The sequence below is a fragment of the Neolamprologus brichardi genome, unplaced genomic scaffold (genome assembly GCF_056152115.1).
Source record: "Neolamprologus brichardi isolate AB-2024 unplaced genomic scaffold, ASM5615211v1 NODE_ptg000038l+_length_1369362_cov_1, whole genome shotgun sequence".
Taxonomy (NCBI): domain Eukaryota; kingdom Metazoa; phylum Chordata; class Actinopteri; order Cichliformes; family Cichlidae; genus Neolamprologus; species Neolamprologus brichardi.
This window is the reverse complement of record NW_028270040.1, coordinates 1,051,938-1,323,470: the sequence shown is the minus strand read 5'-3', so window position 1 is coordinate 1,323,470 and position 271,533 is coordinate 1,051,938. Positions and strand designations below refer to the sequence as shown.

Genomic DNA, 271,533 nt, shown 5'->3' with positions numbered 1-271,533 from the left:
GAACAATTGTACAAAATGATGTTCTGTTTTTGAATAAAGCTAACTGACTGTCAGTCTCAGTGTGTCGTTTGGACTTCATGTTATTCATGTATTTTTGAAATGAGCTTTACAGAAGCTGCTTTATCGTCCTCACAGGGCATGAATGCAAACAGATGGTCAGCTATCAGAAATCACAGCGGCTGAAAAAGCTTCAGCAGGCTTCTGATACGGCTTAAAGCCAGAAATAAAACTCTTATTTTAAATCTGGCTGATCTCCTTTACAGGATCAGTGAACAGAAGCACATCTTCTAGAGCTCATTTGTTTCCATTGTTCTTGCAGCTTTGTAACTGATGCTGGGCCTCCATTTTTAGGAAGTAAACTAAGTCATAAGGAGGTAGTTCTGGAGTGTCCAGGTGCTGCAGCCTTGCTGCCTGCTCGCTGCATGTCTATTCACACCTACAGGCCAGTGGACACTCTTTCAGTGATGAGGATGTAACATCCTGGACAGGGAGGGACGCTGGTTTGAGGGCGGAGTCAAGGAGGGGAAGACCATCTCTGAATGGAGGAGGGGGCCTGAGGGTCCATCTGTCACCATCTTACATGCTGTGATTGCAGCCATTCCCCAACTCTCTGTGAATGGGACTCATGGACATTGATCAGTGGTTGTTGATTCAATTCAATTCAATTCAATTTTATTTATATAGTGCCAAATCACAACAAAAGTCGCCTCAAGGCGCTTCATAGATACAGAGAAAAACCCAACAATCATATGACCCCCTATGAGCAGCACTTTGGTGACAGTGGGAAGGAAAAACTCCCTTTTAACAGGAAGAAACCTCCGGCAGAACCAGGCTCAGGGAGGGGCGGGGCCATCTGCTGTGATTGGTTGGGGTGAGAGAAGGAAGACAGGATAAAGACATGCTGTGGAAGAGAGACAGAGGTTAATAACAGATATGATTCAATGCAGAGAGGTCTGTTAACACATAGTGAGTGAGAAAGGTGACTGGAAAGGAAAAACTCAATGCATCATGGGAATCCCCGGCAGCCTACATCTATTGCAGCATAACTAAGGGAGGATTCAGGGTCACCTGGTCCAGCCCTAACTATATGCTTTAGCAAAAAGGAAAGTTTGAAGCCTAATCTTAAAAGTAGAGATAGTGTCTGTCTCCCGAATCCAAACTGGAAGCTGGTTCCACAGAAGAGGGGCCTGAAAACTGAAGGCTCTCCCTCCCATTCTACTTTTAAATACTCTAGGAACAACAAGTAGGCCTGCAGAGCGGGAGCGAAGTGCTCTAATAGGGTGATATGGTACTACAAGGTCATTAAGATAAGATGGGGCCTGATTATTTAAGACCTTGTATGTGAGGAGCAGGATTTTGAATTCTGGATTTAACAGGAAGCCAAAACAGGAGAAATATGCTCTCTCTTTCTAGTCCCTGTCAGGACTCTTGCTGCAGCATTTTGGATTAGCTGAAGGCTTTTCAGTGAGTTTTTTGGACATCCTGATAATAATGAACTGCAGTCGTCCAGCCCAGAAGTAATAAATGCATGATCAATGGTCATGAGAATTTGCATAATTATGATTAAGGAACTGACCTCCCAGCCCATTGTTCCCTCACTGGGCTGGTTTCAGTCATTATGCACATGAACTGTTTATAAGATTGAAACCTGCAGCTGAGACTGAAGACGTCACCTGATGATGATGAAACGTTTCTCCCTCTGAAAACGTCCAGATGATCAGAATCAGCCTTTGGGATCAGACTCTTGGCTTTACTGCTGTCAGTGTTCTTATATTGACAGAACCACATTCATGTGCTGTTGTCAGATTCATCTGAGCCCTGTACAAACTCTGTACTGTGTGATTTTCACACACTTCTAATGTTGTTGTGTTTGTGTATGACGCTGAAGTCTAGACACCACAGGTCAACTGACAAACAGGAAGCAGCAGCATGTACATCACACCAACCCAGCAGACACAGCTTCATCTGTACAGCTTCACAGGTGTTGGTAGGTGTGAACGAGCAAAGGGAGAAGTCCAAACGCTGCTCTGTGGGCGGTTCTTAACTGTGAGATCATCAGCTTCAACGTAGTTCAGATTTTTGTTCTTCATTAGCAAATGAAAAATGATCTGTCCACACTTTGCTCCTGAAAAAGACCGAGTGGCACCATACACTGAAACATGAATTATGACCATGGTCAGTACTGTTACAGCGCCCAACACCACAGGAGTACAGTTCATATATTTATGGATAATTTTGTAATAAAAGGAATTTTGTCTGTTTCACGTCCGGTTCTTCTGTAACATTAACACTGTACAGTAATGTTTCATAGTCTCACACAAAGATTTTAACAGGAAATATGGGCGCTACATTCGATCGACTGCCAGTTTCACAGAATAAAGTGCTGCAAACTCTCAGCTGAATAATAATGGACAGACCACAGGATCTGTTGGCCTGACTGCAGTCAGACAAACTTGATTTTATTACACCTCCACACACCAGGTATCTTCCCCACAAAGTTCATACAGCCACAGCTTTGTGTGGATACATAAAGCTTTGGTATCATTAGTCAGTTACAATCGTTACACGGACCCGCTGATGTGAAAACGTTTGGCTTGTTGTTGCATCAAAGCAAATAAAAAAAGGCTGAAAATTCCTCTGCTTTAGGAGAACCTGCTGAACCAGAAGCACGATGACACATCGACATCGTTTCTGCCAGAGAAACGCAGAAATCACAACCAGCAGTGTGCGAGGAAACGAACGCTACGAGCAGCTGTTGGGATCAGCATCCATCAGCCACCTCCTGCATCCTCTCACAGCTAGTTACATTAAAACTGAGATGACAAGCAAGGACAGCATAAAGATAAAAAAGTATCAGAGGAGGTATATGTGCAAAACATGTTGCAATACAAAACACCTTTTGATCACCTCACAAAAAACACCATTCAGAAAGCAAAACTTGAGTAATAGCACAAAACACGATGTAGAAATTTACAACCAGGGGAGTGATCGGGACACAGTACACCATAAAATAATCATCAAGAGTGGGAGCTGCAGACCTGCACAAGTGCTCACACTCTCTCTTATTCACCTGGTTTCCCCCCAACAGAAGAGTCTGAACATCAGCTCTGTCAGTGCTGCTCTCCTCAAACGTTCATGCTTGCACATTGGTCTCCACTGGTACTGTAAGTGGGCACCAATTAGGCCACAAGTCAAGACTCCAACCTGGTACGAGCAGGTAAAACAGCTAAAAGGCAGCAAAAGCAGAACTAATGCCAAACTTTTCGAATAGAGTTTGAAGCTGAACTGCTAAATAAATGATAAAAACATATTTATATATAATAAAAACAACTTTGGTTATTCTAAATGTAAGTTCAACATTTTATATTCCACCACGAGAACAGTGATTTTTCACTCTGAGCTGAAAGTTGAAATGAAGTTCAATCCAAATCAGGATGATTTACTCCCGAATGCACTTAGTAACACAACTGTGTTGTTGTGTAGCTGAATCTGTCATGTTTGCTAATAAGACAGACGTGTTATTGGACATTGCTGCTCTTACAACAACTGCCTGGATAAAGCTTTAATTAAGGTTTTTAAAAGCAACGTGTGAGTGTTAGCCATTAGTGTCACGTGACTCCAGCCAAGCACATAATAGTTGAAGGTTCACTCAAACTTTGATTTTGGTCTTTTGCACAAGAAAAATCATTGATGCAAAAAGTACAATAGTGGAGAACCAAAGATGAGTCTAACAAACCAAACCTGTGCCTGTTGAGGGGTTACTATCATGCTGTGATGCTACATGACTTTATGAACTCCTCACAGAGGACGCCTCAGGCGGCATGTGTTCTGTAAAATTACAAACAAATCAACAGCTGATCTAAAATCTAGACACACATAGAAACATGTCTACGATGCTAACGAAGAAAGAAACAAATCACACGTCCCACAACAAAGTCAGCCCGTGTTCGCTGAGAGCGAGCTCTCTGAGCCACTGCGTGTAATAAATATGTCAGCAGAAAGGTGATCGTCAAAGAGCTCAGCAGAGGGAAAAGTCAGAGCTAAAAACAAGCTGACAGTACCATCCACCAATCAGCAGCCTGCTCGGCTGCGTGTATGTGACAGCAGTAATCTCTTCAGACTCCATAGTTGACGGAGCTCAGCGCTGGTCTCTTCTTGCCTTTAATCTTCAGTGATCCGTAACGAGCCTGGTGACAACATTTAAGAAAAACACTCGTTAGTGTTCAACAGTCCAGAGATGCAGCACTGCTGACTGTGGCAGGATGTATCAACACACTAATAACACTCACGTCTTTGCGAACTCTGGATCGAGACAGTTTGACGCTCTGCGATCGCCTCAGTCCTTTCTGACTGACGGCCTCGTCCTCAGAGAAGGTTGGCTCGGCCTCTTCGTCCGTCCTTTCCTCCTGATCGTAATAGTACTCTGGAGAACAAACACATACAGACGCGTCAGGAATCACCAAAACACACAATGTTTGCATCCATCTATTCTCCATCTGCTCACCCTGCACAGGTGCTCAGTGCTAACACAGAGAGACGCTCACATTCACAGCTATGACAGACTCAGAGTTGCCAGCCTCACTGCGTGTTTTGGCCTCTGGGTGGAGCTGGAGTACCCGGATTTGAACCCAGGACCTTCCTGCTGTGAGGCGTCAGTGCTGACCAACACCAAATTCAACGTGAGACTTTTTACACTGTTTTTACTATTAAAAGGCCCACAGTCAATAAGCACTCAAACTGAAATATTCAGTACAGTAATAAATAAACAGGAAACAGAAGCACAAATCAAATACACAACGATACTAAAACAACAACGAGACACAAAACTATCACAAACTGGTCCTGTGAGGACCAACAACAGGAAAACTGTAATACTGAAGAGTGTGAGCGATGACTGTGAGGCGCATGTGTCCCAGCAGAGGGCAGCACACACCAGAACTGCCTCTCTTTGGCTGCACTGTCATAAACACACAACAGCATAACCTCATTATTAATAACATCTGCAGCTCTTCACTGCACTGAGCTTATCATTACAAGCTCGTGGACATCATAACCATCATGGACAGGACTGCCTCACACTCTTGCTCTCTTGTATCCAGGGATAAATATTGATACATTGGAATATTGTGATATTTCGTGTTACGATACTGAATCGATATTCAAAAGCAGTGTTATCGATTTTTTTTATTGAGAATTTACTTAAATACTGTGTATTTCACCTAAGTCACCTTTCTCACTCACTATGTGTTAACAGACCTCTCTGCATTGAATCATATCTGTTATTAACCTCTGTCTCTCTTCCACAGCATGTCTTTATCCTGTCTTCCTTCTCTCACCCCAACCAATCACAGCAGTTGGCCCCGCCCCTCCCTGAGCCTGGTTCTGCTGCAGGTTTCTTCCTGTTAAAAGGGAGTTTTTCCTTCCCACTGTCGCCAAAGTGCTGCTCATAGGGGGTCATATGATTGTTGGGTTTTTCTCTGTATCTATGAAGCGCCTTGAGGCGACTTTTGTTGTGATTTGGCGCTATATAAATAAAATTGAATTGAAAATTGAATTGAATTGAATATTTCTTTTATGTGTAGCAATTCAAACTCCAGCTGCTAGTTGTTAGCAGTTTTTACCGCTTTCACTATGATGGAAAAACAAGGTCTCGTGATAACACTGGATGTGCTGTAGAAGCGTCGATTTTACCAAACCAAAGAAGAACGGCGGACATGTGGCAAACTGTGCTCACTGATGAAAGAAGAGGAGAGGATGCAGCCGGCCTCAGCAGCTTTCAAAGCAGATGTGTGGACTTCTTTTGGATTTAGGACAAAACAAGGCAGTAAAGACTTTGACAAGAGCTCTGAAGTCTGTAACATCTGCACCGCCACAGTCAAATACTCAGCTAACACAAATTTAATGTACATGTGTCTAGACACCATAGCAACGTAGCATCAAATGCTAACCTTAAAACTACCAGCAACTTTGACTCGTGCAACACAACCAGCGCAGTCAGTACTGGTTTGTATTGGCTGAGTGCAGCAGAGAATAAAGGATTTGGTAATGTGATTAAAACGCTGGAGCCCCGTTACACCGTTTCTCCGGACAACATATCAGACATCGCTCTCCAAAGTTGTACCAAGAAGTCACAGCGACAGTCCTGGACTCTCAGCTCAGCAGAGACGGCTGCTTTCACACGCAACGCTTGGACTTGGAGATCACAGCTCCTCACATACTGATCCGTGGAGCCTTCAGTCACACAGACGAACAGGTTGCACAAAACGTGTTCCACTGATGGACACTGCAGGGCTGGACCTTCTTTTATTAGCACTTTATATTGTCAATGTTTACTTGGATGAATTCTTCAAGCAATTTCATTTTTCATGTATGTTTGTTTATGTTAAGGTCACATAAAAGTGCTTCTTTTTGATGCTGCAGAGAGCATTTTTTGGATTAGTATTTTAAAATCATAGCACTCACTAAGTAAGACCTCAGTGTTACATTTCAAAGAAATAGTTGATGTATCAGTAAAGTGGTTTTTGTTTATCTTCTGATGAGGCACATTTCTCCATTCATTTTGAACATAAAGTGAGTGAAACGCATCCCTCTAGTTTAGTTAACATAGCTCATGTCAAGCATTTAACAGTTTGGACTGTTTACTGTGAGTTTTCATATCATCAACACAAACAAATATCGTCTGGCTTTTAGTATCACAATATATTGTATTGTGACACATCTTGTATCTCCAGATTCTTGCCGATACACACTCCTACTTGTATCAACTGTCTGCACTGTACTTGAATATTAGTATGATGACAAAGTTGATCTGGACTTGATGAATGAATCGTTACCAAACACACTCAAAATCAATTACTAACAGAAAGAAGAAACCACACTATGTGTTGTGACAGAACGACACTCACGACTGTACAGCACGGCTCCGGCGCTCGCACAGAAACATCCTGCAGAGCCGTCAGGTTTCAGGAACCAGCTTCCAGTTTGGATTCAGGAGACAGACACCATCTCTACTTTAAAGCTTCAAACTTTCCTTTTTGCTAAAGCATATAGTTAGGGCTGGACCAGGTGACCCTGAATCCTCCCTTAGTTATGCTGCAATAGGTGTAGGCTGATGGGGGATTCCCATGATGCATTGAGTTTTTCTTCTTCTTTGGTCAGTTCACTGACCAGTTCTGTGGTCAGTACAGATCCAGAACAGAGCACCATGCCTCATCAGTGCTCTGATCTGTCCAGGGGAACATGTTTCCTGCTCTTCAATTAACTGACAGCAATTTTCACAGCAATGATGTCATCCTCAATTCTTCTTGTCGACCTTGTTGTTGTTTCTATATGTATTTTTGTAGCAAAGAACCACCGACAGTATAAACCAAGGCTGTAACAAAAAGCTGCATTCTTCCTGAAAGACGATGGTTACACAAAGACTTCCAGTCATGAAGACGTCAGTGAGAAAACCTGGCTTCTTATGGTCTCAGTCACTATTTTGACACAGTTACCTGTGAAACAAAACCATGTACTGATTAGCTGGTTGTCAGCCAGCGTACAGCTTCACAGTCACAAACCCTCCTCGTCCATATCTTTGCATCCTTCCCACAGTGGAAACGCTTATCGAAGCTTCAAACGCCAGAAACCAGTGGGTGACGCCACAGAAGCCACACCCATCTTTTATACTGTGTACGCTCTTAACACAGGACTGAAAGCTTTCAGAGTATGGACAGCTACATGTATTTTCTATCTGGATGGGTCAATGTGAAGAAGGTGAAAAACAGGATATGATTCATTGTTAAAGCAAAATTAAGCTGCTTTAAACAAACTACCACAAATCTTATGTTTTGTTGACTTGGACAGTGCAGGACCAGCTCTGCTAGTGTTCTCATTTGTCACCTGATGTCAGGTAAACTGTTCCTATAGTTTACATGAGCCGCCACTGACAGCCGGGTCGCTGTGGAGAAGCAGGGATTGGTGCGAGGCTATAATGCAGGGTCAGGAGAGGTGTGTTCACGTGCTGGTACCGTACTCGACGCTGCTTTAAGTAAAGGCTGATTAGAACATCTCACACAGCAACTGTCTGGTATTTTGCTTAAGGTAAACTCAAAGATATTCAAAGGATGGCTGGGAGGCAAAGGGCTGCAGTACCGCAGCTCTCGAATCACGTGAGAACTATGGCTCAAGGTATTTAAGCTCATTCCCCTTTACATCCCCGACTCCGTGCGTCTCATCCACACGTGGTCGTAACACTACAAAGCTTCTACATTTCTATGCAGGATTTATGAAGCATCAGATCTGTTAATAGTAAAATGAACGTGCAGTCGGGCTGTGCCATTTGACCAGAATCTCATATCCTGATATTAGACCTTTATCGTCCCGACAACGATATAAATCACAAAAACATTTTTCTGTAAATTCTGGGAATGTCGGGCAGCTGAAGTATTTCCAGCTGGGCGTCGAGTACCCGGAGCTGAAAGTTTTGACCGATGCATGAAACTAACGGCCGTCATTTTCTTTGTATGTATAAGACGGCGTGCTGCGGGGAAAGGCCTGTTCTAACGTTTAGGCTAAGGTTTATTTTGAGCACCTGACGGCTCTTTGTTGCTTCTCATCTGTAAACGCTCTCCACACTGTGTCACGTGATTCTTGCGTCGGTGGTTAAAGAGGTTTGTGGTGTTTGAGTATGTGGTGGAGACCTCAGTACAGTTTTCTGACATGTCAGACTTTTCATAACCAAACCATGTCCATGCTACAGAGGTAGCTCCTCGTTTTGACTGGTCCTTCTGTTTGTCATCACTTCAGTTTATTTTGAAAAATCTCAACAGGATCTTCAGCTTTATTGTGAAAGGTTTATGTGGAAAATAAACAAGCGGAGCCAAATGCAGGGTTTACCGTCGCTGTTGCTAACGACAACGCGTAAAAACAGTCGCTTATCTGTCCGTAGTGTGGTTATTTTAAATATAAGCGAAAGAGAGAACCTTAATTAATATAGTCACTATAGCGACCATCAAAACCATGAAAAAATAAACCGTAAACAATTTATTTTGCGACACCACAAAACAAACGATAGCGTAATATTAAACGAGCCGTTTTCACATCATCATCAGATATATACCATTAATCGAACAGCCCTAATGTGCATCATCATCATCAGTTATTTTCAAGTCTGTTAAAAGGACGACAGACATAACATGAAGCCTCGGAGGCAGCGAGGAGCACACAAAGGAGAAGTCGTCAGGCATAAACGTCTCCGTCTTCATCTCTCTGTAGCTCCTCCTCTTCGTCTGAGCTGAATACATAATACAGTCTCTCTCAGTATCCTGATGCTGTGGAGCAGCCTTTCTCCCTCACATCCACCCATCCAGCTCTTCATCTCCATTCATCTTTGTCCTCTCCTCCATCTCACCCCCCGTTCTGTCTCTTTCCACACCTCACCTACTTGCTCTGTGTGTGTGTGTGTGTGTGTGTGTGTGTGTGTGTGTGTGTGTGTGTGTGTGTGTGTGTGTGTGTGTGAGAGAGAGAGAGCGAGCAGGAGAGTGTGATTGACATTCCACTGGCATCCCACACAGCCTTATCTCATCCCCTGTGTCTGCTGGGAAGTCATCTCACACACTCAGTGTTTTCATTGAAATGCCAACCAGCCTGCAGTTCTCATCAAGCTGAGGACAAACACACAGAGAGTAGGTAAAGGTAACAATGTAGCTGTTTAACAAAGTCCTGCTCATCTGTGCCTTATTGTTCTCTTCTGATCATCATCATCATTATTATTTATGTTGTTTGTCATTATTCTTAATTATTATTAGTCAACATTGTGATAAAATAATCTTATTTATCACCAGCGTCAGTCTTCATGAATTACTGCTTTGACATTTTTGGCCAAACTCATAATAAAATAAAAACGTAAGAGTTTCACTGACATCTCCACATTTTACACGTTACATGTGAGGTTTGCATGTGCTTACATGACTGAGTGTTGAGCACATGTGCTCACTGCTCACACTGTTGCTCATACAACAGTCTGAACGCTGAGCTCAGGCTCTTCAGGTTCTGGTTGGTTTTGAACTGTGTGCAGCAGGGAGACACTTTTCAGGGGACACATAACTAAAGGTCCGGTCACTGGCTCACTGCGAAGCTCCAAACCCCAACAGGCCTCCTCAGATACGAGACGTGTTGTAGTTGTCATGGAGACGGTGGTGAGAACCAGTGACGAACAGAACGACACCACCTTCATCCACCACGAAGGACTGACCTTTGACTTAGCATTGTTGAGAAAAAGCTGCCATATCAAACATGTTATCAATCAGCTGTCAGGACTCGAGTCAAACCTCTAATGACAGATTTGATTCTTTTAGGTTTGTTTATGAACTGTTTTCTCTTTTTGTTTCCTTTTCCATGAGTTGTTGTGATTGAGAAGTTGTGTTACGTTTATGAGAGAAGTGCACGAGTGTGTGTGTGTGCGTGCGTACCATCTCCATCCGGAGCATCAGTGCTGCGAGACCTCCTGACAGCAGGGTTGGAAGAATGGGAGCTGTACTGGTACAGCTGGTTTCCTCTGTCGTCCTGCTGGTCGATCTGTGTGAGGTCGTGCATGCTCAGGCTGCGCAGCTTCTCAGTAATGGCCCCCTGACCCTGCAGCACACACAACACTCACATTACACCACAAAAACATCTCAGAGATCAGCAGTGCTGATGTGTGTTACAATCACAGGAAGAGTCTGTAGTTGATCAATAATCTGAATCATGTTTTTGTTTCCAATGATCACGTTCATGGCTACAGTCATACAGGTGTACTGTTCCTGATCCCATCAGCTGTTATGACACTGTAGACTTTAATTTGTCTACATTAGAAGCAGACGTATTTGTGTGCTTGTAACTAGTGTCATCTAAAGTTCATCACTCACCAGTCAGAATCCTCATAATAACTCTATTTTGTATAATTGGAAACATTTCTTTGCTTATCTGTAACTTAGATACACGTCACATCTAAACCGCTATGATGCATTATAATTCCACATATTTATGCATCATTGTGTAGCTGTGACTCTAATATCAACACTTTAATTTTCACATGTGAAAATCTGAGCTGTTCAGATTTTACTAGTTCACTGGGAACACTGATATATTAATACAGGACAGATATTATTGGAACGGCAGAAATCCGACAGTGAAAACAGACACACTACAGTACTGTGAGCTGCTGTTGAGCAACCCTTCACTTCTGGAAATAGATCCAACAATTTACTGAAGTATGGAGGAGATTGTTCATGTTGGACTTTCAGTATCTTACATGAAGAATAAAATATTTACATCAGAGAAACTAAACTTCAGTCCGCACTGCTGCGCTGTTACACAACTGTAAAGGGCTTCATGCAGATTTAAAGACCTGTGAGACAAACCGACGGTGGAGCACAGAAATGCAAACATGTTTGCTGTGACAACATTTTTACATTAAAAGGTTTAAAAAGCGTTACATTTTTTTCCACAACACTCATTTCTTGTTGTGCTGCTGATCTGTGTTTTTCCTTCATCATTACTGTACTTTTAGAAACATGAAATACTGGGAGACATCATGAAAGGAACCCGTCTGCATTAAAGGATTCGTTCACTTGTTTTTCAAGCCTCTAAGACGATCAGGAACAAATAAAGACTGAAACAGCCTCGTCTGCCTTAATGATGCCTCTCATCCACACTGGACTCTCAGAGAGGGTGCAGTGTCATTAATAAGGGCCAAAGCCACAGTCACAGCACCACAGCTTCAACAGCAACAGGCTTCAGCACTGAAGCTGCATTTCCACTGTAACTCGACCCACTAGTGTAAATGATCCCTAATGGAACTGATTAAATGACACCGTCTGCTTCAGATCTGGGAATTAAAGCTTAAATCAATTTAACATACAACGACGAACAGATGATGACAAGAATACGCTAACTGTGAATAACGAGGTACAGAACAGATCAGGGATGTTACTGAATGATGATGAAGATGTTACCATGGAAACACTTCACAAAGAACATGAACAGCGGGGGGGGGGGGGGGGGGGGATTGTTGTAATGTACAGCAGTATATTTGGGCCTTTACAGGTATATTAGAAACGTTAATACGAACAAAACCTGAAGATTCTCAAACTGATAAAGTCAGACATTCACAGGGACATTTTCACCCTGTAGCACCAACGTGAGCTCACATATGTGTTTAATGTTATTCTCAGAGCTTTGTGATTTAGAAGGTTTTGATATATAATTCTTAATTTCTTTTTGTTTGTTGTTTGTAAACAAAGCCCCAGTATGCTGCTGTAACAATGAAATTAATGTCAAACACATACAATGAAAAACAAACAGTGTCTTAAACAATGAGTGACATGTATTTGCAACAGCACCAAGTCCATGTCAAAACCAAAACCAAAAACCAGAATCAAATGAAAACGGATGTTCTCAAGCAGCAGGTCTGGACACAGACGACAATCAAAGGGTGGATGCTGAGCTGTACGAAACAGAACATCTGTCCATGCTGCTTACACTGACTGGTTTTACCTGCCAGAGCAGCCTGCTGAACCACCGAAACCCTGAAGACACAAGGATGTTAGTGCAGACAGAGAAGAAACAAAGGTCAGAGGGAAGACAGGAGGCAAGTTGGTGCAGATGCAGAAAACATCATCTCACAAGCAAACGTCCAGCTGAGATCTGCAGTGCTCCCAGGATCCAAAACATTCACAACCCTGCATGCTGATGACCAACAAACACACAATATACAACAATATCAACTCATATTTAGTCGAGTTTGTTACACTTGCAAAGAACACAACCACTGAGTCGGACCCTTTAATCTGCACAGTGGTTTCTCTGGGGCACTCTGAGTTAACAATAATACAGTGAAGCAGTTATTCTGCTTTCATTTCAGGTCAATGATGCTACATTTTCATGCTACAGTGTTTTCAACTTAAATGCATGTTTACTGCATGTGTGCACCGTCCTGATAGCAGTGACAGGAACATCAAAACAGTCCCTGTTTGTATTGTTTGCATCTGCTTAAAACGAGCAAATTGTTAACCAAGAGTTGCCTGGATGATGGTTAGAAAGTACTCTGATCTAAAGTGATATGCTTTGATGTTTATTACCTGTTAAAAGCTAAACTATGTTTATGTGATCTTATTAGCAATAAGTTCTTCAGTCCCGTAGTTACCAAGAGCAATGCCAATGTTTTATTAATTATCAGTGTGGATGCAGACATATCTCACAAAAGGAGCACTGTGAGCTGTAATACTCATTCGGTAAACTGGTTGGTTACAGCCAGGACTGCAAGCTTCCACATTACAGCACATTTTATTTTTCTATTTTTTGATTTCTTAGATTTTGTTTGCTATGACTTTATTTATTGAATCTTCGTCTCAGGCTGTGAGATGGACAAAAAAGCAGCTTTGAACTGTAAACTGGAGGAAAAGCTCTGACATGTCTTTTCTTCTCAGTCTGTGACAGCAGGTACATGTAGGTACATGTGGTGTAGATGCCAGGTTTGCATGTCTAACCACAGCTCTAGGCTCAGCTAAAATATTTCAAACAGATTGATTTTATGTGCATTTCAGATGGTTTTACTGTAAAAGCCAAGGTCAATCAAATTCCTAGTAAGATGCATGACTATTTTAAAGAAATGAAAAACTGCTACTAACCCTGTGATGAGAAAACATGCATGCAGAGAAAAGAAGAGAGACTGTAAAGACAAACGGGGAACACAAAGATGAAATATGTAAGGAAAGAAGATCTTCATGTCAAGGAAGAAACCATAAGAGACTCAAAATGAGGCAGCGAGAGAGAAGAGAGATGCAGGGCAGTGACAGAGGCATCGCTTTGATTAACAGGATGTTTCAAGTAAGTGGAGACAGGAGGCTGCACTGACACAGCAAGGACACAGAAACTACAGTGAAGGATTGTGATGGCTGCACTTACAGCCACACAGTGGTAACACCCAGCATGTTAGTGTGAGGCTTATAAGTAACATCGCATTCACATGTCTTTAAATATAGGAATTAATTTACAGGACAATAAATAACTGGTTTTGGTTTAGAGTTAATTCACATATCCACATGACACTGTATTCTAAAACAAGTGCGCACATTTTAGTTTACACTGTTATGTGTGATTAATCTTTTGTTTTCTGAGTTACCTTAGTTGCAGCTGTTCCAGTCCCTTGATTAAGGAGCCAAGAGGTGCAAAAGGCGCGGAGCCAGCTTTAAAGGAAGACTGCAAATTGGTTCATGCCATAACTCGGGACCATGGGGGGGAATTGGAGTTCATTATGTTTGGTTTAGTTAGGTTTTGTGTGTTTTACCCCTTCTCCTGTTTCTGTGGGCTGATCAGCCACTATTTAAGTTTCCCCTTTGTCTCGTTAAGTGAGGTCAGTTTGTTTGAGTTTTCAGTAGTGTTGTCAACTTTGAGTAGAGTTCTGTTATTTTGACCTCTTTTATGGGCCCAAGATTTTGATTCTTTTGGCATGATTTAACCAATTATGTTTTTGGGTTAAATAACAAATCATTTTTTTGGACTTTAACCTGTGCCTAAGTTTCCTTCACTGCTCGGTCCATCACAAGGATAAACAACCAGACCTGTCGTTGATCCTGCTGAGTGCTGCTTCTTTGTGTTAGAATATGCACACCTGACCTCGTTCATTTTAAAGTGTTACTATGTGAAAAAGCAGGTGCTGTTTTTCTAAAACAGAACATAACACAGTGATACTCAGCTGAAGTCAGCCACAAACTCCATTCAGAGTCGATGGGTAGCAAAGTCAGCAGAACCACTCAAGAACTCAACGTCAAACTGAAGTTTGACTCATTAACAACATTCAAGTTGCTGACGGTGTCGTTGTGAAACCAACCGCTCCACAGGCTAAAGTGTTAGCAAGCACTGGAGAAATGCTAAGGTAACATAGCTAATGTCATCTTATAGTAACACTAATAGAGACCATCCTAACATCATGTTAACATTTTCTGATACTTGAACTTTGCACCTGCTAAATCCTGGCTGAGTGGTCCAATCTATTCAGTTTAATTCTGTCTTTATTTATTTGTTTATTTACACACAAACACACAATATAATTGTATTATAGTTCTATATTATAATAACTACACACTATTAATCATTAATAATGTACTAGTTTGGCATTATTTATAAATCATTATTCCTCCATTTCTAAACTTAAATTGTTTAGTCTTGTTTAATAAAGCTGCTTTCAGCTGCTCCCATAAACAAATAAAATTACTTAATACCAGACTAATCCTTGACCATCATCATCATAATAATAATAATGTGATCAGTTATTAATTTGTTACAGGAGTTCACCGTTTTGTCTCACAGTTAAATACTGCTGCTGACACCATTCGTTTTCTCTTTGTAGTGCATCCCCACTGCTCCGGTGCTGTGAAGCGTGAGATCAACTGGGCTTATCTGAATCACTCAGGTATTCAAGAAATGCTGAAGAAACCAGTTCAAATGTAATTTATTTATACTGGCTCTGCAGGAAGACCATCTGAGGCACAGACATGCACAGAGGACGTGTGTACATGTGCAAAGGGTATCAGACACATCGTCGAGTGAAGATCTCGTACAGGCTATCGATTCATCTCCTATGCACTCATTCATGCACCAATACCACAGTGACTGTATATCAGGGGTCAGCAACCTCAAGACCCAAAGAGCCATTTGTTTCCACGCAAAAGAAAACTCTGGGAGCCACAAATACTTTGTGACATCTAAAATGAAGATAAGACTGCATATATTGTTTTTTACCTTTATGCTTTGTGTGAACAACTAAGCTGTGTTGCTTAAATCCATGAAGTTACAGAGAAAATTACATTTTATTTATGTAATTAACACATTTTGAACTCTTAAAGAAATATAACAAAAGGAAAGCTGAACTAAAAAGATCCAGCAAACAAAAACTGTTGTGAGCCCCCCTCATATCTCCTTTGTGCTTTTGGAGCCTCGACCTGACTTTAAAAAAAAGAATTGGAAAAAAGCTCTATGCTGCTAAAAAATGAAAAACAGATATTTGCAAAATTCAGCTTAAATATGTATTTTAGCTGGTTAATGTGTGTGGTGGGGCGTGGTCTGCAGCGCTGCTGCAGGGGAGGCGACGCACCTGAGCGGCACCTGCAATCACGCCTCGCCGCAATCAGTCTGTGCTCTCTCTGCTGTTGTGTTGTTGTTGGTGTGTGTCGGGCTGTGAGCTGCAAAGCTACAGCCGGCTGTATGCGTACAGCAACAGTGTGTGAACAGTGGTCAATAAAGAGATGCTGAAAAGCGTGTTCATGGAAACATCGTCGGGTCTGCTGTGATATGTTTACAATAAGACTTCTGCTCCTGAACCTCTGCGCACAGCGTCTGCAGATCAGGCTGTACGAGTCACTTTCATCTTTACTGTAAGCTGTCGTCTGTGAGGCGTGAGCGTGTTTGTTTTAACATAGTTCACGGTGGAGCTGCTGACATAATGTGGATCCCAACATCCATAACTGGCCTACCTGGGGTTGAACGTCTCGATAAATGCGGCGTTTAGGCTTCCACGAGTGTGACGCTTATTTTGAGCGATGAAAAAATGATAAGATGTAATTTTATATGTCACAATAATCTTCCAATTTAGAACTACAAGTTAAAAAGAACTAATATAAATAAAATACACTTCAGCTAAATACTTCTAATTTATTTTCCCAAACCACGCGGAGCCGCAGGTTGCCGACCCCTGGTCTATATGCTCTTACATCTGATTTAGCTAAATAAGCACATTCAGTGCCCACAGGTGTTACTGTAGAAAACAGACAAAGGAAGCTGTTGCAAGCAAAGACAGCTGAAGCTGACAGACTGGTATTTTATTACTCTGTAGCAAAGTAGTGAGAAAGAAGATGAAAACAGACTTAGCCATGCTATCTAACATACAACTGTAGTGCACTCACGTGACAAATAAAAAAAGAGTAACTTGCCTTGACGGCTGCAGTGACCGCAGCAGTGGCTGCAATGCTCAGGCCCTGCTTGCCAAAGTTCACCATGGTCTCATAGCTTCTCTCTTTGGCCTGCACAATGTACTCATCTATTTCCTAAAGGAAGACAACAATTACATTTTAGAACACAGTTGAACTGGGAACAAACCAGTGTGACCTGCATTACACGTGGATGTACGGATGGATGTACCCTTTCTCTGGAGGACAGCAAAGGATGCAGACACTTCCTGTAAATAAGACTCGCTCCTCTGGTGTAAGGGGACAGCAGCCAGATCACAAAAGCTATCTTTAGTTCGTAGTAGAGAGGAAACCTGGATATGGAAACACACGGTAAGTTTACCCCATGGTACATAATGAAAACAGTTTAAGACATATGCACCCACTCCGACTCCTGTTGTCGAGTTTTTGTTGCACACAGCTCTGAAGGTTTATTATGGTTTTTTTGGACTGCACTGACATGTTCCAGCACTTTCTGTGACTGTCTGATAAAACATCAGCTGTAGGGCTGCAGGTATCGATTATTTTATTAATGGACAAATCTATCGAATATTCTATCGATTAATCGAGTAACTGGATAAGAAATTATTTTCTCTTATTAATGAGTAATAACAAATATTCAAAAACTTCTCATTGGTTTTAGAAATTTAGTGTTTTAAAGTTTAACTGCATTTAACATCTGTCAAAAAAACCATCAAACTCCATCAATTCCTCAGAATCGTTACATTGTTCCTTCTAGCTAAATGTTGTCACATGAGATTCATAAAATCACTGAAACTCGACCTTAAGTTCCTGCAAATGTGACTCTGTTGCTACACAGTGCACATCCACAAGTTTATTCTAGTTACACTAGGAAAGAGTTCATTTCTATCATTATTATTCAGGTTAGCGAGGAAAACGTCTTCTTCCCCTCACACAGTCAGTGTAGATGTATCTGTACGACATGTGAGTTTACGAGGTTTACATAATGTTTGATTAACTGCGTTTGTGTTTAACATTCGTGGCAAACTCACCATGCCAGTGATAGGTCAGTGATCGTCTCCACGACAGTGTAGAGGGCAAATACAATCCAGTACATCATCCATCGCACCTACAGGCAGAGAGACAACTGCATGAATCATCGTTTAAAAGGAAGGCTGAGCATTAAACCAGCATCACTAATATTCACACTAACATTAAAAATCTTTGTTATACGAGGAGGACAGAGAGGGAGCATCTCCACCGAGAGCAGCAGCGTCTGAACCAGCATGCTGATCGTGAAGAAATGATGACATCATCCGTTTGTTTTAATTCAACTGTAATCTAAGCACCACTGTCTGTTAGGATTTTATAGATTTACTAAAATAAAAATAAAATCAGATTAACAGCTGATTGTGTGGGGCGTGCTTTTTTATGTTGCTGTTTCGGTCATGTTACGTTTCGCTGTTAGAAACTATGAAACACATCACACGGAAGGAAACTAATACTGCTCATGAGCACGACTGAAGGCAAGAAGGATGAGAGCACCTACAGACTCATATCACAGTTTATAATACAGCCTCACAGCAGGCCAAAGCAATGGGTGTGACTTCAGCACTAACCCCGCCCCCTGACTTTGATGGGCTGACATTCATTCATGAACAGCCACAGGGCCAGGACTGCCAAAATGAATTACATAAATACATCATTAAAAACAGGAATAAATAATTAAATGTGTAAATAATTAAGCAATTATATAATTAAACGTGTCATTAATAAAATAGGAAATAAATAATTAAATGTTTTAAATGGAATGATCGTGCCTTTAATTAATTGATATTTATTTATTCAATCAATTCCAATTTTAATTAATTAATGACACATTTAATTAATTACTTAATTTGTGTATTTAATTCATTCATTTTGTCACTCCTGGCCCTCCACAGCTGTGAGGATTCATACTGCATCCCTCGTTTCCTGCGCACCTGAAGTTAAAACCAAAAGCAGCTCATATTTTGTATATTCTGGTCTGTCAGGATTATTGTCATTGCACATGAATAAATACAGAGTAAAATAAATACACTTCTGATTAGATGCAGACTGCAAGAGCAGCAAGTGCAATAAGAGCCGAGCATATACAGATAAGTCGAGTAGAGATGAATATATACAGATGATCTGTGCAGACGGGCAGATATACAGGTGTACTATGAACAAATATAAAGATATGCTACAGATATACAGATGTGCTGGTGTGTGGTAAACAGATGTCCTATGAATATATCTACAGTAGTGGAAGCGTAGCTCTGAACAGTTAGAGAGTCAGTTAGAGAGTTAGTTAGAGAGTTAGTTAGAGAGTTAGTTAGAGAGTTAGTTAGAGAGTTAGTTAGAGAGTTAGTTAGAGAGTTAGTTAGAGAGTTAGTTAGAGAGTTAGTTAGAGAGTTAGTTAGAGAGTTAGTTAGAGAGTTAGTTAGAGAGTTAGTTATAATAAGCGGCTCTGGAGTGCCACCATTTTGCATCATCGACCCAGAGTGCATTGCTTTGTGTAATAAACACAGGAACATTTTCTGTATTTGTGACAGCGTCCTTTAGTAGAAGACGTTTATAACATAGTAATGCCCACAACTTGACATACTTGGGTCATGTCCTGATGCATAATGGGTGCTTCTAAAAAGCTGCATTTTGAAAATGGGTAGAATTGATCATTTTTGATGATCAACAACCTCAACTGGTGAAATCAAGCTTTGACTGAGCAGAGCATTCAAAAGTTATTCAACCCTGCTCCACACTGGTGTAACAAGTGAACAAGTGAACGAGTTCACGAACCCCAGTGGACAGGTTTGAGCTAATAAACTCATTTTAAATGATGTTGTTCTTTCTCCTTTAAGCCTCGGCCTCCTTCGCAGGCTGGCAGCAGTGAAACAAAGGTTGAGCACGTCTGTGAAGGTTCTCAGTCATCCAGGTCATCGCAGTCAAAGAAGCTTCTTCTAAGGTCATTTGACCTGATGAGAGGTGAAACGTCTTCAAGCAACGTAAAGAAGTCCAGACACTTTTCTTTGCAAGCTTCTTAGACAAAGGTTGAGGACTTTTTTACCCTTTTTCTTTCCGCCCCCCCGGCGGTCTGGCTTCCTTCGTCCCTCTTTGACGGCTTTCCAGTCTCGTCTGACTGGATCTCCATGTTAAACCAAGCAGTAGGTGTGTGTGTCAGTAAATGAGTGATGCTTAATTGTGTCCCATTTGCCCACAGGGGGGGGGGGTTTCAGCTACCACTCCGTCATGCTGAACAGCTGTTCACCATGAAAAACATCCAAGATTAAAAAATGCAGATTATGGAAAGTCAGCCAAGACTTCTCATCGCTGTTAATGACTTTACTTCACTCCTCTCTGTGAGTGTGTGTTTGAAAGAGAAACAACAGGGACACACACACACACACACACACACACACACACACACACACACACACACACACACACACACACACACACACACACACACACACACACACACACACACACACACACACACACACACACACACACACACACACACACACACACACACACACACACACACACACACACACACACACACTAAATGTAAAGAGTGAGCTGACACTGAGAGGTTTAATTTATACGTTCAGTCTCTCTCTGCTTCAGACATTTCAGCTCCCAGCTTCCTTCTACTTTCCATTTCTGATATAATATTTCCTCCTTCATTCATTTTATCAGTACAAAGGACATTAAGATGTAACCTACACACCAGCCTTTTAGCTTCCTGGGGCTACAGTGGACATTTACTGACCCTGTCTTTGAATAACTGCCTTCCAGGGGGGGAGAAGAAACATTACATTAGACTTGCACAGCCACTACTGCTAAGGTTAAACTTGGATCAAACACCAACACCTCAGCCTCCTAGTAGATGCTCCACACTGCCAGCCCCACTGTGTGATAACACCCACGTTTACAGCTAACAGGTAAAATACTAAAAGGTGGGCAACAGTTACGACCACCCGAGCTTCAGTTGTGCCTCTGAAACAAACTCAGCTGATTAACCGTCCATCAATTCATCCTGACTAAACGAAAGAAACACTAAAGTTATTCAGTTTATCAATTAGTCATCAAATTGCTTTCTCTCTATTACACCAAACTTCTAAAGTGCACACAGAGCATCACAACACTTTTCTCAAGCACTGACGCACATCTTATGTGCTCAAGTCTTCAGTCATCCTTCATTTCATCCCAGACCTTCTTAAAATGATCTAAGTGGTCTTGATCAACAGCTCTGCAAGCTTTCTGGAGGTCTTTAAAAGCTTTTCTTTGGTTATTGGCTGTTTTTCATACTCACTTACAGTTCAGTGCTTGTACCGGAGGACTGTTTGGGTTTTTGTAGCCACTTAACACCAACCTTTCTGAAAGTACAGCGTCTACAGCCATCTGTAAACCACAGAGTCCAATCCATGACGTTAGAGATTTTGTCAAAATTAATGGAGTTTTTGAATCAGGAAACACCATCTGGAAAGCATTTGATGCACAACAGCTTACGTTTTCCAAAACACACTGCAGAAGATATGTCGTATGTCCTCACATGGTGGAGCAGACAGGCCTGCTCAATCATGGCAGGGATACACACGGCTGATCTCACAGACCTGTTTATCTACAACTCCGACTACAACTCTGCTGGAATCTCAGCGACATAACTATCATCAGTCAGTGAGCGCAATGGTACGTGCACGTTTTCATAAGCAGTGAGAAAAGAAGAAGGCTGGGACTTGAATCTGTTTCAGGTTTGTCATGAACTGGAGTAACCTCTGCAGGGTGAGCTGCAGCTACAAACAAGCAGCAACGAGACGCAGAATAGCTGCTGCACTGCACACAAAATATTTCTCCTTGTCAGCTTAAGTACATCTTGCTTCATGAAACAAGAAACAGTACTGATCTTCATTTCCAACCATGCCTTTATGAACCTCTGCAAAAGCAACGTAAAAGCAGAGATCTAACAAGAAGAGCAGATAAGGATAAAGTGGGTGAAAGACGGAGCAGTCTGAGACAGGGTGTGTTAAAGCTGTATGTGAATGTGTGACTAACTCAGCAGACTGGAATGTCACTCTCACTGGTATTAGTTACATCACCCGACTGCTTAGCCGAAACACCTCTAGGGCATATCGTCTATATGCATCCAGCCGTGCTTTAAATGTGTAATCAGTCCCAAGACCTGTTTAACATTCTGCAAAAGACTTAAAGAAGTTGGTATCTACCAGAGGGGCTAGTCCCTAAGACGAGGACAAGAATGTCTGAATCGAGATGAAAGATCAAATCATTCAAATCATCAAACGCATTTTTAAAACTGACAGATCAGAAAATATTTCAAAGGATGGAGGACTGTAATCACAGATGAAAGTGAGCTTTGGTAGGGAGGGTGACCCCAAAATCCTCTGATGGCACAGGGGAGAAATAACTCACTTCAAAAGAACGATTAATCGACCAATAGATTTAATAGTTAAGCAGGTCGACTTGCTTAAGTTCAAACTGAGGTTCAGGCTACGTCCACACGTACACGGCTATTTTTGAAAACTGAGATTTTCCTTTTTTTTTTTTTTTTTTTTAAATCCCGTCCACACGTTTCGCAAAAACGAAGGAAAACGCTGCCAGGAACATGCCAAAGCAACAGGCGGCGATATATTCCTAACCGTGTAGAAATGTTGGCCAATCAGAAGTCTAGAAGCCTCGGTGGGAAAGAGTAAACAAAGATGGCGCACAGCAGAACTGAGCCCTTTGTGTGGAGGGACTGAAACTGTGTTGTATATGTAAGCATGTCAACACTGCAGAGAGTCAAGTTAAAGGTCGGACATTGTAGAAATCCATTTCACCGAAACAATAACGTGCCACAGTGTGACATCAAAAAAGCTGCACGCCTTTGACGCTGCGCTTTCTCCGTTTGCCTCGTCCACACGTAAATGCAAAAACTGAGTTTTCAATTTTCAGTGACCGAAAACGGCGTTTACGTGTGGACGAAAGGTCAGAGCGCTTCATACAACATGTCCCATTCCTACATACATTCACATATAAGCACTTTTTCCTCTTCACATCTATCAGCACAACTCCAATGAATGCATCGGCTGTGTTTATTATGTTATCCAAGGATATTTTGTTAGAATGGGACATTTGTATAATGGATGTGTAGCTGAACAATTTGTAGCAATTGTGTGATGATGTCATGTCAATATGGACCAAAGTCTCTGAGGACTGCTTCCATCACCTCGCTGAATCTGCGTCTCTGCAGTCATTAAGCAGTTGTGAAGTCAGACAGAGGCACACTGAATGATCGATTTATACCTAATAAAGTGGTCAGTAAATAGGAGAATGTATACGGGAGAACATGAGCGCTGGCTGCTTTCACACCGCTAACCAGCACACAACAGCTCTGCATTAGTCCAACATAGTCTATTACTGTATAGGGATGGGTATCGTTTAGGTTTTATCCAATACCAGTACCAAACCGGTACTTTTAAAACTGTGCCGGTGCTTAAACGGTGCTCAAACCGGTGCTTAAAGAATGGAGAACACAAACTTTGTCCAAAAACCTCTCATGTTTAACTGTTTTCCACTTTTTCTTTGGTCATTTTAGCCTTTTTGTCCAGGGTGAAGGGAGTATCTGCCATCAAACAAGAAGACAGCCGCATGTAGCTATGATGATGTTTGCTAGTTCACCTTACATGCATTAATGTAATAACGTGGTTAGCCTACTCAACGTAAATTACACACGAACAACATTAAGCTACTCACGCAGAGAAGAACGGCTGCTGCATCATCATCCTCATCATTTCTGCTACACTGGCAGGGCTAGGGGCCAGGACTCTCCTCTTCGGGTTTTTGGGGGATGTTGCTAACTCCGGGTCCGATAACAGGCACCACACCCGCAGTAGATGTGCTCGGTGTGAGGTCTCGCAGCAAGCTATCAAATACGGCGCATTTCTCGGCTTTTAAAAAAAACGCTATGCGTCGCCAGGTGTTTCATCAGATTTGAGGTGTTACCTCCTTTGACAGCATCACAGTATCAGCTTAAAGCACTTGTTGCAGCTGCTGAGTTTGCATCTTTTGCTGTGAAGTACAGCCAGACTTTGACGCTTCGCTTTGGACATTTTTAATCTGTAGCTCTGCTCTAAAAGAACGTACGTACCTGGACCCGCCTACTATCCTCGGAAACTTAAAATGATTGGCTAGAATCTAAAGTGTATCACAGCTCAGGGAAAAAAAGCACCGAAATGTGCGCTGCTTTTCGGTCTGGTTACTACCGTTTATGTCAGAACCGGATACCGGTACCCATCCCTAATTACTGTACTGCACTTAGTGTCCAGTATCATCTCTGAGTTAATGTCACCATTCAGGTTATTTTGAAAAAGGTACATAATGATGAAAATAAGATATATATTTTAAACTTACAACAACATGTTCAGTTTCACTGACATATGCAGACAGCACATGAAGAATGACGGCTGTGTCAGCAGGACCATGCTGGATGCATTCACATACAAAATGACGTCACTTGATGACATTATTAATTTGTGTGCCTGCTGGTGTAATTACTCATTAAGTGAAAAGGCTATAATCATGCTCCAGATCATTTTGGCCCACGTTACCTCCTAATTTGTCGAAGTTGTTGAAATGAAATGTTTTCTAATGTTTAAGAACAACATTAACAAATGTTAATAACTTAGACCCCCCCACCCCCACCCCACAGTGTGTCTGTGTGGGAGATGAAGTCATGCAGGAGAAGAGAAGTAAATAAAAACTTACATATTCCTTAACATTTTTGGTCTTGACAGCTTTGTAAGAGTAGTACGCAGGATACAGAGTCCCAAACAGCAGCCTGCATGGAGACAGAACACACATGACAAATGTAATCAACACAAATACAGTTTCTCTAGTAAAGTTGAACTAACAGGAAAGTTCTCTGCACTGTAACATCGCTGATATGTGGAAACACAGCTTTGCCTTTAAACCCAGACCCTGTTTCAACATGCTGATCAGCAGGCACAGTGAAGACGGGTACATCGTGTATATGATACAGTAGATACTGAAGGGTGAACCAGTGCTGCAGGTTTATACATTTTGTTTCACATGTATACAAGAAATTATTTTTATGTTGGTTTGTTTGTACCAATGCATACACAGTGCAGTGCCACCATGCAAGCTAAGGCAAACGTCCAAAACTGCATTTTTATTGTTAAAAACCATCATTTCTTGCATCTGAACAATGTGGGGCCTTATTTATATCACACTTTCCTCTGTGATATAATGCAACAGTGGTTGAGGGTAATGTGAACTTTGGTTTCTATGCAGTTTTCAACACTACCCCAAAATACTGCACTGTTCACTCAGGACTGTAAGATTCAAGCAGAGAAAATCATATGAAGAATGTGAAGCTGGGTTTCTGAAGCTGGGCTGGTTTTGACTGAACAGGCCTCGTTTTTTTAATTATATACTGAATTTCACCTGAACGAAAGAGAAACTGCACAATGAGCAATAAAGGATCAAGCGTTTCAGATGACATTAGGAGAGCTCTCGTTACACACAGCAAAACCAAAACAATGAACATCTACACACCCACACTAGGCAAACACCATATACTGTTCATGGTGGAAGCCTGTGAAGGAGTGACTCAGAACGCAAGATAAGCGACTCGATAAATTTAAAGTGGGACACTCCTTTCGTCCAATCCCTCTTTCTTAAGCTCCTCCTCTTGCACTGAGGTTACTGTCTACAGCACAGTGTGCAGATCTCTCCAGTATGCACAAGTTCGATATACCCTGACTGTGTACCACATAAGAACACACAGCTTGTTGGGTGGCATTCAGTTTGTCAGCTGCCATCAACATTACTCAGCTGCACAGATTACAGCAAACACTGACTACAAATAGAACCACAGCATGGTTACAGCACAAAATCAGTGCTTTAGTATCATCGCAGTGTTTGTACATCACATTTAATGTAAAAAGTGTGGAAATTGTCACCAGTCTTTTCTTAAAGCTGTCTGACTCTTCGATAGAACAGAACAAAACCAGTAAAGAATAGAGGTGGGAATCACCACACATCCCACGATACGATATTATCACAATACTTAACGCACGATACGATATTATTGCAATTTTTTAAAATATTTTGCGATATTCAGATTCTGTACATAAAGGTAAACGTTATCAATATTCATTTTCTCTAATATCAAAGTCTCACACTCAGTCTTTCTCTCATTTCAGTTTTATTGTTGACAAACTGAACGGTTTGTATTACAGTCTAGTCCAACTTAACTGAATCAACCATCTGGTACAATTATAGCTATTCTGAACTATGCAGTTTATGAAAACTATGCAGCCCCTTCAGCAACTGAAGAATTTGAAAGTAAATTAAAACAAAATATAATTTTACATTAAATAAAAAAGTTTTAAACTTAATTAAAATAAAACATGTCTTAAATGAAAATAAGTAAACTGTCATGTTTATTGCTGCCAAAAACAAGTGAAACACATTTGGACAGTGAAGGAATGTCAGGATTCTTGCTCAGAAAAAGGATCAACATGCTCTGAAGTCAGAGCACAAAAACCTTTTTGTAACAAAATATCGATTTCTGCTGTCCCTGTATCCATACATTATTAGCAAACAAAATATCACCATACTACACAGTATCGATTTTTCCCCCACCCCTAGTAAAGAACTTTTACTCTTTTAGCTAGTTAGCTAGTAGCCATTAGTCACAGCAATGTTGTGGGTTACCTTGTCTAGTTTTACTGGACTGTTTGGTTGTTCTTGGGGGGGTTTTCACAAAAATGAATAAATAACTAACTTATGTAGTGGCTGAGAGGTCGAGCATGGACCAGGATGCAACAGCCTCAGTCTCACCACTTTTGATCACAAAGCAAGGTTTAGGTACATAGCTGTAACTTGTCTGACTCAGACTGAACACAATCACTCTCACACAGATTGGCAAAGGTTTGCAAATAATTTCTGTCTAATTGCAATCAGCAAACTACTGCAATCTGGCTGGGTCCCTGTACCTGCGAGCGCCTCTGTGGAAGAGGAGACTGAAACTAGTCGCGCTCTTTTTATTCTTTTATAAAAGTCAATTTGCTGACATTATGTTGACATTTTGTAGCAACTGCATCGCTCTTTGTGGGGGCACTCTGAATGGAAGCAACTACATTTGTGTAGTTGTATTTTCTGTACATGTAGATGGAAACAATTGTGATTTTTGTTCATTTTAATGGTTAATCGCTGTGTTATAATAAACAGAATCTATGTAATTGCCAAACTAGCCCCATATCAAACAAAAACCAGACGAATGATAGACTCACTGTGTCTCACTGCTGTCGTCTGAACGCATTAAAGTTGCTTTGAAGACTGCAGCTGACTGGGAGTGGTCATGGACCTGCTCCCTGTCTTTCAGAAGCAGTAACATTGTAACTTCACTGCAGAAAGTCCCAACATTTTTGTGGTCTTCAATTCGTGCTAACTGTGAGAATGATTCATGTTAACATCAAAAAGAATGATTTCAGTGCTTTAATTCTGCAGATGTTCACTGGAAACGATTAAAACACACACGGTTAGAAAGACGGGCTTCATGAGTTTTACATGACAACTCGCTACAGCGAGTCCAGACATGCTCGCATAAGCGTGGGACGATCCTCTCCATCCAAATCAAATAATCCTGATCTTAATGCTGTAGTCTGTTTGTGCCTCCACTCAAATACACCTGACCAGTCTGCACTGCAAACACCAGAAAAACCAAATGATAAGAAGCCTGTAAGAAACTCTGTAAAGAGGAAACAGCCAAAGCAGATTAAATGGTATCTGCTAAACACAGATTTGGAATGAACAGAATCTCTCGTACCCAAGTGTCGCCTGGATCCAGAGAAACACCATCATCAATATCAACAGTGCCATGTTCAACTTCTCCAGTTAGCACCCAACACGACACAGCACTGCAGCCACAGACGGGCACACAGCCTCCTCTCACGAGCAGCTGGACACATGAACAGCAGCTGATGTTCACAATACTGAACACACCTCACAAGGAAGCGAGAACAGGCCGGAGACATCGATCATTCTAATCATCGAGCATGGATCAGATTAAAAGAAAAGAAAAAAAGACTCCACCTTCCAGTGCCCGATCACTCTGATCACTGACATCAACAGCAGCGATGGGATAAAACATAAATACTTTCATGTTTGCAAAACGTTTCGACATTTATAACGACAAAAATATCAGATAATCTCATGACAGTGGAAGAATAAGCTGATTTAACCAAGAGCTCAGCCACCAAGAACGGATCCTTTGACTCAGAGCAGATTATTTACTGCCCCGTGGCTGTAAATAATCAGCTTATTTACTGATTATTTATGAACAACTTTCAGACTTTTAGGAAACATGGAAGCCTTTAAATCATTTTCCACTATAAAAATTCCATAAAAGTCTCTAACCACAGACTTTATGGATACAGTATTGTACACAGACACACGGCCTCTGACCACAGTCCCCTCAGTAACCAGCGAGCTGCCAACAAACAGAGCTGTTTATATTCCAGCTGTCGCTATAGAAACATCAAGGTAACCAAGACTTCACACGCTCGTCACGTTTCTGCGTCATGTCAGTGCAGGTTCAAAAATGTGCTTTTAGTTCGATAAAGGGCAGAGAAGCAGACAGCTGAGCCACCGACGAAAGACAAAACTCTGAACCTGAATCCTGTTTCTCTGTTCTGGCGCTGAATTTGTTTTGTGTGAGCGTTTAAAGCAGAAAGGAAAGCTGCCAAGATCAGACACAGGAACAAGAGCCTGCAAGGACGTCCTGGTCTCGCCAGACCAAGGGTGTCAAACATAAGGTCCAAGATTCAGAACCAGCCCAGAAAACACTGCAATCAGGCCCACTGGATTTCTTCTTCTTTTAACTGTATGTTCACACATTTTACAGCCTGTCCCACTGATAAAAATCTCCACTAAAGCTGTTGATGCTATATGAAAATAATTAAATCAATTTATTTATATAGCACTTTTCACAGGATAAAAACCACAAAGTGCTTCACAGTAATATAAAACAGAAATACATAAAATACATTAATAATCAAATACAGCACAAATCTAATTAAAAACCGATCTAAATAAATGAGTCTTAAGTTGCTTTTTAAAAGAATAAATACAATCAAGGCAACGTAATGATGGAGGGAGAGCATTTAATTTAATTAAATGACTAGTAAATGGACTGGTTCTTATATAGCGCTTTTCTACTCTGAGCACATGCTTTACACAACCTGCCTCGTTCACCCAGTCACACAAGCACTCTTCCTGTGTTCTATGTAAGATAGTAGGGGTGGGGAAAAATGGATACTGTGTAGTATGGTGATATTTTGTTTGCTAATAATGTATGGATACAGGGACAGCAGAAATCGATATTTTGTTACAAAAAGGTTTTTGTGCTCTGACTTCAGAGCATGTTGATCCTTTTTCTGAGCAAGAATCCTGACATTCCTTCACTGTCCAAATGTGTTTAACTTGTTTTTGGCAGCAATACACATGACAGTTTACTTATTTTAATTTAAGACATGTTTTATTTGAATTAAGTTTAAAACTTTTTTATTTAATGTAAAATTATATTTTGTTTTAATTTCCTTTCAAATTCTTCAGTTGCTGAAGGGGCTGCATAGTTTTCATAAACTGCATAGTTCAGAATAGCTATAATTGTACCAGATGGTTGATTCAGTTAAGTTGGACTAGACTGTAATACAAACCGTTCAGTTTGTCAACAATAAAACTGAAATGAGAGAAAGACTGAGTGTGAGACTTTGATATTAGAGAAAATGAATATTGATAAAGTTTACCTTTATGTACAGAATCTGAATATCGCAAAATATTTTTAAAAATTGCAATAATATCGTATCGTGTGTTAAGTATTGTGATAATATCGTATCGTGGGATGTATGGTGATTCCCACCTCTATAAGATGTGTTCTATAATCTGATGGTGGAGCAGAGACACCTTGGGGTTGGTATCTTAGCCAAGGACACTTGCCATGCACTGGAGCAGACGGGGACCAAACAACAACCTTCTGATTGGTAGGTGAGCTGCTCTACCGCCGCAGCTACAGCCACGCCTTGTACCGACTCCTGACAGCAGCAACGATTAGACGACTCGTCACACACACTCTTACTCAGAGATTAAATGTGCAGTTAAATGTTTTTAGTTCATTGGGAATTTACTTTGCCAATGAAAGTCCAGCCCACTTAAAATCAAAGAGCTGAAGATGTAAAGGGGGTCTTCCACATGTGCTGTCACGTAGGATTTGGCTTTTCCGTTTCATATGATGGCAAAGATATTACTTTGTAACAAATCCATGAGTAACCATGTTGGTGGTGAACGCTGTTAAACTTAAAGGACGGTATGTTATGCAGGAAAGTGAAGGTGGGTGTGGAAGGTTCCTCCAGGAAAGCAGGACAATCACAGGCAGGAAAATCAGACCTCAAGAGTGGATTTGTCTCAGCAGGAGTCACCTGAGCTATTTCATACATTTTATTATAAAAATATTTAAGCCACACAAAATCAAAACATCAGCAGCCAATCGATGCCCATTCCAAGATCAAGAGCAATAAAGCTTTAAACCTTTTTTATGAACTGGAGGGAAAATAGTTCCCAGAGATCTTTGGGACAGGTCACGCACATACACTGTACTGCTTGTCTGTCTATAAATACATGCTGGCCCACCCTTTGCAGCTATATCAACTTCAAACTCTTCTGGGAAGGCTTTCCACGAGGTTTAGGAGTGTTATTGGAAATTTCTGACCATTCTTCAAGAAGCACATTTGTGTGTTCAGGCACTGATCCCGAGAATTCCTGGTTCATCTCAGAGTTGTTGTATTGGATTGCGCCACAACGTCTGATAAACAACGCCGCACCATAATCCACCCTCCAACAAACTTCACATTTGGCACAGCGCAGTCAGACCGCTAACCTTCTTTTGGCAACTGTCAAACCCGGACTCATCTGTTGGACTGACAGAAGACGTGTGATTTGTCAGAGAACATCTCTACTGCTCTCGAGTCCAGTCATGACATGTAACACTGTGGATGCAGCTGTTGAGCTATGGAAAGCCACTCCATGAAGCACTGTTCTGAGTGACTGATGCTTGGCAACTCTGCACACGCTGTGTCTCCACATCAGCTGACCCCACTGTGTGACTGAGTTGCTGTCATTCCCCAGTTGCTTCCACTTACAATACCACCAACTAGGGCTGCACGATTAATCGTTAGAAAATCGCGATCTCGATTCATACTTATGTGCGATCTCATTTCCAAATGACAACGATTAAAAAAAAAAAAAAAGACGACGAGGATTGTGCCGCATTTTGATCCGGGACGTAATCTGCATGAAAACAAGCGCTCACTCTTCCTGCTCAACAAATGACAAGGGCGGAGCCTTAAACCACGTGATACAGAAGCTGGCTGCTAAAATTAGCAGGAAAAAACAACGGAGAGCACGTCAGGGATGACGAGAAAGTGACAGGAGAAAATCCGTCCCGGTCGACCACCCAAACATCAATAACGGGAACCTTATACAGCGCTTCCCTATACCCGTCGAACTCCCGCAGGCACAAAGAAATTACGGAGGCTATCACTTATCACCTGACCAAAGATATGGCTCCATCAACACTGTGCAAAACGAGGGATTTAGGAAAACGATCAACACCCTAGACAAACGCTACACAGTGCCGTCCCGCAACTGTTTTTCTATTGTTGCACTACCTGCTCTATACACGCAGTGTCGAGCAACAGTGGAGACGCAATTTCAAGCAGCACAACATTTTGCGGCAACGACAAAACGTGAGACATTTGTTGTTTTATGTTTATTTATTATTTTTATGTTCAGTCTCAACTGTTACGAAGTTGATGTGCAGTTAATAAGTGCAATAAATATTTATACTGGGAAAGAAAATCATGAGAGAAACGTGATCTCAATTCTAAGCTAAAAAATCGTGATTCTCATTTTATGCAAAATCGTGCAGCCGTACTACCAACTGTGGAATATTTAGCAGTAAGGCAACTTCACAGCTGTACTTGTTGCACATCCTGTTTGTAGAAGCAGTGTGCGTGGTTAGGTGCTTGATTTATACACCTGTCACAATAAAGGTGATGAAACAGCTGAATTTGATGATTTGGAAGAGTGAGTGAATCCTTCTTAATGTACTTGCAGCCTGTTTCTCAGCACGCTGTCTTACATTATTAAATTAATGCATTTAATCAGTCTTTTCTGTAATTCTCTGCAAACCATTTATAAAAAATAATGAACTGAGTAATATACTATTCTTCAGACAGTGTCTCATTCTGCAGAGTCACTGCTACTTCACCCTTTCAGACTGCAGCAGCCACAGTAGTCTTTGTTCTGCTCTACAACTACACTGAGCTCAGCGCAGTCATTTCTTCACTTGGTGCAGGTTCTGGTTGGTGATGCGCAAAACAAGAAACTCTGTGAAGAAGCAGCTACCGTACGTCCTGCAACAGCAAACCGGCCAGTGAATCTGGCCTCCATCCCCATAGATTCCCATAGATATCAACTCTGATATGTTACCTAGTAAAAGTAATGTTCTTTTCCTCTGTCGACAGTTACTGTAAAGTGGGTGAATTTACTTATGACTTGTGCATTTGGGCGCTGGAGTGCAGCCACTTTGATCTGACACGCCTCCTGACTTGGGAACTTTAGCCAATCATTCTGTTTGAGGCTTGAACTGGACCTCTCCACTGTGTTTGCGCCTTCTTCTGTATTTTTAATGGCATTTTAAAATAGCTTCTGTATGATACAGAGCCTCAGTCTTCGTAAATGAAAGTCTAGTGTTAGCACTAATTAGCATATGTGTTTGTGTTTCACAGCTTGCTAACAACTTAATACTGAACCACATCATCCAAACATGGTCCTTCTGGTTTTAGAAAACTAACATGCTAACAAAGACATTATTATTTACACTTAAACTACAGTTACTGTGCAGTCCTTTACTCCGTTTAGCCAAAGACCTGTGCAAACTAACACCAGAGCAGAACCTGGCGTAAAACTAACTGAGGACAAATCTGAAGTTTGAAAAAAGTATCAAATGTCTTCCTGTCATCGAGCTTCAAATGGCCTAATTAGATTACTATGGGTCATGTGACTGTGCTGATTTATGTTTCTGAGAAAAACGGGACTAATATTTATTTTAAACTGAATCATTTAGGATCAAAGAGATTCCTTTAGACTTTCAGCTGTGTGCCATCTACACGGAGGTCTATCGTTCCCAGGCTGGACTTGTTTTGTATTTCACAGCCTTGGCATGCTTCTGGTACAGACTTTACATCGAGGTTTCATCTTTACTGATGCCATGGTGTCTGACCTCTGTGAGTACCACTTTAGTACAACAGGAGTGTAGTATATTTTTATATTAAAAAAAGGCTATTAGAAACATTTAGATAGTTACTATGGTAGCAAGAACACGTTTACATTTTCTGTGATCTTAAACGTATCCTGTGCACGAGGATAAGAAAGAAAAACTACAAATACTCACAGAAAACATGTTAAATGTCATCATGCCAAAACTAGCATCTGTCCGTTTCTTTACATTCCCTCTGATTTCCTCGTAGCTTCATTTCAGCACACCCCCACCCCTTCCTCTCTCTGCATGCAGCTGTGAAAATAATGCTTTCAGATGGGTTTGGACTCTGGGCGACAGGTCAGTTTCCCTGGCTTCCTGACATCGTACACCACCAAAAACCAGATGGATGGAGGTGGAAGGAAAGAACAGAGAAACACAGAGCAGTGTTTAAAAAAACAGAAGAAAAACACACAGGAGACACACACACAATGAAGAGAGGAGGAGTGGGAGACCCAGAGATATGCAAGAGTTTAGCTCCCACCATCTGGTTTGAGCCTTAGGAATAAGAACTTGATTACATGACTTTTCCACTAAAAACACAGTCAATGGCTGTTTCTGGGTCCAAACTCAAACACTGCTGAGTCAAAAACCGTCCAAATGATCAGTGTGGCTGCTCTAAAAGGTGACAATACAGCTGAACATACAAGCATCCATGAAAAACAGGATTTAAGAAGTTTAACAGCGTTACAAGTTAGAAACTAGCGATCTAACTCTGTGCTATCTAAAGATGATGGACCGTTTTCTGACTGAGGGAGTTCTGAAAAACTAAAACATACAGCGCTGCTATCACTGGATATAAATAAAGACAAAACCACACAGTGGCCTGATTTGTAGGGTTACTGAAGTTGGCACATAATGGTGCGCCACATGGTGGTTAGCTAGAGAGCTATGGTTAGGATAATATACACACATTAGCACAGTGACGCTGGCGCATGGATATTGACTTTGTTCCCCTCAATAAAAGTGAACGTGAGGGTCTCAGACGGGCAGAGACAGGCGAGCTTATATAACAAAAACTTTTCTTTTGAAGGAAAACTTTCTGTTGGACCTGTATAGCTGAACATGCTGAAATCACACTGCGTCTTTTAATCACTGTTTCCTTTGTTATATTATCGTTATCTTGGCTGTCCAGCTCTGAAGCAGGTTACTCAAACATCTTTGTCGCTAAACTTAAAAGGACACGGCAACTATGAGACAAGCTGAATACACAGACTTGAAGAAAGGCACACAAATATTTGGCACATTAACTCGTAGACTTGCGAGGGTGCTGCCTAAAATTAGAAACAATCAGCCTTTGATTTATTTGCACAATCAGACGAGGGAAATAGCTGCTGAAAGGGAGATACACTGAAGTGAAAAGGAAACGCGTAAGAATGAGGGGCTGCTGCTCTTTTCCTCATGCTGAGTTCATAACCCTAAAATAGAACAATGTCAACTCTTGGATTTTATGTTACTGTGACACTTCCAGGGTTTCCCTGTGCACTACAGAAACCTTTAGTTATACATGTTCTCTTTGCAGAGTGACAGAAGTCCTTGACCTCAAATTGAAGACTTGCTTTCCTTTTTTGGTGGTGACCATGAGGACACTGCTTACAGAGGGGATGTTTTCCTGCATTAGCCTAAACACATGTAGGTCACTTGCACAGCCTAATGAGCTAAACCAACCAAAGCTCTAGCCTGGGGTTTGCCTTAATCAAACTGGGCCTGTGGCAGTGACTTTGACTGATTGCTGTTACTGCATGCTTGCCACGTCATCTGTGCTGTCGCCTTATTTCACAGTATTATATCCTTGTGTGCTGTTCTTTATGGCTTTAGCATACAGATAACATTAACTCTATATGGAAATGAGTTAGAGCCAAATAAAAGCATAAGGAAAAAAACAGATAGGAAAATAAATGTGAAAAGTAAGCAATGTCCATAAAAATGGATATTCAGCAGAAATATCAATTACACAACACTGTGCTGCAGTCTGTGTTAGGGACATCACAATACCAAACATTAGGGGTGCAACGATACTCGTATAGATATTGAACCGTTCGATACCGTTCGGTTCTTCATGTGACGTATGACCCTGAAGGTAAGCCCGTCATGGACTAAAGTAAAACAGTATGTCGGATGTGCCACACAATGCTCAATTACATTGGTGGGAACTAGTGCGTTAGCGCAGTTAGCACTGGGCGATCCGCGGTAGCTCGTTAACGGAGATTTGCCGTGTTGTGTCGTTAACGTCATTTCAGATTAACGCTGACAGCACTAGTGGGAACACAACGAATATGACTGCACATTTACTCCGACATCATCCTAGTGCAAAGACAAGTGGAAGCAGACAAAAACAACAAGCACGCATGCTACAAACTTTACCCGAGTCATTTAGACAGCCGTTAGCACATGATTCTCCTTATGGGGACCTGATATGTTTAATATGCTGCTGAGAATATAGCCCAGAAGAAGCGTATAGTATAGCTTTTATTTTGGAAAGAGACATTTCTCTGTAATAAACTCTCTTTTCCAAAGATGAGGGATTCCTCCATCAGATAGATTTATTTTTTTTATTAATTTGTTGTTTCAGCAACATTAAATTTAAAAACTGTACTTTTGAGTTAAAATATATATTTATAATTTTAATAAATGACAAAATAAAAAGGCATGAACATTTTTTTGTATCGAAAAAATATCAAACCGTGACACCAAAGTATCGAACCGAACCGTGAATTTTGTTAATCGTTGCACCCCTACCAAACATGTAATAGTCAGTACCATACTTCCCCATACTGTTTAAGCTCTTTTACTAAAAAGTCGTTGTGAATCAGTCACATGCTGGTGCTGACTGTGGAGGAGGCAGTAGTGTTAAACGCTATTAGATACATTATGTTACCTTTAGCATTTCTACAACATTAGCAACTGCAAACATTTGAAGCTGTAGCACAAAGCTGATTCCAAAATGCTAACATGCATCTGAGGATACCAACACAAAGTCCTATACACATTTCTGACTACCTGTTATCAATAAGTCGAGGCAGAGCTGCTGGGGCAGCTGAGTCTGAAACTTCTGTTCCCTTCTCGTTTAATGACTTTCAGATATTGTTCATCTGAGATGTTGTCCTCCACTTTAGATATGCTGAATTTTCCACCAACAGCTTTTTGGAATCATATTGTGGGAGCAAAAATACAATTTTATGCCTGTTAAACTGTTGCCGCTGGCATTTCTTTAGTAAATTAAAGTAAAAATGGGGTCTAAGTGCAGAACTTTTTTAACAACAAGTTGTCTGTTATGTGTAGACACAACCTTATTTATTTCAGCTATAATAAAATACACCGGCTATGAGATCGTGGAGAGATGCAAAAAGATTATCTGTGTAGGAGATAACAATCTCTTTGTGGCGATGCATAAGCATATAGCAGACTGTAATAAATGTGTGACTAAACAAAATTACACTGAATTTCAAACCAGCAACTGGATCAGAGCATGTGTAATGGACCGCATGCTGATTTAAAGGCTTTTTCTCAGCAGGATTGGGATAAGTCATTGTCCAAGTAAAATGTTAATTATCACTCGAGCTACAATTTGTACAGGCTAATGTGGTTTGTACACTTGGCTATACAATTTTCTTTTTGTTCAATTGAATCTAAAATTAGAAGGAATGTGTGTGCACGTAATTATTGCTCTAAGACAATAACACACCTTCTTTCTGTACTTTCAGCACCGTCAGCCCATGACTGTGTTCATTATACAGGAACAGGCTGTACTGGTTAAAAATGAGGAGCATTTATTCTCTCCCCAGAGGGCTTTTGGTGTTCCTATCCGCCATTACTGTGGACGTATGCAGACACAGGGAGGAGCAGACGGGAAGAAAGGAATTATGTCGACTCCCAAGTTACTGTTTTCCTTACCAACATGTCTCTCATGTTCCCAACACATTAAACACCTGCTTTAGTTATACGTAATTTCAGTGGCATATCACACATATTTAATTAATATCCGGTGATATGCCATTAGATATTTAATAACTATCCAGTAACCAAATACGTCCCCCCACTTATAGCAGCGCACTTCTTTATGCGTCTTGACAACATTGTGGCTAACAGGTTGAACCGGGCATTGCTGGTTAGTTATATCTCCGGGCTGACAGCTGTACCTGACACTCCTTCACAGTGGAACATGTAAAGGCTTGTAAAGTTCCACTTCACAATAGTCACAGTTCCTTAGGACTGACTCACCAGCACCACGGATGGCTAGGATTCTCAAACCTGTTAGCATTAGCTTCAGACAAGATTACATACCTTGCGTCCCCACAACACTACATTTCATAAACAGAACAACTTTGTAGCTCTTTATGGACGTAAACGATGTTGTTTTAGAGCGAATGTACAAGTTTAAATGACTCGAGCCTTCACTTAGCTTAAGCACGACAACGGGTTAGCCAAGCAGGCCAGGCAAACAGCGGCTGCTCATAAAACGAGGAAAGAGTTCTCCTTGAGCGGTCTCTGTACTTACACAACGCATCTCGAAATCATCCAGGACACCATGTCTTCTGTATCTGTAGGTCTGTTTCAGCAGTAGAACAAAGCCAATAATAATGATGTTAAACGCCGATCCCGCACCGCCGTGAACTTTTCAGCCCAAACTTCGGTAAACGAATCCAGAAACAGCTAGCTAATCTCGTCGTACATCAGCTAGCCAACACACCAGGAACACCTCACTGCAGTGTCCTCGGAGTCATAGCTACACGACGAAGCGCGTATCCTAAATATTCCTACTGTAGTCGCTCCCTCCCATCAGATTTCCTCCTTCTCTGCTTCGCTGCTCAGTTCCTGGCACAAGAAAGGTGCTGTCGTCATTAGGGAAATAAACACCCTCCCTCCGCGTATGCTATTGGCCAGTGCAGTCTGTTTACGACGAACCTGAAATTGTAATTGGCTGGCCACGTTTGGCTAGCCAATCACATCCATTTGATTAAGCAAGTGGAATTTTAAACTCAGTTACTGTGCTCCGATTGGTCTGCTGTCGATTCGTGGCGAGCTCTAGCCAACCACGAGGGGAATATTTTTTTAGAGCATGAAAATGGCAGGTGCGCGCCCTTTGACCTCCACCTTACGTTCAGTCTTCATGTCTGTAGCTTTTATTATACAACATACATTTTGAAGAACCTAAAAGTGAAAGCACGATTTTTTAAAATAAACAATGCCTTTAATCGCATAAACGTTGGAAAGCAAAGGGTTAGGTGGTTACTGTACATCAGGGTAAGTAATATTGAAACATTTCATAAAGTCCAATGGCCCAAATAAAAAGTGTCTGTTTCTTGTTGTTATGCAAAAAAGTGTTTTGTCATGTAATGGTAAATAAGCACTAGTGACCTGACTCCATAGGCACTCATGCATGCCATGCCATAACAGATGCATGGCATGCAAGCTGTTCTTTTCTTTCTTCAGTCTTTTTGGTTCACCTGGTACCAAATTCATCTTGGTCTCATCTGTCCAAAAATATTTTACAGAACTGTGCAAGCTCTGTTTTGTGGCAAAGCCTAATCTGCCCTTCCCATTCTTGAGTTTAACCAGCGGTTTGCACTCTGTTGTGAAACCCTCTGTGTTTACATTCATGACGGCTTCTGAAGTCATTTTCTTAACCACAGACAGAATTCCACACGTTAGCTGTGTTTCATCATCTTTGTGGTTACATTCATTGTTGATTTGGCCTTTGCTATCTCTCTGATAGCTTTTTTTAGTGATGGCCTTCTTCACTTGCACTGACATCTATGTGGACCTCATATTGAGAGTTCCAGTAAACAGCCTCCAAATGCAAGTTCAACATTTGAATCAACCCCAGATTTTTTTTTAATCTGCTTAATTGGTCGTGGAATAACAAAGAACAGCCATCCTCAACCATGAAACTGCTTTTCGGTCAAATGTCCAATTACTTTTGATCACCTGAAAATGGGGACTATGTATAAAAACACTTTTGCCATCCCTTTGAATGAAAGGTAAGAATCTGCAATTCTTGATTGTTTGATTTAAACTCTACCGTGGTAGTGTACGGAGGCAATATAACACAAACTGTGTCATCGTGTAAATACTCACGGACCTAACTGTAATCAGTAGACACAAACCCATCTGTCAGCTTTCAGAATGGCGCTTCTTTGTGTGTGTCTGCTTTAGGTAATAATAATAATAAAGGTAATAATAATCTAAGTAATAACAGTATCTGAGCATGTGCCTTTCTGTATCAGGATTTTTGTAAACCCATGCAGACATGTTAGTGTATTGTGCAGGTATGTGCAGGCATGTGGTTAAGACTGGGAGGGGGGGTCTGGTTTTATAGCTACTTGTTATTCATGAAGGCGGCTGCTACAGCGTGTAGCTCAGCGAGGGAGATTCCCAGAGGAGCCTGTCTGGTCACACAATCCGTCTGGGAAAGCATCAGAGGCTCAGGGCTGAGCAGAAAACACCTCCTTACCCTTCAGCTGCTCACTGGTCTAATGTCATAGAGAGCAACAACATTAATTAGAAACATGCACATTTGCAGACAAACCAAACAGAACAAATATACTGTGTTCTGATTCCCATTACGCAAGGTGTTTGGGTCTTTCTTTGTGAGTACACTGCAGTGGTGGCGGTTGAATTTTTACTTCTGCATCCCAGTAATTATCGTTCTTTTTTTTCAAGGCAACTTTAAAATGAAATTAAAGCAACAATCTTTCTTTGTCCCATTCATTCAACTGAAAGAAGTCAAAATAGAATCATAGACATACATAATACATAGTGTTTAGTGTGTTTTTATTCAGAGTGTGAAGCCTGTAGAAATGAGTCAGGAAATATTAGCAGAGCTTTGCTGCTCAGATCAAAGTGTAAATTTCACTTTATCATTACAACAGTGACTGCCAGCTGTAAGGGTTTACTCATCACATTTTCTCAGTACTAATCTGGCCTGAACACACCCTCAACCAGCCATCGTGGCCCCCAATATACAGGAGATTGCATCAATCTCATTGATAATAATTAGAAATTATACTTTAATTGTGTTTAATCTTTTAATGGCTGTGGGGTAGAAACTTTTTTTTAGGCTATTTGATTTTATTGTCCTGTATTGTCTGCCTGATGGCAGCATTTAAAAGATCTTGATATGTGTGTGATGGGTCACACAAAATTTGGGGCCTTTCCTGAAACAGTGGGTATCGTGAAGTTTCTCCAGAGAGGGCGAACTGACTTTTCTCTGGGCAACTCTGTCTTTTTATGGGTGGCTGTAGCTCAGGTGGCAGAGCAGGTCAGCCACTAATCACAAGGTCGGTGGTTCGATCCCAGGCTGCCTCCTGGCTGCATACCTTGGGCAAGATACTAACCCCATGTTTGCCTACTACTGGTGGTGATCAGAGGGCCCGGTGGCGCCAGCGTCCGGCAGCCTCGCCTCTGTCAGTGCGCCCCAGGGCAGCTGTGGCTACAATGTAGCTGCCATCACCAGTGTGTGAATGACTGAATGTAGTGTGAAGCGCTTTGGGGTCCTTAGGGTCCTTACCATAACCTGCTGAAGTGCTTTGTGCCGCTGTGCAGCTGGAAAACCACACAGAGAGACGATACGTCAGTAATCTTTCTATTGAGCAGCGATATAAGGATACCAGCAGTTTGAGGTGGATGTTGTTGGGGTTTTGTTTTTGTTATCACACTCAGGAAATGAAGTCTTTGCTGGGCCTTATTCACCACCTCAGCTGTGTTAATACCACCGGTCAAGTCTGCCGTGATGTGGACTCCCAAAAACCAGGAAACGGAAACCTTCTCCATACACTTCCTGTTAACGAGTAATGGCTGAGTAACCTTTCCTTCTTCCTGAAGTCCACGATGAGCTCCAATGTCTTTGGTGAATTAAGAAGGAAGTTATTGTCTCTGCATGACACCATCACTGATTCCAAGTCAATCCTGTAGGTGCACTGATCTTCCCCAAAGATGAGCCGCATCATCGTGGACATTTTTTATTAATATGTTTAATGCAATCTTCAAGAAGTAAGAGAACATCTGAGGAGTGGAGAAAAAATGTGCTGGTAGCGATTTTCAGGAGCAAGAGTAATCTATGGAACAGTAGTAACTACAGAGAGATTAATGAGCCATGCAGCTATGGGAAAAAGCTAAAGCTAGGATAAAAAGAGTGGTAATGATTAGTGAGCATGAAGCTGTACTTGCCCAGAAAGAGCACTACCAATGCAATCTAGAGAAGGTCAGATGGAGTTGATCTGTGTCTTTGTGGATCTAGAGAAACCGTATCATAGGGTGCCAAGAGAAGAACTTGTGTCAGGCATGGACTACAGTGTCCCGGCATGACATTGTGATCTGTAAGGAGTAGGGATGGGTACCGGTATCCGGTTCTGACATAAACGGTAGTAACCAGACCGAAAAGCAGCACAAATTTCGGTGCTTTATTTCGGTGCTTTTTTTTTCCTGAGCTGTGATACACTTTAGATTCTAGCCAATCATTTTACGTTTCCGAGGATAGTAGGCGGGTCCAGGTACGTACGTTCTTTTAGAGCAGAGCTACAGATTAAAAATGCCCAAGGCGAAGCGGTCAAAGTCTGGCTGTACTTCACAGCAAAAGATGCAAACTCAGCAGCTGCAACAAGTGCTTTAAGCTGATACTGTGATACTGTCAAAGGAGGTAACTCCTCAAATCCGATGAAACACCTGGCGACGCATAGCGTTTTTTTAAAAGCCGAGAAATGCGCCGTATTTGATAGCTTGCTGCGAGACCTCACACCGAGCACATCTACTGCGGGTGTGGTGCCTGTTATCGACCCTGAGTCAGCAACATCCCCCAAGAACCCGAAGAGGAGAGTCCTGGCCCCTAGCCCTGCCAGTGTAGCAGAAATGATGAGGATGATGATGCAGCAGCCGTTCTTCTCTGTGTGAGTAGCTTAATGTTGTTCGTGTGTAATTTACGTTGAGTAGGCTAACCACGTTATTACATTAATGCATGTAAGATGAACTAGCAAACACCGTCATAGCTACATGCGGCTGTCTTCTTGTTTGATGGCAGATACTCCCTTCACCCTGGACAAAAAGGCTAAAATGACCAAAGAAAAAGTGGAAAACAGTTAAACATGAGAGGTTTTTGGACAAAGTTTGTGTTGTTTCCATTGTTTAAGCTGCTTCCAGCCAAGAGTGACACCATATATGCCCCATAGCTGCAGAAAAGGCTAACATTGTTATCTTTTTACAAAAAAACAGCTGAACATGAGAGGTTTTTGGACAAAGTTTGTGTGTTCTCCATTCTTTAAGCACCAGTTCGAGCACCGTTTCAAAAGTACCGGTTTGGCACCGGTATCGGATAAAACCTAAACGATACCCATCCCTAGTAAGGAGAGTATGGAGCAGATGGAACAGAGCCTAGAGAGGTGAAGGTATGCACTGAAGAGAAGAGGAATGTCAGGATATTGAGAAGCTGCAATGCGTCAAGTGCTTGAAAGTAGATAAATTTAAATACCTCGAGATTATTGTCCAAAACAACAGACAGTGCACAAAATCTGTGAAGAAGAGAGCAGGCAGTGCGGACTGAGTGTCAGGAGGACAGCAGAAAGAGTGAAAGGAAAAGTTTATAAGATGGTATGGAGAACTGCTATGATGTATGGTTTGGAGATGGTAGTGCTGACCAAAAACCAGAAGCAGAGCAGGACCAGGCTGGTCAGGAAATGAGTATATCAGAGGGACAGCTAGGTTTTAGCAGTTTTGGAGACAAAGTCAGAGAGGCAGGGTTGAAATGATTTGGATGTGTGCAGAGGAGGGATAGTGAGAGGCTTGGTGTGACAGAGGATGGTAGGGATAGGGTTAGATGGAGGCAGAGGGCGATCCCCAAAGAGAGCCGCTGAAGGACGAAGAAGACCAAACACATCCCTACTCAGCTGTACACTGACTGTGATTGGTCACATCTGACCAACTCATCTGGGGGAGGAATCTAGAAAGCCATTGAAGTATTTCTTTAAACAGCATGAATATGCAGTGAGTTCTTCTGCTAATTTAAGGACCTGGGATGTCTTGAGCAGAGCTCCCCAGCAGGTCTTGTATTATGTGAAAGCACAATATAAATGTTAATAGACCTCTCTGTATTGAATCATATCTGTTATTAATCTCTGTCTCTCTTCCACAGCATGTCTTTTATCCTGTCTTCCTTCTCTCACCCCAACCGGTCGCAGCAGATGGCCGCCCCTCCCTGAGCCTGGTTCTGCCGGAGGTTTCTTCCTGTTAAAAGGGAGTTTTTCCTTCCCACTGTCGCCAAAGTGCTTGCTCATAGGGGGTCATATGATTGTTGGGCTTTTCTCTGTATCTATGAAGCGCCTTGAGGCGACATTTGTTGTGATTTGGCGCTATATAAATAAAATTGAATTGAATTGAATAAATGTGTACAATATAAGTGCAATGCAGTACAGTATTTCTTCATAGTTATCACAATACTCTTGCTTTCAAATTGGTCTTACTCGTCTGCTGATACCTACCGCTGCTCTGTGCCTTCTTCGTACTCTTTTGTTTTCTCTTTCTTGCATTTCCTTGTCAGTCCGTTCTATGACTGCATTTCCTCAGGATCTTTTCCCTTTTTTTTCCAATGCCGCTCTTCTTCCATCGCTCGTCAAGCTCTCGTTCTCTCCTTATCTTGCATCCCACAAGCCTGGAGATCACTGCAGGCTGATTGCTACACGCTTCACGCATATAAACCTTGACGCTGTCCTTAAGATGCCTCCACTCCACTCCATCGAGACGTCAATTCAATTCAATTCAATTCAATTTTATTTATATAGCGCCAAATCACAACAAATGTTGCCTCAAGGCGCCCAACAATCATATGACCCCCTATGAGCAAGCACTTTGGCGACAGTGGGAAGGAAAAACTCCCTTTTAACAGGAAGAAACCTCCGGCAGAACCAGGCTCAGGGAGGGGCGGGGCCATCTGCTGCGACCGGTTGGGGTGAGAGAAGGAAGACAGGATAAAAGACATGCTGTGGAAGAGAGACAGAGATTAATAACAGATACGATTCAACACAGAGAGGTCTATTAACACATAGTGAGTGAGAAAGGTGACTGGAAAGGAAAAACTCAGTGCATCATGGGAATCCCCCGGCAGCCTACATCTATTGCAGCATAACTAAGGGAGGATTCAGGGTCACCTGGTCCAGCCCTAACTATATGCTTTAGCAAAAAGGAAAGTTTTAAGCCTAATCTTAAAAGTAGAGATAGTGTCTGTCTCCCGAATCCAAACTGGAAGCTGGTTCCACAGAAGAGGGGCCTGAAAACTGAAGGCTCTGCCTCCCATTCTACTTTTAAATACTCTAGGAACAACAAGTAGGCCTGCAGAGCGAGAGCGAAGTGCTCTAACAGGGTGATATGGTACTACAAGGTCATTAAGATAAGATGGGGCCTGATTATTTAAGACCTTGTATGTGAGGAGCAGGATTTTGAATTCAATTCTGGATTTAACAGGAAGCCAATGAAGGGAAGCCAAAACAGGAGAAATCTGCTCTCTCTTTCTAGTCCCTGTCAGGACTCTTGCTGCAGCATTTTGGATTAACTGAAGGCTTTTCAGTGAGTTTTTTGGACATCCTGATAATAATGAATTGCAGTAGTCCAGCCTGGAAGTAATAAATGCATGAACTAGTTTTTCAGCATCACTCTGAGACAGGATATTTCTAATTTTAGAGATGTTGCGCAAATGGAAGAACGCAGTCTTACATATTTGTTTAATATGTGCGTTGAAGGACATATCCTGGTCAAAAATGACTCCAAGGTTCCTCACAGTGTTACTGGAGGCCAAGGTAATGCCATCCAGAGTAAGAATCTGGTTAGATACCATATTTCTAAGCTTTTCAGCGCCGATTACAATGACCTCAGTTTTATCTGAGTTAAGAAGCAGAAAGTTAGTGGCCATCCAAGTCTTTATGTCTTTAAGACATTCCTGCAGTTTAACTAATTGGTGTGTGTTATCTGGCTTCATGGACAGATAGAGCTGGGTGTCATCTGCATAGCAGTGTAAATGTATGCTATGTCTTCTAATGATGCTGCCTAGGGGAAGCATGTATAATGTAAACAGGATTGGTCCTAGCACTGAACCCTGTGGAACTGCATAATTAACCTCAGTGTGTGAAGAGGACTCTCCATTTACATGCACAAATTGGAGTCTATTAGATAGATATGATACAAACCACTGCAGTGCAATACCTGTAATACCTACAGCATGTTCTAATCGCTCTAATAGGATATTATGGTCAACAGTATCGAATGCTGCACTAAGGTCAAGAAGGACAAGCACAGAGATGAGTCCACTGTCAGAGGCCATAAGAAGATCATTTGTAACCTTCACTAAAGCTGTTTCTGTGCTGTGATGAACTCTGAAACCTGACTGAAACTCTTCAAATAAACCATTCCTCTGCAGATGATCTGTTAGCTGTTTGACAACTACTCTTTCAAGGATTTTTGATATGAAAGGAAGGTTGGAGATTGGCCTATAATTAGCTAAGACTGCTGGGTCTAGAGATGGCTTTTTGAGTAAAGGTTTAACTGCAGCCACCTTGAAGGCCTGTGGTACATAGCCGATTATTAGAGATAGGTTGATCATATATAAGATCGAAGAATTAATCAATGGCAGGACTTCTTTGAGCAGTTTTGTAGGAATGGGGTCTAAAAGACACGTTGATGGTTTGGAGGAAGTAATTATTGAAGTTAACTCAGAAAGATCGATTGGAGAAAAAGAGTCTAACTTAACATCAATGGTACTAAGAGTAACTATAGATAATATTACATCTGTGGGATGATTATTGTTAATTTTTTCTCTAATGATAAAAATTTTATTTGTGAAGAAGTTCATGAAGTCATCACTAGTTAACGTTAAAGGGATGGTTGGCTCAAAAGAGCTCTGACTTTTTGTCAGCCTGGCTACAGTGCTGAAGAGAAACCTGGGGTTGTTCTTATTTTCTTCAATCAGTGATGAGTAGTAAGCTGTTCTGGCTTTGCGGAGGGCTTTCTTATAAAGCAACAAACTATTTCTCCAGGCTAAATGATGATCCTCTAAATTTGTGACACGCCATTTCCTCTCCAGATTACGAGTCATCTGCTTTAGGGTACGTGTTTGAGAATTATACCACGGGGTCAGGTACTTCTGATTAGAGACCTTAGTTTTCACTGGAGCTACAGTATCCAGAGTCGTACGTAGTGAGGAGGTGAAATTATTAACAAGATAATCGACCTCTGTTGGGGTAGCGTTCAGATAGCTGCTCTGCTCTGTGTTGGTACAGGGCATTGACGATGATAACAGTGGCTGGATTATATTCTTAAACTTAGTTACAGCGCTTTCAGAAAGACATCTACTTTGATAAAGTCCACTCTCCACTGCTGCGTAATCAATTATTATAAATGTAAATGTTATCAAGAAATGATCAGACAGGAGAGGGTTTTCAGGAAACACTGTTAAATGTTCAGTTTCTATGCCATATGTTAAAACAAGATCTAGAGTGTGATTAAAGTGGTGGGTGGGTTCTTTTACATTTTGAGAGAAACCAATTGAGTCTAAGTAAGACGTAAGCACATGAACGCAAAAGCACACAAATACGCAATCCTGGACAGGGCTACACATGAATAGGAGACTCACACAGACCTTCCCTCTCTCGTTCTGCTTTGCTCTGCCCTATTCTCCTCCTCTTGCCTTTGCTGCTCCTTTTTTAGTCTTGCTTTTTTATAGTAAGTCGATGGAAGACGTGGAGTAAACCACACAGGAGAGAGATCAAACATGCCAGCTGCATTTTAAATTCTGATAGATAGATAGATAAATATTATCTAAAGCTACTTTCATTACCATTGATATTCATTTAGTCTTTTTCTCCCATTGATCTTTCTGAGTTAACTTCTACCATTATAATGCTTTGATCTTAAATCTGATCAACTATCTCTAATAATCAGCTATGTACCACAGGCCTTCAAGCTGGCTGTAGTTAAACCTTTACTCAAAAAGCATCTCTAGACCCAGCAGTCTTAGCTAATTATAGGCCAATCTCCAACCTTCCTTTCATATCAAACATGCTTGAAAGAGTAGTTGTCAAACAGCTAACAGATCATCTGCAGAGGAATGGTTTATTTGAAGAGTTTCAGTCAGGTTTCAGAGTTCATCACAGCACAGAAACAGCTTTAGTGAAGGTTACAAATGATCTTCTTATGGCCTCTGACAGTGGACTCATCTCTGTGCTTGTCCTGCTAGACCTCAGTGCAGCGTTCGATACTGTCGACCATAATATCCTATTAGAGCGATTAGAACATGCTGTAGGTATTACAGGTACTGTGCTGCAGTGGTTTGTATCATATCTATCTAATAGACTCCAATTTGTGCATGTAAATGGAGAGTCCTCTTCACACACTGAGGTTAATTATGGAGTTCCACAGGGTTCAGTGCTAGGACCAATTCTGTTTACATTATACATGCTTCCCCTAGGCAGCATCATTAGAAGACATAGCATACATTTTCACTGCTATGCAGATGACACCCAGCTCTATCTGTCCATGAAGCCAGATAACACACACCAATTAGTTAAACTGCAGGAATGTCTTAAAGACATAAAGACCTGGATGGCTGCTAACTTTCTGCTTCTTCATTCAGATCAAACTGAGGTTATTGTACTCGGCGCTGAAAATCTTAGAAATATGGTATCTAACCAGATTCTTACTCTGGATGTCATTACCTTGGCCTCCAGTAACACTGTGAGGAACCTTGGAGTCATTTTTGACCAGGATATGTCCTTCAACGCACATATTAAACAAATATGTAAGACTGCTTTCTTCCATTTGCGCAACATCTCTAAAGTTAGAAATATCCTGTCTCAGAGTGACGCTGAAAAACTAGTTCATGCATTTATTACTTCCAGGCTGGACTACTGCAATTCATTATTATCAGGATGTCCAAAAAACTCTCTGAAAAGCCTTCAGCTAATCCAAAATGCTGCAGCAAGAGTACTGACAGGGACTAGAAAGAGAGAGCATATTTCTCCTGTTTTGGCTTCCCTTCATTGGCTTCCTGTTAAATCCAGAATTGAATTCAAAATCCTGCTCCTCACATACAAGGTCTTAAATAATCAGGCCCCATCTTATCTTAATGACCTTGTAGTACCATATCACCTTATTAGAGCACTTCGCTCCCGCTCTGCAGGCCTACTTGTTGTTCCTAGAGTATTTAAAAGTAGAATGGGAGGCAGAGCCTTCAGTTTTCAGGCCCCTCTTCTGTGGAACCAGCTTCCAGTTTGGATTCGGGAGACAGACACTATCTCTACTTTCAAGATTAGGCTTAAAACTTTCCTTTTTGATAAAGCATATAGTTAGGGCTGGACCAGGTGACCCTGAATCCTCCCTTAGTTATGCTGCAATAGGTATAGGCTGCGTGTTTCTTCTTCAGTCACCTTTCTCACTCACTATGTGTTAACAGACCTCTCTGCATTGACTCATACCTGTTATTAATCTCTGTCTCTCTTCCACAGCATGTCTTTATCCTGTCTTCCTTGTCTCAACTCAAATGGTTGCAGCAGATGGCCGCCCCTCCCCGAGCCTGGTTCTGCTGGAGGTTTCTTCCTGTTAAAAAGGAGTTTTTCCTTCCCACTGTCGCCAAAGTGCTTGCTCATAGGGGGTCACATGATTGTTGGGTTTTTCTCTTTATGTATTATTGTAGGGTCTACCTTACAATATAAAGCGCCTTGAGGCGACTGTTGTTATGATTTGGTGCCACTGACTCTGATATCCTAGGTACTTACAGTAATGCTACAGCAGTCATTTGGCCCCTGCTGGTGCATGCCACATTTGACTGATGTGGATAGGGCCCATGCCACTGGACAACTTCAAGCTAGTGTTCTGCAAATCCAAGCTGCAGTATTCTCTGCTGTGGCTGTGTATCGTCCTTCCACATGGTTCTATGGCCTGTGTTTGTTAAATGAATAAATTGTTAAATTGCCAAAATGTCATGTTTCTTCGGACTTCAATCATCCAAACCAATAAACAACACCAAACAAACTCTGGCTCTGGCTACCAGTGGCCAGAGCAGGTGACATCGCAGGAGCTCTGAAACTGTTGGCTAAGGATAAACATAAATTCTGTAAAACTATAACTCCCGTTGGCAGTAATACCAGTCAGCTACATCAATAAGAGGTCACTAAAATTTGAATTGAATCAGTATGTAACAGTCAAAACAATGTTGTACTAGGTAGTTTTCTCTGGTTCCCCCAAATTGGACCAGGAGTGATGTGTTTAGCCACATGTCCTTCTTAAATTGCTGGTTGTCTGAACGGTTCCAAAAAATAATGTGGGCTTTATAGATAATTGGAAAACTTTCTGGGGAATACCTGGTCTTGTTAGGAGCTACAACATCCAATCCTTGGATGGAGCTAATCTCTTTTCTAGGAATCTGGTCAAACCCCCCAAACTATCCAGAGTTGAGACCAGGAAGCAGAGTTTCAGTCTGGTAAATGGATTGGTTCTTATATAGTGCTCTTCCACTCTGAGCACTCAGTGTTCATACAGTGCACAGTCTGGAGCAGACAGGGATCAAACACCAACCTTCCGATTAGTAGGTGACCTGACTGTGTCAGCTCCAGACCACCAAAAGACACCACCGCCCACCACATAAACACAAAAAGTCCCAAAGAAAGAACAATGTGGTATCTACAACTATTGCGGGGTCTACCGTGTTATTGTGTGGTCTACCTTACAGTATAAAGCGCCTTGACGCAACTGTTGTTGTGATTTGGCGCTATATAAATGAATTCAATTGAACTGAATTACAACTGCACTAAAGAGTAAAACAGTGAAATGCAGATTATTAAGTCTCTCTCTTAAGTTCCTATTGGTACATGAATTAATAATTCATCAACGTATAGATGTACTCTGCCTTACGGACACCTGGTTACAGCAGGTGGATTATCTTAGTTTAAATGAATCAACAGCCCGAGTCGTACTAACTGTTAGAATCCTTGAAGCTCAAGTTGAGTGGCAACAATCTTCCACTCGAGGTTATCAATCAACCAAAGACCCAGAAAGTGTTTTAATTGTATTTGTTGATATTTGTCGTCCTCCTGGACCTTAATCAGAGTTTCTATCTGATGTCTCCAGGTCTACCCTGGGCCTGCTCCTGGAAAGACATGCCCAGCCAAAACACCTAGCCCAGGAGACGACAGCCTTAGCTGTCTCCTTTCGATGTGGAGCAGCAGCACTGCTCTGAACACCTCCTGACTGACTGAAGTCCTCACCCTATCGCTAAGGCAGAGCCCATCCACCTTTCTGAGAAAATTTCCACGGCTTGTATCTCAGTCTAATTGTGTTAACAAGAAGATCGGACTGAGATACAAGACTCCCCCAAACAACAACGCACCACCTGGTGGCGGATGGATGCATAACATTTAGGACACAATAATTTACTGACATTGGGCATCACATAAAAACGTAACAATTAGATTAAACAAGTAAATCTCTATTAATAGGCTAACTGCCTGAAAATGCTTCAACAAGAGTACTGACAAGGACTAAAAAGAGAGAGTATATTTCACTGGTGTCCCTTCATTGGCTCTCTGTTAAATCCAAAATTGAATTAAAAACCCTTATTATTACATAAAAGGTCTTAAATAATCAGGCCCCATCTTATCTTAATGACCTTGTAGTACCATATCACCCTATTAGAGCACTTCGCTCTCGCTCTGCAGGCCTACTTGTTGTTCCTAGAGTATTTAAAAGTAGAATGGGAGGCAGAGCCTTCAGTTTTCAGGCCCCTCTTCTGTGGAACCAGCTTCCAGTTTGGATTCAGGAGACAGACACTATCTCTACTTTTAAGATTAGGCTTCAAACTTTCCTTTTTGACAAAGATTATTATAAGGGTGAGCTTAATCCTTCCTTAGTTACGCTGCAATAGGCTTCCGACGATGCTCGTGTTTCTTCTTGACACACCTTTTTGTGTGTTTGTACACCATTCTGCATGTAATTATTAGTTATTATTAATCTCTAGTTGTGTGTCTTTTTCCCATCAGTCCCTGAGCCTGGTTCTGCTGGAGGTTTCTTCCTGTTACAAGGAAGTTTGTCCTTCCCGCTGACACCAAAGTGCTTGCTCATAAGGAGTCAACTAAATGTTGGGGTTTCTCTGTATTTTTGTAGGATCTTTAGCTTACAATATAAAGCAGCTTGAGGCAGACTGTTGTTGTTGAGACCACCCAAGCACACTGGGTATGTTCTTTGTAGCTATTAAAGAGTAGAGATACGGTATTGCTTTAAAATAATTTCGCAAGAAAAACAAACAAACAAACAAAAAACTCTCTCTCTCACACACACACACCAAAAAACACCAAAACCCAACTTTCATACTGGGATAGTGATGAAAAACGTATACCTTTAGTAGAATGGATAAATGATTACATTATTTATAATATATATTAATATAAACAATATATTAAACAAAATATAGATGATATAAACATAATTTCCTCCAGAATAGTTACCTTCCTATATTAATGCTGCTTGTGATGACAGAAATAGAAGTGCAGTCCCGCTAATAGAGCGGGAGTATAACAAGGAATTTGAACATTAGTCGTTCATTATATTAGCCTCGACTCGTGGCGGTAGTAGTCGGTGTAGTATTAGCAAAAATAGTACCAATTATTCGACGGAGCGGAGGGACACCAACGTGCTGCGGTTTGTGAATGTCTAGGGATCAGCGGAGAAACACCAATGGATGGCGGCTGTGCTGCGGTTCAATGTTCCACCGTTTTTTCAAGTGGAGAGAAAAGGCGACTGACGCTCGAACGGGTGGAGACTGCTACACGTTTAAATCCCCCGGGTCGGTTTTTCATCTTTCAGCAAGGCCAACTTTTCTTTTTTTCCTTTTCCTCCCATCCGTTGGATTATTTAGAGCTGTTTTAATGTCGTAAGTTACAGGTCTGCAAGGGCGTCGTTGTTGGGAAGTTTATTCCGGGGGGGGTGGGGGGGTTTGACCAGCGAAGGGCCATGGCAGTCGAGGCTCGGCCGGAGCTGGTCGGGAAGCGGTTCCTCTGTGTCAGCGGCGACGAGCCGCCTGAAATCGGCGACATTGGTCGGTGGCCGTGGAGGTCCGGGGTTATACGGGCCGTCAACCATCGTGACAGCGACAACGCCGAGCTGACGGTAAGGAAAACGCTGACTTTGTCCTCGTAGTTGGTCTGTTACATGCAAAGCAAACGGGAAAATCTCTGTGGTTGGTGGCTAGCCAGCGAGGCACTGTTGTAGGCTTGCCAGGCGGAAATTATTTTGCGGCTTTCTTTTCGGTCGCTGCGACTCTTCGGACGCAGGAGTCTAAGGTGTGTATGCACAACTGATTAGCAGAATATGTTGTATTGTTTACATGTAAGTTTGGCTAGTTTTAGCCTGCGAGTCAATGTGTGGTAGCTTGGAAAGCAAACGGTTAGTTCAGGTCTAAGTTCTCCGCTTATTTACATGAAATCCTCCAACTTGTGTCTTCCATTAGGCACGCGCTGTGGCTGAGACTGATTTAAGTGGGCTGGTTATTCAGTTTGTGCCCAGATCGTTTGAAGCGCGGTTGTGTGTGCTTCTGCCAGCCACAGGGATATTGTAAGGGTCGATTGACACATAATCAATGCGAAGCACCGAGTGACATGTGAATGGCTCATGTTGTCATTCGAGAAAAGCATGTGTAGGAATTTGAGTCCCCTTTAATCTGCTTTACACTGCAGATCAGCTGACGCGTGTCAAGTTGGCTTTCTACAGACGTTAAATTAGTCGTTATTACTTCGTGGTTACTAGTCTCCGTCCGTGTTATTAGGGCATTTCTTGTGGCCACTCGGACTTGCACACGGGTGCGGGAATGCTAGGATTTCCAAACACACCACAGAAGAGGCTCGCTGCAGGCTGAACAAAGGCCATTTTGTCTTCAAGTAAAATATATGGTTTGCATTTTCAAAAAGGACCTTCTGTCACGCTCCTGTCACACAGGTGCCGATACGTTTCCCGCTTCACGTGTAATAATTGCATTGGTAATAGTAGCCGGGCAGTAAATACACGATCCCTCCTTTCTATAAAGAGATGCATTTTTTATAACGGGCTAACGTGCCAAAACCAGCAAACAATGAAATATTTGCCCTGACAAGCCCTTGGCTGGCGAACGCAGTGTATAGTGCATTTTCCCCTTTTCTTTTGTTCAGTCTTTTTTGACTGCCTATGCAGATAACTGGCAGAAGCCCCAGCCCAGCTCTGATTTGATGCTTTAGCCTGTTGTCTTTGTCTATATGTTCCCTTTTTTGAGAGCAGTAAAGCGTCTGGCTTTAAAGCTTATGGCGAATTTAATCATGTGATTGTCACAGAGCTCTGTGGCGGATTTATTCTTTGTGTATGATTTTATTTGTCAAGTTAATTTCTTGCATATTTTCCAACGATTTTGAAGCTTAAACTGTTTTTTTTTCTCAGTGTTCTTAGTCCTTGGCAGATCATAGATGCAACTGATTAATACTGATTTCTTTTTGATTAGAGAGTAGACCAATTTGTGTTGTCACACCTTCCTTGCTTTCTGTTATTCATATAATCAAAGATTCAGGCTGGCATGGGTGGTTACGTATCTTTCATGAATTAATTACAGTTTCATAACAAAACATTGTTGGTGCCTTCACTCGATCAGGCATTGCATGTGCTTCTTTGTACTGGACAACAGCCGTGTCCCCAGACTACTAATGCCCATGTAGAGCTGGTCCTTGTCTGTGATGTAACTTAGGCATGGAGTAGAGTTCTACTTTAATTCCATACAGTGTGGCACAGTCTCATTAGCAAGGGGCTTAACTATCAGAGTGAATACAGTGGAGAGGGATTTGAGAGTAGATTAGAAGAAGTGTGTCAAGCCAGGCTGCCAGGCCTTTGTCAAGTGTCTCTGATCAGATAGGCCAAAAGTTCATATTTACTGTTAAACTGTTTACTCTTTACTGTTTGTGGCTGAAGTAGAAATCAATGAGTGTGTATCAAAAATCCGTTGGACAGAACAGCACTTAACAATTCCTGTAAAGACGATTCTCTTAGTTTCACTGTCTTAAAATTACATTTAATTCTAGGGCTGTTCGATATAACCATATATATCGGATGACGATATAAAAACATCGTTTCATTTTACGCTATCGTTTGTTTTGTGGTGTCGCAAAATAAACTGTTTACGGCGATATTTTTTCAGTGGCTATATTAATTTCTTAAAGTTCTCTCTTTCTCTTATATTTAATATAACCACACTACAGACAGACAAGCGCCTGTTTTTAAGATAAGATAAGATAAGATAACCTTTATTAGTCCCACACGTGGGAAATTTGTTTTGTCACAGCAGGAAGTGGACAGTGCAAAAGTTATGAAGCAAAAATTAGAATACAATAAGAATAAATACAGTACACAACTGTACAGAATAGAATAAAATAAAATACTATATACAGTAGAATAAAATAGAATTTTATGTGTTGTTGTTAGCAACAACGACGGTAACAGCATCGCGTGTCCGCTTGTTTATGTTCCACATAAACCTTTCACAATAAAGCTCAAGATCCTGTTGAGACAAAATAAACTGAATCACGTGAAAGAGCAGATTATTTACGATGAGAAGTAAAAAAGAGAAGCCAGGTGCTAAAAAATAAAGCTTAGACTCAAACGTTAGAACAGGCTTTTCCCCGCAGCACGCCATGTAATGAATACTCACAAAGAAAACGGCGCCGTTACAACTTATGTCTAAAAATGTATAGTTTCATGCATTGGTTAAAACACTCGACTCCAGCTACATGACGCACAGCTGGAAACACTTCACGCAAGTCGAGCTGCCCAAGATTCACAGACTTTACAGAAAATGTTACATTTTTGTGATTTATATCGTTATCGGACGATAGATGTCTTATATCGGGATATGAGGTTCTGGTCATATCGCACAGCCCTATTTAATTCTTATATGGAGTGGAAGAGCTTATTACCTGATTTGGAAAAAGAAAGAAAATATGTTGTTTCTCTGATTGTTGCAGTGCGGTCCGTGTGACCTGATCACAGACAGACAGCGTTGCTGCTCTGAGATCGGTCAGACGTATTCATTTCGTATTCACAGTTTCTATAGTTCATTTTGCATAAGACAGTTTAACAATTGTGTGTAAATATGAAGAGCTCCGAATTAAGTGGCCACATACCCTGTGTGTTTACTCAAGGGTTGGTACAGGGTGCTTTGGAGGTCATTGTTGGTAACTGGCTGTTTATAAAGGTCTTCTAAGCTATATTATCAGGGTTGATTGAGTTAATGTAGAGTTTTCCCTGGTATGACTCTAACATGGATTGAGTCAGTGAGCATGGAAATAATCATAATTGTCTTTGTGTGATTTTACCAGGTTAATATTCAAAATTCAAAGAGCCATGAAATGCTGTGGACTGTGTCTGACAGAGATTATATTATCCATCCATCCATCCATTCGCTTCCGCTTATCCTTTTCAGGGTCATGGGGGGCGCTGGAGCCTATCCCAGCTGTCATAGGGCGAGAGGCGGGGTACACCCTGGACAGGTCGCCAGTCTGTCGCAGGGCCAACACACAGGGACAGACAACCATTCCCACTCACATTCCCTCGCACATTCACACCTAGTGACAATTTGGGTTATCCAATTAACCTATCCCCACAAGCTGCATGTCTTTGGACGGTGGGAGGAAGCCGGAGTACCCGGAGAGAACCCACGCAAACACGGGGAGAACATGCAAACTCCACACAGAAAGACCCCGGCCTGATGTTGGAATTGAACTCAGGACCTTCTTGCTGTGCGGCAACAGTGCTAACCACCGTGCCACTGTGCTGCCTTTATTATTATTATTATTATTATTATTATTATTATTATTATTATGATGATGATGATGTCAAAATTATTTAAGATCTTAAATTTGACATCGGGCTAAGCTGTATATCAAGTAAAGTGGCAGAACCTGTTTTTCACATGTTGAGAATCTGATCATGGCGGTGAGGATATGTGCATGTGTGTGTGCCATAAAATGAGACATGTACACACAATAAAATAATATTAGAGCACTTCGTTCTCGCTCTGCAGGCCTACTTGTTGTTCCTAGAGTATTTAAAAGTAGAATGGGAGGCAGAGCCTTCAGTTTTCAGGCCCCTCTTCTGTGGAACCAGCTTCCAGTTTGGATTCAGGAGACAGACACTATCTCTACTTTTAAGATTAGGCTTAAAACTTTCCTTTTTGCTAAAGCATATAGTTAGGGCTGGACCAGGTGACCCTGAATCCTCCCTTAGTTATGCTGCAATTGGTCTAGCCTGCTGGATGAAGCACTTAGTGTTTCATCCTAACTCAGTATGTGTTTGTATACCACTCTGTATTTAATCATTAGTTATTATTAATCTCTGGCTCTCTTCTTCCCCTCACTCCAACTGGTTGTGGCAGATGGCTGCTCGTCCCTGAGCCTGGTTCTGCCGGAGGTTTCTTCCTGTTACAAGGAAGTTTTTCCTTCCCGCTGTCACCAAAGTGCTTGCTCATACATGGTCATCTGATTAGTGGCGTTTCTCTGTTTATGCTGTATTATTGTAGGGCCTGTACCGTACAATATAAAACATCTTCAGTTAGGCGTGGGCGATATATCGAATATACTCGATGTATTGCTAGGTTTTGCATGTACGATGGTTAATGGTTATGATAAAGCTGAGTTGTTGAGTATAAATTGCCATAGAAATATTAAGCTGTCTGCATATCAGGTTTTCCTCTCCCACATGCTGCGAAGGCATTATTACTCAGTTATTACTCAGTTATTACTCCTACATTCAGTTTTTATTTTGTCTCATGAATTCATGATGATGTTGAAAAAAATGTTGAACGGTCAATGTGAATGAGTATACCAGTACAATTTCAGGCACTATATGGTTCAAAATAACATTTGGCTTTGGAGGTTGTAAACATATCGTGATATATGTCATTTATTGTGATTTAGCCCAAAAAAATATCATGATATTAGATTTTCCTCATGTTAACCCAGTCCTACCTTGAGTGTAGTGATTCGGTCCTATATAAATAACACTGAATTAAACGCTGTTTTCTGTTTGTCTTCAAATCATTTGTTTTCAAAGTGCTTTCTGACAAATAAACAAGTAACATTGATTGCTTCTCAAGTGTCCTGCAGTTTAACTATGACTTCATTATGTTGGACTACAACCTGTAGGCCTCATTCATCTCAGTGAGCTTGACATAACTTGACATGAACCATTGTCCACTCCTCTCCTGGTCAGAGTGACCCTTGCCAGAGGTGTTTGTTTGTCTCTTCACGAGCTTCTTTTTGCCCAGGAGCAGGCTTACAAATACATTGTAACTAAATCTTAATCCTGTTACACAGAATGTCATAACTGTTAGTTAATAAGATACAATGTATCTGTTTTGATGAAATAACAGGTTTAGTTTGATACAGTTGGTTCTGCTTATAATGATATTTAATGAGTAGCCGCGGGGTTAGATTCAGTCTACGTGTGTTTATTTTCCATCTCGTGTCATATCATGTCAGGCTTATGTTACTTCCTAATCTGTTTGCAGTGTCACTAGGTGTTTGCCACCTGAGAAGCCTAAAGTCATTTTAATCAGCTCTGCTTCAGTTCAGATTTTTAAAAAGAATAAAGTTCAGAAAATGAAAATAAATTACTCCATTGATGATTTTTGTGAGTTCCTCTGCATTTGAGCCAGTATTGGTTCTGCAAGCACTCTGAAACAGAAACTGGTAGCAGGTTTAACTGGAAATGATATGAAATAATAAATATTAAACCGAGAGCTGAACATCTGTGAAGCAGTCATATAAACAATGTCTAAACAGCATCATAGGCCCCCATAGTTTTCAGTTGCTTGAGAGACAGTGACACATGCTTAAAGAAAAGACAAAGCTCAGCAGCAAAGCTCTACTCTGGCACATTAGACACAAAATTGACAAACTCATCTGGATTCACAGTGAATAGAAAGGGCAGGGCAGCCAGGTCATTGCCTATAGGAGCTTTTGTTTTTCATTACAGTGTGTGTGTGTGTGTGTGTGTACAGAACCTTTGGTGCCAGTTTGTTTTTAAGGCTGTAGCCTTCAGTTCATCACTGTGTGGCTAATCAGCAGAAAATAACAGGCTGTGAGTGGAAAAGAACCTTCCACATACAGAAACCATGCATGAGTGTTGCAGTGTGTGTGAGTGTGTGTGTGTGTGTGTGTGTTGGGTCGTGAATAACAACATTGTTTAGAAACAGAGGGAATAAATAGATGCTGTCAGCTTCTTGTGTATATGCAGGCTCAGTCCACATGAAATAGATCCATATACTATATCATTCTGTACAAGACACAATGGATTTGAATTCTTTGCATTGTTCAGTGCTTCGTCTGTTTTTCAGTTTTCACTTAAAATGTGTTCTTCAACAGGTCAGTCCAAATTATAGTCACATGACTGTACATGTGAGTCACATGGCCTTCAATTTATTTTGTAACATGGTTAAAAATATTGTAAAATATCTGTTAATATTGTGATGAAGCTTTGTATTATCTCAGGCCGAGCTTCTCACCATCGTGCACTCACTTCTTTTATGCTCTGTAAAAATCTCTCATAGAGCTGTCGACAAATACTCTAAGTTTCATTATATAATTGAATAGTTAAAGAAATACATATTTTTGGGAGAAAAGAAGCACTTGTGTCTGTTTCGTGAGCCACACAGGATGTGAAGCTGAAAAACGATGCAGTGTTGGGAGGTTAGCTGAGCACAGTTTTAAATGTGCTGCAAATTCTTCAGGATATTCTTGTAGTACTACGTTTCTCACATTAGTTATAGCATTCGTTTCAGTTCAGTCAGGTAAATAAATGAAATGTGTAGAATGGTTTTATTTATTTATTAGTTGGCATCAGTGCATTGAGCTACATTTTGCAATATGACATCCAAGCTGTGAGGTGTCTGGGCAGCGCAGTAACGAGATCCACCAAATGTTAGTGGTTTGTTTTCTGGTGCCTAAGGAAACAAAATGTAATCTGAAGCCAAGTTGGGATGGCTGGATTGGAGGCTGGATGCACCCTTCCCCCATTGCTGTCAGACAGACGGACACACTCACACACACACACACACTCACACACACACACACACACACACACACACACACACACACACACTGAACCTCATTGCTTCATACAGCAGCCACAAAGTCTTCTACAGGCTCACGGGCTTCCTACATAACCCTGGGAATATATTAGGCTCCTCTAGTCAGCAGCTGCTCTAGCTTCCTGCAGGACCTGTCAGACCTCAGTGGGCTGTTCTTAGTGTGGCATGGTGTAACTGTATAATGCTAAAACGTATTCTAACCTTGTGTATTGTTCTTAGCTGCAGCAATACATTTAATGTTAAAAGCAAAGGAAGGCTGTCCATTTTCACTTTGTCTATTAAGCAGTAAGTGATTCTTCATTGATGGCTAGCTGCACTGAAATGAGAGAATGCATCAGTTAGCAGTAATGCTAACCGATGCTAAGGTTTGTAGAGCACTTTTTAAACGATGACTTGTTGGAGAGGGTGTTTGAGTCAGGTGCACTGGTGCTTTGCTGGACTCAGCTTCAGTCTGATACTCTGTGGTTGACTTTTCCCTGTAATAGGTTGGGTGTACGATATTCCACCCATCTTATTTGCAAAGAAATGACTCTGCACCATAACGAGAGGGCCAGGTGGCACAATCAGTGGGCAGGGCAGAGGTCCACAACTCCTGATCAGGAGTATTTCATGTAATATTAAGGTGTAATTTAACCCCTATATATCCTGGGGTTAAGTTGTTCTTTTCCCAGGCACACTGCAACCATAACAGAGTTTTTTTTTATCATGGCATGATTGGGAATCCTAATATCATCAACATCTGTGGAAGGAACAAAAATCGCCACCGTGCCATCTCCTTCACTTTGTTTTTTCTCGTTGTAGTGGTAAGAAGTAATCTAGTTACTGAGATAATGTGGTCAAACTAGAAAAAAGCACAAGTTTCCAAAACAGTTTTTTAAACAAATTGAACTCGAGCACTTTCAAGGACTTTCTTGACAGACCAGAAGTTAAAACTAATTTCTTTTCCCTGTGTAAGTAAAGGTTAGGAGGTAAGGCAAAGCAACAGTAAAACTGTGTATCATGAAAATAAGTTCATTCTAACGGCAACATTTTAAAATAGAAATACAACAAAGTGCAGCAGGAAAACACTAATCAAGCTAAACAGAATGAAATAACTAACCTCTCATGCCTTACTGGAGATACAATGTATCCAAGCTCTCTGAATCACCGTCCAGTTGAACGACGTACTCTACACAGTGTGCGAGGGCTGACACACCAAACAGCTCCCATATCAGGATTTTGACTGTGTAATATTTCACGCAGCCAGAGCAGTGAAACTCTCAATACACCGCTCTCACAGCAGAGCATGTATAACTGAGTTATAGAAGGAACATCCCAAAGCATCGTCCTGCAGATTGACTCACAATCTATCATCAGCGTCTACGCCTTCATCAGGTGGTGTCATCCGCCCGCTCCAAACCTTTTAGTTGTTTGTCTGAGCTGGTTTCTTCCATTAACGCGTCTCTTCCTCACTGACTGTTTGCTCTATAAGGTAAACGCCTCATCTTTTGGTTTTCTGTGTTAAAAAACCCAACACAGTGCTGGAAAATGATTATACATCTAAAGAAAAAGGACATTAGTCATTTTAATTTTTCATAAAATAAATGACCATTAATTTCATGAGCATCACACAAACCACTCACATGATTTAATTTCTGTGTGTAGACAGACTGTGTAGTTTTTATTATATTTGAATTTCACATCATCATTCCCCAAATAATTCAACTCAATTAAATCAAAACACAACGCAAACTAGTATTAAACTGTCATCATATCAGCTAACCTCATGACCTGTTTTCACTCTGTGGGAAGGCTTCAGTAATGGATCACAGCTCAGTGAGATACACACCGCCCAGTGGGTTACCTTTGGAGGATAACAGTGCGTGGCCGAGCTCTTTGGAAAACCTTATAACCTCTCAGTGTACGCATGGATCAGCTTTGTTTAGTCAGGATCTTTTTCTGTAGATGGCTTTGAGTAAACTACATGATGCACTGTGTAGGTCAATGCTGTGACCGTCACTGATAAATCAAAACATGTGAGCTGACCTGTGGGGTTTCCACAGTGTTTCAGTAAAGCATGTAGGGAGGAAGCATAAGGAGCGAGCAAACCTGAGCTTGTCTGACTGCTTCAACACCTCTGTTCTCACGCTTGGCTGATTTGATATAAAAGAGGTAATGCAATACTACACACTACACACAATGTTTCTTCAATTTGTATATAGCTGGGATCCAAATGAGTAGTACAGATCAACGCCACCATGGGACGTCTCTTATAAAAGCAGCTCTACTCAATAAATGACTTGTGCTGAACTTCAGACTCATTTCCGTCCAGCCCAGAGCTGTTCTGTGTATTTGTGAACGCTGCCGTCAGTCAACCAGGATACTGGCTGGGCCCTCTAACGAGACTGTTACCAAAGAATGTGAGCGAAGCTATTTTTGTGTAGCCAGTAATGAGGAGGTTGTACTCATTCAGTTTGGAACATCTCCCACATGGATTGATGGAGACACCGTGGCTCGCATGTGTTCATCTTTTCCTTTGTGTAGAGAATGAAAAGTCGTCTGCTGCCGTCTTCAGTTTTGGAGCACAGGGCGAGTGTTGTTTGTCTGCTACCTGTGAGCAGTGAGCTACACAATGTGCCCGACTTCTGTCCTAGCTGAAACCAGTTGACCCTGAAACATAATTCACTTAATCTTGTCATCTACTGATTCATTATATTAAATGTGGTTGCTCTGTGCCAGTGGGACACTACAAAGCGTAGAGCGACAGCTGGCGTGCCGGCAGTCTCAGTAGATGAATTTTAAACAGGATCAGAACACTTTGTTCTCTGTGAGCAGAGACACAAACCATCCCTACCTGATAAGACTGTGATGAACAATAGAAATCTCCTATTATGATGTGCGGCGGTTTTGTCGCTACCACCACCATAGATGCTGGCTGTCATGGTTACTGAAGCACACCACCTCGCTGATTTCTCTTACCATGTGTTTTTATAAACAACAATAAGGTAACACCTTAATCTGCCTAATCCTGGTAGGGCTCACCGTGCTCCCAGTATGGCTTAGACCCACTGGGGCACCGTGCCAGGCTGATGCTGGTCAGGTCTGTTCTGGTGGTGGTTTTTGTCATGCAGGGGGATCCACTGTACTGAGTGGGTGTGGTTTATATTGACATTAATATTACTGATTAATGTTCTCCTGAGAGTCCTTTAATAATATGGTGAGCATCTAGATGATGATGACGTCAGAAATTGGTTGTTTTTCATGTACCTACCACGTGATGTATTTGTTGCAGTGTAGGGTTGTGTCCAAGGATGATGACGTCAGCAGTGTTGATTTTTAAATGAAAGCTTAATCTGACGGTGCAAACTCCACTGTGTGCTGGGAGACCACCATTAAGGAATAATAATATCAGCTGTTTAACTGATGAAGTCCACTTGTGTTAATTCTGGTGTTCTAAATTGTTCGTTGTTGTATATGAACGTCCACGTTGTGTCTTTACCTGAGTTTTTTCTGTTTGGGTAGAGTGTGGAGAATAAATGGTGCACGTTAACCTCCTCCTGCCTCGACCCGGCTGTGATACCAGTATACCGAATACTTCTTTATTTAACTGCTGGGTATACCCAGATGGAAGTTATTGTATGTGCTGTACTTGGCTCCAGTTTACCTCCGAGCTGTATGTGTAGATCCAGTTTCCAGGCGATAAACGTACACTTCAGCAGACGAGGTGTAATCTAAACCCACTGTCGGTTCTTTGTCTCTTACCTCTGTCCGTCTGTTTGATCAAATAGCTCAAAAAGATTTCTGCACATCTAGGGCAGATGACCAAAATCTCATATCCCGATATAAAACATCTATCGTCCGATAACGATATAAATCACAAAAATGTAACATTTTCTGTAAATTCTGTGAATCTCGGGCAGCTCGACTTGCGTGAAGTGTTTCCAGCTGTGCGTCATGTAGCTGGAGTCGAGTGTTTTACCAGATGCATGAAACGATACATTTTAGACATAAGTTGTAACAGCGCCGTTTTCTTTGTGAGTATTTATTACACGGCGTGCTGCGGGGAAAAGCCTGTTCTAACGTTTGAGTCTGAGGTTTATTTTTTAGCACCTGACAGCTCTTTTTTACTTCTCATCTGTAAACAATCTGCTCTTTCACGTGATTCAGTTTATTTTGAAAAGTCTCAACAGCTTTATTGTGAAAGGTTTATGTAGAACATAAACAAGCGGACACGCGATGGTGTTAATGTCGTTGTTGCTAACAACAACACATAAAAACAGGCGCTTGTCTGTCTGTAGTGTGGTTATATTAAATATAAGAGAAAGAGAGAACTTTAAGAAATTAATATAGCCACTGAAAAAATGTTGCCGTAAACAGTTTATTTTGCGACACCACGAAACAAACGATAGCGTGAAATGAAACGATAGACGTTTTTATATCGTCATCAGATATATATCATTATATCGAGCAGCCCTGTGCACAGTTATGTGTAATATGTGCAGCACTGACTAAAGGGGCAGTGCAGGTCATTTGGAAGATCTCATTTATGGATGTTGCTGTTTTCATTTAGAGTCAAAGATAGTTGGCTACATGTACAGGACACGCAGGAGAATCAAAATACTGTTGGTGGTGAATAGAATGTAATTTATTCTATTAGATGGTACAGCAGTGGATAAAACGGCTGTTTAATGTACACGCCAGTGTGATACTTGAATCACAGGCTGATATCAGCTATCGGCTGAACCAGACTCCCGATTCTTGGTTCTTTATAAGCAGCGACACTTCATGTTTCTGTGCTCACATTCTGCTTCATGTTCAGCAATGAATCTGTTTGTATTCTAAGTGTAACATTTCAGCGGCTGTGTTCAGCCACGTCTGTGCTTTGTTTCTGATCACAAGCTCCTTGATTTGGACCTGAAAATAAGAGGAACTGTCTCGATGTACACACTGGTACATTGAGCCCGGCCCTCTGCTGTTGGTGCATGACTCACTCGCTGGCATTCAGAGAGACAGAGTGAAAACCAGAGAGAGGGACGGAGGAGAGAGAGATGATGTTTCAGAGAGCTGTAAGAAAGGAGCGAGCGGCTGTTATTTGAAAAATGAAGGGACGGAGTAGAGAGCTGTGTACTCTCATTAGCCGTTTGGTTTTGTAGCCAGGCTCTCTGGAAGAGAGGGAATGAGAGCAGAGGAGGAGGGAAAGGGAACGTGAGAGAGAAAATGGGAATGTGAGCGAGACTGAGAGAGAGGGGTTTCTTTCTCCTCTGTCTGGCCTCTCTCCCATAGCAACAGCGGCTTAGCCACGTGAACGGCAGTTCCTTTGAGTTCACCCGCTGCACAGAACTTAACTCCTTCAGTGCCAGATTACAGCAGCACTGAGCACAAGACAACAAAGATTCACAAAGGATCTGAGCACACGGTATCCTCTCCAACTGTAGTGTCTTCAGTTGATTTCTTCCATGTTCATTGACTACACACTAATCACTGCTCTACCATCTGATAGAATAAAGAGGAATGCAGTGTGCAATATAATACAGCGGTGTCCATGACATTTGCACAATTAAAAGCTAACAGTCCTGTAATGCAACACAGACATTTTACACATGCAACAATTATTTTTGTGCAGCTGAGCAGCTTCTAGTGAAGACACACTAATGAGTGATCTTTAACATAGTTCAGCAGAGTCCTGCCTGATGGTGTGGACTGAACAGAGGAGGTCAGAGCACGCTTGTGCACTTATGTTGAGGTTTACAGCACTGTGAGAGGGAAACGGTGGAACGACTGTTGACTGGAGAAAGTATGGCTCCCCTGTGGAGCCCAGCTTCACTCTGCCTGTGCAACACAGACATAGAAACATCTTTTTTTTCTTCCAAGAAAAAACCCAAAACAAAGTGAAGGCCTGTGTGTTTTAGTGTGTAGTGCTTTCAGAAGCAGAGCTTCATCTCCGTTTCACTAAGCGTGCAGTCGAAACGTTAAAGAGCTTGTTTTTGCCTTTGCTCCCTTCTGCTCATTCTGTTCTCTGCGTTCAGCAGCATGCTAACTCTTTCCAGATGGCAGAGTGCTAATGCCACTTTCTTCTCTGCTGCTGTGTCCATAAGCACCAAACCAAACCACTTGGTGACCCAATATTGGCACTGATGTCCACATCAGTGTTGAACTGCTTCTGTTTATTTGAAATAGCAGTGCAAGGTTGTAAGACATCTAATGTTACTAGTCCTTATACTGGAACAGTGATGTGTTATTATGTTACAAAGAAGTCAGAGGAACACAAAAAGTAACAAAAGTCAACACCAGTGAAGCGCTCTCCCAGCTCTGTGTTTGGTGCCATAAAGCTGAGAGTAACGTCTGAGCTACTTTAGTGCGTCTGATGGAGTCTTTGTGACTGTGATGTGTCTGCTCCTGTTGTGTTTGCCAGGTAGCAAAGCCAGTGGGTGAAGTGTAAGCCTCACAGTAATTCTCACTGAAGCTTCAGAGCTTCAAGGTCTCTACCAGCATAGCTACTCAAGAATTAAACCGTTAGCTTGTGACCTGACAGAGAGCGTATCATGTGAACGTGGAGACTGACATGTGAGTTTAAACTGAGTTTAACAAAGTTTAATATACTGTCCACTTACAATCCTGTTTCATTTTGTCTCGATGGAATCAGAGCTGGGATCCAGTCTGATCCAGGTCAGTCCTGATCCAGGTCAGTCCTGATCCAGGTCAGACCTGATCCAGGTCAGACCTGATCCAGGTCAGACCTGATCCCAATCTTTGGCTGTGGGTGTCTGCTGATAATGAGTACTGATCCAGTACCAGTGTTAAATATCCTGCACTGTACTCGAGCGTTGTAAAAGCTTAACAGCAGATGTCACACCGTCCTTTCTCAGGCTCCTGCCTGAATATCATGACAGTGAAAGTAAATGAGCGAGAGAGGGAAAGCATGTCAGCTCACTGTGACCACAGTTTGCAGTTAAGTAAATAAACATAAGAAATGTTGCTGTTCCTGTATTTAATTCTGTACATGCTGCTGTTGCTTTGTACAAGAGAACAGCAGAGATCTGGCTTTTGAGCTCAGCATCGCATGGATACTGTTTTTGTTTTGTCCTTGATCTCTCGTTGATCTTTGTTTTTCTTCTTATCCCCTCAAAAACGGTCCTTTTCTATTGAGCCATAGCAAAAACCACTGCTGTTTAATGATATGCTTTAACTTTATAATAAAAGTTCATTGATTAGCCTTGAAAGCTGCTTCAGCCGCGTGTCAGTAGATCCTGTATTTGACGTGTCTCAGCTGGAATGTGAATTGCAATTAAACAAGTTAACTCTTGTTTCCCGAGAGAGAAAATATTCCCTCCCAAAGAAGAGCTCATCATCATCATCATCATCAGCAGGCTGAATGCTGGTCGGCTCTTTCTTTCTTCATCAAAGCAGCAAACAGTACTTTCCCCACATGCAGACGACAATATCGATATATTTTGGATTTATGAAATTCAAGAAAACTGACTTTATAAATGCAGCACCATCAGCAGCAGCTCTGAGCTCTGCTGTCTGTTTGGTGAAATCAACAGTCAAAAGATACTTTTAACGATTAATCACTTACACGAGCTGTTACAATTCTTTGCCTGATTGTTGTCACATGTTCACAGATGTCTTTGGTGCTGCTCTTTTTCTTTTAAACGTTTGTGCTGCTCATGGGCTAAAATCCTGTGAGTTATTGAGGCATATTTTAGTTGTGCAGTGAAATTAGAATTGGACACCAGTCTGCTCTAGAAATACCAGTCGGTTAAGTGTAATATCTTCATTTAATGTCGGGCTGCAGCTCCGACAGACGTCTGTCTCTCTGAATAGAAAATGAGTGTAAGATGTGTCAAAATAAACAGGAATATAATCCAGACGTGTGCCCAAGTCGCCTATAGCCCCAGTAGCTTTATACTCGATCGTACACAATTAGTATTTCCCTGTTTGAGCAGTCAGACGGCGTCGCAGTCACAAAGCAGTAAAGCTTGTCAGACAAGTAGACTTTGTTCTGGCGGCCATGTAGCCAGGCTTCTTTCCACTATCCTGTCAGTGTGCACGTCAGCCTGGGCCTCGGCCCCTGTGCTAGCACTCACACTTGAAAGAAAAGACACATGTGGACTCCAAATGCCTGCCCACACACAAGGCCCGCTTCATCTCTTTTGTAGTGTTGGCAAGCAGCGCAGAGAAAAGAGAAGTGAGACTACAGCTCTACACTGACACACCTTTTAGGAAAACAGTGCTGGAGGTGATTTTGAGCCACACACACACACACACACACACACACACACACTCACACACTCTGTAGTCGTGGTGTTGTTCATGTTGATTGTGAATGGAGAGAGAGGTGGTGAATCGCTGTATTAACAGAGTAAAAACAGCAAAATGATTAATGGTGTAAAACGTGCATCAGTGAAACCTGAGCTTTGTTCAGTTTCTGTGATCTGCAGCCTGACAGTTTGATTCAAACACAATCATAGTTAATAAATCAGTTTTCATGTATCGATTAAATGAGCTCCTTATTGGATCATATTTAGATTTTGACATATTCTCAACTTTTTACTGTTCAGTTGAGCTTAAGCTCGGTTCCATGTTGGGTTCTGTAAGAGTTCTTTCACAACATTTTGTGCGTGCGTGCGTGTGCGTTTGTGCATGTGTGTGTGTGTGTGCGTTTGTGCATGTGTGTGTGCGTGTGCGTCTGTGTGTGCATGTGTGTGTGTGTGCGTTTGTGCATGTGTGTGTGCGTGTGCGTCTGTGTGTGCATGTGTGTGTGTGTGTGTGTGTGCGTTTGTGCATGTGTTTGTGCGTGTGTGTGTGCGTGTGTGTCAGTGTGTGCGTGTGTGCATGTGTGTGTGCGTGTGCGTTTGTGCATGTGTGTGTGCGTGTGCGTGTGCATGTGTGTGTGTGTGCGTTTGTGCATGTGTGTGTGCGTGTGCGTCTGTGTGTGCATGTGTGTGTGTGTGTGCGTTTGTGCATGTGTGTGTGCGTGTGCGTCTGTGTGTGCATGTGTGTGTGTGTGTGTGTGTGTGTGCGTTTGTGCATGTGTTTGTGCGTGTGTGTGTGTGCGTGTGTGTCAGTGTGTGCGTGTGTGTCAGTGTGTGCGTGTGTGCATGTGTGCATGTGTGTGTGTGTGTGCGCGTGTGTCCGTGTGTGTGTGTGTGCATGTGTGTGTGTGTGTGTTTGTATGTGTGTGGCAAGGTTGTTCTGCTCAGTGTACCAGGGGCACGGAGAAAAGTTGTCGTACCATAGGCACGAGGAGTGTGTGTGTGTGTGTGTGTGTGTGTGTGTGTGTGTGTGTGTGTGTGTGCACGTGCACAAACAGGTTTAAATGTGTACGTGTTTTCTGTTTGTCATGGTAAAGAGAACAAACACTCTACCTGCACTGACCCTCACATGCTGCCGTATTGCAGACTGACACAATAGAAAATAGTGCTTTTGCTTTAACGGCCTGTGGTTTTGTGTCCAATCAGAATTTACAGCTTCTTTTAACTCTTCAAATAGTTGTTCAGTTTTGTTTGCTTTCTAAACTCTTTGGTTAATGACAGTTTGAACACAGAGCAGGAGAAACCTCCAAACAATAGTATGCATGCAGCCTGCACGAGTATGATTGTCCCTGCAGGGCTGAGAGACTGCTGTGCTACACAGCCCAGTTAGACCGGAGATGTAACATGAGATTGTTCCTTGAGAATCTAGGGCAAGGTTCCTTCTCCACACGTGTGTGGGTCTGTGTGTGTTAAGCCTGCCTGTTTGCCTTCAATTGTGTGTTTAATGGCTTCTGAGATGCGTTTTCCAGTAAATGTGTAGGTTTCAGAGACCTGAAGTGTGGCTGTGTGTTTGTGGTCAGCTTGTGTATCCGTGATAACTTTGTGTCTGTACGTGTGCATTATCATACTTGGCTCGTGAATGCTTGCTTTCTGGCCATGTGTGTCCCAGTGTAGCAGATGAAAGGGAGGGGTGTTCTAGCGTTGGCTGCATTGATTGGCTCCATACAGACTGAAACTTGACCTTCACAGCAGATGTCTGTGCGGCTGCCAAAGACACGCACGCACACACACGCACGCACACACACGCACGCACACACACACACACACACACACACACACACAGTGCATAGCTCTGCCATTACCGTGCTGCTCTTACAGTGTTCTGTTTTTTAATTTATGGGTCATCACCTCGTAACAATGTTGCAAATATTGCAACAATGCTAGTGTGCACACTGTTTCTGACTCTGATACACTGACAGTCATTGATCATTACTACAGGAAAAACAGCCACATTATAGCTACAAATGCTTTTACTCTCCCTGAGGTCTCAGATCACCTTTGTACAACTCACCTCAGTCATACATTCACTAAGGCTCTCTGTGCTGAAGTGTTGTCTGTCTAACATTTACAGACATTCAGACTGAGATGGGTGCAGTGGAGAGCAATCTGAGTTAGTATCTAGACTGGTGCTACCAGGGATCAAACTACCAGCCCTGCGAGAGCCTGCTCGACCTCCTGAGCTACGACAACCTCAAAGAGTTCTGTTGTCGGCACTCATCACTGGGATGAGAATCGACAACCGGTTCTTGTTGTTAGCAGTTAAAACTATCGGTTCCGTTTGCAGAGTAGTTGTGCGGCTGCGTGAATACAGACCCTGAACTTTAACAGGTAACAAAAGCAGTGACGAGCATTCAGGCTCCAGTTTATACCTGTTCATGTTTCTACACTGTGGCTTTAACTTTGACTCCAACACTGATCTCAGCAAAGACGGGAAACACCTCCAACATGCACAAACACGTGACCTCGCAGAATGCAATGCAATGTCTTTGATACGCTGCTTGGTGATGGGGCGACTCTCAAAGCAGAGCCAATGAGAATCAATAAGTGATATCCATAATGGAAAATCTTATCCATCCCCACTTACCAGTGATGATATACTGGGCTGTTTTTCAAGGCTGCAGTGATGCTAAAATGCGAGCTGTCAAGTTCTTGTCATGGCTTTGCATGTGTCTCTGCTGTTTGCTAAATTAGAGGTGTTAGCACTCTGCAGTTTCCTAGAAGCACTCTCATATCAGCTCGCTTGTGTCTTTTGTAATTTGGTCTCACACGCTTGCTTTCTTTATCCTCTTTGGGTTGGGACTCATGACAGCTCCAAACTTCACATTTTCCAACACAATAACACAACACTATTCAGCCGGAGTTAATGAGACAGCTGACTGACAGCACTGACAGTGAGAGGAGGCAGGGTTATCTGTGGCCTGTAGGCTGTGTCAGCACACATGTCAATGCCACAGTACTGTAAAAACCAAAAGTAGTGATGCTGTTTTAAATATTAAAAGCCATCATGGAAAATGTTTCTTTTCCGTATTGATCAAAGGAAAGTTCTAGAGAAAGTCAAAGATTGATTTCTAACTTTTTATTTGATAGAATTGTAAATTTTAGTCTAAACTCATTTGTGTAGTGTTGTTCTACTTGATTGTACAAATATAATCCAGCATTTACCCTAAAACCTCAAACTGTTACCTTTATGTTTTTGCCTCATTTCCTACCTGTTATTTATTTAAATCAGCCCCAGAGAAGGATTTGAATTATTCAAACTTGACGGCGATGTTTTCCATCAGATAGAAGAATGTGATGAAATGTGATGGGAGTGTGCTGTCTGAAGGCGTTCTGCATAAATCACCATGTCTGGCGATGCTGTTCCAGCTCTCACCACTGACTGTTGCAGAATTGCAACTCCAGTTGCATTAAAGCCCGTGGAGAACACTGTTTGCACATCTGATACAGCTTTAGCATGATGGAGAGAGAGACAGCTGTCACAGAAAACCCATTTCACATTTAGACAGAGATAAATCAGTTTGGCTCATCAGCTTGGCTCAGTGTTCATTTACTGTGGTCACTGTCATCACTACTACTGTTAATGCTGGTACTGCAGGGATTTAGCAACACCACAGGTTCTGTTCTGCAGTAGTGCCTCTGACACTATTTCACTGTGCACTTTTTAAAATTTGTTTACAACTTCCATGGTGTACTTTACGCACAGGTTTTGGTTGATTTTCATTTGCTCAGTTATTAAACCGCAACCCTGAACACTGGCTGCCTCTGCTGTCATGGTGTAAACACATTATAGTCCTAGTAATGCTGCAATCTTTCCTTTGGTGTCAGCCCTGGGTCACATCATATTGTCCATGATAATAGCAGTAGAAAGTGTCATATTGTGATATGATTGCTATGGCAATGCCAGTGTGTTTACTAAAGGGCCGGGCATGTCTGAGAGCGAGAGCCACGCGTCAGCCTCAGATGGTGATTTGGTACCTAAACAGGGAACTACATCAACAACCTCCAACAATGCGTGCAACTTTGGAAAATATGCAAGTTATTCCTGCTAAAGGTGGAAACAATACACTAGTTTTGCCCCTTGAAGCAGAAACACACCATCGAGTGCAGCTAAGCCATGAAGGAGGAGATGCTAGCAGCTGGTGATGTGAAATTGAAGTGACTCCACCAAGTTTTGCTGGGACACTTCATGCTGGGATTTAAGCCACCGGTTTAGAGATAACATCCCACCTTTTCTCTGTGACAGTATTATTTTATAATTTTAATTAAACTTTCCAGGGAAAACTGTTCCTGTGGTACTTTTGAGCTCGTGCTGTGTCACTGCATATAGTGCTGTGCCATTACTACTGCCATGTACTGCTGCTGTGGGTGCTGGCAGCTTGCTTCAGTAGAGTCAGGATAGTATACTGTGACAACATTTTGAGGCCTGTGCTGACCGAGACAGGCTGTGGGTGAAGGGGAACACAGTGACTGGCTGAGGCTCATAACCTCAACGACAACAGTGCTCCTGTATGGTCCTTATTCATGTGCATTTGCAAAGAGATACAGATAACGTGTAGATGATTTGCATGGTCACTCACTGCCAGCAGCCATGTGTCTGAATACTAACTGACAAGGATTACGATGAATGAACACACACAATCACAAACCCTGTTGAACTGTGGTAGCAGTGGTGATAAGGCTTTGGTGAACTCTGATTGGATGCTGCTCTGCACTCTGTTAAAGCTTTCTACCAACACAAACCCTAATCAGTGACTCATATCAGCCGTTACAGTTAGGACTGGGTCATAACTCAGTGTCATTTATTTACTCTCAGTGGAGCTGGGTCCTGTGATTGTACTGTGATGATGTGCTAAAACCCATAGATGTGTCAAGCGTTATGCAAAACATAATGTTCAGTCACAGGGTGTGGAGAAACGACAACATCAGAGCGCAGCATCAAGTCAGTTAAACTCCTGGGATGTTGATCTGGTCAGCAGAGGGGGGTGTTAATCACTTTCAGGTGCTTTGGTATTAATGAAATTAACAAACGCTGGGGACAGTGTTGTGCTGTGTGTAACAGGATAGGCAACGGTAACTCTGACTGCCATTAGGTGGTGCAGTGGGTCCTGGGCCTTCCTGCTGCGCAACAATGCCTGGCCTCATGCAGGAAGATGATGATACCCCCCCTTCTTTTTTTGATACTTATTATTTCCATCAAATGATGCGGCATGATCTTTTTTCCTAGTGACAAGTGTTCCTTTAAGTTCTCTGAGCAGAGCACATACATGTACAGTAGTTAGTCAAGAGTAAATCCTGACCTGTGTGGATGTCTTGAGACTAAAAATCAGTTGATATCCTCACAGTAAGCATTAGCATATTTAGATAAATAACAATAAATAATGTTTACACTTTGGTCTTTACTAGAAAGATTTAAGAACGTGTAAGAAGAAAACCATGTGCTTCAAAGTCATTTCAAAATGAATGTTTTCCTTGATGACAAGACAAAGCAGTGAAATCCTGAGTGCAGAAGCAAGAATGATATAATATAAGAGTTGGGTAGTAAATGAACACTGAGCACCGACTAGAACCAGAGTGGACAGACTGTGCACAGCGCTGTGTTAAACAAATACACACTGTCCAGGATTTTGTCGTTACATTACAGAAAGAATGACGGGGCCTGATTTTCCACAACTCTGAAAGGTCCTAAATGCTGCATACTGACACTGATATGAGTATTGTCAAGTGTATAAGAGATTACTACAACATACGCACAAATACAAGCTTATAATGAGCTTATATGAAAAAGCAAGCTGGTTAATTTTAGTTATAAAAGGTTACAAAAAGTAATCCTGCCTTCCTTGTTTCTGTCAACACTGAAGAAACGTTTCCACGGTGATGTTACAGCCCCAATCCCAATGAAGTTGGGACATTGTATACATGTGATACAATGATTTTCAAATCCTTTTCAACCTATATGTATTTGAATAACTACAAAGACAAGATGTCTCATGTTCAAACGGATAAACTTTGTAGTTGTTGTCCAAATCTTCACTCATTTTGAATTTGATGCCTGCAACACGTTCCAAAAAAAGACTGGGAAAGTTGAGGAATGTTCAAAAACATTCCACAGCTGAACGGGTTAATTGGAAACAGGTGTTTGTCGTGATTGGGTATAAATGGAGCATCTCCAAAAGGCTCCGTCGTTCACAGGCAAGGATGGGGCGAGGAGGGGTGCACCACTTTGTGAGCAAATAGTCCAGCAGTTTGAGAACAACGTTTCTCAACGTACAATTTGAAGGAATCTATGGATTTCATCATCTACTGTCCAAAATACGATCAACAGAGAATCTGGAGAAATCTGTGCACGTCAAGGCCGAATACCAACACTGGATGGCCGTGACCTTTGATCGCTCAGGCGGCACTGCATTAACCCTTTAAAGCCGGTCAGAGCAGCACGCTCTGTTTTGTGTAACTATTTTTAAATCCCTGTAGAACCGGAACTATATAAGCTAGCGCAATAATTTTTTTTGCATATGAAACCGGAGGAGTTGTACTTACATCTTATGCCATCAGCTTGTCCTCGGTCACAGTTTCCTTCCACATAAAGCTTTGCAAAAACTGCATAAAAAGCACTTGCAGCAACAAAAACATAATATTCCAGAAACACGCTTTGCTGATCCGATCAGCTGTTTGTAACACTTCCTACATTGAAAAAGACGGCAGCGCGAATGATCGCATGTCCGCCATTTCCTGCTCGAAACCGGAAGTGACGTCATTTTCGCGTAAAATGTAGTTTTTTTACTTGTAGGCCTTAAAACCCTATACTGGTGTTTTTTAAAAGTCATGTTTGACTTTTCTGAATAGTTTCTGGGATGCTTAGAACTCAAATTGCACTGCTGGAAATAGTTTATTTTGATGCACATGCTGGTTTCTTTGCAAATTTACATTATAATATTTATTTTCGTTTTTCCTGCAGTATATAAAAATTGCTGTATCTCAAAAAGAAAACTATGAAGACACTCAAAATAAATTTCCTGTTGTTGTAAACTATTGTTTGCAACTTTTTTGTAAAGTAGAAATATGTGTAAAAAAACCCCCAAAAATGATTTTCAATTTTTTTGTAGTTTATTGCACTTTTTTGCAATTAATGTAGTTACTATGGACTTAATGCAGACATTATTAAAATATGGACTATAACAGTTGTATTGATGTATAGCAACTTGAAATGCTCCCAAAAATGGCTCCACAGCATGTAAAAATATAAAGTAAGCTCTGGCGGCCTTGGTTCTATGGTAGGTCTTAAAGGGTTAAAAGCCGACATCATTCTGAAATGGATATTACCACGTGGGCTCAGGAATACTTCAGAAAACACAGTTCTACATCTACAAGCGCAAGTTAAAACTCCACTACGCAAAGCGAAAGCCGTTTATCAACAACACCCAGAAACGCCACCGGCTTCTCCGGGCCCCGAGCTCATCTGAGATGGAAACGTGTGCTGTGGTCTGACGAGTCCACGTTTCAAATAGGTTTTGGAAATCATGGAGGTCGTGTCCTCCAGGCCAAAGAGGAAAAGGACGACTGCATTGTTATCAGTGCAAAGTTGAAAAGCCAGCATCTGTGATGGTAGGTTAGTGCCCATGGCTTGGGTAACTTGCACATCTGCGAAGGCACCACTAATGCTGAAAGGCACATGCAGGCGTTGGAGCAACATATGCTGCCATCCAAGCGTTGTCTTCTTCAGGGACATCCCTGCTTCTTTCAGCAGGACCATGCAAAGCCACAGTCTGCATGTGTTACAGCAGCGCGGCTTCATAGTGAAAGAAAGTGTGTGGCGCATTATGAAGTGCAATAGACGCCAACAGAGACCTGGACTGTTGAGCAACTGAAGCTGTACATCAACCAGGAATGGGAAAGAATTCCACCTACACAGCTTCAACAATCAGTGTCCTCAGTTCCCAGTGTGGTTAACAGGAAAGCTGATATACCACAGTGGTCAGCAGGCCCCTGTCCCAGCTCTTTGGGTCGTGTTGCAGGCATCAAACTCAAAATGAGTGAAGATTTTTGAAGTTTGAACATTAGATATGTTGTCTTTGTTGTGTATTCAAATAAATATAGGTTGGAAAAGTTTGTATTTATGGTAAACGGTAAATGAACTGGTTCTTATATAGCGCTTTTCTACTCATCTGAGCACTCAAAGCGCTTTACACAACTTGTGCATTCACCCATTCACACCCATTCGCACAAGCACATCTCTCTAAGTGCTTTATAGCTAACATTCACACACATTCATACTCCGATGGATGCATCGGAGAGCAATTTGGGGTTAGTATCTTGCCCAAGGATATTTGGCATGCAGACTAGGGGAAGCCAGGAATCGAACCACCAACCTTCCGATCAGTAGATGACCTGCTCTACCACCTGAGCTACAGTCACCCCGTGTACAGTGATATGCAAACATGTCACTTTTCCTTCTTTCTTCTTTCTTGTTGAACAAACCTGATTCTTACATGATGGCTCAACCAGCCGAGTAAACAAATGCCTGGATGGATGTAGAACTGTGAGCAGAGTCAACTCATCACTTTTGAGTCTTTTCTCAATAATAATATGTGCTATGTCTCATAAATGACTTCATTTCTTTCTGCCTTCACACTAGCAGGTTGTTGCTTATATAATGCCTACTCAGTTTTGTGTGTGTGCATGGAAGTGAATAACAAGGGTGTGTGTGTGTGTGTGTAAGTGGTCTTTTTTTGCAGGAGGCAGACTGTGTGTGCAGCCGCTCTTTCAGAGCCAGGAAACATGCAATTTGAAACGGTGGGATGATGGAATTTCTAGCCCACATGCTGTAGCAGGAGATGAGGACACGTGAGCCGGTTGACCTCAAACCATCTCTGAGAGAGGGGGAGGGCAGCAGCACAGTGGTGCAACACAGACAGTCTGGAGGAATTAGTGTGTATGAAATATAAGAGGGGAAGACACCTTTTAGAGGAAAGTGAGCGGAGATAAAAGGAGACATCAGTTGGGGAGAAAAGGGAAAACAAAAGATGGGAGGCAGAGAGACGACGAGAACAAAGCCTGCTGGTGTGACGTGTCCTGAGTGTGTTTCTCTGACGCTGTAGTGGACAAGTGTTACGGTCCCTAAAGCTAGGGATGGGCAGGACCCAGGAGGGTAGCTCGGTGTTTCAGTGAGCGTGCTCAGCAGTCCTGCTGTGTTTCTCTTGGCTTTCATGGATCAGTGTGTGTGACTGTTACTGTATTATTTGCATCTGTTAGACTAAAAGAATAGAAAGAACACGAGTGAGAGGTTCAAAGACAGAGCTGAGTCAGGCGATCTGATTTATTGGATATTTAGACGATCATCAGAATCATGGTTATTTTCCCCAGTTTTATGTTTATGATCTTTAAACTTCTTAAATGTTTTATGTTTTTTGCTGTATTCGTCTTATTAATCGGATTAATCTTTGTCAAATATGTGACTCGTACTATAAGATTTTGGCACATGAGCATCAAGTAAACATGGCTGATGGCCAGAGGGCAGTGCTCACCTCTGTCTAATAAAGTGTCACGAAGCTGCATTTTAGAGAGCTGAGGCCTTTTTTCTAGCTTTCTGTTATACTGGCCCTGCACATTAACATTGATGTGAATAACAGGCAGTGCTGACTAATAAAAACAATCATGCAAAAAGACTTTATTTTAAAGGAGCGGGATCGTTTGCTTTTGCTTTATACAGAGCATGAAAACGATGAAGGCTAGAATTAGGAAAACATTATTTGATCACAATCTTTTTGTGTAGTTTAGAGTATGTGACACACACACACACACACACACACACACACACACACACACACACACACACACACACACACACACACACACACACACAGGCAAATATCTCTGGGTGAGTCACAGCTCTTCTGTTCCTCCCGCCTTCATCTTATTTCTTCTTTTGTGTCAGGCTGTGCAGCTCGACTCAAAGCCACATGAAGACAGATGCTGCGCCCGCTGCAGCTCCAGCTCCGTTTACATGGAAAGGCTTTTACATAATGTGGAATAAAAAGATAATAGATAAAACATCGCGCCCTCCTGTCGTGTGTTAGCAGTTGGTGCTTTGTCTCTCGTTGAAACGTGGATGCAGCTTTCCATGGTTTCGGCTCCACGCAGCCAACAGTAAACACGTCTTGTAATAGCACAACCGTTCTTATATTGTTGGGCGCCAGAATAGCTCTGTGAGGTTTGAGTCTTGTGTGCTGTGTAATTAAGCAGGAGCTAAATTTAAACCAGACTGTGATTACGTTTAACGAGCAGAGACAGCACAGCAGTCTGCTCGTGTCACATTCACGCGGTGTTCTTAGACATGTTTGTGTTGTGCGTTTATGTCGCACAGGCAGTAAAAGATCCACGCTGATCATCTGCATACTGAAGACTCACATTTTGGGCAAATGTTACTGAAATGCTTGTCTTTTTGTATTTTTTGGGACAGTCGTGAAGTTCTCACAGCTGTCTGAGTCCTGTGGAAAACCAAGGACGCTCTTACTTTCTTCTATAGGAGTTAAGAGGCAAGGTAGCAGCTCTTTGGCCCTAGCTATGTAGGATTGACTGATTAACTCCATTAAAGTAAAAGGTTTGGCATTTTGCTGGTCTGGAGCATTCAGGTGTGTATTTACGATGCTACACAATGCACAGAACCAACAAAAACATGCATGCCAGACTCTGCAGGCCTCGTAAATGTCTTGACAGTGCAATCAGAAATAGAAGGTTCCCAGGAGAAAGTATCTTTGTATCTTTGAACAGCAGCTTTGGTTTGGTTTGAAAGATTGCTGAAGTCATACAGAGAAAGATGACTTTAAGTTCCTGTTGTTGAATCATGAGGTCGCCATCGGCCCTGACATGAACCGAAAGACTCCATCTCAGGCTACGTCCACACGTACACGGGTATTTTTGAAAACGGAGATTTTCCGTTTTCGTTTTAAAAAATAATCCCGTCCACACGTAAAGGCAGAAATGAAGGAAAACGCTGCTAAGAACATGCCAAAGCAGCAGGTGGCGCTATATTCCTAACCGTGCAGAAATGTTGGCCAATCAGAAGTCTAGAAGCCTCGGTGGGAAAAAGTAAACAAAGCTGGGGCACAGAAGCAGAACCGAGTCGTATGTGTGGAGGGACAGTAACTGTGTGTGTATATGTAAGCATTTAAACACTGCAGAGACAATTAACAGTAACAGTATTGTAGAAATTCATTTCACCGAAACAATAACGTGGCGCACAGTGTGACGTCAAAAAATGCGCACACCTTTGACGCTGCGTTTTCTGCGTTTTCTCCGTTTTTCTCGTCCACACGTAAATGCAAAAACTGAGTTTTCAAAAATATCCACCCTGGTCGGAGATTTTAGAAATCTCCGTTTTCAGTGACCGAAAACGCCGTTTACGTGAGGACGAAAGGTGCAAACGCAGAGAAAAATCTGCGTTTTCAAAAATACCCGGGTACGTGTGGACGTAGCCTTAGTCTGGAACCATTAGTCAAACTGTACGTTGGCTTTTTCTCGTCATTCACCACTCGCTGTGTGTGAATAACCAGAGGAAAGGAGAAGATGAAGGCACAAATAGGAAAAATGAAAGACGAGGATGCATATAGAGGAGGAAGAAGAGTGTAACAGTGAGAGCAGTGCGGTGAAAGTCAGGACTGTCGTGTGTTCCCTCTGCTGCACAGACGCCTGCACATCGCTGTAGCAGCTGTTTTAAAAGGCTTTCAGCTCCTGTCACTATCACAGTCACTCCAACCAGGACGTATCAAATGAGTAACACACAGCAAGAGTTATTATTCTGACTGAATCTGACCAGGATGACTTGATGTAAAGCTTTCTGTAAACTGTCTTTCATATCAGTGAGGTTTGATGTTTCTATCATGCTTAAAGGTTCCTGTTCAGTTCTGTGAAGACTCAAGGTTAACATTATTTATTTTCTGCAGCGGCACAAATGAACCAGCTGCTAGTGGACGAAAACCCCTGATAATCAGAGCTAATCGAAGGCTGACAGTCCTGATCCGCAAGAATCCCCAGAAGGGATCAGTCCAGCTACCAGCCAATAACCTGCCTCAGTGCCACCCGGAAGCTCCTGTCAGGCATCATACTGGCTAAGACGAGCAGGTACATGAGCGGGCACAGAAAGGAGCAGGTAGAAGCACCAGGGGAAATCCTACCGGTGGCTGGACGAGGCTGGACTAAAGCTATGTCCACACATACCCGGGTATTTTTGAAAACGCAGATTTTTCTCTGCGTTTGCACCTTTCGTCCACACGTAAACAACGTTTTCAGTCACTGAAAACGGAGTTTTTAAAAACTCCGGCCAGGGTGGATATTTTTGAAAACTCCGTTTTTGCATTTACGTGTGGACGAGAAAAACGGAGAAAACGCAGAAAACGCAGCGTCAAAGGTGTGCGCCTTTTTTGACGTCACACTGTGCGCCACGTTATTGTTTCGGTGAAATGAATTTCTACAATACTGTTACTGTTAATTGTTTTCAAAAATACCCGTGTTTTCAAAAATACCCGTGTACGTGTGGACGTAGCCTAAAGCTACGTCCACACTAATGCGTTTTCGTTTGAAAACTCATCGTTTTCTCGCCATTTTCCCTCCCGTCCACACTGAGACGGCGTTTTGAAAACGCTCTCAAAAACGCACACATTTGAAGACGGTGCTTTCGCGTCGCAGTGTGGACGGTGAGAACGGAGACTTTCTAAAACGATGACGCATGTTAGTCATGTAACCAAAGATAGTTGAGGGCATGACACAGCAGTTGTTCTGTCTGACAGCCCTGTTAAAGATTAATATCAGTCTGCACGTGCTCCAGAGAGCTTTTCTTCAAATTCTTTCATTCTCACTCGCTTTTGCAACTTTGTACTTTTGTGTGACTCGCAGCAACAACACGTCATTGTGAGTCTATTTAAAAAACTCTGTGCTTTTCCTCGACATTTTGCCGCGATGTTTCAAAGAGCTGGAAATAAGCGGCAGACAGAAATGAGGCAGGTCGGGTCTTCTTGCATTTCACACATGTGCAGGACTGGAACATAAGCGTTTTTGGCTGTTTCAATGTGGACGCACGACTGAAAACACTAATGTGGATGCGGAGCGTTTTCAAATCTACCCGGGCTAGTGTGGACGCAGCCTAAGAGACAGGACAGAGGAGCTGATAATGGCTGTGCAGGAGCTCAAGCTCAAAAGTGATAAAGGCAGGGGTCCACCAACCAGGGAGGAGCCCGGGTACAGGCTGTGCAAAGATGCCCATGAGGAAACCCAGCACATAACAGCAGGGTGCAAGATGCTAGCAGGCTTACATGGAGCGCCATAACCAAGCAGCAAAGATACTGTGCAGAACCATCAAGCTCCCCGGCCTCTGGTGGACAAAGACGCCCACAGGGCGAGTGGGGAATTCTTTACATTTCCTTTTTTCCACCATCCTGTCCCACACACTCCAAAATCCATGACTTTTACCCATTTTAAGAACAGTCACGCAATATGAGCTGATGTTTAGTTCCATGATTATTAAATGCAGAGGCGTCAGTGGTTGATGGATCTATGACACCTTCTGTTCACACAGCAGGCATCAGCTCTGCTCTTATGTGTCCTTTGCTTTGCTACAAAGATCTGTGATTTATTTATTTTTGCCTCCCATTGTTCGCTGTCATGAAGCCCACAGTGGGGGAGTGCAGTGATTTCAGATTACAGACACTGCTGAACAGCCTTAATCTGGCCTGTGTGTGTGTGTCTGTGTGTGTGCGTGCATATACCCATGTGATACAAATGCTGGTTTAAACCACTGTACTATGTAGGTCTGCTGTTGAGCAGATGGTCGTGAGCACGCTGCAGCAGCATGTCTTTTCAGAGGCAGTGTTGTTGCCACACTCACTGACTTGTGTAAGGATTTATGATGCTGGATATCATCACAGTGCTGATAACATTTATCAGAATATGCAAAACTCATACTCAGCTGATAGTGTTGGTGTTAGAATAACAGTCGGAGGAAGCTGTGTGATGGGAAGCTCTCTGCTCTGCACAGAATCTGTTTTCATAACTGTTGTTTTGGGAGTTTCCCCACACACACACACACACACACACACACACTGAGTGTGGCTGGTTAGATAACTCTTGTTGAATATTGTTACAGAGGATGATTGTGCTTAATCTTGTTTGTGTTTAATCTAACAGCACACACTCAGAGCTGTGTGGTGACGGCTCTTTAATGGGCCCTTTGCTTTCATCAGGATATTTCATTGTTGCTTCTGCTTCATCCCAGATTGGACGTCTCAGTGTGAAGTCAGGATCTTGGATCTCAAAACCTTGAAGATGTAAAACTGAGGGATTTGTAGTCTTTAGAAGGAATTCTGCCTGGAAACAAAATGTACCAAGAGGGTGTCAGTGGATGTGTTTCTGGTTCTGCGTCCCCCTTTTTGTTTTCTTAAAACCTGGACTCTTCTGGGTGCTTTAACATTTAACAACCACTGGGTCAACTTTATAGTATCAGTGGGTGTTTTTTGGGTCATGTCTTTGAGCTGAGTTCGTGTTTTGGTAAATGGACTGCTTCTTATATGGCGCTTTTCTACTATCTTGAGCACTCAAAGCACACAATGCTTCCTAACTAACATTCACACACATTCATGCTCTGATGGATGCATCAGAGAGCAACTCGGGGTTAGTATGCAGACTAGGGTGAAGCCAGGAATTGAACCACCAACCTCTCGATGACCTCAGTGGTCATATTGTAATGGTGGCTACGTTTGTCTGAATACATCTTTTATGCTTAAGTGGTAGAGACGAGGCTGGTCACGGGAATCTCACTGATTTCCAAAATAGTGATTTTTTCCCTCATTTCCATCAAAGAAATCGATTTTCAAACATTTCAAAATTACTCCAAAGTAAACACAGATAAACTATCATTTAATCTCCTGTAGTCTCCTGGGCATGTTTGACCTTGGTGAAGCTTGGATGGAGATTTATTTATTTATTATATTTATTTATTTTTACAAATCTTACATTAAAAACTAATGGAGTAACTGAGAAAATGCACTGTTTAATCAATAATAAAATGACCTGCGTTGAATTGGTTCATGTTGTACTTTTGGTCAGCTGTTACTTCCTGTCACACAATGGGCACAGCTGCTGCTGGCTGATCCCAGCACATCAGTGTGTGGCCGTAAAGGGCGACTTGTGGGCAGAATGGTCTATTTCAGGTATTTTACCCCCACTACAACAGATGTTAAGGGATTGTGTGAAATGTTAGAAACTATATGCTGTTACTCCAACAGTCTATTCACAGACGTGTACCATGTGTATGTGTACCATTACCTAGCTTTAGCAGCAGTGTCACTGAGTTCATTTTGCAGCTTCTCTCCCCAGGAGGGCTGAGCTGTGTGAGTGTCGCTCACTGCAACACTCACTCTTCTGTTTATTAGCCAGTGAAAGCAGAAAGTCCGTCTCAACAGTAGAACTTCCACAGACTTGAGCTTCTGAGTTGCTGCTCATCTCTGGTGATCCACCACAGCAGGTAGAGGGCCGGCACAATGCTCACCCTGCTTCTGTTTAAGGTTTAAGGCCCGTTGTTGAACATTGTAAGCATGGCAGGAGGAAAAGAACAGCTTTACTTTGTAATTAGATTTGTTATACTAAACTACATTTATAAACATTAACCACACAATTGGAGTCTAGAATAAAATGATGTGTGTTGTGTATATAAGAACAAATGTATACTAGGGCTGCCACAAACAATTATTTTGATAATCGACTAGTCACCGATTATTTTTGCGATTAGTCGACTAATCAGATCATCATCCATTGGACGTACAGCTTATTGCACCAGCAGCATCTGCTCTTATATAACTATCATTAGCTTACAGCTAATGTGTTTCAGGTGTTTCAGGTATGTGCTAACTAAAAATAAAGACAAGATGATAGTTTATTAAATTTTAATGAAATTTGCAGATTGTTTTGGTGAAGTTTAATAAACTCCTTGCTATCTAAAATATAACAGGACACCGGAGTAAATTCTCGAGCATCTCACACTTCTGATAATCAGCTGTCTGCTTGATGTTTATTCAGCTGTGTAAAAACTATAACTTTAATCTCAGCCAAACCGATTTACTCAGGAACAAATAAAAGACTGAAAAAAGCCAAACAATAACATTTTTAAGTTATCTAAGTGACTTATATATCATGTTTAACCTGAGTAGCGAAAGACGGTGGTGGGTTTGAAGCCGGGAGTCCGGTGTTCTCACGGCTCTAGTTAGCCTAGCCCCCGGCTAGCTATCGAGCTAGTGGCTAACAGACGTCTCTGAAAACGTCGGAGCGCTTTTGAAAATATGTGGTGTCTTGATAAACTGAGCAGATATTTGAGGTTTACACAGCTACATTCTCGCCTGAAAATATGTTAAACGTTTATTTTGTGACCCAGAAAGAATAATAAGAGTGATATTAAAACTAACTAGCTGCCGCCATTGTTGGAAACTGAGCTGGGCTGCGCTATGAATTCTGGGACACAGCTTCTTCTTCTTCTTCGGGGTTTAACGGCAGCTGGCATCCTTGTACATGCAGTGCTGCCATCTTCTGTTTCAGTCCGTTATTACACTCTTAAATCCTACTACTTATTCCTGCGTCTTTTGGGATCTTACAAAGCTTCAAACGACGTGTCGACGTTTAAATCAGTCGTCGAAGATTTTGATAGTCGACTAATCGTGGCAGCCCAAATGGATACACAAAGTATGCAGAAACAAAATACAGGAAACGTGAGCAGATTGAGGAGAACTAGATATCTGCAAAATCGAGTTTTTCCATTGCTCTGTATAAGGTCTGCCTGAGGTCTGCAGCTGTAATACACTGCATGTGCTGTGTGTATGTTTTTCTCTGCGTGAGGACAAACGTGTCTCTCACAGAACAATTTGAAATATTGATAAGAGAGGAGGAGAAACTGATGTGGGGACTGCTCGCTGTCAGCTCGGCTTCTGAGACATGCAGCTGTCAGACGTGCTGCATCCACACCGCATAACTCATGTTCTACATACTGGCTTCTGCTGAATATCTGTAGGTTCTCTGTCCCCCCACATCCTCTCTTTGAGTCCTGTATCAGATCATATTACAGACATTTCTTGTCTTTCCCGTTATCTTTTTCTTTGCTTGTTTTTTGTCTCATGTCATTGTCAGCATGAATGAAGCAAAGTGAAAACGCGTCCAGGTCTTAATTTGCAACAGTATTCACTGTAACTAAGGGAACTGGAGCTGAGTTGTCATTTGCTGATAAAGAAGTGAGGCCTCTTATATTAAGAAAGTGCGTATAAATATAGTCTCGGTTACTTGATGCCAGTCATGGTCATAGAGACTATGAGCTATAAGAATACTGCAGTGAGAATGACAGTGGTGTTGTAGCCATAGATGGGGAGCACACTGCTGCTGTGTTACAGACAGGTTGTCAGTTTGATTGTGGGGTCTTCCTCTGTGGAGTTTGCTCAGCCTTAGTGCCACAGGTCAAAAACATGTTGGGAGCTTAATTAGTGACTCCAAATTTTGAATATAGTGTATAGTTGTATGAATGTGGCGTAGAGAGCTGCTGCTGGTCGGTGAGACCAGAACACCTCGATAGTTGATTGGTGACCATGGAAGAAATCCAGTGGTGTGAATGTTTTATCAAACAAATTTAAATATTAAATGCCCTATTATTAGGGCAGCACGGTGGCACGGTGGTTAGCACTGTTGCTGCACAGCAAGAAGGTCCTGAGTTCAATTCCAACATCAGGCCGGGGTCTTTCTGTGTGGAGTTTGCATGTTCTCCCTGTGTTTGCGTGGGTTCCCTCCAGGTACTCCGGCTTCCTCCCACCGTCCAAAGACATGCAGCTTGTGGGGATAGGTTAATTGGATAATCCAAATTGTCACTAGGTGTGAATGTGCGAGTGAATGTGAGTGTGAATGGTTGTCTGTCCCTGTGTGTTGGACCTGCGACAGACTGGCGACCTGTCCAGGGTGTACCCCACCTCTCGCCCTATGACAGCTGGGATAGGCTCCAGCGACCCTGAAAAGGATAAGCGGATGTGGATGGAAATTTAAATATTAGACAAAGATAACGCAAGTAAACACAAAAGACATCATGCCCCCACACTGTAGATGAAATATAGTTTCATCCCAGCTGTATTTGGGAGCAGCTTTGTAGCAGCTTATAAAAACATTGTTACTTTTTCCAGAATTGTGAAAAAGTAACAATGTTTTTATAAGCTGCTACAAAATGTTCCTGTTGTTACGGTGTGATGTGATGTGATGTTACTCTGACGTGCACTTCCCACATTAACAGCATTACAGACCAATCACATCTCCCATCGCACTGACAGTCCTCAGTAAAGGCCTTTCAAGTGCATGAAATGTACTCGATTGTGCAGAGGTGCAACAAAAAAGCTCAGGGTGTTGACCCTGCTGCTTGAGGGATCTCCTGCTCACCTGAAGGGAGCAGACACCAAAGGAGAACCACAGGGCTCCAATCAGAGCTGGGCTGGCAGCGTGGGGACTAGTTCTCTGCTAGTTTTTCTACTTGTTTTTTCTAATTAATGAAATCTGAACCTTCTGCATGAATCACCAGTTTGTTTTGAGCCGGTCTCATGTTACCCAGCAGCACTGGACGTGTCTATCGTTACATCACTGCTTGCCTCTGCTTGTCTCTGGCTGCATGCTAACTGCTCGGAGCCTGTGGACCACTCCTGTTTGGAGGCACTCACTCAGACAGTGTGTGTGCTGCTGTCATGGTTCATGTGTGGAGGAGGAAAGTACACAAGCACTGCTAATAAGAGTGAAATGAACACAACATGGATTTTTGGAAACCCAGGTGTGTCAGTCATATTAGTGGTTAAGACACATAGCCTGTAGCTGTATCGTCTTTCCTTCCACACATGTACTGGCTGTCAATGCCACAATAGATAAATCCTCTTAAGAGTTAGTAAATCCTTCACACATCCTCCAGTATCGTTTCAGGCCTGTGTAGCTGGGAAGAAGCCTTTACCTGAACACGTGTCATCAATGGAAATCTGAGGCACTTTATTAGTCTTACTTACTCAGATCAATTTAGAGTAGAAGCCATATTTAATCTCAGCGTTCATGCAGGACTTTCATTTTATCTTTCGGAGCATTTTGAACAGGAGCAGCTCTGTGGTGACTGCTGTGAAGCGCTTGCTGTCAGGCTGAGTGGGTCAACATCTCTAAATGTGAACGTGGATCTTGTGTGTCATGGTTACACAAAACCTTTTCTCAGGACCACTGAGTGTATTTGCTGGTGCCTTCATGCTCATATGAGGATAATTGGTCGTCCAGTTATTAACTTCACCATGTGATAACAAGTCTGTATCTTTAACTGGAAATCCTTTTTGTACGGGGTCTTAACCATGCAGAGAGCACCTGCTTAGCTGTAATGTATCAGATTCACGTACAAATGGAAAAGAAACTGGATTATTTCAGTGTCTTCGTCCACTAAGTGAAGTGAGAAGAGACGTTTTATGGGTCAGGCAGAGGACAGGTTAGAGGGCTAAGTAACAGACAATCCTCCAAGTGCCTCCACTGATGTCTTCTGCTGTGAAACACGAGATTGTGTGTGTGCGTGTGTGAGTGTGTGTGTGTTGCTGGTTCATTTATGGTAATTTACACTACTAGAATAAGAGCCTGTGGAAACCAGCTTCCCACCCTCCTGCTGGGTGGGAGGGTTTGTGTGGAGTCAGGTTTCAGGCAGGTAACGCTCAGCCCGAGCATGTGAGCGAGCGCTTACAGGTGTTTTTAATGAGACAACATTGTGTTCTCTGCCCTCGGACTAGGGCTGCACGATTTTGCATAAAATGAGAATCACGATTTTTTGCTTAGAATTGAGATCACGATTCTCTCACGATTTTCTTTTCCAGTATAAATATTTATTGCACTTATTAACTGCACATCAACTTTGTAACAGTTGAGACTGAACATAAAAACAATAAATAAACATAAAAACAACAAATGTCTCACGTTTTGTCGTTGCAGCAAAATGTTGTGCTGCTTGAAATTGCGTCTCCACCGTTGCTCGACACTGCGTGTATAGAGCAGGTAGTGCAACAATAGAAAAATAGTTGTGGGACGGCACTGTGTAGCGTTTGTCTAGGGTGTTGATCATTCTCCTAAATCCCTCGTTTTGCACAGTGTTGATGGAGCCATATCTTTGGTCAGGTGATAAGTGATAGCCTCCGTAATTTCTTTGTGCCTGCGGGAGGTCGACGGGTATAGGGAAGCGCTGTATAAGGTTCCCGTTATTGATGTTTGGGTGGTTGACCGGGACGGATTTTCTCCTGTCACTTTCTCGTCATCCCTGACGTGCTCTCCGTTGTTTTTCCTGCTAATTTTAGCAGCCAGCTTCTGTATCACGTGGTATAAGGCTCCGCCCTCGTCATTTGTTGAGCAGGAAGAGTGAGCGCTTGTTTTCATGCAGATTACGTCCCGGATCAAAATGTGGTACAATCGTCGTCTTTTTTAAAAATCGTTGTCATTTGGAAATGAGATCGCACATATGAATCGAGATCGTGATTTTCCAACGATTAATCGTGCAGCCCTACCTTGGACACACTTTATTACTATGGGTTACAAAAGGCTTTAATGTTTGAATGATTTGCTTTTCTGTTCCTTTGTTGTGACTTAGTTTGTGTCTGAAACAAATCTGTGTGTTACCTGTTGTAAACTGCCAGTTATAAGGTATCTAACACAACACATGTTCAAGTCTTAGTAACATCTGCCCACGTGTTGTTCATGGCTTCATGTCTCCACAGTGGTGGCAGAAAACAACAGTAGTGCAGTGTGGTGCTGCAGAATGACGGCTGGCTGCAGTGACCGGCAGCACAGAGTTAAACAGGAACAATGGACTGACTGACTCAAAGAGACCCGGTCATAGCGGTCAGCTATGGTCCCCAACATTTACAGGGAAACAGAGCAGAATAAAACAGTCTGACGTTTAATGTGTGAAAACACAATTCCAACATATTTATTAACACAAAGGGGCGTTCCTACCCACATAGTTACTGAGGGCAGAGACAGAAGAACAACTTCAAACTCAGTAGTTACTCTTTGCACACCAAGTAGAACAACAATCTGGAGCCCAGCGCACACTATGAGCAGGTAAATGACAACACACAAGCAGAAACTTGAACTCGTCTATGCTGAGGGGTGAAGTGCTGTTTAAGGTGGAAACACTAACAGTACCAGGGTGTTGGTCTGTAAGCTGGAGATTTGTTTTCTGCAGCACACGTGCTTCACACACAAACTTTTAGCTCCTCTAACTCGATGCAGACCTACTTGTGCATGCTCACTTGAATAGAGGTCTTCTTTGTTCACTGTATCAAGCCCAGAGCTTGCTGTGAATGTGCATGTGTGGAAACTCCTGCCCAGAGACCTCAGCAGAGTCTCTCTCTGCCTCCTTTCTCATGAGCGCACACACAGTTGAGACTCGGTGCAGTCACATGACTCAGGGCCCGGCTGATTAAGCTGACCTGGCACTCCAGCACAGGGCAGACCAGCCTCAGCGTTTGGGTGTGAAGCATCTTTGTTTTAGTTGTCATGGTTTCAGCCAGTGTTTCCATATTCATACTAAAGAAATGATCCAGCACAGCCTGTTGTTGTTGTGTGAGGCAGCAGCTCATACTTTCATGTACATATACATACCTGACAACAATGAAGTTTCCCTCCAGTGCTAACTCCACCCACAGACAGAGAAGCCTTTCTTTTCCCTTTCTCTTCCAAAGCTCGAGTCATTTACATGAATATTATTACTAGGGGTGGGAAAAAAATGGATACTGTGTAGTATGGTGATATTTTGTTTGCTAATAATGTATGGATACAGGGACAGCAGAAATCGATATTTTGTTACAAAAAGGTTTTTGTGCTCTGACTTCAGAGCATGTTGATCCTTTTTCTGAGCAAGAATCCTGACATTCCTTCACTGTCCAAATGTGTTTAACTTGTTTTTGGCAGCAATAAACATGACAGTTTACTTATTTTAATTTAAGACATGTTTTATTTTAATTAAGTTTAAAACTTTTTTATTTAATGTAAAATTATATTTTGTTTTAATTTACTTTCAAATTCTTCAGTTGCTGAAGGGGCTGCATAGTTTTCATAAACTGCATAGTTCAGAATAGCTATAATTGTACCAGATGGTTGATTCAGTTAAGTTGGACTAGACTGTAACACAAACCGTTCAGTTTGTCAACAATAAAACTGAAATGAGAGAAAGACTGAGTGTGAGACTTTGATATTAGAGAAAATGAATATTGATAAAGTTTACCTTTATGTACAGAATCTGAATATCGCAAAATAATTTTAAAAATTGCAATAATATCGTATCGTGGGATGTATGGTGATTCCCACCTCTAATTATTACAGTGCATGTAGACCAGCAGACTGCAGCTGGCATAAACATTTATTCTGGTGAGGAGACATTGGGCCAGCTTGTGTCTGTGTGAAGGGCTCGTGCTTCATGTGTGTCTTAGTTGTTTAGAGCCATGTTGGCTTAAACTCCTCGCTGCTAAAGCTAAAGCTAAAGCTACTTCCTAATGTGACAGAGGAAAAAACAGACGGCGTTATCCCCGAGAGGCTGAAGAGGGTTTGTTTTTCAATATCCAGGAGGAAAAATATCTCCATTTAAACCCTTAAGAATAAATTATTTTCTTATACATGTGGGACCATTAGTTCACTGAACCCTGACTGGATGACACTGGTTTACAAAGTTCACCATCAGGACGTGGTGACTAAACTCAGGCCTTACAGTGAACATGTGTCTCTGAACTCTGAACTGGTTTCATCTTTTCTTTTTGCTCACTGAGTGTAATCAAACTACTTCAGGTTTACCAACACACTGTTGTTGCTGTTGACTGTGTAATATTGCACAACTGTCACTTTCCAGCTGATAACAGCTGGAGTTTGACCTCCATATTTGTCGTTATGTAACACGTAGAAAACAGTCGCATCGATGGAAGCGAGAGTGAGACTAAACCCCAGCTGGTGTCTCGAGGCACAGCACCAGTCTCGTCTAGCTCAGTTCTGTTCATCAGTTTAGAAAAGCCCACGCAGTCGCTTCAGTGCCAAACAGAGAAGAATCCCTAACATCCGACCGTCTGCATGCACTCCTTCACTTCATCCAGGAGTCTTCTCTGAGAGCTGAATGGCACCAAATCTCATTTCTATGTTTGTAGCACAAAAGATCTTAACCTGCATATTATCAAGTATAAAGAAATCGTTAAGGCCTGTAGAGGGTTTCTTATGGAACTGAAGCAGTTTAAGCTCTTGGTTATATTCAGGAAGTAGCTCTTTGTTGGAGGGAATCACTGCTGAGAGTAATTCTCAGGCAGCTTGTGGTTGTTCATACAATAAAGCCAGAACACAGTGACTAAAGATGTACTACAGATTATTAAACAGCCCTGAAGCACTGTGACACATCCACAGAGGTGTGCAGATGTTTGTCACGCTTGTTTATCCAGAGACCAGAGCTCACCGACGCGTCACAGAGGAGCACGAATTTACAGCTTCCAGTATGATGAATGCACATACATGTTGAGTCCATGTATGCTGTTTCTATCCAGAGCTCATCAGAGGCCGTGCACAGTGGGCTTTATTTATTCATTATCCCCCCCACTGTAGGAGGCTCCCACATGCCGAGGGACACATATTTGTGAGGCCACGTGTCAAAGAAATGGCAGTTGTTGGGCGATTTTCAGGATAAAGATCTTTAAAGGTAACATAAAAAGTGCTCTCTCTCCTCCTGTGCAGCATGAAGTGAAAACAGCCACACAGATGCAGAGCGCACAGGCAGGCTGGAGAGGACAGCAGGGATTTTCCCATACTGGCTCTGCAGTGGCTGCCCTAGATTCCACTGAACGATTGTCTCGCTGCAACTAGACTATTATTAGAGCGGTATTATCAGGAGACGGGGAGTGAGAGAGGAGGGAGGGGGGCAATGCAGAGAAGAAAGCCCTGCCTTCTTTTCCTTCAGTGTGTGTCCTCATATTCTGCTGAATATTCAACATTTCGTTCTTTATTTGGTTCCCCTCAGAAGTCGGCTTCTCTGTTCCCATCAGGAGTTGATATTTCACACGAGGGTTGCAGAGCTGCAAGTGCAATGAAGTGTGTTAGCTGTCTCACATCCATGGATATGTATGTCTTTGCAACAACCCATGTGTTTTAGGCTTTGAGGGCTGCAGAAGTTTACCAAGTCTCCTTTGATAATTATCAAAGTTTAATTGCAATAAAAATAAAACTCTTTGAAGTTCCAGAAAAGTGTGAAAGGCAGTTTAATAAAGTCTGACTGCTGAACAGATCAGAGACAGAGTTGGCTTCAAGACTGAAGAAACAAAGGGCGGCAAGGTGTTTCTGCGCAGTGTACCAGGGGCACGTTTCAATTTACTTTCTGGAGTACCAGGGGCATGTGGAAACGTTGTCGTACCATATGCACGAGGAGTGTGTGTGTGCACGTGTGTGTGTGCACGTGTGTGTGTGCGTGCGTGTGTGTGCGTGTCAGCGCGCATGTGCCCGGGGGCAGTGGTCCCCAACCCCCGGGCCTCGGACCGGTCCGTGAGTCGTTTGGTACCGGGCCGCGAGAGTTGAGGCTCAGGTGTGAAATGTATAGTTTTCAGGGTTTTTATCGGTTTTCAGCGTTATTTTGTTATTGTTTTCATCATTTACTCAGTTTTCCTGGGTCTTTTCTCGTGTGTTATGAATAAATCTTCTTTTTTTCTGTACCTGTACTAGTTTTATTTTGTTGTATTTATCCGCGACACCTTAAAGGCCGGTCCGTGAAAATATTGTCGGGCATAAACCGGTCCGTGGCGCAAAAAAGGTTGGAGACCGCTGATCTAAGTGATCTTTCTCCTCGGGCATGTAGAGAGATGGGTAGATGGATGGAAAACAAAGCAATAATAATAGAAAAGCAAACGAGCCGCCTCAGTGAGGTCAGGACACGTGTTCAGTCTCACGATGAGTCCAAAGAGCCAGCAGTTCATCAACCTACCACAGAATGACAAATGATACTTTTATACATGTATTTAATACCGACTACAATAATAAGTGATGAACATCATTAAGATGTTTATACAGTTCATAAATCCTCACCTTCTATATTCATTGTGTGTAAAGTGAAATTCCTCCTTTGATCTTGTACGTGGTTTAGAGTTCATGAACATCATAGATCGAGTGTCTCACATTAGATTGTTTCGATCATAAAGATCTATCGAGAAAGGATTCTGGATACCTTTATTAATATTCACCACACATTACTGCTTCAAAGCAGCGCTGCATGGAGGCAGTCGGCTGAAGTGTTACTGGGTTGGTCTTCCTCATCTTCCTCGTAGTTTCTCCTTAGGAAATGTAAAGAAGCTGACATCTGTGTATGTCAGCACATAGAAAGATGAAGTGAATCATCCTGCTGGACGTTAGACGTGGACCCACAGCAGCAGATGACTCCACAGACACTTCACGCTGGTTCCTGAATCAGCTTTTCTGAACGACCCTCTGAAGGCCGCGGTCGTCTCTCTGCACCTCCTCCTGCCACACGTTTCCCACACTGTCAACTTTCCATCCCTAATGATAATTAATATTTCATTTTCATCAGTGACCTGTGTGGCTCAGCTCACCGTGACTGTGGTTTCCTGTTCTGCACTAAACCAGAGGTTCATGCTACAATATTGTATTCATTTGAGCTGTTGTATTTTCACGAGCTTTAATGGTGAAATTGAAAAGAAGTGAGCCTGTGTCGCGAACACGCGTCAGGATGTGTGACTGTCCTGTAAGCACGACACTACACAGCTGTTTTCTCCTGGTTGCATTGGATCATATCGCTCTACAAACAACAACAATGTGATGTCTCCTAAAGCCTCGGCAGCGCTGCATATTTCCCGTCTTTTCCCCCTGGGCCCACACATCTTTCACGAGGAGACGAGTGGATGAAAGAGGAGAGCGGCAGGCAAAGCTGGGTCACACGACTCTGCTCGAGGACGTGTACTTTCCTTTATCTGTTGCTCACTCCACATATTTGTCTCAACCTCTTTCTTCCACATGTTCCTGGCGTCAGCTCTGTTGTGTTGCACGTGTCTACGCTACGCATCGCGTCTCTGTGTCCAACGTGGTGCGAGCAGAGAGACATGACCTTCATGCTGTCATTGAGTATTACTTCAACTCATCTGCTCTCTTATTGCATCTCTCGCCTTCGTGTTATTTCTACCCCAGTGACCTTCCTCAAAAGAGACGCTCTTCCCTCCTCACAGAGTGCTGTCTGTCTCTGTTGTGTTGGAGTTTGTTTACTTGTGAAGCACCATGTTGTTCAGTTGGTGACGATGAATATAGATGATTGTTATTAAAGAAGTGAATCAGACTAGACTGTTAACATTGTAACACACGCTTCCTCACAGAAAAGCGATGAAGTTATATATCAGTTTATTTCTAACTTGGGAGATCACAACCATCTCTGCTGCAGGGCAGACTGACACACATTTCAGCAGCTGCTTCATATATCTGTGTGCCTCTTGGGGACCATCTCTGAAAGTCTCACCGTGCTGATTGATACTCTGTAACTCTAAAATGCTGCAGCATCATCTGTTGCTACGCGGCTCCTTGGCTTCAGTATGTAAGCTGGTTCATGCTCAGCTGGTTTGCCAGCAGTTCACCTCTCTTCTGAGTATTTGTATAACTCCTCGTTCTGTCACTACATACTGTTGACTGTTGATCGTTGATATGAGGGGAACCCACAGTCCCCAGCTGATGTGCTTTAGCTGATGTGCAGATTTGTGTCACATCTTCATGGTGCGATTCACTCCCTTTGTATCTCTGCGTTCTTCGGCCTGTTCGTTCCTCGAGTCAGCTCTACGTGACCCTACAAATAATATCACAAACACACAAGTGCTCAAAGTGGTATAAAGGATGGGCTGGTTTGTGGTGACAGTGTGTCACATGTAACTTTTCTTTCTCCTGTTACTCCTGAAAGGCTTCAGTTTAAATCTCCTTACTTGTTCTAAGTGTGTTTGTGTGCTCGCTTCCTCGTCTGTGTGTGAGGCCGTGGAGGTCGGTGGTAAAGGGGATAAAGAAGTCTTTTTAGCTTGGCTAGCGTGCATGTTTTCTCTCCAGTCAAGCTCAGTAAATCAGATTAGACTTCTTGGCAAGCAGAATAGAAGTGTGTGTGTGTGTGTGTGTGTGTGTGTGTGTGTGTGTGTGTGTGTGTGTGTGTGTGTGTGTGTGTGTGTGGGTGTGTGTGGGTGGACATGACTTTTTGGAGGTAAGACTGGAGCTCAGACAGATCTAGAGGGAGATGGAGAGGAAAGGAAGAGGGTGTAGCTGCTTGTGACAGTTATGAAGTCATCAGGGGTTAAAGGTCACACTGAATCACTCTGTCGACTCTTTTCAAATGTTCATAGATATTTTTCATTGTAAAGAGAGAAAGGAGATTAAAGCCAGAGTGTGATTTGTCCTGCAGTTACAATCACAAAGCTCTCAGAAGGCTTTCAGTGTCCTGCTGCAGCTGTATGTGATGTTGACATGTTCAAAAACATGAAGTGATTGTTTACAATGGTTCACCTGCACGTGCATGTGAGCTTCCTGCAGTGCACTCAAGCAGTCTCAAAGGCCAAACCACAAGGATGTGCATGTTTGTGCAGGTTATGCATCTAAGTGAGTCCACTGGAAACACCTCGCTGCTGTCATCATGCTCATGAAGTGCTCGCAGTCACAACCTTTGTTCTCCTCTCCTCTGTTTTCTTTCTTGTGTGTGTGGGTGTGTGTTTTCCAGCTTCCCCTGGTGCTCAGTTTAAAAAGCAGATTTGACTGCACTCTCCCCATTGGTTCTGCATTTTCATGACTCGTGCTCATTGGCTGCCAGCGGCCGTCGACGCAGCCAGCCAGAACGCAGCTCTGCAGCTGTTAGTGATGGGCAGATTATCCTCTGCTGCACTGCTAAACACACCTCCAAAACAATCAGACACTAAAGCATCTGTACTCAGAAAACATGTGAGGCTTTGATCAAGTTTGCTTGTCCCTCTCTGCCCCGACCTCGCACCTGCTGCTGTTCTTGGCTGCACGCTCAACGTGTTTAAAGCTGAACGCTCAGCTGCACGTGAAAGGTGGAAACCAAGAAACACACACAAAGATTCAATAGGAAACTAGGTGTGTGTGTGTGTGTGTGTGTGTACATAGCCAGTGCTTAGTGCGACCTTCAGTTACTATAGCAACCAACTCACCAGACTCTCCATTTTCCAGTTTCTACGGTGTGTTTGTTCTTGACTGAGTTCTACATGTGTGTGCATCTGCATGCGTCTGTGTGTACCACGTCTTCCTTGCTGTGAACAGTAACATGTGCTCGCAGACGGATCATCCCGGCAGGGGAACAGACTGTGCCGCTCTCCTCCTCGGCGTTCCTTCTCCTGCAGCTTCGTCTAAATGCTCAGGCGCCATGAGATGTATTCATCTATCCGAGACGTCCCGCGCGTGAGCTCCGGTTTGTGCGCTGCTGAGAGACGCAGACGGGTTCTGCAGGAACGTCTCACTCTGCCTGTCGTCGGCACGTCTCTTGTGCTCGACCGAGAGTGAAATCTCCAGATTGTAGAGATGGATGAAGCAGATCGCTGCGAGGAGAATGTGACCATCACACTGATCCCACACAGCGCACACACTCACATAGGTGTTTGTTTAGATAGTCCAGTGGGTAAAGCCAAACAGGCCTCCCTGCTCCTCATTTGCTTGCTGACTGTTGTTCTCTTACTTGGATTCTTTGATGTTTATCTTAAAGCTGAGGTTTTACATACTGTAATAGTATTTAAATAAGTCATTCAAATGGAAACAGCCGTGGTGGAGACGCCGTTTACTGATCACGCTGTGGACGGCAGGCAGGGCTGTTTAACCCTTTAAAGCCGGTCAGAGCAGCACGCTCTGTTTTGCGTAACTACTTTTAAATCCCGGTAGCTCTGCAACCACGTGAGCTAGCGCAATAATTTTTTTTGCATATGAAACCGGAGGAGTTGTACTTACATCTTATGCCATCAGCTTGTCCTCGGTCACAGTTTCCTTCCACATATAGTTTTGCAAAAACTGCATAAAAAGCACTTGCAGCAACAAAAACATAATATTCCAGAAACACGCTTTGCCGATCCGATCAGCTGTTCGTAACACTTCCTACGTCCATCAGCGCGAACTATCGCATGTCCCCCATGACCTGCCCGAAACCGGAAGTGATCAATCAAGTGACCATCAGGGCCTCATGAGCCTATACTGGTGTTTTTAAAAGTTATCTTTGACTTTATGACTTTCTGTGTGGTTTCTGGGATGCTTAGGACTCATATTGCACTGCTGGAAATAGTTTATTTTGATGCATATGCTGCTTTTTTGCAAATTTGCATCATAATATTTATTTTCGTTTTTCCTGCAGTATATAAAAATTGGTGTATTTCAAAAATAAAACTATGAAGACACTCAAAATAAATTTCCTGTGGTGGGAAACTATTTTGTGCAACTTTTTTGTATTTACAGTTTTGAGGGATAAGCCTCTTAAATTTCTCTAACTAGAAATATATGTTAAAAAAACAAAAACGATTTTCAATTTTTTTGTAGTTTTTTGCACTTTTTGCAATTTATGTAATTACTATGCACTTAATGCAGACATATCAGGGCGATCGTGGCTCAAGAGTTGGGTGTTCGTCTTGTAATCGGAAGGCTGCCGGTTCGAGCCCCGGCTTGGACAGTCTCGGTCGTTGTGTCCTTGGGCAAGACACTTCACCCGTTGCCTACTGGTGGTGGTCAGAGGGCCCGGTGGCGCCAGTGTCCGGCAGCCTCGCCTCTGTCAGTGTGCCCCAGGGCAGCTGTGGCTACAATGTAGCTGCATCACCAGTGTGTGAATGTGTGTGTGAATGGGTGGATGACTGGATATGTAAAGCGCTTTGGGGTCCTTAGGGACTAGTAAAGCGCTATATAAATACAGGCCATTTACCATATTATTAAAATCTGGGCTGTAATGGTTGTATTGATGTATAGCAACTTGAAATGCTCCCACAAATGGCTCCACAGCATGTAAACATATAATATAAGCTCTGGCGGACTTGGTTCTATGGTAGGTGTTAAAGGGTTAAGCTCTGCTGCCACGAGGACAGATACAAGAAATCTATAATAAATCTATAACTCTGCAATAAAACACTTTATTGATTTCTCGTTGCATTAGTCCAACTCTGTACTTTGACACCGTTTCCCCTGTGAGCTCATATCCTTAAATTCTATTTTGCTTTGTTATTATTTATAACGATTGCTTTAGCTTATTATAAATGTACTTTTATATGGACAATTCAGTCTGTATGAGCTACTTACTACATGTTTTGCATCTTTAGAGGTGAATGTTCAGTGTCTTTGCCTTTCTGTCTGTCTCACTATAAAGTGAAAATAAAATTCTGATAGCAAAACTCGATTTAAGTGTGACAGATTTAGCTGTTTTTAGGTGGTTTCATTGAAAGTCTGTCACTGTTCTGATCAGGCCAGCAGCTCCTTTTCTCTGAGCTTTTGGTTTTATTCTAATTCTCCTGAAGTTAGGAGGATGACTTGTTGAGTTTGTCTGGATTCGTGTGCATATAAAATATTGAAAAGATGAAGATTAGATTTGAAAACGAGTGATGAGTAAAAATGGTTGGATAGGAGGACAGTCATGTAATTTCTTTTATGACTGTGTCTCAGCAGCACTTCTCTTTATCTCACTCGTTCTTCTCTGATCTTGTCGCAGCTGTAAAATCACACATTTAGTGCGGTGATCAGAGTCTTCCTATAGCACGGAGCGATAACGTTTCAGTTCGCCTCGTTTAGAGACAAACAGTGGTGGCTATCAGTGGAAACAGCTGGAACGACGTTATCTCTTCAGTGGTGACAGAAGGTATGCATTTTAATGATCCTGATGATGATGACACCAGTATAATGATGAAACCAGTAAGAATGAATGATGACAGTGAGTAAACTGCTGGTTGTGCCCCAGAATGAAGTGAAGGGAAAGCACTGAGAGAATCTGAAGTGGCAGACACACACCAGGACGGATGATCACATGAGCAGGGTGATGAGGGTGATGGTGTAAAGGAATGAGCACGACTCTACAAACAAAATAAAGAAGGATTTTGCAGTGGAGGGTAAAAGTATGCCGTAATAAACAGATGAGTAATATGTGGCGATAAAACAGCAAGGGTAAACAAAGACGGCACGACAATGATGTCCTCAGCGTGTGCTGGCTGGGAGCTATCACTCAGTCGGCTGCAGCGGTGCATTGTGGGAGACGGAGTGGGCGGGAGGCTGAATGAGGAGAGAGATGCACTCGCTGATCTCTCCTCTGTCTCCCTGCTCGTGGAGGAAAGAGTGGGGGAGGGGAGGAGTTATAGGAGGCGAGGAAGCAGATGAGAGAGAGTAAATGATGAGGATGGAGAGAGATGATCACTACACACACAGACACACAAACATGTGCAACAGTCACTGGACTATCTTCTGATGTCAGCAGCGTTTGAATACTAAAGAACGGCTGCAGACGTATCGTACGTGCTCTGTGTCTGCAGAGGTCAGCGAGGCTCAGCTGTGCGACTGTCCGTCTATCATGTTGCATTTGTCATGTATGTCTTATGTTGTGTGGACAAAGTGCCCGTCCAAATGTCTCTGCGCTGCTGCTAAACATGATTTGTGTCGTTACTGCCTTTTATGGAAACGCTCTCGTCTTTCTTCCTGTTGGATTCGTGGTCGTTAACTCTGTGACTGTCCATGTTTTGACGCTCCCGGCGTGCTGGTGTGTACGGCTGCTGCAGCACGTGTGCTTCTGCTGGCTGCTCCTACTTTTGTCTGAGTAAATCAACCTAACATGAAGTCTGTCCCAGCCACGTGATTGGTTCTGTGGGGTGCTGTTATGGTTGTCATTGGTCTGTCACGTTGTCTGTCCAAACATGGGCGATTGATCGAGGTTAACTTATTTCATTATCTTTATTCTTTTATTATCCAGCGTTATCTGTCTGTAAATCCTACTTATTTACATTATATGTGAGAGATATTACTCTTTGTCCCGTTAACTCCTCTTCCTCCTCTTCCTGTGTGTAACAGATGCTTAATGTGGGTCTTGATGAGCTCAACCAAACGATACTCATTGTTCATTTTATCGGTTATTAACAGTTTTTGTGTGTTTTCCTTCTGCTGTGTCGTGTACAGGTATATGTGGAGTTTGATGACCAGGAGTGGGACAAGAGGGAGTGGGTGAAGGTCTATGAGGATTTCCAGCTGTTTCTACTAGAGCATCAGCTGGTCTGGGCCAAGAGGAAGGAGTGTGCAGCAGCAGCAGGAGGAGGAGGAGGAGCAGGAGGCCTGCTGCAGGGATCCAAGGCCAAACACATACAGTGGCCTGCCCTGGTAAGACCTGTGTTTGCTATTTATAGGCTGGGCACGATAATGATGCTGGCCAGCCAAGCTGACTCTGCTGCAAGTGTTCTGTCCTCTCTGCTGCTCTGTGGATCGTCTCTGTGCTTCTGCATGAAGGTGTTGCTGTTTACGAGCTTTTCTATAAACTTGTTTGGCTCTTGCTGTTGTTTGGTCGGCACGTCATGCGTTTCCTGTCAATCATCAGTGAACGGATGAAGTTTTAAGTTCTTCAGCTGCTCAGCTGTGATTACTCGCAGCGTCCTCTGCAGCTGGTGTCCAGGGTTAGGTCTTCTGCACAGTCACAGCTGCTGCAACTGGTGTGAACCTGGATTATTGTCATGATCCACGTGGTCTGAGTGTGTGGCACAAATTATCCTGTCATCAGTAAAAACTCATGTTAGCTTTATCTCATCTAGCTCTCTGCAGCAGGCAGCTAGCAGGTGTAGCTGCCTGCTGCATGATGATGATGATGATGATGACTGTGAACAATAGTGATGACAAACTGTTTCTTATGGATTATTGTCTGTTTTCTTCTAATAATCTTTGCACCCCGTGATCATAGCTGTGAGTTAGAGGCTGCATAGTTGATACAGATCAATAGTACAGTATTATGGCAAAGTGGATACTTTGTTACTATGTTCACTGTTGTTGTGTTTGCTGATTAAAGCCACAAACAAAGGCTGATTCCGGTGATTGTGACAATATGTCAGTTCCTCCAAAATCTAATATATGATTTTAAATTCAGTTATGATCAGCAGGTGTGACAGTTTGGTGTGGAGCATTCAGACGTGTATTTACACAGCGGGGCAAACTTTGCAGGACGTCCCAGCAGATTCAGAGTGCAGTGCTCCGAAACATGGAAAGACATAGACCTGGATCTCTGGCTCCGTGACCACGATAAATGTTCATGACAGTACACATGGCAGCACAGCGTAGGTTTGCAAAGCTGTGTCTGAAAAATCCACAGGAGTCCTGGAACAATGACTTTTGGCCAGACAAGACCAAATTGGAGATGCTGGGCCATGATTCCCAGTTTGTTCAGCAGAAACCAAGTGGAGGATATGGTGGGGATGTTTGGGTTGTTTTGCAGCAACAGAACCTGGCACCATGCAGTCATTCAGGTACAGATGAAGTCGGGATGTGCCTGACTAGTTAACTGGAGGACTAGTCTTGTCAGTCGTTTGTACCAGACTTACTAGTCCTTTAATCTAATTGGTTTACAGTTAAAATCAGCAGCAGGTAGATTGTTGTCCTAAATGTTATGCAGCCATTAGCCATCAGATGGAGCACTGTAGTTGCTGTTCTGATCTTTTTGTCTGTTATTGTTGAAAGGTGAAAGAATGAGGTCGCAGATATAAGTGGAGCCACTACTCCACATCGAACGGACCAGCCGAGGCAGTCGCCTGCTGGACCAGGAGGAGGCCCTGGGATGAGAGAACGCTGCGGCGTTCCCCGGAATAAGCTGTAGGAGGTGGCTGGCAAGAGGGAGGGTGTAGGTTTCCTTGCTTAGGGTGGTGCCCTCGCATCTCAAATTCAGATAAGCAGAAGAACATGGACGAGCAATTTGTTGTTGTTATTTGATGGTTACCTGAAGTCCTCTGCTTGGGGAGGAGTTTAGGTAACCGAGAACCCCGCCTCAGACTTGCAAGTGCTAATCCTCATCCCAGCTGCTTCACACTCTACAAGGGCTCCAGGAGCACGAGCACAGCAGGAGGTCATCACTGGATCAAGTCAGCAGGGTTAGGAGAGCACTGAGCCCAACATCCTCAGTCTCTTAGCCAACGGCAGAGCCTCAGAGATGTGTTTGGAAGTTTCACCTTAGTCAAACTACATTTGTCTGTAAGTGTGTGTGAGTGATCACGTGAGGCTCGGTCTGCTCTGCGGCTTGCGTCACACACTTTGGTGTGGTGGCAGCGTGGTTACCGCGGTGTTTATGCCGCTGTCTCGATGTCGCACCCCTGTATGAGGAGATGATCCTGTGGGTGTGCTCGTGTTTTTGGGTTTGTCACTTATTGGAGGATTTGCTTCGTAAATGTTTGACACTGATGTCATTTAGTTTCCGACTGTGTGCTCTTTTCTCTGTGTGCGCACAAATGTGAGTCACTGTTGTGGTTATGTAACAGAGTGCACGGTGCCATCTGGCACACACGTCGTAGATAAGAGTTCAAAGACACACGCACACTTTTTTCCTGGTTGTTTTTCTGCCTCTCTCACTGCTCCTCCCGTTTCTCACAGATTTATCACACTGTTACCATAGCAACAACATTGAAATATAGTACAGACTCAAAGCTGATTGACCCGCTGCCCTCTGGTTGGCGCCTCAGGCCAGTCAGATCTGCAGACTCTCAAACACTCGGCCTGTCAGCACACCTCACCAATCTGAGCCCTGGTCTGAGTACCCCTCCTCACTCACAGGCTCACACCGAGTCCTTTGCTTCCAAGCGCTTTGTTCTCCAGTGTGGCGTTGACTCGCCTTTAAAACCTCACGTGGGTCCGTGCTGCCTGAATTTTCAGCCCCAGCAGCTGCTGCTAGACAGAGACAGTAGACGAGCAGGCGAGTGGACCCAGCAGCTCGCTTTGTTGTTGCATAACCGCACGCACACTTGGCTTTTATATCTCAGTGAGGACATAATGCTTTCCCCAGCTGCTTACCTTAACCTAACCATAACCTAACTGTGACCCTGCTACTAAAACCACAATTCCAGCCTCAAACATGCCTTCAAAAGCTGTTTGACGGGCGTTTGGACCCCAGAAGGGACGGTTGGTCCCCACAAGTATAGTAACAGTTGAATTTTTGGTCCTCACAAGGATGTATAAGTGTGCACACAGACACACACAGGGGCTGTTGCACTCATCAGTATTAATTCACTATTAATTACTGTCATTCATCTCTCTGTCTGGGCTTTGCTCAGTGTGGTTTTTGGTTTCACTCTGAGTTTACAGCAAAGTCTGGACTGATTATGTATTTGTGTGGTTCATGCATGTGTTTGTGTACGTCTGTTTGCAGAGCTGCTGTGGGTGTCCATGTGTCCTCCAACCTATTGTCTGCTAATATACTGAAATGCACATCTATACATAAGCTGCTGTCATCTCTATGTTTCAGTATGACAGTAAAATGTGCATCAGTTTCTTCGAGGTCACTAGCAAGAGTTAGCCATAATTTGGATGAAGCTTGCAGATTGTCCATGGAGGTGTGTAATTATTCACTGAAGCTGTGGTGTGGAGAGCTGCACAGACGCCAGATCGTGCTGTCGGCTGTGAGATTATTCGATGTAAAGAACAAAGGCAGCGTGATGAGCAGAAGTCGACCCAGCCGTAAAGGAAAATCGTGTGTGAGAGTATTAATAGAATATGAATTGCTGGTAGTAGTAACAGCTGTAGCAGGTGCGGATCCTGCAGTCTGATAACCACAGCTCAAGTGTTAGCTCCATTCAAGGCTTAAATACATTCCTGTTTTTGTGTTAGCAGAGAGCTGCTGAGTGAAAAAGCTCATTTCCTTGCTGCACTCTTTCAGATTTTATGATCTCATAGATCCCAAAGTTTCATTTGATGTTTCTCTTTGTAATTTCTTCTTTGCATCGTCTGATGATCAATGTGAAGAAAGCTCCACATTCGTCTTACTTTCAGCCTGGGCTGTAAACTGCAGGTTCACACCAGGTGCCCTCTCCCTGTTACATCACAAACACTTAACAGAAATCCCATTTATGTAGTTTGATTGTGTCTGGGTCACCGCCCAGTTATTGACACACATCCAATTATACACAAGGACACAATGTTACGTTGTAATAAACTTTACAATAACAAGAAAATGTTGCATATTCATCACATGCTGTAGACCTATTTGGCCTGTTTCCCTATTGGCAGTGAAACAACAAGCCAGCAATGCCTTTATGATATATTAAAGGCACATAAATGCATAAAACTGGTTATTTTATTCTATAATCGTAGGTTTAACTGTTCAGTCAGTTTGTTCTCATCTGAAAGTGACAGTTTGGGTCTCAGTAGCCTGCATGTACATATAATTGTTTGAACTGATGAATCTGCAGTTGTTTACACGTGGCTACAAGAGATCCTCCTAACTTATGTAAATCTCCACCTTTGCTTGTTTCATCCTGGACTTTCCCATTGTTCTGAGCATTGGTCCATCAATGACTGCTGTTGCTAATCATGAACACTAATGAGAAGTTAATAGGCCTTTGTCTGGTCAAGTTACAAGACATGTTTGTGTAGCTACATGTGAGCCTGCATATATACTGTTGACTGTGTTGAAGTCAAACTTGTGCTCCTACTTCCTGAGTCTGTGTTGCACCATCGTCCCACCCTGGAAAAATAGCTGACAAGCCCAGAGTTAACTTGCATTCATGTTTATGATGACTGTGTGTAAACGTCTGACCACAACTGTGTGTGAGGTGAACATGCCTGCGTGTTTAGGGTCTCTTATGTTGTAGAGTTCCCAGTGACCCCACCCAGCTTACACCCGCTCCATAACTCACCAAGACAGGTCCCATCCCCCAGAGCCCCCCCCCCCCCGACACACACAGACATTTGGCTTTCATTTAGCTCTCTTGTGTTTACTTTGCTCTGTTTTCCTCTGGCTGTAAGTTGCTTTCCTCTGGTCTCCCATAGATACAGTAGAACAACACTGTCTATGTGTCTCTGTTGTGTCTAATTTCACCCCCACTCCCCAGTTTTGTTTTGTCTTTTTTTCCTTTCTCAAAATTACTTCAGTGAGGGCTTTTCATTTAGCATTTATTGAGGAAAAGCGGAACACCACACATAAGGTTCATGGATGTAGTGGAGGAGAGGATGAGGTAGAGGCAGATGATCTGCAGAGGCGACCCCTAATGGACCAGCCCAAAAAAGGTGGTTTGCATATCGTGCAATAGGGCTGCCACGATTACGTCGACTATCAAAATCGTCGACGACTGATTTAATAGTCGACGCGTCGTTTGAAGCTTTGTAAGATCCCAAAAGACGCAGGAATAAGTAGTAGGATTTAAGAGTGTAATAACGGACTGGAACAGAAGATGGCAGCACTGCATGTACAAGGATGCCAGCTGCCGTTAAACCCTGAAGAAGAAGAAGCTGTGTCCCAGAATTCATAGCGCAGCCCAGCTCAGTTTCCAACAATGGCGGCAGCTAGTTAGTTTTAATATTACTCTTATTATTCTTTCTGGGTCACAAAATAAACGTTTAACATATTTTCAGGCGAGAATGTAGCTGTGTAAACCTCAAATATCTGCTCAGTTTATCAAGACACCACATATTTTCAAAAGCGCTCCGACGTTTTCGGAGACGTCTTGTCGCTACCCGATCCGTACCGGAAACCCGATCGGTACCCCGCATGCGCGAAAGGTGTCTACTTCCGGTCGTAGCGTTTTACGATAGTTATGGGTCAGAGTATCGGTTAAGATGTTAAGAATAATAAGTATATCTTAAAATGTTTGCAATAATGAAGCATTTCAGTACAATGTAGACAAAAACGAAAAATAAAAAGATAGTTGCGGATCGGGACTCCCCGATCCTTACTGCGCATGTGCAAAGTGGGACCGTACAAATCGGGTCTACCCGATCCGTACCGCGCATGTGCAGATGTTTTCTTCTTCTTCTGTTCATTTAATGGCAGTGTACTCCCCAGTGTACGAGGATACTGCCACCTGCTGACCGAGCGAATGAACCCCATTGTAAAATGAATTGGCGTCATTACAAACGTGTGTTAAATTTGATTTAGTGATAGTCGAGTGTGTTAATGCTTGTCTGTGAGGAGAGGATTGACTGGAATAGTGATGATGATGTCCGCTATCACTGTCAATTGTCAGTAAACACTTAATCTGGCTGATGAATCTTCACGTGACACATTGCTAAATCAATATTATTAAGTCTGTAATTAGGCACCATTCTTCTTATTTTACGGCGCTGTTTTTCAATCGGGGAAAGTCTCTGTTGAGGAGAAAAGCATGACTTTGTTTGTATACGGATTATCCATTGTTTAAATGTCCCGGGCAGTCGAAAAGGAGGCAGAGCTGTTGAGAAATGCTAGGAGCTAACTGGGCGCTAACCGTATCATTCAAATATATTGAATGTCGCAATGTTGGCAAAGAGAGGAAGTGACGTAAGATTTGCGCATGCGGGGTACCGATCGGGTTTCCGGTACGGATCGGGTAGTGACACGTCTGTTAGCCACTAGCTCGATAGCTAGCCGGGGGCTAGGCTAACTAGAGCCGTGAGAACACCGGACTCCCGCAAATCGTTTTCAAACCCACCGCCGTCTTTCGCTACTCAGGTTAAACATGATATATAAGTCACTTAGATAACTTAAAAATGTTATTGTTTGACTTTTTTTCAGTCTTTTATTTGTTCCTGAGTAAATCGGTTTGGCTGAGATTAAAGTTATAGTTTTTACACAGCTGAATAAACGTCAAGCAGACAGCTGATTATCAGAAGTGTGAGATGCTGGAGAATTTACTCCGGTGTCCTGTTATATTTTAGATAGCAAGGAGTTTATTTAAATTCACTGAAACAATCTGCAAATTTCATTAAAATTTAATAAACTATCATCTTGTCTTTATTTTTAGTTAGCACATACCTTAAACACTTAAAGCTGTAAGCTAATGACAGTTATATAAGAGCAGATGCTGCTGGTGCAATAAGCTGTACGTTTTACGTCCAATGGATGATGATCTGATTGGTCGACTAATTGCAAAAATAATCGGTGACTAGTCGACTATCAAAATAATCGTTTGTGGCAGCCCTATCTGCAAGTATACAGCTTCTTATCTGAACCTGCATCCTGGTCACATAATCTTGGTAAAACGACAATATGGGAGAATATAGTTTGGTCAGATAAACCCAAATTGAATGCTGTGATATATATACCATGTTTGGTCAAAAGGCCTCAGCCTAAAAACACCAACAAGGTTTCAAGGAGGCGCTGATTCCAGTTTGTAACTTTCAGAGACAGAACGTAAAGCTGCGACTCAGACAGTCACCTGACCTGAATCTGTGGGAAGAACTAAAGCTCATAGAAGGATCCCACGCTGGGACTGTGTGGATGGGTCACACCTGAGCTGGGACTGGTTTCTCCACACAGAAGCTGTCATGAAACCGTCATCAACATTTGTATAAAGTGATAAATAAATGTCAGTGTGTTCAATACATTTTCCCTGTGTCACTTCTCATTCTTACACATTATTTATTTACATCGATGGTTTCTTTTCTTTACGTGTGGATTGAAAATGTTGTTACTGACATAATAATTTCATGTACCTTTAGAAATATATTTACATAGAGAAGTGGTGGCATGCAGCACGAGTCCTGACAGGGACTAGAAAGAGAGCAGATTTCTCCTGTTTTGGCTTCCTGTTAAATCCAGAATCCAAAATCCTGCTCCTCACATACAAGGTCTTAAAGAATCAGGCCCCATCTTATCTTAATGACCTTGTAGTACCATATCACCCTATTAGAGCACTTCGCTCTCACACTGCAGGCCTACTTGTTGTTCCTAGAGTATTTAAAAGTAGAATGGGAGGCAGAGCCTTCAGTTTTCAGGCCCCTCTTCTGTGGAACCAGCTTCCAGTTTGGATTCAGGAGACAGACACTATCTCTACTTTCAAGATTAGGCTTCAAACTTTCCTTTTTGCTAAAGCATATAGTTAGGGCTGGACCAGGTGACCCTGAATCCTCCCTTAGTTATGCTGCTGGGGGATTCCCATGATGCACTGGGTGTTTCTTCACTCACTATGTGTCTTTCACTGCCTCACTTCTTCCTGAGGAGTTTCTCCTCCCCACCATTGTGACACTGCTTGATCACAGGAGGTCACCTGATTGTTGGGGTTTTCTCTGTAACATTGTAACAGCGTAACTGAACTGAGATAAAACGTCATGATACATGGATACTTTTACGGTCTGTCTCTGTCTGTCATTGCAATCGTTACAAATGCTTGATTAGGTTCTTCTTGTGGACACAAATGTGACGTCACTCTGCTCAGCACAGTGATCTTCATGTGCCACAATCGTCACTTTGCTCTAAAAATACTGCTTTACAGTATCACAGTGAAGACAGTGGCAGAGCAGACATGAGACTCGTGGTAATAACTAAAATCTGATACTTGAAATCATTGTGTTGCCTGGAGCTCAGCACCATGAGCTCCTCCACAGTGAGAGTTTAACTCGTGGTAACAGCATTAACTTCATGAATGACTTCTGGCTGTACCCCAGGAGGTAGAGGAGGTCATGGCTGGTGGTTTGATCCTTGGCTGCACCAGTCTAAGTATCATTGGGCTAGATACTAACCTCCTAACCTCCAGCTGCTCACCGATGCATCCACTGGTGTCTGAATATTGGATAAAAAGCAGAGAAATAAAAGAACCACACACCTCAATAATTACACCCTAACATGGAGACATGATGAGTCAGGAACAGTTAAGGATGAAATAATTAATAAGATTTGAGCTGAAAATAAGAATTTTGCTGCAGTAAATGTATCTTGTGCCTCTTAGTTTAGTAATTAGACCTGCTGTGTGACAAAGCTCATCCTCAGCCTAAAACAAGACCAGAGATGATCTTTCTGCTTGAAGTCGAGTTTACATACTGAGGTGTTGGAGAAAACGGCTTCATTCTGTGCCTGAATGCCTCCTGTTTGACAGAGATGGAGCACCGGTGCTGCAGCTACACTTGTGTGCAGACACACACGCTTGTTCCTGTGATTGTTTTCTGCTGAGCCCAGAGAAAAGTGACCTTTAGGAGCCATTCCTCTGTCTGTGAAAGCATGCCTCGTCCTGCATGTCTGCTCACTGCATGTAAATGTAACAGCTGCTCCCAGGCTGCACTGTTGTGTGGAAGAAAAATGTACACATCTAAACACGGTCACGCACACACAGCTGTGCTTTCCTCTCATGTTGTTGTTGTTAGCAGGACTGTAGAGGAAGCGCTCATCCTCCTGTGTGTATGCGTGGTGCGGGAAATAAGTCTTGATGCTCATCAATGGCAGTTTTTCCAGATAAACTTTTATGTGAGACAGATTTGCTTTTGCCTCTTTTGACTTCTCTGCTTCCACACAAACACAATTACACATTTTAAGGGTTGAACATCTCCACTATGTTGCATGTTTTCCCCAACCATGTGTTTCTGTGACTTCACGCTGCTGTTTGCAGTTAGCAAACACTCCTGTCCGTCCCTGTGACTCCTAAACGCTTCTTTGAAACATGCACAGTGTTGTTCTTACAGTACACAGCTTACATTTTGTTACGTTGTTGCTGCTTATTTGTCTCTTAAATGACTTAAACTAAAATTTGAACCAAAAACTACAAAAGCACTTTATAAATGAACCATTTATCATTTATCATTATTTTAAAGTTGTGGTTCTTATTTAGTTTTACTGCTGTAAAAGGAGGTGATGAAACCTGCTCTGTTGTGTTGTTAACATGTTTTGATGCTTTGTTCTGTGTAATCTGAACAAAAACAGTCACTGTTGGCCTCTCTCTCTTTTATCACCACTCTTCATTTTAACCTCCTGGCGTCCACATATGGGGACGTCACGTTTTGGGTTGTTTAGACAAAAATACAACATTTTGCTCTAACAGGGCCTGATATCCACTGACGAGGACTGTATACTGCCTCTGTTTCATCAAACTGTGAAACCTCATATGTGGACCTCAGAAACAAAGCCTGGTAATTCTTTGTTTTTACATTCATCGGGTCCCAATCAGCCCAAATAGCACAGAGAAATTAAAAATGCTGCCATTGAAGAGTTCGGGTCTTAGGAGGTTAAAGCTCAGTGTTTAAACCCTTCATGTAACTCCAGCCCATGCAGCAGTATATGAATGACTAACCTCGTAGTGTGGACGGATTATCTCAGCTGTTCTGCTGACTGAAGTTTGAAGTTTACAAAAATCACAGAACCAAGTAAACAAACAGAGCTGTTGAATTCTACAGTGATAGAATAATAATAATAATAATAATGATGATGATAGTGATAATAATAAGCAGAGGGATATTGCACAGAAATATCTCAAATATTTTCGATGTACCTGACAGGAGAGAGCGTCGTGTTAACCACAGCACATTTCCATCCACCTGTTTCTATGCAAATGTTCAGTCTGCTGCTCAAAGCAGAGGCTGGAAATGCAAACAGCCCAAAGCCTCAGTAAGGCCAGGACTGATTTTATTTTTCATTGTGCTTTATTGGGCTCAACACGTCCAAGAAACAACTGTTGTTTCCTCCGTCAGGCCTGAGCTGAGGTGGTGTTGTTCTCTGTTTGGTTTGTCTCTTGAAGGAGATGAAGCAAGATGAAGGAAAGCTCCAGCTTAACTGTAGTACATATATAATATATATATATATATATATATATATATATATATATATATATTATATATTATATATTATATATTATATATATAATATATAATATATATATATATATATATATATATTATATATTATATATTATATATTATATATATAATATATAATATATATATATATATATATATATATATATATATATATATATATATATATATATATATATATATATATATATTATATATTATATATTAATTGCTTCAAAAGAGGATTTATGGGCTTTCTAGGTTTTATCATTTGAAGCTGATCAGAGGTCACTGTAAATGACAGTAACTGGGCAGCCCTGTAGTGTATTTGGCCTGAGCACCTGCACATTTCACATTACTGTAAGGTGCTGAATCTCACTAACATTTCGTGGTCATGCTCGTCATCACCTGTGTGTCGGCCTCTTTGCCGAGGTCATGCTTACTTCCTGGTTTTGCACTGAGCTTTGGCTGGAGCTCGTTAGTGCCACCGTGTCTTTGTGTCCTTTCACTCTGTGATGTTTTAACTGTCAAGGTTTTAGTTTTTTGTCTCAACTAAAGAAAATCAAAATGACCATAATAGTTCTCTAAAAGTTTCTGTGTAAATAATAAATGACAGTGAATAGTATTGCATAGATTTGTTATGTTGTTGGTTTTCAGTGTGTTTGCTTTCAGAGTGTGTCGACTGAACTTGTAGTTCAGCCTCTCAGGGCTTTTGATTGTTGTTAGAGCCGCTGGTCTGTAGTCCCTGAGACAGTTTACACCAGGATGTTGGGAGCTGGCGCTGTCGTGGATGGCCTAAGGCAGGTGGGGAGAGTCCACTGTCACAGCACCGTCCCTGAGGACTGGGCCAGGATCTGTGCATTTACATCACAGAGGGAGTTTGTGGCGTCCACAGTGTTTGATGGGGAAATCATAGACATGTTGTCCAGACAGTGTCCGACTCTTAAACTGGTGTAGTGGAAGGTGTTGATTGTCTTTGAATAAGTTACGTGGTAAATTGACTGGTTCAGCACGTGTCTGCTCTACCTGAGCAGCACCAGCGCAGCTTCACTCAGTGTGACTGAAGCTGCTCAGAAGCTGCGTTTGGCCTCAGTTATGTAACCCAGCTGTCAGTTTGTTTGTGTTAACAGAGTTAGAAACAGGGAAACGTGACTGGACTGTCACATTGTGGAAGAGGAGACACTTTAAAGACATTATACAGAAGATTTAAAAAAGTAAATGCAAATAAAGGTAGACGGAAACATCTGAGTGAAAATGCACCTGATTGGTGCAAAATTTAAGTTTCTGCAGTACTGTAGTAGGAAAGTCCATCAACACACACACACACACACACACACACACACAGGTTTGTACTGTTCTGGCTCCTCCACAGTGACACACTGCACCCTCCACCCTGCCCACCACACCCCTCCACTGACACCACCCTGTTACTGAAGCTAAACGCCAGCGTTACACAACAGCAGAGGAAATAATGAAGCAATCCTGTTACATGGCCTCTTGGCACACATGGGCCTGATATCAGCCATCTTGAACCACACACACATGCACATAAAGGCTTTCAGCTGAACTATCTTTGTGTTCGTTGGCATACGTGGTTACAGTTTAGCCCTTAAAAAGCAGTTATTAGCTCCGTCATCCAGCTGTGACATGTTTTGATTTATTTGGTACAGTTGTGCTGCGAGCTCCTCCAGCTCTGACACGAAAACACATCTGACAGCACAGAGATCCAGCAGGGAGCGAGACAGAGACTGAGAGACAGACCGGTGTTTAAAGGGTGAGACAGGGACTGATGTTCTTAAGAGTCTTAGTCGTCCTGGGCTGTGCGTCTGTCTGCTCAGCCTCTCACAGTTCACATTAAACACATTAAACCCTCTGTTGCATCTCTGATCCAGCTATTACATCATCTCTGTATCTACCAGGAGCTGTGTGAACTCATTAAAGAGCCTCACTGCAGACTGCCTTCAAAGATCTAGTGAAATCTGTTGGCCACATGATACACGAGGGAGGGGAGAGTGGCTGGTTGGTGGGGTAAGGAAGGTAAACGTGTGTGTGTATAGAGAGATAGATGGATGTCATTTTTCTGAAGACTACTTACACGACACATACTTTGATAACTAACAGTTTTCCACATTTCTATAGCAAAATATAAAGACTTAAAGACATAAAGGCTTTTTGCACAGCATGTTAGTGGTGAAATAATGAGATGGAGGTAATGAAACAGGTAAAAGTAGTAAGTTTGTGTTGAAACATTGTTTAAACGGACTAATCTTGTTGTGATTTATGACAGAAATCTGGAGGCACATTTATAAAGTGCGCTCTAAAGTCGTTGTTTATTAGTGCTGTTCCTTCACGACACTGGAGCGTTACTTCTGAAGTCTGTTTCTGTGTGAGCCCTGCAGATGAATCATCTTCATGAAGAATGAAGTTTAAGAAAATGCTGAATCTGAATCTGATTTTTTAATTGTAATGTTGGTCAAATGTTTTGAATCGTACATGTTGCACTAATGTCTACATGTTACATGTTTCATGAGTCTGTTGAAGTTTTTCTTGGCTTTAAGCTTCTTTTTTTCCATCACTAACTCTGCAAAACTCACCATATCTCTATCAAAACACACTTAAACTTTCCCATATCACTGAGAGAATAAAGACAACAGTTGTTTTGTTTTATTTTACCACAGTTTTTAGACAAAGAACAAAGACAGGACGGAGTGTCTGATATGAGAGGTCGTCCAAAATGAATGAACGTGTGTGTGTTCGATCTTTGTTTGACTCCTTCCTGCTACAGACTGCTCAAGTCATGCTATGTTACCTAGCAACAGTTGCCCACTCTGCAAAACACACACACACACACACACACACACACACACACAAATGAGTATCAGCAGGCATTCTTGTTATCTGGCAACTGTACTGGCTCAGTTCATCATGACAGGAGAACAAAGGAGTGTGTGTGTGTGTGTGTGTGTGTGTGTGTGTGTCTCCTTTGAAAGCTGACTCTAGCTCTGCCTTTACTGTCCTTCCACTCAGCATGTGTGTGTTTGTGCGTCTGCATGCACAGACCTGAAACAGTCGGGGCCTCGTGCCTTGCTTGTAGGCTTGTTAGCCAGCCTGGAGAAGAACCAGTCAACCGCGTCAGATGCAGTTTTGGTTGAAATTGGGTCAATAAAAAGCCCCTCCCCTCCCTGAGCAGATGGAGCAGGGCGAGTGTAATCTCCTGCCTCCTGTGGGTCTGTGTGTGCGTGTGTAATTAGAGCTTACCTTTATGTCGTGCAGATGAAACGTTTGTCTCCTTTTGCTGAAGCCGTTCAGTCCACTCGCTCTGATGAGTGATAACCACACCACACATGTTTAGTAAAGCGGAGAAACAGAAAGTACAGTTACACTGTTCCTGCTGCACACCTGGATGTGTTGGCAGCGCTGTTTGATTTAGTTGTTTCAGTTTTTGGTTGGTTGTTGTACAAGATTTAATGTGTGTGTCTGTGTCTCTGTGAGTGTGTGTTAGATGGACCAGTGTGTGTGCTGTTACAGTGGTAGAGGATAAACCTGCTGACCACAAACCAGATGACTAAATCTGGTTTGTGGTCAGCTGATAAAAGTGTGATGCTGTGGGTGGGTTCAGCATCGGGGCGCTCATCTTCTTCTTCATCCAGCTCTTTTTATTATTCTTCCAGCAGCTAAACACAAACGTACGCAGGTAAACGTACGCAGGTAAACGTACGCAGGTAAACGTACGCAGGTAAACGTACGCAGGTAAACGTACGCAGGTAAACGTACGCAGGTAAACGTGCAGCGTTGCTCCCACCGCTTCCCTCCCCATGAGACCAGATCAAACATTGATATATACTCGGGGTGTGCACAGATCATATATACACATCAAACACAACATAATCATGAAACCATATCACAGGCTGACATATTCTCAACATAACTGATGAATGGTTGCCAGGAACCTTGGGATTTTCCAGCACAGCCTCTGATGGTGAACCTAATCGTCTCATCACGTCTCTAACCCACTTCCCAAATGTTGGGGTTCTCCCACCTGGTCAGAGTCGGTCTTCTGGCCAGCAAAGAGGAGGACGCAGTCGTGTTCGATTCACGCGTATCAGTGAAATCAGAGGGGTTGGTGGGTCTCAAAGATTGAACTGCATGTAACTTTGGAGACTTTGTGGACGGAGCTGGGTCCACATCAGTCTTGATGCTTGAAAGTTTGTCCTTAGACCAGTGGAGACGATATTGTGCCTAAGAGACACTGATGAGGTGGAGATGATCTTAAAACCTGTAGCCAAGTTGTCTCTGGTGTTTGTCCCAGGTTGCCTCCCATCTGTGTTTAAGGCCCTCTAAGAAAGTCAACCTGGATTCATTAAACACATTTCACCCAGGATCTGTTCCAATTTTCTTTTCAAGTCTGATACTTTAAATGACGGAGCTCATGTCCATTGGAGAAGCTGAAGGTTAACATCCAGGATTAGATGAGACAAAACATCTAATCTGCAAATATCTTAAAAAAAGCTGAAACTTTTGAGACGACTCTGCAAAGGAAGCAAACCCGTTATCTCCCGTTGACTGCAGCCAGCCGTCCAATGCTTTGTGTCTAACTGACGGTGTAAACAGGCGGCTGTCCTTATTGGAGCAGCAAGCACAGCTCAGGAAGATTAACGGCTCTTTTGAATTCCAGATTAGAAATGAATGAATAACCTGTAGAGCTTTGTTTAGTTGAGCTCTCCTCCAGAGCTACCCAACCGAATCTGCTCCATTCACCCAGTAAAGCAATGGCCGAATATTTGCTGCCCAGTAATAGTGTAGAAAGTTTGGAAGGGCCACTGATTGTCTGAGGTAGCTGCAGGGTTTCTGTCCTTATCCGTGGTTGTTTCTTGCTCCATATAAACTGAGATAAGTGACTATCTAAGTTGATAAAGTTTAGGGACATTTTTATAGAGTTAATCGCTCCTCCTGCAGAAAGGTAGAGTGCTTCATCTGTTCTGTCCTTGTTTTGTTTTAAACAGTGCAATCATGCAACCTATTGAATAAAAACAACCTCTTTGACCCTCATTCTTTGGTCCCATTTCTAAACATCTCTTTCTCTCCAGGGTTTTAGACGCGATCGTCACTGAACAGCTGATTGCTTACTCTGACTAAATGAGGCTTTTCAAACACTCCAATCAGGTTTATCAGCACAGAGGGATGAGTGAGGCTGGCTGCTGGAGTTTCATCATTAAACACTGGATAACTGTATTTTATTGATTTTGTCTTGTGTGTATAAGGAGGAATGGAGTCATTTAAGATGTAAGAAACACTGTAATCATTAAAGAGTTCAAGTAAACTTGTTCAGTCACATCGTGTTTAAATCACCAGGCAGGAAGGCCAAAAAAGCTCATTTTCTAAACGCTCGTTGTTTCTACGTGAATACTGTAGATCAGTGGCACATTTGGCAGCTGTCGTTTTGCCGTTATGAGCTCAAATATTAAGCAGCCCTGAGGGAGGGAAGGTAACGGGGTAGTTGCTGCTGTCTCCTCTGAGCACAAACAGTCACTTTCCTACACGTTAGATCTACTACAGCAACTCGATGCAACATTTTGCCAGCATCTGGTGAATTTAGCCGCTTGCTAATAACACTGAATGGAGTTGCTAATAATAGCAGGAGTAATGGCGCACGTAGTATTGTCTCCTTCCTGCTATGTTGTCATTGTGTAAACACACGGCTGTCAGTAAACTTGTATTGAACGGCGCTGAAGGGGAAGGAAGTGGAGGAGCAGAAGTGAGGCGGGTCAGTGGAGAGGGAGCAATCTGAAAGGGGAGAAAGTGAAAGACAGTCAGTCAAAGAGCGCTGTGAGGAAATAGGACAGTCCTGCGTCACACAGAGCGAGCGAGAGAGGAAGTGTGTGTCAGCCGGCCCTGCCTCGGTCCCTCCCTCCCTCCCTCTCATCTCTCTCCCTCCTTGCGTCAGCAGCAGTTAAAATGTCGGCTGTGTAGCTAGTCCTCCGCTCTGCTCGCTCCCTCTCGGCCATCTGTCTCTTCTTACCACAGGAGGAAACCGCACTCTGTTGCTCTTCCTCGCCCGTTCTTTTTCACTTCGTCATCCTTTTCTCTTCTTTCTTCCTGTCTCGGCCCCGGTTGCTGGATCAAAGCGAGTTTTTCTCCAAAGCCATCGCCTCTCAGTGTTAGTTTGGACACGGAGGACAGAGGTAACGTTACGGTTTTTTATCCTCTGCTGTTTCCGAAGAACTGTTGTGGTTTACATTTTGAAGCAGGCCGAGTTTGATTGATGAGGTAACGCATTTGAGTAACACGTACTGGCTGTGAACTGTGAAAACTACCCACAGCTTCTATTCTGGGAATGCTGCTCCGTCCTAGATGTTGACTTCTGGGGTGTTTGTGTGTTGGAGAGCTGCTTTCTCTACCTTCGCTTGTCAAAAAAATGTCACGTACTTTGCCCGTCCTACATGTGTGATGACTGCTGTGGAGCAGAAGCTACCATTAGAGCTGTAATGAACAAATATAAAATGATGTATTGATCCAGAATCACATGGGATACTGGTCAGTGGGAACTACTCGTACTAAAATGTGTTTAGCAGCAATTTCATTTGTTTTTGTGAACTCGGACAGAAATCGCAGTTGGAAGAAGTGAGAATTTAATCCGTGAGACAAACTGGGAGCATGTAGGCAGCTCCCTCTCTCAGCTGGCTGATCCAGGACCGGCTGATCCAGGACCGGCTGATCCAGGACCGGCTGATCCAGGACCGGCTGATCCAGGATCGGCTGATCCAGGACCGGCTGATCCTGTTTGCTTCTCCAGAACTACCAGAGAATCAGATTAGCACATCGCTGTGGATGTTTAAGACAGTAATGATGAGGCAGCTTAAAGAGCTAAAGGTGAAATCCAGCCAAAGCATGAAAGGAGTTTATTAGAAACTATTATAGAAATAATTTTATATAATAAATTCTACAATTTATTAGACGCTGTGAGATTCTGCAATGTTGCATTTGTCGTCCTTGTATCAAATTGCAGGGCACATGTAATGAGTGTCAAAGTCGTGTCGTTGTTCTGGGCCTGATTGACAGACAGGCCTCGGCCTCCAGCCGCTGAGGTAAACGGTTCATTACATGTACGACAGCAGTTTGGTTTGATAACTCCAGTCATCTACCATCAAAGTAATGAGTAGCTGTGAACACAGCCTGTGGATTTCTGGAGTGGAAAGCGTTGTGTGTGTGACCCACTTAGACAACACCGCTCATCAGTGCAGCACTGCACCAAGATCAGATTCACAAATCGTATCAATCTTTTGCGTTTTTAGACATCGCAAACATGAAAAGTGCCCGACGCGCTCTTGTGTTCGTTAGAGAACCTACAGACGATGTTGTTATTGCTCGTTTGCTTTCAACACCATGGGAGAATAAATCTCTGATATAAGAGAGGTTTTCACTTACAGTTGAGCCTCATTTGGATTTAAAGGTCATTTCATGTTTCAGGTAGAATCATGTCTGTGTTGTTTGTGCGGTCGTATAGAGCACAGTTGTGCCGTATTGTCCCCGGTGGAGGAAGATTCTTTGAAGTACAGCGGCCCTTCGCTATAACACAGTTCACCTTTCGCAGCTTTGCTCTTTTGCGGATTATTTTTGTCGATTTTGCAGTTTTTTTTGTTTTTTTACAGCACATGTGTTCTGCGTCCTGATTGGCTGTAGACCATAGTCAATCAGTCTCGTGCTGTGTCTCCTGTACAGGTCAGAGTGCGTCCAGCTTGTCAAATTGACATAAATCTTCGATCCCAGCAGCGTGACTCTGAAGTGCTGTATGTTTGTTTTCTGTCGATGAAACGTTTTGCAAAGGCTCCTGTGGGAGCACCCAAAGGCAGAGGACGATGATAAAGACAGGTAGAAGTTACTAGAGCAGGGCAATATGGCCAAAAATATTTATCGCGATATATATTTAAAATTTGCAATAACGATATAATTGATGCGAAACAAAATACTTTACAACTCCACAACTTTATTAGTGCAAAAATAAAACATAAATGTATTTTCACTTAAACAAGCAGCTGTTTTTTATGTGCATTAAAGTTATATGAAAATTTAACAGTGCAAATGCAGATTCTTTGCTGACAGTTTAACCAAAAGACATTTCCAGTGGAAACTGGCCGACATATCCTCAGCATAACCATGTATAACATCCACAACACTTAAAAAGAGGTTATACACACACAATACGGTAACATTATGTTGAAGCACAGCACGTATCACTCCGCGAGGCTCCGCCTACGATAGCCGTAATGCTCCAACAATCCATCAAGCGGTGCGGCTTCGTAGCTTAGCAAAGTTGCACTGAAACATTTGACAGATTTTCGAGCGCCGTGCACATAAAATCGTTTCGGTAATACCGACGGCCCGCTAGCATGCTCTACCAAAAATAGTGCTTTGTTGTGTATCTGACAGACGAAAGCTAAACCAGTTCCACACCAGTGAAGTTGCAGCATTTTTACAAACCAGTTCAGGTTCATCTGTTTCACTCAACGATCCACTTTCGCTCTTCTCATTCTCCATCGCCGCCATGATTTTTCCGCCATGTGCGTATGTAAACAAAGGCACTGCGCATGCGTGTTTTACCCATATTCTATCGCGATATCTCATTTTCTTATCGTTGCCCAACATTATACTGGTATTACCGGTATGATATGGCCCAGTCCTAGAAGTTACTGTACTTTTTAGATTATAATATAATACTGAACTTATTTTTCCACGAATGTTTGAACTCTGAGTTTAAACAAGAGACAAACGTGTGAAAATGTTCCTGCCTGTCTGAGTGTATAAAGTGTGTAGTGAGGTTTTACAGCCTTAACACTTCTAGAATAATTGTAGAAAATAAAGCTGACTTTGCTGATGATCGTGGGTTATTTTTAGAACGTAACTCGCGCGATAAACGCGGGACGCTGTGCAGGTTACAGTCTGTGATGATTTGAGATGCTGTATCATGCGCTTCGTTGATGCTGATTGGTCCACTATGTCTCATCAAAGTCAAAGACAGCGCAGCCATCTGCCAGGAACGTTTAGAGCATTTCATGTTTCCCTCTGCTGACGAGCTGGTCAAAGTGCCACAACTACTACCAGTGATTGGCTGACCATGAGACTGTGCTTGATTGGCCAACCACCGTGCCTAACCTGAAGCCAGTAGAGAACCTACTGATTATTATTATCAAGAGGAAACGATAAACACTTGAACTGAAAATACAGAAAGGCTGAAGGCTGCCAGAAAAGCAACCCGGCTAACGTTCAGCTCAGTGATTCCTGTTCCTGGTGAACAGGAGAAGAGTTTCAGCTTTATTTACACAGCGCCAAATCACAACAACAGTGGCCTCAAGGTGCTTTATATTGTAAGGTAGACCCTACAATAATAATAACTATAAATAAAACCTGTGCAGGCTCAAGCTATGACAGACTGCACAGAAGCATGTCTGTGTAGGTCTGTAGGCTGCACATAAGCAGAGAGAAATGCAGGCAGACAAAACCACTGCACCATAGAACAGCAGCAGTCTGCAGCAGAGATGCACCTCTGTAGCTGTAATGTGGGACAGTACTGGTGCAAACCCAGCTTTGCACTACGCTGCTTTTGAGTTATGTAATGACATTTAGAATAATTGTTGACAGCGACAGTATAGTTTGTGAAATTATCAAACTATACTGTCCATGCACAGTATAGTCAGCCGGTTAAAGAACGTCTCACTCTTCGTGGGTTCATCGGGTAACTCGCAGTCATCGAGGGCCCTTTGTAACATCTCACTTCCACACATACTTTAGTTGCTCTGATACACAATATCTCAGCTGTAACAACCCTGCACAGTGTTCCCAGAGCTCCCAGCTGGACGTTTGCAGCTGCTAAAAAACACTTCAGTATGCATGCATGTGTCACGTGATCAAAGCAGATGAGGAGATCTGTAAGTGATCATAAGTTTGTTTATTCAGCACTCGTACAGTCAGCAGTATTCTATAGCACCGCAGTGTCATAATGTGCCCGCTGTACACAGAAGAACACTCTGAGTGCATTTATGTTGACATTGACCCTTCAGTGCTAAAAACAGTAACACAAACAACTTTAATGAGACTCACTAAACACCAAATGTTCGAATGCATATGTGCATCTGTCAGTGTCTGTCAGCACGATTCACTGAGTGAGGGATGTTTGCACGTGCCGTGGCGTTCTGGCCCCTGGCTGAGCAGTCAGGACGCTCTGATGGTTCACTGCATATCTTATTGATACGGAGGAGTCGAGAGGAAACTGCTCATGTGTGTTTTAATTTGATGCACTCTTTTTCTGATGCTCGTTCTCGCTCTGTCTTTGATGAGGCAGTGGCTTCCTTGAAGCTTGCGTGTGGTAACCTCTTGAGGTTTCTTAGCGAGGCATGAGCTCATAATCTCCTCTTCATTCTCCTTTACAATCGATTGAACTTCTGTCAATTATAGACACACAGCAGCAGAGGAAATGTCTTTGTGCTCGCGGGGACTGATCTGCTTTCCCAGCATGCCGCTGTGCCGCGTCTGTTCTCCTGAGATGTTCCGGTTCCCCGAGAGTTTTCATTGTATTTTTACCTCTAAATATAAGGACCTCAGTGTGTGTGTGTGTGCCTGTCTTGAATCAGTGTGCAGTGTCTTTAAGAAGATGGAGGAGCTGAAGTCCTTTCAGAGGGAGACGATCAAGGTTTATTTAAGAACTTATCTTAATCCAGCAGTTATAAGTCTCAGTTATTTACCACTGATGATTTAAAAACATAATCTCGTCATGTTTTTATGACTCAAGCATTTGTTCATTTTTCAATAAACTCATTTTTGTATTAATTGTTGTCTTTAGACACTTTGGAGGACAAAGTGTTTTTTCTCCATGACCTGGACTAAATGCATGAACACCAGGCCCTGAGTTTCATCTTAGAGAGCAGCTGGATTTGTTTTACGAGCCAAACCCATCGTGGTGAAGTGGAACGTAGAAAAAATCATTTTATCTTTACTTCTTGTTTTTGTTTTTTCTAATTGATGGAAGTCAAAAATGTTATTTCAAATATAATTTGGTGAAGTTTGTGATTCCAGTGTTATTTATAAAAATGGACCAAGCATAACTTTTGATGTGTAGGACAGCTTCTGTATCTGTTTATAAAACCTTTCCATGGGTTCTGTGTAGGGCTGCCACAAACGATTATTTTATTAGTCGACTAGTCACCGATTATTTTTGCAATTAATCGACTAATCAGATCATCATCCATTGGACGTAAAACGTACAGCTTATTGCACCAGCAGCATCTGCTCTTATATAACTATCATTAGCTTACAGCTTTAAGTGTGTAAGGTATGTGCTAACTAAAAATAAAGACAAGATGATAGTTTATTAAATTTTAATGAAATTTGCAGATTGTTTTGGTGAAGTTTAATAAACTCCTTGCTATCTAAAATATAACAGGACACCGGAGTATATTCTCCAGCATCTCACACTTCTGATAATCAGCTGTCTGCTTGAAGTTTATTCAGCTGTGTAAAAACTATAACTTTAATCTCAGCCAAACCGATTTACTCAGGAACAAATAAAAGACTGAAAAAAAGTCAAACAATAACATTTTTAAGTTATCTAAGTGACTTATATATCATGTTTAACCTGAGTAGGGACAGACGGCGGTGGGTTTGAAGCCGGGAGTCCGGTGTTCTCACGGCTCTAGTGAGCCTAGCCCCTGGCTAACTATCGAGCTAGTGGCTAACAGACGTCTCCGAAAACGTCGGAGCGCTTTTGAAAATATGTGGTGTCTTGATAAACTGAGCAGATATTTGAAGTTTACACAGTTACATACTCGCCTGAAAATATGTTAAACGCTTATTTTGTGACCCAGAAAGAATAATAAGAGTAATATTAAAACTAACTAGCTGCCACCATTGTTGGAAACTGAGCTGGGCTGCGCTATGAATTCTGGGACGCAGCTTCTTCTTCTTCGGGGTTTAACGGCAGCTGGCATCCTTGTACATGCAGTGCTGCCATCTTCTGTTTCAGTCCGTTATTACACTCTTAAATCCTACTACTTATTCCTGCGTCTTTTGGGATCTTACAAAGCTTCAAACGACGCGTCGACTATTAAATCAGTCGTCGACGATTTTGATAGTCGACGTAATCGTGGCAGCCCTAGTTCTGTGTGTGTGGAAGTGACTCAGTGGGTAAACACTCACCTGAACACAGAAAAGACTGATGTACGTTTTGAGACCTGAATTTGGGCTCGATGTTCATTTTCGATGGCCCAGCTTTCAGAACTGTTCGTCTTGAATCAACCTGAAATGGAAAAATTAAATATCGTTTTTTTGGCATTTGCCTTAATTACATAGTGACGAGGACGAGAGAGAGGAAGACAGACTCGAACCCAGGACTCTGCTCTGTGGTTGCTGCTCACCCGCTGAGCTACACTGGCACAAGCGACGTTGTGAAATTTTCTTTCACAATCAGCTGTTGAGAGTACCGTGACTTATCAGCCTTGCACCTGTGGATTGCATATAACCTTTGCATTTCCTCTACTGTTGCCCTATGTTGCTAAATGCTGCAGTCATGGAGGCGTCCACAGACAGATACTGAAGCAGTGGGGCAAAGGACAGAGACCAAAGAGAGGACATGCACATAGCTGTGGATGTTTCTGAAGACATTTGTGGTGATAATGAAACATAAGTGTGAAAGGTTTAACCTTCTGTTGCGTCCTTTAAACAACCTGACGGTGCACGCTGGGCAGTTTTGGTTCTTTAGAAACTAGTATGTTGCAAATCATTTCCTGTACCTTACTTCATAAAATGTCCCGACTAATGTGTTGGCCATTGATTTTGTTAAATAATAATTTGATTGTGAATTTGAGATACAGATGACATGTTTCCTGCTACTGACTTCTTCTTTCTAAGATCAGCTGGAGACGATCTTGTAAATCCAGCAGAGTTGCAGAAAAAACAAGCGAGACTAGAAACAGCAGAGCTGCTTGTTGGACCTGGGTAAACCTGCATCACCAGGGTCCAGAGAAGCCCTGGATAGACCCTGCTGGCCAGAAATGCTGATGATGTCTGACATCCTGGACACTAGTGACATTTGTAACCCTAACCCTCTTAAATACATACAATGCTAGCAATTGCATTCTGCTAGTAAATGCTGGAAATATGATCTGCGTGGACAGAAATAGAGCCTAACCCTTCTGCCTCCTGTGGGTGTGTGTTTGGGAGGAGAGCTTCACAGTAGCCATGGTTTCACCTCTAATCTCTCCACCAGACTGGCCTCGTTATGTAACCATGAAGCCACAGCAGCACAAACGTGCGCTCGTCCACAGCTGTGACGTTCTTTCATTTATCCATTTAGTTTTGTGACTGCTCGACTGACGTCAGGCACTGGAACATAAACGTATATATTTCTATAAATACTATTTAACGGGATGCAGCCGCTCTCTGCGCAGCAGCTGAGCCGTAGGCTGACATTGTCGGAGAGCGTGTGCGTGTCTTTGTGTAGAAGTGGTAACATCAAAGTGGAGCGTGCTGCCTTTCAACTGTCAGACTTCCTCTGCTCATTAATTTATTCATCACTCTGGAGCTCGTCTTCGGCGCCCTGCTCTGCGTCTCTGTCTCTCTTCATCACGTCTCCGCTCGTGCTTTTCCTCCCTCTAATCTTTTCCATAGCTCTGGTATTTGTCTCTCGGACTCCCCGTTTCCTCTTCCTACATCTCTGACATCTGATTTCGTGCCATTAGCTGCAGCTCCAAAATGAATCGTACCTAAAATGTATTGTAGAAACGCTGAGATCTAAATATACTCTGGTGACGTCTCCACCGTAAAACTGCAGCTGTTGACTGTGATGTGTTTTCTTTACAGACATTTAAGCCGGTGGTGGGGGAGCGCCTGTTGTCGTCGGTGACAGCAGTGGAGTTCTTATTGAACCGACAGCTGGACTTCCTGTCAGACCACTCGGCCTACCATCCGTACCAGGTACTCACAGCTGGATGAGCTTTTTTCATCTCAGTGTTGGTGTTTGCTGTTTTGATTATGCAGAGATTGAAAAGATTACAGTTACACTTAAGCTTTTCTATTTGGAGATATTTGCTTTTCCGCACATACTTTCATTAAAATGTCTCAAAGTCGGGTAAAAACAAAAATCCTCGAGATGAATTTCTGTTTCATTCCTCCTCTGGCTGTGATCACACTTATTCGTGATATTAAACAAATTTATCAGACGTATTTTTTTGTTGCATGAGTCACTGCACTTGGCACTACTAACCTAAAAGCAGAATTTAGCGTCTTCTCGTAGTTTCTAGTACGTCACTGCACTCAGAGCGGTGCCACGGACGGTGATGAAATCGACCGTGGTCATAGTAAAAGGAAACAGCTTGATAAGCTTGTAAGGATTTCCCTGCTGATGCAATCATGTATCACAGTTATTATTTGCTTTCTATTCACTCTCCACATGTGACAAACACATACGTGTGTGGACACACACAGGACTTTAACCCTTTAGAATAATGTGAGTGTCTGCACCGATCCATCATCATCAAACACAGTGTTTCCTGTGGTCACCCTGCCAGGTGTGCGGGTGGCACGTTTGTGACGCTTGTTCATCTCCTGAACTTTTGTCCTGCATTTCTGTCGGTGAGAAGCTTGTTGGGAAGAGTGGAGCAGAGACAGGTGGCCCTTTAACACAGATTAACACAGACTGGTTAGTTAGTAGTAAAAACATAAAGAGCTCCTGGGAACAGTGAGCATCTCACCTGTACACCTGGAGGTTGAACAGTGTTAAATGTTTTTGATGCTAGTTTCATGTTTGTTTGTCTGCAGAAACACTTAACAGGAACGTGTCGAATCCCAAGTGCACTCGTGCTGATAGCAAGCTTTTTTTTTTTGACACTGTAATTTTTATTGATAGTTTTGTCACAGTTTAAACACAGACATGTATTGAATTACAGGAGAAATAACCATGCAAACACACAGTCAAAACAAACAGAACTAAAGCGAACAAAAGGTGTGGGTGCCAATTCTAATCAATTACTGTATGCATACCTGCCTTTACTCTGCAGCATACATACTCCAGCTTATATACGTACTTTTGTACGGGCAAGCATCAATAGATATACAGAGTTATAGACCTTAAATGTTTTGTTCGTTCATTAATTTTCCCTGGTGCCATATAATGTCCACTTCTCCCACTTAGCAACAAAAATATCTTCCTTTAATCTGAGAATGTAAGTCATTTTTTCCATTGCATAGATTTCTCCAACAATATTTAACCAGTCTTTTGAAGAAGGCGGATCCAGTTTGTACCAGTTTCTTGTTATAGTTTTCTTTGCAGCTATCAACAGGATTTTTGTCAAATACAAGTCGTCGTACATAACATACTCTCTAATATTCCCAAGATATACAGTTTTAAAATTGTGTGGTAATTGATAGCCCAAGATATTGCCTATTACAAGAGTCACGTTCTTCCAAAAATTATGCAGTTTCAGGCACTCCCAAAACACGTGCGTATGGTGTGCTTCCATCTTACTGATAGCAAGCTTTGAGTGGTCTGCTGTTACGTTAACACACAAACACACACTGCAGATAGAAGCTGATATATGTCTGATATCCATCTATTGTAGGCCAATAATGGGTCAGTGTGTTTGCAACACCCAGGCAGGAGCCTTGATGATGAAAACCATACAGTACACTTCAGTAACACCTGGTTTTGTTTGACCCACAGTTTAAAATCCACAGTTTGTCATGTTTAATGAAGAAATGTGTCCTTCAGCGATTATGATGGGTGTTCAGTTGGATGTACATCTGAATAGCAGGGAAGTAGGCTCTGGACTGGAGGAGTGGAGGACTGATCCACTGATCCACTGATCGGGTTGTAGTGTGTGGAGGTGAAGAGCGTCAGATACGATCATGAATCTAAGGCTGAATGTCAGGATGTATTCCTCATAGGTGTCAGAAGAAACAGACATTCTGGAGTGAGCTGATAAAGTGGTAGTGAGTAGAAATCGGTGACTGCAGCTCGTTGGACGCGTAGGCACAGGAAGTAAACAGCCTCATTCATCCATTCATTCAAGCACTTGTTTAAAGTGCTTTCTATGATTACACTGACAGAGTGAGACTGTTATCATAACAGGTTGGTCTTCTGCCTAAGAACATTGGGCATGCAGACTTACCTTTCAGTGGGTCGATGGTCCCGCTCTACCTCCTGGGCTACAGCTGCCCATAAACAGAGGATGATTAGATGGTGTTGGGTCGATAAGGAGGGCAGTGGATGTTGTGAAAAGGCTGTGGTCAGTATAGGGTGACGTGTAAAAGTGGATGAACGTACACACAGGTGGACGTCATGATTCTCAGAAGCATGATTTTCGTGTAGCTGGCTCGTGTCAGGGGCTAGTTTGTAGGATGAGTTTGGAAATCAAGACGAGGAAGTGAACTAAGACAAAAGGCTGGGATTAAATGGTGGAAACTAACGAAGAAAGAATGTTGGTCAGGGGAAGATTTGAGCCGGGCGATGAGTGGAAGAGTCACCAGATGACTGATAAAGTCCTGCTGAAGTGGTGAGGGGAGCTGCCAGGAAGGTGTTTGATCTCATTACCAACTTCTTCCTCTGGAGCCTACAGAGCAAGAGCCGCGGTTTAGAGTTAGTAAAGAAAAGTCAGGGAGATGTAGACAGTAGACAGGAGCACTGGGAGACGAGGAGTATGGCATAGAGAGAGGTGAGGCGAGGCTGGATAGCAGGGAAAGACAGTGGGACCTGTATCAGCTGGCTAGGCAGAGATTAGGGATACAGATGGAAACATAATGAGTGAGAGGATGCATGAAGAAGTGTACTGTTACTGGATTTAAAGAGCAAAGGTGATTACACCAGCATCTGCTTTGAGCCCCTTCTGGTCTGCAGGGCTGATGGACAGATGAGGTCATGCAGGAGTGTCTGCGGAGTATGATGTTTGCAGACGGCAGAGAAGAGAAATCAAAGTCATTAGAAGCAAGACAGAGTTAGATCGAGAGAAGCAGGTGTTGATGAGGCTCTTACACAAAGACAGGAGGCTGAGCTGAAGATGCTCAGATGGAGTGAGCAGCATTAGAAACGAGTCCGTCGGAGCGGCAGTTCAGGCTGAGACGGTTTGGGCATGTCAAAGCAGGGATGTACTGGACAAAGTGTGATGAATGTGGAGCTACTGGGCAGTGACAGAGGAGGACACGGAGGACAGGGTGAGGTGGAGGTGAATGAGCTGCTGTGGCAACACCTGAAGGCTGTAGCTGGAAAAAAGAAGCAGCCTATAAAAATGAGATGAAACTGAAACAGCCTTAATAAAAACAATCACAGTACTTTGTTACTTTTAAAGAAGAGGCACCGCTGAGTGCTGGTGCCTCTTCTTTAATGAGTGGAGATGAAAATGGCCATGTCGTTCCTGCTGTACTCCACGCTCCATCCACACCGGTCTCATCTCTGTTGTGGACAGACGGCTCATTAAAGCAGGAATGTTGATTTGAAATGAGCCTTCTGGCTTTCCTGTCTTAACCTGCTCACAGCGATGGAGAGCAGACCTCCCTGCTGCCTTTATGTGAGTGATTCTCATCAAGAGGATTTCTTTACTCTGAAAAAGAACGTCCGATTAGTTGATTTTGAGCACATTTTGGACACATTGTAACCAAATGAAACGTGCTAATGAAAGATGAGTCATGCATAATCAGGTTGGATGCAGCAGCCGTGGAGGGACGCTGGCTGTGCAGCGCAGCGAGGTTTGTCTGCTGCATGTAACTCTGCCAAACCTGAACATGACCATAAGCTGTGCAGCTGCAGTCTGTCCTCTGATTGACAGCAGACACCGTAGCTTCAAAACAGTGAGTAACTGAAGCTTGCACACTTGTGCTGTGTGCGCTTGGTGAGGTTTGTGTTTGTGTGTCAGTGCTGTGCAGCTGAACGCAGCTTGTTGTATTATGTTGGCTGGAACAGCGTGTTCCCCTCAGTGCCTACCTAATGAGAAGACTGTGTTCTGCACCGAGTGGGCAGAAGTTCATATTTAACCCAAGTCAGAAAAAGCAACATGTATTGTGTCTTTGCAGTCAGACAGAAGTTGAATCAGCTGCTGCCGTGTTCCCCGAGTTGTGATTTGATTTGTTTTATAGATTTCCACACACTGTACATGATTGTTAGAGTAAACAACACGGCCACTGAATCTGCAAATATAGCATATCAAAATTACACATGTAAATCCATCCATGCTCCTCCGCTTATCTTTATCAGGCTCGCGGGGGCTGCAGTTTGTCCCAGCTGCCATAGGGCGAGAGGCTCTGTGGACAGATCAGCTCTCTGGCACAGGGGAGAGAGACGAGCGTCCACATCCACACCTGTGGAGGATTTAGAGTCACCAGGTGACCTCCCCTCACCCTCAGCTGGTGGCAGCAGATCGTAGAGGTCTTTACCTTTCAATGTTAATGCTTTGAGACAACTCATCACGATCTGGAGCTGTGAATACACACTTCATGATAAACCACATGACTACAATATACACACTGACACTACACAGTCTGCCACATGAGTGCTGACTGAAACAGGAAGGAGTGTCAGGTTGGAGGGGGCAGTGCACACACACACACACACACACACACACACACACACACACGCACACACACACACACACACACACACACAATGCAAATTCCTCTGTTCTTAAATCACTCATGTTCACACAGAGCTCCCCGTTCTTTAGTAAAAACAGTCGTGTCTCTCTCTCTGCGCTGCAGCCTCAGAGTGTTTTATTTATTTATTTTTGGACAGGAAGAAGAAAGTGGGAGGGGGCGGGGACTACAATCTGTTTGGCATAAACGGCACAATGAAGTCAGTGTTTAGTGGGCCAACCCAGGCTGCTGCTCAGCTGTGTGTGTGTGTGTGTGTGTGTGTGTGTGTGTGTGTGTGTGTGTGTGTGTGTGTGTGTGTGTGTGTGTGTGTGTGTGTGTGTGTGTGTGTGTGTGTGTGTGTGTGTGTGTGTGTGTTACTAGAAAACTGTGGTCTGAAGCTGAAGAGCAGCAGCCAGATAATAAACTGTTATTGCTGACTCACCAATCTGACCAAACGATGCACGCTGAGTGTTTCAGATCTGTCGCTCCACCTTTCTGCAGAGATGCTTTCTGCTACTCTCACGTACAGCAGAGTACAACTTTACTTCATGTGATCATTAAATGCTCCTAAAATGCTTCAGCAGCACAAACACAGTGGACAGGAGCGAGCTTAGGTACATAGTGTGAGCATGCTTATCAGTCCAGCATCAAAACAGCCGAGTCATATAAACCACAGGACAGATGCTGTCCCGCTGCCCCACATTTATTACTAGAGCACCAAATACAGATTCATCTGTTAAGTGTAGATTCAGTTTGAAAAGTCTGATGAAGGGGATATGGGATTTAGGAGTTCAGCAGGAACATCCAATGGACATCTGGCTGGAAAAGTACCAAGTATTGGGTTTCATGGAAGCTGTTGCCAGCCTGACTCTTTGATGGTGTCATGAGGACTTTCAGTATTGTTCACATTGCAGGATCACTTCTGTGCTACAAACTTAAGAAGTTTTCTTTGTTTTCCTCCATGAAGTGTGACTGTTGGGGGAGGAAGGCAGCAAGCAGCTGACACACCCATTTTAATAGTGTTCAGCTGACAGCCTCAGAGAAGTTTCTGGCTTTGTGCCCTGCAGTGTTCCTGATACAAAAGCTGCTCTGTGCTGTGGCACAGTCACCTGCTGTGTCTGATTGAGACTTGTGTGGGAGACTATGATGCAGCGTATGTAAAACCACGAGTATAGAGTCAGCACTCAGATCTGACAGAACAAAAGCTTTGGACGTTTGCTTACATCATTCATTCAGTTTTGACTGCCATCAGGAAACTGGACTCGAGTTAGTTTCAGAACATTTCTCCAGGCCCACTACTTCATATACCAGCAAAGATGAATCATGAAGCTGCCAGAATCAGCAGATGGACTCACAGGATACAATTTTGTGAAAAGTTGATACATTTTTAACTTGTGCAGGTTTGACAAACCTTTGAATGTCTTCACATTACTCAAAATCTTTGCTCCATGATGTCTCTTTTTTCATATTCATGTAAGCTAGCTTCAAGCTTGGTTGCATTAGCCTGTTGCCTTGGTTAAGCTGTGTATTTGTGTGGTGTGTAAACACGTCTACACTGGGCCTGATCCATGGTATATTCACAGGTATGGGTGTAAGGATAAGTTAAACTGTAGCTGCAGCATGAAACGATGTGCTCTGCGAGGCTCTGTACTTGTCTCTGTCAGGAGGAGACATTATTGCAGGTTTTGAAGCTTCACACTGACCAACAAACCAGGCAACATCATAACCCCACTGTTCACACACACTGTTCACACACAGTGAATAGTGTGTGCGCTCATTGGGATGGATTAAGAGTTAGAGCAGTCTATTAACAGAGGTCATTAGTCATCAGAAGGACAAATTCTAGAATATGAGACACACTGCTTTCCACTGGGCTATTTTTAGGCTACACTGGTTTAATTTGGAGTTAAAAAAGGTTTTGAAAGTAGAGCACTGCAGCAGGATCAGAGAGGGAGGGGCGAGGAGATGAAAGAGAAGGTGAAATGAAAGCTGCCTCACTTCCTGCTGAGCCTCAGCCTCTGTGACTCCTGCCACTCTTTCTTTGTAAGGAGACGTACACGGACGTGTGCTCACACCCCGTTCTTATCACACAGTTTTGTAAACAGTAATTAACAATAGAGGAGATTATAGATGATTTCATATAGGAGAGAACGTTCAGATGTTTTCTTTCCTTGTTCAGGTGTCGAGATCAGAGCAGCTACTGATCTGTATCAGCCCGTCACCGGGATCAGGACCGACTCATCTTATTTGATTGAAACACCAATAATCTGTTTTATTCTGGAACGTCTCAGGATGGATCGTTACTACACGAGCTGTAGTGCACATACGCTGCTGACTGAGCTGTGAGACTGTGTGTGGACGTCTCCCCTTTGTGTCTGTGACATCTCTGTCTCTGTTACCTTGGTGTTTTTACTGTCACAGCAGAAAATCTGTTGTTATAGAAACATTTAATTATTGATACTTTTAATGTGTTAAAATAAAAACAGTACGTAGTAGTGTGCACAGTGAGGGCCTTATACTGTGAAATCAAAACGAGGTCACAGAAGAGTAAAAACTAACACTTGTAGTACAAAGTGTACATTAATAAATGAATCAGCTCAGAGGGATGAGCAGGCGGCCGTATGATGGTGAAGAGCGGCGAGCTGCAGCCCTTTGCCGCCCTTCCCCTCTCTCACTCTGCTTTCCTGTCACTCTTCACTGCGTCTGTCCAATGAAGACAGAAACTAATTTAAAAAATAAATAACAAGTACACTGTAGATTAGGGCTGCCACGATTAGTCGACTAGTCATGATTACGTCGACTATCAAAATCGCGTCGTTTGAAGCTTTGAAAGATCCCAAAAGCCGCAGGAATAAGTAGTAGGATTTAAGAGTGTAATAACGGACTGAAACAGAAGATGGCAGCACTGCATGTACAAGGATGCCAGCTGCCGTTAAACCCCGAAGAAGAAGAAGCTGTGTTCCAGAATTCATAGCGCAGCCCAGCTCAGTTTCCAACAATGGCGGCAGCTAGTTAGTTTTAATATTACTCTTATTATTCTTTCTGGGTCACAAAATAAACGTTTAACATATTTTCAGGCGAGAATGTAGCTGTGTAAACCTCAAATATCTGCTCAGTTTATCAAGACACCACATATTTTCAAAAGCGCTCCGACGTTTTCGGAGACGTCTGTTAGCCACTAGCTCGATAGCTAGCCGGGGGCTAGGCTAACTAGAACCATGAGAGCACCGGACTCCCGGCAAATCGTTTTCAAACCCACCGCCGTCTTTCGCTACTCGGGTTAAACATGATATATAAGTCACTTAGATAACTTAAAAATGTTATTGTTTGGCTTTTTTTTTGTATTTTATTTGTTCCTGAGTAAATCGGTTTGGCTGAGATTAAAGTTATAGTTTTTACACAGCTGAATAAACTTCAAGCAGACAGCTGATTATCAGAAGTGTGAGATGCTGGAGAATTTACTCCGGTGTCCTGTTATATTTTAGATAGCAAGGAGTTTATTAAACTTCACTGAAACAATCTGCAAATTTCATTAAAATTTAATAAACTATCATCTTGTCTTTATTTTTAGTTAGCATATACCTTAAACACTTAAAGCTGTAAGCTAATGATAGTTATATAAGAGCAGATGCTGCTGGTGCAATAAGCTGTACGTTTTACCTCCAATGGATGATGATCTGACTAGTCGACTATCAAAATAATCGTTTGTGGCAGCCCTACTGTAGATCTAAGAAACTACTCCAACAAGGTATCATGTAGAAATATGTGTGTGAATCTTTCTGGGTAGTATTTGTTTCACTTGGTTGTGGCTCGTTGCCACTGACAGTAGAGCCTCACAGCTGTATGAAATATAATATCACGTCTTTCAAACACTTCATTTTTTCCTGGTTTCTAGTTTCAGAGTGAATCTGTTTTTTTTATAAACCTAAACATCATCAGATCTTCACAGAAGTTGGATTTTTAAATGTTTTCAGTCACTGTGGTGAGAATCCGCTGATGTCTCAGCCATGGTGGTAATGCTGGAGCTTTAGATGCTGCGTCCACACTGGACGGGATTTACTCTGATGTTTGATGACTTCAAGAGACGAAGAGAAAAATAACCAGCGCCGATGCGAAATGGTCCCGACTTTTCTCACCTTGGAGGTGTGCAGTGACTGTGAGCGCCAGGGCAGGATACGACGGCTGACACATGACCTGCTTTTAGAGGATTACCGAGACAACCAAAGGATGACATGTGTGCAAGTAGCTGCCATCTGCTGCAAAGCCACCTTTGACTTTGCAGCTTTATATAAGTATTTTCAGTGGTCATCGAGATATAAACAAACTGAATGCACAAAACAAAAACAAAGAGCTTGTATCTGTGCCCCAAAATAAGGTCGTTAAAACCCTTTTTCCTGTGCAAGTTTCCATCACTGTAATTACTACTGCTGAATTCACCCACAGATTTCAGTTCCCCGTGCTAGCTCTCATCATGTTTCTGCTTTAGCTTCTACTAAGACAGGCCTTTGCACAAATAAACAACCACTGCTACCCTTCACAGAAGTCTGGACTGAGGGAGGTGACTGCATTAGTTAGTATTTAATCCTTTAACAGCCTCATGTTCAGTCATTAAACAACAATGTGTGCACAGCACTGCTGTACATCGTGCTGCTGTATGAACATGCATGAAAACATCATAAAACACTGAAATGTGATGCATTAGAAAAGAAGTGTGATGTGAAAACCTTTATTCCGTAGATATAAACTGAACTAAGCAGGAAAACTGTCTGAAGATTATTCCAAGCTTTTTATCTGAACCCACAACACACACACATCCATCAGAGGAAGCAGAAATGTTAGCAGAGGGAAAATCAGTCCGTTATTACAGTTGGGAAAATCCAGAACCGGAAAGAATGATCATCGGATCTTTTCATCAACCATATTCCAGCAAGTACGGTATAATGATCCCAGTCTGGACTGGGCACAGGGTGTGAACCATTCATCAAGGAAGAGACGTCTCGATTAGACAGCAAAGCCATCACAGAGCTAACAGCAGCCTGTGCAAGAAGACACGCAGGCTCTGACACACTGTGACGAGTGGGCTTCACTTACATAACTCTTTCTTTTCTTACATGTAAGAATAATAATATCTGGTCACGTTAATAAAGAAATGTGAGTTATTAGCTTTTGAAGTTGAAATGAACACGGTGCCCCGTTAGCTGAGAAACCATCGTCTGTGTCAGTCTGGTTGTTTCTGAGCTTTCGGGGCTTCTTTGACTCAAACACGTTTCATCATTTGCTGGTGCTTGTTGGTGTCTTTAAGGATGAGGTGGACAGTCAAAACCCAGTATTGAGAGACAACCCTCAGCTTCACGAAGAAGTGAAAGGCTGGCTCAAAGACCAGAAGGTGCAGGAAATTTTTATGCAAGGTAAGTCTTTGTTTGGACGATGTGGTGGCATTTTAACACGGTGTCTCAGCACGTCAGTGACATCTGTAACAGTTGTTTTATAAGGAACATGCAGTGGGACTATAACTGCAGTGGGAACTGTTTCCTGTGGCTTGCAGGTCCCTACTCATTAAATGGCTACCGTGTGCGTGTGTACAGACAAGACTCGGCCACCCAGTGGTTCACTGGTATCATTACACATCACGACCTCTTCAGTCGAAACATGGTCGTTATGAATGACCAGGTACGTGGATGCGCTCGCACAGTTATGTGATGTTATTATTTAAGCAGTTTTACACTGTGTGAAATGGATTGAAAGGATGGGACGTGTGACCTTAACTAGAACCTGAGACGCAGCCTCCCCTCTGTCGTCATCATGTTTAAAATAATAATCATTTACAGACGTCTGATTTCATCTGGTATTAAGAGACAGAGGCAAAAGGACACTGCCCAGTTACTGATTTACACTGAAATCACATTGATACCATAGATGATACTCAAAGTCTCAGAAGTGTTTGAATCTTAGTTACCTCAGGGTCAGAGGTCGTTTTGGTGTATCCACTCCAAGGCTGAAGGATACCTGTAATGGTTGGTTAGCAGATATTCTGTTCTTGACCTGTGCATGCAGAGTAACGTAAAATACTGTAATGATGTTTTTTACATTTGCATCTAGTTTCTGTTCATCATATCGTTTGAATTCTCCAAGAATGAACCTGGTGTGTGTGCTCAGGTGCTAGAGCCTCAGAACGTGGATCCATCCATGGTCCAGATGACCTTTCTGGATGACGTTGTTCACTCTTTGCTGAAAGGGGAAAACATCGGCATTACCTCCAGACGCAGGTCGCGATCCAGTCAGAACAACAACGCTGCCCACGTGAGTACAGACGCACAAAGACACAGCAGCAAATATGATAAACTATCTGTCACCTGTGCTGTAGGTAAAATTAGACGTGAGGAATAAAGAATGGATTGTGTGCAAAATATTCAGTTGATGAGGGTGTGGAGATGACAAAGGGATGAGACGCACACAGCTGCAGAATAAAAAAGATTCATGACTGTCGAGCTGAACGCATCCAGCATGTGGCTTTGGTGTTGTTTCTGTTAGCGAGCACAAGCTGCTGCTTTTCATCTAATCAGCATCATCTGCATCTCTGTGTATCTGTCCGTGTCAGAGACATTGGTCAACACAGATCTCTGCACGCTCCGCGTCATTATCCTTTAATTTCCCAATCAGCGTTCCCTGAACAGGGCTGTGGCTCCGGAATCTCCCACAGAGCTGTTTGACCAATGTCCTTCCTTATTTTCTGTGTTCACCGTATCTTTAAATTGCCAACTTTGCCTTTAAAGTAAAAGTTTCTATGAACCTCGACTAAGAGGTCAGACACACAGGCGCTGTTCTGCTCACCTCTTGGCTCCGTGTGCTGCGATGTCAGCAGGTGACCTTTAAACTGTGGTGATGTAATGTCAAGTTGCCACGCAAGCTGGTGTACGGAGCTAACGTTGAACTCTTAGCCAGTCCCGCAGTCAATAACAACATTTCTCCTTGTCCCACATTTTCTTTGTGTTCATTTCATTTTGTTATTTTTCTTTTTATTATTTTTTCCTGTTGTCGTTGACATTTTAAAGATGGCGGGAGGGAGACCCGGCGGGACCACTGGCAGCACTCAGGTACCCCAGAACCCCCACTGCTACACCACCTCCCAACCCTCCAGTCCTACACTTTCTGCAGTAGAACAAAGCTGACAGACGTCATCTGTGCTCAACATTTTCACACACCCCGAAATTTAACTCAGGCTCAGGGTTGCACTTACAATGCAAAGCGCCGTGATGCGATTACTGTTTTCATTTGGTAAAAAAACAAGCTGATTATCTGGAGTGGAGCTCCACACATCACCTCTGAACTGAGATGCAGTCTGGGGCCAAAGCTGGAAACACGGTCAGTGATCAGCTTCAGTGGAGGCGGACTGATCGGTCTTCTCAGTCTTATTGGTTAAAGTCAGGTTGTATTAAATAATACTGGCTGCCTCAGCAGGCACTCGGTCACACATCATCAATAGTTTTACTCCATTTGTCTTTTGAATAAGCAGACAAATTAAACTCTGTGAAGGTAAAATGTGGAGATCAGTGTTTTTTAAATGAATATAGTTGACCTGCCTGAATCATCTTAAACGTCTAATATTCAGGTTTAATATTCAGTTTAAAACGTTTTCTGTGAACACCGATTACATTGTGTTCATGGAAGTCAAAGACTGCGATGTTTCACATGTTCATTAAAAGAGTAACCAGCCCAAAGTGCTTCTCACAGCGCCATCTACTGGCTGCTTTACCCTCCGCCACACCCCGGGTAATATAGCTGTTCCCAGGCTCACACGGTGTGTGTGTGACCACAGAGGTCAGTGCAGCAGTGTCTTGTGTAGTGTGGGGTTGCCTTTCACCGAGGATTAGATCCTGACTCTCACAGACACTGAGTGTCCTGTGCACCATGTGCCTGGCTGTAGGTTCTGTCCTTATCAAAGGTTTGACCGTGTTAGCACGTGTCTCTCTTACGGTCAGCAACAGAGTGGATAAACACACTGGCACAGCAGCCTCCAACATGTCAGTCAGAGTCTGCAGAAGTTGTGTTAACAGGAACAGACTAACATCGACCACACAACGCTGAATGTCAGTGTTTGTCAGCTTCTAGTGATTGCAGGGAAATAACCACAGGCCCATGTTGGTCATGAAAAGTGGATAGGTGCTTAGTTCAGTGACTCTGAGGCAACTTCATTGACCTGCTGACGCTGGGATAAGGATAACGCTGACTAATGGGAGAGAAAGGAGCGCCCACTCCCACAAACAAAAAGTGAAGTCACAGCCCGGTAATGAGGCCTCAGTGTCAGCCGTCCACAGGGACGGAAACAAAAAACTCTTAAAGACCTCGTTTCACTTCTTTCACTTACGGTGACGTTCTCGTGCAGCACAAATGTAGCCAGATCAGCATCACTGTCATCTATAATGAAACACGTCGTTTTCCAAAGCAGAGCTGAGGCTCAGATCATCACATGCAGCTCGTGTGCACAGACGTTCTTGTTTATTGTAAATACAAATTGGACATTTAGCAAATTCAGTTCCTTGTAAACATCTCGTGAATTGCACTGACTGCTGTGTTGCACAGTGCTCTGCTGTATGTGTACAGTAAACTAACACCTGGCAGATTTAGTAAAATAGTCACAAATCGCATTGAGCAGGTGTGCTTTCAGGGACAGGTTATCAGAGCACTGAACACCTTCTGAAAGGATCTTTGTAAAACATAGATCAGCAGATGCAGCCTTGTCTTGTGTACAGTACTGGTTACAATCATTTGAGCGTACTGGTTTGTAGGTTTTCATCTACTTTACAGACAAATGCACCTTCATGTTCTCTGCAGCTCTGGACCTCATTACCTAATATCCCGTAAGAAGCAGAATGACAGTGTCTTTGTTGCTGTGCGGGAGTCACAGTATCAGGATGTGCTGGGACAGTGATGCTGTCATTGACGAGCTGTCTCTAGCCTGAGATCAGCTCGCTGCCCTGCACTCTGCAGCCTATAAAACAGCTCCAGTCATCCGTGTGTGCTCTGTCATCTCCCATCACTGCTGTGGTGGCAGTTCATAGCAATGTCGTCCTTCCTGTCTGCTGCAGCAGCAGCGTGGGTCATTTGAATGGCGGTGACCCTCAGTTGCAGTCGGGGATGTTAACTTTGTGCTCGTTGTATTTCACACCAACCCCACAGCAGACTGATAGTGTTGTTCTTGTGCATCTTCACCCACCAAGTTAAGTAGTTTAAACTTCACTGACATGATTTCACATATTAAACCAGGCAATAGCTACTGTTACCAGAAGCTTCTGTGCTGTTACTGGGACCCAAAGCCTGTCGGGTAACCTCAACACGTCACAGATGGAGGTTTTCCTGTCCACGTGATAAATAGGGACACAAAGTAAACCCTGATGACTGCAGGAAGTGTTCGTGTCTGTGGACGTTCCTCTGACTGAAGCTAAACTCAGGCGTGTTTTAAATTAATTGCAGACGTATATCAAGCAGTCATAAATATCTGACTGTCGTGTAGATACCATACAGAAGAACGGTGTGTTTGTTCCTTTCTTACTTCATAATCTGTACAGTTGCTTCACACCCATGGTAGCCCGGTTACTTCCTTTGTTTGTTGATGTCATGTATAAATGTGTCAGCCAATGCTTGATCGTGTGGAGCATACAGCCTGCCAGCCGTAACAGTGGAAACCAGACAATAGAATCTGATGTAGGTTTTACTGATGTTGTTGAGGTGCACGTACCGGTGGGTAAAACCAGACTTGTGTTTGTGATTCTGTAGATTTCTGTGCATGAATTAAATTTGTTCTTTATTTCTGTTTTCATTCGTGTAGAGTCATTACACACGAGCCCAGGCTAACAGCCCTCGCCCCATCATGACATCAATAGGCCCCAACTCTAAAGGCTCACAGGGCACGCTGGCTTCCCAACAGCTGAGCCAATCGCAGCAGAGTCAGCAACCAGCCAGCCAATTGCACCACTCGCCCGGTGGCAGCGGGCGGGAGCAGAGAGAGCAGCGCAACCCTCGTTCTTCCAGGAGGAAGGGATCAGATAGCAGCGTTCCAGAGGAGGAAAAGGACCGACGAGAAGAGCCCGCAGGGCGAGGTGAGTCGGGTTTCATCACAAAGAGCTAAAACATGCACACGTGAAGGCGTTTATGGAAGCATGGCCACTGAAAACTCCATTCAGTCAGTCATTGTGGTGAAAAGTCCACAGTTTCATCAGAGTCAGAACAAATATCAGCCTGTGTCTCAGTGAAATCACAACAGCATCAATGTTCAGCTTTCACAAAGTGACTTCACCAGAATGTGATGTCATGGTGGCTTCCCCCATCTTTTATGTACAGTCTATGACCTTAACCTAACCTATCGAAAAAAAGAAGCAATTTTTAGTTGTTGTTTAGTTTGTAGGTTTCTGTTCAGGAAAAGTTTACGCCTCACCCACGTGTGTGGATCTGACCCAGTTTAGTGGCTAAACCAGTCCAACCTCTCACTGGCTCTGCGGCGATTATTGTCATGGTCAGACTGAGGTTTTACCTCCAGTTAGGGCTGCACGATTTTGCATAAAATGAGAATCACGATTTTTTAGCTTAGAATTGAGATCACGATTCTCTCACGATTTTCTTTTCCAGTATAAATATTTATTGCACTTATTAACTGCACATCAACTTCGTAACAGTTGAGACTGAACATAAAAATAATAAATAAACATAAAAACAACAAATGTCTCACATTTTGTCGTTGCAGCAAAATGTTGTGCTGCTTGAAATTGCGTCTCCACCGTTGCTCGACACTGCGTGTATAGAGCAGGTAGAGCAACAATAGAAAAATAGTTGCAGCACTGTGTAGCGTTTGTCTAGGGTGTTGATCGTTCTCCTAAATCCCTCGTTTTGCACAGTGTTGATGGAGCCATATCTTTGGTCAGGTGATAAGTGATAGCCTCCGTCATTTCTTTGTGCCTGCGGGAGGTCGACGTGTATAGGGAAGCGCTGTATAAGGTTCCCGTTATTGATGTTTGGGTGGTTGACCGGGACGGATTTTCTCCTGTCACTTTCTCGTCATCCCTGACGTGCTCTCCGTTGTTTTTCCTGCTAATTTTAGCAGCCAGCTTCTGTATCACGTGGTATAAGCTCCGCCCTCGTCATTTGTTGAGCAGGAAGAGTGAGCGCTTGTTTTCATGCAGATTACATCCCGGATCAAAATGCGGTACAATCGTCGTCTTTTTTTAAAAATCGTTGTCATTTGGAAATGAGATCGCACATAAGTATGAATCGAGATCGCGATTTTCTAACGATTAATCGTGCAGCCCTACCTCCAGTGCTGAATATTAAAACGGTGCATTCTGACAGCCCCTAACAATGATGATTCAACAGTCCAACATATTAACAGACAGTAATGTGTGTTATGTGACTGTGCAAGTGCTCTTGTCTCGTTCCTTAACATCTCAGCAGCAGCTTGTTTGTTTTTGATACTTAAAATGTTTAAAATGTCTATAAATGCACCCCACCGTCCTGACTTTTGACTACGCGACGATCTGTCCAAAATCAATCTGTAGGCGTGGCTGTCGCTGTCACGTGTAGTCTCACACAGGTGCAGAATAATCCCACCTGTCTGTCGTTTGTTCAGAGCCCAAGTCCAAGCTGAAGCCGTCTGCGAACAAACGCAGGAAAGGTGACGAAGAGGAGAAGAAGGCGGGTCCAAAGAAGCCGAAGACCGACATGACATCCGATCTGTCCGAGAGCAGCGACTCGGAAAATCCTCACAATAAGAGAGCCGCCCACTCCTCCTGCTCATCTTCCTCCTCCACCTCCTCATCTTCCTCCTCCTCCTCCTCTTCCTCCTCCTCAGAGCCCAACTCTGAGAACGAGCTAAAGACTCGCAGCGACGTGAAACCAAGTGCCATTTCTAAAATGGAGGAGGACGAGAAGCCGCTTCTGCAGGGACCCAAGGCGAACGATTCCTCGTCTGTCATTGGCCGCCTGTCTCCATGGGCGGAGCTTCAAGCGACAGAGGATGTCAAAAAGAGCGTAGTGAAGGAAACGAGCAAAATGTTATCAAAGGAAGACGAGGAACTGGTAGCCGTAACGCAGATCACCCAGTCTCCACGGCAACAGACGCCGCTGATGTCTGACGTTGTCCAGGGCGGCGTTCTGGAGAACAGCAAGAACACTGTGAAAGGTGAGCTGCTGCCGGTCTCTCATCTCTGACGACACTTCAGTGTTCTTACTTTGTTGTGTTGTGTTTTAGCGTCGTCTCGGTCCCAGACGCCGTCGCTGTCCCACCTCCACAGCGCCGGCGTGATCGACATCACAGATGACGCCCAGGCCACCGTGCACCGCGAGAGCTCAGAGGCTGTGTCGGCGCTGCTCGCTTCCGAAAAGGCCGAGTCCACGGCCCTTTCGCCGTACCTCTCTCTCAACCCTTCGCCCGTCTCCTCGCCTCCTGTAGCGCCGTCTCCCTCGCCATCAGAGGGAGGCCGCAGGACGGAGATGGAACCTCCCGTGCAGCATCAAGGCATCTTGGGAGGCGGCGTTACGGCGACTAAGAGCATAAGCAGCAGGATGGAGTTTGCTTCCTCTGAGGTCATCAGGTGAGTGCAGACAGCTCACGTGTTTTTACCTGATGCTGGGACGGCGCCCGAGCGACAGAATGAAGCGACGTGCGAGTTTAAATTGATACAATAGCTGTTATCTCAAGGTCAGGGGTCAGAGGTCAAGGTTTCTGAAAATCTGGTGACTGCGATAATTCGAGATCAAGGCGACATATTCTATGAAGTTCATACATCAGGTGTAAAAACATTAATGTGGTGATGCAGCTGTGGAGTGGGTTTGATTGCAGAGCTCAACTACTGCTGGATTTGTGGGAGGAGAGTAAAACACTTTTTTATATTAAAATTTTAGCAGCAAACACAAGTTTAGCGAACACGATGGATCTCTGGTCATCAAAACTAGAACCACATCTGGCACAGCTGTGATCGCGGCCTGTTCTGTCTCCTGGCTACTGCACATTTGTGGCTTTGTGATTCCCTAAAACCTGCAGATTCAGGGAGTTACTGAAGTTTACCTGGTATGCATAAATATATATTCTTTACGTATGTATTTATTCCTCCAGTGTGCTTTGTGTACCAAAAGTGTTGCTCACTTAGCCAAGATGTAGGGCAGCGCACTGGATGTTACTGTTACCTCTAGAGCAGCCCACTAGGACCCCTCTGTGTTTACATGTTTTTGCCATTCATGTAGACTCTGTAGGCTCCAGTGCAAACACATGAACGTTAGGTTCCCAGCTTCTCTCGCCTTTTGTAGCCTTGAGATCGACTAGCAGCATGTTTAGGATGCACCCTGCTGTTTCTCCTGTCACACTCAGACCTGTGAGGTTAACAGGAAGTGCATGGATAGATGGAAAAATGACCTGGTCGGGTTAGGGTTAGACTAAGTGGACTGAGGATGTGAAATTAAAAAGAAACGTGTCCCAATCCTGGACTGTAACTGAACGCAATCACAGAAACCTGCCCTGGACCACATCAGGATCTCTGATCTCTCACCGTTTAACTTTATAGTCGTTCAAATATGGTCACTATCATTCCTAAAGACCCCAACCTTTCCTTTGATTTTATGGGACCCCTAACTTCCAAATGTACTTCCTCCACTAAGAGCCTCGGTGTTACTTTTGACAGTGCTTTTAAATTTGATAAACAAATCAGCTCCGTAGTCAAGGGATCTTTTTATCATCTACGGATTTTAGCTAAAGTCAAGTCCTACCTGTGCAGGAACGATCTAGAAAGGGTGGTCCATGCTTTTATTACATCACGGCTGGACTACTGTAACTCCCTTTATGCTGGTTTAGATCGTTCCTGTCTGCATCGCCTCCAACTGGTGCAGAACGCTGCTGCTCGCATGCTGACCGGTTCCAAAAAGAGAGACCACATCACTCCGGTCCTCTGCTCTCTCCACTGGCTCCCAGTTGCTTTTAGGATTGATTTTAAAATTTTACTGCTGGTTTTTAAGGTTCTTAACGGTACTGCACCTCCTTACCTGGCAGAGCTTCTTAGCATTTACCGCCCCAGGAGATCTTTGAGGTCAGCAGACCTGATGCTTTTAGATGTTCCCAGGTACAGATTAAAGACTAGGGGAGAGAGGGCTTTTGCTGTGGCTGCACCCAGACTGTGGAACAGTTTACCTCCTCACATCAGATTCTCCACAAGCCTAGGAACTTTTAAAACCGCTCTTAAAACTCACCTCTTCTCATTGGCTTTTAGCAAGGTTTAACTTACTGTATTAACTTATTGTTTTATCAGTGAGGTGTTTTATGTACTTGTGTTTTATTGTATTTTATATTTGTATGTTATTGTACAGCACTTTGGTCAGCCTTGGTTGTTTTTAAATGTGCTTTATAAATAAACCTGACTTGATTCTTGTTTCTTACGTTTCCTGCTGTGCTCTTTCCCAGGCCCGTCACATCTATAGCTGAAAATGTGTTGCTGGTGGAAAAGGAGAAAAATGTCCTTCCTCACCATCACCTTCATCAGCAGCAGCACCATACACTACAGTCGTTCCACGCCGGCATGAAGAGTCCCTCTTTATCTGAAGAGACGAGAAAGCACCCTCAGCAGCAACCAGCCCCCCACAAGATGAACACGGTGCTCCCCCCTGACATATCTAAATCTCAGATCAGCCCAAACCCCGGCTCCGCCCACCTGGACTCCCTGAAGCAGAAACCCCGCCCCGACAGCTCTCAGAGCCCCTCCTACCCCAACGCAAGTCAAGCTGATCTGGTCAAAGCTAAGAGCCACGCAGGCCTGGTGGACATCTCTAAACCTAAACCCAACACCTCCCCCGAGGTGTCTAAACATAAAATACCGAGGTACTCGGATACTTCCCCGCCTCCGCCGTCTCGTTTGCCAGTTAAAATAGAGTTGGCAGAACCTCCGCGGTCTGGCTTCAAGCCCGTGCGGTTAGAGTCGGGCGCGGTCAGCGCGAGCAGCAACACAAAGAGCCCGCTGATTATCAAGAAGAATGAGCCCTTCACTGTTTACAGAGACCCAGCTCTGGTTCGCTCCGACGCAGAGAACTCCGCCTCTGCAACAGTCTCATCCAATCACGTGGCAGCTTATCTCCATCCCCACCTGCACACGTTGCACTCCCCCCACTCGCCCTGCCTTACCCCTGCGTCACACCCCCACGCAGCTTCCCATCTCCTTGCTCCTGCTCACACCTCCGCCCTGCCTCACCCACACCTTTTGCCTCCCACTGTGCTCCCAGCCATGGCCCCTCCCGCAGCATCTCTCCACCCTCGACTCGACTCCCCGGGAGGCCTGGGTCACCTTGCTCTGCCCCACCAGCAGCAGTACCTACAGGTGTGTGCTGCAGTCCTGTGCTGTGGAGCAGAGCAGTGTCTGTGTCTGTTTACCCTCATTAAAGAAACGCTAACGATGCGTCTGTGTGTTTCAGGGCCAGGGCCACCCGTCACCATCTCTTCTAGCCCAGGCTCACAGCGGGGCTGCAGGACTCGGTCTGTACCCGATCCTGTGGCAGTACCCCAACGGAACACCCACGTCCTACCCACCAGGGCTCAACCTGCCCCCCACGGCTAAGTGGGTCCACCCTGAAAATCCTGTTACTGTGAACTCTGAGGCCTCTCTCAGGAGGGTAGGTGTACAGGAGCGTGATGTCAGCGTGTGTTTGTGTTCATATTTCCACTGGTGAACAAAGATAGAAGGAAGAAGGATCCAGAGAAGGATAAAGGCAGAAAGAAGAAGTGTCACCTTTAAGCTGTCGTCTGGTTTCTGATATACGACAGTTCATTCAACAGGATGGCGCTTTCTGTCCTTATTGTGCTTAATTCAATTCAATTCAATTTTATTTATATAGCGCCAAATCACAACAAAAGTCGCCTCAAGGCGCTTCATAGATACAGAGAAAAACCCAACAATCATATGACCCCCTATGAGCAGCACTTTGGTGACAGTGGGAAGGAAAAACTCCCTTTTAACAGGAAGAAACCTCCAGCAGAACCAGGCTCAGGGAGGGGCGGGGCCATCTGCTGTGATTGGTTGGGGTGAGAGAAGGAAGACAGGATAAAGACATGCTGTGGAAGAGAGACAGAGGTTAATAACAGATATGATTCAATGCAGAGAGGTCTGTTAATACATAGTGAGTGAGAAAGGTGACTGGAAAGGAAAAACTCAATGCATCATGGGAATCCCCCGGCAGCCTACATCTATTGCAGCATAACTAAGGGAGGATTCAGGGTCACCTGGTCCAGCCCTAACTATATGCTTTAGCAAAAAGGAAAGTTTGAAGCCTAATCTTGAAAGTAGAGATAGTGTCTGACTCCTGAATCCAAACTGGAAGCTGGTTCCACAGAAGAGGGGCCTGAAAACTGAAGGCTCTCCCTCCCATTCTACTTTTAAATACTCTAGGAACAACAAGTAGGCCTGCAGAGCGAGAGCGAAGTGCTCTAATAGGGTGATATGGTACTACAAGGTCATTAAGATAAGATGGGGCCTGATTATTTAAGACCTTGTATGTGAGGAGCTTAGAATGTCCATATTTATTTTATCCAGATGTCTGTTTCCAGTGTGCTGACGCTTAAGTGATGTTTACTCGTTTTGATGTTCAAAAGTCGCTGCTTTGGTTTCCAAAGCAAACCTCAGGCTGGCAGATGCTGTTGCTCCCCTGGTTTCCTGTAAGCCTGTTGGCCATGAGCATGATGTGTGACACAATAATAAAATAAGCTCACCTGTGAAGCCCAAATGCACGTCGCTGAGCTCTATGTGATCTGTGAAAGTCTGCACCTTCCTAAAAATGCCTTCACAGCACTACAACTCCACATTGATCCTAGTAGTAGCAGTAGTGCAGAGCTTTGTGATAGCAAAGCCTGCCACCTTGTGGATTATATGTTAATAACATACAACTGGCTGGTATGAAAGGAATTCTTCTTTTAGTATTTTAATGGTGTGTAACGCTTGTTCAGTTTTATGTTTTACCATAATTACCAGGTCAGGTGACCGATCTGTTTCTGGAGCTGGCACCAAAGTAACCACACCAGTTGTGTGTTCAGGAACGTAGACCTTTACACTGACGGCCTTGAAATGTCCACTTTCACATTTAGCATCAGTTGCAGGCGTAGAATGGGTGTAAAGAGCGATATAGCATCTGTTTCTGAGAAGTGCAGACGATTACGATGCACCTTATTCCTCCAGTTATTTCCAGCAGGAGTTTCACTGGTGACCTGAGGTTTACGTGACCTTTCGCTGTCTTGCTCTATGACCTCAGTAAAGACGTGTGACTTATACATCACAGGTTGTTAGCTAGTGAGCGTGCAGCGCCCCTCAGATCCACAGTTCGTGTTCCCGGGATCGTGACTCGCTGATGATGTTTGGTTTTAAAAAGTCCTCCCTGTGTGGAGTGGGTTCACCAGTGGGTGACATCGCAGTGACTCGTCCAATCCAGGGAGAGTTTCTGGCTTCAGGTTGCATTAGTCATCATTGTTAGTCCGTGGAGGAAACCTGGGGTCTAATGTGGAGGCTGATGACATCCAGCAGCTTGTTCCAGGATACTGAAGCCCAAATACAACTTTGTCAGAGTGTGAGTGTGATTATTAGAAAGTGCTGAAGTCACAGTCACAGCGTTGTTGAATGTGACCTGGAGTAAAAATGCTCAAAGCAACAACACAAATATGTTTTAGGTGAGCAGAAAAGTGGAATACCAGCCTTTATTATTGGTCCATATCAGCCCATTAACCCTTTCATGTTGATTAGAGGAAACACACATCAGTCGACAACACCTGCCACCTTCTTTTATCTTTCGGCCGCTCTCTTCATGGGTGGATCGTTACCTCCATCTCATCCTGTCCCGAGCATCCACGCCCTCCTCTGAGCTCCTCCCCTGATCAGCCCTGTATACTGATAATACCTGCATGTGTCTAAAACGAGGCGTGCTTCCAAAGGTAAAAACACATTTGTTAACCATGAACTGAAGGATGGTCAGAGCTGAGGACGACTGACGTGACACCTTTAAACTTGACTAAATATGTTCAGTAGTTTTGGTAAACAGGCTTCACAAACATGTTCCAATCATGTATATGAAACATGCTCTGTAAACATTTACAGTCAGTGTGATTCATGACATGTTTTAACATTATTGCTGTTAGATCAGACAAACTGACTGTTTGTCTGTCTCAGTATCTTCATATTCATATCATGGATGGTGTGGAGTGGTGTTCTTCCTGTTAAAAGGGAGTTTTTCCTTCCCACTGTCGCCAAAGTGCTGCTCATAGGGGTTCATATGATTGTTGGGTTTTTCTCTGTATCTATGAAGCGCCTTGAGGTGACTTTTGTTGTGATTTGGCGCTATATAAATAAAATTGAATTGAATGGTCCGTGAGGCTGGATTCCAGCTTTTGCATCCAGAAAGAAAAATGAATAGTTGCACAAACTAACAGACTAGTTTCTCAGCTGCTGCATAAAACATCATGTTCAGTATCAGCATGCATTTATAGTTCCTGTATCGAGTATTCCTGATTAAAAGTAATGAATTGTGTTACCCACACATGTGCTGAGAACTGAAAGCTACAGCATTTGTTGACTTGTATTTTCATCCATGTCCTGGTTGAACTGGATTGTTCGTCATACTAATCAAAGCTGAAATAAAGCTGCTTTTTCCAGCTGTGTTGTCTGACGAAGAAGCCTGTGTTAAAAAAGCAACCGGCCAATCAGACGCGAGTGTCTAAGGCACATAATAACATGTTTCCTCACATAGTTTTTGCCCTGAGCAGAATAACAGTGGTGTTTTTGTTTGTGTGTAGAACACGGCCAGTCCATGGCTCCATAAGACTGCTGCTGCTGACAGTTTGGGAATGCTGAGCCACGTTCCTGTCCGGCCAGCCAGCGCCGATGCCCACCGCCCCCCTGTCAAGATGGCCCACACGAGCCCTCCGCTGTCAAAGACCAGCATGGATCTTCATAAAGAGTAAGCAGAAAGATCAGTGCTGTAGTTAAAGCTGCACCGTCACCGCGTTAATACTGATGAAACCTGGAATCATTGTTTCTCTGAATGTCAGTGAAAACTGAAAATATGAAAACAAACAGCTGCTGACGTTTGATGGGTTACACCCTGCAATACCAGATGAATCAATGTGACACAGAGCGACAGTCCCACAGTAGCTGGGTTGTGTTTCCCACCCCTGTGTTTGTGTCCTGTGGAGGGAAAAGCTCAAAGCGTTAGAGGAGGTGATGGCACATCAGGCCACAGGCTCCAGCTCAACAGATCAGAGGACAGATGATGGATGGTTTGATTAAGCGTTGACTTAAAAACACTTAATTAACATAAAGATCGTAGCTTGGCCACGTTGCCAAGAGTGGAGAAAATCCACGCTGAGGAAAAGAACTACTTCCTGTCAAACCAGACAGTCTCGCAGGTCATGGTACTCTAAGGAGTCTTCATTCTCCTTACAACACAAATGTTTCTTACTGAACCTCACACATGAAATGAAACATGTGACTGAGGGGAAGCAGGAGATTCTTTGGTGGCTTCAATATGCATTACAAAGTTAACTACTGTGGGTAATAAAGAAGCACAAAATATAGGAGCTGCTGAATATTTGCTTTGGACATTTGAACTCTTTACTTCAAAAGCTCCGTGTTCAGAGAGCGCTCACAGAGCAGACCTGAGGTGGCTCTGAGCTGCAGGGATACCTGCTCAGTCAGATGAAGTGGCACTAACGCCGTACTGAAGCTGTCATGTGTCCAGCACACAAGCTGGACCCAGAAGCAGAGACACACGCCAGGGTGCACGCAAAAAACTTTATTTTAACTAAGGGTGTCCCGGTCAAAGGAAAACACGCCAGGTAACTAGAAAACCAAGGGACCGGGAAATAACTCAGGAACGCCGTAATCGGGACTGTGGGAGGCTGCAGCAGGAAGAGGGTTACTGGGGAACGGAGAAATAACAGCATACGTGGGGAGAGAATTAATCTTAGGGTCCAGACGGGGCCGTGGGAACCGGAGGGAGGGGTGAGGGTCCGCGGGGAAACTCCAGGTGAATAGAGGAGACGAGTGCCAGGCGGGCAGGAAGACAGGCAGGAGAGGGCTCCAAACACGCCGAGCTGTTACCTAAGCGCACAAGGAAAGGGTTAGCATTTGTTCCAGCAAAAGAGAATTTTGCAACCGCCTTCACGTGGAAGCACGTTACCGCTGAGAGGCGACTGACGGACTGGCGTAGAGCAGCTGGCAGAGCTGGGTTAAACGGTCCACCTGATCGCCTGGGATGGGATGCAGGTCGACAGCCACACACGTGGGCGCGGGCATCCCGTCAGCTCCTCGGACACCGGCCGCGGACCATGACAGAAGCAGTCTACCCAGAATGCCATTCATTCAGCAGCTTGTAGCCGCCTTACACAACCAACATCACCCAACACAAAGCATGGCTGAGGTTAAACCATCCATCAGTTGTTTCTGAGCCATGAACACTGACCTGCACACACACATGCAGTCAGATCTTTCCTGCAGGAGCAGTTGTTGAAAAAGATGGTAAAAGCTTGTTTCATAAAGCTGAATATCTGTGCTGTCTGTGTGCAGAGATGTGGATAAGAAAGGCTACGTGGATCCCATGAGGACAATGACACTGGCACAGCTGAAACAGGAGCAGACGGACAGAAGTCGCACTCCGACAGGAAAAGACGTCCATCTGCAACGCCTTTACCTGGATCCCCACAGCAAGGCCCGCCTGACAAGTCCACAGGTACGTGGCTGCTCGCACACTCTCTTAATAAATACTCAGGCGGGTTGAGAGTAGCAGACACATTCAGTCATCAGAGCAGTACATTTGTCTGTCATGTGTAAATATTAAGGCTCAGCGCTCTACTCTGTTGTTTATCACTTTGTTAAGAAGCAAAGCTGATGCTGCACAGTTCCAGCTAAGCTTACACGGGGATCAGTTTGCATGTCAAATGCCTTTTCAGACATTTCTTTTCCATTTTCCATTTATTTTCTCTGCTTTAGTGACAAATGTAGGAGAAAGTGTGAGAGCGTTTCTTGCAGCTTCTGTTTTCTCCTCAGGAGGCGCTCCAGGCAGCAGACCGAGCCTGCAAGTACAAAGAGGAAAACCGTCAAATCCTGAAGGAGAGCATTGAGGTCGCTCCCTTCACGGCTAAAATCCAGCGCTCCATCGACCCTGCGATGGACAGAGAGAGAAGCAGAGATTCGAGCTTTTGTGTTCGGATGCCGGGTCTTCCCTCGCCAAGCCCCAAGACTAGCCACGCCCTCACTCATCCCATGCAGTCAGAAAAGAGCAACTATTACACCACGCTGTCCAACAGTGTGGTGAATGAGCCTCCCAGACTCTACCCCTCCAAAGACGTCGGTCCGTACTATGACAAAGTGTCGATCGGGGCCCCGGGGGTCGTGGCCGGCGTTGGGGCCGGCGTGCAAAGCCCAGGAGCTCTGTCCATGAGCAGCTACCACACCAGCTCCAAAAACTCCCTCTCCAAGCCCCCGCCTCTCATCAAGCACCAGCCGGAGGGAGGAGAAGGTTTGGCGGGAAAAATCACGGAGCAGCTCAGTCAGCAGGTGACCCTCGTCCAGCCGCAGCATCAGCTCCACGCCGCTGTGGACAGGATAGACCGTCGCAGCCCCGCTATTTCTCCTCCTTCCTCCACGTTGTCCTCTTCATCGTCAGCCTCCAACCAACACCATCACCATCATCACCTGCAGCAGCAGCAACAGCTCAGGGCAATGCCATCTCTCCACCGAGCACCTGTCTTCCATCCACCCACACAGCACGCGCTGGAACGCAAAGAGGCTGCAGAGCGGGAACGAGCCGCGCACGGCGGACGCCTCTCGCCACCAACCCTCACGCCCATTCAGCCGGTAACTGGTAGCAAAACATCAGCAGAGCAGCAGAAGCCCCCGACGCTGCTGCCAGAGCTCAGGGACATCAAAGGTCACGGGACTGCCGCCGCCATCACCTTTGTGGCCTCCGCCACGCCCGGAGAGATGGCGGCTCCAGATGGGTGCAAAGGCAGAGACTTGATCGAGGAACGAGGAGGGGTGTGCTCTGGAGATAAGGGGTTCTCTAAAAATAAGCCCCAGTCGGCAATGGCGTCGGTCATTGTGCGATCGTCTATAAAGTACGACAGTCCCGTTGGTGCTAAGAAATCTGGTGCTCTTATCCACAAAGAGCCCCCCCAGGGGAGGTTCTACACATCCAAGTTTCAGGACGAATGTCCACGACTGGGGGAGGGTTTAACAGAACCTGCAGCAGGGAGGGTCATTCAGCCCAACTTGAACCTGGAGGAGATCCGTTATAAAAAGGCTCCAGGTGTGGGAGGACCTGTGGGAGCCGGTGCTACAAACGCTGTGTGCAGGACTGCCATTTTAGTCTCCTCAGCCTTTGGCTCCCAGAGTAAAACCAGGAGCGCTACTCCTGAGCCAGTTTACTCGGCTCGATGTGACTTCGCAGCACTCAAAACTGGCACTGGGGGTCGGGTGCTGTGCCATATAAGACCAGAGACAGAAAAGGAGCTGCAGGAGGGCTTTGGCTCGCACGCATCTCCGGGGGTCTCTCTGAACCCTGCGAGTGTAGCAGGAGCGCCCCGCCCCAGCCCAAGCCTTACCCCAACACCTAGCTCAATCTCTGGCTCGAGTCAGCCTTACGCCTCTTCGTTTATCCACCTCAAGAAGCACAAAGCTGCTTTAGCTGCGGCGCAGTCCAGAAGCAACCTTCCTACTCCTCCCACGTCAGTCACAGCTGAAAATTCTTCCTTAACTGTGGATCTCACTGAGAAAACCCCAATTTCCAGCTCCCCGCCTCCACCTGCTACCAGTCAGGCCTCCTCGGTCTCGTTCGACAGCAGCAGCAGTAGCTCAGCGAGCAGGAGCACCACACCGGGCAAGTCCAGTCCCCTGCTCAATGGCCAGTCGCTGGGATCAGCCTTACCGAGCTCTGCGCAGCCCAACAACTACCACAAGCTGAAGAAAGCCTGGTTAACTCGGCACTCCGAGGAGGACAGGAACACAGCTACTACTACAAGCTCCAGTATGAAAGTGGAGAAGAGTCCCAGCACCACTACCACGAGCAACACAACAGCCATGTCAGAAATGATCAAGCCCTGTACTGTCAATCTCAGCGCCTCCACCTCCAACGAGGTCGAGATGAGCAAAGACATCGCGAGCAAAGCTGACAGAGACAGACAGCCTGAGGACAAGCTGGCCGGAGCTCCAGGAGGCGGCGAGGAGAGAAAAGTGGGGTCGAGGAGGGTGAACAAACGCACATACGAGTCCGGTTCGGAGAGCGGGGGAGATGATTCTGACACCAGCGAGAGCAAGATGGAGGGCCGAGCCAAGCGTCAGCCTAAACCGACCTACAAGAAGAAGCAGAACGACATGGCCAAGAAGAAAGGAGACAACGACAGAGAGGAGGACGACGTGAAGCCCAACGGCATCTTCAGATCAGCCCGAGAGAAGACTAAGCTCAAGCTGGCCAGCAGCAGTAAGTCCTCGCTCATGTCTCGCTGTTTGTCACTGCTGTTAGGGAGCATGCAGTGTTTTTGTCATAGCAGTGCAACTGGGCGCTGTGGGGGTAACAGAGCTCATTTACCCAATGAATGACCACACGATCAGTGTTAGCCAGAGTCTCTCACGTGTTCTCGGGAAGCTCGAAGGAACAAAACTGTGTAACACAGGGGTGGGCAAGTCCAGGCCTCGAGTGTCCTGCAGGTTTTAGACGTGTCCATGATCCATCACAGCTGATTTAAAGGACTAAATGACTCCTCAGCATTTCTGAAGTTCTCCAGAGGCCTGGTAATGAACTAATCATGTGATTCAGGTGTGTTACCCAGGGTGCGATCTAAAACCTGCAGGACACCGGCCCTCGAGGCCTGGAGTTGCCCACCCCTGGTGTAACAGATCAATGAATGATGAATGAATGAATGTGAGACCCATCGTCACTGCATTTATCCTCTTCCTGAACATAAACGGGCTATATTTGCAAAATGAGCAACTGCGATCATAAACTCAGGGAATATTTCGCAGTGCTCATACTCACGCACACCTTAAAGAGTCTGAACTCTTTCTGAGCACAGCTTTAGTATTTCTGTATGGCTTCACTTTTCAGACCTGGAAGCATCATCGTGCATGTTACAGAGTCCAGGTGAAGCTGTTGTTTGATGTAAAAAGCCTACATTTATAAATAAGTACATGTGTCTGACTAGGGATGGGTATCGTTTAGGTTTTATCCGATACCGGTGCCAAACCAGTACTTTTGAAACGGTGCCGGTGCTTAAACGGTGCTCAAACAATGGAGAACACAAACTTTGTCCAAAAACCTCTCATGTTTAACTGTTTTCCACTTTTTCTTTGGTCATTTTAGCCTTTTTGTCCAGGGTGAAGGGAGTATCTGCCATCAAACAAGAAGACAGCCGCATGTAGCTATGATGATGTTTGCTAGTTCACCTTACATGCATTAATGTAATAACGTGGTTAGCCTACTCAACGTAAATTACACATGAACAACATGAAGCGACTCACGCAGAGAAGAACGGCTGCTGCTGCATCATCATCCTCATCATTTCTGCTACACTGGCAGGGCTAGGGGCCAGGACTCTACTCTTCGGGTTTTTGGGGGATGTTGCTAACTCCGGGTCGATAACAGGCACCACACCCGCAGTAGATGTGCTCGGTGTGAGGTCTCGCAGCAAGCTATCAAATACGGCGCATTTCTCGGCTTTTAAAAAAACGCTATGCGTCGCCAGGTGTTTCATCAGATTTGAGGTGTTACCTCCTTTGACAGCATCACAGTATCACCTTAAAGCACTTGTTGCAGCTGCTGAGTTTGCATCTTTTGCTGTGAAGTACAGCCAGACTTTGACGCTTCGCTTTGGACATTTTTAATCTGTAGCTCTGCTCTAAAAGAACGTACGTACCTGGACCCGCCTACTATCCTCGGAAACGTAAAATGATTGGCTAGAATCTAAAGTGTGTCACAGCTCAGGAAACAAAAAAGCACCGAAATGTGCGCTGCTTTTCGGTCTGGTTACTACCGTTTATGTCAGAACCGGATACCGGTACCCATCCCTAGGTCTGACACATAATCACCTCCAGCTCAGCCTGACAGGTCCGTCCTGTGCAGTAAGGTTTCATCCATTATGAGTGTTCTGCCTCCTTTTTGTTATTATTCTTTTGTAATTATATTTGTTACAGTGACAGTGAAGATATCCTGATTCACAGGAATGACAGTTATGACCTCCCAGCTTTAGTTTCATTATCAGATAAAAGGTTGTTTGTGTAGATGCTAAACAACAACATCTGTGGCATGAAGCAACCATGTGACTGCTGGTCTCATATGAAGATATAATATTCATTCTTTCTGAAGGAAAACTGCTCGGATGCTTTTTTTAATCAAATGTCACATTACTCAGAGTGATTTCTGTAATTTCTCGAGACTTCAGATGAGAGAAAATGTGACAAAGACACGAGCACGTCTCCATCTACACCCTGCTTATAAAGAAATCTCATCTCTTTTATCTGATGTATTTTCTGTGTTTCTCTTGACGAGCAACATCTATGTTAATATTTCAGAATGAAGCGTAGTCACAGTTAATGATTCTGATGTTATGCATGTTAGATGGGATCCCTCGCTCTGTGCTCAAGGACTGGAGGAAAGTGAAGAAGCTGAAGCAGACGGGAGAGTCCTTCCTGCAGGATGATTCGTGTTCAGAAATTGGCCCCAACCTGCAGAAGTGTCGGGAGTGCAGGGTGGTCCGCAGCAAGAAAGGGGAGGAGCCCGCTCACTCGCCCGTCTTCTGTCGTTTCTACTATTTCAGACGGTAAAGCACTCACTCTGTGAGCGGTGATTCTCCTGCTTTATCTGTGCCACACCTGCTAAGATTTACCTGAAATGATCCGTCCAGGTCATGTTGATGTTGTTGTTTCCTCTGTGGTAATAAAGTCTTTGTTTGAAGCAGGCTGCCTGGGTGTTAGACGGTTTAACCCATCCTGGTTAACACGAGTCAGACTATTGAACTTTGTGTAACAAGTTAACAGTTGTTTGTGACATCAGGCCTCTTTGTGCTTCTGTTTGAGAGTAAAAGCTGCTTTAATGTGTGTGTGTCTGTTCCTGAAGTCTGGCACTTTAATGCTGGATTCAGAACAACGTCAGCTTGTGTTTAAAACTAGATGCGCTTTAAAAACACGTCACACTTTTGGTTTTTCTCAGCTATTTGATTAAGACTGTAAGGACAAAACACTTCTGAAATCAAAATGCAGTCGCTCATCACCCTGTTTGAACATTTTTATATTAGATGCGCTTCTTTCATCAGCCTACACGTGTGCACCACCTTACTGAGAGCGCCTTCATGCTTCTTCTCATCTAGGCTTTCCTACAGCAAGAATGGCGTCATCCGGATGGATGGCTTCTCCACTCCAGACCAGTTCGATGATGAGGCCCTCAGCCTGTGGGTCCCGGGGCCGATGGAGCAGAGCCACCTGGACCAAAGCACAGCCAAGTACATCCTGAGCTTCATAGGAGACAAGTTCTGTCAGATGGTTGCGACAGAGAACACTGCATCCAGCTGGATTAAGAAGGATGGTAAGTTTTCTCAAAAATAGCGTCAAAGTTTAGACGAACACGTCTCAGCGTGTTTTCCTCTGAACCTTTATCGTGTGTTTCAGCCAAGCTGGCGTGGAAGCGCGCAGTGAGAGGGGTGAGGGAGATGTGTGACGCATGTGAAGCCACACTTTTCAACATCCACTGGGTCTGTCAGAAATGTGGCTTTGTCGTCTGCCTGGACTGCTACAAGGCCAAGGAGAGAAAGAGCTCCAAAGGTCAGTTCACGAAAAGTCAGAAACGGTTGAACCGGAGTCTTTTTCAGTAACATGTGCGTGCATGTAACCTTCCTCTCCAGACGTCTTACGTCTGAGTGTGGTGGGTGTTGTTCACTGTGTGACTTTTTTCTCACTGTGATCAGATAAAGAGCTGTATGGATGGCTGAAGTGTGTTAAAGGCCAACCCCACGACCATAAACACCTCATGCCAACCCAGATCATCCCTGGCTCAGGTACGGTCCAGCTGGTTGTGTTGCTATTGAACAACAGCTGGTGTGTAGTTTTATGACTGAATGATACTTTTCAGCACGATTTTTTAATATTGTGTGTTGTTTGATTTTGACATGTTTCAGTGCTGACAGACTTGGTGACGTCCATGCACTCCCTGAGAGAAAAACACAACATAAGCTCTCACTGTCCCTGTGCCAGCAAACAGAGCCTTCTCACCAAACTGCCTGCCACCAACGGAGTCTCACAGGTACCACGCCCTCCTCCAGTCAATCACATCCTGACTCACTGAAGAGCAGCATAGTGCAATGCTGACTGTGATTGTTAGTGGTGTTAATGTAGAGTGAGATAACATATCAGGATGATGGACTAATTTGGAATGGGTGCATGGCCCAACACGCTGAGAGTTAGCTGAAATGAACATGACATGTATGTTGTATCACAGCAACCCCGCACTTTGGATTTCTTCAGGTTTTTAGTCACACTTCGATATAGAGATAAAGGCCTGTGTGTTTGCTCAGCAGTGCACACACAGAGCAAATCTACTTCCTCTGACATTGGATTTGTGTTACATTGAAAACACTTGTTCTCTGACTCATTTCATTAATTTCCATGATACAGAGCAGACCGTGTAATACCACAGGATGGTGCAGCACGTCAGTCTGGCCTCAACTGCAACACAAAATGATGAATCGCAGATGGTTTATTTATACAACAGCAAATCACAACAGCAGGCGCCTCAATGCGCTTTATATTATAAGGTCGACCCTACAATAATAGATACAGAGAAAAGCCCAACAATCATATGACCCCCTATGTGCAGCACTTTGGCGACAGTGGGAAGGAAAAACTCCCTTTTAACAGGAAGAAACCTCCAGCAGAACCAGGCTCAGGGAGGGGCGGGGCCATCTGCTGTGATTGGTTGGGGTGAGAGAAGGAAGACAGGATAAAGACATGCGCTGGAATGACAGCTCATAAGACAGATATGTTAAGTGGGACCACTGGGAAATGAGTGCTGTCACCAGTAAACCACATTTGATTGCAAAGAAAAGATAAAATGGGATCAAGAGAAAACTGCAGAATAGCTTTCAGCGCTGGGCATGACTCGTAAAGCAAAATGATTGATGATAGATATCGATCGGCCGTTCACAGCTGTAAGCACTGACCGTCTAAAGTGATAGGTAGGGTGGGGGCAGTCTTTTATGACATTGTTATGATGCTACCTGTGTGGCACAGACTAGATCAACATGTCGCTGTGATCCACTGCTGAGAGACACAGAGGACCTGCAGCCTACACCAGCCTCACTGAGTCATGGTTAATAGCGTTTACATACAGAAATGGCATCATTGGTCCATCAGTCACTGCAGTAGAGTTAATCATAAACTGGTTCAGTAGTAAGTGAACCAAAAACAGGTGCTATTATCTGGGCTTGTCTATCTAATGAATGGTGGACTTTAAGCAGGCTTAACAGTCGTTCTCTAACAGGTTTGTGGTCAAGCTCAGCTGTGCAATAATACAACAGCTGTGTGTGGTGATCATAGCTATCTATTAACCTGTTACCTAGGGAATATCAATACTGTGGACAGGCATTTTGCTTGGTCACTGTTTAAATAAAGTTTATTCTTCCTCTGACATGAAGGCTTTGTGATTTCATGCAGTTGAGTTCATCTAACTGTTCCTTCTGTCCAGGTTCTGCAGAATGTTCTGAATCACAGCAACAAGCTGTCCCTGGTGAAAGCTGAGCCAGGCGCTCTGCAGACCTCTGACCTCGGAGGAGTTAAGTCAGAAACGAACGGAGGAGGCGGTGGAGGAACCAGTCCAGGTAACGATGGTGCAAATGCTCCCATCACCCCGCCAGAGTCCCAGTCGCCTCTGCACTTCCTGGCAGACTTGGCAGAGCGGAAATCCAGGGAGGAAAAGAAAGGTGAGAGGAACAGAAGCCACAAATTATATTAATAATCTGTCCACACCATTAACTTTAAGTTTAAACGTTTCGCTGAATGTGTAGTTTGGCTCCGTCCTCTTTTTGTAACAGAAAACAAAGAGTCGGTGGTGCTGGGTAAATCTGTGAAGGAGGACAAAGAAGGGGACAGCCTGGAAGTCCTGCAGCAGTGTAAGACCCCCTCACTGGGTAACAGTACAGAGCAGGGCTCCACACTCAGAGATCTCCTCACCAGCACAGCAGGGAAGCTGAAGCTGGGCTCCACTGACGCAGGAATAGCCTTTGCTCCTGTCTACTCCACTGCTTCACAGGTACACACAGTCATGCTGTGTTCAGTGTTTAAATATGATTCATACAGGTATAGCCACTTAAAATGGCCTAAACAGCAGATATGGCAATGTGTTGTGTCGCCACCAGGGGGAGCTGTGCAGAGGCACATTCATTTATGTAGCTTTTAAAGTGCACAGGCACTCTGTAACTATACCAGAATCATTGAGCCTAAATACTGATACAGACATCTGTGTGTAGCAGATCAAATACAGATTGTGCAAACTGAACAAGCAGGAGACAGGAAGTGATGCGTGCACTCTGATTATTGGTGACTTCTGATAATGAAAGCATAAAGTGATTATTTAACTGCACTGCTAATGTTCTCGCATAAAATGCAGAAACTAGATGTGAATTAATTCATTTCTGGATCCTGAATGCAGCAAGTTTTTTTTCTGCACATCTCTGATTGCTGCAATAATTTTAAGGGCAATATTTTTCAGGGACAGATAAGAGAGCCCAGACTATCATTGGGTCAGCGACAAATATGCTCTCCATGCCTGGCTGTGGTTCTGAGCACACGTACACAGCCCTCTTTGCAGGAAGTATTTACAGAACAGTTATAAAAATCATTTCCCCAAACTTTATTTTTAAAATTAGGCCTGTATAGATCCTCAGTCATCCAGGTCATGGTAGTCTGAGGAGCTTGGAGCGAAAAGTGACTGGACTGGAAGTTTCAGCCGAGAAGCTTCTTAGTTCTAATCGGGTCTCTGGCAGCGGTTTCACCCCACACTTCTGCTGTCTTGGTTCATTGGATGAGCCACATGATCAACAGTGGGTCAGCCACCCTCTAAAGAGAGGGCTCCCACTAGGACCTAAATACCCGGGAACTCTCCACCATTTGGTCTTAGAACTGAAGAAGCTTTCTGGATCAGAGATGAGACGCCTTCAAGAAACTTAAAGAAGTCAGTTCTCTTTTCAAGCTCCTTCTTTCAGGAACTGAGGGAATCAGAGAAAGACCAACCTTCAAACACAGTGACAATCTCTCGTCGCTTAGTCACAATATAGACAAGTGATGGGTGGCTCAAGACTTTTGCACAGTTTAAAGACATTTAAAGGATAAATTAAGTTGTAACCCAACAAAACAAATGCAGGACATGCTCACAATTCAAACAGGAGTCTGAACAAGTAACAAAGCAGCAAACAGTAGGATAACTGATCACCTCCACTTCTGTTTGTGGATGTAAGAGGATGTTTGTGTGCAATCATTTATTTTTTTATTTATTTCAATTTCTTTTAAGCTGCATCTATTTTTTTACATTTTTGCTCCAAGCAGCCAGACGTTTGTGTAATTGTCTAAACCCAAAATTGTCTCACTCCAACCAATCACAGCAGATGGCCCCGCCCCTCCCTGAGCCTGGTTCTGCTGGAGGTTTCTTCCTGTTAAAAGGGAGTTTTTCCTTCCCACTGTCGCCAAAGTGCTGCTCATAGGGGGTCATATGATTGTTGGGTTTTTCTCTGTATCTATGAAGCGCCTTGAGGCGACTTTTGTTGTGATTTGGCGCTATATAAATAAAATTGAATTGAATTGAATTAAATTAAAGCGGCCTCGAGCCATCGTTCTCCCGTCTTTCTGAAACTCTTTGGACATTGGCTGCTGTTTCAGTCCAGTCCTACCCGACCACTTTCCCATGTTCCAGCATAATGTAAAGAAAAGAAACAGAAACAGAAGCCACAGTCACAGTTTTTATTTCCTGTAATATGTGTGATCCTCTTTCCTTTTTCTGTAGACTGGGAAGGGTGGGCGGAGCATGCCCAATATCCTCGATGACATCATTGCTTCGGTTGTAGAGAATAAAATCCCCGCCAGCCGCCAGAACATCACCGCTAAGTTGTCAGCGAAGCAAGAGCCCATCACCCTAAGTATCAACAACAACGCCCCAGCTGAGGAAGCCAAAGCAGAGAAGAAAAAGGCAGCGCCTGTTACTGCAGCAGAAGCAGAGGACTCGAGCAGTCAGTATCCAGACATCCCTCACTGCTGGCTGAACAACAGACAGCTGCTGTGGCTCAGAGATCACCGCAACCAGAACAACTGGAAGCTCTTCAGAGAGTGTTGGAAGCTCGGACAGGTGCACATCCGTGTTACAGCAAGTTTAGCAGCGCTCCACTGAGCTTTATCACCCTGGTGTTGAGATGCATTTTGTGTCTTGTGTGTCTGTGTAGCCGGTGCTGGTGTCTGGGATCCATAAGCGACTGAATGCCAGTCTGTGGAAGGCCGACTCCTTCAACCAGGAGTTTGCAGACCATCAGGGAGACCTCCTGAACTGTAAAGACCAGGTGCTGTCCAACTCTGGGATCAAGGAGTTCTGGGATGGATTTGAAGACATCACCAGTAAGTTCTTCTGCATTTAGTCTTGTGAGCATTACTATGGTAAACCATCAGTGACCGAGCCTGACTGGATCCTTTGCTTTGTCCAGAGCGACCAAAGTCCAAAGATGGCGAGCCCATGGTTTACCGACTGATGGACTGGCCATCTGGAGAAGAGTTTATGGCCCTCATGCCTTCAAGGTACACGGCACCGGTGTTCAGACTGCTTTTAAAAGGTCTAAAGATGCGTAAATGACTCAGTAGTGACGATGAAGCCGTCTAAATACAAGTATTCATTGCAGATATGATGACTTGATGAAGAACCTGCCTCTGCCAGAGTACTCTGATCCAGAAGGGAACCTCAACCTGGCTTCTCACCTGCCTTCATTCTTTGTCAGGCCAGATCTGGGGCCAAGGCTCTGCTGTGCCTATGGTAAGAGGAGCCGTCAGTTTATGTCTAGCAGGTCCAGATTCTGCTCATCAGAGTCAACTTTCTGGGATTCATCGTGACATTTATTTCCTTATTTCATGTTTCTTTCTTTGTTCCTACAAAGAAACATGAAAATGATGCTGAGTGTGTCAAGGTTGCCTCCACGTTCACAGTTGGAGTCGAGGTTTCCCAGAAAACTTGTACACTTTAACCATTTTCGTTATTTTGAGTTTCAGTCACCAGAATATAAAAACTACACATTTAAAGGTCTTAAATCGCATCTTATTTACCAGCTCATTACTTTTTTGGCGTAGGAGCAGGATGACCACATATATAATGTGGGTGATCGTGGCTCAAGAGTTGGGAGTTCGCCTTGTAATCAGAAGGTTGCTGGTTCGAGCCCCGGCTCAGACAGTCTCGGTTGTTGTGTCCTTGGGCGAGACACTTCACCTACTGGTGGTGGTCAGAGGGGCCGATGGCGCGATATGGCAGCCTCGCTTCTGTCAGTCTGCCCCAGGGCAGCTGTGGCTACAATGTAGCTGCCTCCACCAGTGTGTGAATGGGTGGATGACTGGGTGGTCCCTAGGGGGGGGGACTAGTAAAAGTGCTATATAAATACAGGCCATTTACCATAATACTCAGAATTATGTGTATAAAGTTCTGCACATGCATTCTTTTAAGTGCTCTTATGGTGTCACTGTAGGCGTAGCTGCATCTCAGGACCAGGACTTTGGGACTGCAAAACTCCACGTGGAAGTCTCCGATGTGGTCTCTGTTCTGGTCTATGTTGGAATAGCCAAAGGCAATGGAGTCCTGTCCAAAACTGGTAAGACTGGTGAAACGTGTGGACTAACAGGAGCTGTTTTATACCTGAGAGAAACTTTTTGTCAAAGAGTCAAAATGAAGAAAACTAAACATGAGTTAATCTGTGGTTTGTTTACTGTGTCATAAACTAAATGACTGTTAGTTTACATCGATAGATACATGGATACAGTTTGACAAAGGTCATTGTTAAAAAATGATAATAAGTGAACGACATGAGTTTGTTTTTCTGAAGGAGTGTTGAAGCGTCTGGAAGAGGAGGATCTAGATGAGGGGGTTCGAAAGAGATTAAAAGACTCGAGTGAAACACCGGGGGCGCTGTGGCACATCTACCTCAACAGAGACATGGACAACGTCAGAGACTTCCTGCACAAGGTCGGCACTCACAGAAAAACGTGATTATGTGAATTTAATTTAGTGAATTTGACCTAAAAACCCCTTTTCCTCCCCTTCAACAACAACCACCTCAGCTGTCTAAGGAGCAGGGTTTGGACGTGTCGCTGGACCAGGACCCCATCAGAAAGCACGTGTGGTACCTGAGCAGGAAGCAGCGTCAGCGGCTGCTGGATGAGCATGGAGTCCAGGGCTGGACAGTCGTTCAGTTCCTGGGAGACTCTGTCCTTATACCTGCAGGGGCCATGCATCAGGTGTTTACCACACACACACACACACACACACACACTGATCACTAACTGATAAGGACAACATGTCCAACTCTACCAAATATAATGCAGCAGAAATGAAATCAGTCTAATAGTCGGTGGCCTCTTTGTGAACGGCACAATTAAAATAGAGGAAGTGATGGTGTTTGATGTTTTATAGTGTAGTATTCAGTCTAGTTTACATTTTCATTATTTATCATTATTCTTGTTGCACAGTGGAGCTTTCACACAGTTTAGTAATGTTGTGATTGTACATAATATTGTGGCAGCAGATTGTTTACATGAACTAGTAATTTTGAGTGTGGCTGAGCTGCTGCTGGGTCAGGTTTCAAAGACGTCAGGATCTGCGTGCATGGAGTTTTAAACAGTCATCAGCTGTGAGGACTGGTTACTATAGTAACTAACTAACTAGAAACGCACACACAGCCGCCAAACAAGATTCAAGTTTTGAAACAAATTCTTCCCCAGAGAAAACTATCAGGAAACATCTTTCACTGTGAGGGAAAGAAGTTTCCAGTCTACAAAATATCCCATTATTACATTACACTATCATATCTGTAGTGTTTATCATATTGACATGGTAACGGTGTAAAGACACATGGTTGGCTATGGGGGAGAGACGTGGAGGAGGCTGCGCTTCGTTTCTGAGAGAACCACACATGCTGTCTCAAAGTGAACGTGACCGAGTGAAAGAGGACGATGAAGCTACGCTCTGATGTACCGTATTTCCCGGACTACAAAGCGCACCCGAATATTAGCTGCACAAGCTAAAATCAGGGGAAAATCCTGTTTTGTACATATATTAGCCGCACCTGACTAAAAGCCGCAGGTGTTTCAATGTTGACTTATCATATGTAAGAAAATATGCACAAAGGGAATTGTCAGGAAACAGATGGCTGTTTGGAGACACACCCCTTTTATTAATATTTTGAAAACAAGTTACGGGTACATATTTGCATAACTCTTTAGGTATATGTACAAGTAGCAGTAATTACAGGTACGAAACATGTACTGTGCTTCATAAACGAGTAACAAATGTAGTACATAACAATAACCTACAGCACACCAGAAAAATAGATTCGGCCTACCTTTTAGGCTCAGGTGCAGTGACACGGCTTTAACAAGAAGAAAAGTCAGTCACTCACCACCATCTTTCTCTTCTTCCTGCGCACTAAAACCACCAAAGTCCTCTTCTCCAGTGTCGGATACGAACAGGCTCAGGATGGCTTTGTCATCCACTCTCCGCTTCTCTCCTTCGTTGTCACTTTCAAAACCAAACAAATCCTCGTTGTCAGTGTCAGAGTCGAACACCCTCAGAAGGGCCGTGGCGGTGTCCTCCTCTCCATCATGCAGCAGTCCAGCCCTTCGAAATCCGATGGTGATCGTGGATGTTTTCACACTTTTCCACGCTGTCAGATTACACCGGTGGAGTTGAGCATAACTTGCTTTTTGCAAGTTTATCGCCGCTCGTCATCCACGCCTCCCGCTGAACGAGTAGCGCTACTTTGAAGTTTGTTTTTCGCGCTACTTGTACGGCACTACGTTGCCTGGTGGACGGACATGTGACCAACATACCACTCTATAACCCCGATCCTTCCACGAGGCAACGTAGTGCCGTACAACAGCGGAACAAACAAAACAAATCGTCTTACGATATCACAAAAATTATGGACAATCCATAGAAAAGCCGCAGGGTTCAAAGCTTGTGCAAAAAGTAGCGGCTTATAGCCCGACAATTACGGTATATAATACACATGTAGAGCAAAAGGTTTGGACGGGAAAGAAAGACTTTTGTTTCACATTATTCTCCACACTCTGTTTTTAGAGCAGGTCACATGATCGTTCAGTGGCAGGAAAAATCTCATTTTTCTTAATATTTATACTGATGTTGTGAAAAAACCATAAAAGATATCAAAGCATGGTTTTAGTCATTAACAGTCCAAAGTCTTGTGACGCGTGTGATGTTTGATGTTTCTGTGATCAACTCTGGAAGCAGTAGGCCTTCAAAGTGGCCCGCGTTTGTGCCTTTTCTCAGATGTGTTCCCATTCAAATGAATGGGGAACAATTAAAAATCTATTAGTTTTAGGGAATTTTGCAAAAAACACGAATTGCCACCAAAATCCCCGGCACACCATACCCAATCGAGTAAGTGTTGTCTCAAAGCTACGACGCGTCTCGCTGCAAAATTTTAGGCAGAAGAAGAAGAATATTAAATGTGCACAGGCACACTTAATTATCAACGTGTTTGGCTTATTTTTACATGATATTCTGTGTTGTTATAAATTCCTCTGTGATTCCTGTAGGTCCAAAACCTCCACAGCTGTGTTCAAGTCATCAATGACTTCGTGTCTCCTGAGCACGTGGCTAACTCCTTCCACCTGACCCAGGAGCTACGACCCAACAACGAGGAGGTCAACTATGAAGACAAACTACAGGTAACACAAAGGTGTCAGCAGACACACGAGCACACAGTCTCGTTGTGGTTAAAGCTCTGTGGCTGAGAGTTAGACTGCGTCTTCATATCGTCTGTATTCTGCTTTTCTGCTGTGTTTGTGTTTGAAAACCAAAGCAAAGTCTATCAGAGGGGCAGTCATCATCAGAGGTATCTTATTGTGTCAGATAACGACATGAAAATGCTCCACAGGGGCACCAACACTGCAAACACAGTGGGAGGTCAGGTTCAGTGACTCTTGGTGAAGCCTAGCAGCTAGCAGCTAGCAGCTAGCAGCTAGCAGCTAGCAGCTAGCAGCTAGCAGCTAGCAGCTAGCAGCTAGCAGCTAGCAGCTAGCAGCTAGCAGCTCTACATGAGTCAGTCAGAGCAGCCATACCTTCACTGATGCTGCACACTTGTTATGAAATATCCACAGAGGGGGAAAAAAACATTTTGGGGGGGCAGACTGTGAACACAGCTTTTAATGCTGGTTGGTTATATGGAAATCTATGGGAATGAACTTGTTTGTGGAGCCTCAAGGGGTCCTTAGAGGAACGGCAGCTTTTCCAAAGGTTGCTGCTTGACGTTTGACATTTGAACATAATTCTTGTAAAAGAAATGGATGAGGTGCAGCACTTACACGTCTCGCCTTGCTCTTTCCCTGCAGGTGAAGAACATCCTGTATCATTGCGTGAAGGAGGCGGCGAGTTCCCTTAAAAAGAGCGGCTCTGAGAAAGACGACGAGGAACACAACTCATGATGCCCTCTCAGCCTCGTTCATGCCTTCCACAGATGGCTGTGACTCCATCAGCACCTCGCCCTTTCTACACCCTCCTCCTTCTGCCATGGAGGGCTGTGTCACGTGACCACGACAAATGGCTGGCTCAAAGCTGGTCATGTGATCCAGAGGACCTCACAGTGTGACCCACATTCATGTCACACATCCAGTGGCCAGTGAGAGGCACTGCCGCCCTTGTCATCACCCCAAACCTTTAGTGCCAAGAGGAGCCAAATTGAAGAGCAGCTGGGCTGAGAGGGCTGAAAGCCCCACAGGCTCCAAACACAAAACGGATGCTGGCTGGGAGCCTCACTAGAGCCAGTGTGATGGAGTGAATCAGCACTACAAACCTCCAAACTCATAAAATGCCGTTTCCACGGAGGCTCAGACTGTAGCAGCACTGGTGCAGCCACGCTCACTGCTTTGGATGATAAAGGCCAGGAACTTTAACCTATGGCAGCAGCTAACACAGCTGATGGCGTCAGCATCACCAGCAGCATTAGGATCAAAACTGGCATCTCTGATGTTTCGAAAGGCAAAAAGACACACGAGGGCGGAAAATGCAAACCAGAAATCTCAGATGTTTTCGTCAGTAGCCTCTGCTGCTCCCTCGTTTGTTCCTTCGTGTCAGTTCTCGTCCTTTTTCTAGTTTTGTTGTGCTTTTTTTTAGGATTTCTTTCATCTAACCTTGTTTTATCTCCTCTGTGAAGATGTATTTATTTCATAGCTCTATTAAATGCAGTGTTATTGAAACAAAATGCATTATGTAAATGTGAGTTGTACAGTTTGTTTTCTTTTGCTGTTTTTCAGTTGTGATACGGCTCTACTGTGATGGAGGACACACACACACACACACACCAGCTAATGCCTGTACTTTGGGAAATGTTGACGCTCTACAGTCCTCATGCCATAAATACATTTTCTGAAAACGACCTGCCAAACTATTGTAGACTGTGTAAAGTTGTATTATGTAAAGGAAAAACAAACATGGCTTATACACGTCAGCATTTTATGAAAAAAGTATTTGCTGTAAAAATGAGACATTTACAGAAAAGATGTAATTTATTTAAGAAAAGAATTGATTGTCTTGTTTTTGTTAAGATTTACTATGGTGACATTTTGAAGTTAAAAAATAAAATAAAGAAAAAATGAACTATAATATGTACATATATACATCCACTGAGGTATTTTTTTAAAACATGGCTTGCTTCAATTTCAAATTTTAACTTGCAAGTGTTACATGCTTTGTACATTGAAGTTCAAAAGGGTTTTACATTTTCCATTAAAATGGATTTATCTAAGATTTGCTTTTGTGTTTTTGATTGAGGGCTGAGGGTGAACGGGAGCTGCTCACAGGGTGCGATCCAAAACTCCCTCCTGTCTCCTTTTTCCGACCTTTCCCGACTGATAAGGACGTCGGACGATGAGTCCAAACGACGTCACAGCGGTTTCCTTAATGTGACACAGGATGTGTTGAAACTACAATGTGCAGAAGTTGAGCATCTTAATTCATTAATTCATTTTATGCAGGTCATTTAATCCGAGCAGCCTGTGAATATTTCACTGCTATGCAGATGACACCCAGCTCTATCTGTCCATGAAGCCAGATAACACACACCAATGAGTTAAACTGCAGGAATGTCTTAGAGACGTAAAGACCTGGATGGCCGCTAACTTTCTGCTTCTTAATTCAGATCAAACTGAGGTTATTGTACTCGTAGATTTGGTTCAGGCGTTGGTGGGGACGGATGATTCAGCCATCGACCCCTGCCCCGTTTCCTTTTTTCCTTTTTGTCTTTGCTTCTTGATTTTAAAAAAAAGGAGAAATATACTTGCCTACATATGCTATTCCACATGCTTTTAAACCATTTAAAATTACAATTCATAGTTTTATATGTGAATTATATAATGTTAAATTACTATTAAACAATGACTGACTAAGTATTTTATACTTCAGCCATATTCCATATAAATCAGATATCATACAAAAGTAAAAATAGCTTCAAATACAGTCATGACAATAAAAGAATATGACTTTAAGGACTTTACATTACTTCAGTTACACCAACATCTCTGACACATCAGCACTAAGGGAACACTGAATGACCTGCTGGTTTTTGTCCATAAAACTACTCATCTAAGATTACCACAAAGTCAAAGATCTCTCAGCAACATTATGCAACATTTTAGGCGCACTATACAAACATTACTGATGAGTCACTCAGTAATGTTTGTAGGCTGAGTGCATTTTTAAAACAATTTGTGCAAACTGCACTACAAGGTGGATATTTGCAAAATCATGATGATATTTTGTCTCAAAAATGAACCCTATGAATATGTCAGTACCATTAGGATGAAATTATTGTGTCACCAACATTTTAACGTTAGACATATAATTTTAACAGCCTCTGTAAACTAATATCCTGGCTGCTCGAGGCTCCGTTTTCTCTGACAGTTTCAATCAAAATTAGAAATGCTGCTCTGAGACTGAGAGAACTAATAGTGCTGCTGTTGTGCAGTTAGTTTCCAAAACACGTTATTCATGGTTTACATACAATTTTAGACTGATGTGGGCCAAAGCCTAGCATAGCCTGTAACGTTATTATGACACATTTTATGAGTGAACTTGACTTTAAGTGACTTAAAGGTTTCTTTGAAAAACACTTTCTTATATCCAGGTTCTTCCTCTTTGCTGCCTCCTCTCCTCCTCGCAGCGCAGGTTTGCCGCTGCTGAAACTAAACAGAGCACCATGAAAGGCTCAGCCAATCACATTGGCCAGATTTGTCACATGACGTAGGACTCCAGTAGAGAACGTAATTTAACTCTTTCTGCACCGCTGGGTGAATGAGACGCTGACAGATCGTTTTTTTTTCTTTCTATCGGGTTGTTTTTCTTTACTCGTAGAGATCAAATTATTGTTGGGGACAATTCAATAATCGCTGAATATTGGTGGGGACACGTTCCTGTCGCCAATGCCAAATCTACGCCCATGAAATATGGTATCTAAGCAGATTCTTACTCTGGATGGCATTACCTTGGCCTCCAGTAACACTGTGAGGAACCTTGGAGTCATTTTTGACCAGGATATGTCCTTCAACGCACATATTAAACAAATATGTAAGACTGCGTTCTGCCATTTGTGCAACATCTCTAAAATTAGAAATATCCTGTCTCAGAGTGACGCTGAAAAACTAGTTCATGCATTTATTACTTCCAGGCTGGACGACTGTAATTCATTATTATCAGGAAGTCCTAAAAACTCCCTGAAAAGCCTTCAGCTGATCCAAAATGCTGCAGCAAGAGTCCTGACAGGGACTAGAAACAGAGTAACTCACCTCTTTCCCTGCGCCAGCTGAACTTTGACAGTTTATAATGAGTTAACATAATCAAATCACACAACACTAACGCAAACAACAAGTTCAGCTTCTGATGCAGTTGCAGGATGCATGGTGCAGCTAGTAAGACAGAAGCATGAGCACCCTGTGCGCATCAGTATACAGTACTTACATTTCACCTGAAGAGGGCGCTACGGGTCAATCCTGAAGTTATTTGGAGGTTACAACTGGATTTATGCGAGGGTAACTGTACTTTTTATTTTACTCTTTACTGTGGAGTGAAACCCACAAAGACACGGGGACAACTCGATACAGCTGACACGGACTAAAATGTGGGAACCACAAACCTTTTGTTGTGTGGTGACACTGCACATGCTCAGTGGCACACGGCTCCACTCTGTGTGTTCAGTAATTGTAGCAACTACAGAAGAACATTTGATTTCCACAAATCAGAATAGAGGGATGAAATATATTCATGAATCTTCACTACATGAGGCTGAATGTCAGTACTGGGTGAGTAATTACCACAGTGATTATCATAGCAGCTAACTGCCCTGAGAGCGCAGACACCGAGGAATCTCACACTCAGGTTCACAGCAGGAGCAGTGTCTTTCAGAGATACTTATACTCATGCATATTCCTGATTAGGAAGGTGTTAAAATACATTACTGCGAGTAAGAGCTTTGTCCTGGGTTAACCCTCTGCAGCTCTGATTAACATGTGGCTGCTCGTCCTCAGCCCGAGCCATGATTTCTATTCTGCGACCAGGTTGAAAACTGAAGGTCGCATTTGTGCTGAAACGAGTAGTGTGCGTGCGTGTACGTGTGTGTGCGTGCGTGCGTGTCTGCGTGCACATGTGTACGTGCGTGTCTGCGTGTACGTGTGTGTGCGTGTGTGTGCATGCGTGAGAGAGAGGAACAGTGCTGACTTGACTGATGCTGGGATCACCTCCTATTCATACTGAAGTGGAAACACACACATGCGATCCTGCTCTCCATTACATAAGCTGAAAATGTGCCCTCTGGTGCTGTGTGTGTGTGTGTGTGTGTGTGTGTGTGTGTGTGTGTGTGTACACTGAGGCAGAAGTTCATCACTGGGTTCAGAGAAAGGTCACTGTCTCTGTTGCCTTTTTGCTTTTTGTTTCTCGCTCTGTTTTTTTTAATTATTCTTTTAAAACGTTTTTTTCCGTTTGCAGTTTTTGGGCCACGCATGTCATTACTGAGCTTTACTTCTTTCTTTCTTGTTTTTAAGCCTTTCCTGAGAGTCGTCCCTGTAACCAGAGGAAGTGTATTCAGGGTTCAGCCACAGGTTACTTGTAACACAACTCCCCCCAAAAGTGAGTCCTCCCCTATAGACAGCACTGTCCAAGTGCCTGAACAGCATTAAAAAGCATGTTTGCACACACAGATGCACAAAGGTCGGGATTTTGTTTTCTTTTTCCAAATGATGACTTAAAAGTAACCACGAATCATAACTTCCACTAATTCCGGTTACTGTCCCGACTTTTCCAACAGGACTGTGCTGCTGAGTGTCTACCGTTACAAACAACCTGCTGTGTGGTACAGACTATCAGGGAAGAGTTTTACTGAGTGAAGCTATTGTGTTTTGTTAGTGTCTGTGCTCTACAGCTGATAATGTTCCACCCCAGTTTATATCCAAATATGGTCATTTCCACGTCATAAATGTTAACGTTCACTGCTGCCGGTACTTTAACACTGAGGCTAAAGCAATAGGTGACGTTACAGTTGTTACATCCATGCTCTGTATACTCAGCTGGTTCACATCGTTTGTTACATGTATGAATAAACATGATGCATTTCTATCAGCTGGTTCAAAAACATTTTATCAGAGTTGATCAGTTTCCAGTTCCTTATGCTCTGACACTGAGCTTGTCGGGACTCAGACTGGAGCTGGATGTTAGTATTCGTAGCATAAGTGAAGACTTTGTGTTTGAACTTTTTTGAACTTTTTTTATTCTGTTTTTTTTAATAACTGCATTTGTATTTAAGCAGTAGTGCATTATTCTTTTAATTCATCGACTTTAAGTCTCCATGGTTTCCTCTTCTGTCACATGCACCCACAACAGAAAACCCTTTTTACTCACATTTCCATCTCCCCTCCAATCCCCAAACCCACAGATGTATTTAATGAAACAACATTTTAAGACTTGTTTTCATAGTGTTTGTCCAAAACACTGTGACTTGTTTTTCCTTTGCTTTCTGAGTGTTTCTGTGTGTGAAGTGCTCCCAACTGTCAGTGTGTACAAACAGCAGCTGTTCCTCAAAGTGAGATGAGGTATCATAAATTGTGAGTGTTGACAGCAGGCAGCCAACCAGTGCTCTGAACCCACCCAAGGCTCTGAACCCACCCAAGGCTCTGAACCCACCCAAGGCCCTGAACCCACCCAAGGCTCTGAACCCAACCAGTGCTCTAAACCCACCCAAGGCCCTGAACCCACCCAAGGCTCTGAACCCACCCAAGGCTCTGAACCCACCCAAGGCCCTGAACCCACCCAAGGCTCTGAACCCACCCAAGGCCCTGAACCCACCCAGTGCTCTGAACCCACCCAAGGCTCTGAACCCACCCAAGGCTCTGAACCCACCCAGTGCTCTGAACCCACCCAGTGCTCTGAACCCACCCAAGGCCCTGAACCCACCCAGTGCTCTAAACCCACCCAAGGCCCTGAACCCACCCAAGGCTCTGAACCCACCCAAGGCTCTGAACCCACCCAAGGCCCTGAACCCACCCAGTGCTCTGAACCCACCCAAGGCTCTGAACCCACCCAAGGCTCTGAACCCACCCAGTGCTCTAAACCCACCCAAGGCCCTGAACCCACCCAAGGCTCTGAACCCAACCAGTGCTCTAAACCCACCCAAGGCTCTGAACCCACCCAAGGCCCTGAACCCACCCAAGGCTCTGAACCCACCCAAGGCCCTGAACCCACCCAGTGCTCTGAACCCACCCAGTGCTCTGAACCCACCCAAGGCCCTGAACCCACCCAAGGCTCTGAACCCACCCAGTGCTCTGAACCCACCCAGTGCTCTGAACCCACCCAAGGCTCTGAACCCACCCAGTGCTCTGAACCCACCCAGTGCTCTGAACCCACCCAAGGCCCTGAACCCACCCAAGGCTCTGAACCCAACCAGTGCTCTAAACCCACCCAAGGCCCTGAACCCACCCAAGGCTCTGAACCCACCCAGTGCTCTGAACCCACCCAGTGCTCTGAACCCACCCAAGGCTCTGAACCCACCCAAGGCCCTGAACCCACCCAGTGCTCTGAACCCACCCAGTGCTCTGAACCCACCCAAGGCCCTGAACCCACCCAAGGCCCTGAACCCACCCAAGGCTCTGAACCCACCCAAGGCTCTGAACCCACCCAGTGCTCTGAACCCACCCAAGGCCCTGAACCCACCCAGTGCTCTGAACCCACCCAAGGCCCTGAACCCACCCAAGGCTCTGAACCCACCCAAGGCTCTGAACCCACCCAGTGCTCTGAACCCACCCAAGGCCCTGAACCCACCCAAGGCTCTGAACCCACCCAGTGCTCTGAACCCACCCAAGGCCCTGAACCCACCCAAGGCTCTGCTTGATATTGTAAATGTGGGCACTTCACCTATGATTGTCTGTCCTTTCACTCCTCACCATGTTTTAACCTTTACTCTTCAAACATTGTGAGAACCTCTGCTGTCAAGACAAGATAACACTGTGATGAATTTCTTTTAATGAGTTGGAGCCTTTACCTTCTTTCTTTCTTTTTCTGTTTTTTTCTTTTTCTTTCTTCTATTTTTCTTTATTTTTTTCTGTTTTTCTTCTTTTTTTTCTTTTTTCTTTTTTCTATTTTTCTTAAATTTTTTCTGTTTTTCTTCTTTTTTCTTTTTTCTATTTTTCTTAATTTTTTTGTTTTTCTTCTTTTTTCTTTTTTCTATTTTTCTTAAATTTTTTCTGTTTTTCTTCTTTTTTCTATTTTTCTTTAATTTTTTCTGTTTTTGCTTCTTTTTTCTTTTTTCTATTTTTCTTTATTTTTTTCTGTTTTTTCTTCTTTTTTCTTTTTTCTATTTTTCTTTAATTTATTTCTTTTTTTCCCCTTTTTTGGAGCCTTTACCTGGTCCTACCTGGTCTCTTTCCTCTCATGGTTATGATGGTAAGAAAACCCTTTAAAACGTGGTGTCCACTGAAGCGTGTGAGATGCTGGGGTTTAGTGACACAAGATACAAATAAATCACTGTAATGTGATTTAATTCACTTTTATTGAGAACATCAGTCGCCTCAAGATGTTTTCTAAATTCTAAATTTGGATGTGAAAGGAATAACTGGTTTTAAAATCTGGTGGTGGATTTTGGGGACACCTTCACCTCTCGATGTCAGTAGAAAGTGTTATTCATCAAACCCGTCAAATTACACACCATCAGTTTGCAAAGCAGAGTTTCTTAAATTTCTCGAGCTCTAGCTGAATGAACTTTGATGACATCGCTGTGACATCACACGAGTATTTGAAGTCATTTGTCACAGGATACCTACAACAATAGATGAAGAGAATAAAATCATGTTTAGCCACCTTTGTAGGAGCAGTTTTATGCAATAAAATTGATGACATTTTCTAAAGGTTTTAATTATTACTTAGTTTTAGGGTTAAAATTAGAAATATTTTCGGTTATCATGGTTTGAGTTAGCACTTACATAGTTATGATGATTGAATTTTGGATAGGAATGGATTCATTTCTTTACAAAGATAACAAAATTGTGAGTGTATTTGTGTGGCTACACTTCTCTTGGATTGTTTTTGCAGTAATCGTTGGCACATTAACCTTTTGCACTGAAGCGCCTTCAGTTTGGCACCATTTCTCTCTGAATCTGAGCAGAAAGTAAAGGATTGTGCACTTCAGAAGTCAATGCTGTGGAAGAGAGACAGAGATTAATAAGTAATGATTCAATGCAGAGAGGTCTGTTAACACAGTGAGTGAGGAAGAAACACCCAGTGCATCATGGGAATCCCCCAGCAGCATAACTAAGGGAGGATTCAGGGTCACCTGGTCCAGCCCTAACTATATGCTTTAGCAAAAAGGAAAGTTTGAAGCCTAATCTTGAAAGTAGAGATAGTGTCTGTCTCCTGAATCCAAACTGGAAGCTGGTTCCACAGAAGAGGGGCCTGAAAACTGAAGGCTTTTCAGTTTTCAGGCCCCTTCCTTTCTTAAGGCTCTTCCTTAACAGGAAGTCAATGAAGGGAAGCCAAAACAGGAGAAATCTGCTCTCTCTTTCTCTAAACTTGTGATGTATTTACTGTTTCTTTTGAAACATCAGGGAGGTTAGAGGTGCAGTGACCTTTGGAGGCACTCCATGTCTCTCTCACTGAACTCATTTAATTGCTTAAAAAAGGTGGATTATATATATTTTTAAATTGCAATGTACACCACAAGCTGAAATGGCACTAAAGCGCAAGAACGATGTCTGTGAGCATAAATTATCTGTCAGTTGCAGCAGGTCGATCTGTGCATGGATTCAGTATTGTGTAAATGCAGGAGCACAGAGATCCCAGAGCGCTCAGTGGGAGATGCAACAAGTGGAAAACTCCCTGCAGCGATGTCACAGTAACAGAAGCAGTTACTACTGGGTCAAACACAACTGGCTGGTGTGCTTGTTGCACTTGTTCTGTGGAAGCACTGAAACATGTCAAACACAGAAGCTCGCCCCCTGTTCTGTGTTGGCTTGTTGTAACCAGCTCTTTGTGGCTCAGCCTCACAGATTAATATACGTGGAGGTTGCAGCCTCCCACCATGTCTCCACCAATGTGAACACGCACGAGGCCTGCCAGACACACCTGGGTGTGTGTGTGTGTGTGTGTGTGTAAGCATGCCTCCATTTGGGTCACTGAGGTTTGAACCAGAGGTGTGTTTGTCATTCATCAAACCAGCTCTCCAACACTCTCTGAAGCATTCCTTCTGTCAGTCCTTTAAAATTCAGCAGCATAAAACAGCATGTTTGAAACATGCAGCTGTACAGCTGTAGGTGTGAGGAAGAGCACTGTCACATTTCAAAACGACGATCTTAGAGCAACCTTTGTCCTTCCAACTGTCGCCAAAGTGCTGCTCATAGGGGACGGTTTTTCTCTGTATGTATTATTCTAGCATCTACCTTACAATCTAAAGCTTGCCACGACCGGTTTGGTCCTGGGACAGTGATGGTCTGGGGGGTCATATCCATGGAGGGACACCCCACAGGGCTGGGGGGACTCCAGGCCTCGAGGGCCGGTGTCCTGCAGGTTTTAGATGTGTCCTTGATCCAACACAGCTGATTTAAACGGCTAAATGACCTCCTCAACGGCTGTATTCCAATTCTGGGTCTGCAGCCTTAAAGGCCGCATTTTAAGGCCGATTACGTCACCGCGACGCGACGAAGGCTGTCCCAATTTGAAGGCTGCTCGAAAGGCGGCCCTCAAATGCGTCCTTAATTTCCCTGAATTTTAAGGACGTGGTGGTGTAGACTTCGTGGCCCAACATATCCCAGAATGCATAGCGCGGCGGTGGGTGTGGATAATATTGCCGAAAAAAAACGGCGGATGAGGGGCGCCCGAAGAGTAAACTTTAAGTAAGTACTGAATATTATGTCACTTATTTATGTGCAAATGTTTAATAACGAAGAACATTAAAACATTCCTGTTGGTCACATGTCGGCAAAGTCATGTGACATTAGTGACGTTTGTACTAACTTGGTTTTAAAGCCTTTACTTTAAAATATACGCCGTTCAATAGCTGAGCTTAATCAGAGAATGATCAAAGCTCATGTAGAAACAAACACATGAACAAAAGATTTTCTCCTTCATTTCTGTCAAACAAAGCTGTATGAAACGTTTCCAGCTGTTAGTATCGTGGTTGCTAGGCAACCTGGGCAGCGCGACGGAGGCTAGACCGTCCCATTTCACAAGCCTCGCACTTCCGGCCTCAGCGGTCTTTAAGTACGCGGCCCTTGAGGATCGTTGAGGCTGCGAACTTTAAGGCTGCAGACCCTGAATTGGGAAACAGCCAACATGTCCTGAAGTTCTCCAGAGGCCTGGTAATGAACTCATCATGTGATTCAGGTGTGTTCACCCAGGGTGAGATCTAAAACCTGCAGGACACCGGCCCTCGAGGGCCTGGAGTCCCCCCCGCGCTCTACAGGACAGGAAACAACGACACCCTGGCTGCCATTAGGTGGTGCAGTGTGTTCCTCCTGCTGAGCAACAATGTCTGAGCTCCTGCGGTGAGAGCAGGCAGGCAGTACCTGGAGGATGAAGGGATTGATACTGTTGACTGACCCCCACGCTCACTTACCTAACTCCAACAGAACACCACGGGGACGTTATATTTCGGTACATCTGACACCCCCGTGTGGGACAAACATACTACTGAGGAATATTTGGATTTGTTGCAATTTCTGCAAAATGGACGATTTTGTGTATTTACTTTCCGGGTCTTTAATTCCAGTCGTCTGCAGGTTGATCATTTCATTTCCATCAAAGGATGTTGCATCCTTTCTCTCCTGACACATGACTCGACATCAGTACTGACAGCATGATTTCATGTTTTTCAACCCATTTCCATCTGATGTGTTTTCAAAGTGGCCTCCAGTGCAGCTGTTGATCATTTCATTAATACCAAAGCAGCTGAAACTGATTACCAACCCTGCTAATGTCTGCTGAGAGCTCCCAGAGGACGACTGGCTTCATGTTATACTCTGATTAGAAAGTGTTCCTTTAAATCTCACACACAGATATCTGAGAGATGTTTTTACTTTCAGACTTCGTCTGTCTCGTGCATGTCAGATGAACTCTAAAGCTTCTACCACCATCTTTTTGTTTCATACCATGTGACCATTTAAATGCAGTACAGTGGTTCGTGACAGGAGTCATCAAATACACAATATTTCATTGCAGGCATTAACAACAAGGTACTGGTTCCTGTCATTTCTCAGCCATGTTAAGGCCAATGTCTTTGTTTTCTTCTGGGAAAGGATGTGTGTGTGTGTGTGTGTGTGTGTGTGTGTGTGTGTGTGTGTGTGTGTGGGCAGGAGAAGCGGCAGAGGGAAGAGGCAGTGGGCGTTGGATGCTGGGTGGGGGTTAAGGTTGCGTGGAGAGGGTCGAGGTAAGATTGGGGTGAGGGTTTAAGTTGAGGGCAGAGGGGAACGAGAGGAGAGGAGGCGTGTGCTGTAAGGGTTTAATTGGAGGGCAGACGAGAGACTGCCTGCGTGCTTCTGTCCTCTGAACGACCCCCTCGACTTCTTCACGTGAACCACGGGGGCCCGTCCCACCATGTGGAAGTATGGGTGTGTGCCCGAAAGCAGTACAGGTGTCATCATCTCTATGCGTGAATAAAACCAGATGAAGCTGTGACGGTGTAGATGTATTGTTACTGTACCCAACGTAAACGCACGTCCCAGTAATTAGTTTATTCATTTGTTCCCTGATTAAAAACATGAAAACAGACGTTTAGTTATTTAGAAAAAGCTGAGTATGTCCAAGCGGGTGACTGCACCGCCTCTGTCAGGGTGTTAGGGTTCAGAAAGTCTGAAAACCAAGTTACTGTAGGAATCATTATTATTCTGAATCATTTTACATGTTTCTACCTTAATAAAAACAGGTAGGACGTTTCAAAACAAGCCACTGTTCCTACAGCCCAGTGTAAAGCTTTAATGCCACCATAGACATGACTGATTACACCGTCTGTAATATGAAATGTATTGTTGTCGTGCAGTGTCATCAGTCCTGAACAATAACAAACCACAGATGTAGCACGAGTGTCGCACTGAGTGAGGTCAGGAGCTCATCTCTGTGATCGAGCTTTGAATGAAGCCAGTTTGTCCCCTGGAAGCCCTGCACACACACACACACACACACACACACACACACACACACACACACACACACACACGCACACACACACACACACACACACACACACACACACACACACACACACGTAATCACTCAGAGTCACCTCAACGCCTGCTGGGCTGGCAGCCACGGAGCAGACTGTCAGTTTCATGCTCCACAATGTTTCACTGGGACATCCTGCAGAAATGTGACTCCTGCTGGCACTGAGGCCACGAAGCCCTGCAATGGCAGTGTGTGTGTGTGTGTGTGTGTGTGTGTGTCTTTATTTTCATTTCAAGAGTCTCTACTTTTTAAGTTAGTTTCATTTAAATGGACGGAGACAGAAAATCAACCTAAAATAAAATAAAAAACATTAAAGTTTTAACCAGATTTTCACGTCACTGAGTGAAGCTAGTGTTTGATCCCCAAACAAAGCATGACTTAGCACTTGGTGGAGAAACCCTTGTTGGCAAGCACAGCACGTGTTTCTTGGTCATCAGCTTTGCTCACATATCACGATTCTCGTCTTCACAAACTCTCTTAATCCTTCAGCTTTCTTATCTCGGCAACTCAAAGCTTCGGCTCCGTCCACGGGTTTCCAGGACTGAGGAATGAAGAATGGCTAGACCACTCTATGACCCAGCGTCAGAGTTCATAGCCCCGTCCTGTAGCCGTCCTGTGTTTCTGTGCCTCAGTACTGGGATGGCGGGTTTTTGAGTCTTACTCAGCATTTCAGCAGCGTGTTGTGTTGATACACAACAGCTTGACTTTGGTTTCATCTGAGCAAAGCGCTTTCCCTCAAGCTTTCTCCTTTGACAGAAAAAGAACACAGCCTTCATATTTACACAGTAACATTCATTAACACTGTTCTGTTTCTTCAGCCGTTACACAGATTTACACAGTGAGATCGTTTGTAATAACGCAGCTCCTCTCTGGATAAATGCTGCACGCTGAGCTCATTTCTACCAGAGCTTATCCTTTAACATGTCCTTCATCCTCCTCTCACTGTTTTCATAGAGAAGCACACGAGTAAAACCAGAGCTGGCATTGATAATATTTTGTTTAGTAGGCCTGCATCGCTCTCTCCATCACACTGTCTCACTCAGTCAGCTGGTTTTTGAATTTGCTGCTTTTCAAAGGATGCTAGTTAATTAATGAATTGGCTGGGATATAAATATATTTACTGTTAATAAATCACATACTTTGTAAAATACTGTCACTTTCTTTCTTTACATACATACACGGCTTTTCTAAAAGCCGTGTATGTATGTAAAGGCTGCTCCCGTCTCTCAGTGGGACAGTGGCACTGCCTGGTTTTACTTTGGCAGTTTGACGCTGGCTGCACTTCCTGACACAACTGCAAAAGGAAAGAAAATGTCAGACATCACCAGAGTCTCACAGCCTGTCTCTATGTTATCATGCAATGCAGAGAGTTTCAGTTTTCACTGAGGTGCAGTATTAAAGAACTTTGATATGCCAGCACCTCGTTGAACAGAGAGCTGATGTTGCTGTGATTATGCACAAAAACATATTTGTGGGGACAGTCATGTTGTCACTTCTAAGCTGGGAACCATCCAGCTACTATTCTGACCACCTGTGGCAGCAGAACAGTAATAATACATGTTGATGTTTAGACACAGCTCTGTTCCTTTCATTGTGCCTGCTGCAAACAGCTCTATGCGCATTAATGTCCACTCGTTTTCTTTCACTTTATTCAAGCTTTTATGGTGCAATGTGGACAGATCACAGATCTATTGCAAAAAGATGTGGAAGTGAAAACTTTCTGTGACAAACCTGTTAGAGGAGATGCCATCCCACTTCCACAGTCTTATACGCCTCACTGTAACCTCCCTGCTGCTGCCATCCACCCAAAATCTGACAATGTGCATTTAATTTATAAATGACATTTTTCTTGATAATCTTGATAGAAAAGATAAATAAACCCGGGGGACTGTCCTGTCTCTTCTATTTCCAGTGAATGAAACATGCTCCCTGCAGAGGTTCTCTGATGGCGCCGCAGTGTTTGGGAGTATGAGGGGCGGCAGGAGTTGGAATACAGGGAGCTTTGTGGAGTCCTAAATGCCAGCATGATAAAACAGATGATGGTTGACTTTCAGAGGAAAAATAAAAGTGTGACTAAGCCCATAAACATCAGTGGTGAGGAGGTGGAAACAGCTACAGGTCAGGTGGACATTCACCTGAATGACACCTTGTGTGGATTAGAAAAAAATAAATTCAAACTCGTACTCGATTTTTTGTTTCTATTTAGAAGTAGAGGCAGAGCCTTCAGCTCCCAGCTTGGACTCAGCAGACAGACACTATCTCTACTTTCAAGATTAGATTTAAAACTTTTCTTTGTACAAAGCTCATAGTCAGGGCTCGGTCACCTGACCCTGAATCCTCCTTTAGTTATTCAGCAATTCAACTGCTGGGGTTTCCCATGATGCACTGGGTGTTTCTTCTCCGCTCACTATGTGTTTATACATCACTGTTGATTTAATCATTAGTTATTATTCATCTCTGGCTCTCTTCCGAGGCCTGTCTTCCTCCCCTCACCCTCAATCTGTCGCTGCAGATGGCCCCGCCCCTCCCTGAGCCTGGTTTCTTCCCATTAAAGGGAGTTTTTCCTCCCACTGTCGCCAAAGTGCTGCTCATAAAGTGTTTATCTAAATGTTGGATTTTTCTGATATTGTAGGGTCTACCTTACGATATAAAGCACCTTGACACAGCTGATGTTGTCATTTGGCACTATATAAATAAAATACAATTGAATTGTTTTTGCATATAAATTGACTGTGTAGCAGGCTGATACTGAACTACACAGTTTTCTCTTATTGTCTTAAGTTTCAGCAAATGGAGGCTAAATACACAGATTTGTAGACAGATTATAGTCATAGGAGAAAACAGGTAATATGAACGAAACCACTAACAAACGCTACAGAAAGCACCCAACTGACCTGCGAGAAGATCAGCAACACAATATGATACAGAGAGAAGCTGAACAACGAGGCAAAAGAGTGTCACTAGGAGGGACTGATCCATGTGAGTGTGAGGATTCTTCAGTTTGGAGCTGCTGATGCTCAACTTCTCAAAAACCATTCGGGGTCAGCCCAAGCTCACGTGTGGCGCTGAGCCAAGGCTCTGTGATACATGCATCTCTTGCCCTGCAAACACACTTTGCATATACTTTATTTTACTTATATTAAATACTACAAACTATATTTAATTATCCTCTAATGTTTTTTGCCTTTTTCTAGTTTGTATTTCACTTTATATTTTTTCATCTCACAGCACTGCACACAAATTTATAAAGCAAAAATTTGCTACCTGGTCTTTAATGTCATAATGTAATGGTATATTTAAATATACTGTCCTTTTATTATCATCATCGGCTAATAACGTCTCTGGCTGGGCCTCAGAGGGATCATTTCCTGTGGCAGAATCACATCGCCTGCAAAAACACCAGCGTTTCTCATCAAAGTCCAGCTTAGATGAGAAGCACCGCTGTGATACCTGTTATCACCAACTGGAAGTTTACGTTTTGTTGAGACAGCTAGCACAAAGAAAGCCTGGCTGGGATGGTTCATTTTATAACCCCAGGAAAGAACAGAAAGACGGGAAACAGGTAGCGAAGATAACAAACTTAAAGCAGGAAGTGAAGTGCAAATCAAGAATATAGAACTGAACCTGCTGGAACAGTAAATCAACTAAGCTGATGGTTAAAGCTCCATAAAACTAAACTAATGAAATAATAAATGGACAAAAACATGGAAACTCAAAAACTTTAAACACTAGAAAAATAAGATAATACTAACACTTTAATAATCATGTTTGTCAGGCAGCTGGTGTGGACACTGTGTAGCACCGAATGTTAATATTTATTTATAATGTTTTTCATTTGAACACATCAAGGTAATGTAGGCTCGTAGTGGTGTGCATGCTATTTGCCATATAAGGTGAGAATAAACAATAAAAGACATTTAGTGAACAGAGCCTTCAGTTTTCAGGCCCCTCTTCTGTGGAACCAGCTTCCAGTTTGGATTCAGGAGACAGACACTATCTCTACTTTCAAGATTAGGCTTCAAACTTTCCTTTTTGCTAAAGCATATAGTTAGGGCTGGACCAGGTGACCCTGAATCCTCCCTTAGTTATGCTGCAATAGATGTAGGCTGCCGGGGGATTCCCATGATGCATTGAGTTTTTCCTTTCCAGTCACCTTTCTCACTCACTATGTGTTAACAGACCTCTCTGTATTGAATCATATCTGTTATTAATCTCTGTCTCTCTTCCACAGCATGTCTTTATCCTGTCTTCCTTCTCTCACTCCAACCAATCACAGCAGATGGCCCCGCCCCTCCCTGAGCCTGGTTCTGCCGGAGGTTTCTTCCTGTTAAAAGGGAGTTTTTCCTTCTCACTGTCACCAAAGTGCTGCTCATAGGGGGTCATATGATTGTTGGGTTTTTCTCTGTATCTATGAAGCGCCTTGAGGCGACTTCTGTTGTGATTTGGCGCTATATAAATAAAATTGAATTGAATTGAATTGAACATGTGAGATGAAGTTTGCAACATAACTAATAATAATAAAATAATAATAATAATAATTATTATTATTATTATTTTATTAGCTTACTACTACTTTCTTACTATTTGTTACACGCTCTCGTCTTCCTCTTCCTGTACACGTACAAGTAAAAACAAACAAAATGAAAAATTGTTTTTTTGACTGAATAGAGTTGTGTGTCTTCATGTGTGGATGAACTACTTCTGAACTCACTGTGGCTGTAAATAAGTCACACACAGCATGCACGTGCATACTCACTGGCACATTTGCCTTTTTCATGACCACAGTAAGGTGTGTGTGTGTTTGTGTGTGTGTGTGTGTGTGTGTGTGTGTGTGTGTGTGTGTGTGTGTGTGTGTGTGTGTGTATGTGTGTGAGAGAGAGAGAGGCTGTTATGTACATGTGAAGTTGGTGTTTAGTGGTTGAACAAATGGTTCCTGGCCTGCTGTTCCAGGCTCTGACTGCAGTCACCACACAATCAATCACTTGGTGAATGCTGATAAAAATGCAAAGCTAACACACACTGGAACATTTCAGGTGCTACTGTACCAACTGACCGACTGTACCTCAACAGTTTCATAGTGAGGGAGCTTAAACTTGCTTGTTACCGCTGTCTGAATCAGCTGTCAGTTTAGTAGCTGGGATTACTGGTCTGGTACTTTACAATAACATGGCAGCCCCTCAGGTTATGTGTTAGATATAATTTTAATTAACTATTAAAGGTAATTATGGTATTGTCATAAATACCTCCTGTCCTGCATGTGAAACCCCATCAAGAACCTTTACATATATCACTCAAAGTAATGTAATGACGTCATTTGTGTTTGACATGAACACTCCACCAACAGTGGATGTGTAGCTGCTGCCTGGTGTATGGCTTTTTCTCAGTATTGACAAAATGGCGTTTTTGATTTTTGTGAACGAGACACTTGCATGACTCTTCAAGTAACGCAGCTGACTAGCCAACCAGTGGCAAGGAGTCTGTTGATGTTACATTTTCAAATTTCCTGGGATGACTTGGAAATCTGGCCAAGTAGGAACTAAGAACCAGGTACTACCACCTGATGGTGTCACGATCCTGGGTCTTATGACCCAGTGTTTTGAGTTTTAGTTCATTTTGATGTTTATAGTTTATGTTTAAGCTCATTAGATTTCTATGTTCATTTGCTTATTATATTCCCCTTGTGTTTTCAACCCTTGCGTTAAGTCTCCCTTATCCTTCATGTGTTTCATGTCTGTTTCCTATGTTGTCAAGTTCATGTAGTCATGTCAGTGTTTCATTGTTTCCTATTTTATTTTGAAAGAGGTCCTGTGCTTCGGTGCTCTGTTTTGCTTTCCCTGTGGGCGTCGTTATGTTCATGTTGTGTCTACTTTGCCTTTCTGTCCCATGTTTCAGCTCCGTATGTTCTGTCTCAGTTGCTGTTAAGTTTACATGTTTTGAGTTCAGTCATTGTGTTTCCTGTTTTACTTCGAAGGTCCACGTCTCATGTGAGTGTTTCTAGTTTTGCTTCCCTTGTCTCGTCCAGCCTGATTACTCCCAGCTGTGCTCTCCTTCTGTGTCTCATTCCCTCGTTATCCCTCTGTGTATTTAAGCCCTGTGTTTCTCTTTGTCAGTGTCGTAGTCCCCCTCGTGGCTGTGTTTCCCCTGTGTGTTAGTTATCCATGTCCCAGTTTAGTTTAGTTATATTTTTTTGGTCCATTCTGCAATAAAGCAGCTTTTTGAGTTTAATTTTGTTGTCGTGAGTTTTGCGTTTGGGTCCTTCTCCTGCCTGTACACAGCCGAAACATGACAGATGGAAACCCTAAAAACTGAGTGAAGCCTAGCCGACCCAAGTGGAAAAGGGCTACGTACTGGAGCCACCTACCTTCATACTGTTAAATGACTCATACTCACCTCAACAATGACAGCATCAATTCGCTTTTACTGTTTCTTATGTCAGAAGTTTTTATTCATATCATAACAGTTTTATTACCTGAACCTAAAGGGGAAGTTGCATTACATTTCAAAATAAAAACCCTGCTGCAGGTAAGATGTATAAGTGACATTTCACAGAGACAGAATTAATTATTAATACTATGAACCTGAGGAAGGAAATATAAGAATGAACGATGCAATTGGGGAGGGCGAAAGTTGGATGAAGAACAAACACATTTTCATTAGAGGGCTGCTAATTTGAATTTCTGAGGCCTGTGGAGTTTATCCCTCCAGCTACAGCCTGCTGTTCTGCTCAGATGTGTGAAAGGTGTAAAATCACTTCCTGTGTTGGAATGGTTTTGACCCCATTGCTTCGGTGGGAGGGAGGACTGAAGGCTGAGGCCAAAACTGAGACAGACATGGACAGACGAGATGAGATGGTGGATGGTCCCAACTGGAAAACCAATCAGAGTTAAACAGAGAGAAACGAGGAGGAAATGTTCAAACACAGGTTTAGACGCTGCAAGCTAAATGTTAAAATATGGAAGGTGTGAAATCTGGAATACGTGGTGGCAAAACAGCATTTCAAAGTCTCAGGCTGTAGATGTAGGAGCTGTGAGGTTGCAGTAATTAAAATTAGCTCATCTAATTTACTCTATTTATGTCTTATTTTTTTTACTAAACAAACAACAGCAACAACAAATGCGATCACTCTGTGACCTGCAGTCAACCTGTGTCCTGCTAACTTGTATTTATTGGCCATTAAAGGCCAATAGTTCACACTGAGGCTGACACCTCTGATGTATAGGCAAATTCATCACACCATCCAAACCTTCCACAGTACACACACCTACTGCCCACTCCTGGCACAAAAGACAGGGATGGATGTGCGGGGAGATGGATGGATCTATGAATGCTACAACCAGATAGGCAGTCGAGAGAATATCAGCATCAGTGACATGCTGAAGCACAGTAAATAACTCATGTAAATTCCATACATGATGGTAAATATGTGGGAATTAGTGTGTGTCCTTTTAACTGTGTGTGTCAGGGTGTGTGTGTGTGAGCTTTAAGTGGTGAGCCATTAGGCAGGAGTCAGGCCGTCTAGTTACTTCTATTGTTCTCTTCTTCCTGGTGACCTGGTGTGAGTGATGTAACAGCTCCTTCTTTTTATGTGCATAAGGGACAGGAAGGGTTTTTCTCTCACCTTCACACCTCTCAGGACAGCGCTGACCTCTGTTCTGTTTGTGCACCATGTACGATCCTCCTGTGCTGTTTTACTGATTCATTCCCACCAAAACTCCTCGTCACAATGTCAAGGTCCCTTCAACTGTGCCACCGCTGACTCACAAAAGACATGAAATGTACAGTATGTAGTATTTTTCACTGTTACTGTGTTTCACTGTTACTGTGTTTCACTGTTACTGTGTTTCACTGTTACTGTGTTTCACTGTTACTGTGTTTCACTGTTACTGTGTTTCACTGTTACTGTGTTTCACTGCTACTGTGTTTCACTGTTACTGTGTTTCATTGTTACTGTGTTTCACTGTTACTGTGTTTCACTGCTACTGTGTTTCATTGTTACTGTGTTTCACTGTTACTGTGTTTCACTGCTACTGTGTTTCATTGTTACTGTGTTTCACTGTTACTGTGTTTCATTGTTACTGTGTTTCACTGCTACTGTGTTTCACTGTTACTGTGTTTCACTGTTACTGTGTTTCATTGTTACTGTGTTTCACTGTTACTGTGTTTCACTGCTACTGTGTTTCACTGTTACTGTGTTTCACTGTTACTGTGTTTCACTGTTACTGTGTTTCATTGTTACTGTGTTTCACTGTTACTGTGTTTCACTGCTACTGTGTTTCACTGTTACTGTGTTTCATTGTTACTGTGTTTCACTGTTACTGTGTTTCACTGTTACTGTGTTTCATTGTTACTGTGTTTCACTGTTACTGTGTTTCACTGTTACTGTGTTTCACTGTTACTGTGTTTCACTGTTACTGTGTTTCACTGCTACTGTGTTTCACTGCTACTGTGTTTCACTGTTACTGTGTTTCACTGCTACTGTGTTTCACTGTTACTGTGTTTCATTGTTACTGTGTTTCATTGTTACTGTGTTTCACTGTTACTGTGTTTCACTGCTACTGTGTTTCACTGTTACTGTGTTTCACTGTTACTGTGTTTCACTGTTACTGTGTTTCACTGTTACTGTGTTTCACTGCTACTGTGTTTCATTGTTACTGTGTTTCATTGTTACTGTGTTTCACTGTTACTGTGTTTCACTGTTACTGTGTTTCACTGTTACTGTGTTTCACTGTTACTGTGTTTCACTGCTACTGTGTTTCACTGTTACTGTGTTTCACTGTTACTGTGTTTCACTGCTACTGTGTTTCACTGTTACTGTGTTTCACTGTTACTGTGTTTCATTGTTACTGTGTTTCACTGTTACTGTGTTTCACTGTTACTGTGTTTCACTGTTACTGTGTTTCATTGTTACTGTGTTTCACTGCTACTGTGTTTCACTGTTACTGTGTTTCACTGTTACTGTGTTTCACTGCTACTGTGTTTCACTGTTACTGTGTTTCATTGTTACTGTGTTTCATTGTTACTGTGTTTCATTGTTACTGTGTTTCACTGTTACTGTGTTTCACTGTTACTGTGTTTCACTGTTACTGTGTTTCATTGTTACTGTGTTTCACTGCTACTGTGTTTCACTGTTACTGTGTTTCACTGTTACTGTGTTTCACTGCTACTGTGTTTCACTGTTACTGTGTTTCACTGTTACTGTGTTTCACTGTTACTGTGTTTCACTGCTACTGTGTTTCACTGCTACTGTGTTTCACTGTTACTGTGTTTCATTGTTACTGTGTTTCACTGTTACTGTGTTTCACTGCTACTGTGTTTCACTGTTACTGTGTTTCATTGTTACTGTGTTTCACTGTTACTGTGTTTCACTGCTACTGTGTTTCACTGTTACTGTGTTTCATTGTTACTGTGTTTCATTGTTACTGTGTTTCACTGTTACTGTGTTTCACTGCTACTGTGTTTCACTGTTACTGTGTTTCACTGTTACTGTGTTTCACTGTTACTGTGTTTCACTGTTACTGTGTTTCACTGCTACTGTGTTTCATTGTTACTGTGTTTCATTGTTACTGTGTTTCACTGTTACCGTGTTTCATTGTTACTGTGTTTCACTGTTACTGTGTTTCACTGTTACTGTGTTTCACTGTTACTGTGTTTCACTGTTACTGTGTTTCACTGTTACTGTGTTTCACTGCTACTGTGTTTCACTGCTACTGTGTTTCACTGTTACTGTGTTTCACTGCTACTGTGTTTCACTGTTACTGTGTTTCATTGTTACTGTGTTTCACTGTTACTGTGTTTCACTGTTACTGTGTTTCACTGCTACTGTGTTTCACTGTTACTGTGTTTCACTGTTACTGTGTTTCACTGCTACTGTGTTTCACTGTTACTGTGTTTCATTGTTACTGTGTTTCATTGTTACTGTGTTTCACTGCTACTGTGTTTCACTGTTACTGTGTTTCATTGTTACTGTGTTTCATTGTTACTGTGTTTCATTGTTACTGTGTTTCACTGTTACTGTGTTTCACTGTTACTGTGTTTCATTGTTACTGTGTTTCACTGCTACTGTGTTTCACTGTTACTGTGTTTCACTGTTACTGTGTTTCACTGCTACTGTGTTTCACTGTTACTGTGTTTCACTGTTACTGTGTTTCACTGTTACTGTGTTTCACTGCTACTGTGTTTCACTGTTACTGTGTTTCATTGTTACTGTGTTTCACTGTTACTGTGTTTCATTGTTACTCTGTTTCACTGTTACTGTGTTTCATTGTTACTGTGTTTCATTGTTACTGTGTTTCACTGTTACTGTGTTTCACTGCTACTGTGTTTCACTGTTACTGTGTTTCACTGTTACTGTGTTTCACTGCTACTGTGTTTCACTGTTACTGTGTTTCATTGTTACTGTGTTTCACTGTTACTGTGTTTCACTGCTACTGTGTTTCATTGTTACTGTGTTTCATTGTTACTGTGTTTCACTGTTACTGTGTTTCACTGTTACTGTGTTTCATTGTTACTGTGTTTCACTGTTACTGTGTTTCACTGTTACTGTGTTTCATTGTTACTGTGTTTCACTGCTACTGTGTTTCACTGCTACTGTGTTTCACTGTTACTGTGTTTCACTGTTACTGTGTTTCATTGTTACTGTGTTTCACTGCTACTGTGTTTCACTGCTACTGTGTTTCACTGTTACTGTGTTTCACTGTTACTGTGTTTCATTGTTACTGTGTTTCACTGCTACTGTGTTTCACTGCTACTGTGTTTCACTGTTACTGTGTTTCACTGTTACTGTGTTTCACTGTTACTGTGTTTCACTGTTACTGTGTTTCACTGTTACTGTGTTTCACTGTTACTGTGTTTCACTGTTACTGTGTTTCATTGTTACTGTGTTTCACTGTTACTGTGTTTCATTGTTACTGTGTTTCACTGTTACTGTGTTTCACTGTTACTGTGTTTCATTGTTACTGTGTTTCACTGCTACTGTGTTTCACTGCTACTGTGTTTCACTGCTACTGTGTTTCATTGCTACTGTGTTTCACTGTTACTGTGTTTCACTGTTACTGTGTTTCATTGTTACTGTGTTTCACTGTTACTGTGTTTCATTGTTACTGTGTTTCACTGCTACTCTGTTTCACTGTTACTGTGTTTCATTGTTACTCTGTTTCGTTGTTACTGTGTTTCATTGTTACTGTAAAAGTGGCAATAATGATATATTCTATTCTACTCAGTATGCAAACATTTGAAACACCAGTCTAATGTTACAAAATAATAATAAAAAATGTTTTGGGTAAAAGAATGAAATTTAAGGTATTTATATTGCCAAATGCCAAAACAGGCCAAATTTGATGCGAGGTCTGTAAAGGTTAACTCTGTTAGACGAAATAAGGTGTTTTTTAAAAAATAAAACTAATATCACAGTTCAAGCAGGTGTAAAAGAAATGTCTTGCTTGTCTTGCTTGTTTTAGTTCCTGCATCTCTTTTATTCCTGATCACCTTCTAGGACCTTTTTTCCTGTCTTTGTTTCAACATCTTGTATCTCCAAACACTTCTTCCCCTTCACTTTAGTTTAATTTATTTGCGTTTCACAGCTCCAACACTGTCCTATCTTTTGTTGTTGTTGTGTATTAACAGCCTAAACCTGTGTCTGATCTTTTTATGTGTTTTTGGCAACAAAAACACACACAGTCGGGCGTGCTGCTACTCTGAGGTTAGAAGAAGGTGAGCAGGGTTCACGTGCAGGCCAAATGACAGTATGAGTTGGAGGGAGCTGAGGAGGAGGGAGGGGAGGACTGGTGTCGGCTAAAAGGCTCATTTTGGTTCCTGCCTTGGATATTTTGCTGCATCTTCTTTGTACCCTTAGTTTCATATATGTGAAAATAATAATATACTACATTATTTTTACACACATAAACACCAAACAACACTTTTGCTCCATTTTGTTGTAGAATAATTCGCTGGGCTGTTGTGTAGATATGAGTATGAATGTGGTTATGAAGTATCCTTATCAGGCGTTTACAAGCAAAGAATGATTTACCAGTGTGGCGTTCATATTTTACAGTGAATATTGGGATAATGAGTGCCACACACAAAACATGACTACGTGCTAAACCTTTTTTAGGCAAGGATTCAAGGATTCAAATTGTTTATTATTATTTAGTCATGTGTCACAAGAGAAAAGGCATTTCTCTGTGCAATGAAGTTATTTCTTTGCTGTCCACCCACAGATCCCGATGAATGTATATAAATGCAATCCAGTGCAATGCAATGCAATCCAGTTCAGCACTAATTAAGTAATATTATCATATATTAATTATAAGCATATTATTATGAACATAAGCAGCTTCCTCTGCTGCACTCCGTCATATATGACAGTGTGCAAGTAGATTGCAGCAGCTCGTCCACAGTGATGTGAGCCTGCTGAGCGATTTCAGGCATGACCAACTTGAAGGTCCGACATGTCTGGGCAACAAAAACTACATGCATCACATACTGACGTGGATTATCAGTGCTGTCACTAATCTAAACTGGTCACCAAAGATTAGACTCACTGATTGTGGTTAGAATCTCTCTTTCTGGCTGAATTTGCAGAAACATTTTTGCAAAACATTTTGTTACAATGACCTCTGACCTGTTGGATGTACTGTAAAACATGAGTCATTTTGTGAAAAATTCTTACTTCATATTTGAGTCCATGTGAATGTTATTTCCTTTTCAGAGGCCTGTATTTCAGACCAGAGACTTCACCTGAGACTAAGAGCAAAAGGTTAAAGAAACAAAACTCAAGCCCAATAAACCAACCATGTCGTACAGCTCTGTTACTTTCAGATAAGAAGAAAATGTTCTATAAAGCTTGAGACGCTCACCTTTCATTGGTGAGCCTCTTAGTCTTATTCTAACATCTGGCTTTCTTGCTGCAGCTCGTCCTGTCAAACCTGCAGCTCGAAGTCTTCTCTTCACAGTAGAAACTGAGACTTGTTCACTACAACCACTATTAAGCTGCTTGAAGCTGTTGTCCTGTGAGCCGCCTATCACCCAAGCTGTTAACTCTCAGAAACTTGTCCTCTGATTCAGTCGTGTCTTTGGGTCTGCAGACCTCTTCCTGTCAGTTTGTTTCTCAGTGCGTTTGATGGTGAAGGAAACTGGACTCACTGACACTTTGATTTTCTTTGCAGTTTCTCTGTAGGACAGACCTACATTTTTAAGTGTTATGATGGTCTGTCACTCTTCCACTGTTAATGGTTTTTTCTCACCATTTGTAACAACACACTACTTTCTGCAGTTGCTCATAAAGTCATATTTTTCTGTTGCAGAGCACTAGCTCTGTTGCTTGTAGTAGTTTAATGGTGCAGAAATATGAAAAACTTCATTTTTTGTTTTCCATTTAATTTAAGGCACTTTATATTGTAAGCTAAAGACCCCACAATAATACAGAGAAAACCCCAACAACCAAATGACCCTCTGTGAGAAGGGCTTTGGGGTCAGTGGGAAGGAAAAACTCCCTTTAAACAGGAAGAAAGCTCCATGAAAAAAAGCTCAGGGAGGACGGTCGATCTGCTGTGATCAGTTGAGGGTAAAGGGAGGAAGGAAGGACAAAGACTGTGGACGAGAGCCACTGATTTATAGTATTGAAATGACTGAATGCAGAGCAGTGCATAAACACATACTGAGTGAAGAAGAAACACTCAGTTTCTGCAACATAACTAAGTGAGGATTCAGGCTCACCTGTTGTATTCAACATCCTTTGTCCAGTGTATCCACCATCCCTCCTCTGCATGTCTCAGTCTCATCTTTCTAATGTCCCCAAACTGCTCGACGTCAGGCTGTAGCTCGGGAGGTAGAGCAGTTCTGGGGAAACCCAACACAACACTCCACACTCAGTTCATGTTCATGATGTGAGTTTTCTTTTATTTACAATGTGCTTCACACACAGGCAGACTATTTTAGCCACATGTACCTAGATCCAGTCTCTTCGACTCCACGCACCACTGCACTCCAGGTCCACAGTTACTGAAGTAGGGGAGGCATGATCACACAGTCAGGCTTTTGGTCTGGTCCTTGGCAGTGCTTGTACGAATGAGGCATGTTGTATAAAGTGCTCTGAGTGTTCGGGCAAAGTAGAAAAGCACTGTATAAGAATCAGTACATTTACCAGCTAATCTGACCTCATGTGCTAATCTGCTCACTGCCAATGAAATCTAAACATCTTCTCTGTCTTTATTACTGCTGCTTGTTTACCTCCAGCCCATACTCAGCACAGATGTTCCTGTACACTATCCACTTGGTTATGGCGTTCCATGTCTGCCCTGCTGCAAGCATCTTACACCCTGCTGTTATGTGCTGGATTGTCTCATCTTTACACAGCCTGCACCCGGGGTCTTTCCTGGATATATAGTTATAGATAAATAGATGGAAAACGTGTGAATCCAGACTACTTAATTTCCTTGTTTGTGTGATTCTGAATAATATTACAATATTTTTTTCCTGCACTGGAGTAACTGTAGCTGTAAAGTGAATTTTCAGCTTACGAGAGCTGATGTCAAATTAATCACCAGACATGAAGTGAAGCGCCATGAAATTACAAATATGATCATATAAAGTACGATGTGAATGAATATACCTGCCTTTGTATATTTTACACACAGAGAGATGATAGTTAATTCCATCCCATAGTGCAGGCCCCAAACATGAACGTGTGAAAATGTTACACTTTGGCTTCAGCCTGAATGGTGAGGAGATGATGAGCAAGTGAGGTGAGGTCAGGGGGTCACATCCCCGAACTTTACAAGGATTCCCTACTTCCATGAGTCCAGGAGCAATCTGACATGTAAAAGACAAAGGGAAGTGAAAGGCACAAATGGCGCTCGTTCCCCAGCGCCGTTAACGTCTCCCCAACAACATTAACATCCAAACACCACACCCTGCCTCATAAACGATGAAAGGCTCCCTGATGTCTACACTCAAAGGAGACACACACTCCCTGTCAACAGCCAGTCCCAGTTTAACTTTCTCATATCCTGAATCTTTCCATGCCACATTACTCCATGCGTAGAGCGCATCCACCTGCTCGCATAAACACTTTAGATGATCTAATTATCCAAGTAGGAGGTCGTAGGAAGGATCTAACAGGTCTATGTCACATTTCAGAGACCATCAGTCCTTTGATGAGGAAGAAAGGCTGCGGTCTGTGAACTCTGCAATAGAACCATCAGTCTGCCAGGAAGAATCTCCCATCCCCACATATCTGCAGTCGTAACACAGGGACCGAGGTCTCAGCCTCGGGGCTCACAGGTCTGCTGCAGAAGGACCTTTGCTTTAGACACAGCAAACATAGCATCTAAGAAACAGATGATAAAAGTGTCGAGCACCAAACAACAGCAACACCTGCAAACAATAACAAAATATAGAGTCTATATATAAAGTCTATACACAGATATGTGACTGCGCTAACGTCTTACCCAACTTAAATCCTTTCTTTTAGTTTTGATAAGAAGTATTTGAAACTGTAAACTGTATTGTATCTCAGTATAACACACAGCTGCTGCACATGGAGGTGCACAGGCTGCCTCCTGGGTCAACCATCGTCAGCCTCGTCTCCACTTTGTGTTGTGAGTTTCGGGTGCAGGAGAAAGCGTGCTCCAGGATCTCTGACAGAGACGTTTGAACTTGGCCCAGTTTCAGGGCAACAGGCAGCCACGGAAATCTGCACAACGCAATCCATATAACACAGTGACAAGGCGAGGCTGTCCCCATCACAGACCAAGACACTTCCACTCAGTCCACTGACAGTGTGGAGTGAGCAGGACATGCTGTAAATGTGTTACAAACCACGTCAGGAACATTAAAGTATATCAGTTACTGTAGTTTACTGTAGTTTTGAATTAAATGAATAAACTAAAAATCAAAATACATGAAAATAAATTGTATGTTTTCTTTTTTTTGTATGATAATTGACATTATGAATCTGTAAATACTTCCACTACACCTGTGTGTACTCTGGCTTCCTCCCACAGTCCACAGCTGCTGGTGTGAACGGTCTGTTCTTGTGTCACCCTGCGACCCTGTGCTGGATAACCAGAAGAAAACCGATGGATGCTGAAAGTGCCCTGAATAAATCAAACTGTCTAATGTGTCGCTGACTTCAGTTTGCACAAAAGATGTTCAGTGTTTCCTTCACATGATGAGCAGTAAGTGTTATAGTATTCAGAGTTGGTGAGAGGATGGCTGGGATAGGCTTTATGGATCTGCTTTATCCCAGACTGTGAAGCACCTCACTGGACAACATCGATGAGTCTTCATGTTTCTGCTCAGTATCTGAAACTGAAGACTTTTATTTCTTTCAGTGCGTGGTAGAGGCTCCACAAAATAAATAAATAAATACAGGCAGCTTTAACATTTTGATAAACGTCTGCTTAATAATTAAATGTAAAAATATTTAGTAACTTTTCCACTCATGTTCCCATGGCAATGATCTATTAACAATAATAATAATTACAACTTTAAGTATTTGTAACAAACAAGAAATAAGAGGATACATTTATAACAAGTAATCAAAGTAACTTTACTCTACAACATAAGTGCAGTATTTACCTTTTTGTATTTTTCTCTTGCAGCGTATTAAAAACATCAGTTGATACTTGAAACACTTCCTTTGTATCATTGTTACACGTCTTTAAGCTGCTTCAGATACTCTTTGTTTTGTTGGAGGAACCAAAAAGATTTTCACACTAAAGCCGCCGATTATCATCAGTGTGACCATCAGTACTGAAACACGTGCTCGTGTACTCTCTCTGTCTGCACTTATGTAGGAGGAATGGCTGGAGGAATAGAGCTCTGTGTATAAATGTTGATGCCACAGGCTCCCAGCTCAACTCTCTGACGTGGATCCGTCAACAATCTCACAGATTTTGAATAATCACACCGAGCCGCTAACAGCATGTTAAAGACACCATTAACATTTGTTACTGGGCATTCATACCACAGCAGGGACTGGGGGCTGTGAGATGTAAATGCAGGTCTCCCGTTCTTACAATGACTTTTCTCCTACAGACACCGGCAGCCTGACTCTCGGTGACCTTGGTCATCAGACCAAACGGCTGAGACACGAAGAATATAAACAGATCTGATTAAGCACATCCAATAGCACCTGAGAGTGATTTGCATGGATAAGATCGTTTAGACAGGCACACTGGCCCACGTGATATATTTTCTTTAGGTGGATGATGTTTCCCTGTCACCATCTACAACCTAAGAGTAAATAACTGGTCTCATGTTGTTCACACGTTTCATACATGAACACAGAAGGAGATCATTTTAATAACTGTGACCACAGAGAGGACGACACCTACAGTCATTTGCTTTAATGCTTCGCTCACTGTTTCAATCCTGAGCTGCTTCTGCTCAGCTAGAGCATGTTTGGGACTTTCAGCCAATCAAACTGATGATTTATTTATTAGTAAGATTTAAAGTAAGTAAGATTTAAAAATCTTACTTGGTTTTCATATGTATCTATTTTCAGTGATCTCAGCTTCAGTAGCAGGAAGTGATGATTGTAGGGTCGACCTTACAACGTAAAGCACCCTGAGGAGAGTTGTTGTCATGGGTGCTGTGCAAATACAACTGAACTGAACTGAAATTAATGAGCATATCATTCTTTTCTTTCTTTGTTTTTTTTGCCATACCTGTATTTGACAGCAGCATAATGAAACTGGAAATTCTGTTTTTGGTCTTCCAGCCGTAAAGATTTAGTAGCCCCCACGTGGCCCCCCCTGTATGCTCCGTGGATGAGACAGTCAGCAGGAAGGATGCACGTGCGACAGCTATTTGCACTCTTCTCACATGGGCTCAGTGACACACTTCAGTAGTTTGTCTTTGTTTTTAGTTTCATGCCTTCCAGCTGTGCCACAGGTAGAACTGCATGTAGCTGCTGCTCGCCGTTACATCAGCACGTTCACACAGTGTTTAAATCAATTATGATTAACATGAACAATTTAAACATGTTAAGTAAAGGAACTTATTTACATGCAACTCATGTTGGTTTCATGCAGCTTTCTCCAGGTTAATGAGCAGCTGTTGGCCTGCTAGCTGCCCTGTGGAGAAAGTAAGCGTAGCATAGAGCTAACAGCCTGTTTAGTGTAGAGACTGAGGATCTCGATCAAAAAGCAAATACGCTCTCAAAACAAGAGCTTTTGTACCATTAGGTCTGAAACAGCTTATTAGTTACATTAATTACATTTAGCTGCTGTACTCGTAACAGGGGCTGTGATTTGATTTGATAAGTAACAATTCTGTACTTTCATGGTGCAAAAATAGCTTCAACATGTCCAGAATCTGCTGCCTGTGTTATCCCCTCTATTCACCACATCACCCCATCCTGAAGCAGCTTCATTGGCTTCTGGTCGTCAAACATGGCATCAATTTAAAAATACTTCTGTACACATTCAAGGCTATTCATCGTTCCTCTGATTGGGTTCACATCAGCATCTCAGTGCCTCAGATGCTCTTCTTCTCTTTCTCTCTTCGTTGCTTCCCTTCGTCTTCGGGGGGCAGGGCTCTGCTCCTCGACCTTGGAGTTCCTCCTGATCTGAGAAGGATCACCTCATTTTCTCTTTTTAAGTCTACACTCAAAACTCACCTTATTCCACACAAGCTTTCCACTCAACTTTTCATCTGTTCCTTCTATTATGTTTCTCATTGTTGTGTGTATTCCCTGCTTTTATGCCGACTTTCACTACTTTGCTCCTTGAGCAAAGTAGTGAATAGGCTGCCTGTTTTCCTTTTTGCTAAAGCATATAGTTAGGGCTGGACCAGGTGACCCTGAATCCTCCCTTAGTTATGCTGCAATAGATGTAGGCTGCCGGGGGATTCCCATGATGCATTGAGTTTTTCCTTTCCAGTCACCTTTCTCACTCACTATGTGTTAACAGACCTCTCTGTATTGAATCATATCTGTTATTAACCTCTGTCTCTCTTCCACAGCATGTCTTTATCCTGTCTTCCTTCTCTCACCCCAACCAATCACAGCAGATGGCCCCGCCCCTCCCTGAGCCTGGTTCTGCTGGAGGTTTCTTCCTGTTAAAAGGGAGTTTTTCCTTCCCACTGTCGCCAAAGTGCTGCTCAAAGGGGGTCATATGATTGTTGGGTTTTTCTCTGTATCTATGAAGCGCCTTGAGGCGACTTTTGTTGTGATTTGGCGCTATATAAATAAAATTGAATTGAATTGAATTGAATTGAGTGTTCTGAAAGGAGCTTTTAAATAAAATGTATTATTATTATTATTTATAAACCACATCAATCTTCTGATTGCCTTCTCAAAGCTTTTTCTGTTTCATATACTGAAGAACGGCTACGACCTCAGGAAGACTGAAACCCACACCCTTCCTTCTTTAATGCAACAGCACACATTTCTGCTCCACCCTGCAGTAACAGCGCTGTGGATAAACATAGTTTGTTCGTAGCAATTTTGGGGAATGTTGATCAAATTCTGATGAAATGTTTTCCGAGTTATGTTATCTGTTTTCCTGGTAAAATCTGAAGAAAGGAGCTGGAGATATCTGCACAGCAGTGTACATAGTAATACAAGTAAACACAGACTGCTGCCGTTCTTTGGCACTCTTTCCTGTTGTGTCCTTTGCTTCCACACACACTCGTGTATTGTTCACGGTTGTTCAGCGTTTAAAGGTGCTGCCTTCAATAACACGACTTTACCAACTATTACAATGATTTACTTCGGACTGTTTCAGGCCTCGGGATCTAAATGAAAGCAAGCGAGCTTTAAACCTCTTTCAACGCTGTGTTGTAAATTCACTAAAATGGTCAAAAATGCAGACTAAATGCCCTTGGCCGTGCAGAGTTTTGTTTCTGCTGGGTGATGGCGAACAATGGTGGGGAGGAAACGCTCTTTAAAACGAGAAGAGGAGGCAAAGTTCAGAAAAGTTCATTCACATCGTTCGAGGGCTGGACCAGCAGTGATAGGATGGTCGGACATAAAGGTGTCAGCAACAATTTACTATTACAATTTGGCCATTAAGCTGAATCTCTTATCCACGGTGACTTACACTAAGTACAACAGTTCAGCATTTGTGGATCCAATGATTGCAAGAGGCACAGTAATAAACAAGGGCCAGGGACAACAGTACAAAGCTCAGAAGTCAACATGGTATGGAGGGAGGCTGGCTGTAAATCAGAATGGCACCAGAATAAGAATCAGCTCGTGAAAGAGGCCAAACCACATTTGGCTTCCATTGAAGTGCAAAAACTAGGGTCTCATTTACCGAGCAAACTGAAGACTGCAGAGCTACAGATACACGCAGCCCGAAGTTTCACACACTCGTCAGACTGACGACGCTCGTCTCTGTCGTTTGTCTGACACGAACCAGCAGTTTGATCTACACAGCGCGAAAACACAGTCGCCTCGAGGTGCTTTATATTGTAAGACAGACCCTACAATAACACATACAGAGAAAAACCAACAATCATATGACCCCCTATGAGCAGCACTTTGGCGACAGTGGGAAGGAAAAACTCCCTTTAAACAGGAAGAAACCTCCAGCAGAACCAGGCTCAGAATCAGGTTATGCAGGTATTGAAACATGTAGTAACCTGGTTCCTGAGCATGTAGGTGTAGATGTATGCAGCTGGTAAGTGATCACTGTTTCCCTGACCTCTGAATGAGCAGTTTGACATTTAGGCTTGAACACAAATATCATCATCATCATCATCGTTTATTTATATAGCACTTTAAAAACACACAAGGCTGACCAAAGTGCTGAACAATAGAGACATAATAGATACCATAAGAATAATAAATACGATAAAATAATAAACATAGCAAAAACAATAAAATACAAGTCAGTCAACCACTGAAATGTGTTTTCAATCTGGATTTAAAAACCAGCACTGACGTCGATTACCTAATGTGAAGAGGAAGATTATTCCAAAGCTTTGGAGCCACGATGGAGAACGCTCGGTCTCCTCAGTTTCAGCCGTGATTTGGGGACTGAGAGCAACAGCTGCTCAGCTGACCGGAGCGAACGAGTGGGGACATCGGGCTTCAGCAAATCAGACAGATACGCAGGTGCCAGAGCATTTAAAGATTTAAAAACCAATAAAAGGAGTTTAAAATGAATCCTAAATTCAACTGGAAGCCAGTGCAGGGAGGCCAGGACCGGAGTAATGTGCTCAAATTTCCTTTTACCAGATAAAAACACAAACTACAGTGTAAGACAGAGTCAGAGTTTTTGACCAACGTGCTAAAAACCAGCAAGGTCTCACGTCCAACTCATTACATACATGACAGCCGCCTGATGACAGGTAGTAATATGTCATCTTTAGCATCAGTGTGGAGAGTTAGCATAGAAAAACAGAGTAATATATTCCAAACAGGGATTTTAAACTAGAGTTTATTGTCTTTGGAGAAATTGACCTTTAACAACCAAAGGAAACACGTCGTGTAAGATAAGTGAAGGAATCGTAATTCTAGTATTAAATCAGACGACCACATCTTAACTGGTAGTGATAGTGATACAGAGAGAAAAGGCGATGGGGGGGGGGGCACACGGTGTGCAGTGCAGGAAAGCAGCAGATATGTTTGAGGCGTGGTCCTGGTCCTGTGAGCGTGATGTCAGAGGTTACACATCAGGCGTTGGTCAGGTGTGTGGAGGTGTGACAGGAGGCCGTGGCCGTGCTTCTTTTCCCCTCACGTAGTTCAACGTGAAAGAAACGAGCAGCTGTTAAGCAAAGTCATGGATTAAACACATAAATGTACCAAAGTGTCTGCTGAGAGGTGTCAGGATCCAGGAGGTGAGGTGTGGCGATGCAAAACAGCTCAAGGAGCTTAGAAAGAAAAGCGTCTGGACTTCTTGAAGTTTCCTTGAAGACGTTTCATCTGAGAAGCTTCTGCAGTTCTGAGAGCAGCTGGTCCAGATGCTCCTCAGACCACGATCTTCTCCATCAGTGCTTAAACGGTTAGGATTGGTTTAAGCACAATGAACTCTCTATGCTAACCAGAGAATCTGATCATTAGCTGCTCTGCTAGCTCGTAATGTGTTCTGTGAACAATCATCCAGCTGCAGTAGCTGCTATTTCTCACTTTTTGACATAAACACTTAAACAGTGATCCTTTAACAGTCTGTTATCATGAATGAAGACACGTGAATGCTATGATACTGGACTGCTTTTATTCTTCTTCTGTAAATCTTTACTGGCTCGGTGCCCTGAAAGTGAACCGACCAGTATGAACTCTGGTTCACCCTCTGGCTGCTCATCTGCCAGGGTCATCAGGGCACGTCTTTCCCTGCTTGTATGGATTCCAGATTTTTCCTCTGTTGCTTTTGTCCTCGCAACAATTGATAAAGAGGTGTGTGTTTGTGTTATCACTACATTTACAATCACACTCACTGTTTCTGCCTTTAACCCAGACGTTTTACATTCCCTGGATTTCAATGTAAAAATATGCAATCTTACAATAGATGGTATCAGATGTAAGTTTAAAAGTAAAACTGTGTTCCTCCTAACGGCAGCAGCAGGCAGAAACTGTCAGGTTTTAATAGAAGTCTAAACTCTATGACTATGATAAACACTTTGATAGATTTTCAGTCTCAATCATTTTGAATAATAAGCGTAAACACACTCTGCTGGGTCTACTGCAGTAACAAACAAGGACAACACAGCAGGTGATGCAACATATTAGTGAAAAGTTCCTGACCTCTCAGTGTTGGGGAGTAACAGAGTACATGTACCGCCGTTACGTATTTAAAATACAAAATGTGAGTAACTGTATTCTGTTACAGTTACCGTTTAAAAAGGTGGTATTTAGAATACAGTTACTTTGTTGAAATAAATGGATTACACGGCGGTACTTCCCTGTTTCATATTGTGGCGGGTCAGGACTGTTTGGGTTTTGTTTGACAGCTACGTTCTGTTGTTCCAGGCGGCAGCGTTACGGTTGCCATGGTTACAGGGTGACGCTCTCTCTCTGCGTGTTTCCTGGGTGAGAGAGGCCTTTTTGTTGTTGTTGTGCTAAGCTAACAGGCAGAATGCTACAGGTGTAGCTCTAAAGAATGTAGCATCATGGGCAGTGTAGTCCGTGCTGCAGGGAGAATGGACTGCCATACACGTTATGTGTCTGTGAGCGAGGGAGGGAGAAAAAGGAAAAGTACGAGCTGTCATCGAGCAGAAACGGGAGCTGGAAGCATGTAAATATAATAATAACCACTGCAGCCAAGAAGAGAGCCTGACGAGCCCAGTTGTAAGTAAGCTATTAAGACTCGACTGTACACCGTGTTCGTGTTTTCCTCTGAAACAATAAGTTCTGTTGGAGCAGCCTTTCAACGCCTCTCTCTGTCTCTGCTAGCAAAGTTGACCCAGACAACAAAGTAAAGCTAGTTTTCGGCTACGAGCCCGACACGAACCCACCGTATTAGCCAGAGGTCCCTTTACTACGGTTCGGAGCCGCTGACCTTCAGTAACAGTAATAAATCACAGCAATAGTACATTCATGTAGTTGTAAACAGCATGATAATATATTAAGTAATCCAAAGTATTCAGAATACGTTACTCTCATTGAGTAACGTAACGGAATACGTTACAGAATACATTTTGGGGCATGTAATCTGTAATCTGTAATGGGATACATTTTAAAAGTAACCTTCCCAACACTGGTCACACTCATCCTTGCTCATCATGTCCACTTTCAGAAACTCTCAGCTGATGGTGGCATTGTTGTGTCTGTGTCCATCTTTTATATACAGTCTATGAATAGAAAACAGAAATAATTAATTTTAAATAGTAAAAAAAATGTGTTTAAATAGAGATAAATAAAAATAACCACATTTTAATGAATATATAAAAATCTATATTTATTGTATGTAAAAGCAAAGCATTCAGGCAGCACTGTGTGTCACAGTAAACCAGCAGTGAGCTGGTATCAGTCACAGTCTGGTTAAACCAGACGCAGAGAGCAGCTTTAAACTGTTTATTGGAATAGGAGCGACTGCTGCAAACTGAGGGAAGTCTGCAGGGTCTGCTGCAGAGCAGAGGGGCCTGGAGGACCTGGTATGTGAGAATAAGTGTTGCTGCAACAGTCTACTTAGAGAGATGACACCAAGGGTCCCCACAATGTCCAAGACGAGGTAGGTGGGAGGTGGGCAGACAGGTAGAGAACTAGTAATACTAGTATGTTAGCTGGTCTTGGCACCCAGAGAAACACTGGTTACACAGGGGGAAGCACAGGACACTGCAGAAAGGAGAGCCGATTATCACTGTGTGGGAAAAGACAGGCTGGAGGAATTCTGCCTGGAAACACCAGAAGTGGAAGGATGGCCATGGCTGCACCCACGGACGGAGCAGAGACTGTGTTGGCTGAGCGAGTTCACAACAGAGACGCTAACAAATGCAGAAAACACAAAAACGATGTTTTTAAAAAGTGTAAATATCTGCCTGAACGGGATATGTGGCGTTTCCTTTCTGTTCAAATGTTGTTTGCACTCACTTCTCTACACACGACGATTTGGAAGAAATGACTCCATTTCTGTCTGAATGAACGACAGATGAAATCTCTTAGGTGTGTGTGTTTGGATGAACAGCTGATTCTAAGCTGACATCAGAGTCAAGTGTTTTCAAAGATAACAATCAGCTGTTAGAGAGAAAAGAGACTAAATTCAAAGCATGATCTTTACTAACATGTTTAGAAAGATGATTTGTGGCCACAGCATCTGGACTCCACCAGCCCAGAGTGTGCAAGGAGGAAATGAATGACCACTGGAAGGCAAGAAGACAGCCGCTTCGCAGTTTTTGGTATAGAAGCATCCCAGCATGAGAGCATGTCTAACATGCTGGAGCAGGATGGCTCATCACTGATGAAATGATGGAACATTGAAACATCCCAAAGCTGCAGAGTTTGGTTTCCATCTGATTCTCAAAATGTAAACCTTGAACCAGCGCTGAGAAGTCAACCTTTACCAGACGCTGACAGAATACTTGTTTAAACGATGTAATCCCATTACATTTTAAAATCAGTTTTACAGAAAGACTAAAAACCTGCCCAAAAGTCTAAATTTAGAAAAGACGACATTTGTTAAACTAAAAATCTACATTTATCAAGTTTGCCATATTCTACATATGCATGATGATTTTTAGTTGTGCTTCCATAGATTTATTGTCTGCCTCATTATGCACACATGGAGGAGGCTGAACCTGTTATATAATAGTTACAACCAGCATCATGGAAATTACAAAACTGCAGCTCATTCAGAGCTCTGCTGCTCGAGTCCTCACTAAGACCAATAAAGTGGACCACATCAGTCCAGCTCTGAGGTCTTTACACTGGCTGCCTGTCCGTCAGAGGAGAGACTTTAAAGTTCTGATGCTGGTCTATAAAGCTCTGAATGGTTTAGGACCAAAATACATCAGTGACCTCCTGACCCAGTGTGAACCTTCCAGATCCCTCAGGTCATCTGGATCCGGTCTTTTATCAGTTCCCAGAGTCAGAACCAGACACGGAGAAGCTGCATTCAGCTTTTATGCTCCTTATATCTGGAACAAACTCCCAGAAAGCCTCAGATCAGCTGAAACACTCAGTTTATTTAAATCCAGGTTGAAGACTCACCTGTTCTCAGCTGCATTTGAATAAAGCACCAAATCCACACTTAAGCTTAAATTTCAAAACTTATATTTTAACTACTGATTTTATGTTTTGATTTTATCTGTTTTGTTTGCTAATTAGTTTGTTTGCTTGTTTTAATCAATTTTAAATCATGCTTTTTGTTTCTAATGTCTCTGTAAAGCACTTTGAATCACCTTGTTGAATTGTGCTATACAAATAAACTTGCCATGTAGCATAGTGAGCTTACAGACACTCAACAGCCTCTAACCAGATATGTGCGATCATTCTTGGTTCAGTGAAAGACAAAAAACAAACGCTTCTGCAAATTTGTTTTATTAAATAAAACCCAAACATTCAAACATCAGCTGAGGTCCAATAGAAAAGGCATATTTATATTAACAGACACATTAAATATGTACAGTCCTGTAGACACAGCTCAGGTCCAGAGGGCCTCTCATTCATTCTGCTCAGGAAGAATATACACAAATCCAAAGTATAAATAGAATATAAAATTTGCTCTTGTGTAATCTACACTATGTACAGTTAATGCTTAAACACCGACACCAAGCTAAAGGAACATCCTCCTGTTCATGAGTGAGTCTGCAAACAAATCTTTTAGGACTTTTGGGGAAAATAAAAAATAAATCTTGTTTATTCGGTTTAATTGTGTACATAGCTGGTGAACTTGGTTGGCAGATTGTCTTCGGGATAGACAGTAGGTCCTGTTTTCATGGTTGGAGGCCCGTTTAAAAGAGTCCAGTGACACTTTGTTACCACCTCCACCAGGAACACCTTCAGCAGAACTTTGGCAAATTCCTTCCCAATGCACATCCTGGAGCCACCACCAAATGGGATGTACTGAAACCTGGAGGAGTCCGCACACGGATCGGTCATGAAGCGCTCTGGCTGGAAGTCTTCTTTGTCAGGGAAGATCTCTGCCACATCATGAGTGTCGCAGATGCTGTAGACGACGTTCCAGCCTTTGGGAATCTGGTAACCCTGAGGAGGCAAGTGGACATCATTAGTGAGGCGCTTCTGTCACGAGTCTTAAAGCTTCTGTGTTCAGATTACTTATGAAATGGTTGCCAGCTTACGTTGAGCTCAAACGTCTTGAGGGCCACTCTGAAGCCTCCAGGGACAGGAGGGTTGATCCTCAGCGTCTCTTTGATGACACAGCCGGTGTATTTCAGCTGCTCCAAGGACTCGATGTTCAGGCTCTGTAGGTCCATGCCCTGCTCCGCCTGAACACAGAGAGCGATATCTAACTGTTGTGTGAAGCTGCAAAGATCAGCTGCCCGTCTGTGTTTTTCCTCAGTTTTCTAAGCTTAGTCAAGGAACCCACACAGGAAGAACTCCACAGAAGAAGTCTCCCAGTGGGGTTCAAACCAGCCTCGATGCTGTGAGGCAGCAGTGCTAACCACTGATGGCCCACTTGATCAGATTAGGTTCTAGCTTCAGTATGGATGGAGCTCCACAGTAGTTCTGTGATGTAACTTTATTAAAGTTTAATTTAACCAGAAATACAAGTCTTGGGAAATCTAAAGCATCAGACTGGACAGCAAAGACTCGGGACTGTTATTACACAACAAGTAAAAGCTCAGCACCAGGAGATAGATGGGTAAGTCCAGACCTTGTTTCTACAAAATCAGCTAGAAACAGTCCCTGTAAACAAGCTTTACCTCGTCCTGGAGCTCCTGTCTCAGTTTATCCACCACTTTGGGGTTCAGACCCAGGAACATGACCAGAGAGGTGGCTGTGCTGGCTGTGGTTTCATGCCCCCCAAACAGCAGCTCTGTGGCAGACTGCTTGATGGCCTGCAAACAGAAATACATTCAGTGGCTCATATGAAGAAATCTGTTTTGCAGACGTGCATTGCAGCAGGTGACCTCCTCATTACCTGCATGCTGATGGGCTCTTTGTTCTTGTTGCTGCTGTCTATGAGCTGCTGCAGGGCATCTCTGGGTTTCCACTCCTGGTCTGACTCCTGCACCTTCTTCTTGATGTTCTCCTCAATCTTAGAGTGGATGAAGTTCCTTGCTTTCAGACCCTGCAGGAGAGGAAGCAGGAAAGGTGGGAATAGAGGGGAAAACATCAGATGAGGGGAGGAGAGAGAAGATCAAAAGCATCCTAAACGATTTCATCTTGTCCGTAAAGTTTTGTTATTATTTGGACTAACTGCACAATTAAACCCTTAAATATTGGCAGGTCATGCTTCTTACCCTGTACAGTCCACTGAAAGGCACATCGATGGGCAACGAGAACAGGTTCTTGATCATTTCCTCAAAAGCCTCCACAAGCTCGTGCTCATCGGTTTGAACCTGCTCCGGCTCAAAGCCCAGCAGGACCCTCATGGCGATGCGGAACATCAGCCGCTTCATCTCTGGGTAGACCAACACGCAGGAGTCACGTGCCAGCCATTCCTTCACTGCAGCCTGAACTTCCTCCTGGATAACCGGGATGTAGAGCTCTAAAGCCTCCCTGGAAAAGGCGCGCAGGATAGCCTGAGGGGCACAGGAGTGATGATGGAAGACTTAGTGAGACCATTTCACCTCAGAGCTGGTGTCCTTGAATGTTTTTAGTCAGGCAATATGCCACAAATGACACTACAGCTCGACAAATCAGCAGCTGACATCACTTCATTTACACTGATTCCAGGTCAGTGTGTTAGCAAAACCTTGAAGATGATTTGTATCTGAGACCAGTTTCAGAATAATTATACACACAAATGAAGAGCACAGACCAGTCAGCTCAATCCGACTTTAATGTTTAGATATGGTTCCAGCTCAGCACATTATTGCCCTGCCAAGCTCCTGGCAGATGTGCAAAGAAATAACTGTTAACAGGAAGATCGCCAACAGATCCAGGCTCACGGGAGCAGCGACGTAGAACGACCAGCGACCAGATGGGGGGTGAGGGGGAAGGACTAGAGCAGAGAGGAGAGACCACAGCGAGACGAAGGACAAAGACGTGCAGAACATGAAACAGGAAAGAGTCTATAGCAGTATAACGAAGCTGCTTCAGCATCACCTGCTGGAGTCCTGATTTTAAGCTTTATCAAAACAGAAACATTCAAGCTGGGTTTTTAAAGCAGGGTGGGTGTGGGGGGCACAACTCCGTGTGGGCTTCTGCTCGACAAAATCCAGTTTGTCTAAAAATGCTGTGGTCAAAAAACCTCGACCACATCTTCATGAAGCAAAAACATTTTGGGTCAAGCAGCCTGCCGACCAGTTATTACAGTTCCTGTAACATTCAGCCTTCACCTGATCCCAGCTCAGCCGGCTTTTCCTTCATTACTCTTTAGTTTCACTATAATTATTTGTATAGATATTCAGAGACGGCTTTAAACCATCTATGGACATTTTTATTTCTGTAGTAAAACTTGGCATATTTGCTTAAACCAGAATCAATGTTAAAGGAAAATTACATTTTCCCCCTCACATTTGAAAAAGTAAGCAACCTTTCAGAGACCATCACTGGGTGTCTTTTGCGATGAGATTCTCTCTTTATTAGTTTGTGCTCAAATGTGGGACTTTACAGGACACCAACTAGCAGAAACTCCCAAAATACGGATCCTGATTCACTCTTTTGACAATTTGGGGCTTTTATCTTTACAGTTTAAGATATTCATGTTCAAACACTGCCACAGATTTCAAAAACATGGATGGAGCATTCTCTGGAGGATTGGATATGAAGCTAAGATTGCAAAAAAACAAAGTCTAAATTCTAAACGATTTTCGATTCGATTAAAACAAATTAGATTCTGAGATTGTGTTTGTAGATGGATGACCCTGGTATTAGAAAGACAAACTACATTGTGTCAGAGGACATCAAGTCTCTGCTTTAACAACATGACAGAAAGTTTCTTTAAAAACAAACAACAACAAAAACACTTCTGAATGAACTGTAAGCAACATACAACACAACTACAAGCTGTCAAATCTGGAGGTGTAGTGTGACAGATATGACTGTGGCATGATGACATTGAGCTTCAGCACCTGGAGGTAACTGGTGTAAACTGGTGCAAACTGGTGCCATGTCACAAACCTGAACAGAACCGAAGTGACTGAGCTCGAGTTTCCCGGTTTTTGTAGAAAGGATGCATTTGTTCAGAGTTTGGACGCAAACCTGACGCAAACCCCGCCCTGTAGCTGCGCTCCCTCTGCGGAAAGGTCAAAGTAACTTACTTTCTTTTTAGTCTTGTGCTGAGCTCCGTGCACGTTGGAGAGCGTCTCCGTGCCCAGGATCGCGCGAACAGAAGCGGGCCACTGCGCGGACACCAGCCTGTGCTCCCCCAGGAGGATCTGCTTGACGTTATCCGCGCCAGTCACGCGCACCGTGCGGTTCCCGAAGAGGTGTGTGCGGTAGATGTAACCGTACTTCTCCCGCTTCATCCGAAGAAATGTTTTCCTCTGTGAACATGTGGCCACACAAACAGACTGTCATGTGTGGGTGGTTTTACCCTCACGCACATTAAATATACACGTACACGTTTATGACAGTGGGTTCGTTTTAATTCCACACTTCCCAGAAGCTCCGGGAAACCCAAACTTTCACGTTTAAACTGAATATAATATTTGATCCTGATGATGACCAGAAGCAGCGTTTACCTGGAGGAGGAGTTGCAGCGTCTCTCCAATGAAAGGCAAGCCCATGGATCCAGGGGGCAGCGGCAGAGGGCAAGTCGGGTCTCTGCATCGGAGCGTGTAAATCTCCCACAGCTTCACGGCCAACAGGAAGAGCAGAATGGGAAGCGCTACGGTGCACAAGAACGTGGTCAACAGCGCATTCACGACCATGTTGCAGCGTCTCGTGGGCCCGGTGAAGATTTCAGGTGGAGCTCAGTCTGCGTCTGGGACTCCGGTGTGCCAAGCCGCAGTTTTTATAGGCTGGCAGCCCGTGGGCACCTTCTCCTCCCTCCGATAAATTAGTTCACGCAAAGTTCATCTTTAATTGTGGGTGTTGCTCGGCCCCGCCTCCGACCTGTGCTGGCCGACTCGCCTCACCATTTGTTCCAGAGGCCACAGCTTTAGTCCCTACCTCCTGTTGCACGCACACAATCCACGGCGGATTTCACTGAGAAAAGGTGATGATTCCCACCGAGACAATGGAAGTCCCGAGACGCCTTTGTTGGCAATAAGCAGCTACTTTACACACTCATTACCTTGGCTTAAGCCCCGCTTGTAGGAGCGCTAATCATGCGCCTTTCCAATTTTCAGAAAATGTAAAAGCGGCGCTTAATCCCTCTCCCCGTGGGTGCCATTCATAGTTAAAAGTTGTTTTTCTTCTATAGCCTGTGGCCGCCGTGGCTTTCCCTCCTGCCTTAATTATAAATCAATACATGAATAAGGCAGCACGTGACTATCAGAGATGAAGGTGGAAGCTGCGCGGTGACGCGCGGCTTCTCTTTCTAATCTAGAAGACTTTAACCTGCCGTCAGTCTGTCCTGCCGTGTGTGTGTTATAAAATGATATCTCTGTGAGTGGGTTCAAACACGGGTCACACGCAGGGTTATTCCCAGGTTACGCTGCTGCACGCAAAGTAAACACCGAGCAGAGAACGTCCTCGTCAGCCGAGCCACTGCGTTTGGACTCTTTGTTTTTACGAGCTGCCATAACTTCACAAGGGGTGTGTGTGTGCGCGAGCGTGCGTGTGCGCGCGCAGCCTGACACAGACAGCTTGGCTGCTGTTTTTACAGCGAAGCATTACACGGGTGGATCTTTCTGTTCTGGCTGACCGTGTGCGCCCTGAGGTTCACCCCTGTGGAAGGTGCGGCAGCTATCACCATTACAGGACATATAATCGGATCTCCCGTCACGGCCTGCTAGAAAAAAGACTTTCTTTAACTTTTGCACGGCTGTAAGCGCACCAGGTCAATTTCTAGGACACAATTAAAGACATACTTGGGTTGTTTTTTCAGCCTTGTTGCAGTTTGAGGGGATTCAGACATAAGTGTAGCAGTGCAGTAAGACCAGTCCCTCAGTGTCTCTTCCTCTGTCTACAGATTCATAAAGGTGCAAAACTGATTTGTTCTACATTTCTTTACAAGTGAAGTGTGACTATACAAACCAGGTGACATCACCTTAGCTGCAGGTGGGGACAACAACAGGCCCTCCCTTTGTTTCTTTTGACAAACAGGACCCTTGACCTTTACATTGGGATAAAAAAGGAATGCTTTATTACAGTTTCTCAAAATCAACAAGACAATATCAAATATAGTGTTATACTAAAATATGAATACTAAAGACTACATTTCTTTCTCTCACCCCCACCAATCACAGCAGATGGCCCCGCCCCTCCCTGAGCCTGGTTCTGCTGGAAGTTTCTTCCTGTTAAAAGGGAGTTTTTCCTTCCCACTGTCGCCAAAGTGCTGCTCATAGGGGGTCATATGATTGTTGGGTTTTTCTCTGTATCTATGAAGCGCCTTGAGGCGACTTTTGTTGTGATTTGGCGCTATATAAATAAAATTGAATTGAATTGAAATTCAAATTCAGTTCAAATTATTAAAAAACTAAAACAAACACGAGGTAATATTAGTGTATAAATAGCTGGATTTCCTGGAAGTAGCCTGTTATTGTGGGGAAAAGCTGAACAGTGAACAAGAAAATACACAAACAACTTTTCCAGATGTTGTTTTGTGTGTCTGTGTAGTAGGGTGGCTCAGATGGAACAGGCACACAGCCTCAACAGGTCTGAAATTCTGCTACGTCCCTGCCACGCGTGTCAAGATTCAATAAGTCAGCTGCAATGAACTTCTGTGGACTTTGGATTTAATGGAAGAATATTTGTGTGTGCTGTTCACAGCTGTCAGAGAGAAGTACAGTCCGAGCCGAGCCTCTCAGCTGCACTCTGTGACAGTGTTACTGGGCACACTCTGCTGGTTTCCAGGCTCCCCTGATAATAGTCACTAATGTAAAACACTGACATATATCATATTGTACCTTGGACAGCAGTGTGTTGCTCAGCTTTCTGTTTTAAAAGCACTGTGCACAGCTGCTTTTAGAGGAAGTTACATTTTCATGTCATCATTTGATCATTTGCAGAATGCTACTGACAACCAGAGTTATCCTGTATGAGAGAGAGAGCGCTTTGTGATGGACCTTCAGGGTGAGTGGGTTTCAGCTGGTCATGCTGTGGATGGTGAGTTTTTCACATGACACTGTGAATGTGTGAAACAGCATTCTGCTGTTTAGGTGTTATGAGGTGGGGAGAGGGGACAGGAGGTGAAGGGAAGTTCAAGTGTAAAGAATGATTCCTCGATGTAAACGCCCACACAGAGCGATCAGTGACTGCTGCTGTCATAGATCCCAGGCTAACACCACAGTCTGTTCTTATACACTTCAGCTTTAGCCACAACACAACATGCCAACTTTATACAAAGCTTCACTTCAATTCAGTTTATACAGCACCAAATCAAACAACAGTTGCCTCAAGGTGCTTTATATCGTGAGGTAAAGACTTAAAGGACATAACTTTTAAATGTAGTTCATCTGCTGTTGGTGGTTTTTAGGCTTTCTTCTTTTGTCGTCCATTTGTGTTGTTTTTAAGGACGCACTGCACAACAGCCCGAGATGTGGCAGGTTTTTATTTACTGATAGTTTTTCAACTTGTTGGTGCAAAAATGTAGTTTTATACATGCATATATCTTTGGCATTTTTGTGTCTCTTTTTTCATTTAAATTGAATTTTAAGTTTTATTTATAAAGCACCGAATCACAACATTAAATGCTTAGTAAATGCTCACTCTGTAACCACATGCTTAAAGAGTAAGAATCTGGTTAGATACCATATTTCTAAGCTTTTCAGCGCCGAGTACAATGACCTCAGTTTTATCTGAGTTAAGAAGCAGAAAGTTAGTGGCCATCCAGGTCTTTATGTCTTTAAGACATTCCTGCAGTTTAACTAATTGGTGTGTGTTATCTGGCTTCATGGACAGATAGAGCTGGGTGTCATCTGCATAGCAGTGAAAATGTATGCTATGTCTTCTAATGATGCTGCCTAGGGGAAGCATGTATAATGTAAACAGAATTGGTCCTAGCACTGAACCCTGTGGAACTCCATAATTAACCTCAGTGTGTGAAGAGGACTCTCCATTTACATGCACAAATTGGAGTCTATTAGATAGATATGATACAAACCACTGCAGTGCAATACCTGTAATACCTACAGCATGTTCTAATCGCTCTAATAGGATATTATGGTCAACAGTATCGAATGCTGCACTAAGGTCAAGAAGGACAAGCACAGAGATGAGTCCACTGTCAGAGGCCATAAGAAGATCATTTGTAACCTTCACTAAAGCTGTTTCTGTGCTGTGATGAACTCTGAAACCTGACTGAAACTCTTCAAATAAACCATTCCTCTGCAGATGATCTGTTAGCTGTTTGACAACTACTCTTTCAAGGATTTTTGATATGAAAGGAAGGTTGGAGATTGGCCTATAATTAGCTAAGACTGCTGGGTCTAGAGATGCTTTTTGAGTAAAGGTTTAACTGCAGCCAGCTTGAAGGCCTGTGGTACATAGCCGATTATTAGAGATAGTTGATCATATATAAGATCGAAGAATTAATAAATGGCAGGACTTCTTTGAGCAGTTTTGTAGGAATGGGGTCTAAAAGACACGTTGATGGTTTGGAGGAAGTAATTATTGAAGATAACTCAGATGTTCACGCTTCCCTGATAAACCCCTCGGTTCCCTAAAAATATTAATATCGATAATATTTCTACCAGAAAAATATTTTGAAACAGTATTAATAGTAAAAGTAACAATAATAAATAAACACTTGATGCATTTATTGTAATCATAGTCACACTTTGCTTCTTGCACATTCTGAAACCTGAACAGGACGATTAGCGTATGCGCCGTGGTTTTGAGGTCCAGATATATCATCATTTGCTTTTGTTCATTTAAACCTTGCACGTCATGCACAGGCAGGGTTTCCTTCAAACTGGACCAGTGAAAATACAATAATAATAATTAGTCTACAACACTGATGATTAAACCTACTATAAAAATGTTTGTCAGTCTACTGAAGAGTTGACACATTCATGAGGAAAGTCTATTTTAAACTGTAGAGTATGATTTTCAGACCTGAGTCTGGTGAAAAGAGAACACGTTTTTTAAACGTCTCGACGTTGTGTCTCATCCGTAGAGCCAAACGTTGTCCCTCGTGGCTGTTTGTGCTGTTGCAGATCATATTTAGATGATAAACCCCCAAAAACATAAATAGACCTAGCACAAGCTCCTGAGACCCCTGTTAGTTCAATTAATAAACTGTTGAACTGCCAGCAAATTCATGTTCCTTACAAATGTGGCACCATTTAAGACTTCCCAGTGGCCTCAGATTTAATGCCAAAAACACTGTTACAACAGAGAAATCATCAAACATACATTTTCTTACGTTTCGTGCAAAGTTTATTAATCTGTGTTAATGTGGCTCGGCCTGTTTGTGTGCAGTTTGCATGTTCTCTCAGTGCCTGCATGGGTTTCCACACACACACACACACACACACACACACACACACACACACACACACACACACACACACACACACACACCTATAGAAGAGAGTGCACAATCAGCGAGCACCACATTTCACATTGGCTGACCTGCTCGTGACCTCGACATCTCAGTGAACTCTGGAGCACAACCAAGTTCACTGTCTGTTAAGGGCGGGTGGGTGAGGGGGGCGGGGCCTCTGTTCAGTTATCATTACCAAATAATGACTGAATCATTTCACTGCTTTACATTTGTTTAATATTTTAGTAAGTCAACTGAGAAGCGCTGGAGAGCGATTCTTGAAGATACTTAAAGCAATAATAAGGATGCTGCCTCAGAGAGTTCAGACTGTACTGAAGGATCAATGTGTTTCTTTACATACTGTGTGTTTGTGTTATGTTTGCACGTAATCACTGCACCTATTTCCATCATCCTGTCCAAATTTAAAGCAACAAGTTTTGGAGACTTTTGAGCTTTACTGCAGCATTTATTAAACTGGAGGTCCAGTAACAGGCAAAGGACCATTGCACAAATGTTTGCAGTGGGTTTTGGATCAAATGTTTTCTGCATCTTCTGCACTGCTTTACAAAAACAGCATCATATCATTGTTTCCTGTGATGTTAGTGCACCGCAGAAACACAAGCGACCGAGCCTCTGGTCTGGTCCTCGTCTCCTGTGGCTGTGGGCCCACTAATACGTTTTTCTTTGAACAGACGAATGTTGAATCAGTGTTGTGCTGCAAAACGGACTTCATCAATAAGGCTCCAGTGGTTTGCTAACATTGCTCTGATCTGAATCAGAGTTATTAATCCAGAGGAAATTAACCACAACGTTTTATTATGTGTCAGATTTTGTGTTTACAGTTCAACAAGAGTAAATGCATCTTTGATGGGAAACCTGCAGGACAGAGCTGGAAGCAGCACCTCTGGGTATCACAAACACACTGTGAGTGTGAGCACAAACACTGTATTCAGTTTGTACTTCAGTGAGGCGCACACTAATGGTCCCTGGTGTGCTCGACTCTTGGGATTTCTAGTTTGAGGTGCAAATCAGAGGAGCATTCCCAGCAGGAGGAAGTCATAGGGAGTGTCGAGCTACTAATTCAGTATGCGCTCACTCAGTGTTTGTCTGCTGACATCATTGTTTCTGCGTCTTTGGAGACTTAAAGTCAGAGAGTCATTAGACGTCCTCTAACACAGCAGACTTGTAGCACTTTCATGCTAATTCACTTCCATATTTGCTGTAGGAAACTTATTGGGGGTGATTTTGTGTTTCACAGTGGCTGTGTTCGGCTGGCTTCATTGATTATGCTTATAGTCTGATTATACTCCACATGGCAGCTGCTGTCACATATTCCTGTTTCTCCGTACAGGCTGAAGCTCACTGCACGCTGCAGCTTGAAGGCAGTGCTGACCTGCCAAAGCTGGGGGGATCGCTGCCGACTCCATACAGGGTGGTGGGTCTAGAAGACGACTGCTGTTCCCTGTTGAAGTTGAAGTCTGCAATTAAGGGCTGGTTATCGGATCATTTCTTGCTCCTAAATACTGATAAGACAGAGTTGATGGTCATTGGGCCGCACAAATTTCAGCACTTGTTCCAAAATTTCATCTTGAGAATTGATGACAGTGTCATAAATTGTAGGAACAAGGTAAAAAACTTGGGCGTGTGGTTCGACATGGTGCTCTCTTTCGAGTCTCATGTAAAAGAGATAACAAAGACCGCCTTTTATCATTAGAGGAACATCGCCAGAATCAGACAAGTGTTATCAAGCGACTCTGCAGAGGTTCTTGTCCATGCATTTGTGTCCTCACGTATTGATTATTGTAACGCTCTTCTTTCTGGGCTACTAAAGAAAAGTTTTAGAGGTCTACAGATGGTGCAAAATGCAGCTGCTCGCATTTTAACAAGAACTGGAAAATTTGAGCACATTACCCCAGTACTGAAATCCCTTCATTGGCTACCTTGTCAGGTTTGAGCAGATTTTAAGGTCCTGCTGCTCACCTACAAGGCTTTAAACGGATTGGCACCTTCATACCTCTCTGACCTTTCACATCTTTATGTTCCATCTCGTGCTCTCTGATCTCAGGACTCTGGCCTTCTAAAGGTTCCTAGAGCCAGAACAAAGACAGTTGGAGAGCTTTTTCTTTTCGTGCCCCGTTTCTGTGGAACAACCTCAAGATGTTAGGCAGGCTGCTCTGTGGAGGTTTTTAAAACTAAGTTGAAGACACATTTGTTCACCTTATCTTACAAGTCTTAATTCTGTGGCTTTTAGTTTTTAAATTTTTACTGTTTTTAACTTGTATTGTGTCTTTTACCTGTATTGCTATGTATCGCTTTTATTATTATTATTTTTATCTTTTTAGTTTCAAATAGTTGTACAGCACTTTGTTTGAAAGCGCTTTATAAATAAAGTTATTATTATTATTATTATTATTATTATTATTATTATTATTATTATTATTGTCAGTGGATCTGAGAGTACTCCGACCTGCAGGACATCTCTGACTTTGGTCCGTGTTTTTCCTGTCTGGAAGTGTGACTCTGGACTTCATTAACCTTTATGTGACACATACTGCAGTCAGGAGTGCTTCCCTTTCAGTATTTTGTAGAATAACGTTTTCATGAGTTGTCATCTTTTGCCCACAGAATTAACAGTGGCCATAATATGTGCAGTCAGTTTGTGGAAAGGGGTTATTTTATTTCCTTATTTCTAACTGTTATTAATATAAACCTGAGGGATTGTGTCAACCTTTGTTCTGTCCTGCAGTTTCCCTGCATGTGCTTACAGATGCAGCTGAACACAAGCAAATAAGAAAAAGCAAACAGGACTGAGGAATAAAAGTAATCCAGAGCTCAGCAACACGACGACTGTGTGGATGTTGACCTTTCTGACACCGACTGCCATGGATGCATCATTTGAGGAGGTGAATGAACATTTCTTATTGGCTACAGTCGTTCTCTGTACGTGTTGGTGGAAATGTGGTGACTTTTACAAAGATACTGTTCACTCCGGCAGCAACAAGCCAGACTGTTTGAACAGCGTCCGGGTCAGTGGAGGGATATGTGTCATCACCTCCTTTGTCTGTCTGGTTTGCTGTGGTACTGAACGTAAAAAGAACTTGTTGTTCCTGGGATCTGTTGGAGCCACTCGGCTAGCTTAGGAGTCGCTGCACCGAGTGCTCCGATTACCACTGTTACCTTCAACCTTCACATAGGACCTCTGGATATCAGCCACCTCCTCTATCTGCCAGTGGTACATACCGTGCAGGCCTGTCCTTCCATGATGGTTCCTCCTCTTCCTTGGGTTGTTCTTACCGTTCAGCTGACTCCTCAGGACTTGCCTGACCCTCTGCAGGTACTTGGTGGTTGCAGCTTTCCTAGCGGCCTCTTCATGGTTCCCATTCGCCTGCGGGATCCCCAGGTACTTGTAACTGTCCTCTATGTCTGCAATGTTGCCTTCTGGTAGCTCGATCCTCTCAGTTCTGACTACCTTCCCTCTCTTTGTTACCATCCGACTACACTTCTCCAGCCCGAACGACATCCTGATGTCACTGCTGTATAGCCTGGTGGTGTGGATCAGTGAATCGATGTCTCGTTCACTCTTGGCATACAGCTTGATGTCATCCATGATCAGGAGGTGGCTGACAACTGCTCCACGCCATAGTCGGTATCTGTAGCCAGTCTTATCAATGATCTCACTGAGGGGCTTCAGACCAATGCAGTCTCAGGCGACTGCTCCGTCTACCAGTATGTATGCATGTATTGACCCATGTGCTACACACAGACACACACTGTGTGTATAATGAGCGAGTTGACAGGAAATAAGTACTAGAAACATTAAATCAGTGCATGTAACATTTTTTATTTGTCATTGTTACTTTATTATTGATCAGTGTGCTTGTCCTCATAAATTCAGTTATCTCTAAACAGAAATAAAAAAGGATCAAACAGAATTTGTCCTCTCTGATTCCATCACAGGGTTTTTCTGTCAAGCCTCATGGCAAAGGTTTTGGATATTCCTGTGAGAGATTTGGAGATGGTCATTCTTCCCACGTGGACTTCTGCAGTTTACTTTACAGTCTTAAGCTTGGATGAAATGCTGCAGCTTGGCTCCTCACAGGCACTTAAGGTCATATTCCACCTGTTTCATCTGTGACCTTTAGAACTGATTTCAGGATTTTGTTCATCAACAAAACTTCAATCTTTTGTCACTGACCTTTGACACCCTGATCTATTAACAGGTCTGTGGATTCAGGAGATACAGTCAGGTCTGCTCCCTCAAGTCTTTTAAAACTAGAATAAAAACTTGTTTTTGTTAACTGCCATTAAACTTTGTTTGGTCTGTTCACTGTGTCTCCCATGACTGTGATGGTTCAGCACGTATCAGCACATCAAGCCCTCTGTGCACTTCACAAAGCCTCAGTAGCTGCAACTGAAACGTGAAGAGATACAAGGATAAGCAGAATGTGGGCACTGAGCATGCTCTGTTGGGTGGCTGTAGCTCAGGTGGCAGAGCGGATCAGCCACTAACCAGAAGGTCGGTGGTTCGATCCCCGGCTGCTCCAGTCTACATGCCAAATATTCTTGGGCAAGATACTAACCCCATGTTGCTCTCCGATGCATCCATCGGAGTGTGAATGTGTATGAATGTTAGATACTTAGCACTTAAGCTTAGAAGTGCTTGTGTGATTGGGTGAATGAATTAGCTGTATAAAGCGCTTTGAGTGCTCGGACAGAGTAGAAAAGCGCTATATAAGAACCAGTCCATTTACCATGTAGTGTTTGTTTAGGGCAAAGCACACGTGTCTCTGCCACAAACCACTGTCAGTGCATTTTGAGACAGCTATAATTCTATATGTAAGCACCAATTAAGATCCCAACTGCAGCAAACAGCTGCAGGTGAGCTGCAGTGAAGAAATAATCAAGGCAGACGAGTTATTTACAGTTCAAACATTAATATGACAGGAAAAGAAAACATTCAACAAAGCATGAATGTAAATAACATCAACACAAACGTGACGCGTCATGTCAGTGTCAGTAGCATTCACCATGTCAGACACTCAACCAGCAGTTTGTAGCTACAAATGCAGTGCACACATGATTTGCAGGCATCACTGCCCACAGCTTAATCTGAACATTGACTAACTTATATACTTAATATACCATATATATGTAATGTGACAGGTGAGACCTGAGTCTGGGAACCGCCCCTGGTGGGCGGAGCTTGTCTTTGCTCCTTTCATAAGCTCAGGTGTGGGCAATTAGGTATTCCTCAGCAAACCTGAAGCTGCGAGTGATTGGTCCAAGTTGGGCAAGTTGGTGTTTTTAATTTGTTTCCATAAAAGCTTGATGCGGGTCCCCTTAAACTCTGTCAGAACGGTAGGTTACACAACAATGTACCACTGGAGCTCTGGTTGTTGTGGCCGAGGTTTACAGTTATTTGCACCCTTGTAGGTGGGAAACATTGCGTTCCCGTGAGAACAGTGTAGTGGACTTCACCGCCACTGACCCACATTTATTAGGGTGTGACCCGAACTTGTGGACAGGTAACGAAAACAATACAGTTGAGGAATATTCCTGTGTTTTACTGTCCAGCGTAAGCCATCTCCTGCCTTTTATTTACAGAGTACCGAGCTGCTGCTTTGCCAAGTGGATTTCTGGCTGTGGGCAAAGGACCCGACACATCAGAGTGTTTTAATTTGTTTCATACTGGTGTAATTCGACAGACTGTGACTGCTGCGGCTGTCGATTTTGTTTGTTTCTCGTTTTATTTTTCTGTGTCAGTAGGCACCACAGAGATTGATTCTTTTAGTATTTTAACCCTTTTTTTTATATCTATATATTGTAGTGTATATTGTCTATTAATTTAAAAGTAAACATGTTAAAGTGTGTTAGAGGACTTTGCCTCTTTTGCTGCAAGAAATGAATTCTTCACATAATCAACAAGAAGAAACAGTCGTTGTTTGGATTATTTATAACAGCTCTCCCATCTTCTCCCAGTAACTCTGTGTAAAACCCAGTGAGGACGTTTTACTGGCTGACTCTTTACTCTTGGATGTGACAAACACTGGCTTGTCTGAGCAGGTGAACATTGAAAGATACACAAAAATATACAAAGTGTGTATGTGGTACAGCGCACACAATAACAGGAGATGCAGCCAGCTCGCACTGGCAGGGCGGCCAGTGCGAGCTGGCTGCTGCACAAATGTCTCTTGCCTCATTACATCTGCAGCAACCAAGATCACTGCATTGACACACTGACCCAGGTCAAAGTTCACTTTCTGTTTCTGACTCACAGTGTGTGTGTGTGTGTGTGTGTGTGTGTGCGGGGACACACTGAGGCTCTGAGTGAAATGACAGAAACCCTCCCTGTGAAGGATGCCTGTGTGTTTGTGTGTTTGCACGGCTGCGTCACTCGGTGAGTTTAAAGGGTAAACAGAACAAACTTGTTTAATTAGTCCGATCGATTTAATTAATCTGATTGATTTCCTGCTCTGTTACCGTTGACAACCTTTGCATTGCACCAAATATGGGCACAGAGGTATCACAGAGGTGTCCAGCAACGTGAAGCACCATTTTTTTTTACAAAGTGGCACTTCTTGGAGTTTGATAATCAGGGCTGCTCAGCATGATCGCCTCACACACACCTGCCCAGGGAGAAATTTTGTTTTCAGGCTTTTTCTTTCAAAATGTGTAAAGCTGGTTTGAGATTAGGCACCAGTACACATCTACGGACCAGTTTTTTTGAATGAATTGCATAAGAACACTACATCAGCATTTTCATCATCACACCCTCTACATCACACTGTCACTGTCCATGTGAGCACTTACGTCCCAGAACAGGACAAAGGAGTCCACAGCTGGGACAGCTCTCAGCACCCTGGGTATCTGAACTGACATCTTGTACACAATAACCAGCAATCAGAACCCAGTTACCTGGAAGTGCAGGTAAACGATGTAAATAACAGCTCCATCTCTTCCTGTGCAGCTTCCAGTGCCCGTCCAAGACACTGGTTCCAGTCTTTCTTGTAAATAGACACCAAATATTAGCTTTTTTTTTCTTTAGCAAATCATAAGAATGTTTTTCAGAACAAGAGCCGCCCTTTGTCTGCTCTTAAAGCAGCACATTATCATAATGTTACCATGGCTCAGCCTGACTTTTATCACAGCAACGTGAATATTGAGCAGTCAGACGCACACGTCTTGTTGGACACTTGGACGTACCGGTCTTAAATACAACCTGCCCAGTTTTGCATCAAACAGTATGTTCAACAACAGGAAGCCATTAGTGTTGGATAACCTTTTATTACAGCACACAAAATAAAAACAACAAATTCAGGGAAACAACATCTCAGTCTGCATTTCTTACTGAGGACAATGACAAAGCAAGGATGCCTTTGGATGTTCAAACGTACCCTCTCTTTACGTCTGCAAATGACAAGAGAAAACAGACTCCTCTGTGCTAAATCGAAATCACCTACATTCATGAGGCCTTAATCTTAGATGTGGTAAACCAGCAGTCAGCGCCAATAACTCAAGAGTCACGCCCCCCATTCTGCTGCCCCGACCCGATCACTGCGGTCTTTAAAATCGGGGGTCAGACCTTGAATCCTTCCACCCGTTTGAGTTTGCTGACTTGCTGGACATCAGGACACAGAACAACAGCTTCTCTGTTAAAAAAGCAACGACTTCTCCACCAGCCAGTCTTTCCTCAGGTGGGATCAACATTTTCATCAAGTCAGCAGAGTTCAGGGCGACAGCTTCCTTGTTCCTATGCAAATCAAAGTGGGGCCAACTTCAACATGAAGAGTGTAATGATTGTGTTTCCAGTTTACATCAGCTAGGACCAGTACAGGCTGTGTTTGTATGGAAGCTGGGTTTTATTTATATTGTGACACAGGTGCTGTGGTTACTTTCAAACCAGCAGAAGCAATGGTGTGACTGGTGTGACTGGTGTGACTGGTGTGATGAAACCAGAGAGAAACTCTTATTTACACAGTTCATATGGGCTGTGTGCTGGAGCCAGCTTTTACATTTTAATCATGCAGTTGTGTGAAGAGAAGGTACCGACGTCAATCCCTCAGGTCCTCATGTTGCACTCAGCTGCATTTAACAGGAAAGGAACAAATTCAAACTCTTATTAATTACATATTTACTGTAGCTGTTGATGGAGGTTCACACGACACCGTCAACCTCACATTCTCTCTGAAGCAGACAGGCTGCTGTAAGATTTCTTTACAAAATATCCAATATATACATTGGCATTTACAAGTAACCATTAAAAAAGGCAAATAATGAATCATAAAAGGAAAAAAACTCATTTACAGTGCAAAAACACCCGCAGAGGAGGAAACAGAGCCCAGACACAAACAGAATAGAAACAGTCTTGTTACAAAATGTCAACCTGCCTGTGATGCTGTGAAGGAACCGACTCATTATTGCTGTGCTTTGTGTGTGATGCTAAAGCTTGATTTCACCCTGAGGAACAAAAAGAAAAAAGAGAATGCAACGGCCACCGAGCGATTAAATATGTGCACTTCAAATCAACATTACGATTCCCCGTGGAGCTCGTTTCCACGTGAGCGTGAGTCACATGTTTCGGGTGGGTTGTATGAGAAGAGTCCACCTGACCACCCTCAGCACCACGGACAGGCGCAGTGATGCCGGGGCATGATTTCAGCGACACCAGCGCCACGTGATGAGGAAACGTAGCCTCCGTCGCCACCTGGTATTAACATGTTTACTGTCTGTGGTGTAGAGCAGCAGCAGCTGGATATCAGAGCTGCTCTGCAGGTAGCCACGCTCACCCACGTTCAAGTACCAGGCTCGTCTTCAAAATGATAAACAGTCAATTTTAAACTTCACATTAAATCTAAGATATTATTTCTATATACTCTAATGTGCAAAGCTGGTTATGAGGTTTTAGAATATGCTAAGAAATCATAAAGAATAATCAAGTCATATTAAGGAGGTCGAGGGGATTTTGTATTGCACGACGTCGTCGACCTCGTGCAGTCTTGCTCCCTTGTGGACGTGCACGCGGTCAGCTGCAGACACCACAGAGTAGTGGTTACTGGCATCAGACTTTATCAGGTTGCTTTAATCAGCCTGAAGGACACGTGCATAGTTAATGCATGTAAAACCTGCAGGTTGGATGCAGCCTCCAGGTCTAAGAAGAACCTCTGTGGTCAGCAGGAGACGAAATACGTGTATAGAAGTCTACGGGAAAACAACCCCAGCCAACTTTCCTGATTAGTTTTAGTCACTAGTGTATGTGTTCATTCTGTTAAACATGGCGTCCTTTAGAGGCGGACGATGTTGGCTAACAAACTGTTAGCGTCCTTCTGTTTCTTAGCTCTGCCCCTCGCTTATTGTGGCCAGTTTTAAAACACCGGCTTCACAATCACGTTACAGTCACACCTTCAGAGGTGATCCAGCTGATCCACTAACAGACTCGTGTGTGTTCTCCTTGCATTCACACTAAACATATTGCAGACATGAGCCACATATTAATACCAGGTGTTAGTTTGCTATGACTGTAGTGAATGTCTTATATGGCATCACATGCATACACATTAACAGGGCTGTTTCTTACAGTGTCGCACAAACTCAGCCTAAAATCTTCATCAGCCCTTATTAGGGCCTTAACAAATCCAGATGTTTACACCTGCACAATGTGACACAATCCAGTGCAGCAAGCTGCAAAGACCTGACCAGCGTCGATCTTGTTTTTGTGGTAACGAATCAAATTATTTGGTATCAAGCGTCGTCTTATGTTGTGCAACATCTGTATGTAAGACAGGTCAAATCATTTCAATATGCAGAGACTCCACGGACAGGCTCGTCCCTCTGCTGTCCTCTCAGCACACACTGAGCTCCTCCGTGTTCACTGTCTCAGGTCGTCAGGCAGAAGAAGCAAACAACAGCAAACACCAAGTTCATGAACATCAGTCTCTGAAGACATCATCATCCACTCATCTGTTTTTCACCTCCTGTCACAGAAGCAGAGCTACGGCAACGACAGGTGAAGTATTGGGACGATGAACTTCATCTGGTCTTTGTCGGGTCACATGACGCATTCATACGCAGACAGGTTAGAAACACGAAGCAGGGAGACGCTTCACTACATGAACGTTTAGTTTTTTTAATGAACTTCGAGAAATTCATTCATCCATTAAGCAGCTGCTCAGCCTAACAATCAAGCCCCTCTGGAGTCGGTCACAGTCAGTAGTGAACCGTACACGACGGGCACACGTGCAGCTTTAAGCCACACTGGGAAGGATCTGCTCGTCATGCATCGCTGTGATGCTGATGGTCGCTCGCATACACTCCTCACTCTGGTTAGCTAATGTGTTTTAAATCAGTGGTAACCTGCACTCTCATTGGTAGTTGCTGAGTGGAACGGCCAACGAGGCTGAAAAGTTACGATTTTCATTTTTAAATGTTTAAGTGGTTGATTCACTGTTAGCAGTACTGCTCAGGTGTAATGAATAAAGCACAGGCCATGTGTTCAGCACAGCTGCTGATGGTCATAAATGACTGTTTCACATGAGGCCCAGCTGAAGTTCAAATCTCAGCACAAACATGCTTTGAATCAATCGAAACTTGGCCCCGAGGTCTGCAGCTCTGAGACCTGTGGATCGGCCCAGCTGTGACGTGGACTTCTCAGTGCAGCAGTGCTGAAAGGATTGTAGACACTTAAAGTCAGAGTCTTAAACCGCCTCTCACTGTGACTCCAACATGTCTTCTTTCCATCCTAACAAAGTATCAGAGCAGGGAGAACACGCCAGCGTCACACACACCAGCTGTGATGAACCTTTCTGTGTGAGTACACAGCACTAACTGACCAGAAACACAAAGCAACACACAAGCATCATCTTCATCGTTGTTACAGATCTGCTCACAGTAGGATCCCCACATTTCAATTGTCTGAAATGTAAATAAAAATACAACCATTTGTGTTTTATTCACAATGTAACACAGAAATCAAATATTTAAACTTCAACATTTGACTATTTCAAGAACATTAGTGGCTCGTTTTAAATTTGATGGCAGCAGCAAAATGTGAGACAACTAAAGCTGAGACGTAACAGCTTATTTGGTTACCTGGCAACAGGTCAGCAACATGACCAGGATCACCAATCTGCAAGAAACTACGTACAATTAACCGAACAGAATAATGTGCTGCGCTGCAAAAGACTGAAGGCGGATCCAGAGTGATAACAGCATCAAAAGATGCAGAGAAGTCTCTGTGTGCGAGGCTGAAGCTCAGCACTGCTGCTGTGACCTCCAGGTGTGAGTCTGTCATGCAAACAGACTCACACCTGGAACACAGCTCACTCTGCATCCACACATCACACATGTGAACACGATGCAGACACTCTGCTGTCCTCTCTGGACCAACGCTCATTTAAAATGGACTGAGGAAGACTCTGCTTTGTTAGCAGCACTCAGCCTTCCTCTCTGATGGTGTGGAGGCCCATTAATGCCTATGGAATCAGCAGCTGGCACATCTGGAGAGGCCATCGATGCAGGAAGGTGTGTACAGGTTTCAGAGCAACAGAGGACGTATTTTCAGGAGAGACCTGCACATTTCAGCAGGACGATACTAAACCACACACTGCAGCTGTTCCAGCAGCACAGCGTCACACAGGGGGAAACATCCGTCTTTTCAAAACGTTTAAAGACGTGCCATCAAATTCAAAACGTGCTATTATTCTTAAAATGGGACGTTCAGTTTAAATATCTGATCTGTCTTTAGTTCTGCTTTTCTTTACGTTTTAAACAGAATCAGCTGCATGAGTCTGAGCTCAGCCTGTCTGTGGAAACGTGCTCAGCTAAAACGAGGCTCATCTCAGTGCACAGCAACAAGAAAGACTTCAGCAGGTTAGTGTGGCTGACATCGTACTCGTTAACGACCACACAAACAGCTGGTTCATACTGACCGGGTTAACCAGCAGATAATCTTACTGCACATTCGGTTTATAAATGTGTCTGAAAAGCATCAGATCGATGCCGTTCACTGCTGTTACTGACCTTTGACCTCATCGTCCCAATAGCTGTGCCTGTCATTTCCAGCGCTCTCGCTCTGCAGCAACCATTGCACTCCCACAAAAGTACAAAACATAGTTCGTCTCATCGTCTGCATTAAAAATACTTTACAAACATTTTACTGTGTGGATTCAGTAAACTGCTGTTTATAGTCGAGTGTGAGTCAGCTAAGGAGACGGTGTTTGCAGAGTCCTGCACGCTGTACAGTTTGTCTATTGCTTTGCCTTCATGTAAAGTGTGTGACGTGTGTGTACATGTAAGCTGTGTGTCTGTCCCTCGAATTCCCCGTGTGGTTCACAAGTGTGTCTTTGCCATTTGGTGTGTTGTTTTTACATGTGTGAAAAAGTCCTGTTGGCAGTTCAACGCGTGCACGTGACTCCATTCATGTTTACATCTCTTAGTCTGTTTCACACACATCACTCCTGTGTGTGTGTGTGTGTGTGTGTGTGTGTGTGTGTGTGTGTGTGTGTGTGTGTGTGTGTGTGTGTGTGTGTGTGTGTGTGTGTGGGTTTAAGAGGACATGCCATTGACCAGACTCCTCAGCTGTTTGACTACAGTCTCTATCAGCTTCTGTTTGTCTCTGTCATTCTTCCTGAACTGGGAGAAGATGTTGTTCTTCTTACTGGTGTCCTTCATCCTGGACACAGAGACACATGGAGAGGATCACTAACAGATGATTCAGTGAGAAAACACAAAAACACTTTCTCATGTAGTGGAGATAAAGACGGTTTTGTCTGCAGACGGCTGCTACGGCTCAGTTGAGCTACATTAACTCTGGAACATTTGTATTCCAGCTCATGGTGTGGAGTAAACAGCTGAATGTGGAACAAAACATCAACAAAACTTTGATGGGATTGAAGATGCTTGAATGTGTGATGGTATTTGAACAGAGGACTGCAGGTCAGGGAACAATGGACCAGAACTAACTAAGACTACGACCTGTCCTGTTAAAAAGCAGAACGTAAAGGTTTGCCTGCTCGTAAAGGATTTATTTTAAAGAATTCCACCATTAAATAAGATGCATTAAAATCAACTCCGGTGTGTTATTGGACCTTATTAACAGCATTGTTTCTGCTCCGTCTCACCAGGATTTAACAGCCTCTGATTCTGACTTGAGTGTATTTTTTATTTGGACGTCTCCCTCGGATCCCTTCAGTCATTTACCTCATTCTCTCCAGTTACACTAAACACTTTAGTTCGTATAATGGGTAAGATCAAATCCCCCTCATTTTACCTCCATCTGTCTTGTATCTTTCACAAGCTTTGATCCTGGCTCTATTATTATTTTCTTTAGTCAGTATTGTTTCATTGTTTTAAGCCTTCTTATCAATTCTGTGCCTGTGACATTCAGTTGTGTCTCCTGAGCCTCTGCAGCTGACCAGGCGGTCCACCTGACTGTTTATCCTGGATTAGTAACTGGCTCCAATGACTGCCTTGTTTTGACTCAGGCTGTTATGGCCCCTCCTGTAATACATGCAAGAATCAGTGAAGTGCTTCCTGTTGCTCAGATCAGCGTTCATCATTTTGGCCTCACAGTTGATTCCTCTCTGGGGTTTGGTCCACATATGAACTCCTTATGTTCCTGTTTCTTTGTGGAACAGCACATAGAAGCTCTGAGCTAGAGACAACTGTACATGATTACTGTGATGCCTTATATACTGGTTTATAGAAATCACATCTTTCACACCTCCCAGCGATACCTGCTGCAGGTAGCCTCGCTCCAGTAAACCCCAGTTTTATTCTCTCCACATTGGCTCCCAGCTGACTTTGAATTTGCTTTAAAAGTCTCATATTTACATACGTAGAACTAAAAGCTGCAGAGTGTGGAGCTCAGCTTCTGTTAAACACACTCCTGCTGGCTGTCTTTGCTCAAAGTCTATGAATGATGATCGAGATTAATGATGATCAAGATTAATGATGATCAAGATTAATCATGTCCATGATGAGTAAACTCACGATCACCACAAAATCTTTCCTATTATTATTATTATTACTGACACTATTTAGTTAATGTAAATCATGGTTACAATATAATAAAACTATAACAAACGTTCTTCAGATAAACAGAGAAATCTCACATGTGACATAATGTGAAGATTTAACAAAGAACATTTACAGCTTTGTCAAACAACGAAAACACAGGTGAGAATGTGATGAAGCGAATGGACACACACACACACACACACACACTCACACACACACACACACACACACACACACACTCACACACACACACACTCACACACACACACACACACACACACTCACACACACACACTCACACACACACACACACACACTCACACACACACACACACACACACTTCCACACAGACACACACACACACACACACACACACACACACACACACACTTCCACACAGACACACACACACACACACACACACACACACACACACACACACACACTTCCACACACACACACACACACACACACACACACACACACACACTCACACACACACACACACACACACACACACACACACACACACACACACACACACTTGTTATGATTTGAACACACAGAGAGTGAAGCAGTGAGGAGCTGCACGTACCCCCTGTAGACTCTGAGCAGCAGCAGAAAAAGAGGAGAAACAAAGAACATTAAGAGTAAGAGAAGCAGAAACACTGCAGGGCTGTGAAACCAGCCAATGCTAGGTTATGTACAACAGTTATTTATGGCTAAAATCTCAACATCATAAACGACCATAAATCAATCGTACCAAACATTAGTGCACTCCTCATGAAACATTTCAAAATAAAGGACTTGAATAGCCTTTCTTTAACATTGAACACACTCTCAGTTATAAAGCATACATATAATAACATGTAACAGACAGAACAACACAAAATGTATTTAGACTTTTTGAACCCATCACAGGTTGTTGCTTATTGGCTGGCATCTTCACCAATCAGCATCCCCTCTGAAACATCCTACATACATCCTGCAGGGTGACCCACAGAGTGAAAGCTAGGTGAGTGTGCTTTAACCTTTAACCCTGAAATATGGGAATCGTGCTCCAGACAGAACAGGAGTCTAAATTAAAGCTGGCTGTAGAAAGTGTCCCCCTTATGGGGGGGCTCAAATATGAATTTTCACTGTTACGTCTTCTCCTTGGTGGAACACCTTAACACTCGGCAGGGTGTACTTACTTTTCCAGCAGAGCCAGGGCCGTGGCTGGATTTACTCTCAGGTATTTGGATGTTGGCTGGCCATAGTCTGCCAAGTAAGTTGACCAGTCCCACACCATGAAGAGGTCCAGGAGCTACAAGACACACAGAGAACGATGAGAACGATGTGCTGGGAGTCCACTGTTCTCGCCGGCTCAGATATCTGAAGTTTACACAGCTACTTTCTCACCTGAAAATGTGTTAAAAGTGTATTTTGTGACTCACAAAGAGAAATAAGAGTAATATTTAAACTAAGTGGCTGCCGCCATTGTTGGAAACTGGAATTGGCCGCGCTATGAATTCTGGGATATGGTTTTTCAATTTTGTTGTCCAGGTGGAAAATCGGGAGAAATTCAGGAGAATGGTGGCTCCGGGAGATTTTCGGGAGGAGCACTGAAATTCGGGATTCTCCCGGAAAAATCGGGAGGGTTGGCATGTACGACAGATGCATCGACTAACTTTTCCAATAATTACACAATTCAGAGACGCGCTTCTCTTACAGTTCGTTTTAGCTGAGTGCAGAAACACGACTCACCAGCCAACATTAAATCATGAAGCTAGTGTTACATAGTTACAGATAGTAAAAGGTATAAATCAAAAGTATGTTTCTATTTCACACTGCTGGACAACTTGTGCTAATAAGTGTTGGTTACTGCAGATCACACTGTTGTTTAGTCTGAGACACCAACTGTTTACTAATTTTCTTGCTGTGATAATTCAACTTGCATCTTAGATAGATTTATATTCAAGTCTTGAATCTAATGTGCTGAAAACAGGTCCAATGGCACACCACAGCCTTTTGCTGTTGGCTGACCTACACCTCATCAGCATTGTTACTAAAAGTCAGAGACCAACATGTTTTTTCTGTGAAAGGAAACATGCAGCAGGATTTAACCGTTTCTAGCTGGCTGATGTTTTTGATACACGACTGTGTTTCTATGGAGGCTCCTTCCCTGACTCGCACAGTCTGCATGTTACAGATGTTAAACCTGTAAGTTATGATGCTTTAGTGGTGAAAGCACTGCATGTATGAATGAACGAGCGTTACTTGTGTTGTGACCTGTGGTGAAGACTAGAAAATATCACATAAACCTCAATAACTGCATTCTAGCAGCTTGCAGCTCTTTCTCTGGTATAGCTAGGCAAAAAATCTCTCCCCCATCTCCCCCTTTCCTCTTCTCTCTATTGCTTTTGCGTTTGTTTTTTCCTTTTAATCACACTGAGTAGTTTTCTCCAAGTTGAACCAAACAGCATGAAGCACCACCCTTTACTACTGAGGACTGCGTCTCCTGGCTCGCTGCACCACTCTGACAGATACAGTCGATTGAGGGTTGGAGAGAGAAGGAAGCAGTAAGAAGACTTCTTCATGATGTTAAGTGTGAACATTTTAAATGACCCCACCATGACCTCTGTTTAACCAGATGGAGATGACCCCCCTGCCCCACACAGACACACAGTGTATGCTAATGTCATAGGGTGAAACAGCTGGGTATTTAGGCCATGTTGAAAAAGAACAGTGAAAGAGCAGCTTAGTGATAAAAGCATTATTCTACTGACTGACAGACTCAGAGTGAGGCTTAGCAGCAACACCATTATTCTCACCTGGAGCCAGTAACGAGCTCTGAGAAGCCACAGTTTGCTATCTGAGCCCTCAGGACTCCAAACCTCTACTTTATGTTTTAAGGTCTATTGTGAACGGGATCCCAACTCCTTGACTTTGACCACTGTTTGAACAGCTGTGTGCACACAGTTTGCCGGTGGATGCTTCCTGTGCTTTCATTAAAACCTAAAGATTTGTTTTATGCCTGCAGTGACACTGAATTCAAGTCAAATGATAAGAATGGGTATTTTTCCTTTAACTTGACAAGTATTTTCAATTCAGTTCTACTTAATTTATATATTGCAAATCACAACAGCTGCTGCCTCAAGGCAATTTATATTGTATGGTAAAGACCTGCAATTTTAGAGAGGAAACCCCCCAAATCACTCAACCCCCTGTGAGCAAACACTTGGCAACTGTAGGAAGGAAAAACTCCATTTAACAAGAAGAAACCTGCAGCAGAACCAGGCTCACCTGGGGGTGAGGGAAGAGATGAAGGAGAGCAGAGGACCAAAGACAAAAGTGGGAAAGAGACAGAATTTGAAATTCTCCTTCTGGATTTTGAGAATTATCAGGAAGTGTCTCCTACTTCCTGTCAGGACTCTCGCTGCCACAGTCAGACTCGTACACAGTGAGGATGTAACACTGTTAACAAACTGAGGGAATAAAGTTTAGGTAGCTGCTGTGTGTTGTTTTAGGCAGATGCCACTGAAGAAGATAAGAGCAGAGGAATCAGCTGAAAACACTGTTTACAGAAATACTAGTGTAAAAATGTCCTATAGTGAAACGTATTCCCCGCTGCAGTGTAGCTGATTATTGTAAATGTTAGTAAGACATGTTTAGACAATCAGCTGCAGAGATGTGGTTAAATCATCATCCTTGACTGCATTCAAGGGCACGTAACGCATATGACCAGCAAGGCGGTGCAGGTCTGACCCTACAGACAGTGGAGGAGGTCCGGGGGTGTAGCTCATTTGGTTTGGGTCATCTTATCCCCTTTGGAAGAAGGGTCACTAAAAACCAACAGAAACTCAGAGAATGAGAATCATATGAATCTTATGCTATGACAGTCCCCACATCTCAATTCACCTGAACAGAGTTTGGACTGGTGTTAGCAGCATCACTGAATCCATGGCAACAACTTATCTAAACTTCACCAGCAGCATGTTTGGCACAGCACTTAGTTTGTCTGATGTCTGTGATTATATTGCTGATAACACCTGACAGACGGCAAAGTCTCAGCCCATCGTCCTCTTTTAGTTTGGTTCAGATAATCTGGCTTGTTAATAATTCGTCCGTTCAGAGCAAGAAGGCTGTGCAGACAAACAGAAATCGTTCCATCAAGTGTGCCTTCAACACACACACACACACTTTTGACTTTGGTTCCCTCTGACGGTGATGGGATAATGATCTAAAAAGCAGCGAATGCCCCAAAAAAGTAAAAGGATGACCTCTGTGTGACCCCGGCCCGTGGGCGCCTCCTAACCCGTCACCTCAGGCCAGGATTAACCAAGCAGCCTGGATAAAAAGGAAGATGGACACATCTTGTCAAATGAGGGGCAGGAAACTAAGCTGTGCTCAAGAACAGCTCCAGGCAGGGCACCAGCTAGCCTCAGGGACACCTGACCTGTTACCCTGTGGATGGGGGGCGGAGTCATCATGAAAGTAACCTATCATATTTGAAAAAATGGAGGTAATGGGGGGTAAGGGTAATCCCTAAGAACAGCTTTGTGTTTTATGCCTATAAGCTGCTATGAGCAGACACAGGATGGGTGTCCGGTCTATCACAGAGCTCACATCGACAGCCAGTTTAGAATTACCAGTTAACCCTACAAGTACATCTCTGCAGTATGGGAGGAAGCTGTAGTAGCTGGGAGGACACGCTCCATCATACTGCAGTACAGTAACCACATAGTGCAATCTTTGTGTATTTTATCGTGCTTTTATGTTCAGGTAACCAACAGTAACTAGAAGATTAGCAATGCACCAGTCACACACAGTCTACATAAGTAGTAGAAAATGTACTTCATCTCTTTCTTCAAGTACTTAACAAACATATGCTTCACATACATAAGCAACACTGTGTTGGTGCTGTTTCCCAGCATGAGTACTGCTGCTCACTGATACTCACCTCCGTCTCTAACCTAGCATCATCACATCACCTTTATCCTCATCAGTGTCAGTACAGTCCTCCTCCACTCAGACAGCCTCTCACTCTCCAAGATCGTGTTACACTATCTGGTTAAAAAGTCCTCCATCCTCATTCCTAGACATTGCCATACCTCCACAGGTATGTCCTCTGGGCCAATCACATTTCTCCTCTTCATCCTCTTCAAAGCTTCCTACTTCCTACTTCCTAATCCTCTGGACTTCCTGATCCACTGACACTCCTCCATCTGTCCTCTCTCTCCCTACATCTTCTCAACACACTTTAACTTGACAGTAAATTTCCACCCCTGTCTTTAATCACTAACCTGCTGCACATCCTTTCTAGCTCGATGCTGACAATTTCTTTAGAGTCCCAACTCACATACAACTCATTATAAGCCTTCATCTAGCCTCCCAGTCCTCCTGTATACTTTCTATATCTCCCTGACTAACCTACTTATTCTTAACCTCTTCCTTTAAATAATTTCTGTAACTGCTCGTTCTACTCCCAAGTCTCTTTCCTCTCTGCTACCAAACACCTTCTTGGTAGTTCGCCTCACCGTTTCAGCTGTACGTTCTCTCAGCTCCTCCTTGAACTCTTTCTCCACTGAATCTTTGCCTCTGTCTTCACTCACTTCCTCTTTTTGATTTACAAAATCATCCCACAGACTCCACTGCCACCACATTCAGTCTCCTCTCACGTTCAGATTTTACCTTCTGTATAAGACGTAGTCCCCGGTGTTCACCTTCCTCCACCCTTATTCATCATTCTGTTCCTCCCTCTTTTTAAACACATGTTCACCGTGGTCATTTCCATCCTTTTTGTAAAATCCACCAACATCTGTCCATCTGCATTTCTCTCCACCATGCCTACCCAACATGCATTGCCCCAATTCTTTTCCTTTGTGCTGTTTCTGGTTTAAGGCTTAGTGATGAAAGGTTACCTGTCGTAGATCGATGAAGGCCAGCTGAAGAGTGTCTCCTTGAAACCCAGGCACTGGTTCTGAGCTGGCGAACACTGAGAAGTTACAAAGACAACGTCACAAAACAGTCAACTCAAAGCTGGAGTTTCAGGTCTGTTTCTTACTAAACAAGCACACACTGGATATTTGGAGGTCTGTGGTCATTCAGCTAAATGCTGGATCAGGAAAAAACTATTTAGTTATGCAAGAAATCATTTTTGTTGTAAATGAAACATTTATATGTGAACCAGTGGAGGCAACACATGCTGATCAGCACAAAGAGTCTGCACCACACCAGCAGTATCACACAAGAGCAGAACTGAACTGTTATATTACACTCTGGGTGATTTGTTTTACTGAAACCATTGTGTCGTTTATAGAAACATTCATGTAAACTGTTTTACAAATAGCAACGTGAAATGGCTGAACTTTAGTCATTGAGGTATTTTAGGCCCCACAGGGGACTATCTATCTATCTGTGTAAGCAAAGTCCATGCTGCTTTGTAAAGCATTACACATAAAACGTCACTGTCCTTAAACGTAATGCAGTAATTCGTTATAGTACTCATTAAATTACTTTCATGTTACTCTGTAAATTTAATTGAAACGCGCTGTCACATAGGGCTGTGCGATATGACCAGAATCTCATATCCCGATATAAGACATCTATCGTCCGATAACGATATAAATCACAAAAATGTAACATTTTCTGTAAAGTCTGTGAATCTCGGGCAGCTCGACTTGCGTGAAGTGTTTCCAGCTGTGCGTCATGTAGCTGGAGTCGAGTGTTTTAACAGATGCATGAAACGATACATTTTAGACATAAGTTGTAACAGCGCCGTTTTCTTTGTGAGTATTTATTACACGGCGTGCTGCGGGGAAAAGCCTGTTCTAACGTTGGAGTCTAAGGTTTATTTTTTAAATAATCTGCTCTTTCACGTGATTCAGTTTATTTTGAAAAGTCTCAACAGGATCTTGAGCTTTATTGTGAAAGGTTTATGTGGAACATAAACAAGCGGACATGCGATGCTGTTACCGTTGTTGTTGCTAATGACAACACATAAAAACAGGCGCTTGTCCGTCTGTAGTGTGGTTATATTAAATATAAGAGAAAGAGAGAACTTTAAGAAATTAATAATAACTACAGTGACCATTAAAACCATGAAAAAATATTGCTGTAAACAGTTTATTTTGCGACACCATGAAACAAACGATAGACGTTTTTATATCGTCATCTGATATATATGGTTATATCGAGCAGCCCTACTGTCACATAACTACCAGTTAACAATATAAACACATATGATAATATGCACTAATGAAGATGCAGCCTCCATGCTGTCTGTGCACAGGTTTTGTTATTAGTATTATGCTCTTGTTTCTGCAGCAGAAGTAGTTTTCACGTCACCATCACACTCTGGTCGCTGTAATCATTTCCATACATCCGCTCCTCAAAAGCTGCAGACTGCTCCTGCATGCATATGTGAGTGCACACAAAGAGGAAGGTGCATTTGCTCGTTTTCTTTTCATCCACCTGACGTGCAGGTAACTACAAAACCTCTGTAATGTGATCAACAACATAAGTGCAACTGTAATGTCACTACTGAATTTACTACAATATCGCGCTACATTACCATGTTGCTGAAAAATGTCTTGTGATCACAGTAATGTGTTACTTTGGAACACATTACACCCAACAGTGTTTGTAAGAATCATCATCTGACAAGTGATAAGATGATATTACATTAAAAGCATTTCAGTATTTTTCTTAGTTACAATAGAATGTTATTGTATCTCATCTGTATTAAAAGAAAACAAATGTTTCAACATTATTCTTTATACTCACATTCACACTGAATAACATCTAAGTTGAACTGCTGAATGGCCCCCATACTGATCTGTTTGAGCTCCGTGTCCAACAGCATCTGCATCAGTGATGTGGACAGATGCTTGCAGGCTGACATACAAGCTGTCTGGGCCACTTTTCCCTGCACAGGGAGAGATTCAGGGAGAAGGACGGCACAGACAAGAAGCAGGAGGAGAGATGAAGGATGGAAAGATTAGGATGGGGACAGAGTTGGTAGAGGATGAGGATGAGAGGAGGGGAAAGCGACAGAATGAAGTCATTTGATGGGGTGAACATTTTATAAAGAGGAACGGGCAGTATTTGAGTTTTAAAAATATGTAGGAAGGCCAGGATGGGAAAAGGAAGGTGAATAATAACAGATTGAGATAAACAGTTGGGGTAAAAAGTTCGAAAGAGAAGAAGGAGGAGGAGGGTATGTGAAAAGAGGATATAGGAGTAATACAGAAATGGGGAATAAAGAGCAAGAAGGGCAAGGGATAATTCCATGTTAGTGTTGTCTCAAATTCTTCATGAACAGGTATAAATATAGTACTGTGCAAAAGTCTTAAATCATGTTCTGTATTTGCTAGAAAAATGGAAAAATTTATTGAAATGTTTACAGGTTGTGTAAACATGAAAAAGTTAAATGAAAAATTAAAAAGTCACACACATTTGTCACACACACGGTGTTTCAGATCATCAAACTAATTTTAACAATGAACAGAGATGAACCAAGTAAATCCAAGATATTATTAAATAATTAGTAGCCATTAACTAAGGAAAGAAGCTATTCAAACCGGCCTCTCCCTGTGTAATTCTGGGAATTACCCCAGACAGTAATAACTGGTTGTGTCACTCTGCAATCAAACATTTGTGATAACTACCAGTGAGTCTTTATCAGCATATCAACCTGATTGGACTTGAAGCCCAAACCTTGAATATGTATTTATGGACCCATTCTTGATGGACTTGCTGGTGTGTTTTGCTCCGCTGCATAACTCAAGTGTGTTTGAGCTGCAGGACATGAATGGATGAACTTCCCTCTCTTTGTTATCATCCAACTACATTTGAGACCAAACAATGTCATTGCTGTAAATCCTGGTGGTCAGGATGGATCAGTGAATCGATGTCTCGTTCACTCTTGGCATACAGCTTGATGTCATCCATGTACAGGAGGTGGTCAGTGTCTGTAGCCAGTCTTGTCAATGATCTCACTGAGAGGATTCAGGCCTATGCAGAACAGCAGTGGGGACAGAGCATCTCCTTGGCAGATCTCGCACTTGATGGTGACTATATATGTGTATATATATATATATATATATATGTGTGTATATATATATATATATATATATATATATATATATATATATATATATATATATAATATATATATATATATATATATATATATATATATATATATATATATATATATATATATATATAAATATATATATATACATATATATATGTGTGTGTATATATATATATATATATATAAATATATATATATATATATTTATATATATATATATATATATATATATATATATATTTCATTTTCTCATCATTGCCCAACATTATACCGGTATTACCATGAACGGTATGATATGGCCCAGCCCTAGGTGGGGGAGGCCGTTTCTCCCAATCACGCCCTACCAGGTCTCACTGTTGTTGTCATGCTGCTCATGTGGAGAGAGTCCCCGGGTGGAGTATCTCAAGCTCCTCACCCAGGGACTCTGAGAAGGAGGGTGGTCCCATGTCCCTTGATGTTGTACTGAGTCTTCTGAATCGCTCTTGACTGGTCCCACACCCAGGACCAATTTGTAGGGAGAATGTACCATCGGATAAAAAGCCCTGGGATCCCTGGGACACACGAGCAACTCCACCACGATTAGGTAGTGATTCACGGAGGGGATATAAATGTAAAGTTTACAATAAATGAACATCGATAGTAAGTTGTTAACTGTATAAAATAGTGCATTTCACAATATCTTTTACAATATATGTGAATAGCACATGAAGTGATTAGTTACCACTCCATCATGGACATCTTGCGGCCCTCCCAGTATACTTTTAGACTGTGTCGTCATCGATGGATCTGCTATGCTGGCCAGCAAGCCCACTCGGTCTTACCAGTTGAGTGCCATGTATGGAGCTGGAAGCAGGTCTCTGGAGGAGGTGTGGATTATAGCAATCTTCGCCGGCTGGGACGTGCTCCTAGTAGCATCAATGTGATGTTTAGCAGAGCTCTGAATGGCTCTGCTAAACGCTAGGTCACTGGTGAACAAGTCCTTCGTTGTAAACGACTTTTTTCTCTCGTCAAGGCTGGACGTCCTGTTCCTAACAGAGACTTGGATTCGCCCCGGTGAGTCCTCTTCCTTTTCAGAACTTCTTCCTCTGGGTTGTGCTTTCTTTAACTCTCCTAGGACCGCGGGCAGGGGTGGAGGGCTAGCCTCGGTTTTTAGAAGTAAACTCCGTGTGTGGCAACTGCCTCCTGCCTCGTAATCCAGCTTCGAAGTACAACTACTGGAGCTGTCCAGTTCCCCCCGGACCCTCTGTGCGGTGGTGTATCGAAGTCCGAAGCACAACAAGGATTTTATCCGTGAATTTGCTGATCTTTTAGGATTTACTTTTTTAAATTATGATCGTGTTCTTATTTCTGGTGATTTTAACATTCATATAAGTTGTAAGGCGGACTTATTGGCTAAGGACTTCCTTGCACTTATTGACTCTTTTAATCTCACTCAGTGGGTGAGAAAATCAACCCACACTAAAGGTCATACGCTGGACTTGGTATTGTCGTATGGACTGGATATTTGCATCATGGACATTAATGATGCTGGGATTTCGGACCATTCCCAGTTATGTTTGATGTTCAGTTATGCAACATGGAACTGAACTCTGAGGGTCCACTGAGCCTATCGCGTATGATTAATCCTGAGGTTGTTGTCCATTTCTCTGCGACCTTTGCTAACTCTGTGTCTGCTAACTCTAATGTCTGTTACGATGACATCAGTAATGCACCTCTCTTGGTTGATGGCGTAGTCAACTCTTTCATTTCTAGATGCTCTTCTACTTTGGACACTCAGTGGTTAATCCCTGCTCTGATGTTTCGATGGGTGCCTCCCCGGCTCTCTGCGAAAAATTTCTAAATCATTTTATAGATAAAATCTCAGTGTGAAGGGCCCCACATTCTCCGGCAGTAAATCAAGCTCCAGTTTGATTCCATCACCCCTGTTCTAGCCAACTTACATTGGCTTCCTATTAAATATCGAATTGATTTCACGTCTAAAAACGTTGTTTAACCTGGCATTCGAGGCTAATTAGGGTAATTTACATCTGGCTCTGCATTTAGATTATGTAATTATTTTATATCTGTAATTTATATTTTATATTGTGATTTTTATCGTGGTTTTACTGGAAAGCACTTTGCTGTACTTCGGTCTTTGTGCTACATAAATAAATTTGATTTTTTGTTTTGGATTTGATTTGAATATCTGGTACCTGGATTTTGTTTCACATAGGCACCTTGAACAAATTGGAAGTGCTTCATGTTAAATCTCCTTCAAGTGTTAGAAATGCTTTGAACGAACTTTGAATTGATCCATAAAGTATAGTACAGCTAGTATAAAACAGACAAAAACAATCTATTCCCTGAAGTTTTATTTATGTAAAGTGTGCCGAGTGTAGCTGCAGGGTGTGGCCTCAAAGAAGTTTCCAGGTTCACTATATAAACACCAGTCAGCTGGTGTTCCTGGTTAGCAGTGACTGGCATCAAGCTCGGAGTTACATGTAGTTTACTGTAGCACTGAAAGTGAGGCCAGAACAGATGGGCCTGAATTATGCTCCCTTGCTAACAAACTCACAGACAGCTGCAGAGACTTTGGTTGTTCTTAATTTCCTACTTTCCTCTAAACAGGCATCTGTACTGAAGGTAACATCCACCCTGCACTCAGATCCCAGTGGACTCTACGCCTATTTCCAACCATTACAACTCTACTTTTAGAGCAGTTTAACAAACACAACGTAGTTGACCAAAGTTATTTCCAGACAGCAAGAAAATATAAAACAGGTATTAAACAATAATGAAAACTAAATAATAGTAAAACGGAAAAAAAAAAAGAATGATAGACTATAAAATAAAACTAGAATAAACAAACTCCACACAGAAAGGCCCTGGCCAGGATGTGGAGTCAAACTCAGGACCTTCTTGGTGTGAGGCAACAGTGCTAACCACTGTGCCACCGTTTATAAAGCTAACAGGACATTCAACATTCAACAGCAGAGACAAAAATGAAACCTAGGCTTCAAAAGCAAACGGAGTCAAGAAACACAGAAACAATTTGCATGAAAAAACTGGGATTTCCATGATGTAGTTTTTCTTCTTCTTCAGTCACCTTTTTAACTCACATCTCTCTTCATTTAATTATCAGTTATTATAAATGTCTGGCTCTGTCTTTGTGCTTCCTCCCCTAACCCCAAACGGCTATGCTGAGTGTTTCCCTTCCATTGTTGCCAAGGTAAAGACTGGTTGCAGGGTCTTTACTTTACAGTAAAGCATCTTGAGGCATCTGCTGTTGTGATTTGCTGCTGTATAAATAAAGGTGAGTTGAATTGCAGTATTCTGGCCTTAGCTTTCATATGCAGTGGATGTTACTTCATCCTTGGTCTCCCACAGATAAAAGTATCTGTTGCTCAAGTTTGAATGTAGTTATGGTCTGTGAATGTTTTCATTAGCAACAGTTCCAGATTGTATATTAAAGATAGCTTTCATGTCTGAAAAGTGAAGCCAAAGCTAAAGTGCTGAGTTGCAGACTGTAAGTCTTCAGCCAGTTAGCCTGCAGTGTCCCCTGTACCACAGTAAGGTCTGCCTATCCTGTAATGTCCAGTTTCAAAGAGCTAAAATGGAAACAAAATGCTCACAATGGGAATACCTCATAGGTAATGTCATGGTGGCTACATCAATCTTTTATAGTCAGTCTATGGCAGAACCACAAGCTTAGAGTTGTGGGACTTCTGAAGGCAAACATTAGCATGCATTGTATCGCCATTCTGCCTGTAGCTTAGCAGCAAAGTGTTATAAATCCAGGCAGGGATACTCACCGACATTGATGCATGATCATTGTTGTTATTCTGAGCAGAGAACCCCCAAACCAACCAAAAATGGAAGAAGGAGAGGGAAAGAGGGAAAGGACAGGAAAAGAAATGTGGCAACAATAAATGGACAGGAGGAGGTAAGTTCAGCTAGAGATATCTAGCATGCTTGATATGTCAAATTAATCAAGGAGTAAAACAATTCAGTTACAAAGCTGTGCATTACAGAAGGTGTGGATGGAGACACAGCAGGAGATAATAAGGAGAAATAATCGCACATGCAGGTGAGAAGGGCAGGTATAGCCAACAGACCAATCAGGCTGCGAGCTCAAATAACAGTTTCTGATTTGACAGTTTCCTTTACACTTATCTAATGTGCTCCGTTGGGTTGGCGATGACGTCAGTTTGCAAAAACATTGCACAAGCCAGTAACAGCACATCATGCAGAAATCAGCACTGCAACATGTACATAGCTCCACGTAAAACCTTTCAGACACCACCTACAATCTGATAGAAATGCTATGAGGGCGTAAAAAACAACAGAGGGATGGTGGGAAGTCAGGGAAGGAAAAAAACCAAACAAAAATAATCATGCGTTCGTATTATCAACAAAAGATCAACCTCACAGCACGCCACACAGCTAGTGTGTGAACAGAAAGGACAACAACAACACAACCCCACACTGTTTATGTTCCACAGCTCCCAGAGGTGCTGAGCTAACGTGTGGAGGTTGGAGGCGGCTCACACTCACCGGGAGGTGTGTGAACACCTGGAAGGTAGATCGTAGGAAGTTGATCAGGTCCATGAGATACCCTGAGGCGCGGCCGTCAGACTCGGCCATGCCCCATTCGTAGTCTGCTAGCTGGATGAAGTCATCGATCTTCTGGTTCAGTTTGGTATAAATCTCTCCCTCTGCAGCATGACGAGCATCCTGGAACAACGTTTTCACAAGATTAATGGGAGTAGGGGTGGGCGATATAAACGAGATACGATAGAAACGATATAAATTTGGCCAACGATAGAGATTTTGACTATATCGCTCTATCGCGATAGCGCATGTTGATGATGTCATCAAGCTGCGCCTGTTTCGGTCGAAAGCATCGCAGCAGCTACAACCATTATCATCTGCAAATTATGGCGACAGTCATAGTAAAGAGATGAAGCACTTTTGAAATATGGGGAAAGCCAAAAATTGCGCTTCCTCCACTTCCGGAACATTGATTCATTAATGCTGAATTCTCTGCAGCTGCTCTGTTCCCATGTTGTTGCAGTATATTAATGACTAACCTCGTATTGTGGATGAATAATCTCAGTTGTTCTCCTGACTGAAGTTTGGCCCGTGTACAGCATCCTGCTATGCGATTGCATTTGTCCCTGACCACCAGAATCCCTCACGTTAACTTTTATCGAGTGGAAAAAAAGTTGGTGTTCATCCTCCAGCTTCACTGTGCTAATGTTATGCTAACATAGCTGTGTCGCTAGCGATCACGTAGCACATCATTATATACCAGCTAGTCCAACTTCAGTAACCCTGCAAACGTCACTGCTGTTTAGTTTTCTGTCTTCATTTATGTTGGAAGTGGTAGCAGAGCTGTACGTTTGAATTAGTTTCAGAAATCTCTCAGTCAGAACATGGTTTGAAATGTTTACGTGTAAACTAGCGAGCTAACTTCCTGTTAACTTCTAACTCCGTTAAATTTAATAAATTTTGTTTTCATGGATGTAAAACTTAATTGTTACACCTGGTAAAGCAGCAACGCTGATGATTTAATTAAAGATGAAAGAATTTAGACCGTTTTTAACTCTTAGTGTTCGTTTGACTTTGGGACCTGAAGCTGACGGAGTTTTGGACCCAGATTACTCCGTGAAGCTCCTCACTACGGCAGCTGTAATGCTCTGACAATCCATCAAGCAGTGCAGCTTACCAAAGTTGTACTAAAACATTTTTAACAGATTTCTGCCAAAATTGATTCGAGGTCAGTAAGCACAACCAGCATTCATACATTCACACTCTCAATTTTTGAGAACATTAAAGGATTTTAAGTCCTTACAGTGTGGAAAATACGTTATACAGAAGAAAAGAATATATTGTGATATATATCGTTACCGCACATGCTTCAGATTATATGGATTTGAGGCCATATCGCCCAGCCCTAAATGGGAGCAAATATTATTGTTCTTCCTACACACATTCGTTTTTGGAATGGAGACACAGAGCTTCAATTTCTGCCACTTCATTAAGTACACCCGTTTAACATCTCATTAATCAGCCAATCACATGGCAGCAACTGAATGTAATCAGGGATGTAAGCAGAGACGACCTGCTGAAGAACTGAGCATCAGAATGATGAAGAAAGGTGTTTGAACGTGGCTGGTCTCAGTAACTGCTGATTTACTGGGATTCTCCCACAAAATGATCTCTTATCAGTTTATAGACTAAAAAGGTGAATATGTTCACCGGACGAAAAAGCAAGAAGTCAGAAAAGAATCAGACTGCTCAGAGGTAAGAAACAGTAAACTCATTACAACCGAGGTATGAAGAAGGTGACTGCTAAAGGCACAAATCACCTTGAAGGTGGACAATCCGTAGAGTCTTGTGGTGTGAACTGTTTCTGGGGAGACGTTGGTGATGTTTGTTATGAATTCCTCCAGATACCTGCAGGCCTGCTCCAGGTGGGTGGTGTTAATGATGATCTGTACCAGCTACAGAGACAAGGTTACAGTTCTAGCCTGAATCCTGAATGCTTTTCACGACTGTGTGTGTGAGCAGTTCTAACCTCGGTCAGTCCTATGTGAGGCTTCTTGATAAGGTTTTGCAGACAACTGCTGAGAGTTCTTGTCAGCAACAGGTTGGTAGATTTTCGCAGCATGTCATCAATCTCTGTTGAACTGGACACACAACAAACTTGACAGTTGCAAAGTGAAGAGACGACAGTCCGGGGAGATTAGATATGTAGAAGTGTTGGCGAGTGAACGCAGAGTAGTGTACCTGCGGTGCAGTGACTCTGAGAACTTGAGGCTGGCGTAGATGAACTCTTTGACCTGGGTGTAGATCTGAGGGACGGACTGGGACATTGGCAGCTTCTTAGGAAAGTCCTGCTGCTTATGCACACACAGAAAAACTGTATTATTATTCATCCAACACAAGTTGACTTTTAGGAAGTCTTTCTTTTACGTGGATGCAACCGTGCCAGATTGTGGAGACGGTGGAACACATTACCTTCTCTATCTCAGCATCGTGGAAGGGGAAGCGGCTGACAACCAGTTTATATTCCTCCTCTGTCTCCACTGGGATGGGACTGTAGTTGTCCAGTTCAAAGATCTCTCTGTGGGAACACAGATCAGAGTTATCACACACTTTGGTCTCCGCTGTTTGTTCAGAAACAAAAATGTTTCCATTTTTCAGTTTAATGTCGTCTCAGTGCCATTTTCAGCATCAATGATATGAGAAAAAGAACAACTTCCCTCACATGGTGTTGATGCTTTGCTGAAACAGTACGAACAAAGCTGATTCTGGTTTTAGTTGTGTGTTTTTAGCAGCTCTGCTTTGTTCAAACAAAATATGCAGGCTGCATACAGACGGGGACGTCACAGCAGAAGAAAGCCTTACCGCAAACACAACTGTTATTGTCAAACTGTCATTTTTTAGTGTTTCTGCACGTCCTACTGTGGCAGACGCCACACGTGAGTGAAGCCCACCTGAAAACCAGCGCCCATTTCTTCAGCAGGGTTTCGTTGTACTGGTCTCTAACCTCAAACAGCAGGTCAAACAAACGGTTTACCGGGAAGCCGAACCCCTGCACAAACATCACACGGTCAGAAAACACGTTTTCACACAAGTCACAAACAACAAAGTCCCGCTCTTAACCAACCTGTAGTGTGTCAGCAAAGATGACTATGAGATTCTTCAGCTCCAGCACCAAGTCTGGGTCGTCACAGTATGACTGCAGAAAAAGAGAGTCATCAAACACTGGTCTAACGTCGCATTATCTGCTTTGCTTCCTAAATCTATGTTCATGTGAGTCTTTGCAGTCCTCTCAAAATCGAACACCCTGTCACTCAAAAGCTTGTCCGACCACCTTTAGCAGGAACTGAACTTTGTGTGAAGTTCTCTTGTTGACAACATTGTTTCAGTCACTGAGCTCTGTTTAGGCGTCGCACACTTCAGAGCCCACCACAGCATTTGATTCCTTTTCTTTCCTGACACTCTGCAGCACATTTGCTTATGTGCTTATTATCATCGTCCTGCTCCATGACCCACTTTGGGCCTCAGCCGTCAACACAGAGAGCCTCAAATGTGATTTTGAATACATATGAAGTAACTGCACTGTATGCTGTGTAGAGTTATAACTAGGTACATTTTTAATTCAATTCAATTCAATTCAATTTTATTTATATAGCGCCAAATCACAACAAAAGTCGCCTCAAGGCGCTTCATAGATACAGAGAAAAACCCAACAATCATATGACCCCCTATGAGCAGCACTTTGGCGACAGTGGGAAGGAAAAACTCCCTTTTAACAGGAAGAAACCTCCAGCAGAACCAGGCTCAGGGAGGGGCAGACTTCCTTTATAGGAAGTCTGTCAAAATGCCTACATGACAAACAAGTTAAGCCAGTGCATTAACAAAGGTCCTCATTTTTGCAGAGAGTAGGGTGATTTAGCACAGCTGTGTATATGTCTGTGAAGGTTCTCAGTCATCCAGGTCATTGTAGTCAAAGGAGCTTGCAAAGAAAAGCGTCTGGACTTCTTTAAGTTACTTGAAGACGTTTCACCTCTCATCTGAGAAGCTTCTTCAGTTCTAAGGTCAAATGGTGGAGAGTCCCAGATTTAAACCTAGTGGGAGTTTCCCCCCACAGAGGGACAAAAGGACCCCCTGATGATCCTCTAATCGCCTGAGCCAAGGTGTGGAAGAAGCTTCTCGGATGAGAGGTGAAACGTCTTCAAGTAACTTAAAGAAGTCCAGACGCTTTTCTTTCCAAGCTCCTTTGACCACAGCTATGTATGAAGACAGCCTGAGACTGGACACTCAGTAGCAATGGCTGCCCTCTCCATCTACTCAGACAATCTTAAAAAATGACAAATAATGAAGTCTACTTCCACCACATCCAGACCAGTGATGAATGCAAATGTGCTAAATCTGCTCTTTAAGCTGCGTTTTGTTGTCTATTGCAAACATATTGTATTTATTTAACCTGCACTGGGAGAAGTTTACTCATTAAGTATGTCATCTGCATGTATTAGTTTTTTTTAAACAATCTGATGCAGCCTTGTTACTTTTAGCTGACCGTGCACTCGCTGTAAGTGCAGGAGCCCGACAATGTGGACTTGCTTTTGTCAGAGCACAGCAGAGGGGCACAGAGGACACCAGGCCTTTGTTAGTCTTCTCACCCATGCTGTGCGGCCTATTCTCCAGCCTGTTAGCATAATCCTCGGGGTCATTTACAACTGACAGGGCTCCAGCGGGCAGGAATATGCCTTCTTTATCTGCTGTTATTGTTGCAATCTGTCTCTCATTAAGGTCACAATGGCCTCCTCTTTGCCTGCATGTGTATGTGTGTTTTGACCTCTGCTCTTAACAGTGACATCATTAGTGTGTTTGTGGCTGTGCTGACCTGTGAGGGTTTATCATCCACTGAATGAAGGAACTATCATTTCTATTAACTCTCAACAGCATCCTTTCCATTCATAGTCAATGCCCTGCAGACATGAGAGGTGTGTGTGTGTGTGTGTGTGTGTGTGCGTGTGCGTGTGTGTGTGTGTGTGTGTGTGTGTGTGTGTGTGCTCCTACAGAGTGTGTCCGGAGTACAGCGATGATCTTGGACAGCGCCATGTTCCACAGTTCATCAGTAAAAGCTCTGGTCACCAGCCCTTGAGTGGCATGGAGGATATGGTCCTCTACAACAAAGAACCTGACCCCACACACACACACACACACACACACACACACACACACACACACACACACACACACACACACACACACGCACACGCACACGCACACACACACAGATTTAGGTTCACAGTGAAACAAAGCAGCCTGATGAGCATTTGAAAGGAGCATCTTACCCTACAATCTGATTGAAGTATCTTCTGTAGCCTTCCACTGTCTCATGCTAAACACACAAATAGACACAAAGCCGTGTTAATACAGATGCAAACGTAACAGTCAGCAGGAAGGCAAATATTGAAATAGGAGGGAGAAAGAATAAGTTAAAAGTTGTGTTTCTGCAGCTCTTGTTTGACACGGCTTTTGCTTTGTGACGTCATCCCAGGAACCACCGAAGCTCAAGCCTGCTGGGCCCTGGAAGCTGATCAACCAGCACCACTCTCCATAGTAAAGACATGGACTGAGATGGTGCCACCTGTCTGTGCAGCTGCCCACATGGACAAGCCATAAGCCAAATGACAGTGAGATGCACCGAGCATGCTGGTGGTAGCATCTTGCTCTGGGGCTGTTTTGCTTTATCCTGATGTTATCCTAAAACTTTAAAACATCCTTTATAACTTTTTAAGTACAGCTGTTTAATTTTCCCCTGAAAAAACAGTAACAGTCATGGTTTTCTAAGCTTTGTCAGAGCTGGATCACAGCTCCTGTACGACCTGTGAGTAATCTATTCAGTCATAGTAAGAAAAACACAGGTTCTAAGAAAAATTAACACAAGGCAGACTGTGTTTAGTGCCATATAGAGTCACAATGAAAGGCCCACTGAAAACCCCGAGCGCTTGTCTGAATTTCATTCATATCTTCACACGTATGTTAAAGCGCTCGTGTTGCTCACCATGTTCGCCTGAGGCTGCAGAACTAGCCGGGCCTGTTTTTTCCTCTGCTTCCTGTAGTAGTTCTCAAATGTTTCTCGGTCACCCTGCACACACAGAATACACACATAGATCAATTAACCATGTGATCTATGATGTTACAAACCAGAACACTCAGGTACCATCAAATCCCTTTCCACACACTGTCCTGGGTCTGGAGACTCGCTGGCTTTTAGTTTGTATTCTTGCTTCTTTAGTGTTTTGGTGATTTCTAGTTGTTGTGTTTTGTTGTTAGGTCCCTTGTGTTACTTCCAGTCATCTCTATGTTCATGTATTTCCTGTTTTACTTTGACAGTCCCGTGTCCCGTTAGCGTTTATAGTTTTGCTCTCCTCCCCGTCTCGTCGTGCCTGATTAGTCTCGGCTGCATTCCCCTCCTGTTTCCTATTTCCTCATTATCCTCTGAGTATGTATGGTGTGTGTTTTCCTTTGTTCCTCGTCGGATCATCTGTCAGGTTTCATGTAGTGTTAGTCGTCCTTTGCTTTTGTTTGTTGTTGTGTTCGCTAAAATAAAGGCTCGCGTTCTGTTCAACATCCACCTTCATGTTCGTCGTCTGCGTTTGGGTCCACACTTCACCTTCCTGTGTCTGAATCCCCGTCCTTTTTACCTGCTCTGGGCTTCATGGGGCTTATAAACAGACCCGGCACTATTTTAGGTGACACAGAGAGGAGAGCTGAGACTCTTCTGAATGTGCAGCAGGATGTCTGATGTAATCACAAGCTGATCATGAAACAGCTGTGTCTGCTGTATTTCAGGGGTAACGTTGGATGTTAGCACTATAACCTTGATTCCAGTTAATTAGCATAGCTGTCATTAGATAATCAAAATCCAATGGATAGCATTAGCTATTAGCTTTCGCCACAGACACCTACCAACACAGTATAGATGTGTAGACACCTGTAGACGGGCGAGAAGTCCACCAGATCCTGAGCTGTGAGAATCTGTAAGAACACAAACAAATGTTTTAACTGCTTCTTTATATGTTGGTTATTTGGTCATGGTAATTGGACTCGTTCCTGCTCTGAGCACTCAAAGTGCTTTCCACAGTGCCTCATTCAGCCATTCACAGAAGCACGTTTTGCTTTGTGCTTTCTATTTCACATAGAGCTTCACATACATTCATACTCTGATGGATGCACTGGAGAGCAACTGGGAATCATTATGGCACGCAGGCTTGAGCAGCCAGGGATTGAACCACGAACCTCAGCAGGTGACCTGCTTTACCTCCGGAGCTACAACCATGCTTACAAAACTGTCTTATGTAATTATAGAAACTTAGTTACAGAATTCCTGATTATGACAAATGGATCACTCTGTAACTAATGACTGACTAACATCCACCTGCACATTTGTTATGTCTGATGAAAATATAATAACAGAAAACTAGAGAAGAATGAAGAACGATTGAGCAGCCAGGCAGCAGAATCTCAGGTGTTCACCTGTGGGTTAGAGCTGCACATCACAGCAGTACGAAGGAAAATTAACAGTAAAAAAAAATTAAATTTAAGTTGCCCGAATAAAAAAAGAGAGCATTTTTTTGATTGATGTTTTGTTTCCTGTTTTGTTTCTGTTACAATATTATACATTAAAGTATAATATTGTAACGGAAACAAAACATTAATCAAAAAATTGTTGAAGCACAAATTACAACATTGTATAAAAATTACAATCATCAACTCAAATACTTGGTTCTAATTGAACAGAAATTTCTATGAATTTGTAAGAACTGTGTAGGACATGAATCAGTCTGTGTCAGATACTGAATCTGAAATTTCCACTGGAGTCACGGGTAAGAGGCAAGTGGGACCAAGATTGAGGCCATTTGCTTTTTGAAGTTTGCAAAGACTGCTACATTGTGCCAGTGGTAGTTCCCTCTTTGCAACATAGTAGCTGTTCTAAACAGATTTTCAGGTTTATTTTTAGTTTGTTATTTGCAATTGGTGTTTGTTCTGGGAAAGATATTGCAGACTGAGCAATGATGCATTTCTTGCATTTCTCATGGGTTCTAATGGGGGCCTTTCTTAAAATGACTGGTCCCAGTAACAAAGGCGCTTGTCGACTCAGAAATCGAGGGAAAACCAACAACACACCCGGCAGAACATTATTTACACGGGTGCACATAAGTGGTCCGCATGTGCGCATTCGCTGTCAAAATAAAAGACGCACACCAGCTAAGAAGTTGCAACGCGCGTTTGCGTACATATAAAAGGCTGTTTTTGTCCTAGAGTGGGATTTTCACGGCACATTCTGCACCACATCTCTGTGCGTTCATCATTTGTTTGAAGCCAGCTCACCTCCTGCAACCACTTTTCCGAGAATACGCGCTTCTTTTGTGGTTCGGACTCCTCCTGACATTTCTTTGGAGGTGGAGGAACACCAAAGTAATTGCTTAAAGGAGCTTCTTCGACATCTTTAAGAGTTCTAAACAAATGTCTGTCCTCCTCCTGAAAATCTTATGTACGCAAACACGCGTTGCAACTTCTAACGATTGATAAGACAATGTCAAAGGAATTGATGCGCAAATTATCGTCACTCACCAATCAGTGCTGTCGCTCTCTATACACAGTTCACGCGATTGCAAAGTGAAAGCAAAAAACAAGCGCAAATTCAAACGCGACTTCAATATGTCACATATTGACAGCGGCTCACCGATGCCAATGACATAATTACTCAGCTACATTTCTGAAAGAATGCAAAAGCATTGACATATATTCTTCCTTCCTACGATAGGCCGACAGGCAGGGCAGAGATAGATTTTGGTAGCCCGACTGGAAAAATCGCTAGCCCCGGGACGTCGGGCTAGCGATTTTGCGAGCCCTGTGCTGAATTTAAAAATTATATAAGTATATACATGTACCTGAATTTGTTTTGTTAGATGAATCTGCTTTTATTTGGTAAAGTAAAGGTGGGCGTACTCAAGTTTATTATTTGTATCTCTGTCCAGAAGCAAAGCACTATACTTTCAGTCGTTTAAGGAAAAGACGATCCTGTAACAGTGGAAACTTTCATAACCTCTTCTTTTATGAAGAGATTATGCCAAGGGAACGGGCTCGGCAAAATCTTTATGCTGTCAGTAACGGTTCACGGTTCTTTAGACATCAGTATCTGATCATCACCGCCACATCAGCTACACACACGTCTTTCCTCACCTCTTCATCAGCCTCATCATCTCCAGTGTCGTCATCCATCAGCAGGCCGTTGGGAGTGTGAGCATGAGTTCGCTCATTGAGAGAGTACACGGGCTTGATGTAGTGGCCCATACTGGCCTGCTTGGCTACTGCGCTGTTAAAGGTCCTGTGCTGCTGTGCCTGAAGACAAAAACACACGTCAGCAATGTGACTTATTTTTCCCTGCTATGACCTGAATTATTTAAAAAGGAAAAAGGTCTACACCTGTCTCATGGCAGTCTCTCCAACCTTGTCTGAATGCTTTCGGATGCTCTCCAGGAAGTCTTTGAGGTCTGACATGGAGATGTCTTTGATCTCCTCTCTCAGTCTGGGCAGATTTTCAGCCATGATCTGACAGAACCTGTACTGACTGACCCTGCAAGGGACACATCAGAACTATGAAAAAAGAAAAGCAGTCCAATCCAACATCATCTACATTTATTGAAAAAATCAATAAAGAAATACATTTTAAAAAGCAGCGCAGTGCAACAGCTGGCAGACTAACAGCCTGTTAGCTTCTCGCTAACAGGCTTCTTTCAGCAGCCTTCGTCTGATCCTACCTTGGGATATAGACCTTCTCCAACTGCTCCATGGTTTTTAGTGCAGCATAATATCTGTAGACGTAAACAGCCCAGCATTAGTAACAACTCAGAACTACTGCTGCTTATTAGAACCATTTAGCATTAAGTCTTCGAATGGACTTGAAAACTTAGTAGCAACACAAGGAATGATTAAACTAAGAAAACACTGTTTCTGTTGTCAAATGGATACAGCGGTCGTGTCCAAATTCATGGGCTGCATCCTCCTGAGGACCCGGCCTTCGCGGTCTACGTGGGCCGGGTCCTCAGAAGGTCGGGTAGGCCGGAAGTAAACGGCTGGGGAAATTGGACGGTCTAGCCTTCTGATTAGCATCACCGCTGTCTCGGTGGAGTTTAATAAACTCGCCGTCTGCTCCTTGCTATCTAAAATATAACAGGACACTGGAGTAAATTCTCGACCGTCTCACACTTCTGTTTAATCAGTTTTCTGTTTGACGTTTATTCAGCTGTGTGAAAACCAAGGAGGAACCCACCCGGGGGATTAATAAAGTTTTATTTGATCTAATCTAATCTAATAACTTTAATCTCAGCCAAACCGATTTACTCACAAACAAACAAAACACAGAAAAAAGCCCAACAATAACATTTTTAGGTTGTCTAAGTGACTTATATATCACGTTTAACCCGAGCAGCGAAACTCCGCGGTGATCTGAACATGATGTGCTGGGAGTTGTGCCGTTCTCGGCCGCATCAGTGACCCTCGAGCTCCCGGCGAGCTATTGAGCTGGTGGGTGGCAGACGTCTCCGAAAACTTCGAAGCACTTTAACAAATATGCGATATCTTGATAAACCGAGCAGATATTTGATGTTTACACAGCTACTTTCTCGCCTGAAAATATGTTAAAAGTTTATTTTGTGACCCAGAAAGATTAGTAAGAGTAATTTTAAAACTTAGTAGCTGCCGCCATTGTTGGAAACTGGAGTTTGGCTCGGCCGCGCTATGAATTCTGGGATATGGTGGGCCACGAAGGACACACCCGACCCATCCTTCAAATTCGGGGAAAAGTCGGCTGCATTCGGAGGAGTCTACGAATTTGGACAGCCTTCGGCGCGTCGCTGTGACGTAATCGGTCTATAAATGTGGCCTCAGGAGGATGCAGCCCATGAATTTGGACACGACCAGCGTAAGAGAGCCTCAGATCCTCCAGCTACACCTGGGGGACCCCCAGTGCTTTCAGGCCATCTGAACTATATAACCCCCCACTGAGCCCAGGGCCAACAGTAAATGTCTGAGGGAAGCACTCATCCCAATATAATGATAGTAAATAATAAATAACAACAAAGTATATCTGCATGTACATACACTGTACATCTATATTTGCTATTTTCTTTTTATTGTCTATTCTGTAACCACAAAGTAATGTGGGCACAAATGACAAGAGTTCAGTGTACGGTCAGCGTGCTGAGCTCCCATCATGATGCTGATAAGCATGATCTAATTGATCTAATGGATCTAATTGGTGGTTCAAACTGTATTGTATACAAATGAACAGAAGACACTCATCAACTGTAAACGCTGTCGGGAGGACGGAGGAAGTGCCAGGACGACAGCTTTCAGCGCTGATGGCGTGTGTGCGCACGTGCCGTCGGCTGCAGCAAATTAAAATCGTTTTGAATCGGGGAATCTTTTTTTTTTTAAACCCACCCCTGCTGAGCCGTGACAGAGCAGCAGTGAGGGGGGGCCTTCCTGTGAGCAAGGGCACTTCCTCCCAGTCTCTTAATTGGTACATGGTAACGAACAAGAAAGGGTCAATACTTCCTGTCCAAAGTGAACACCCCTCTCCTCTTTACAGAGACAGGCTTGTAAAGTTTAGACAAGCTAGCAGAACATGAGCTGAAAAGTCGGTGAGATTTCAAACTGGAAAGAGAAATGAGAAATGTTTAGAATTAACAATAAAGGATGACTTCCTGAATCTTATTTTGGAAGGTTCAGGCTTGGTTTCAGCAGGGTGTCACAGACAGGAAGTGACAGAGAGAGAAAAGGAACACATACAACAACATGTCCATTAATCAGTCGATAATCACATGTTTAATTTGCTGGCAGGTCACAGTTACAAGCTAGCTAACTTGTTACAGTTTTAAGGCCTCCCAGATTGATTTATGATAACTAACTCAACTTTTGGGGTCTTTATAAACTCTTAACTTATTCCAGACCACACTGTCACTACGTACGCAAGAATGAATGTAAAGCTGACTACTTCCTACATCTTGGCAGCCCAGTTTTAACCAGTTAGCATGTCATGTGGTCATATGTCACTGTCACGGGGTCTCTGCTGGTAACATAAAAGCTGACGCACCACGATGTCCCCGTCTGACCATAACTGAGACGCCACCTCTAACCCACAGCAGGTGTGTACACCCTGTGCTTTGACAGGCTGCTAACAAAAAGGAACTACTACATCCTGCATTGATAACATCTTTTTCTGACATTATTTATTTATCTTTATCAGTGACACATCAGGTGAAACTACAACACAAAAGCTGTGTTTAAATGATTGGACCATGATGTATCGAGTTGATTGTATTTATCGCTCTCTACTTGTGATTTTATTGCCAAAGAAAAACTGTAAACAAGGTCATACTGTGGTGAAATGCTTTATGATGGTTACCTTTTGGATTCCAGCTGCTCCTTTAACTTGCTGTACATTTCTAGCACTGCAAAGGGAGCAATGACAGGAAGCAGGATTAGTTTGATGGTTCAGTCAGTTTTGCTCATCACACATCACATTTACAGTGATAACATGTTCAGTTGCCAGTAGGCTCCACACTGATCCCCAGCACCTGATCCATCACTGTTGCAGCAGCTTAGGTGCTATACAAGTTCCAATATTACACATGCCAGATAAAAGCATGCATAAATAATTTTTACTTGATACCCAAAAACTAAGGTTATAATTAGCTTCTTCAGCTTATGATGCTGGGAAGGCTGGAGGCAGTCACAGGACGCAAGATTAAAATCTAAACAAACTGACTCAGTATCCACACACTGAAGAAGAGTCAGTGAGGAATTTTACAAAACTCACCACAGTGGATTATAAACTACAGATTTGACTGAAGTGCAGATTTTTAGCTTTAATTCAAGGAGTCTAAAACTAAGTATTGAATTAACTGCTTATGAGTTACAGCCATTTTTATCCATATTCTCTCATTTTCAGAGGCTCAAATGTAACTGAACTAGGGCTGCAACGATTCATCGACTAATTTAAATAATTATATGATTATAAAAATTTCTTGACACAATTCTTTGCTTTGATGCTTCGTTTAACGCACAGCTCTGTAGCGTGCCACCGTCACCACAGAACTGAAGACAGACCTGCAATACAAACGTTTTTAGAAGCTGCGTACAAAAAAAACCTTTTACACAGAGAAAAATCTGCAGTAATCCTCCAGAAGTTGAATTAAAATATGCAGATGAACTGATTACTTAGTCTGACACCAAGCTTAAATGTTACAGCTTGCTGCATAAGCTAACTAACGGTATTTTACATGGAAGTGATACCTGCAGCGAACAGGGGTGAGTCTAAAGGGGGGCATGGGGGGTACTAGACCATGTTCATTTTAAGACTTCCATAATATTTTTCAGATTGAATGTGAAATATTTTGTTTTAATTAACAACATTAATATTTAAAAATAAAATCATTTTTACAAGCCAAAAGAAATATACATGGGCCACTAACACTCAGACTTTATGCCTTAGTTTAGGTTTCATATATATCTCATATTATTGACATTATTGACATATGATGTATGTAGTTAAAGTTCACAACATGACATTTTATCTTGCACAAAAAACAACCGCGTAAGCAATATTCAGATTCATGAAATGTGCACTGGCCTATATTATTCTAACATCGCATGCATGTTATTGAAGACAAAATCTAAACCAGCAGGCTTATGCAATCTGCATCCAGTCTGCATTCAGTCTGCATCCAGTCTGCATTCAGTCTGCATCCAGTCTGCATCTAATCTGCATTCAGTCTGCATCCAGTCTGCATCTAATCTGCATCCAGTCTGCATTCAGTCTGCATCCAGTCTGCATTCAGTCTGCATCCAGTCTGCATTCAGTCTGCATCCAGTCTGCATCTAATCTGCATTCAGTCTGCATCCAGTCTGCATCTAATCTGCATTCAGTCTGCATCCAGTCTGCATCTAATCTGCATCCAGTCTGCATCCAGTCTGCATCCAGTCTGCATTCAGTCTGCATCCAGTCTGCATCTAATCTGCATTCAGTCTGCATCCAGTCTGCATTCAGTCTGCATCCAGTCTGCATCTAATCTGCATCCAGTCTGCATTCAATCTGCTTTCACTGCATCCAGTCTGCATTCAATCTGCATCCAGTCTGCATTCAATCTGCATTCACTGCATTCAATCTGCATCCGGTCTGCATTCAATCTGCATCCAGTCTGCATTCAATCTGCATTCACTGCATTCAATCTGCATCCGGTCTGCATTCAATCTGCATCCAGTCTGCATTCAATCTGCATTCACTGCATTCAATCTGCATCCGGTCTGCATTCAATCTGCATCCAGTCTGCATTCAATCTGCATTCACTGCATTCAATCTGCATTCAATCTGCATTTACTGCATTCAGTCTGCATTCAGTGCATTCAATCTGCATCCAGTCTGCATTCAATCTGCATCCAGTCTGCAAGCAGTCTGCATTCAATCTGCATCATGCCACATCCTCATTCCTTTATATAAGGAATCACATGTAGCAGTGGAAACAGTGTTGTGACAGCTCATACTTAAACTATGATATATATATAAAAACTCTTGAGGTCAGCCAGCTGGATAACACTGTTCAAAACTGAACAACAAAATCAAAATCCTTCTCACTGAAGCAGAGGCAACATTAGTACCTGGTATACAGAGTTGGAGTTTCTCCACAGTGGTCGCCATGTTCCTCTGCTGGACCCGACAGCGAATCACCTCCTCTGTCTGAGCTGTCACCTGTGGGAGAGAGCGCAGTGTTGGAGACCGTGAAAAAGAGGGCACCACTGGGATGAAGTACAGTCATGTCTTATAGGGAACTCTCTTTGCAGTAAATGTACATGCAGATTTCTTCACAGGGGAACAGCGTGGACGTACCTCCCTGCCTGCATCTTGTAGTCTTCGATTAGTGTCTGTCACTTGGCCCTTTGGAAAAAAGACACAAGTTTAATAATTTACATAACTTTAAATCATTTTACCTTTGATCTTCCACAAGATTTTATAATTCCACATAATCCATCATGTTTAAAAGAGCTCCTCTGTCCACAAACTCTGGGGAGCTACACTGGGTGACATGTTCCCTCCTCAATATGAGCATAAATACCTCCATAATAGCCATAATACACACCATGTATGGAGGTCAAACAGCCTCACCCCAAAAACACCATACCAACAGTGAGGTTGGAGGCGGGAACATCATGGCGTGGGACTGTTTTTCAGTGTACGGCACTGGGACATTTCAAATAATTGCAGGAAGGATGAATGGAAAAATGTACCAAGACATTCTTGATAAATATCTGCTGTCATCTACGAGGACGATGAAGATGAAAGTTCATAGAAGGGGCCCACGAAGCATTCAGGATTTTAAGACTGTGCAGAATCATTCTCACCAACAAAGACAACAAAGTATTCAACAAATTGTAGTAAGCGTTTTTAATACTTTCTCCTCGTGTCATTTCTCATTATTACACATCATTTATGGACATCTGTTGATTGATTTCTTTGCATGTGTGGATTGGATGGTTTTTTACTGACATCCTGTGAGAATCTAACACCAATACCACCTTTAGAAATACATTTACCTAGAAAATTGGTGATATATTCAATATGCATTTTATGAATACTTCAGTGTTGGTTCTGGCATACTTGGTGTTGCATGTCTATTCTGCTCATCTCTTCGTGCCCTCTCTTTTCCCTTTCTACAGCTGCTCAGCCTTGTAATCAGCTCATTGTCCATGTCCATTAACCAGGCAGTGGAGAACCGAGCCTATCGACTGTGCACTGGGCCTTTCACGGAGTTTAATGGCTTGTGACAGGGTCTTTCTCACAGATTCAGTGACAAACCTTTCAATTCTAGATGGGGATTTTTGAACTCTTGGTTATTTTAGTAAAGCTTCCAAAAAAGGGAGAACATCTACAGAATTTTAGTTTTTTATTGAGCGCACAGTCTCAGGGTGCTGGACTTGGAGTGAAAACTTCCTTGTTTTGATGTCAGTGGCTTCTATCTAATGGTAAATGGTCTATATTTGTATAGCACTTTACTAGTCTCTAAGGACCCCAGAGCGCTTTACATATCCAGTCATCCACACATTCACACACTGGTGATGCAGCTACATTGTAGCCACAGCTGCCCTGGGGCGCACTGACAGAGGCGAGGCTGCCGGACACTGGCGCCACCGGGCCCTCTGACCACCACCAGTAGGCAACGGGTGAAGTGTCTTGCCCAAGGACACAACGACCGAGACTGTCCAAGCCGGGGCTCGAACCGGCAACCTTCCGATTACAAGGCGAACTCCCAACTCTTGAGCCACGATCACCCGTCTATTCCTGTGGCCACTTGATTATCCCACCAGGTATCTGACAACCAGCAGGTGTTGACTGTCTGGATCTTTTTCTTCCCATTCAGCTGAATGACATTTCACAGTCATTGCTGTAGGTCTTAGTGATATGAATGAACAAGTGAATGCCTCACTCACTCCTGGCATATAGCTTGATGTCATCCATGTGATGAGTGGGAGATAGCTAACATTTCCTCTATTTCGTAGTCTTGTTGATGTCCTGGCTGAGAGGGTTCATCTCTTTGAATAATCCTGCACTTCATGCTGGTTGTGCCACTGGCTTGAAGTTGCCCCCATTGAATTGCTGATGAAGTTCTAGGCATTCCAGGATCCATGTGTGATGCACTGAGTTTGCTTTCTTATAATCAATCAAGGCAGTGCTCAGGTTCTTCAGTTTGTCAGTCTTGAATGACTGGTGTTTGGCCCCATTCAGTGTTTCTGCTTATTCCCTTCTGGATCCTGCTCATGTTTTGAACCATGTGCCTGTTTGTCTTAGCTGCTATGATGACTGATAGGAGCTTTCATGTTTTGGGTTCGAGGAAGGTCATTGACCGGTAGTTGGATGGGTCCCTTCTGAAGATCCTTGGGTGATCACGACTTTCCAGTCTTCAATTAGCCATCCTTGGTGTGTCTAATCTTTTAGTAACTAGTTCATTTGTGCGACACTCATGGAGAGCAGTTAGCTTCTTTAGCCAATTTCCTGACATGACTCATATCAGGAAATGATGCTGTCCAACTCTTCATACTTGAGACTTTCTTAGACGTCTGACAGTGCGATAGTAACTGAGGTCTGTTCAGGGAGGTTACTGGAGTTTGCTCTTAGCTCCACCAACCATATGTGTGTTGCATCCTTGTCCCATATAATCCTCCAGTAGTGCTCTGACTCCAGCTTTGGTAGGGCTGTTCTCATATTGTTCCCCTGCCAATGAGATACTGCGAGTCTTTGCTTGGCAGTTTCCAAGGCCTCAGGTATGTCCAACTTACTGTACTTCTTAGGAGGGAATCTGAGAGTGTAGAGATGTTATCTCCTCCCTGACCTGATGTCCTGGCTCCCCTTTGCCGTGGCATTTGTCCTTACTAAATCTCTAGTTGTGTTAGCAGTTGCTTCTTAAGGATGTTGAAACACTGTGCTACTAGCTGCTTTGCGGTTAGTCCAGATTTTAGGTTTCGATGTATCCGTAGGTCCCACATCCTCTTTATGCAACTCCATCTGCAGGGATTACTTCTATAGTAGCATCCCAACAACGCCCTGTATAATTTTGTGTTGTTTTATTTAGTCATATATGAATAATTAATTGAAACACACACCAACACACAAATATAAATATTTATGCTTTGTTGTCTTGTTGTATGGTAAAGACTGCCCAAGAAGTTGATTTGGTGTGGATGAGTGAAAGTCTGATATTTTAGTCTGTTACTTAGCAGATATGTGTCTGTGCTTTGCACCCATACAGTTTGGGAGCTCACTAACCTTAGCTGATAACGGAGCACAGCACCATCTCTAAATATGCTCACTAGCTCCAAAACTAACATGATAGCATGACATGACTAATGTGGCCAAAAGTCTAATGTTGAGTCTTAAATGCAGAGCAATCTACAGCCATCCTTTGTATGCAGTGTGTGATATTTGGCAGCAAAGAAACAGGTGAAAAATAGAGACATTGACAGTTACAGCCAACAAGGAGGATGTCTTTTGGAACAGAGCTTGGGTCTCCTGGGCCAGAAACACCTGGTAACCTGAGAGAGGTAAGCCGTCCCAAAGACGGACTTCAACTTAGCCGCCTGGGACTGCAGCCTCAGTGAGCTCAGCATGTTATTTGCAGTGTGCTGCAGCTCCCAGCCTTTACACATAAAGCAATACAGGGACTACTGTTCCCAGCTGCAGTCCAAGATAGTGCATTTCAAGTCTGACTATCAGTGGGATGAGCCTGCAGGTAGCAAAAACATAAAAGGGCTAGGCCAGCGCTGGCTGTTTATCAAAACCCAAACTTTAAAATTGAAAAACTTGATTAGACCACAGCTCTCCAACCTTTTTTGCGCCACGGACCAGTTTATGTCCGACAATATTTCCACAGACCGGCCTTTAAGGTGTCGCAGATAAATACAACAAAATAAAACCAGGACTGGTACCAAAAAAAGATTTATTCATAACACACAGGAAAAGACCCAGGGAAACCGAGTTAACGATAAAAACAATAAAAATAATCATAGAACCGATAAAAACCCTGAAAACCATAAATTTCACACCAGAGCCTCAACTTTCGCATGTGACAAGAAATAACTCCAATAATCCAAAAACCTGCTGTAATTTTCTCTTCTTCACAATGCAGGAGTTCACACACACACTGTTAAATTAAAAAGCCAATGTATAATAAAAGCGAACTCTCTCACTATCACCTCTAGGTGTCGCTAGTTATGTTTAACGTAATCTCTCTTACCATCAGTTTTTCTGCATCAGCGCGGACTTTGAGGAGCTCTGTGATGGCATCCACAAACCCTTGGTGGTGAAAATTGCACATCTTTTCAATCTCACGGTCATGATTCCTGATCCTGGCATCAAGCTTTTCCATGAAGCGCTTGTGGGCGTTGGGTTGGTCATCATAAATAGACCTGAAAGAGGAGTAGATGGGTAACAGTTTAACAAACAGCAGAAGAAAGAAACATGAACAGAAAAATGAAAAAACAAACAAACCCTTTCTTATGTGTGTGCCAGTCTAGCTCAGCAGGCGACCACATGGCTGAAACGCAGCGGTGCGAGTCCGATCAGTGGCCCTGTGCTGCATGTGCTCAAACCCCGGTCTTGCTCCACTAACCGATAAATGCAAACTTTTCACGGTTTTAATTGAAAAATTGTACTCGTCCACTGACAAAACTCACATAAAATGATAAAACCTGCACAGCTTTCTCAGGTCAACAGAGCCGCTCATCTTTCAGCTTCTGTCTTTTTGTTCAAACGTGAATGAAATTACAAACAATGTTGGATTTTTACACATTGGTCATCTTGACCATATCTACATAATTAGGTGCACTGATTTGCTGCTATTCCATTTTTATTTATATCCTTAGAAGTATATATTTGTATATTATTGGAATTTAAATTCCCATCTTATCTGTCAGATGTACCAAGAGACACCTAAAGCAGAGTGTTAGTGCTGTATCAAAGCTGATACAGATTAGATTCCTTCATCCTTCATGAAACATTAGGAGCCTCCCTGTAAATGCTGGCTCTGGACAAGGGCTGTGCAATATGACCAGAATCTCATCTCCCGATATAAAACATCTATCGTCCGATAACGATATAAATCACAAAAATGTAACATTTTCTGTAAAGTCTGTGAATCTCGGGCAGCTCGACTTGCGTGAAGTGTTTCCAGCTGTGCGTCATGTAGCTGGAGTCGAGTGTTTTAACCGATGCATGAAACGATACATTTTTAGACATAAGTTGTAACGGCGCCGTTTTCTTTGTGAGTATTTATTACACGGCGTGCTGCGGGGAAAAGCCTGTTCTAACGTTTGAGTCTAAGCTTTATTTTTTAGCACCTGGCGTCTCTTTTTTACTTCTCATCTGTAAATAATCTGCATACTCTTTGACGTGATTCGGTTTATTTTGAAAACTCTCAACAGCTTTATTGTGAAAGGTTTATGTGGAAAATAAACAAACGGACACGCAATGGTGTTACCATCGTTGTTGCTAACGACAACGCATAAAAACAGGCGCTTGTCCGTCAGTAGTGTGGTTATATTAAATATAAGAGAGAGAGAGAACTTTAAGACATTAATAATAACTACAGTGACCATCAAACCATGAAAAAATATTGCCGTTGTCAATGGAAAATTGTACTGAGTAGTCAGTATAAGCTTTTAATGATATAAGTTTGTTTGTGATAGAATGCTGCATGATGACCTTTTCCTTGCTTAGAACTGATTGTTCTTTATGAAACGTGTTCTGATATTCATATCTGAATCTTTCCACAGCGTAAGAAGTTGAACAAGCAGTTCTGACCTTGCACACACACACACAATCACATATGCACATGCTCATGTCACTGAACAAATGTATTAATTCCTGTTGTATAAAGAAAGAAAGGAGACGGTGACAGATCACAAGTCCGTGAGTGTCTCTTACGTGTAGGAGCGCTCTGTCACTCGTCCTCGCGAGTAAAGACAACTGCAGTGTTTGTGTTTTCTAACTCAAGTGTCTCAGCTGAAGAACTGCGGGGTGATTTTAAGAAATCGCCTGTCAGCCGTAAACAGTTTATTTTGCGACACCACGAAACAAACGATAGCGTAAAATGAAACGATAGACGTTTTTATATCGTCATCAGATATATATCGTTATATCGAACAGCCCTACTCTGAACAATCAGCCAACGGTAGACTAAAACACAGTGGGACCAAAAACAACAGAGTGGGAGCTTAAGGTAGCAATCAAGAGAAAGCACAAAGAGCTGGAGTAACAATACTGCAACAGGTGTAGGACTTTCAATTTCAACACGTACAGAATATTTCATATTTGTTTTAACGGGCAGTCAGCTTTCCTTTAAAGAAATAAATGTTTCCTGTTGCTTTCCTGTTGCTTCTTGCACTGATCAGTTTTTGTTACTGTACATGGTGAATGTAAACATGTCATATGACAAATAAACTGAATTATTTCAGCCTTTGTATGAAAATCTAGCACGAGCACAACTGCATCATTTGTAAAAAATAATTACGAGGAAGAGATCAGGAACATAACAAGGCACCTACAAAGTGTTGTATGTTTCTGATATTCCCTGAACCAGAGTGATAACAGCCATGCAGACTGCCTCTACAAACACTTGTGAGAGAAATGTGGGGCACTCTCCGGAGCTCACTGAAGTCGACAGGATGCCACATGTGCACAAGTACAGCTGTGAAATTTTCTCACTAAATATTCCACAGTCAGCTGTTAGGGGTATTATAATGAAGTGGAAGCAAATAGAAATGACAGCAACTCAGCCACAAAGTGGAAGGCCACGTGAAATCACAAAGGGAGGTGCATAGTGCAGAGAGGTCGATCGCTACAGACCTCAAAACTTCACTTGGTGGAGAGCTTCATGGCCGAGCAGCTACATCCCAGCCTACAATACTGGCATAACCTTCCATTTAATGGAATTACTACGCCATCTAGTGACACTGAAGAGGAATAGCATGAGTATTGTTGTGAACCTACCAGTGACTCACTCAAGTCACAACAACAGTCGCCTCAAGGTGCTTTATATTGTAAGGTAGACCCTACAATCATATGACCCCCTATGAGCAGCACTTTGGTGACAGTGGGAAGGAAAAACTCCCTTTTAACAGGAAGAAACCTCCAAGAGAACCAGGCTCAGGGAGGGGCGGGGCCATCTGCTGCGACCGGTTGGGGTGAAAGAAGGAAGACGGGATGAAGACATGCTGTGGAAGAGAGACAGATTAAATGCAGAGAGGTGTAGACACACATACTGAGTGGAAATCCGAATTACTCCATGAATTGCGAATCACCAAAACCTCAAATAATAATTGTTCTGCAAAACTACTGTCAACCTGCAGCAACATGAACTGCCATTGTTTAGAAAAACACACACCTGTGTATAAAGGCTCCCACAGTTTACACTGCATGCCAAGACAAACACCAGTCCATGAAGTGCTGATAACAAACTGCAGTGAGGCAAAGATGAGAAGAGTCTCATGGAAGCCTTAAATAATGTGACAGGAAGTTACTCCAGCTCATTCTGCCAAGTTCTCACAGTTGTAGGGTTTATTATCTTTGACACACACAGTTCTTAGCTTTAAGATTTTTCCATATTTCCAATAAAAACAAGGAATACTTTGAACCTGTTTTTAATTGAATTTCTCTGGTAAACACTTCTATGCACATATGTATACTGAATCCACATTTTTGCACAGATTTGGCCAAAGATAAGATAAGTTAAGATAACCTTTATTAGTCCCACGCGTGGGAAATTTGTTGGGTTAAGGCTGCCGACCTTTGCCAGCACACGTGGTACTAAAACTAAAACAGCCTGTTTCAGTGTAAGCGCTGTTTTCAGTGAACTGCATGCTCAGAAAGTGTTTTGTCTCACTCCCATTTCTTCTTGTTGCATGTTGAAGCTCACTCAAAAAGATCAAAATGTGATTTTTGACATTTCTTAAGTGATCTTAAACTTTTGATCGGGACTGTATGAATGAGGAAAGGTGCGTAAAGCATTGTGAGGGCCAACAAGTCTATCTGACAGGACATTATATTAGTACATGCTGTGGTAAAAATTAAATAATGATCCTTAAACCCTACTGCTCAAAGTACTGCTTGCACAAAAACACCTTGATATAATATTATTTTAAAGCCGCCTCACCCGCGTCCAGGTTGCCTTGAGAAGTAACTGTAACAGTATTTAAACATCTGTCAAAAACTTCTCATCAGCAAATCAATCAAATATCTTTGATGGATAAAAAAACAGCATTTAGCCTTTCATCCGTGACTTGTCTCCGCTGGGCTTATTTGTAAGTGTGATAAACATGTATTTAAATTAAGGTTGAAATTTATGGCATTGCAACATCGGCCGTGAAGCAAAGCTGCAGCTGTGCCAAAAAAGCAACGCAACAACGAAACGGCAATAAACTGCAGTCAGATAGTGATCTGGACACAGACATCCATCATTTAAATGAAACTTGATCCATTTAGTCCAAAGATTTGAATTTGATAATTGCAGCAACGGTCACAGATTCACATTTAGGTGCTTTTCTTATGAAGACCTGAGCTGTTTATCTGCTTTCCACAGAGCCAGCTCAACAACAGTCTGATGGCTTTTTGTTATATTAAGTGCTACAGTTTCTTCAAAAACATTTAGACATTTTAATCAACAACAACTTTCAGTCTAATTTAATCCAAGGGATCGTGTAGGGTTTGCATCCAGCTGTCTCACTATAATGAGACTCATGCAAGTAACAGTTTGCTTCATTTATGTGGAGGAATACACACAAATTATTTTGCCAGTGACACAGGAGTGGGAACTTTGTGCCTTTGAGATATGCTGCTCCCCACAGTATATCACCACCTGCCATGGAAGAGTGGAGAAAGATCAGCCTGATGGCCAACTGACATGTGACAGTTTACCGCTGCCACGTTTACATCGACTATCAAAATCGTCTAAACCAGTTTAACAGTCGACCCGTCGCCTGAAGCTTTGCAAAATCCTGAACAACACAGGAATAAGTAGCACTTAAGTGCATAATAACAGACTGAAACAGAAGATTCAAGTCAATTTAATTTACACAGCGCCACATCACGACAACAGTCGCCTCAAGGTGCTTTACACTGATAGACCCTACAATAATACATACAGAGAAAACCAACAATCATATGGACCTAGGGCTGCTCGATTATGGCAAAAATGATAATCACGATTATTGTCACTGAAGTTGAGATCTCGATTATTTGACGATATTTATTTAACAATAACAATGTGTTGAATAATGACTTTAAAGATTGTCAAAAATGATATAAACTAGTGTGCAAATACTGATAACAGTGCAAATGTTTGCAATATAAGAAATAAATGTAAACATCTATGTTTAGTGAACTTTGCAGTGTTGCTCTGTGGTGCAGCTACGACTCTGTAGCAAAGTTTACACACTGTGTCTACTTGATCCACGTCTGACTCTGAACCCATAATGTTTCCACACCACTCAAGTTTTTTACCTCTTTTCACCAACAGCATCACTCTCCTCTCCAAATAACTTCTGCTCAGCTTTCCGAGCTTTCCGAGCTTCCCTCGGGTCCTCTTAATCAGCGGTCCCCAACCCCCGGGCCTCGGACCGGTACCGGTCCGTGAGTCGTTTGGTACCGGGCCGCGAGAGTTGAGGCTCAGGTGTGAAATGTAAAGTTTTCAGGGTTTTTATCGGTTTTCAGCGTTATTTTGTTATCGTTTTTATCGTTAACTCGGTTTTCCTTGGTCTTTTCACGTGTGTTATGAATAAATCTTCTTCTTTTCAGTACCGGTACTAGTTTTATTTTGTTGTATTTATCCGCGACACCTTAAAGGCCGGTCCATGAAAATATTGTTGGGCATAAACCGGTCTGTGGCGCAAAAAAGGTTGGAGACCGCTGCTCTTAATTGTTGTGACACGTGTTCGAAATGCAGAGAGGTGCGCTCGATTTGCCACACGGAGCAGCGCGAGAGTAAAGCACGAGGGAGGGGCTAATAATCGGCTCAGTCATTTTTAATGATCGTTGAAAGCCCAGATCATAGTCGTGATTAAAATTCGATTAATTGAGCAGCCCTATATGGAACCCATATGAGCAAGGTGACAGTGGGAAGGAAAAACGCCCTCTTAACAGGAAGAAGATGGCCCACCATATCCCAGAATTCATAGCGCGGCTCAGCCAATTCCAGTTTCCAACAATGGCGGCAGCTACTTAGTTTTAATATTAGTCTTTCTGGGTCACAAAATAAACTTTTAATATATTTTCAGGCGAGAATGTAGCTGTGCAAACTTCAAATATCTGCTCGGTTTATCAAGACACCACATATTTGCAAAACATGTTATCCACCAGCTCGATAGGTGACCGTCCTGTTATATGTTAGATAGCAAGGAGCAGACGGTGGAGTTCATCAAACTCCACCAAGATGATCTCCAAAATTCATTAAAACTAATAAACTATCATCTTGTTTTTATTTTTAGTTAGCACATACCTGAAACACTTAAAGCTGTAAGCTAATGATAGTTATATAAGAGCAGATGCTGCTGGTGCAATAAGCTGTACGTTTTACGTCCAATGGATGATGATCTGATTAGTCGACTATCAAAATAATCGTTTGTGGCAGCCCTGATGGACAACCATTACAAAGTTTCTACAGTCTGCTCATCTGATGTTAGTGCTACGCTGTTCTTCATTAGTACTGTGAGATTAACAAATCCTGTTCTTTGGTTTTTATCCTGGACAGACTCATGGGCTGTTTTTGTATTTGGCCAGTAACCATTTTCCCATGTGCTGGATAAGTTCTGTTCTTCTTTGTCTGACAAATCATTTCTGCATTTTCTGTCACCCCCAGAGTTCAAAATACTGGTTCATTATTATTTTAAAAAACAGATATTTGTTCTTATATTTTTAAATAAATCTTTTACTGCCCAGGCTTTTTCCCGACAATTTAAGGTGAAGGGAGAACAAAGACGAGCAATGCACTCATTTTCAAACTGCTCCTTTCTTTAACTGTCAAAGATTTATGTGTGGGAGCTTTTCTTGTGCAGACTTGAGCAGTTAAGCAAAGTGAAAGAGTATCAGCATCTAAATGATTGTATGTGGAACACAGCAGGCTAGTGCTGATACACAGGCATGGAAATCAACTGAAACACAGGTGCAAAGTGGCAGTGCTGCTTTACATACACCCACACACAGAACAATCGCTTTTAACTGAAAACTTAAGAGAATCATTCTCTGATGTATTAAAAGAAAACTATTGAGAATATGCACTGTTGATAAACTGCTATTTAATTTAAAAAAGTCACATTTATAGAGTGAATGTAAAAATTTAGATATTTTTAAATAGAATCTCTCTCTAAACAGATTTATTAGTTTAGTCATGCAATATGGCTTATGTTTATTGTTTTATTTTATTTTATTTTTACTGTTTAACTGAAACTGAGAAATATTTAAAAGACCTTTGGTGCATACAGTCTTCAATAAAATATATGCAAAATATTTTGGTTTGATATCATTATTGTTGCTAATATTCTTTAGGGCTGCAGCTGTTGGTAATTTAATTAAACGATTAAACTATAGATTATTTCGTTAATTAATCAAGTAATTGGATAAGAAAGATTTTGGTCTTATTAATGAGAAATAATAGATATTGAAAAGAGAAAGAGACTTTCAAAATGCTCATTGGTTTCCTGCAATCTTTGGAGCTTCATTTTTAGTTTCAGGTTTCATTTGTCAAAAACAAAACCTTTTCTATTGCGGGGCAAATTAAATGTTATTCTTAAAGAAAACTTTTTCTTATAAAACGCATAACACATAAATCTGAGTTTTTGTACACGTCTTTCTGCGTGTTTGAGTGTGCAGTGAATGAGTCCGTTTGACTCACACCGTCCAGCGGCTCAGAGTTTGTAACCTATGTGCATTTTTATTGGCTTGTGATTTTTCTGATAGAGCAGCTACAACGTTTGCTTTTCTTCACATCAGACTTCTTTGATCAGGTGCTTTGATGGAGGATTCCTGCTCACATTTTCCCAGTAAATGTTTTAATGGGGATCAAAGGAACAGCGCTGCTGCTTTAGATGCTCGAAGCCTTATTCAAACAAAGGTCACCTTCTCAGTAACGGCTCCGCCCCTTTTATCTTTGCATTGCGTAAAGAGACGCTTGCAAAAAAACTTTATACTTCACACAATTTCATTGAGACAGTATTTATCATATTTCACTTTCAATCTGAAAAATGTTATGAAACATTGACATAAATATGGTCTGGTGTACACCATGCTTCCCTTTAGACTCACCTCTCTTCCTTCCATGTAAAATAGCACAGCTGCTGTCAGCCTTTAGCAAGCTCAATAATCGAAGCTGTCTTTAATATCTCTATATTTACACGATGTCTGTGAAGGTTCTCATCCAGGTCATCGTAGTCTAAGGAGCTTGGAAAGAAGAGCGTCTGGGCGATGTTCTTTCTTTCAATTTTGCCATTTCTCCTCAACAGCTGTCCATAGTGGACCTCATCACAGCCACAGAAACAGCCATACGGACTGATAAAATATCACAAACAGAAGCAGAGCAAATCAGGATGAAAGTTTCAGCCACCCTCTCCAGTCCCTCCGTCTAACCTCACAGTACAAGAAAAAGAAGGTTGTTACTTCCCTGAGCAAAGATCACAAGATCACACGCACACACACACAACAAATTACCACACAAAGATTACTACACTCCTCAGTGACAACTCCTACGAAGCATTAAAGCAAGACCCCACAAGCAGCTACAAAAAGAAAGTTATCACTTAGACCTTGAAAAGGACAAAATCATTGACCATCCTACATATTTCAAAGTACTTCTCACTGTCCCTCTCCCCTTCTGTTTTTCTTTTCCTTCATCTTTCTTTCTCCCTTTCCTATCCCTCAGTCATGTCTGTCCCGTCTGTAACAACTGAAAATAAAATAAATAATAACAACAAAGGTCGATCAAATGGACCAATACGGCAAGGCCATGAGGATCCATTTGTAAATCCATTGGGTATCCTTGTTGGTCTTCAGACAACAATTCTGACGGCTAAAGAACCAAATGGGACAGGCAGAAAAACAACAACTCTTGTACGCATTTAAGGCTATTCATCATCTCTCCCTCCATATCTCTCTGATCTGGTTCAGATCACCACCCCATCCCGGTGTCTCTCCCCGTCTCGCCACCATGGCGAGCAGGGCTTTCAGCTGCTCCACTCTGGAATTCCCTTCCTCCTGATTTAAGAAATATCGCTTCCTTCTCTCTTTAAGTCCCAACTCAGAACTCACTTGTTCAAACCAGCTTATCACAATAAACTCTCCACTCTGCTATTTTTAAATGTGTTTCATGTCTCATGCTTTTATGATTGTGTAAACTGCTGGCTTTTATGTTGCTTTTATTGTTCTGCTGAGTGCAGTGTCCTTGAGTGTTCTGAAAGGAGCTTTCAAATAAAATGTATTATTATTATTATATCATCGTCTATACCCAGGGGATGCCATACGCTGTATTTACAGACTTCCTAAGATCCATAAAGAAGGTGTCCCACTCAGGCCCATTGTCAGCAGCATAAACTCAGCCACTTACAACGTTTCCAAACACCTTGCTGGCATCCTGGCCACCCTGGTGGGACCCACAGAGGGACAAAAGGACCCCCTGATGATAGAACTGAAGAAGCTTCTTGGATGAAGGTGAAACGTCTTCAAGTAACTTAAAGAAGTCCAGACGCTTTTCTTTGCAAGCTCCTTAGATGTCTATGTGATGTTTATGCTTGAAAAGCAGTAGCAAGTTAACGCGTTAGCTCGTTAGCACCATGCAGCCCTCACACGGGGCGATCCGTGTTAACTCGCTAACGGGGATTTGCCACGTTAATGCGGTTGTGGCGTTAACGTCGTATTAACGAGCACTAGTTTTTTTTACATCAGAGTTTGTTGATCAAGTGCTTTGATGAACGACTGCTGCTAGCTTTTTCCCAGTAAAGGCTTTAATGCTGGTTACTGGGACAGTGCTGCTGCTTTGGACACTCACTCAACCTGAGCTTATCTTCTCACTAACGGCACCACCTCTTTGCTCTTCGCAGTGTGACTCCAGCTCCACGGGCTTCGTGGGCTTAATGTTGTATGTATTCCTGGCAACTCATTTCTTAATTGACTAAATGGGGAGAAACTATTTAGATTAACAGACTAGTTTAAAGGTAACAGACACTTAAATTTGGGGCACGTTTCTCCAAAACTGCCTGAACGACTGCATTTCAAACTTTAAAAGTTGCAAAAGGCCTATTTTTAATCACAGATGTGGGTGAAACGCTACAGCTAAACGAAACATCCTTTGAGAATTTTTTATTATCGAATTACTCGATGAATCATTGCAGCCCTACATACACACACACACACACACAAACACACACACACATATTTTTTGTTGTTGTTGTTTTTTAAACTTTTACTTTGCATATGCAAACAACCTTTTATTTGCTATGTTTGTTTTTGTGCTTGTTTTTCGTTTTTCATGAGCAAATTGTGGTTTTGGCATAACTGGTTATATAAACACCCACACATGATTGTGTCAAGTACACGCAGCTTCTTGACAATAACAGAACTGATAAAGGATTTAAATAAGTCAGAATTTCAGGTGAAGGGTGGGCACAGTGAAAGTGAACCCATATCAAAATATTCAAATTTAAACCGTCTTCCCATTTTTGTGTGTGGCATTAGATTACAATAACGGTTCATGTGGCAAACACAACACTTGTGACTGTCGTAATGTAACGAACTGAGAAAATCCTTCACACGCTATGAAAATGTTCATCTGTCCCTCTGAGGACTGTTTTTTACATCCCTCGAACAGCACGCTTGTTCAAGTCTAAGAAACAACTAAAGAGATCATTTAACTCCATAATTTAACACCGTAGATCAAAATAAAAGGAATTTTATTTCCTTTAGCTCTGATCATAACAAACGAATCGAAGGATTAGACATTTTTTAATAAATATGGCTAAAAATCAGCACAAAGAACACATGACAGGAAACATCAGCACGTCTACTACAGCAAACAGCTATCTGTAGAAATGGAGCCTGTAGTGCCACAAGCCTGCAGAAAATCAGAGTTACCATAGTTTTGTATTTTCAAACAAGTTTTTATATTTATTTCAGTTTCAGTTCAAGAGTAATTTTACTTTTTAGTTTTTATTGTTTTTAAAACTAAACATTTTCATGGTTTCAGTGTTAGTTTGAGTCTTTTTAATTATTAATGTGTGAAGGGCTTATGTCAGAGGCAAGATTTTTACAGATATTAAAATTAAAAACATTTTGTAGACACCCAAAGTATTAGGGGTGGGGAAAAAATGGATACTGTGTAGTATGGTGATATTTTGTTTGCTAATAATGTATGGATACAGGGACAGCAGAAATCGATATTTTGTTACAAAAAGGTTTTTGTGCTCTGACTTCAGAGCATGTTGATCCTTTTTCTGAGCAAGAATCCTGACATTCCTTCACTGTCCAAATGTGTTTGACTTGTTTTTGGCAGCAATAAACATGACAGTTTACTTATTTTAATTTAAGACATGTTTTATTTTAATGAAGTTTAAAACTTTTTTATTTAATGTAAAATTATATTTTGTTTTAATTTCCTTTCAAATTCTTCAGGTGCTGAAGGGGCTGCATAGTTTTCATAAACTGCATAGTTCAGAATAGCTATAATTGTACCAGATGGTTGATTCAGTTAAGTTGGACTAGACTGTAATACAAACCGTTCAGTTTGTCAACAATCAAACTGAAATGAGAGAAAGACTGAGTGTGAGACTTTGATATTAGAGAAAATGAATATTGATAAAGTTTACCTTTATGTACAGAATCTGAATATCGCAAAATATTTTAAAAAATTGCAATAATATCGTATTGTGGGATGTATGGTGATTCCCACCTCTACTAAGTATCAACAAGTATGTCCAATAACCCTTCATCAGTAAAGTCGCACTTTTTGTTTTAGCAAACTAAACAATAAAACTAAGCATATTATCTCAATATTTGTATTTCATTTATTTTAGTTTATTCAAGTTTATAACATTTCTCAGTCAGTTACATTTTTTTTCAAAATGTTTGACTTTCATTACAGTTTTAACTTTTTTTAAACTAT

At 42.9% G+C, this 271,533-nt stretch overlaps 4 protein-coding genes across 9 annotated transcripts in view; 1 reads left to right on the top strand and 3 right to left on the bottom strand.

Moving 5' to 3' along the window:
- Nucleotides 1–2,433: 2,433 nt before the first annotated feature.
- On the bottom strand, nucleotides 2,434–38,194 carry reep3b (receptor accessory protein 3b). Its single transcript, XM_006801644.3, has 8 exons — nucleotides 37,850–38,194; nucleotides 24,714–24,786; nucleotides 17,978–18,054; nucleotides 17,158–17,278; nucleotides 16,950–17,063; nucleotides 10,452–10,614; nucleotides 4,290–4,423; nucleotides 2,434–4,187 (listed from the first exon to the last, which is right to left on the bottom strand). Exons 1-8 carry the CDS (start codon nucleotides 37,879–37,881, stop codon nucleotides 4,116–4,118), a joined length of 786 nt encoding a protein of 261 aa, XP_006801707.1. The 5' UTR covers nucleotides 37,882–38,194; the 3' UTR covers nucleotides 2,434–4,115.
- Nucleotides 38,195–52,052: 13,858 nt separating this feature from the next.
- On the top strand, nucleotides 52,053–167,134 carry jmjd1cb (jumonji domain containing 1Cb). Of its 5 annotated transcripts, none has more exons than XM_087837017.1 (31): nucleotides 52,053–52,485; nucleotides 99,955–100,152; nucleotides 124,339–124,452; nucleotides 134,396–134,501; nucleotides 134,639–134,763; nucleotides 135,250–135,393; nucleotides 136,146–136,187; nucleotides 138,920–139,190; nucleotides 140,711–141,262; nucleotides 141,332–141,674; nucleotides 143,531–144,437; nucleotides 144,532–144,729; nucleotides 147,890–148,053; nucleotides 149,661–149,823; nucleotides 150,141–152,571; nucleotides 154,705–154,906; nucleotides 155,453–155,667; nucleotides 155,751–155,903; nucleotides 156,047–156,136; nucleotides 156,257–156,381; nucleotides 157,822–158,056; nucleotides 158,168–158,385; nucleotides 160,132–160,470; nucleotides 160,565–160,733; nucleotides 160,820–160,910; nucleotides 161,012–161,142; nucleotides 161,843–161,965; nucleotides 162,197–162,336; nucleotides 162,432–162,608; nucleotides 164,928–165,059; nucleotides 165,723–167,134. In XM_087837017.1, exons 1-31 carry the CDS (start codon nucleotides 52,330–52,332, stop codon nucleotides 165,813–165,815), a joined length of 8,547 nt encoding a protein of 2,848 aa, XP_087693143.1. In that variant the 5' UTR covers nucleotides 52,053–52,329; the 3' UTR covers nucleotides 165,816–167,134. The 5 variants fall into 5 exon arrangements, with proteins under 5 accessions (XP_087693143.1, XP_087693142.1, XP_087693144.1 ...); XM_087837016.1 differs by having other exon boundaries at nucleotides 158,141–158,385; XM_087837018.1 differs by lacking the exon at nucleotides 136,146–136,187 and having other exon boundaries at nucleotides 158,141–158,385.
- Nucleotides 167,135–204,133: 36,999 nt separating this feature from the next.
- Nucleotides 204,134–208,496, bottom strand: cyp26a1 (cytochrome P450, family 26, subfamily A, polypeptide 1). The gene is made up of 7 exons (XM_087837006.1): nucleotides 208,273–208,496; nucleotides 207,850–208,074; nucleotides 205,885–206,166; nucleotides 205,563–205,712; nucleotides 205,345–205,479; nucleotides 204,760–204,906; nucleotides 204,134–204,664 (listed from the first exon to the last, which is right to left on the bottom strand). Exons 1-7 carry the CDS (start codon nucleotides 208,459–208,461, stop codon nucleotides 204,326–204,328), a joined length of 1,467 nt encoding a protein of 488 aa, XP_087693132.1. The 5' UTR covers nucleotides 208,462–208,496; the 3' UTR covers nucleotides 204,134–204,325.
- Nucleotides 208,497–222,409: 13,913 nt separating this feature from the next.
- Nucleotides 222,410–271,533, bottom strand: part of exoc6 (exocyst complex component 6) — a 57,110-nt gene continuing 7,986 nt past the window's right edge. The window contains exons 2-24 of one of the 2 annotated variants that reach the window (XM_087837021.1): nucleotides 259,633–259,804; nucleotides 255,735–255,782; nucleotides 255,506–255,596; nucleotides 253,254–253,299; nucleotides 250,606–250,659; nucleotides 250,271–250,421; nucleotides 250,028–250,186; nucleotides 247,751–247,819; nucleotides 246,843–246,926; nucleotides 246,130–246,176; nucleotides 245,852–245,972; nucleotides 243,933–244,004; nucleotides 243,760–243,857; nucleotides 243,281–243,386; nucleotides 243,050–243,159; nucleotides 242,838–242,949; nucleotides 242,629–242,763; nucleotides 240,812–240,991; nucleotides 240,070–240,099; nucleotides 234,964–235,105; nucleotides 233,100–233,173; nucleotides 228,390–228,502; nucleotides 222,410–225,849 (exon numbers count right to left, since the gene is read on the bottom strand). In XM_087837021.1, the coding sequence (XP_087693147.1) occupies nucleotides 225,723–225,849; nucleotides 228,390–228,502; nucleotides 233,100–233,173; nucleotides 234,964–235,105; nucleotides 240,070–240,099; nucleotides 240,812–240,991; nucleotides 242,629–242,763; nucleotides 242,838–242,949; nucleotides 243,050–243,159; nucleotides 243,281–243,386; nucleotides 243,760–243,857; nucleotides 243,933–244,004; nucleotides 245,852–245,972; nucleotides 246,130–246,176; nucleotides 246,843–246,926; nucleotides 247,751–247,819; nucleotides 250,028–250,186; nucleotides 250,271–250,421; nucleotides 250,606–250,659; nucleotides 253,254–253,299; nucleotides 255,506–255,596; nucleotides 255,735–255,782; nucleotides 259,633–259,804 (2,341 nt within the window). In that variant the 3' untranslated portion in view covers nucleotides 222,410–225,722. The remainder of the gene's footprint in view (nucleotides 225,850–228,389; nucleotides 228,503–233,099; nucleotides 233,174–234,963; nucleotides 235,106–240,069; nucleotides 240,100–240,811; nucleotides 240,992–242,628; nucleotides 242,764–242,837; nucleotides 242,950–243,049; nucleotides 243,160–243,280; nucleotides 243,387–243,759; nucleotides 243,858–243,932; nucleotides 244,005–245,851; nucleotides 245,973–246,129; nucleotides 246,177–246,842; nucleotides 246,927–247,750; nucleotides 247,820–250,027; nucleotides 250,187–250,270; nucleotides 250,422–250,605; nucleotides 250,660–253,253; nucleotides 253,300–255,505; nucleotides 255,597–255,734; nucleotides 255,783–259,632; nucleotides 259,805–271,533) is intronic. The other variant, XM_087837022.1, reaches the window with a different exon arrangement.

Coding starts and splice junctions, on each gene's coding strand:
- cyp26a1 (XM_087837006.1), bottom strand. CDS start 208,461: ATGGTCGTGAATGCGCTGTTGACCACGTTCTTGTGCACCGTAGCGCTT. Junction 205,713..205,884: donor CTTTCAGTGGACTGTACAGG/GTAAGAAGCATG, acceptor CCTCTCCTGCAG/GGTCTGAAAGCAAGGAACTT. Junction 204,907..205,344: donor GACAGGAGCTCCAGGACGAG/GTAAAGCTTGTT, acceptor CTCTGTGTTCAG/GCGGAGCAGGGCATGGACCT.
- reep3b (XM_006801644.3), bottom strand. CDS start 37,881: ATGGTGTCCTGGATGATTTCGAGATGCGTTGT. Junction 4,424..10,451: donor TGATGCTCCGGATGGAGATG/GTACGCACGCAC, acceptor TTTGTTCTCCAG/AGTACTATTACGATCAGGAG. Junction 4,188..4,289: donor GATCCAGAGTTCGCAAAGAC/GTGAGTGTTATT, acceptor TGTTGTCACCAG/GCTCGTTACGGATCACTGAA.
- jmjd1cb (XM_087837016.1), top strand. CDS start 52,330: ATGGCAGTCGAGGCTCGGCCGGAGCTGGTCGGGAAGCGGTTCCTCTGT. Junction 141,263..141,331: donor CAGCAAGAACACTGTGAAAG/GTGAGCTGCTGC, acceptor GTTGTGTTTTAG/CGTCGTCTCGGTCCCAGACG. Junction 160,911..161,011: donor ATGGCCCTCATGCCTTCAAG/GTACACGGCACC, acceptor TATTCATTGCAG/ATATGATGACTTGATGAAGA.